General features: G+C 38.9%; 4 protein-coding genes and 1 long non-coding RNA gene across 31 annotated transcripts in view; 3 read left to right on the top strand and 2 right to left on the bottom strand.

Annotated features, from left to right (window-relative positions):
• atp11c (ATPase phospholipid transporting 11C) overlaps nt 1-71,532 on the top strand; it is an 80,100-nt gene extending 8,568 nt beyond the window's left edge. For 2 of the 13 annotated variants that reach the window (XM_047353234.1, XM_047353244.1), the window contains 31 exons: nt 16,856-16,975; nt 25,607-25,696; nt 39,139-39,219; nt 40,244-40,351; nt 42,800-42,928; nt 43,302-43,390; nt 46,135-46,185; nt 46,576-46,640; nt 46,730-46,811; nt 46,891-47,035; nt 52,791-52,988; nt 54,053-54,223; nt 54,513-54,703; nt 55,360-55,431; nt 55,527-55,600; nt 55,700-55,803; nt 55,890-56,071; nt 57,335-57,601; nt 58,174-58,351; nt 58,443-58,545; nt 58,656-58,801; nt 59,004-59,063; nt 60,027-60,154; nt 61,090-61,225; nt 61,321-61,386; nt 61,556-61,659; nt 61,751-61,907; nt 62,563-62,586; nt 65,099-65,198; nt 67,412-67,443; nt 67,729-71,532. In XM_047353234.1, the coding sequence (XP_047209190.1) occupies nt 16,856-16,975; nt 25,607-25,696; nt 39,139-39,219; nt 40,244-40,351; nt 42,800-42,928; nt 43,302-43,390; nt 46,135-46,185; nt 46,576-46,640; nt 46,730-46,811; nt 46,891-47,035; nt 52,791-52,988; nt 54,053-54,223; nt 54,513-54,703; nt 55,360-55,431; nt 55,527-55,600; nt 55,700-55,803; nt 55,890-56,071; nt 57,335-57,601; nt 58,174-58,351; nt 58,443-58,545; nt 58,656-58,801; nt 59,004-59,063; nt 60,027-60,154; nt 61,090-61,225; nt 61,321-61,386; nt 61,556-61,659; nt 61,751-61,907; nt 62,563-62,586; nt 65,099-65,194 (3,417 nt within the window). In that variant the 3' untranslated portion in view covers nt 65,195-65,198; nt 67,412-67,443; nt 67,729-71,532. Of the gene's footprint in view, nt 1-4,185; nt 4,302-16,855; nt 16,976-25,606; nt 25,697-39,138; nt 39,220-40,243; nt 40,352-42,799; nt 42,929-43,301; nt 43,391-46,134; nt 46,186-46,575; nt 46,641-46,729; nt 46,812-46,890; nt 47,036-52,790; nt 52,989-54,052; nt 54,224-54,512; nt 54,704-55,359; nt 55,432-55,526; nt 55,601-55,699; nt 55,804-55,889; nt 56,072-57,334; nt 57,602-58,173; nt 58,352-58,442; nt 58,546-58,655; nt 58,802-59,003; nt 59,064-60,026; nt 60,155-61,089; nt 61,226-61,320; nt 61,387-61,555; nt 61,660-61,750; nt 61,908-62,562; nt 62,587-64,235; nt 64,327-65,098; nt 65,199-67,411; nt 67,444-67,728 lie in introns of those variants that run through there. The other 11 variants (XM_047353246.1, XR_007036291.1, XM_047353237.1 and 8 more) reach the window with 11 other exon arrangements.
• A 685-nt stretch (nt 71,533-72,217) lies between these two features.
• Nucleotides 72,218-104,754, top strand: mcf2a (MCF.2 cell line derived transforming sequence a). Of its 10 annotated transcripts, none has more exons than XM_047354524.1 (31): nt 72,229-72,768; nt 79,706-79,774; nt 79,856-79,970; nt 80,331-80,421; nt 83,059-83,178; nt 83,571-83,687; nt 83,857-84,006; nt 84,098-84,213; nt 84,303-84,417; nt 84,904-85,023; nt 85,561-85,752; nt 85,834-86,025; nt 86,115-86,286; nt 86,913-86,989; nt 87,737-87,822; nt 87,967-88,033; nt 88,140-88,255; nt 89,523-89,592; nt 89,688-89,780; nt 89,996-90,088; nt 90,162-90,287; nt 90,424-90,645; nt 92,297-92,389; nt 92,549-92,627; nt 95,645-95,708; nt 95,956-96,174; nt 96,871-96,971; nt 97,379-97,491; nt 100,546-100,658; nt 100,805-100,908; nt 100,998-104,754. In XM_047354524.1, exons 1-31 carry the CDS (start codon nt 72,657-72,659, stop codon nt 101,036-101,038), a joined length of 3,558 nt encoding a protein of 1,185 aa, XP_047210480.1. In that variant the 5' UTR covers nt 72,229-72,656; the 3' UTR covers nt 101,039-104,754. The 10 variants fall into 10 exon arrangements, 6 of the variants coding, with proteins under 6 accessions (XP_047210481.1, XP_047210480.1, XP_047210479.1 ...); XM_047354523.1 differs by having other exon boundaries at nt 72,230-72,768; nt 84,291-84,417; XR_007036495.1 differs by lacking the exons at nt 100,805-100,908; nt 100,998-104,754 and adding an exon at nt 97,156-97,255 and having other exon boundaries at nt 72,218-72,768; nt 84,291-84,417.
• Nucleotides 104,755-107,313: 2,559 nt separating this feature from the next.
• Nucleotides 107,314-112,565, bottom strand: f9a (coagulation factor IXa). Of its 2 annotated transcripts, XM_047354084.1 has the most exons (8): nt 112,242-112,565; nt 111,986-112,161; nt 111,887-111,911; nt 111,611-111,724; nt 110,116-110,250; nt 109,735-110,042; nt 109,516-109,639; nt 107,314-108,095 (listed from the first exon to the last, which is right to left on the bottom strand). In XM_047354084.1, the coding sequence occupies exons 1-8, from the start codon at nt 112,336-112,338 to the stop codon at nt 107,506-107,508; spliced, it is 1,569 nt and encodes a 522-aa protein (XP_047210040.1). In that variant the 5' UTR covers nt 112,339-112,565; the 3' UTR covers nt 107,314-107,505. The 2 variants fall into 2 exon arrangements, with proteins under 2 accessions (XP_047210040.1, XP_047210042.1); XM_047354086.1 differs by lacking the exon at nt 110,116-110,250.
• A 15,902-nt stretch (nt 112,566-128,467) lies between these two features.
• On the top strand, nt 128,468-283,662 carry fgf13a (fibroblast growth factor 13a). Of its 5 annotated transcripts, none has more exons than XM_047353967.1 (7): nt 128,468-128,799; nt 132,236-132,383; nt 208,596-208,763; nt 248,016-248,126; nt 259,842-259,945; nt 272,676-272,874; nt 281,766-283,662. In XM_047353967.1, the coding sequence occupies exons 2-7, from the start codon at nt 132,335-132,337 to the stop codon at nt 281,900-281,902; spliced, it is 768 nt and encodes a 255-aa protein (XP_047209923.1). In that variant the 5' UTR covers nt 128,468-128,799; nt 132,236-132,334; the 3' UTR covers nt 281,903-283,662. The 5 variants fall into 5 exon arrangements, with proteins under 5 accessions (XP_047209923.1, XP_047209926.1, XP_047209922.1 ...); XM_047353966.1 differs by lacking the exon at nt 128,468-128,799 and adding an exon at nt 131,364-131,963; XM_047353970.1 differs by lacking the exons at nt 128,468-128,799; nt 208,596-208,763 and adding an exon at nt 131,362-131,963.
• LOC124860560 lies at nt 283,208-287,270 on the bottom strand. The gene is made up of 2 exons (XR_007036388.1): nt 286,879-287,270; nt 283,208-286,804 (listed from the first exon to the last, which is right to left on the bottom strand). It is a non-coding gene; the product is annotated as an uncharacterized LOC124860560 (long non-coding RNA).
• Between the last annotated feature and the right edge of the window lie 1,088 nt (nt 287,271-288,358).

The raw sequence follows: 288,358 nt of genomic DNA, 5'->3' as shown, positions 1-288,358 counted from the left end.
AGAAGGTTTTTTGCCGGGTCAAATTTCGGATCAAAATCTGGTTGAGATGCTGTGACTTGAAACTAAACAGGCTATTCCTGCAACAACAAAAAAACGTCCATTACATCTAAAACAAAGCAATTCTGCAAAGAAAGGTGGGCTAAAATTCCTCCAAAGTGATGTAAAAAAGACTCATTTCCGGTTGTCGCAATCGGTTGATGACAACTGTTGCCACCAAGTATAGGAGAACCAACCATTGGGGGGGTTACTTTTCCACATAGGGCTAGGTGGGTGTGACTGCTTTTATTAATGAATTTAAAAACTTTCTTTTGTATTTACTTGGTATATCTTCCTCTGATATTCTAATCTGAAACAATGAACTGTGACAAAAGAGCAAAAAACTGAAGAAATCTGCAAAGGGCCTTCTAACAGGACTTTGTCGTATGATTTTGATATTTTAGTTTTGCTACATGTTCTGTAAGAGTTATAATATAAAATCCTTTTATTTTGTCAGTCTTTCTGTGATAAATACTTATTCCAACTTATCTGAGCCCCTTGGTTGAAAACATAATAGTTTGTTTGTGGGCCACAAACCATGCTTGGAAAGTAGAGCTATTTGATTCATCCGGCCTGTTTGTTCAGAAAGGATATGTATTGATCAGAGCCGTGCACAGTTTTGCCACCATCACTCTTGCAGCTGTGAACCTGCTGCTGGCGAACAGAATTGCTTACTCTGATTTCTTTTTCTCCTCTCCATTCTCCGTCTGGCTTCTTGCACTCTGTCCAATAATGGAAATGCGGCCAAAGGAGCTCATCTGCAACACGCAGCGGGATAATACATATATTTAGTGTGGTGAGGAAGGCGGTGTGAAGTAAAAGGCAGATGAAATATGGTGGAGGCTGCAAAGCCCAGCATGACTCGCTTAGAAGCAAGAGGAAAACCAAAGTGGGGGCACACCCTAGACTTTTTGCACCTCTTCTATCACTTTTTCTGCCTAATGGACATAGTTTTCAGACTCCTTGGTGTGGGTAACATAGGTAGATGGCCAAAGATAGCTTTTTGTGGTAATTTCCACTTCCTAACAGAAGACAGATTGAATTCTCAGTTTGTACCACTAAATAATTCAGATAGCTTCATTTATTTTGAATCACCTCACATTTCTCCGCCCTTTTCTCGATCTGTATATTTTTGTCAGACTCCTAGCCTAATTCTTCCTTATCATCCAATATGTGTAAACAGTCGTACAGAGATTCCCTTTTCCCGGCTTCAGCCTTAGCATTACTCAGCGTTTGCAGTGAGATGTGATGGAAATTCTGAGCTGTGTGCAGTTATTTCTCTCTGAGTCTCAGCTTGTTGAAACAGGGAGAGATTTCAACATCTGTGATGTTTCATCATTCTAGTTATGCAACGATCTAATGATGAGACATCCTTCAAATTGTGAAGGGGAAACATTGTGTGAAATTTAACGAGTAATAGAAGAATTCTCTTACAAAAACACCCAAGTTAGCCTATATCTCACAGTGTTTATCTCTGCAGTCTGCTACCAGCCAAGCATGTGCTGTTGCTCCGTCACAATGAGAAATTTTCTGTCTTTAATGTCATAGTTCTGTGGAAGAGATTTCTTGTTTAGAAAACCAAATTCAACCATGTCCTCTTAGTAGTGAAATAAAAACGCAACATTAGTCTTGTTGCCCTCCAAAGTGGTGTCCAAGGATAATTAATTGAATAGCAATTACAGCTAGTGTAGCACGGCCCATTTTTAAAGATAATGTCATCAGTAGGGCTGTAGCTGAGATGGAGATTTTTAACGCACGTCAGCACTGGGATGTCCTATAAATGCCTTCTCGTTGGTATTGCATGGCTCGGTGCCAGCCACCGGGGAGGAGAAAACTATTGTAGTGTGCAGTTTAGTTAGTTTCAACCCATGCTCCACATGAGAACTGTGTCCAGATCAAACTCCTTCATCTAAGTACTGGACTTTGAGTGAAGAAACTGTGTTCACTTGTCTGGAAAAACCATACTCCATTTAAGCTACACAGCTTTAAACTCTCTTTAATTATAGATGTGTTACTAGGCTGCTGCTTAAAATGGTCTAATTTTTAACGTCCTTTAAACAACATGTTCAGGGGTTTTAGAAAATGGTCTATGTAAGCTTGTCCTGTCCAGGAGGTTTTCTCTAAACATCTAAGTTCTTGCCACATATAGGTATGTGGTATTTCAAATCGTTACCGTTTCAAAAGCACAAACATTTCCCCTCATACATCACCTGCAGTTTATAGACTTTTTAATGAGATGCCAGAGTAACCACAGCTTTTCCAGCTGTATTTAGCACAGAGTAACATTGCACAAAAACACACAAAAAGTTATAGATCAGATTATTATAACTCCCATAATCAATATTGTGTTTGGACATTGGGGCAGTAGGAATAATTGTTGTTGTTGTCATAGGTTTTTCTGTTAATAATGTGAAATCATGTTATTTTTACTCAAGGTTATCTCACTCTGAGAACCTCATATCTGAGCATGTCTTTTTATGGTGCAAACCACACAAGGTATTAAACATGTAAACATTATATATATCATTATATTTGTGCTTTTAAAGACAAAACACGTGTTTCTGTGCAGTCAATTGAATTTATATTTAAACTTTTAGTTGGGCTCCCAATATTCACAAAAACATTATAATAAACAAAAAAACCCAGATTATTTTTTAAATAATTGTTTCACATCCTGCTACCCCATGGCTTCTGGGACCTAGAAAACACAGATGGTGGAAACCAATAGATTTTTTTTAATACTTGGATATAATCTTATGAATATAGATTTTTCCCTAACAAAATAGGCATTTCCAACCTTTATTATGACATTCACAATGAAAGAACGGGAACAGAGACTGTATTGTTGCTGCAGCTTCCTGACTGGGCTGCGCGGTGGCGCAGTTGGTAGCACTGTTGCCTTGCAGCAAGAAGGTCCTGGGTTTGATTCCTGGCCGGTGGTCTTTCTGCATGGAGTTTGCATGTTCTCCCCGTGCATGCGTGGGTTCTCACCGGGTACTCCGGCTTCCTCCCACAGTCCAAAGACATGCCTGTTAGGTTAATTGGTAACTCTAAATTGCCCTTAGGTGTATGAATGAGTGTGTGCATGGTTGTTTGTGTGTTGCCTTGTGATGGGCTGGCGACCTGTCCAGGGTGTACCCTGCCTCTCGCCCATAGACTGCTGGAGATAGGCACCAGCTCCCCCGCGACCCACTATGGAATAAGCGGTAGAAAATGACTGACTGACTGGCTTCCTGACTGTCTTTGTGATAATATACTTTTAGCTGTGTTTTCATTTAATGACTTTACTTAAATATGGCATATATTGTTATTGAACTTTTAAAATGGTACATATGATCCATTTCATATTTTACATCAGCGCTAAACACAGAAAGAAAAGTTACTTTGTTCTTTAAGCTTCCAAATTGTTATGAAAAATATGGATTTCAGGAATGAACTTAATAATCACTATGATTTATTTTAATTTCTTTCCCCCAACGGTCAGACAGCCCTATAAACTAGTTTCAGTTATAACCATTGTGGCAATTAATGCAATCTTCGTTGCTATTTTTCTTCCAAGTTTTTGTTCCAGAAAAAAATGGTTGCCAACGCATAAAAGACCACAGACCCGTGTCAGCATTTCATGACTTCCTTCTGTAATTCCTCTCATGCCTAACATCATTTCATTGCCATCTAAATCAACTTCTGCTGCGTCAAACTGTAGCAAATGTGATATATAAATAAATATTTCTGTTTCGACTTTGTTTTCAGTAGGTTGGACGTTGATAGTCTTTAGTTCCCTTTTTACACAAGTACATAATCTTTAGTTCAGTTTTGTTTCTGGACACTTGTTGACATTGGTTAACAACATATGGTAGTCATTTGACATATCAGAAGTTGTTTTTTGACTCTAGGTTTTGAATAAATAGGTGTGAGAATATCTATCTGTGGGTTTTCAAGGCAGCCGAATGATTGAGGAAGCAAGTTACTTTGTGAAATCTTGAAGAGTTCCCCTCCTCCCCATTATCGAGGGACATACTCTAATGTAGGCCAGTACCAGCCCATGGTACAGTACACTTTGTGTTTCGTGCTGCTGTAGGGATGCTAGAACAATGAGCCTTTGCCTATCCACAACAGCTTCGTAGGATCAGCCCTCAGTTCAGGCTGGACCATCGTTCCTCTGTGAGGTTGTTTATCATTGTGAGGAAATAGCAGACAGCAGGGAGAGCAGGCTTTGATATGTGGCTTTTATACATAGACCAGGTGTGGGTGAATCCATAATGAAGGTAAACACTGTTATTGCATCATTGTGAATCCTATCTTCATGTGTCATATGTGCTTTTTTTAAAGGCGCACCATCTGTTGTTGTGTATTATGGGAAGATATTTGGCATTATTGAGCTTGTTTAATCGTCAGACGCTTTAGAAAAGTTTAGATCATTATTTCAAGTGTCTCATTAGTATTGTTCATTTACCTCCATTCTTTATGATTGGAGATATGTAAACAGGACTGCCTTAAATACAGTTTTATTTTTATTAATGAAATTAACACAGGAAAGAAGTGTAATTATCTTACAATTTATTTACAGGTGGATAATGTTGCTATAGTCCACATCTACGTCCTGTCTTTTGATTAAGAGTCATATCCCAATCATTGTTTTAACAGGTTACCTAAAACCTTAGCAGTTAAGGAGAAACGGAACAGATTTGTGAAATTTTGGAAATTTTTGTTTTTACAGTACATTTTGATGTTTAGCCAAAACGCTAAAAACTGTATTTTGAATTTAAAAAGGGAAAAAGAACATCCAGTTGAGCACAACTGTATCATGGTATTATGTTTAGTACAAAAAATGTCAAAGTCTTATCACATGAAATAAGCAAATACTACTCTTACTGCTTCTAAAATAATTTAACATTGTTTATTACAGTTATGTTATGTGAAACGGCTAATTGGAGTTTTCAGTTGCTTTTTGCACAGAATATTAAACTTTTTTCCTGTTCAGCTTTTTATGGCATAACATATGTAGCTGTACCAAGCTGATTTTAGCTATTTAATTAATCAGGCTATCTGCTCAGGTATCCAACCTTTAGTGTCTGCTTACCAAGTGCTTGTAGTAGCTTCTCAACTGTAGGTTCAAACCAGAGATGGTTTTAGTTCTTCTAGTTTCCATACCTTTGTTGTCTGGTTTTTTCTGACCAAAAAACTTACAAACAGCAGAATTTATGTGTCTTGTAAGCAAAGTAATTGTGTTGAAACTTTTATCGACAACAGGTAGGGAAGGGGCCACACTGTCTTAGTCTGTGCTCATACAACTGAAGAAAACTATACAGGTCCTTCTCAAAATATTAGCATATTGTGATAAAGTTAATTATTTTCCATAATGTCATGATGAAAATTTAACAGTCATATATTTTAGATTCATTGCACACTAACTGAAATATTTCAGGTCTTTTATTGTCTTAATACGGATGATTTTGGCATACAGCTCATGAAAACCCAAAATTCCTATCTCACAAAATTAACATATCATTAAAAGGGTTTCTAAACGAGCTACGAACCTAATCATCTGAATCAACAAGTTAACTCTAAACACCTGCAAAAGATTCCTGAGGCCTTTAAAACTCCCAGCCTGGTTCATCACTCAAAACCCCAATCATGGGTAAGACTGCCGACCTGACTGCTGTCCAGAAGGCCACTATTGACACCCTCAAGCAAGAGGGTAAGACACAGAAAGAAATTTCTGAACGAATAGGCTGTTCCCAGAGTGCTGTATCAAGGCACCTCAGTGGGAAGTCTGTGGGAAGGAAAAGGTGTGGCAGAAAACGCTGCACAACGAGAAGAGGTGACCGGGCCCTGAGGAAGATTGTGGAGAAGGGCCGATTCCAGACCTTGGGGGACCTGCGGAAGCAGCGGACTGAGTCTGGAGTAGAAACATCCAGAGCCACCGTGCACAGGCGTGTGCAGGAAATAGGCTACAGGTGCCGCATTCCCCAGGTCAAGCCACTTTTGAACCAGAAACAGCGGCAGAAGCGCCTGACCTGGGCTACAGAGAAGCAGCTCTGGACTGTTTTTCGGATGAAAGCAAATTCTGCATGTCATTCGGAAATCAAGGTGCCAGAGTCTGGAGGAAGACTGGGGAGAAGGAAATGCCAAAATGCCAGAAGTCCAGTGTCAAGTACCCACAGTCAGTGATGGTCTGGGGTGCCGTGTCAGCTGCTGGTGTTGGTCCACTGTGTTTTATCAAGGGCAGGGTCAATGCAGCTAGCTATCAGGAGATTTTGGAGCACTTCATGCTTCCATCTGCTGAAAAGCTTTATGGAGATGAAGATTTCATTTTTCAGCACGACCTGGCACCTGCTTACAGTGCCAAAACCACTGGTAAATGGTTTACTGACCATGGTATCACTGTGCTCAATTGGCCTGCCAACTCTCCTGACCTGAACCCCATAGAGAATCTGTGGGATATTGTGAAGAGAACGTTGAGAGACTCAAGACCCAACACTCTGGATGAGCTAAAGGCCGCTATCGAAGCATCCTGGGCCTCCATAAGACCTCAGCAGTGCCACAGGCTGATTGCCTCCATGCCACGCCGCATTGAAGCAGTCATTTCTGCCAAAGGATTCCCGACCAAGTATTGAGTGCATAACTGTACATGATTATTTGAAGGTTGACGTTTTTTGTATTAAAAACACTTTTCTTTTATTGGTTGGATGAAATATGCTAATTTTGTGAGATAGGAATTTTGGGTTTTCATGAGCTGTATGCCAAAATCATCCGTATTAAGACAATAAAAGACCTGAAATATTTCAGTTAGTGTGCAATGAATCTAAAATATATGAATGTTAAATTTTCATCATGACATTATGGAAAATAATAAACTTTATCACAATATGCTAATATTTTGAGAAGGACCTCTAGACCAGTCCGTAACATTTTAAAACCTTTGTGTGTCTCAATGTTTGTAACCAGCCTAATTGTTACATTAAAGTTTGCTAATGAAGCTTAGGTAAAAGGACAGAAATAGAACTGATGCATCTTCACAGAGCATAGAAATAGCACAGGACAGAGCCTGCCTTACAGGAAACTTCTCTGCCTATGCAGATTGTCAGCACATTCTAATCCCCCATGTGCCAATATTGCTATTTGACCCAGCCATAGTAAAAAGTAATGAGAAGTCATCATGAAAAATGAAAGCCAAGCGGCAGATTCAGTACTACTGTCATTGATAATAATGCACCATTCCCCTTGTGTACAAAATAATTTTTGGGGGAACATTTGATCTCCTTTTTATTTATCTCATTTCTCTCCATTAAAGATTTAGCTACATTTTATATTGACCATCATGGATTGACTTTGCCTCGTGAAATGTCCCGTTTGTGTGATGAGATTACAAAATTATTGGCTCAAGCCGCATTTAAAAGCAGATAAAGTTGGCCTGTTAGAAACCCACTGAAACTGAGGGCATCGTCATAAAAACCTGATGGAATCTATTAGAGGCAGCTGGAGTGGATATTGTGTATCATAAAAGATCTTGGTCATTTACGCTCACACAGCCATGTTTTATATGTTGTCAGTTCAGTTCATATTTGCATTAAATTACATGGTACGGCTACTGAGCTCCTATGGCAACATTGACCTAATAATTAATGACTCATTCACAATGCAGTGTTGTAAGTACTTGTGCAGGGAATAAAGAGGGTTTACCCGTACAGTCTGTTCTTTGCAGTGCTCCCTCACTCCTAATTGAATGTGTTTAAAGTAGATTTTCTTTTTTCTGAACTGCTTTCTTTGAAGCTTAATGGCACAGCTCCTGTATTTTGTAGAAGCCTGTTTTTTTGCCCCCTGAATGCATGGTTCCAAAACCACAATAGAAGACAGATGAGATCAAAATGGGGCTCTAATCTATTCTTCTGAGCCTACAATTTTCTATGTGATTCAGCACTTTTGTAATAAAAAGTAGCAAAAATCAATTGTTGGTTGGCCGCAAATCTATATGTGTCAGATTAAATAATATGTACCACTATCACACTTGCTGCTACTAACCTAGTTTTCCATCTGCACACACTGCAAGAGCCACATCCATGTAAATCTTGATGTTTAGCAAACATTAAAAATGTAAATTAACACACAAAATGTTTTCTGGCTTATGGAAGACTATAAAAGTAATTTTTGTTATATCATTAAATGAAGGCTTTAACAAAGACAGTTAGATTTGTTGTTTTGTGCTTGTGTTGAATTATCTGTTCAGGATTGCATGGAAGTGCTTAAACTTCCCCTAGAGAACAGGAACTATTTGTGCCCTGGATACCAAATTTATAGTCCCCTTGGTGTAACCATGGATTAAGTCTAAAGATATGGAAGCAAATCGTTACCATATTTCAAATGAAAAAGCATTTTCAGAAATGCTTTTCATTTTAAGAATGTGGCTGCATTGTTTGACTCATAAATGAAATTATTAATAATCCTATTTGCATTTTAATTTTGTTCTTCAAGACTGCTCATTCTTTCACTTAATTAAAATTAAAAAGAAAAAGACATTTGAGATTTATTTTTCAAGATGTACCCCAGCAAATAGATACCAAAATTCAATTTGAAATGTAAAATTTGAAAATGAAAAAGCATTTCCAGAAATGCTTTTTCATTTTAAGAATGTGGCTGCATTATTTGACCCATAAATAAAATTAGTAATCAATCATCCTATTTGAATTTGCATTTTCTTCTTCACGACTGCACATTTTATGCCATAATCAAAAAGAAAACAAAGCAGACATTGCTTTTTCGTTTTTGTGGTCTGCCCACAAAGTACTGCCCAGAACTTGAAAACAAAAAAGCATTCTGAGCGGCGGGCGCAGCGGAGTGACGTCAGCAGCCGCTCTTCCTCAGCTCCCTGCTTACCGAGCTACCCATCTTGTTCGGTAGGTGGCGCTGTGCACGTCTGCATTGCATTACATTGCAAACGTGCCGAGAAATTTATTGAATTGCAGCAGGGCTGAGCTCAATTTGTGGCAGTGGCAGGCTGCATGTATTGTTCTCTGATGAGTCCACCTTTACTGTTTTCCCCACATCCGGGAGAGTTACGGTGTGGAGAAGCCCCAAAGAAGCGTACCACCCAGACTGTTGCATGCCCAGAGTGAAGCATGGGGGTGGATCAGTGATGGTTTGGGCTGCCATATCATGGCATTCCCTTGGCCCAATACTTGTGCTAGATGGGCGAGTCACTGCCATGGACTACCGAAACATTCTCTAGGACCATGTGCATCCAATGGTTCAAACATTGTATCCTGAAGGCGGTGCCGTGTATTAGGATGACAATGCACCAATACACACAGCAAGACTGGTGAAAGATTGGTTTGATGAACATGAAAGTGAAGTTGAACATCTCCCATGGCCTGCACAGTCGCCAGATCTAAATATTATTGAGCCACTTTGGGGTGTTTTGAAGGAGCGAGTCAGGAAACGTTTTCCTCCACCAGTATCACGAAATGACCTGGCCACTATCCTGCAAGAAGAATGGCTTAAAATCCCTCCGACCACTGTGCAGGACTTCTATATGTCATTCCCAAGACAAATTGATGCTGTATTGGCTGCAAAAGGAGGCCCTACACCATACTAATAAATGATTGTGGTCTAAAACCAGGTGTTTCAGTTTCATTGTCCAACCCCTGTATATCACTCTTGCACGAAATTAACACAAACGCTTCTCTTAATTATATATGTGAAGATTTATTGAAGCCAAATAATTCTGATATATCACCATTCTGGTCCAAAAACCTTCACCTAACTAACAAGCACTATTCTACGCAAAGGGGATAAAAATGACTACCTAACAATAATAATAAAAGAAAATATATGCACATAGTGTCTATGAAGATTAAACAAGCAGTTTCATGGACAAAATGTGCAATTTGGGTTAACTTGGAAAGAGAAGTCCTCCTTGTGTGCTGATGTCTCGATTGTGGCGATCAACTTGTAGATAGTGGGCTTCGCTCTTAGCCACTAGCAGCTGATTGCCAATCAGCATAAAACACTTCAAGCAGTATTGCATGCAACACGTTGATACCTTGGATTAACTGCTGGTGATTCTAAATTACCTTAACTATACCTCACCCTGCCCAGACTTCTGAATGTACCTATCCAATTTAATATATAAAAAAAGAACGAAATTACTTCGACGTTGATTTCTTGTCTCCACCGGTTGAGGATGGGTCAAGTCTGAAGGGAAACGAGGGGGGGATCACACGTCCGTGATCAACACAAAAGAAAAACGGTAAACTTCTCATCTGTCCAAAAGGGGAAAATTTGAAGAACCGTTTGGTCCATTGAATCACAAGGGGAAACTCCTCTCCTTGGAAATAAAACCTCTGTGGGTTTTTCTCCTGCGCTGGGTGTCGATGGGGTCTTCGATCGGTATATGAATCTTCTGACCTACTTGTATCAGACAGATTTCCAGCTTTCAAGCTCTTTCAGGTATAGCTGTGTATAGCAGAAGTTCGCCTGCGAGCTTTTGTCTCTCCATATATGCGCCTCCGTTGCGCTGTCCTGTGAGACAAGCTGGAAATGGCAACAAAAATTTATTTTCCGCAGGTTTTATAATCCCGGGTGACGTCGGAGCTGCGATGTCTGTTGAGCTGCGCATGTTGAACTGCGCAACCTAATCGGTCTGTCTGACCAAAATGGATGACCCCAACCATATTATCTCTAGATGCAGAAAAAGCATTTGATAGAGTTAACTGTAAATTCTTGTTTACAACCTTGAGTAAATTTGGTTTTGGAAACTCTTGTAAACTGATTCAAAATATACAGATCTCCAACAGCATATATATATATCTTTCAGCTTTAGTCTTCAGAGGGGCACTCGGCAGGATGCCCACTTTCCCCCTCATTATTTGCTATTTTTATTGAACCACCAGCAGCAACAATCAGGCAAAGTAAATATAAAATTTGACCAATAAAGACCAGGTTATTCCTTCAATGAATTTTTTCTTCCCTGATGGCACGAGCATATTCCAAGATGACAATGCCAGGATTCATCGGACTCGAATTGTGAAAGAGTAGTTCAGGGAGCATGAGACATCATTCTCACACATGGATTGGTCACCACAGAGTCCACACCTTAACCCAATTGAGAATCTTTGGGATGTGCTGGAGAAGGCTTTGCGCAGCGGTCAGGACTTTGGTGAAAAATGAATGCAACACTGGGTGGAAATAAATCTTGTGACATTGCAGAAGCTTATTGCAACAATGCCACAGCGAATGCGTGCTGTAATCAAAGCCAAAGGCGGTCCAACAAAATATTAGTGTGTGTGACCTTATTTTTTTTTGGTAACGACTTTTATTTTGGCCAGGCAGTTATTTTGAGCTACAGTTACCGCTAACTACGTCTTCCATTTATTAGTACCGTGCACTTTTCGGGAACAATGCTGTTGTTATATATGTTTATGCAGGTATAGAAGAGGTCTTCTAGGATGTTATCTTGTATTTTCTTCACCCTTCTTTCTTTCCTCTATTCTTTTCTCATCTCCCTCTTTCCTTTTTGCCCCACCTATCTCTCTTCCTTGCTTCTTTTTTTTTTTCCTTTTCGATTCCGTCTCTGTGTCCATTGCAATTAAAATAATCCCAAAGCACTGTCTAATAAAGTTTCTTTTATAAATATCAAGCAGAGCAATATAGCGTTAGCCAAAATGCTCCACTCGTGAAAGTAAATTTGTTGGGCTTCTTCTTTGCACTCAGAAAACAATTCTGAGTGCTACTCTGCTGGACAGGACACGGTAAAAAGAAAAAAAAAGATTGATAATCATTTATAATTACAGCTTGAAGATATATCCAGCTTTTTGCAATGGCAAACAAGTTGGATATATCTTCCTGAGGTTGGGATTATAATAACCAATGCATATTGCATTCTAAACAGTCCTTAGATACATTAACATCATGACGACGATATAAATGCAATATATTGTGCAGCCTTAATTAGTTAAATTAAAATAAAAACACAGTGGATGGTGTGCATATTTAACCTTTAAGTTGTGTAGTGATTAAAATAATTTGGATTGAATATATTAAGATTTAAATTGCATATGTATGCAGAGATAGAAATACTTGTAGCAGTTAAACAGCGGTATATTATCATTATTAGTACCATCTACCTTTTATTGATGTTTTGATCATATTAATCAGAAGAATACAAATAAAAATCTTTACATAGTAAGTTTTTTCCAACATTTTGCTGCAATCTGTTATTAGACAGCATAACAGTTAAATCAGTGAGTGGATTTCGGAGGCATTAGCAGGTCAACTGAAAACACGTTGATGAATTTAATGAATCTTATTCATTAAAGTTACCCAAGTTATAGATAATTAAATAGCAAGAGAGCTTAGACATTGTTTAATGGCTGGTAACTGGATGAATGGGTATTGTTTGGGGAAAAATAGGATAGTCACTCAACAGGGACATGGCGTGACAGGACACAGTGTCTTCAGACCAGAGTCATGACCAGGACATTGGCAGTAGCTCAGTTCAGCTTTGCATTCTCTCAGCTCTCTACAGATCATTTTTCCTCCCTCCCTTTGCTCTGTGCTCATTTCACAATGTGTTCATAATTCAATTTAGAGCATAACTCAATGTAAAGTTTTAGCCTCAGTCAATTCTCTAATGCACCATTTTTCCTGGCTCATGTTTGCTTTATTGATCTATGCCGATGCTGTTTCATTAAGAATGAATCTACAGTTTGATATTGACATACTGACAGCTGACTCTTTTTCTTACTTGCTAATGTCATTGACTTCGAGTGGCTCTGTTTGACCTTTGACGATGAGGCAAATATAATGAAAGCAGTGCTGTTTTTTTTTTTCTTACATTAGCATTTCATGTTTGGCTTTCATCTCACTGGTGTTCACATGTACATTGCAATAACATATTTGCTTAAAATGAAGTGGGCCATGTCATGACCTTCATTATATTTACATTGAATGCACCACTGAATAAACATCTGTTCAAAGGTTCTTTTATGCTTGCAGCCTATGGTAACAAGTACTTCCTTGTCTATTTTTGTTTTCAATATATATTTTTTTTTTTAACCTTTTCTTGCTCATTGAGAAAGGGGATTGATTTCACAGGTTGTTGTACAGCTTTAGAGCAGCAAAGCCAATATTAATATGTGATATTGATATGGGCCCAAATTTTCAGATTGATTCTTCCGTAATTAAAAGTAATTTAATAATTTCTAAGTCTGGAATCTGTTTTCAGTCAACCACTGCGTCTGAGTTTTGTGCGAGTGTAAGCCATGGAGCTGGTCCTGGTTGCTGTTTTACATAGTAAACCTAGTTATGCATGACTTGTCAGATCTTGTTGCACTTCCTTATTTGTCTGTAATTTTTATGTGGCAGCTATGCCCATCCGGTCCTGCTGAAGGAGTGTCTGTATGCTTATATGATATTCTTGACATTCATGCTGAGGTGCGAACATGGTGGCATTGTGTAACCATGTTGGCACTCCCCTCTAGCCTGGTTTGAAGAGAAGATGGAAACAGTTTCACAATGGGCATTATGAATTTGGGCTTTTCTTTTTCTTGTATGCTCATTATGAAAATTAAGTGACTGTTTTACTGGAAGTCATAGTACCAGTGTCATTATACTGCATATATTATGCTCCCAAGTGTTTGAGGATATCTTTTAATATAACCTCGTCAGAAACAGCCTTTGTGCAGACTGTAGTCCAGGTGGCCATCATTCGCACCTTCCCTGGTGTTGGTCCAGGATCAGATGTTCATGGTAAACTGTCCTCTCACCCTACATTTTACAGATCCCATGCCAGTAAAATAATAATGATAATTCAGTAACACAAAAGCTGCTGTATAGTACAGCTTGTACTGGAACTGATAGCTTTATTTAAAAAATGCGAATGGGATTTCTACTTGGATAATGTTTTGACTGTTGGAGTTGAACAGAAGGACATTGTTTGCAGCATGAATAAGTTAAGCCTTTTGAAAGGGATTCTGTCAGTCCTTCAGAACAGTGGAGGTGTTTGAGTAATTACCATTTAAATTAATGCTTTCATGTTTGGTATTTATTCTGAGGATGGCATCTTGTGAAAGTGCACTCCATACATTTTTTTGTCTTGTTTTCAACCTGTCAATGATCGAGTAACTATGTTGACTAACTAAGCAGATCTTTTCTCTTAGAGTTAAAGAGTTATGTGTAGTTATAGCTTTTTTTTAAACTTACATAAGACACAGAAATCCTGGAAGGTTAACAAAAGCTGCTGTCAGATCAAGGTTTTGTGATAAACAAAAACATGAAGCTCTCTTTACAGCTCACTTTGTCTTTCATATCAGTCTGGAACTGTGTGCTTTCAACACATGAAGGCATATTGCAAAAGGGCATGATGTATAATTCATTGCACTGACACGAGCGCTATGCATGAAAACTGTTTTCTCCATTTCTGTACTCTGTAAGATAGGGCTGAGTTCATATTGGCTGTCCAGATACTGTACATTATGTACTTTTTGGTACAAGCAAATTTTTTCCACACCATCCTTACTATGTTATCCAAAACAGAGTCTGCTTAGCAATGTGTATGTTACACATTTTCCATAATGGCTTACCCTCCCATCTTATGGTTGTATAGGCACTGGGACTATGTCCTGAGGTGGATTAGAATTGTCCCAGAGGCCGGTCCACTTCAACCCACTCCTCTGTGTTGATGCTTTTAGGTGATCATAAAGGTGTGCACAACATGTGAAGCTCACGGATTGAAAGTATGATCTGATGGGGTCTTAAGAGACCAGGCTTCTGTGTAGGGCTGCAGCTAACAAATATGTTGCTAATGGATACGTCTATTGACTATTGTTTTGATTAATAATCGGATAGCAAAAGGTGCTTAATAGGAGGTTTTGAACCAGGTGAAGCTAAAACTATCTCTTTTAAAAGAGACATATCATAGTTTTAAATCCTTCATTTTCACACTAAAACCATTCAGTTGTGGTTTATATAAAGAGGAAATGCAATGCTATGGTCTGAATTCCTTGTTGTTGGACCTCCACAGGCTCCTCTTTTACCTCTGTTCTGAGGTGCCTCTGAGAGCAACCCGTGTTGGTGCCTCCTCTGTAAATGCTGTTTAGGCACTTCGCACCCCACCCCCTCGAGGTCAAAGAGTGCTGCACTTTAACCCATTCAGTCATTTTTGTAGTTTAATAGCAATTATCTAGCGGTGCAGAAACAAGACAAAAACGGCAAAAACAATGCAAAACTGTTAATGTAATAATAATATTTAAAACATGCAGTACTACGGTTCTGTCCTCAAGGAGCTAAAACCAGCACACAGCACTAACATAAGCAAAACAATGGCCAGGACATCATATCAACACACAATAAATTCATGTCTAAAATGAAGGTTGTTGTTATTTTAGCGTTATTTGCAGCTTACAGCTTTGCTGCATCCATTGTTTCCATAGACAGAAGGAACTGAACCCTTAATCAGATGAAGTCTTTCAGCAAATCTTTCTTGATACTGGCGGAGGTTGCTGAATAACTCGTCCTTGAAGTAGGGAAATAGGAATTTCCCCACTGATGTGGGAACATTTCCATGAAAAAGAAAATTTAACCAGGCACTTTAAAGAGGTTCTGATGCAGGGGGACGGTGTTATGAACTGTGTGGGTTAATACACCCAACAACCGAACTGAACTTACTGTTTCAATGTAGGCAACCTTGAGCTTGGACTACAAAATCACAGCGAGAAATATGGCATATACGCAAAATTGATCAGCCTGTAGTCCATGACCTTATTTAGCTGTTCTGCAGCAAATACTGTGACGAAACAGTTTGAAAAACATAACCGATGATAGAGAAAACTGAACGGACTGAAAAACATGACCCAAACAGAATATAAAGATATCTCCGCGACAACTGGAAAGACTAAATTAAACTTTTCTGCACTCCTACAGACTCCCAAGTACACAACACATGTATTTAAAGGCTAAAAAATGTGGATTTTGCATGATATGTCCCCTTTAAGGAGTTCTGGATAGAGCGTATTTACAGACAACGAATCTTTCCATCTTAAATGGAAATGTATATATTGCTCTGAGTGTGTTCTTTTTTCTTTAAGATTTTTTTGCGGCACTAGTGGCCTTTATTTTTCCCAGAGCTTTTGACAGTAGATAGAGGAAATCTGGGGCAGCGAGAGGGGGGAAGACATCCTGCAAATGTCGCTAGGGGCGGGCCTTGACCGCCACATCACAGACCAAAACCTCTTGTACATGGGTCGCGTGCTTAATACCCTACACCACCAGCGCCGCACCATGAGTGTGTTGTTCTCTAAGCAAATGGCATGTTTTAGAGTCTGAATACTCCAGTTTACGCTTATTCAATTACTAAATTAGTTGACGATTTTTTTTTTTTCAATAATCGATTAAACAAGGAAAATCCAATGAACTGTTTCAGCCCTACCTCTGATTTGTTTTGTGAAAAAGTATTGAAACAGCCAATTATTTTTAAGGAAAGTCCTGGATGTCGCTCAAGGGTTTTTTAAAGGTTTATATGTGAGCACCATGTGTTATAGAAATATAATAATTTGTGATGTTTCATGACAAAATCCTCAACTCAAAGTGCTTTCAAAATAAGTTAAACAGTTCTCAAGTATTTACTTTTTTTTATTTTTACAGCAAACTTTTCAAAATCATTACTTTGTTTTCAAGCTTTACTTTATTATCCCCACAACAAAGAGTGTTAGAACTCACATGGCCTGTTCAATGACTAAACCTTTAATTCAATTCTAAATATGTCCTCTCTTCCTTTTTCTGTTCCCTTTTCCCCTTGTCCTCCCCCACTTTCCATCTCCTCTAGCTTGGTGGTGATGAGGGAAGAGTTCACAGCAGGACGATCTACGTCGGCCAGAAGTCATGTCCCCCCAATGAGGCTTTTATCCCTCCCAAGTTTTGTGATAACAGGATTGTGTCCTCTAAGGTAAGAAGCTCACTTTGGCCACATTCGGGACTGGCATTAGTATGCACCTTGGTTGATCCGATCCTTTGGCGTATTCAAACTTGAACTCTTTTCACAAAGATCCTTTAGCATGCAAAGAATACTGTTAGCTCAAACTCACATTTGGAGGTTGTAGGTTTAGGTTACCCTGTGCTGTTTTACCAGTAGAAATGGATGATTGTCCTAGGCCATGCTGCAGGGGTGCCTACTTAACTGACAACCCCTTTAAGAATTTAAAATATAAGTCAGTGCAAATTAAAGTACCTTGCTGCCTGATTTGGGGGAAAAAAAAATATATAAATGTTTTAAAAACAGGAAAAGCAGAAATCAGTTTGAAACGGTTCAGTCGTTGTGAAAGTCCTTGTTTTATTGTGCTGAGCACTTTGGTTTACATGCATGCTTCAAATTTGCTAAATAAATAAATTGATTTGAATTATCAGATCAAAACTCTTGCAATACACACACTGTTTCATCTGATGAATGAATTTCACCTTTTGCAATTTATTTATTGAATATATATATATATATATATATATATATATATATATATATATATAATATACCATAAATTCCGGATTGTAAGCCGCTACTTTTTTCACACACTTTGAACACTGCGGCCTATACAACGGTGCGGCTAATACATGTTTTTTTTCATGCCGCCAAAAAAATTTTGCCTGGTTACAGTAGACCAATCAAATTGATGATTAGTTCAAAGAGGTCCAATGAACTTGTGCGATAAATCAAGAGCACTTTCACAATTCAATTACCCATGTTGTAAATCAGATATTTATATTCACCCTCATCAACATGGGAAATCACGAACGGGGTTCGAAAGGCTGGACTGCTGTGTGATTAAGGGGACCGGGTGCATTCAAGTGAGGGCGTCAATGAAGAGGCTGAAGTGAGTGACGAGATCCTGAGGCTGTTCAATTCGGACACTGAAGAACAGGACTTTGATGGTTTCAGTGTGCAGAAAGAAGATGAAGAAGGCGATCAATAACTTGTGACCTGGTAGGCTGCAGTTAGGAGATATTGGAACGTTGTTTGCGCACTGTTCAGTAAAAAAAAAGCATTAGCAACGAATTTTGTGTGTTACTGATGACGTACGTATATTTAAAGGTAGCCGTGTTAGCCACTGTTCGAAAAAAAGCATTTGCAATATGTGTTTGTTTATATTACCGTACGGATTAAGTTAAAAGGTCAAAATTCTTCACGTGTAATATCTTTCTGTGTAAATCATATTACAACGTGGGACACCCGCAGCTCAACATCCGGTGTGGCCTGCACAAGTACATAATTGGTTTTCTTTCAAAAAGAGCATGCGGCTTTAATCAGGTGTGCTCTGTTGTCCGGAATATACGGTGAATTTAACATTTAAAGCTAATAATACAAAGAAACCTGTTTTAAACTATTACTAAAATAAAACTTTAATACTATTAAGAAGTTAACCTGTAAAACTACAAAGAAACCCGTTTAAAACTAACAGTGAAGTAAGACTTTAATGAAAGAAAAACACAGTACATACAGTAAAATGTGCTGAGCAGTGTAAGCAGGGTGTAAGTAAGTTCTAGTGTGTAAGTAATAAGTTCTAGTTTTTACCTTCCAAATCTGGAGTCTTTTAAATGAGAATCTTGGTTTACAGCTCTCCTTGTTATATCTCCTGCTGTTGGTTTGCTTTGAAATCATTTGATTAACCACCTCAGCGACAATGTTATTCACACATTTAAAAGTTATTTTAAGTTATCAAAGCTTAAGAGACTTTACAATTTCAGAATTTTATAATGATGCCTCATCATTGGCTTTGGATTTTAAACTTTCAATGCTTGTTGTTGACCTTACATGCTCTAAAACTGATTGCATATCATGCAAATACAATTTAGTAGTACCTACAGACAAACAAACAAACATGATCTTATCAGATGAAAGCAGTTAAGATTATTTACAGTTTTAGAAACTTTCTTATATGAGGTTCAAATATAAGTTAGGAATCCAGAAAACACAGATATTTGAAGTCATATACTTGGATTTCATTGTCATCAATTAGCACAATAAAATGACTGCCTTTGTTTCTGATTGAGAAACACATTGAGACAGTTTTGAAAAGTTGATTTCTTACTGAACCGGTACTTCCTTCATAAACCGTTATGAATTATAATGGCAGGTTGAAGTCACATACTGAACAAGTTGCTGAAAACATGTGTCACCACTGTGTATGCAAGACCTCAAATGCCAATGCTGGCGTCTTTCTCTGGACATTTAGGAATATAAAAACTAAATAGTGCACTTGTGCTTGACTGTGGATTGTGCTTTACCTGCCTCTGGGCATTTTCCTTTCCTGTTTAACTCACTGAATGCAAAATGAACTCTTGAGCCCCCCCGAGGATTCCCACATCTTTGGTTCTCCTCCCTCTTCCACCCCACATACTTGTCTTTGCTCCCGACCAAGGGCGATCATTTGTCTGTCAAAGGAGTACTGACTGACAGTCAAATACATAGTTGCCAATAATGAACTGGGTGAATAAAGGGTGGAGAATTTTGTTGTTTTCCTGCATCCTACGGATCTATCCTGTATCAACAGCAAGCTCAGACAGGTATTTCTTGCTGGTTTAGTCAGATCATAAGTGAAAGAAATAAGAAGGCGGAGCAGAGATGTGTGAGAAAGATGGCCATGGAATTTATGGTGGTGCAGACGGTCTCAGTAAACGGGGGCCAATCAATTGGCTCCTGCCGGCATGTCAAGATAAACGGTCTTTAATTACCCTGGCTGTAGTGTTTATGATCCCTGCTGCCTCTGCATGCCATCATCTTTTTACTTTTGCATTCTGCAATGACCAATACATTCCTTTCTTCTCTTGCTTTTGCTGCTGCTGCACCACCACATTCAGCCCGCACTCACGGCTGCCACCCCCCTTTTTTCTCATTACTTTTACTCTCTTTTCTCTCTAGCAAAATGAGATGGGCCGTTCTGCTGCCACTGCATTTCAACACTCTCCCCCTGCCGACGTTTCCCTATATAATCAGTGCCTCGGTGCCGTTTCTGTGCAAGTGCATTGTAAATATATGTGCAGGCATGTGTTAGCATTGTGTTACATTGTTTTGCTGAAAAGTTACTTCTTGTTCAGACCTGTGCACTGAAATTTAAGTAGATAAAAGTGTTTATGTCCAGCAGTATCAATGGTCATGGCCAGCAAAAACAAATTCATACTGTTTTTTTTAATCTACATGAAAGAGTTCCCAAGTAAAGGATATAAGTCAGCAATCTAAATCAGTAGTGCATCTACGGTCAGACATGGTCGGTTTGGCCAGCAAGTACAAAAATAGTGCCAGAGAGGAAAATCTATGGGGTAAGAACGCTGTCAAAAACAACGTGTATGTAAAGACGGAAATGTGTGCATATTAGTCAATAGTTGTGCATAAGTAAAATCCAAAAGAGGTATTGTATATTTTCTCTATAACAATACAAAATAAAATGTTACAGCTTCAAGAAATTACAAACACAAAGTTCAAGTTTACACTTGTGGTTTATTCTTTATGAATACAATATGCTATAACAGTTTGTGAATACGATTTCTTTTCTATGAGAATACGAATTTACATCAGCGACTTGGCATCACGTGATCTCAGGCTGGTTAGGGGAGCACAGAGTTAGTCGATTTGCGTTGCGCATACGCTGTCACACTCCTCACCGCCAATAAACGTAGTGCCAGAATGGGAGATAATTCAGTCTAAAAGGACTATTAGGAACAGAGGGGAGATAGGGGGGAAATCAAGAGTATTATAAATAAAGCATTGTTCTTATTTTTATGAAATACAAAACTAAAACAGAATATAGTGGATGGAGTTATACAATGATGTACAGTAGGTGGCGGTATGCACCTCTGAATTTGTTGCGAACCGCCAGAAGAAGAAGAAGCAGCAGCACTAGCGCCAAGATGACGGACCAAGAAACTACGGTACAAAGCCAGGTAATCTTAAAAAGTTTATATATGTCTTAATGTCGTTAATATACAGGTCCTTCTCAAAATATTAGCATATTGTGATAAAGTTAATTATTTTCTATATGTCATGATAAAAATTTAACATTAATATATTTTAGATTCATTGCACACTAACTGAAATATTTCAGGTCTTTTATTGTCTTAATACGGATGATTTTGGCATACAGCTCATGAAAACCCAAAATTCCTATCTCACAAAATTAGCATATTTCATCCGACCAATAAAATAAAAGTGTTTTTAATACAAAAAACGTCAACCTTCAAATAATCATGTACAGTTATGCACTCAATACTTGGTCGGGAATCCTTCTGCAGAAATGACTGCTTCAATGCGGCGTGGCATGGAGGCAATCAGCCTGTGGCACTACTGAGGTCTTATGGAGGCCCAGGATGCTTCGATAGCGGCCTTTAGCTCATCCAGAGTGTTGGGTCTTGAGTCTCTCAACGTTCTCTTCACAATATCCCACAGATTCTCTATGGGGTTCAGGTCAGGAGAGTTGGCAGGCCAATTGAGCACAGTGATACCATGGTCAGTAAACCATTTACCAGTGGTTTTGGCACTGTGATCAGGTGCCAGGTCGTGCTGAAAAATGAAATCTTCATCTCCATAAAGCTTTTCAGCAGATGGAAGCATGAAGTGCTCCAAAATCTCCTGATAGCTAGCTGCATTGACCCTGCCCTTGATAAAACACAGTGGACCAACACCAGCAGCTGACACGGCCCCCCAGACCATCACTGACTGTGGGTACTTGACACTGGACTTCTGGCATTTTGGCATTTCCTTCTCCCCAGTCTTCCTCCAGACTCTGGCACCTTGATTTCCGAATGACATGCAGAATTTTCTTTCATCCGAAAAAAGTACTTTGGACCACTGAGCAACAGTCCAGTGCTGCTTCTCTGTAGCCCAGGTCAGGCGCTTCTGCCGCTGTTTCTGGTTCAAAAGTGGCTTGACCTGGGGAATGCGGCACCTGTAGCCCATTTCCTGCACACGCTTGTGCACGGTGGCTCTGGATGTTTCTACTCCAGACTCAGTCCACTGCTTCCGCAGGTCCCCCAAGGTCTGGAATCGGCCCTTCTCCACAATCTTCCTCAGGGTCCGGTCACCTCTTCTCGTTGTGCAGCGTTTTCTGCCACACTTTTTCCTTCCCACAGACTTCCCACTGAGGTGCCTTGATACAGCACTCTGGGAACAGCCTATTTGTTCAGAAATTTCTTTCTGTGTCTTACCCTCTTGCTTGAGGGTGTCAATAGTGGCCTTCTGGACAGCAGTCAGGTCGGCAGTCTTACCCATGATTGGGGTTTTGAGTGATGAACCAGGCTGGGAGTTTTAAAGGCCTCAGGAATCTTTTGCAGGTGTTTAGAGTTAACTCGTTGATTCAGATGATTAGGTTCATAGCTCGTTTAGAGACCCTTTTAATGATATGCTAATTTTGTGAGATAGGAATTTTGGGTTTTCATGAGCTGTATGCCAAAATCATCCGTATTAAGACAATAAAAGACCTGAAATATTTCAGTTAGTGTGCAATGAATCTAAAATATATGAATGTTAAATTTTCATCATTACATTATGGAAAATAATGAACTTCATCACAATATGCTAATATTTTGAGAAGGACCTGTATGGTCTTGGTCCGTCATCTTGGTGCTAGTGCTGCTTCTTCTTCTGCTGGCGGTACGCAGCAAATTCTGAGGTGCATACCGCCACCTACTGTACATCATTGTATAACTCCACCCACTAAATTCTATGTTTTAGTTTTGCATTTCATAAAAATAAGAACAATGCTTTATTTATAGTACTCTTGATTTCCCCCCTATCTCCCCTCTGTTCCTAATATTCCTTTTAAACTGAATTACCTCCCATTCTGGCACTACGTTTACTGGCGGTGAGGAGTGTGACAGCGCATGCGCAACGCGAATCGACTAACTCTTTGCTCCATTAACCAGCCTGAGATCACGTGACGCCAAGTCGCTGATGTAAATTCGTATTCTCATAGAAAAGAAATCGTATTCACAAACTCTTATAGCATATTGTATTCATAAAGAATAAACCACAAGTGTAAACTTGAACTTTGTCTTTGTAATTTCTTGAAGCTGTAACATTTTATTTTGTATTCTTATAGATAAAATATACAATACCTCTTTTGTATTTTACTTATGCACAACTATTGACTAATATGCACATATTTCCCTCTTTACATACACATTGTTTTTGACAGCGTTCTTACCCCATAAAAATCAGGACTAAAATAATGTCCTTTAGTAAGTCTAAAATTGAAATAATTGGACACCTGAATAAAAGCTATGTTTGGCATCAGCAAAATATAGTAATCCCAACAAAGAACCTCATATGAATTGTGAAGCATAGCATTGTCATAGCCCTACAACATCCAGAGACTTGAGGTACTCAGGGCGGATCTCATCCACCCCCGAAGCCTTGCCACCGCGGAGCTTTTTAACCACCTCGGTGACTTCAGCCTGGGTGATGAAAGAGTCCAACCCCGAGTCCCCAGCCTCAGTTTCCACCACGGAATGCGTGATGGCAGGATTGAGGAGATCCTCGATGTCTCTGGATGTTGTAGGGCTGTCATGGTTGACACGTCTCTTCAACATTGCGTGGCGGTCGGGGACAGTGCCTCTGGACTGGCAGACTGGGGTGGTGGTCCCCCTTCATAAGAAGGGGGACCGGAGGGTGTGTTCCAACTACAGGGGGATCACACTCCTCAGCCTCCCTGGTAAGGCCTACGCCAGGGTATTGGAGAGGAGAGTCCGACCGATAGTCGAACCTCGGCTTCAGGAGGAGCAGTGTGGTTTTCGTCCCGGCCGTGGAACCCTGGACCAGCTCTATACCCTCTACAGGGTGCTCGAGGGTTCATGGGAGTTTGCCCAACCGGTTCACATGTGTTTTGTGGACCTGGAGAAGGCATTCGACTGTGTCCCTCGTGATGCCCTGTGGGGGGTGCTCCAGGAGTATGGAATCGGGGGCCCTTTACTAGGGGCCATCCGGTCCCTGTACTTGCCGGCACTAAGTCGGACCTGTTCCCAGTGCATGTTGGACTCCGGCAGGGCTGCCCTTTGTCACCGGTCCTGTTCATAACTTTTATGGACAGGATTTCTAGACGCAGCCAAGGGCCGGAGGGGGTCTGGTTTGGGGACCAGTGGATTTCGTCTTTTCTTTTTGCAGATGACGTGGTCCTGCCGGCCCCCTCTAGCCAAGACCTACAGCATGCGCTGTGGCGGTTCGCAGCCGAGTGTGAAGCGGCTGGGATGAGGATCAGCTCCTCCAAGTCCGAGGCCATGGTACTCGACTGGAAAAGGGTGGCTTGTTCTCTTCAGGTTGGAGGGGAGTTCCTGCCTCAAGTTTAAGTATCTCTGGGATCGGTGCGGCTGCCACAGTAATGGGGGTGCTGTGCCGGTCCGTTGTGGTGAAGAGAGAGCTGAGCCGAAAAGCAAAGCTCTCAATTTACTGGTCGGTCTACGTTCCTACCCTCACCTATGGCCATGAACGTTGGGTCATGACCGAAAGAACGAGATCCCGGATACAAGCGGCTGAAATGTGTTTCCTCCGTAGGGTGGCCGGGCACTCCCTTAGAGATAGGGTGAGGAGCTCGGCCATCCGGGAGGGGCTCGGAGTAGAGCCGCTGCTCCTCCACATCAAGAGGAGCCAGTTGAGGTGGCTCGGGCATCTATACCGGATGCCTCCTGGACGCCTTCCTCGGGAGGTGTTCCAGGCACGTCCCACCGGGAGGAGGCCCAGGGGACGGCCCAGGACACGCTGGAGGGACTATGTCTCTCGGCTGGCCTGGGAACGCCTTGGGCTCCCCCTGGAGGAACTGGAGGAGGTGTCTGGAGAGAGGGACGTCTGGGCGTCTTTGTTGAGTCTGCTGCCCCCGCGACCCGGTCCCGGATAAGCGGAAGACGACGAGACGAGCATTGTCATAGTTTGGGGATGTATTGCTCCAGAAGGCCCTGACCAGTTCACTGTCATAAAAAGCACCATGAATTTTTGCATGTATCAGATGGTGCTTAAGAAAATTGTAAGATCATTGGTAAAAAAAAAAAAAAAATTAATAAATAAATAAAGCTGAAGCAAAACTGAACCCTGCAGCATGTTAAGGACCCATACCAGCAAATTCACCAAGGACTGGCTGAGAATTAGGAATGATCTCATTAAGATGCTGTGGGGTAACATGAAAGAGGTTGTACACGCAAGAAACCGCTCAAACATCAACACAGCCGAAAGTGAAGGGGTGGGGAAAACTTTCCTCAATCCAATGTCAGAAAATGGTAGATGGACTTAAGAAGCGCTTTTGTTTAATGAGTAATACAAGGTATATTGTTTACCTGCAATTAAATATTATTTTCTTTATCTTCCAGAGTTAGATAAAAAATATACATCAATATATAAACAATTCTTAATAAAAAACAGAGTATTTAGTGGGTAGTCTTATTTATGTCATGACTGTACATGGGTTATATAAATATGTTTTCAACAAACTAATTTTTTTCACCAAATTTAATTTGTTCAAAACACCTGCTGAAACTTTGGGTACATAACATAAAACATGCAATAATTGCTGGTTAATCTGACTTTGGTGAATATTTTTCTCTTTTGCAGTATACAGTCTGGAACTTTCTACCAAAGAACCTATTTGAACAGTTTCGAAGAATTGCCAATTTTTACTTCCTTATCATCTTCCTGGTGCAGGTAAGGAACAACCCTTAGAGTGTGTTAGTGCATGCATTTTTCTGAATATTTTCAATAAATGTAAACTAGCAGTTAATTAGTCTGCAGTTTAGATGGTTCATTGTATACAATGCAAACTTTTTTGATGTTGGCTATGGGAAAGAATATTTATTTGCATGTGGGTAGTGAGTGCTTTGAAACAGGCCTGCAGCATTTCCTCGAATGATTCTAGTACTTTGATAACTCGAGGCAAATTATCTGCCTCGAAGCTTCAGTAAATTCGGTTTACCTATTCGGTGCACTGTGTTCTGGCCGGCTGGTTGTTAAACGAAAATTCAGCAGAATGTTCCGTTTTTATCCGTTACTTGACTAATGTTTAGAATAATTGATGGAATACTGGATTACTAACATAATCCTTAGCTGCAGTCCTACTTTGATACATTATCAGGATGTGAAAACCGTACATGCTCACAATGGGCAGTTTTATAGTGTGGGTGAAATTCTGCTGACCTCCTGCAAAGAAAGAAAAATGTGTATTAAAGAAATAAACACCCTGATTTAATATTAATGCAACATGGGAATCGAATAAAAAATGAAAATAAACTAAGAGGCTGTGATTACCTTAGGCTTCTACAATTATACAAGTATTAATCTATATCCACTTAGTTACAATTGGTATTATTTTCACCTCTACAATTAATACTGGTGCACGTATTTCACCTGATTTGCTAGAAAAACTACGCCAATTAACTGAAACTTTTTTTGGCCACTGGGACCTTCAATGGAGAATAAATACCTCAGAAAAAATAATAGTAACTACAGGATGCATTGATACATTATTTACAACTAAACAATGTCTCCCAAGATCTCTCATATCATATGTGTGTAAAACTAAATCCTTCTGCTACATACTTTTCCAGCTCATCTATATTTCACCATGAGTGCCAGGTATCTGTCACAGGGGTCTACATAAGACTCCGTTCAAGAGCTGTCCATATATCACATTTTAGAGCTATCCAACCTGCTTGACACCCCTTCCCTTTATTTTCTTCTTGTTGTAGTGTGTTGCGTTTCAGGTAAATATCTTTAAGGTCGGATGTCGTATGCAAAGAAGGCTCTATAGTGCAAAAGCCCTTGTTTTCAACGACTCTTCATGATCACAGATCTTCCGTTTAAAACTGCAATAAACCTACTCTAAGTTAGGTTGAAGCTTTGACACTGCTAGTTCATGGTCCAGTCTACACTCTGCCTACTGGTGGCACTGTGGAATATGGTCCCCCATGGATGTTGTGTTTCAAAATGTTTCCTCTTAGTTTTACACAGCCTGCCTCTATGGTGTGGCTCTTTTCCAAGCCATTTCTCTTTAGTGCTTAGCATGCTGCATATGTGCATGAGCTTATATGTTCACCATAAACTGGGTACCACACTTCTGGGTTCTTCTTTCAGCGTTTCTCAAAATTGGATAATAAATTGGCATTAAGATGATCGAGTTTTGATATTTTGTCATTGAGTGAGAATTATCGATGTCCTCTTCTTGATGTTTAGAAACATAGATTTTATACCGCACTCCTTTCAATTATGTGACCAGGCAGGAAGGGCATATATCATCATTTATGCAACTCTGTTTTTAGTTGAGTTTGGGATTATATCTCACATTAGCTATTTTTATTTTAATTCCCAAAAGCATGAAATATGGAAAAAATTAATAAACAAGGTGACAAAAGGCAGCTGAAAATACAGCTGAAAGTTTTAGAAAAGTGATTTACATTAAGTTTAGAATAGAAGAAATTGAGCTTAACCGTTTTTAGTGGACATCTTTAAAAAATGTAAAATATATTTGTTGCACTGTCCATGTTAAAATGAATACTTGCAAAACAATATATTTTCTTCCATTTATATTTCTCATTCACTTAAGAGGTTTTAATGTGAGGCTGGTCCACAGCCAAACTCAGAAGGTTAAGACTGGATAAGGAAGAGGCCTTCAGGAATGGGGACAAAGACATATACAGGTCCTTCTCAAAATATTAGCATATTGTGTTCATTATTTTCCATAATGTCATGATGAAAATTTAACATTCATATATTTTAGATTCATTGCACACTAACTGAAATATTTCAGGTCTTTTATTGTCTTAATACGGATTATTTTGGCATACAGCTCATGAAAACCCAAAATTCCTATCTCACAAAATTAGCATATCATTAAAAGGGTCTCTAAACAAGCTATGAATCTAATCATCTGAATCAACAAGTTAACTCTAAACACCTGCAAAAGATTCCTGAGGCCTTTAAAACTCCCAGCCTGGTTCATCACTCAAAACCCCAATCATGGGTAAGACTGCCGACCTGACTGCTGTCCAGAAGGCCACTATTGACACCCTCAAGCAAGAGGGTAAGACACAGAAAGAAATTTCTGAACGAATAGGCTGTTCCCAGAGTGCTGTATCAAGCAAGGCACCTCAGTGGGAAGTCTGTGGGAAGGAAAAAGAGTGGCAGAAAACGCTGCACAACGAGAAGATGTGACCGGACCCTGAGGAAGATTGTGGAGAAGGGCCGATTCCAGACTTTGGGGGACCTGCGGAAGCAGTGGACTGAGTCTGGAGTAGAAACATCCAGAGCCACCGTGCACAAGCGTGTGCAGGAAATGGGCTACAGGTGCCGCATTCCCCAGGTCAAGCCACTTTTGAACCAGAAACAGCGGCAGAAGCGCCTGACCTGGGCTACAGAGAAGCAGCACTGGACTGTTGCTCAGTGGTCCAAAGTACTTTTTTCGGATGAAAGCAAATTCTGCATGTCCTTCGGAAATCAAGGTGCCAGAGTCTGGAGGAAGACTGGGGAGAAGGAAATGCCAAAATGCCAGAAGTCCAGTGTCAAGTACCCACAGTCAGTGATGGTCTGGGGTGCCGTGTCAGCTGCTGGTGTTGGTCCACTGTGTTTTATCAAGGGCAGGGTCAATGCAGCTAGCTATCAGGAGATTTTGGAGCACTTCATGCTTCCATCTGCTGAAAAGCTTTATGGAGATGAAGATTTCATTTTTCAGCACGACCTGGCACCTGCTCACAGTGCCAAAACCACTGGTAAATGGTTTACTGACCATGGTATCACTGTGCTCAATTGGCCTGCCAACTCTCCTGACCTGAACCCCATAGAGAATCTGTGGGATATTGTGAAGAGAACGTTGAGAGACTCAAGACCCAACACTCTGGATGAGCTAAAGGCCGCTATCGAAGCATCCTGGGCCTCCATAAGACCTCAGCAGTGCCACAGGCTGATTGCCTCCATGCCACGCCGCATTGAAGCAGTCATTTCTGCCAAAGGATTTCCGACCAAGTATTGAGTGCATAACTGTACATGATTATTTGAAGGTTGACGTTTTTTGTATTAAAAACACTTTTCTTTTATTGGTCGGATGAAATATGCTAATTTTGTGAGATAGGAATTTTGGGTTTTCATGAGCTGTATGCCAAAATCATCCGTATTAAGACAATAAAAGACCTGAAATATTTCAGTTAGTGTGCAATGAATCTAAAATATATGAATGTTAAATTTTCATCATTACATTATGGAAAATAATGAACTTTATCACAATATGCTAATATTTTGAGAAGGACCTGTACAGAGAGGCGAAGTACAAGTTTGGCAAGGCAGTGAAAGAGGCCAAACGACTGTACTCTGGGAAGCTCCAAAACCAGTTCTCAGCCAACGACTCTGCGTCTGTCTGGAAAGGGCTCAAGCAAATCACCAACTACAAGCCGAAAGCACCCCACTCCATCAACGACCGACGCCTCGCCAACGACCTGAACGAGTTCTACTGCCGCTTTGAAAGACAAAGGGACAGTCCTGCAACCATCCCCCACGACGCCCCCCAACAGCTGCAGCCACAATCCACCACCCCCACCTCCCCAACCTCAAGAGGGGCCTTGGCACCTCCAACCCCCACCCTGAAGTTCCCCCCCACCAGCCCCCTACCCACGCCGAGGACGGCTCTTTCCATCCAGAAGAGGGACGTCAACAAACTCTTCAGGAGACAGAACCCCCGGAAAGCTGCTGGTCCGGATTCTGTCTCACCAGCCAGCCTGAAGCACTGCGCTGATCAGCTGTCTCCAGTCTTCACAGACATTTTTAACACCTCACTGGAGACATGTCATGTGCCAGCCTGCTTCAAGTCCTCCACCATCGTCTCTGTTCCCGAGAAGCCAAGAACCACAGGGCTTAATGACTTCAGACCCGTCGCCCTGACCTCTGTGGTGATGAAGTCCTTTGAGCGCCTTGTGCTCTCACACCTAAAAGACATCACCGACCCCCTCCTGGACCCCCTGCAGTTTGCCTACAGAGCCAACAGGTCTGTAGATGATGCAGTCAACCTAGCCCTTCACTTCATCCTCCGGCACCTGGACTCCACAGGAACCTATGCCAGGATCCTGTTTGTGGATTTCAGCTCTGCCTTCAACACCATCGTCCCAGTTCTGCTACAGGAGAAGCTCTCCCAGCTGAGTGTGCCCGACTCCACCTGCAGGTGGATCACTGTCTGACAGGAAGCAGCGCGTGAGGCTGGGGAAGCACGTCTCTGACTCCCTGACCATCAGCACCGGTTCCCCCCAAGGCTGTGTTCTCTCTCCTCTGCTCTTCTCCCTGTACACCAACAGCTGCACCTCCAGTCAACAGTCTGTCAAGCTTCTGAAGTTTGCGGACGACACCACCCTGATCGGACTCATCTCTGATGGTGACGAGTCCGCGTACAGATGGGAGGTGGACCATCTGTTGGACTGGTGCAGCCAGAACAATCTTGAGCTCAACGCTCTAAAGACAGTGGAGATGGTTGTGGACTTCAGGCAGAACCCAGCCCCACCTGCCCCCATCACCCTCTGTGACTCCACAATTGACACTGTGGAATCTTTCCGCTTCCTGGGAACCATCATCTCCCAGGATCTCAAGTGGGAGCCAAACATCAGCTCCCTCATCAAGAAAGCCCAGCAGAGGATGTTCTTCCTGCGGCAGCTGAAGAAATTCAACCTGCCAAAGACTATGATGGTGCACTTCTACACAGCCATCATTGAGTCCATCCTCACCTCCTCCATCACCATCTGGTACGCCGCTGCTACAGCCAAGGATAAGGGCAGGCTGCAGCGTGTCGTTCGGTCTGCTGAGAAGTTGATTGGCTGCATTCTACTGTCGCTCCAGGAACTGTACACCTCCAGGACCCTGAAGCGGGCAGGGAAGATTCTGGCTGATCCCTCCCACCCCGGTCACAGACTCTTTGAGACTCTCCCCTCTGGCAGGAGGCTGCGGTCCATCCGGACCAAAACCTCACGCCACAAGAACAGTTTTTTCCCATCTGCCACCAGCCTGGTTAACAAAGCCCGGAAACCACCCTGACACTCTCCCTTTCACCCACACCCCCCCCCTTTTTTTGCTGACAGGACACCTGTAACCTGTAACTCTATGCGTTACATTAATGCTCAGCTTGGACTCCTGCTTTACTTGCACAATGATCACCTGCACTGTTGTATTGCTCTTGCATCTTATACTGCTCTATATTTACTCTCACTCACTTAAAACTGTGCACATATATTTATATTATATTGTAGATATGTTTATACTGTTTAATTTGTACTGTATTGCACCGACTACGCCAAAACAAATTCCAAAAACGTACTTGGCAATAAAGCTTTTCTGATTCTGATTCTGATTTGAAGTGGTAATTTTTAAAAATCCCAAAAATTGGGAATTAAAAAGTTGAAGCAAAGGTACCACCCAATATAAGCCTACTTCACTCACGCCAAATTTTATTGTGGGCTTTAAACCGCAACAAGGGCACTATTTTAGAAAAGGTTTTTAACATCTACTCTGCTCTGTTGCCATTTAACATAATTCATGTGCTGAAATAAATTTATGATAACGAGGAGCTCCTGAACAACGTTGAAGGAAAAAAAACAAGCTAAATTTGGGCTAAAAATGTTCTTCTCCTGTTTTCTGATGTACCGTTTGATGTTCATGGCCACCTACTTGGGCAACATGGGTATTTTATTTGATTTTTGTTTATTCTCAATTGTTATCTTTTAGATCGAGTTTTCTTAAACAAAAGAAAAAAATAACGCTATAAAAGTTGTGTATTGCTACTGCTACTTTCTTACTCTCCTTATAGCGTAGACCTGCACTATATGCTATTCTCAGATGTTTTGTCTTTCGTCCTCAGTTATAACTGGTAAAACTGAAAAGACGAAGTTCTTATTCAAACATGTAAATGTTTTTACTTATTCTTGGAAGGTAAAAAATTTAACTACTTGTATTACATCTTCCGAATAGTTTTTAGCTTAAACAAAACAAAAACGTTTCCTATTTGTATAGGATCTCCTGCCCAGATAATGACCACTGCCTCTATATCTTCATGTGTCATGTAATTATTTTTCATCTCCTTGAAAACTAACCAATCAAACTTATGAGTTGATAGGTTTGCTTTCCCTGTCTCAACTTCAGAGTAAATCTTTCCTCTCGTAGCTCTAATTCTCCCTAAGTAGCCCCAGGGGATTTGTCTGAGTTGTTCTAAACCCAGAAGGAGAGCTGCTTAAGGCCCAGAAGTGAACCCGTTAGCCCTGATGTAGCAGGCTATTGCTTATAGGTTTGTGTTGGTTTATCTGTGGAAATGCAAACAGAGGAAGCCAAGATCTTCAGAAAAGAAAAGATGCCTCCTGTTTTATTTGAACACAAAAGAAAGGTAGTTATTCTTCTCCTCTAAAAGTGAAGAAGATTTGAGTTTACATCTGCTTTTGTTCCTTCATCATCCGTAGTGTCTCTTTCCGGATCCCTTAAAGTAGGAACGAGCTGCTCTCCTTTTAGAAAGAGCCTGAACTGTGTCTGAAAACGGCTCTTTAAAGTAAAGAGATGCTAGGAGCTTGCCCAGAGAGATGGATCTTCTTTTTCAGGTTTCATACTGACTAAACAAGCTTAAACTGACAGCTCCCTTCAGCCTAGTTTTGTAGCCAACAGAGGCAGCTCATTGTTCTGTTTTCGACAGATCTCATTATCTTAAATTGAGCCAAATAATAGAAAATTTTCCCCTCCCTTTGATCACCTTCGAAACCTTGTCAGGGTTTATGTCTTTCAGTTTGTCAGTTTGTTTAAATTTTATCCTATGCAGATGTTTTTTCAGTTGAATTACAGCCAGAAATTGTAGTCAACTCATGATGCACGTCATGTTGATGTAAACCATTATACATGTTTGGATCAGTCACACATTTCTCATTGCTAGAGGATGCACAGAGATTTCTGGTGTGCAGTATAAATAGAACATCGTGTCTGTTTGTTCCCTTGAAATATGAGTCGGTGGGTATCCCCGGATTGTTAACGCATTTACTGATGCTGAATCATGATCACCATTTCTTTGCTAATGCCGTTCTTTGCAGGGTTCTCCTTTTGGTAGGCACTCAGTTCTATTAGACATACACGTTGGCGGTATTTTAGACAGCGAGGAACAGTATGCACATCGTGCAGTTGATTTGAACTTGAAGTTCTTTTGACCAAAATAAACCATCTTGCATCCCCCTATAAGAGACTATCTGCAAATACCAAACATTAATGTCATCCAGCCTCCGACTCTATTCTATGAACCTTTTGTCTCCCCTTTTTGTTCAGTCCCAGGGTTGCCGTTGTTCTTTTTCAGTCTCTATCACTCATAGCCCCCCGTGTCTCTGCAGCTCTGCACTGCTGACGTCAGCAGCCAGGGAGCCCTCTGTACTTCACAGCGACACAAATAGACACAAGCTGATGAAAAAGCACCACTCTTCTATAAATAGCCCCTGTATGTCTTTGCCTGAGTTCAGTTGAACAGGAATAGAGCACTGTGAGAGACAGAGACTGAAAATGAGAACGAGAGAGAGAGGGGGAGAGAAAGAGAGAGGGTGACTGGGTAGGAGGACATCAAGACCCACAGCACAGCGCTGGGGACCCCAGAGACCTGCAGTCTGTTGCTCACCCTGACACATTTCCTGCACCAGATGAAGTGCTGCTCTGCTCTGCTGCTCTGAAATCACACCCGCATATCAGCAGGAGCACACAGTTCACTCATACTGCAGAGTTTTAGTTTATTTATTTATATGTTTTTTGGCATTGCGTTTGGTGCATTGGAGAAAGGTGGAGGGGGGTATGTGAAAGTTTTGTGTTGTGTGCAAAAACTTAGATGTACATAATATCTATGAGAACACTGTACTGTTTGGCAAAGCATACAACTTGAAGCTATGGTGTAGATTTAAGTTTTATTAGTTATGTGTAAGAATATGGTAATTAAAAAAACATGATGCTTAACACATGTGGAAGTCACAAGGCCTCTTATAGGAATAAAGGTTTTGGCTCTGTCCATTTTGGATGTCATAAATCATAGATTAGGGGTCTAATAATATTTAATTACAAACTGACAAATGTCTTTATACCTGTAACCATGCAGGGCGTTTATGTGCAAAGCTACGGTGTGAGGCTTTAAGCCATGCACTTTTCAAAAGGCAGCAACTTAAATTGACACAAGAAGACAACACAGTGGAGAACGGTTAAACCAGAGTTGGAAGACTCCTGTTTGGCATTGAAGTTTCTCAGTGAACTACAGTGACATGGTAAAAGGCACTCAGCATAAAAACCTCTCGACTAACCAGTCTGTCTGTGCTCTGACCTTTGCCTGTGGTCATGTTATACAGATTCGTGACCAAAAGAACAAGATCCCGGATACAAGTGGTTGAAATGGGCATCCTCTGTAGGGTGGCAAAGACAAGTGTTGTGTTGAGACTAGGGCTGGGTATTGTTAAGGACCTCAAAATTCAGTTTAATTTTGATTCTTTGGGTCACAATTTGATTCAACATCAATTCAATTTGATATTGATTTTAATGCTTCGAGCATTACATTACATTACAATAAATCTTTTTTATGATCATGTAATTTGTATAAAACAGATAATGGTGTATAGTAAAAAGGAAAAAAACTATGTAGCTAAAACAGGCCTCACAATGTCATGATGACGTGGAACAATAAATATATTTTCTGGAGATCCATCTCCTTCACCATTTGAGTCATATGGGGCTGGTCGCATCTCTGACCTTTTAACCATTGAAGTCTTGCTCTCAGTGGTTCAACAGAGTTGGGGTGCCTCCTGAGACATCACCAAGGTGGCTTTCCTTAGCAGCTTCAGAGCTTGCTGCTGTTATGTCTGTCCCTGTATGTTCACAGATCTTTTTCTTGTCTCCAAACTTCAAGTAGTGCAGCTAGTTGCTGCGCTACTTTACCAATTTAGTCATCATGTTGTTTTTGCTAAGTCCAAAGCGGCTTCTATCCAAACAACGTGTCACGGCGCAAACCACTTGTTAGGGGAGTTGCTTCGGGGGCCCTTTACTAGGAGCTATCTGGTCTCTGTACAAGCAGAGCTGGAGTTTGGTTCGCATTGCCGGCACTAAGTCGGACCTGTTCCCGTTGCATGTTGGACTCCAGCAGGGCTGCCCTTTGTCACCGGTCCTGCTCCTAACTTTCATGGACAGGATTTCTAGGCGCAGCCAAGGGCCGGAGGGGGTCTGGTTTGGGGACCAGTGGATTTCGTCTCTTCTTTTTGCAGATGAAGTGATCCTGCTGGCCCCCTCTATCCAAGACCTACAGCATACGCTGTGGCAGTTCGCAGCCGAGTGTGAAGTGGCTGGGATGAGGATCAGCTCCTCCAAGTCCGAGGCCATGGTTCTTGACTGGAAAAGGGTGGCTTGTCCTCTTCAGGTTGGAGGGGAGTTCCTGCCTCAAGTGGAGGAGTTTAAGTATCTCGGGGTCTTGTTCACGAGTGGGTCAAGAATGGAGCGGGAGATCAACAGACGGATCGGTGCGGCTGCCGCAGTAATGGTTGTGTAAGTGGTTGCAGTAAGTGCTGTGTCGGTCCGTTGTGGTGAAGAGAGAGCTGAGCCGAAAAGCGAAGCTCTCGATTTACCGGTCGGTCTACGTTCCTATCCTCACCTATGGCCATGAACTTTGGGTCATGGTCACTTTGGGTGGCTGAAATGAGCTTCCTCCGTAGGGTGGCCAGGGACTCCCTTAGAGATGGGGTAAGGAGCTTGGCCATCCGGGAGGGGCTTGGAGTAGAGCTGCTGCTCCTCCACATCGAGAGGAGCCAGTTGAGGTGGCTCGGGCATCTATACCGGATGCCTCTTGGACGCCTTCCTCGGGAGGTGTTCCAGGCACGTCCCACCAGGGGACGGCCCAGGACACGCTGGAGGGACTATGTCTCTCGGCTGGCCTGGGAACGCCTTGGGCTCCACCCGGAGGAGCTGGAGGAGGTGTCTGGGGAGAGGGACGTCTGGGCATCTCTGCTGAGTCTGCTGCCCACGCGACCTGTTCCCGGATAAAGCAGAAGACGACGAGTACGAGTATATTGTAATGCATTGCTGAATCGATATTTTTACCCACCCCTAGTTGAGATGAGTTCCTCTGCCCACATGATTTTACTCACATGTTGCACTTTACACAGCATTCTATGGATGTGTTTTAACTCCACTCTGCATTAAAGTACAACTCATACACTGGATTTTATGTTTAGACAACTCCACTGTTTGTTTGTTTTCTTCTCGATCATTGGAATGCTGCCCCAAAAACTAAATCCTTCGCAACTGCAAGACTTTGCTAGGTCCAATCTAAAAAATCTCTGTGTGAAAACAAACTGAAAGTTTCAATTTTCTCACTTTTACTGATCCCTGGACCCGACCAGCAGAGTGAATAAATGGACTGAATCATTAAGATTCCAAAGCTAAGTTGTGTTCAGTTCCAGAGCTGTACAAAAATGTCCTAACGTTTTATTCTACGTTTTGGATTTTTCGTCCTAACTTTCAGTTATCTGTTAAAGCAGGCTGCTCATCAGCCTGCTATAAACAGCATAGAAAGAGCGGCTGTCTCTCTGCCTGCTCATGATTGTGCTGTTTATTTACTAAAAATAGTCTTGCTTTGCTCTTTATTTTAAGATGTATTCCTGGTAAGACCTTTTTTCTTTCAGTTAAACCTATTAGTTTTATCTTGCCTAGTTTGCCAATTGCCATAACAAGCCCTAAACAACCCTCTGCAGATAACCTTTAATAAAAATCCTGCAGCTATTTGCAAACAAATCAACGCAATGAAATACAGCTTACAACCCAGTTTCTTCTGTTCCTATTTAAAATGTTATTAAAGCCACCATCATGCTTTTGAGCTTGAGAAGCTTGTCAACTGTGAATTCAAACAGTTTTGTGGTGAAATGAAGATGAAAGGACTATTTCATATTTACCATTTATACCCAGGCACTAAAAAAAAGCTCCTTCCACCCACAATTGCTTTTTTTAGTCCTTTTATTGTACACTAAAGATACACCAAAAATAATACTACTGAGAATTTCCAAGTCAAGGTTATTTATAAAGCAGAGTTTAAACAACTGATTCTGACCAAAGTGCTACAGTTTAAAAATAGCAAAAGCAAAGTGCAGTGTAAAAATTGCTTTGCATGCTTTAGCTTCAGCCTGAGCTGTGTGTGGTATCTTCTTTTTTGTCCTTGTGGTTGTGGTTGTTCCCACACATAAATACTGAGAAGTGTTCTTGAAAGTTGGTATATCTCATCATTGTAAGTAAAGCTGTAGTTACTTTCTTATCTTGTGAATTTGTATGCAGGCATGTCTAAAATGCTTTTATTTTTGCCCAAATGTGAATAAGTGAAGCTTATTTTAAGTAAAATCAAGTCCTGTCATGTGTATTTACATACAATGTATAAAAATATAAAAAATATTTTTTTCTCAATTTCTGGCATGAAATAATACTAAATATTTCCTGATTTAGGTCAGTTAGGATCATCAAAATTATTAATATCTTCTAAATGCCAGAATACTGACAGAGTGATTTTTTAGAAATTTGTTTTTACTTTCTCCAAATTCAGAAATCTCCACACATTTCTCTAATTGGTAGAATTAATAGCAACATAGGTTTTGTTCTCCCGCAACATAATTTCCCTTTATATGGAAAGGTATTTTCAGCATGTGACTCAAATGCGATTTAAAAATGTGTTTTCGATGGACTTATCTTCCAAATTCATAACAAATGTAGATATGTGTTTATTTGAGTTGTTTCTGTTCGTATATTTGTTTGATCGAGACAGAAATAGCTAGGAGAAGACCTTTAAACCATTGTCTTTATCACTGAAACACAATGCAGACACACAGGATTTCTAAAGGGGTATTCATTGCTCCAATTTCTTCAATTTCTATCACAGTAATGTTGAGGAAAGTGATCAGTCACCATGTTAATCGGTGCATAACTCAAATGATTATTACGAACAATGTGTTAATCAGCTCAGTAATCCACCTAACTTCCAGCTTTGAGACCCTTAAAGCAGGTACAACTGTATCATTGTTATGCATTCACACTGCTGGTTTTGAATTTTGGAGTGTTTTTATCTGCAACTACAGCAGAAAGGCTTATAAATGATTGACGAGTATTTCTTTCAGTTCTGTCCAACCAAAGAGATCAGCCAGTATACATTTGGCTCTGGCACCACTGTGTCTTATCCATTTAATTCTGAGATCATTTATACCCAAGTTATTTGTAGTTTCTGTTAGACTTGAATTGACTTGTAGCTTTTACCTTTGTACTTATTCAGTGTGTCTGTCTGCAGGTGAACAGGTTTTTAAATGTGTAAAAACTTGTTCATATTGATTTGGGAAGCTTTTCCCATTTTCACTTCATGCAGAGGTGAGAAAAACAGAAATGTGACACTTTCTAGTACTTCTTGCCAGAATATAAATGAGTTGACTATTTCATGTCTGTGCATGCTGACATACTGAAACCGACTGTGCAGCCAGAGAGGGGACTTAGGTGAATCGAGGTGGGGGGCAAATCTGCATTCTGCAGGATCAACACATACCAGAATAAATCCAACAGAGTCGTTTATATGGACACTTGAGTACATAGGACTGATTGTCTAGTTAGGCTTTTTTGAAATGGTCAGTTGGGATATTACTAGATCTAAACCAATAAGATGCAAATTATAGAGCTTCAGTGCATGCGCACATTGTACTTGTAGATTCCCTCCACACCGCTCGAGGGGTGTGGAGGCTAACAGGAATCTGACAAAGCTCCTTGCTGGCCTTCTACTATGCCTTGGCACAGGCGCAAAAAGTGTTGGCATACCTGCAGATGGAGCACTCTGTCCCAGGCTCTCTTGATTAAAAGTCTTTTGGACCAAAACCTCTTTTGCTTCCCTCTAAAATCTAAATGTCTCCCTCATGTTTCTCCTTAAGGCAAAATATGTGATATTGTGTAAGCACCTTAGAGAAACAGATTACACCCTGCATTCAGGGGGTTAGCCATGACCTCTGAGCTATTACAACACACTGTTCCTGCTGCAGAAGTAACATGCCACAGCACAGATTTATAATATGAGTTAAATTCATACTTTTTACTGTTTACATTCACTTCTTTTTCCTCCCCCACAGGTGATAGTGGACACCCCCACCAGCCCAGTCACCAGTGGCCTGCCTTTATTTTTTGTCATTACAGTAACTGCTATCAAACAGGTAAGACCCTAATGAGGCCGATCAGTGCACATAACAGAAATGTTATTAGCTCTCTATTGCCATATCCCCTTTTTCTCAATGTCTTTATTTACGTAATAACCCCCCCCCCCCCCCCCCCTCCCCCCTCCATATAACACATTAGGTTCTGTTGCCTTTACAACTCCCCTGCAGTTTTTTTTTGTATAAAGTACTTGACTAATGCTCTCTTGGGTTCAGTATTAATGTGCACTGCTGGTGAGTTCTGATTGGGGTGAAGATGAAATGGGCTCCAGGCAAGTGTGAGTAAATGGAGAGAAAACGAGCAGGCCAGTCTATTACAGAGATACAAATTATCAAGGGCAGTGTTTGATGTATTGTTCTAGGGTTGGCTTTTTAGTTGGTCTACTGCTGGGACTTTGAAATGCACAATAGTGGACGGACTTCCCTGCAAAAATAAAAGAGAACCGCTCATACAAGTGGACCACTTTTAGCCAGGTTTTTCATGTGGGACTCCAAGGAGGTCTGCCTGACTTTATCACTGTGACTGAAGTGGTTTCTTTTGCCTCTCCTCATCCTCTCTCTGGGGTTATTCCTCTGTTAATCAGCCAGACTTTCTCCTCCTATCACCTTTCCCTGTTATCCCACGTTTTGGCTGAAGATCAGCCTTGGCATGAATTGCACTCTTTCTTTCAGTCCTCAGCATTTCTTGTACTTTCATCCCTATATTTTAGGTATTAACTAGATTTTATACCTTATGTGACTGCCGAATGTGCATTGTTTGGTACCTGAATTAGTATTTATTTCATAGTATGCTGTTTAATAACTCCTTTGGGCAATTAACATTAGCCAGTCGGCTTACAAGCGTTGTTGTTGTGTCATGTTCAGAAGTCAGAGCTGTATTGGTGCCCCACTGTTCCACATTGTTTGACTCTGTATTGATCTCATAGCTCTAGGTGTCCCATGTGTAGTCATTGCTTAGTGAAAGTTTACCATTTTTGGTTTGCTCAACAAATAAATCAATTTTGATTTTGACACATCGCCACAGGGATATGAGGACTGGCTACGGCACAAGGCTGACCGTGAGGTGAATGAGTACCAGGTGTCAGTACTAGAGGATGGCCGGAGGATACGAAAGCAGAGTGAGAAGATCAGGGTACGTTTTAGTACACGCATCGTTACTTAGATCAATAAGAAGAAATATAACAATGTTTTTGCAAAGCTGTTTGTTTTTTTTTAAATGGGGGCTGATGGTCATCAATATCACTTTAGTAATATGCCTGTTCTATTGCAGTTCTTTTCGATTTAATATCTTTTTTAAGAGTTTGTTCTGTTTGTTAAGCCACTTAACAGCAACTTATAAAACTATTTAAGCACACAGAGGCTGCTAAACTCCAGGAAAACTGGAGTTGTTTAGACATTGGGCTTTAAATGAAAGTATGCCACGGTTTCATCAGTCACAGTTTCAATTCTGCTCAGATTTTCCATAATACCATCTTATGGTCTGCAATGCTTTTAATAAGATCCCAGGGAGGATAACAGAGTGACCGTACTTTTCTCTGGTTATCTGTAGCAAAGAGTAACAGTCCTGCCCTTCCTCCACGTTTTCACTGTGCACTGCTAGTCATACTTTATAAGGAACAGAATGACACAGTTGTGTTATATCCTGTGCAATAACAACTTGACAGCTGCTACTAAACATAATGGGTATTTATTTTGTATACATTTTAAGCTGATTATTAAGTTAAGCTCTTTCTTAGGTTATTTTTCTTCTTTGCAAAAATACATTTTCCAAAGAATAACATCGTAACTGAAAAATCTATATTAAATATTAGCAACAGTAGGAATAGTTGTAGGAATAAGGGCTTTATCTTGAGAATGTTCTTCTATCCAATGTCTGTTCTTGTATTTTCACACATGACAAACAATGCTGCATAGAACCAGTTGAAATGTGAGGTTTGTAACTAGCAACCTCTAACTATTTTTTTTTTTTTTTTTTTTACATCTGGAATCGGTGACAGAGAAAGCGGTTTAACATATTTTGCACCACCATGGTGATTCAGAAAACCTCACACGTAGAGGGGAGAAAGAAAGTGGCTTTCCAAAAAATACAATCTACAACAGTATCAGGAAGTGATCTCCTTGGGAAACAAATAGTTTTTATACACAGTCTCATATTCTTTTGTTTAGTTATCCTTTGGTTGCCCCAGCATTGCATCACATTTATTGCCACTCTTTGGGATTCACCTGTTTATGCCCTTGAAACTGTGCTATATTTGTTTTGTTTTTTTCAGTTATACGACTAATGAAAATGGGATATATTTTTTTTCTGTGTTTGCTCGTTTGCCAGTAAGAAACTGCCTAGAGTTGTTTGCTGAGTTGTTTTTTTATTTGCTCATCTCAAGTTTGAAGCCTTTTCATGCTAAAATGGTTTATTAGTAAGTGGCTCAGCAGACACAAAAACTGAAATGAAAATGAGTGAAAAGCACGCAATGTCCCAAACAGAAAACCTGAAAAAGACCTTCATGAAGCCGAGAGAGCTACTTATGTCATTGGCCTCATTGGAAGACTGTCATATTTCAATAAACATTACCTCATTGATTTGTGTCAGTTACGCTGTTGAAAGCTGAAACCATAAAACTTTGAGAATGTAAAAAATCCCAAATCCTAAAAAATATGTGGGTTGCTCCTAGCCAGTAATGACCTGAGGTTAAGGATTTTGAACAAGCCCAATCAAACAGCTATATACTAAATTGTAGTTAAACAAATACTAAACAGGATGACCTACTTGAATTTTCCACTATCATTGGTCACTTACCTGTGGTGTGTTTTTCCTATATAATGTCTGAGAGACATCCTTCAAAAATGTTAAATCGGTATATTTTACTCAAGGTTGGATGCAAGCTGGAGATGAAGTTAACATCCAGAAAGCAAATGATTTGTTTGTGTTTAGTTATGCAAACTGAAGCTGAAATGAAAGTGAATGTTAATGAGAAGAAAATAAGGGACTTACACTGGTGACTCTTAAATTCTCCACAGCTACTACAACAGACTAGGAAATGATTTATTTTAGATGCTTTCCTAATCTTTGTAGTGAAGTTTCTCACTGTTATGAAGCATGTGCCGGCCTGCAAACATTCACACTTACATGCCTATAAATATCAAGCACAGGGACTCCTGAATCACTAGTATTTACTGTTTATTTAATCCCCTTGAAATCTGTGATTCTGTCCAACATGTATGGTTCAACATTTGGTCCAACATTTCCCCTTAAATCTAGTGTTTAATATATGTGCAACGGTACACGTATTGTTTTCGGACATAATACAATAACATTAATTTCAAAAACGAAAAACATTTTTTTATTGCTGCCCAAAGTAAAGAAATAATTATATATTTTTATTTATTTTATTAACTAAGGCTTACCAAAAACATACTGGACCTTCACTTTAAAACACAAATACCTACCAAGCCGTGATTTTTTTCATGTACCCTTACACCCCTATGTTTTACTTCTACCAATTATTTCTGTGTATTTTGTTAATCTTTCTACTGCTGTTTTACTTAATGCTACCGTTGTTTTATTTTTGTCTCCTGTCTTCAGGTGGGAGACATTGTGGAAGTAGAAGAAGATGAGACCTTTCCCTGTGATTTAATACTACTGCAGTCTAGCCGAGAGGACGGCACATGTTTTGTTACCACAGCAAGCCTGGATGGAGAGTCCAACCATAAAGTAAGATGATCTGCTGTCCATCTCTAACTACTGTTTTAATCTGCACTTATTTATGAATGCCCTGTATGATGGGAAGACGGCCCTAAAGTTTAGATCAGTGTTAATTATTTGAATTACAAAGCTGATATCATAGAGGCTTCACTGTTCTTTTAAAAGTAACAATTACCTGATTGAAACAAGCTTCTCTCATCTGTTTCCTTAGTTGCATTATTCTCTAGTTCAGCATTTCCAGTGTCTGTCACGCCATCTCAGTATCTTTTGTGCTCTCATTCCTTCTCCCTCTGAGTGAAAAAGAAAACAGGAAACTAGAATGACTACTTGACTTTAGTCAGTCATGACAGGCATTTCTTACCCTGTCTGTTCCACCTTCCAGACACACTACACAGTGCCAGACACAGAGAGTGATCTGCAATATCTCAGTGCCACCATCGAGTGTGAACAGCCTCAACCTGACCTTTACAAGTAAGTCAGTCACCATGTGGTCTCAACAGATTTACACTGCATGTTTGTGGCGTGTTGGATTAACACAATGCCATTTCAAAATGCTACCATGTTGTCTTATCAATAAGATGAAGATAATACACCAACAGTGGAAGCCAGATATTTATATACACTTGATAAAAAGTAATATAACCTTTTTTATCGCTGCCTGGCATTAAATCAGACTAAACCTTTCCTGTTTTAGGTCAGTTTGAATTAACAGAGAACATTTATCTGCTAAATGCCAGAATAATTAGAGATAACTTTTTATTGATTCTTTTTAATTACTACAAATTCAGATGTTTATATCCTTAATATTTGGTATAATTGCCTTCTAAACTGTATGGGTTTGGTCAATTATTTTGGGTTTCTTCCACAAACTTCACTTTGTAATTTGTTTGAATTTTACCTCATTCCTCTTGACAGAACTGATGTAACTCAGTCATGTTTCTGGCTGCTTTACTCACACACACATTTTCAACTCTCCCCAGAAATGTTCATTGGGACTGAGATCCACGGTTTGTGGTGGCCACTCCAAAGCATTGATTTTGTTCTCCTTAAGTCACTTTCTGACTAATATGATACACAGGGTCATTGTCGATTTGGAAATCTATTTGTGACCAACCTTTGACTTTCTAGCTGATGTTTTCAGATGTTTTTTCAATATTTCCACACGATGTAGATAGATAGCTACCATCCATTTTGCACCAGTCTCTCCCAGTGTTAGTACAGGAAACATTTCACTGTCTCATAGCAGTTTCAGTCAGCATCTTCAAAAGATATTTTGCTTTTGTTGTAGGGTTCATGCACACATTTTGTACCAAAACACATTCATCTCTGGGACACAGAACCCGTGCCCTTCCTGAATGGTATAATGGCCGGACATTCCCATGCTGTTAATAGTCGCATATAATTGTTTGAAGATACAAACGTGGCACGTTTAGGTATCTGAAAATACGGTATTACACACTGATGAACCGGACTTGTGGAGGTCAACAATACTTCTGCTGATATCTTGACAGATTTCCCTTGATTTTACCATATGAGGTCACAAAAGTATCTTAAGTTAACCGAAATGGTGCAGTTTAGAAGCTTAGAACGCTCTAATATCACCATCTGTGTTTTTTTCAAATTGTTTAAAGGAATCTCAATATTGATGAATGTAAACTCCTGAATTTTGAGAACGAAAAGTAATCTTCTTTCAATGTTCTTGCATTTAGCAAATAGAAATAATTTTGGAAATCCTAACTGACCTAAAACAGGAAATGTTAGGTCTGTTTTAATGTCACGTCAGGAAGTGAGAAAACAATGGTTGGGTTTTTTGTATACAATGTACGTACACTGTTGGGATTTCTTGTCGGGCTTTTTTCCTCCAAAAATAACAATGATCATTATGTCCAGAAATGTCAATTTTAGTTATCAGCCCACAGAAAATGTCTTCAGAAATAAAGTCGTTGTCCATGAGTTCCTTTGCAAACTCCAATCTTTTTGCAAGGGCTCTACTTTTGCCGGCTCTGCTCCACTCAGCCCGCTATGCGACTATTTCAGTTACTGGCTTTTAAGGCCCGGTACTGGCTTTTTTGGTACCTGCTTGGCAGCAGGTTGGGTTGGGGCTGAGCAGGGCCAAAATGTGATGTGAACAGACTGCTGTTCACTGATTGGCCATGAGCGTGGTCAGCAAGTCTAACCCTTGGGTACAACGTGAGATCCAGGCTTTTCTGTGCATCATAACTGACGGAAATATTGAGCAGCAGCTCGATGGTGTCGGGTATGATGACAGCGCACGACGCTGACGCCTTGTTGTGTTTCCATTGGAAACTAGAAGTTTGAAGCCACACCTCCAGTCGTCGGTGAGTCCTTGGAAACACAACAGGTTTCAGGCTGAGTAGAGCGAGGTCGAGTGGAGCAGTGCGGTGCTGGAACCGAGAATAGAAAAAAAAGCAGTATAATACAGGCATATATAAGGTGTATATACATTTCTGAATTTGTAAAAAGTACTTAAAATTCTTTGAAAAATTAGTCTCTCATTATTTTGATCTTTAGTAAAAAGAAATAACTTTGAAGCGCCTACCTTAAGGGGCGCGCTCCCCCTGGCAACAGGATTGCCCTCCCCCTCAAATTAACTACAGCATGTAATAAATGATCAAATATCAGTACGTGTTCACACATTATCAGTTTACTACAGCAGGAGAGGAAGTGTATTGTTTTCAGTTTATGTCTTGATGCCCCGTGCAGAAGCACACACGGGGGGCAGGGAGGGGGAGAACACAGAGAAACATGAGTGTTCTGCATACAGTCAAGGCCATTTTTTCAAAGTAATTTTCTAAATAACAGTGGAGAGTATAGAAAGGAAGAGAGAAATATTGTGATGGTTTATGCCCTTGTATGGAGCCGCGTATGGGCCAAAACTATAATTTACCTGGCACCACTTCAAATAAAGCATGTCTCTTTTTGAATAAAAAAAAAATGTATAAACGAGCCAGTCTTTGAATGGCCCTGATTGGGATGGGGGCAGGATTTCAAAATAAAATCCAACTCTCACTCACTATAATTTACCTGTTAAACACATGTGCATCTGGAAAAAGTGAATACATTAACTAAATCTGAAAGTCCAGACTGTCCTTTATTCATCTGTGGCTTCTTATTCGGTTTTTAGTTTAACTCCCCCAGTGTATGTAAATAAATAGTTTCAATTGAATGTTCTAAGTTGATGTTTTCTGTTCCAGATTTGTGGGCCGTATGCACATTTACAATAACAGACAGGAGCCTGATGTGAGGTGAGTTCTCTCATGCACAGCCATCTCAATCCACTTTAAATGGAAGCAAGATCAGAACACGGTTCCTTAAGCACCCATTTGTTTCCCTTTGCATCTCTAACAAATCACTCCTCTATTGATCCTTCATTGCAAACAAGGCAGGGGTTTAGCCACTTCCAAAGCACTCCCACTGGCGTTTCTCATTGACTACTTCATAATAACCACAAACAAATTCCAGTGTCCTTCTGAAGAGCACTGGGAAACCTAGACTGCAGCCTCACTGTCACTGCGTATTTTAGAAGAGATGCCAGATCTCCTGCCAGGTTCCCATTTAGAGAATAAACGGCTGTGTGGATTGCACAGCTCCTGAATCACAAAACAAGCGTTTAATCCACCGATGTGATTGTGCAGATCTTTAGGCCCAGAAAACCTGCTGCTGAAAGGAGCAAATTTGAAGAACACTCAGAAGATATGTGGTGAGTCAAATAAAAGTAGAATAACTCAATGGGTTCTTAGGCAGAATGCTGATCCTTCTTTTTCTCTTTTCTTTCTCGTTTTTCTCAAGGTGTTGCAGTTTACACTGGAATGGAGACAAAAATGGCTCTTAACTATCAGGGCAAATCTCAGAAACGTTCTGCTGTGGAGAAGTAAGTTTGTAGCAAGAACCCGAGGAAAGTTCAAACATATCTGGTTGACTGTTTTTCGTAACTCATATTGCTCTTTTAGGTCAATCAATGCCTTCCTTTTGGTTTACCTTTTCATCCTGGTGAGCAAGGCGCTTGTGTGCACCACCCTTAAGTATGTGTGGCAGAGCAAGCACGATGAGCCGTGGTACAACGAGAAGACGCAGAAGGAGAAGGACACTAATCTGGTGAGACTAAATGTTTTCTTAAAGCACTGATGGAACTGACCACGATTTTAAAACTGGAAGCAGAAATTTATGTGGCTGATAAATTACTAACTCAACAACAAACCTAATTAATGGGTTGGAAAACACAGTTGAAAGTTTAAACTTTAACTTAATAATGGATTAGTGTAGGTCTGCCCAATGAAAAACATCTGTCACTTCATATCATTTGCATAATTTTTCCAAAATGTTTTTACAACATTTAAAAATCAGAATGACTCAGAAAGTAATTTACTGATTTAACAAAAAAACTGATTTTAAAAGGTGTTTGACACAAGACAGGATGTTGGAAAGTTTTTGTATTTGCTTGTTTTAGTGTTTGTGATTTTCCAACCTTATTTTCAGTGAAATGCTGTTTGATCAAGTGGATGTCTGACTGTAGCTGTAGATGTATTTCCACAAATGCATATATTTTTTTTATCTGATGGGTCATTTAATAATACTCCTATTTTAAAAAATGAAAGCCAATCAGACTGCCTTCAATCTTAAATCTGTTTCCACTCATCTCACCATTGTTCAAAACCTGTTAAAAGCTGCAAAAAAATTACATCAGCGGGGAAGTCCAGAGCTTAATTCAATTGAGATTCATGACACAACTTAAAAATTACCGTTTATACGCTGTCCATCAAATCTGACTCAGCTTAAGCTGTTTTGCAAAGAACTGGCAAAATATTCTCCCGATGTGTAACGCTGGTAGAGACAACCCAAAAGATCTGCAGCTGTAATCGCAGTGAAAAGTGGCTGAGTACAAAAGCACACCACACTTCTCAGATTTATTTTTTATTTTTTTAAAACTTTGAAAACTGTAGTTTAATACTGTGTAATTCAGATTTTACTTCACAGTTATGCTCGACTTACTGTTGGTCATGATATCCTAACAAACTACATTGTAGTTTGTGGCTGATGGTGACAAAATGTAGAAAGTTCAGTAATTTCACAAGGTAGGTTGTTTTTCTATAGCAGTAAATTAAAAGGCAAACTGAAACTTTATTTGTCTAATTCCAGTCTTCTGGAGAACCCAGTGATCACTGTGGTGCTCTTTACAAAAGCTATTTTCTGTTTCAGAGCTCACTAGTTTTTTGTTTTTTTATTTGCATGAACCAAACTGTTTATTTGTTCAGTCCTAATTACCCTAATGTCATAGGCTAAGTAGTACTTTACAGGAATGACCTGTTTTGAGACTGAAAGCTCTTTTGCATATTTGAAACTTTATAACAATTGTTGAAGTGCTCTGTAGTATTAAATATTTACTGGTTACAGCTGCATTTTGCAACATTTAGACCACTTCTTCATCTATAATACTTTACATGCTCTGATACTAACAAGTAAAAAAAGTTAAACAAATGGCCACTGCTGACCTATTTGAGGCTTTGCAGTTATTCATGATTATTTGCCTTTATGCGAGATGGCAATATGTGACCCAATAGGCAAATTGTTCGTTCGTTCGTCGTCTTCCGCTTATCCAGGACCGGGTCGCGGGGGCAGCAGACTCAGCAGAGACGCCCAGACGTCCCTCTCTCCAGACACCTCCTCCAGCTCCTCCAGGGGGAGCCCAAGGCGTTCCCAGGCCGGCCGAGAGACATAGTCCCTCCAGCGTGTCCTGGGCCGTCCCCTGGGCCTCCTCCCGGTGGGACGTGCCTGGAACACCTCCCGAGGAAGGCGTCCAGGAGGCATCCGGTATAGATGCCCGAGCCACCTCAACTGGCTCCTCTCGATGTGGAGGAGCAGCGGCTCTACTCCGAGCCCCTCACCCTATCTCTAAGGGTGTGCCCGGCCACCCTACGGAGGAAGCTCATTTCAGCCGCTTGTATCCGTGATCTCGTTCTTTCGGTCATGACCCAAAGTTCATGGCCATAGGTGAGGGTAGGAACGTAGACCGATCAGTAAATTGAGAGCTTTGCTTTTCGGCTCAGCTCTCTCTTCACCACAATGGACCGGCACAGCGCCCCCATTACTGTGGCAGCCGCACCGATCCGTCTGTCGATCTCCCGCTCCATTCTTCCCTCACTCGTGAACAAGACCCCGAGATACTTAAACTCCTCCACTTGAGGCAGGAACTCCCCTCTAACCTGAAGAGGACAAGCCACCCTTTTCCGGTCGAGTACCATGGCCTCGGACTTGGAGGAGCTGATCCTCATCCCAGCCGCTTCACACTCGGCTGCGAACCGCCACAGCGCATGCTGTAGGTCTTGGCTAGAGGGGGCCAGCAGGACCACGTCATCCGCAAAAAGAAGAGACGAAATCCACTGGTCCCCAAACCAGACCCCCTCCGGCCCTTGGCTGCGTCTAGAAATCCTGTCCATAAAAGTTATGAACAGGACCGGCGACAAAGGGCAGCCCTGCCGGAGTCCAACATGCACTGGGAACAGGTCCGACTTAGTGCCGGCAATGCGGACCAAACTCCTGCTCCGCTCGTACAGGGACCGGACGGCCCCTAATAAAGGGCCCCCGATTCCGTACTCCTGGAGCACCCCCCACAGGGCATCACGAGGGACACAGTCGAATGCCTTCTCCAGGTCTACAAAACACATGTGAACCGGTTGGGCAAACTCCCATGAACCCTCGAGCACCCTGTAGAGGGTATAGAGCTGGTCCAGTGTTCCACGGCTGGGACGAAAACCACACTGTTCCTCCTGAAGCCGAGGTTCGACTATCGGTCGGACTCTCCTCTCCAATACTCTGGCGTAGGCCTTACCAGGGAGGCTGAGGAGTGTGATCCCCCTGTAGTTGGAACACACCCTCCGGTCCCCCTTCTTATAAAGGGGGACCACCACCCCAGTCTGCCAGTCCAGAGGCACTGTCCCCGACCGCCACGCAATGTTGAAGAGGCGTGTCAACCATGACAGCCCTACAACATCCAGACACTTGAGGTACTCAGGGCGGATCTCATCCACCCCCGAAGCCTTGCCACCGCGGAGCTTTTTAACCACCTCGGTGACTTCAGCCTGGGTGATGAAAGAGTCCAACCCCGAGTCCCCAGCCTCTGTTTCCACCACGGAATGCGTGATGGCAGGATTGAGGAGATCCTCGAAGTACTCCTTCCACCGCCCGATAATGTCCTCAGTCGAGGTCAGCAGTCTCCCGCCCCCACTATAAACAGTGTTGGCAAAGCACTGCTTCCCCCTCCTGAGGCGCCGGACGGTTTGCCAGAATCGCTTCGAGGCCAACCGGTAGTCCTTCTCCATGGCCTCACCGAACTCTTCCCAGGCCCGAGTTTTTGCCTCTGCCACAGCCCGGGCCGCAGCACGCTTGGCCTCACGGTACCCGTCAGCCGCCTCAGGAGTCCCACAAGCCAACCACAGCCGATAGGACTCCTTCTTCAGCTTAACAGCATCCCTTACTGCCGGTGTCCACCACCGGGTTCTGGGATTGCCGCCACGACAGGCACCGCAGACCTTACGGCCGCAGCTATGGGCAGCAGCATCGACAATAGATGCAGAGAACAAGGTCCACTCGGACTCTATGTCTCCAACATCCCCCGGGATCTGGTCGAAGCTCTCCCGGAGGTGGGAGTTGAATACATCCCTGACCGAGGGCTCCGCCAGGCGTTCCCAGCAGACCCTCACTATGCGCTTGGGCCTGCCAAGTCTGTCTGGCTTTCTCCTCCTCCAGCGGATCCAACTCACCACCAGATGATGATCAGTGGACAGCTCAGCCCCTCTCTTCACCCGAGTGTCCAAAACATGCGGCCGAAGGTCTGATGATACGACAACAAAGTCGATCATCGACCTCCTGCCTAGGGTGTCCTGGTGCCAAGTGCACTGATGGACACCCTTATGTTTGAACATGGTGTTCGTTATGGACAATCCGTGACTAGCACAGAAGTCCAATAACAAAACACCACTCGGATTCAGATCGGGGAGGCCATTCCTCCCGATCACGCCTCTCCAGGTGTCACTGTCGTTCCCCACGTGGGCGTTGAAGTCCCCCAGCAGAATAATGGAGTCCCCGGGAGGGGCACTATCCAGCCCCCCCGACAGGGACGCCAAGAAGGCAGGGTACTCTGCACTACCACTCGGCCCGTAGGCTGAAATGATAGTCAGAGACCTCTCCCCAACCCGAAGGCGCAGGGATACAACCCTCTCATCCACTGGGGTAAACCCCAACACGAGACGGCTGAGCTGGGGGGCAACAAGCAAACCCACACCAGCCCGCCGCCTCTCCCCGTGGGCCACTCCAGAGTAGAAGAGAGTCCAACCCCTCTCAAGGAGATGGGTTCCAGAGCCCACGCTGTGCGTGGAGGCGAGCCCGACTATTTTTAGTCGATATCTCTCGACCTCCCGCACAAGCTCAGGCTCCTTCCCCCCCACCGAGGTGACATTCCACGTCCCTAGAGCCAGCCTAAGCATCCGGAGATCGGGTTGTTGAGGTCTCCACCTTCGTCCGCCACCCAATCCTCTTTGCACCGGTCCCTCACGGTTCCCCCTGCAGGTGGTGGGCCCACTGGGGGATGGCCTCGCGTCTCTCGTTCGGGCTTGGCCCGGCCGGGTCCCGCGAGGAGCAACCCGGCCACCAGGCGCTCTCCGACGAGTCCCGACCCCAGGCCTGGCTCCAGGGTGGGACCCCGGCTCCGCCGTACCGGCGAGATGGCAATATGTGACCCAATAGGCAAATTGCTTAAATTAACATTAATTTTGATGATTGAATCAATAGACATTTAAGATTGGTATTTTAATGATGTACAGAAGTTTCTACCTTATTGAGTGGAAACTGGACTAATGTGGCTTTGCTTTTATGCCGTGGTTCATAAAACCTTACTGAATCAGATCCACTTTTGTCTCTTTTTCATTGATATTTCCATCACCGCATGGCTCCACTCCATTCACCCTTGCTCTACTCAGCACAAAACCTACTGTTTCCATCGACTCACTGACAGCTGGAGGTTTAACTTCAAGCCCTACCTCCAGCCATCAGCTCTGAATATGATGCGCCTCAATCCACCAAGGGTTGGACTTGCTGGTTGCTTGTGAGGATTCCATGGCTTGCCTGTTTTGTAGGTTGAAAAATGGTGGTTGTTTTTCTGCTCACGGCTGACCACGCCCATGGCCAATCAGTGAACAGCAGTCTGTTCACGTCACATTTCGGCCCTGCTCAGCCCCAACTGGACCTGCTGCAAACGGTTGTAACGGTTGTAAAATGGGATGAGTGGAGTGGAACCAGTCTGCACCAAGCTGTACTTTCAAAATGTCTTACTGCCAGTACACCTGCAGCTTCACACTTCATAGTCTTCTAAATCATGAAACTATTTTGGGAAAATAAAATTATGTAATACAGAGCATTTCATGAAAGCCATTTAACTAAGCTCAGTCATTATAGCCACTGCATTTGAATGGAAATGAGTCTTTGCATGTTTAGATCCTCTGCATAAAATGTATTTTTCTTAAGATCCTCCACACCCTGTCTGAATGCTCCATAATTACTCAAGGGCAGAAATAAAGTACAAAAACAACAAAAAGCAACAAGAAAAATGATAAAAACCTTAATTACTCATTTAAATACTAGTTCAGACAGCATATGTTTACATTTCATAGTCCAATTAATTGCAATATTTTTATTATGTTATTTTGTTTTGTAACTAAATAATCAAAATCAACATGTTAAAGTACCAGCCCTAAAAAAAACATACCAAAGAATTGTGTAGCGGATGCTTAGATTTAAAGTTTTTTTGATATTTGATACTGCTTTTAACTTTGTGCTTTTTTCCTTTTTATATCAACAGTACCTAAAAATGTTCACAGACTTCCTGTCCTTCATGGTGCTCTTCAACTTCATCATTCCGGTGTCCATGTACGTCACCGTTGAGATGCAAAAGTTCTTGGGGTCCTTTTTCATCACATGGGACAAAGATTTCTTCGACCCTGAAATCAAAGAGGGCGCGCTGGTCAACACGTCAGACCTGAATGAGGAATTGGGACAGGTCAGGCTGGAGGGCAAATTCAAATAAGGCTTTTAAATGACAAAGTTAATGTTATATAAACCATATTTTCTGTTGATATAGTCTTTAAACATTAAACAAGAAACAAACTTTAAACATCAGTTTAAAACATAGAATTAATCATTTGCTTTCAAGTGCTTATTGTGCAGAGTATTATATCGCTCAGCTATTCTGCTTTTTATAGAGTGATACATGAGTATAACAAGCTGATATTAGCTGGCTGATCAGTGGGGCCACCTGCTCTGGTAGAGCCTGCAGGTAATAACCTTGCCAGCTGTAGATTTACAACAGCATTGCTGCAATATGAGTGATGAATTATGCTAATTTCCTTTACACACTAAGACTGTGGATTTTTTGCAACTGAAAATATTCGACAGAGCCAAATTTGTCTTTTTTTTTTGTGAACGAAGAATACTGTAGGTTTCCTCTTTCAGCCAGTCAGCTGGCAGTGTGCAGCAATAGTTAGAGGGGTGTAGCACTGGGTTCCTCTGCTCAATACAGTTTCAGTCATAGCATCACTTTTTCTTCTGCCTTTTTAACAGGCCGTTGTCATACAGTTTCTGTTGTTCGGAACATTTTAGTTGTTTTAAAATTGTCTCTTTATACCTTGATGCCAGTAATAAGCTGATTCATACGCAGCATGAAACTCCTTGCAGTGTATTGGATTCTTGGAGATACGGGTTGTATTACATTAACATAAGAATATTGGAATGTTAATATAAAATGTAAAAATCAATAATGAAATTTGGTTTTTCTCAAGTTTTGTAGGGGAGATGGCAGAAAATTAAGTTACTTAAAGAAAGTCTAACTTGGACGGCGTGTGATTTTTGTTACTGTAAAAATAAATTGCGTGGTAGTAGATTTGCAAAACCACCAATTAATTTTCTTTTTGTGCTATTTTTGATTAGCCCAAAAAGTACCTGTTTTGAGCACTTGTACTTAAAATGTTAAATAAATGTAAGATTTGACACCCTTTGAATTTCATAAATGCAATGTAATTCTTTTTTTTTTTCTATATGCATTTTCCTCCATCATATTTCCTGCAGGTTGAGTACATCTTCACAGACAAGACCGGCACTCTCACTCAGAACAACATGGAGTTCATAGAATGTTGCATCGATGGCTTCCAGTACCGGCATCGGGAAGACAGCTCAGAGTTGGACGGGGTTTGTGTCACAGATGGACCTGTAAACAAAGTACAGCAGAAAGCTGGCACGGTGAGTGTTGTGTTGCCCCACCATCTGGTATAAAAAGTCACACAAGCATTAACATATGGCCATTACATAGCTCATTGGTCAGAAAGACCCTTCAGAGGTCACCCGAGTGTAGCCCCTTTGACATGTCACCATATGCAGTTGACCAGGAGTGGAAAAAGTGTCTGTGTGCTCTGGAGACCATCACCTGATAATATGGTCAATTCACCAGAGTTAAAATGAGTTAGCTTTAATGGAGCATTTGTGTTATTTTAGTTCCATTAAATACGCTGTGTTTTTGGTGTGTTGTTAGGAGAGGGAGGAGTTGTTTCTTCGTGCCCTCTGTCTGTGCCACACCGTTCAGGTGAAGGAGTCTACAAAGAACGGCCGAGACCAGGTAGACGGTTTAGGGGCCGATGAAGAGGTGCTACATCCCCCACAGAAAGAGAGGGGCTTCATAGCTTCCTCGCCCGATGAGATTGCCCTGGTTCAGGGAGCCATGAGGTAAAAAAGAGGGGAGCTGCTGTGGATTAATCAATTTGAATGACATTTTTGAATACGAATGAATCCATTTTGGAAAGACAAGTTTTGTTGTCTACAGGTGCATCTCAGTAAACTATATGAACATAAAAATGTTAATATATTTTTTTCAGTTCACGCAGAAAAATTTAAAGCGTTATTTCTATAAATGTAGATGATTATGACTAATGGAAACTCAAAGTTAAGTTTCTCAAAGAGAAAAGAAAAAAGAATTATTCTTGGTTGTTTCACAACCGTTTCAGGGCTGCAGTTTTCTCTGTTACAACATATTTTTCTTCTACTCAATTTTCCATTAATCTGCTTGGATAATGGATTCTGTACAGTCAGCTTCTTTAGCAAAGAGTTTTTGTGGCTTACCCTCCTTGTGGAAGATGTCCGTGTCTGTCTCCTGGAAAAACTGTCACGTCAGCAGTCTACCCCATGACTGAACAGGGTATATCATAGTCGTGATATAACATTTCTGTATTGAGAATCTCTTTTGATCGGTCCTGTGTAACATTCAAATTTTCTGAGAAACTGGATTTTGAGTGGTCATTAGTTTTAAACCCTAATCATGCACAAATTGCAAAACTGCATGTCTAAGAAATGGTACATTCGCAGTTATTTGTCTCCATCTGCAGGTATGGCTTCACGTTTCTGGGCCTTGAAAGTAAAAATATGAAAATTCTTAACAGGAATAAAGATGTTGAAACGTAAGTCAGTTACACCATTTGGATTGTCAGGACAGTTTTAGTGATGCACTTTTATTTATTTTTTTAACTTTCTTGCCATTGTGTGCTCCTTGAAGGTATGAGCTACTTCATGTGTTAAACTTTGACCCTGTGAGAAGACGAATGAGTGTAATGGTCAGATCTAAAACAGGTGAACTTAAGACTTGTATCTGATTTATTGCATTTTTGTCTGATTTACTCTTTATGCTCTACCCTCAACATGTCTGTAATTGTTCATATTTGTGTTTAGGTGACATATTGCTTTTCTGTAAGGGAGCAGATTCTTCCATCTTCCCTCGAGTCAGACAGGAGGAGGTGGAGAGGATTCGCATGCATGTGGAACGAAACGCAACTGTGAGTGCAAAACAGATGGTCTTTCTGCATATCCAAGTTGTTGTAACTTTTTTACCAACTGGTTTTTTTTTTAAATCTCTGTTCAGGATGGTTATCGCACATTGTGTGTGGCCTACAAACATCTCAGTGCAGAGGAGTATGCAAATGCAGATGCGGGCTTGAGAGAAGCTAAACTGGCTTTGCAGGACAGAGAAGAGAAGCTTATGGATGTTTACAACCAAGTCGAGACTGAAATGACCCTAATAGGAGCTACTGCTGTGGAAGATCAGTGGGTGTTACCCCCACATACTTTATTCAAATAGCTACAGTGTTTTTAAATGCATTTCCTTTCATTAACATTATATTTCAAATTAAAAATATTATTATAGTCCAAATTAATGTGAATCAATTAGTTTACCTTAACTTGTGCATGTTTCATAGAAAACAGGCAGACAGGAACAACACAGTAGAAACTGGAAATAAAGCAAAAATAAACTAGAATTATTGGGCAAATCAAAAGATTAGAGAGGATGACAAACTGAGGAAGCCCAATCATGTGGTGAGAAAACAGGAAATAAATATAAAGAATTTATAGTGACAATTCTGAAACAAACAAATATTTTTAAGGTCATTTATTTCATTTTCCACAAATAGTTAACATATAAATAAATGTAAAAAATCTAAATGTTTCAGTTAAAATTTAAAATAATAGCAAGTGCAATACGGTAAAATAGGTAATAACCCTGTTATTGTTTTTAAACAAAAGATAAATAAAATCCTAGAACAGGAATAAATAATTAGTCTCCTTGGGCTGAAGGTTTATGTATTTAATTCAAAATATTAGTAGTATATATTAGTTACTGAAATACAAAACTATTAGTTACTCTTTACAAAATGATAGTTATGTTGTTTTGCACAAGATGACTTGTCATTTGCTGTTTAAAACCCTGCATTTTCCATTTATCAGCTCCAGTCATCCTTTTAGGACCAAGAGAAGATTATGGATGTTTTTTTTTTCTTGTTACTCCAACCGAAAGATTTATAAATAATAGGGTAGGTCTGCTATAATCTTGCACAAAGAGGTAAGCTAGTCACAAATGGAGTGCATAAAACAAAAGTTAGACTTTAAATGTTGCTGCCTTTAGTGCACATTTTCAAAAATATTCAGCTTCCAACTTACACAATAACAGTGGCAGAGGCCTATAACTCCAGCCCTCACTAGTTAAAATGTAAAAACAAACGTCAATGCAACAAGGACATCATTTCTATCTACTATTTTTGTCTCTTGCAACAAATTTGGCTAAACTATGCTATTAACAAACATTTTTAATTTAGATTTATGGAGATCAGCTTATTAAATGTCACTTGATATTTTATGACACAGTAGAATCCCAACCTCAAGTTTGGAACCCTCAACTCAGATTTAAAAGAGAGTTCAAAACTAAACTAATTGAAGTTACATTATTACCTTTGGTTGTATTGTTTTCCTTTTTTGTTTTTTACTTACTGAAGTGTAATCATTGTCTTCTAATCTATTTATTTTTACCCAAAGGCTTCAGGACGAGGCAGCGCAGACCATGGAGGCTCTGCAGGTAGCAGGCATGAAGGTTTGGGTCCTAACGGGGGACAAGATGGAGACGGCCAAGTCCACTTGCTATGCCTGTGGATTGTTTAAGAAAAACACAGAACTGCTGGAGCTAACGTTGCGCACTCTTGAGGATGGAGGAAGGAGGCGGGAAGAAAGGCTGCATGATCTGTTACTTGAGTACCATAAGAAAGCTGTTCAAGATGCACCACCAGTAAAGTTAGGAATAACCAGGTTGGTACCTTACCATTGCAAAAAAAATAACCTTTATGAAGTGCCTTGCACAAAGACTTAACAACCTTCAACTTTTTCATAGTTTGTCTTGTTACAACAACAACGTTTAGTGTATTTTCTGGGGATTTTGTGTGATAGACCCACACAAATCTGTGTGTAACTGTGAAATGGAAGGAAAATGATGCATGGTTTTCAAATTTTCTACAAGTAAAAATCTGAAAATTGTGGCATCTATCTTCAGCCCCCCTGAGTCAACATATTTTAAAACCACTTTTTCTTTTGGGGCATGTCTCTACCTGCTTTGCATAACTTTCTTCTAGTATTGTCCTCCATATGACTCCAGACATCTCCTTGTAAAACTGCGACCAGTTTTTCAGTCCATGTTTGGAAGAAAGTAGCATCCCCACAGTTGAACACTAGTTTGTCTTTCTGTCATGCTAAATCACAATAACATACATTTAAAAACCTTTAAAACGTCTTGAAAAGTTTAGCAAGGCATTTTATAATAATAATATTGAAAATGTTTCTATAAGAAGTTTTAATTTATTCCAGATTTTACCCCTGTGTTGTAGGAGTTGGTCTGTAGCCAGCCATGGCTTTGGTTTTATCATTGATGGAGCTTCTTTGTCGATGGTGCTCAGTTCATCCTCTGAATCCAATTCAAGCCTCTACAAGAACCTCTTTCTGCAGATTTGTCAGAACTGCACGGCTGTGCTGTGCTGCCGCATGGCTCCTCTGCAGAAAGCTCAGGTCAGATCAGTTTATTTCAGTAAACTCGATTTATCACGTCTTGCATTGAACACTTGGCAGCATGTAACTCTCCATTTTGCTGTATCTGTAGATCGTTAGACTGGTGAAGAACTCTAAAGGCAGCCCAATTACTCTTTCCATTGGTGATGGAGCAAATGATGTTAGCATGATTTTGGAAGCTCATGTTGGTATTGGTAAGAAATCACTTTAAATGTCGGTGACTGCAATCCTTTGGTGCAGGTTACAGTTATCCTGTTTTTGATCTTTTTAGATTTTTTTGTTTGTTTTGGATCTGTTGTTTCAGGTATTAAGGGTAAAGAGGGTCGACAGGCAGTAAAGAACAGTGATTATGCTATCCCCAAACTCAAGCACCTCAAGAAACTTTTGTTGGCTCATGGACATCTTTACTATGTTCGCATTGCACACCTAGTACAGTACTTCTTTTACAAGGCAAGCTAAACAGAAATATTACCTTTTTAATGTTCTGATGACTCACTGCTTGTAAAACTTGTGTTTACTGAATAAATCTGATAAGTAATTGATCTGTTGGTTTTTGTAAGACGTTTTATAGTAATAGTAATAAAAAATGAGTGGACATTTGTGTTAAAATGAGACTTTCCTGATAACTATTTCGTTTTTCTTACGTCCACAGAATCTTTGCTTCATCTTACCTCAGTTTTTGTACCAGTTCTTCTGTGGCTTTTCCCAGCAAGTGAGTTTTTCCTTAGCAGCAATCAGGTTTGAAGATGTTCTGAGCATTAAAAGTGACTGAGCCTGTTTCCCTTTAAATTACCCCTCCCCATTGGCCCTGTGAAGTTTGACCTCTGATAAAATAATCCAGACCTGTCGGTTTTGCCAGCATAAGTACTTTGAACATCACTATGATTCAGTCTTAGTGATGTGTTTTTATTGTCAACTTTTATGAAATGCATGACTAGGATGGGTATAACAAGAATTTTGTTATTGATACGCCACAGAGAGCCTACAGCGCTGTAAAAAAGTACATTACAGGTTTCACTTGTTCACAGTTTTTAACATAAGACAAAGTTTGGTAAATATAAAACGGCAGTTTTAAAATGATGATTCTTTTTATTTATGGGTTGAAATCTATGCAAGCTAACTTGGCCACATGTAAAAAAGTAATCACCCCCAAAATGTAAAATCTGGTTGTGGCAAATGTTTACAGAATAGTTTGAATTCAGAAACATTGGAGGATTTTCGACCATGAACATCCTGGTTTAGTTCATGCCACAGCACCTCATTCTGATTTATGTGCTGACTTTGACGAGGCCACTTCCAAATCCTATTTTTTTTCTTTTTTGTACCATTCAGATGTCAGCAAATACTTTTTTATGGTTCTGTATGAGTCAACTAATTAGTTAAAAATAAATTATATAGTGTATTATTCCAGTGCATGTTTTGGATTGTTTTTATACCGGGACAACCTTTGATCAAAAATAGACATTTTTTATTTAGAAATTCATATAAATTCTGTCTTGTGACCCACAGAACAGTTGTGTGATAAGTTCATGAAAGTTGTCTGTAAGCTTCCTTATGTGACCTCCTTTAAGATATGCTGGTGTTTTTTAGTTTTTTCTACTCCTTTATATTAATCCCCAGTCACCCCACCCCTCCTTCTCCTACCAATCCTTCTTCCTGCTCCCATCCTCCCCAGCCCCTGTATGATGCAGCCTATCTGACGATGTACAACATCTGCTTCACCTCCATGCCCATCCTGGCTTACAGCCTTTTGGAGCAGCACATTTGCATTGAGGTTCTCTTGGACAACTCCACCCTCTACAGGTAAGCCGAACGTACTGCACCCTTTTAAAGGTGCAGTTCTGGCTGGAGGTAGATTTTTGACACGTTTCAAATTCTTTTTGGGCTATACATTAGGCATTATTGGTCTTATTAATCCTTGTTTTTTTGAATAGACTGTGAAGTCAAACAACTTCAACAATTTTCTCAAATCCATTATACATACTAGTATAAAGTATGTGGACACTAATATTTGGATATACGTTTCCGGGGGTTTTGCAGAAAAACATGCTATGTGTAATCATTAACAAGTTCTTTTGGCTAGCTTGTTAAACATTCCTGATATCAGAAATGGTTGAGTAAATTTAATTTGTTGGTTCCCTGGCACAAACCCAGATTTTAAGATTCGTCCTGAATTTTCATGTCAGTAAACCAGCAACAGTTGTTAAATATTCAGCCAGAATTATGTTGATGATTTCTTGATTGCTACAAAAAGCAGTCTGTCTAAAGGACATTTAAGAAAATGTTGCTGTGTGTGTATTTCATTCTGTATTTATAACTTTGACTCTTTGTGGATATGAAAAAATACACCAAAACCTCCAACTTTTTCACCCAATTCTTGTTTATAAAAATCACTGGTTTTATCTTATCTAATCATACTGGGAAAAAAACTGTTTAAAATCAACATCAAATGCCCAAAATGACATTCATGTAGACGGCAGACTTTGTGTCTCTGTAAAATAAAGTTTTTTTTTGTGATACCTTGCCTCCATGACGTTTCTGTCACTTTTTAGTGGTTTAAACAAATCAAAAATCAAGTAAAAAATTTATTAATAATACATAAAATACTTATGAAGCTGCTAAAGTGACTCCTAAATAGCATTTCCAGGACTACTTCACACTTAACATTTATAATGTTTGTGAGTTTTTACCAATCTATTGTATGTTTTTTTTTTTTTCTTCCTATAAATGTATTTTAGGGAGATCGCTAAGAACGCTATGTTAAGGTGGAAACTATTCCTTTACTGGACAGCACTTGGACTCTTCCACGGCTTAGTCTTCTTCTTTGGTGTTCGATTTTTGTTCAGTAACCCAGCTCTTCAGGACAACGGCCAGGTTTGGTTTCACCCAACTGCTGAACAGAAGTGTGACAAAATGATTGATTGAGGACAGTGTCCTCACCACATCCTGTCTATCTTAATTGATTCCAGGTATTTGGGAACTGGTCATATGGAACTATTGTTTTCACCGTCCTCGTCTTCACTGTAACGCTAAAGGTAACACTTCTAAACTGTAGCGTGAAAGCTAAAATGCTAATAATAAAGTCCTGTAAAATGTACATTTTTAGTACATAATTTTTGAATTTAGGGTGTAAATCCAATACCCAACAATACCCAAAGTGGATTCTGGGTATTGTCTTGAAGTGACTTTTCTTCTTCTGTGCAGCTGGCTCTGATCACACGGCATTGGACATGGATCAACCACTTTGTAATCTGGGGTTCCCTGGCTTTTTATGTGTTTTTCAGCTTCTTCTGGGGAGGAATAATATGGTCAGAAAATACATGTAAAAACAAGTTGTAGTTGAACTTTTCTCAAATATGAAAACAGATAATGTGACCTCAAGTGTGTTTTCTCCAGCAGGCCCTTCCTGAGGCACCAGCGTTTGTACTTTGTGTTCGCTAACATGTTGAGCTCAGTGTCAGCATGGCTGGTCATCATCTTACTCATACTCCTCAGTCTACTGCCAGAGATCCTGCTTGTGGTGCTCCGCAAGCCTCGTGGACCCCACGCTCGACAGGTGAAGCTCAACTGCACAGATTTTATAAATTTATTCATACATTCAATATTTGCTTTAATTAAAATTAACAATTTTAACTATTTTATATATGCATTTTGAAGCTGATCTTTTGAGTCTGTTTGCAATACCATTTTAAATGTTGATTGAATAGAGTTATGAGTAAAATTTACAGCTAATGGCCGATTTCACAGTTGGCCATCATTATCGACTATCTCTGAAGTGCATCTGAAGTTATAGTGGGTTTAATAGAATACATGTCTTACCTGTAGTTTCAAAGTTTAAGAGGAAAGCAAGAGGAAACTGTTAGCTATCAATGTTTTGGTAGCTAACGTCCACTGATGTTTTGTAACCGTGTGCGCTGCACTTATTTCTTTTATGGTTCTTGGGGATCTTTATTAATATTTAGTCCTGTATTGACACATTAGTTCAGTAAGCTTATAGCCCAAAATCAAATTTTAGCATACGTCTCCCAACTGTGTTAAGATCAGACTTCCAACTCTATCTTAAAAACTCTGTGATCGTTTTTCCATCCCTGGGTTATTCTGTAAAAAAACAAAATCAAGCATGGAAAACTGTTTGACGTTCCAGACCTGATTAAGGCTTTTTACATTTATCTATTTGTTGATTACGTCATTTATCTTTGTAATTTCTGCAGAATGCACATATAACACCTTATAAGGTTAGTTTGGATTTTTTGTAATTATTATCAGTATTCGTTCCTTTTCATAAAGTAAAAAGACATTATATCTCTGTAAACTTGTTGGAAAATTAAGCACATCCCCCAAGGTGGTGGAAGAATAACAAGCTAAGCAGACATGCACTACATCAATCCACTTTGTCCGTGAGTCACTTGGGGTGATTTTTAAACGACAACATAACCTGGAAAGCATAGGGAGATACGGTGTTAGAAGCTGCTGGACCACTGATGCAAAATTTGCTTCATTTTTAGAGGAGCTTAAGTGCACTGGCAAGTCACATCTTATCTGGGGAAATGATTCAGCAACACAAGTTCACAAAGAAACATGGATGTTTATCAGCTGAACAAAGTAGCACCATAAGTAACAACATTCTGGTGTGAAAAGACCGTTAATACTGGCTAACATAGTGTTATATCCTACTGATATGAGCGTTTTTATTTCAAATAGCTAAAGTCAATGAAAAACAGGTAGTGTGTCTCTGATTAGCTATTAGCCATCCACCACTCCAAGGACTTCTTTAATTTCCAACCAGCGATTGGTGATATGACATCTTTCTACTCCAGGTAAGAAAATCATTACTGCTAACTTTGCAACACCTCACTTCAAAAAATCTCAACTAACCCTTTAATCTTAAGAGTTACTGACAGGAGCCGGAACATAATTGCAGCTTCATTCAAACATTTAAAAAAGGCGCTGATCTTCTTCCTGTGTGGTATTTTGTTATGGTATCTATGCAAAAATGTCAAACAACAATGCATAACCTGATTATTTGCTTTTATTTATAGCTGAAGACCAAAAGATAGTTCTACTGCTGCTATGATATTGTAACATATTGATTATTACAATTAAATCAATTATTATCACTTTGTCATTGGTATTTTGAATTTGACGCACATTTAGTTTCACACTTTCCCAGTCCCATGTTTTGTGTAAAGTATTTCCAAACAGCCCAATTTGTCTATTAAATGAGGAAAATCTGAGTAAGCCAGCTGACAGACAGTGCACAGCAAGTGTGGGCCCCTGTTAATTTTTTTTTATGCATCAGTCAGAGAAGAGAAAACTCCGGCACTTTACCACATCGCCTCATTTAAACAACCTTTAGCTTAGAAAAAGTGACAGGAGATGTTTGTGCTTTTGAAACCATGAAATGTGTAAAACATAAACATACTTTCTGTTTTGTACTCAAATGTCTTGAATGTTATAAAAACAGCCAAAGATCTTGAAGCTTGAGTCTGGAAAAGAGCAATTTTGAATTTGTTGGAGGATTTGTAGGAACCCTACACATTTTTAAACACACAGATGTTGTCCTTCCAGTTCGCATCCTATCAGCCTCACGTTTGCACTGTGATCACAGGTTATGTTTGCTGGTATGTGAGAGCCTCTGGTGTATTTTGTCATTTTATACTGCTATTATAAATCATGGAAAATGAAAACTTTGGTGGATTTATGGTTCCGATAAACAGTATTTACTAATTGATATCCTTGCAGTCTAGTTTTACATCAGTCGGTTCCCCTTTTCACCTAACCTGTTTTTTTTTTTTGTCAAAATGACTTCTCAACACTATCATACATTCTTACCTGTCATCCTCCTATTTTTCCTTTCTTCCTGTCTGTACTGTCTTCCCTAAAGATGAAGCGTCGCCTTCCATCCTCGGGGACTTCTACTATCTTCATGCTATCTCAGACAGCTAGCACTCACAGCATCTCATGGAGCGACTGAGGTCTCCTATTTTCTGTCTGTTGATATTCAAACTTTATTCTCACTCTGAGAATTTTCTGTTTGCTTGGAAACTAGCTTGTTTCCTTCTCACTGTGTCCTTCCTCTCCCACTGTCTCCTTCCTTAATATACAAATTTAATCATATAGATTTTGATCCTGGTCCCACTCTGTTGGACAGTTTAATTGCAGAGTCGATGCTAGGAAGCCCACATTTTTAAACGTTGACTCAAATGTCTTAATTTAATTATAATTTATTAAATTGGGAGGAGTGGTGTGCTGCCAGCTCTTCCTGCAGTGTGGAGTAGGACAGGAAGTCCATGCTGAGCGTGCAGTCAGTCTTCCATCCTTGTCTGTCCAGTTTTATCAGTCAGTGTCTCCTCCCAGCTCCCTGTGCTGCTCCAATGCCTGCTGCCTCCGCATGTCTTGTCCGGTGACTGCAGCAGCTAAAAGCACCCAGACTCCACTGCATGAGGCATGAGTCCCAACCTCATCCTGGATCCTCAACCCAGTCTCCACAGCCTACAGCTTTTTTTCTGTTTGTGCTTAGTTTCATAAATGTTGAGCATAGAAAAATTACATTTTAAAACTGAAGGTTGTTTTTGCCAAGGGGAGCTGTCTAGGAAGGCACATGGACTAATTTTTATTGCCCATTTTTGTGAACTTTTAATCTCTTGTGAATGCATGTGTTTATGTATGTGTACAAGCTGAAGGAGAAGCATGTTTGTGCTTGCCAGCGTAGTGAAGTCAACAGTGTGTTTTGCCTCACCCTTCTAGAAAAAGCAAGTTCAGTCGAACGTGGGGGGCCCCCAGTCTTCAGCCAGGCCCCTGCTCATGAGAACCTTTTCAGATGAATCCAATACTGTCATTTAAACAGGTACTTGCCCACTTTTAGGCCATTCAACCTAATCAGGGACTCCCTTTCAAATCCATTTTAGCCTCCTGTCTTAATTGTAACACCAAATTCTATTAAGAAAATCGAAACCCAAATGGCATATAAGCCATATCTAAAAAAGAATAGAATTTGTTTTTCTTCTTGTTTGTGTTGTGTAAGCTGAAATAGGCTGGCTGAAGAGAGACATTTATTACACTACTATCATTTTGTATCAAGTTTTGGATAATATGGTTAAATAATGCATTTATTTCACCAATGATTGCCTCCTTGCTCACTTTTTTTTGTACAGTCACATGCTCCTTTCAGCCTTCCTTTGAATGCACAGCTTAAATTTCCATTTGCATGTGGTTCTGACGCAAATCATTTTTTTCCAGTCAGTTTTATTTTCCTGATTTGGAGTCTGGGGTGTCTTTTCCCTTCCTATCTTGTCGTTTCTAACCACAGGTCTGATCTGGGATTATTACTTGCTACCTCTCCACTGTTCAGCATTCATGTGCCGTTTGTAATGTTGTGGTTTGTTCATTTGATTAAGTCATCTGTGTTATTCACTGTCTGCTTACCTTTTTGGTAAATAATGGATTCATTTGTGAGTGCTGTGCTTGAGTTTGGTGCATGAAGTTACTCTGATGCAACCTTAGCCGAAATGCTGCTGAATTACAGGGGTGCAGATGTCCAAATTACAAACAAAAAAAGTTGGACAAAACTTAAAGTTTGTTCCTAAAACACCTTTGCACCAAATTGTGGATTTACACAGCCCTGCAAAATTATTTATACCAATTAACATTTTTTTTCATCTTGTTACAACCACAAACCTTTAAGTATTTTTTAAGATTTCGTGTAAAGACTAACACAAAGAAGTGCATAATTGTAAACTGGAAGGAAAATAATACATGGTTTTCAAACATGTTTTTTTCCAATAATAATCGGAACTTTGTGGTATGCAAATGTATTTGGCCCCCTTTAATCCGGTGCCTCTAAATAAAAACCACTGTAACCAGTTGCCTTCAGGATCCAGCTGTTCTGTGAAGGCTTCACGGGTTTGTTAGAAAACATTAGTGAACACCAGTGTGGTCAGGAATATAGTTTTGGAGTAGTTTGGGACAGAGTTATGTAATAAGACAATATCCCAAACTTTAAACATCTCTGAACATTGTTCAATCCGTCATCTGAAAGTGAAGAGCATGTCACAAGTGCTAACCTAAGACATGTTGTCCAACTGAGAGGCCAAGAGGCCCATAGTAATTTTGCAGGAGTTTCAGAGGATTACAGCTTAGATGAAATAATTTGTCTACAGGAAAACTATTCTCTGATATCGTTTTATACTCCACAAATCTGGCCTTTATTGAAGAGCGGCAGAAAGAAAGCCATAGTTTAAAGAAAGACACAAGAGGTCTCATTTAAAGTTTTCCACTCAACAAATGTGGGAAAAAGGTCATATAAAATAAAAATAATGAACTTTGACCTACATGAAAATTGCTATTTAGTACTCCACAACTTGAACACATGAGCCCTATTATTAAACATGGTAGTGGGAGCATCATGCTGTGAGGGTACTTTCTTCAGCAGGAACAGGGGAACTGGTCGTGGTTGATGGGAAGATGGAACTAAATACAGGACATAACTGGAATAAAAACTGTTAATAGGCTGCAAAAGAGTCGCCAGAGCTGCAGTAGAAAGGGTTTAGATCAAAGCAGTTCCAGTCCAAGTCCGGATATAAATGATAATTTGTGGTTACACTTGAAAATGCTAGATGTGCAAAGCTTGTAGAGAGATACCCTAAAAGACTCGCAGCTGTAATTACAGCAAAAGGTGGTCCTACAAACCTTTATCTCAGGGGGCCTGAATACATAAGATGCTACAGTTTTCTGATTTATTTTAGTTTTATTTTTTTGTCCACTTCACAGTTCTGCCCTACCTTGAGTTGGTCTGTCACATAAAATCCCAATAATTTACATGAAAGATTGTAGTCGTAAAATAACAATGTGAAAGGTTTTGGGGGGAGTAAATAATCTGGCTTGGCGCTGTACGTTTAGTTAATTACTCTCAAGCGTTCCCAGTTATTTGTCTGTCCCCTGAACATCTGCTAAGGAGACTGGTTACGCCACTATTCACCAGTGTCCCTGGCTGCCTAGTAGTATCGAACAGCTTCTTGCAAGAACTGTTCACATTTAACCTGGTTTTTATTCTCCCTGTAGCTGGCAGAGGGTGACCTCCTACAAGCTTCCAGGTAAACCTCAAAGAGAGAGCACTAACAGTGTGTTTAAATCTGCCTGCTGAGCTTCAACAGATCAGCTGATATGGGGAAAATGGGATAGTTTCCTTACTAATGTCTGTCCTCTGTCGGTGGTGAGGATGCTGTAATCATTGTAGCTTTCTTGTTCATTGTTTTGTAGCCAATCACTGTTGATTTTCTGGTGATGTAAGCTAATTTGAGGCTCTATTTTTCTCTGTGTTGTCTCCAGCTCTTGATTAAAGCACAAAGTAAAAGTCTTTCTTCTTGTGCTGCTTCCAGATCGCTGCTGTCACACCACTTTCCTACAAGCACCTGAAGGAGCATGAGTGAAAGGCAGCCTGGACACTGCACTGAAATCCTCTTCTTTTTGATTTTCTTCCATAGCTGAAGTGACTTCAGTAAGGGTGGAGATGAGGAAAAATATTAAAAGGTGTGAAGCAAGAGATCAAGATGAAGAGGATGAAAAACACCATGTAAAGACTTGGGGGAGAAGTTCAAATTGTTTTTGAAGTCTTTTGACTTCTGTTTCTTTTTTTAGTTTTTTTTGCGCAGTCACCTGCCCAGCGCATGCCTGCAGAGCAGTGCTCTACTATATTTTATAAAAATAACTCGGAAGATGGGCATGAATCTTCTTTCTTTTGCTTTTTTGATATTTGCTTACAAATGAATGCTACCTTGCCAGTAGCTAAGTACAACTACTTTGTTTCATCAAGCAGTTGTAATATCCACTCCAAGAATGGTACATCTGCATGAAAACTAAAATCCCACTTCTCTGATATTTAGTCTGTGTTTTCCATAATCTTTTTATTTAAACTTAATCTCTACACTTGTATTTTTGCAATGTTGTGTCCTTTTTATTAATTTCGAATGTTTTTGTCTACAAATCCAAATCATTCCAGGTGAAATATTACTAAATGTGATATCAGTGCAGCTGAAAGCAGCATGCAGACTGTTAGAGTAGTTTTTATTATTATTTTGTTTTGGTGGAAAATCTGATATCTGTTTTTATTGCTAAGTTATAAGAGGAGTCTGTTATTACCAGTCAGTCCAAAATGTGTGCTTGTGTAAGATTGAGCGTTAGATTAAAGACTTAAAGCACGCCCCAGCAATGAAACGTTACATGGAGCGTGAGCTAAAGCCTTCCAGCCTCAAAGATTATTTAATAGAGTCCATTATGAAATGAAAAAATAATATATTTGGTGTTCTGTACATAGCTTAGAGATGTTTATTAACATCTGCTCAAAGCCAAAATGATCAGATTGCGTCCAAACAAATGTGGCCTTACGGGGACAGGCCTATGTGTATGGGTGCGTTGTTTAGAAGTGCAAAAATATGCTGGATGAGAATAGCCACAAATGCCTGCGTGTAATGAAGCCCAGGTTTACTTGAACTTTGTTGATTCGGATCAGTTTGACATTTTCAGCTCTAATAAGGAAACTGGTTCTTTATTATGAATCTGGTCACGTTAATTATACCTGGATGCACATGTATACAGTATCAGTTAGGTAAGATTACCAATAATCAGTGCACACTGTAAACAAAAATCAACACGTAGATAAAGTCTAAATGAGATATTTATGATTATTTGGTGTTCATTTTGTCTCCTCAGATAAATTTGGGTTTTAAAGTGGCTCTTTGTTTGAACTGCAGAATCAGCATAGCTTAAATTCACTGTGAGATGCTGATAGCGTAAACTGTTCACCTTTTCTCCTTCTTTAACTTTTTACCTGTAGTTCTTTATACATTCCATCCAAACATAACATGATTTCACACACTTTGATACTCTTTTTGTAATATGCTTTACTTTCTTCTGTAATCATATTAAATATACTTGCCATATTTATTATTAAGTGTAATTTTACTCACGGAGGTTATATTTTTATTACACGTATCTTTTTATTATTCAGAGAATGTTAAGCTTTGTGCCAACAAGTGGAGCTTGTGTGTTGTTCTCCGGCTCTAACTTGAGACAGCAGTAATCCCATTCAGCAGTCTGTATTGTGTCTGCATAGACCAGGCAGCCCCTTCCCAATACACCCATATTCCCCAAATCAATCTCAGAGGCTGGTTATGTCCCTCTGTAAAGTACAGTCCTGGCCACAGGTTTACATACACTCATTATGGGCATGAATGTGATTTTGATGAGGGGCCAGAGTGGAATCATGCTATAACATACATCTGTAGTCATTTTTAAAAACACAAAATGTTGTGCACATTTTGAAATTGTTTGTACATTTTCAGAAATTTACATAAATGTAATATTCATACAACCCTACTAATATTCAGATTTGTGTTATCAACCCCCACCTCTTCAATATTCTCTTTGTAATCATCAACAGGCCACTATCATTATTATGGTTGGATATTTACCCCTTGGAGTTCATTAAACATCATTGGTTTCCCATCATATTCCCTGCTTTAAGCATTGTCATCAACATTAAGGTGGGGGCTTTCAGAGGATCAGTCAAGAAGTCTTCTTCCAAAACTGGTTTTTAAATGTGTTCGGGATCATTGTCCTGTTGGAGCTCCGAAATGGGTCTAAGTTTTAAAAGTCTGAACCAAAATTTTGGTCTCAAATGAATTAAAATTTGTTAGAAATATGATGATGAGATGCCATGCAACCACCAAGGCTTAAGCCTGCTACAAAATGGGAACTGCTGGAATGCTAGGGCCAGTCTCCACAGTGAAACAAGTTTTATAAGATAGGATATTTTATTGATCCCACAAAGGGGAAATGTATGTGTCACAGCAGCACAAAAAAGGACCGTGCACGAAAAATGATAATAGCAGCAGAGACGATGTTAAAAAAGTAAAAAATTATAAATAATTTAAACATTATTTGACTAAGAGGTTGCCAACCAAGATGTCATTCAGATAAGACACAACTTGAGCTCTCTGGACAAAAACAGCCAACTGTAAAGTCGACTTGAAGCTTTTTAACCTGAGAACCAATTATCAAGCATGGTGGTAGTAGAGTCATGCTGCGGGTCTGTTTCACTGCCAGTAGAACTGGTGCATTTCACGAAATGATAGGAATATTGAAGGAAGGAGAATGTGTCTAAATTCTTCACCTTAACCTCAAGTCAACAACTAAATGTAACATTGGTTAGAGTTGGGTATCCTTATGGGACAATGATCCCAAACACACATCAAAACTGGTTTTGGAATGGGTAAAATAAACTGGTATAGCATAATGGAAAAATAGGGACTATGCTCTGTGTGCCAGGAAATCAACCAGTTTATATGAGATCATCCAGCGATGATAAAGAAATATCAACATATTCAGTTAAAATCACACCAGGAGGCTGTAATTACTGAGGAGCATTTGGTTTCTCTGCAACTTGCTGAAATGCATATAACCCAATATTAGTGGGGTTGTATGTATATTTCTGATACTCTATGGGTTAGAAAAAATAAACGTTGCAGTGTTGATCAACACTAGAAAAAAAGGTTCAGTTGCACCCAAAATGAAAGGCGTTCATGCAAACAATGGGTGTATGTAAACTTATTAGCAGAACCATAACACTTGCGTAAAACTGATAACTGCTAATGATTTGTGTCCAAGCTGTTGTAAGTCTTGCAGTGAAAATTGTATTATTTAAATCATCAGATTCTCACTATAATGAAGGTATTGGAATGGAAAATCTTGACCTGACATCAGCATATGGTCTGAGCTTAGGGTCATTTGATTAATTAATTGTCTACTCACTTTCAGACTGGATGGGGCTGCCTGCTTCAATAGATGAGAAACCTTTAAATGACTTCAGAAATGCTATTTTCAGAGCTTAAATATGTTATATTTTGCTTGTCTAAATGAAATGTTAAAATGAATGGATTGTATTTTTAATGCAACGTTTTTCCAGCCAGTTTTTAAAGAAAAAAAGAAAATAAAAAAGAAAAGAGAATAAGAGACTCTGTGGGTGTCTGTCTTAGGAGGTGTTCACTTTCAGGCACCTCAGGCAGGGATTCCTGCCTTTTGAGTCTCCAGCTTCACCACTTCAAACCTCCAAGCTGAATGTACCTCTTTGAAATATTAAAAACCTGAAGAGTTTCTGTAATAAAACTGAAAGTTTTAAAGATAAACTGTTTGCTTTGTGATTTGTTACGGTAGAAGTTGTGTCAGCAGTTTCTGTTTGGTGCAAAAGGTCTGGATGTGTGGCCGGTTCGTGCTTGTGTGTGTTGCAGCCACCCTCAGCAGATGCTGTGCAGTAATGAGATGACCGAGACGCTAAGCTGGATCAGCTGAGTGGCTGCAGAATGAGGTCCGAGTGCTGCTGCTCTCACGCCGCTCCATGTGTGGCCTGAAAGGAAGAAAACCTCCAGCTGAGAGAGAGGATTTAAATACATCTGTATTTACACCCATTTTCTCCACCAGTTTGTTGAGTTGCTGACTGCTGATCCATTTAGATGAGATGTGGGCTGGGCAGTGGGGAGTTCAGCTGAAAAAGGCTCTCTGTAACAGTATGTACACAATGACACCCTTTCTTATTTGTTCTGCGGTTTTGAATATGATTTCTGTGGATTACAGGCTGTTGGCAGAGGGAGAGGAAGATTTCTTTATTTTCAACAGTCAATCTTTTCTGTGAGCATTTATTATACAGTAAAGCAGGAGAATAAATGATGAATATATTAGCCATCCTAACGGTGAAGCCTACATACAGAGACCATGAAAAAAAAGCCTAAGTAGTGTGTAGCAGTGAGGCAAAGAAGGGCGGGAGCTGGCAGTGGGTCAGGAGGAGACTCTTGAGCTTTGCGCGCTGCAGAGCTGACGCACTAATGCTCAGAGAGGGGAGGGGAAGGGACAGACAGCCGTGGCCAGATGGAGCTCTGTTTGTTTGGAAGCAGCTAACTGCTGCTGAGAGCAGGACACACTGTCAACTCTGGTGTGTATCAACTGGGGGAGAAAAAGACACCCGATTGGGGCAACTACGGGTCAACAAACTACTGCTGAGTCCCTGTGAAGACGGCTCCTCTGCCGTTATGTAGCTGTGCAGCTCAGTGTGAAGGCACTCTCGGCAGCTTCAAGGTCGACAACCTCAGGGAGCTGTCCCCATCTGACTCTCACACCCGCAGAACTTGATGGATTTCCTGTTCTAGCACTTCTAGTTCTCCGTAAACTTGCCTGACCGCTCTGAAGAGAGTATGAGGCCTGGACTGCTGTGATCAAACAGTTGTCCCAGCCTGATTCTGTGACAGAAACCGAGGGAATGGGCCCAGCTTCACTGCAGGAGGAGAGGTACCTGGGCAAAGAGTCAGAGGAGATGGAGAGCTACCGCTGCCTTCTACAGGCCGGCTCCCAGCTGGAGAGCACCCTACAGCGTGAGTAACATGATGCTCACAGAACTTATAAATTATGTCAGACTATTCAATGCATGTCTTTATCTCTCCCTTACTTAATTTCACACTCATCTGCACAATTCAACAAAAAGAAACATACTGTAACGCAGCTCAGCTTAGTTTAACCTAACTTCTGAGAGGAGGTAACTGGAGATGTGAAGCTTCATTATTATTGATGTACTGGTTCCTGCAGCTTTGCTCCAGCAGTGGGCCATCGCAGGGATTATGTCAGCTATTTTAAGCCACCCACAGATGGATACATTTTCAATCTATAAGAATGATTTGTAGACAGAATACCAGCAGACTAGATTGTAGATCACTGCTGCAGAAATTAAAGCAGCCTGTCTTATTATTATTATAAATATTACTGTAACAATAGGTCAATATTGTTAGGGCACCAGGCTGTTGAGCTTCGCATTGAAAACGAAAGCACAGACTGAAATACTGTGGGATCCTGACATGTTAGCTGATCTATTTTCCTCTCTCAATATTTCCTACTTGTTGAATCTGGTCTGGGTTTGACGGCTGAAAGAGAAAATGTCTTTCTGAGAGTAAAAACTTACATCTTCCCTCCCACTTTACCCTAATCTTGTTACAGAGTGTGCAGTGATAAACCGTTTCATATTTTGCCACACTTTAATGTCATAGATGAAACAAATTTATAATATCAAAGATAAACAGAGTAAGTACATCATACAGTTAAAAAAACATTTGATTTAACTTAAAAAAAAAAAGAAAAATTATCCAAAGCAAATCCAGCCTTTGTAAAGAAGTAACTGCCCTTTAAAAGAGGTAAATGGTTGTTCCTCCATTTGTAGCAACAACTGCAATAAATCGCTAACTGGTAATGAATCAGAAGTGGACTGGCTGGGTTACTTTGGATCGTTGTCTTACTGAATAATCATAGCTTGAGTTTAAGGTCACCGACTGATGGAAAGAAATTTCACTAAAGGTTTTTTTGATGAGAGCATAATTCATGGTTCAGTCAGTTAGAAGTCATTCTGGTCATGAGGCAACAAATCACCTCCAGACGTCACAAAAATCATCGCTATGTTTGTCTGTTTTACTCTGGATTTTTTTCATCAGTCCACAGAGCATTTTCCCAAAGGCCTTTGGTATTATAAAGAGTTTTATTTTTTATTTTTTTGCCAATGAGACAGGCCTTTGTTTTCTTTTTACTCAGAAGTGGTTTTCACCTTAAACATTTCATTAACACTGATGGCAAAAAGGCTAGCAGTGTTTTATTTGTTGTTTTAGGTCATTGTGACCTCCTGGATGAGTCTTAAACATACTCCTGCGTTAATGTTGGTCGTCTGGCCACACCTGAGAAGTTTCACCAGTGTTCCACTTATTGTCCATTTGTGGAAAATGCAAAATAGTTTTTTAGATCGTAGCATAATGTGTCTTTTTGAGATGCTTTGGCCTTCTGTGTGTTGTGAGACAAGTTCTATTCAAGTGATTTTTGGATTCTACGGGTCAGGCAGGGATTAGGTTTGGATCTGGCTAGAGAAACTGAACCCAAAAATGTATTCTATATTAACATCTAGTGAATGGATGATTATTTAAAAACCATCTGAATTTCAAAATTGATGTCTGAAACTTTAAACCTTTTAGAAATGACAAATGCAAAAACATGTTGAAAACATTGTTTTCATGCAGACAAGGCCTAAAAACCTTGGATTTGATGTCTACCGAACCTTTAACCTATTGCAAGTGGCATACTTCATAAAACATATAAGCAGGCCTGCAAAACTGGATCTAGTCCAGGGGCCCTATTTTTTTGGCTTGACCTTCAGATGATTTGCTTTAGGGGTCTCAACTGGAACATATTTCATTACAATAAATGTTTCATGACGCACACAGTGCTGTTCTGCACAGTTTCTTATTCAGGCCTTTCTGATCTAAAACCAATCAAGCTTTCATGTATCCCGGTGGGTGGAAAACACGTTTTTTTTTTTTTTTTTTTTTCCTTCACTTGTTTTTACCAGAATCCTGCCACCAACCAGTGTTTTCCCTGAGGATTTAAAACATCATTTAGCAAAAACCACAAATGTTTCAGTGTTTTATGAAAGTGTTTGTGTTTGAGAGCTTTTTTCTTACCTTGCAAAGGATTAAGATTGTCTGCATTTTTTGGTGTCTGTGAAATACTCTACATTCAACCAGACCCTCTTCACAACACACTGCATGATTCATGTACCTTTACTGTGCTTTAAACATGCTCTTCTGCACAATCTTTATTTTGAGGGTTTAAAAACTTGAACACCAGTACGTTTTTTACATGATTTGAAATGAACAAAGTTATGCTTTATTAGATTTAATATTTTACCAAACAGACATTCATGTATCCTCCTTGCTTTCCAGTGAAGTGTTTGCTCATTGTTTTTTTTATTTTCCTTCACTGGTGATCTTAAAAAGCTCACGAAATGCATTTATTGAATAAAATATAAAGTTATAAATTATAGAGTGCGTGTTGCAGGGGCGCCGTGTGATAAAATCGGTGTAGATTATTATTGGATTGTTTGGACAACAGAGATAAGCTCCCTGCCCTTAGCTTTGTAAGCACACTGAAGGGATTGGTCCGGAGCAAATCACTGTTTCCATATAGAACAGAAGAGCAAACAGAGGTTACTTGACTTTCATTTGCACACACTGTCCTACAGAGTCCGGCATGTCAGCTGAAGAGGTCAAATGTGTTAATATCCCTATAACTTTTTCATATTTTGTCAAGTTATAAACACAAACTTTTTTTCCTGTGATAGACCTAAACAAAATCATACACGCCAGTTCAGCCTCCAAAATTTGAATATCGTTAGTAAGCTCAATATTTCTTCGCTCCTTTCAGAAAGTGAAAATCATATATTATATAGATTCATTACACATGGAGTGAAATATTTCAAAATTTTGATAATTCATACAACTGGGTCATATTGTGTTGAGTGAAAGAAAACTGTAGTCGGAGAAGGTGCACCAGTAACAGGGAGAACCGCAGCCTTGAGAAGATTGTCAAGCAAAACCCATTCAAGAATTTAAGAGAGCTTCCCAAGGAGTGGAGTGAGGCTGCAATCAGCACACGGTAAGACACTTTGCAGAAGAAAATCCTACACATGACCTACAAATGTTGCAGTCATTGTGTCAAGCCACTTCAGAACCAGAGTCAACATCAGAAGCATCTTACCTGGCCTGAGAAAAGGAGCTGGACTGTTGCTCAGTGGTCCAATGTCCTGTTTTTAGATGAAAGTAAAGAATGCATTTTATTTGAAATCAAAGTCCTGGCGACTTGAGGACAAGTGAAGAGCCATGCAATCCACATTGCTTGAGTGAGAACTTTCCACAGTTGGTGATGATTTAGGGTGCTAGGTCATCTGCTGGTGTTGGTCCACTGTGTGTTCTGAAGTCCATACTCAAAAAAACCATGTACCAAGAACATTTAGTGCACTTTAAGCTTCCTTCTGCTGAAAAGCTTCAAGGAGATTTTCCAGCAGGACCTGGTACCAGCTCACTCTGCCAAAGGTACCAAAGGCTGGTTTAATGACAGTGTTGTTGCTGTGCTTGATTGGCCAGCAAACCCTCTGACCTGAACCCCATAGAGAATCAATAGAGTAATATTAAAAGGAAGATGAGAGGAACCAGAGCCAACAATGCAGATGACCTGAAGGACACTATCAAATCAACCTGGGCTTCCATTACAACTGAGCAAAACCACAGGCTGATCGCCTCCATGCCATGCCGCATTGATGCAGTAATTCATGCAAAATGAGCCCAATCAAGTGTTCAATGCATGCAAATGAACATACTTTTCAAAGGCCTGATTTTTTTTGTTTAAAATGTGTTTTTCACTGATTTTGAGTACTATTCTAATTTTCTGACACACTGAATTTTGGGTTTTCATTACCTGTAAGCCATAATCTTCAAAATGAAAATAAATTAAACCTTGAAATATTTTATTCTAATCCTCTGTATGTAATGAATCTAAGTAAGATATAGGTTTGACTTTCTAAAATGAGTGACAATAAATACAAAACTTTTTCAAGATAAATCAATTTTTCAAGCTGTGCCAGTTATTATGAAGTGGAAGAAAGAGGATACAAGGTTTTCAAGAAATCTGAAAAATGTGTTGTGTGCAATTCTGTTCAACCTGCCTGAGTCAATACTCGGATACGTTTAGCAGCAACTACGTGCTAACACATAAACATACTTTAATCAAAACCATTCCATTGTAAGCCTGACTGTACGTTTACGGTCATTGTCATCTGAGAAGGGGAACTTTCACTCCACCCCAGGTTGACAGCCATGTAGGTCTGCAGTTGTCCCATACTCTTCCCATTCTCAGATGATGGCTTGAACAAAGCTCTGTGAGATGTTAAAGCTTGGAGTAATGTATTTGAACAATTCTCTGCCTTAGACATCTCCACAACTTTATCCCTCGCTCGTCTAGAGCGATCCTTGGAGATCATGATGCTGTTTTTTCTGTAATGTTCTGAGGATAATTGGTGTCACTGGATTTTATTTTTATTTAGGTCTGTCTGAGTAAAGGGGGCTAAATACAGATGTATGGTATACTTTCCAGATTTCTGTTAGTAAAAAAAAAATGAAAATGATGTGTTATTTTTCTTTCATTTTGTCTGACATAAAACCCAAACACAAAACGTTTTTGTTGAAACATGACAAAATGTGAAAAAGTTCAAGGTGTATAAATACTTTGCAAGGCACTGTATATAGATAAATACCTATGGTTACGGCATCCAGCCTCGTTGAAATAGCACAAAGCAATCAATAATTAAATGGTCTGGTAGTGTGTCAGGGTCAAGAGTGGGGGTGGTGCCTCCACAAAATTACAAAGTTTATTAACAGTACTACAGTTTGCAGTATAGGGTATCCTTCATTTGACAGATACAGTACTTTTTTTGTTCCAGTTTATGTAAAAACTTAACCCTGTAATTTCTGTAGTGTTAGATATCATCCTACACTGTAGTTTCAATGAATAACATCCCTTAACATCTACTTAAGACCTTTCCTCATCCTGCTTCCGGCTTCGCGGGCTGAATGTTAATGATTATATAACTTTTCAAGTGTGACAGTAACTTCGTCCTGGATCTGTGTGCGTGCACAGTTTACCCAATGCTCCTGGCTTGGCTCAGCTCCTCTCTGTTACTGAAACACATCAAATATTCAGCAGGTTCTAGTGGAGCTTATTACTTACTCCCTGACACACAGTATTACTGCGGTCGCCTCATGGAAAATAACACCTAGTTTGCTACTACGATCACTCTTCAACCTTTCCTCGTCTTTTTTTCTCTATTTCTGTCCCTCTGAGCTGATTATTTTTTTTATGAGGAAATGATTAAATTTGAGAGAATCACTGCACTGTGATCTGCTGCAGCTGAAGGCATTGAAGAGATAATTTGTATGACTCAAATAAACCAGTACATCTATACTGTGTGATATCCTTACATATGTCCCTGCTGCATTTATCGGAGATCTGCATTTGGAAAGCTGGAAAGACAAACTGAAATTATACTAACAGTGACATCATAAAATTGTGTCCTCTGCACATCAGACTGACTGCTGCCTACAGCTCCAGTCTGTAGACAATAGCCTGGTACAAACTGCACTGACTCCATCTCCACTATGAGAGGAACATTAGCTAAATTAAGAAAGCAATACAGGCCATCTAAATGCTACTGTAGCCTCGATTATGTTTCTATACAGCGAATAACCTACTGCTTTTGAATCCTTTCTCTTAATGCAGGCAGTTACAGAGGATCTTAAAGGCGTACACACCCCTGTTAAAATACAAGTTGTTTGTGATGTAAAACATTGAGACCATGATAAATAATTTTAAACCTTTTTCCGCTTTTAATGTGGCACACATTCTGGTCAATTAAACTGTAAAAGCAACAAATCGATGGGGGGAAGATAAAGAATCTGCAGTCACCTGGTTGGATAAATGTGCACAACTTAAAAGTAACACCAGGGGAAAGCAGCCCTTGATTCAGCATTCAGTGCAGCTGAGTTCGCGCCTGCCATTAACTGTACTGAATCTGGTTGTCCCGAAAGAGCAGTCAGGAGTGGCATTAGGATTTTTTGTTACGTTATTTGCATCCTTGAAGTCATAGTTTGCAGAAACTCTTAAAAGTAAACAAAAGATCTTACAGTTCAAAGTGCATGTGATTTTTGGAGAATAAAATGAAAAGGAGACATAATGTATTTATATGATGTCATGTCAGTTTCCACGTCGCCTGGGTTAACGAGGTCAGGGTCTGGGATATTTACATGAGAAGTGGGCTGCTGGAACAAGACACACGTGGTTGAGGGCAGAGAATCTTTAACTCCTGGAATGCTACTTTACCAACAAGTTCAATGAAAGACCCAAAATGTTTTCTGCAATGCTTATTTCGTTGTACTGAGATTTTACCTGCATTTTCAGAGAAATGCTTTGAATTCATAATCTATGTATCTCTGACCTATGTATTCAAGCATGGAATGATTCCCTAAACTCAAGAAATGAACAAGTAATGTTTATACAAGGAACAGGCAACTTGTCAAACTACCAATTATAAACCTTTTGTACTTTAGATGCTTTATTACTGGCAACATGTCAAAAAGAAAACTATTTCCCTTTCTTCAGTTTAATCTATGTAAGATAAAGTTTGACAAATAAAAACAAACCCAGTATTTTAGCATCAGCAAAGTGATCCCCAAAGAGCTATTTGCATTTAATGAAATAACAAGTGACTTCAGGTTCTTGATGCACTTCAGGACCAATGGAAGCAAATGAACTCAGGCTTATTTACTTAATTGTACACTTAATTAATTCAAAAGTATTCCATTACACATTATGTCAACATGCATCTTATTAATTTCCCATGTAAGATCATTGTGGTGCATCTCAGTTTTTGTTACTTGTACCATGTTGTAGAGGTGACTGTCCCATTGAGCCTGAAGGAAGTGGGAGGATATATAGAGAAACAAGTTGCATATCTGTCAGGTAAGTTGTTTTGTATCATAGTTGCCTGCATTATATATATGATGGATGGATGGTGATGCTTATGTTTCTGATTTTCTCCAGGAGGGCGAGGGGAAGACTCCAGTGTCATCATCACCCTCCCAGAGTGCTCAGCGTTCAGTGACATTCCAGAGGACGCTTTAGCCAAAGTCTTTACCTACCTTACCCTTATCCCTCGGTGTGTCCTCCATCGTTTAGCCGCTCTTCCACTCTGACTCTCCCCTCCTGCACTGCACCAAAACCTTGTATTCTGAGCATAGCAGGCACTGCTGATCTGTAGCTAAGAGTCAAATGTCCCACAGATGCCCTTTTTTGTCATAACCTAAACTCTCCAGAGATTAGGGAAGACTGTAATGGAGCAAGTCGGGGGCTTATTATCTGCTTGAATGTTAAATGCAGAGTCAGTTTCATTTAGATGAAAAACATATATTTTAATGGAGATACATCAAACGTTATTATTCAGTTTTTTGTATCTATAAAACATACGGCCTCAAATTTGCAAAAAGTGAATAATAAGGATTCATATTTTTGTTGGCAGAACCAGACAACCTGGAGTTAAATTTATCATCATTTTAGACCGAAGACTGGATACATGGGCCTCTATCAAAGCCGCTCTTGCCAGGATAGCAGTAAGTTTGATCTTTTTTGTATTAAAGCAGTTTTAGATTGTTTGACATATGATACTTTTTAAGCACTGAAACGTTGCTGTACCATTAGACTGAGATGTTATTAAAGAGGGTTCCTAAACTTATGGAATTTGATCTAGGAATTTACAATTTCTGGTTAGTTATGAAAAAAGAAATTAGAGAATGGAGCATAATTTTATCAGCATACTATTCCTTGTCTCATTATGTAAGAGAAACCCTTCCCTTCTGTCAGTCTGTTCCACAACTGTAAAAAAATCTATATTCATTGTGAAGTTTTGGATTTTTAATTTCACTCTGTGTTAAGGAGTTGCTGTTCATTATACACAGCAATGTTTTTTTTAAAAAAATGTTTAAGAAATGAATCATTAATTTAATGGGGATCCTAATCATGCGGTGTATTCAGACTGTCCCATCAAATGCATGAGTAAGCAAAAAGTGTGTGATGACGCGGGAAGCTCAGGAGGGGAGAAAGGATGAGGAGGAAGAAATGTTGCAGAGATGCGCTGCCACCCTCTATCGCAGAGGCACAAGGCGGCAGCAGAGTTTCAGTTGTTGCCAGGCGATCGGAGGAAGGAGCCGTATATCTCTACCTTGGCACTGAATTCCCGCGGTCATCTGGGGGTATATGTAGTATTAGAGATGGCATCCGACACCATGACCGATTGCTTTTACCGCCGAAGAATGCCAAAGATCCGGAGGAGCCCGGTAATGAGCGCTTCCTGTATTTTGATTGTTGGTGTGAAGAGTTTGGGGTGAAGTTTTTTGAGCGGTGAATGCGGCAGGGGCGCAGACTGTAGCACTGCGGTGCAGAGGGAGCTTCTGCTTAGTCATGCAGCTGACTGTCTGCACGTCCTGCCTAAACCGATGACCTATAGATTACATTTTTATCTCCAAATAGGAGGACTGCGCCAGGCAGAAGAAGCTGCAACTGACGAAACAAAGATGATGCATTGCGTAATGGCAACACGTTAAAATGACGCTGCATGAGGTTTTCTTTATGCATGCAGAATTTAGCGTAAATTTACATTATGCTTACCTCATTCACCAGGTTCAGTATACTTTGCAGTAGGCTGGTACTGCTGTCTTCGTTGGACCTTTGCGCCTGAATCGGGCCAGGCAATGACCTCAAACAATCTAAAGCTAAAACGTACAAAATGATGTAAAAAGGTGGACATTGAACTTTAAATCCAGGGGGAAAGCAATTGCTTAAGCAACAGACCAGAATAAATTAAAAGCATATGTCATATGAGGCGACTGTGGCTCAGTGAGAAGAGTGGTTGTGGGTTCAATTCCAACTTTATCCTGTCACATGTCGATGTGCCCCTGGGCAAGGCACTTAACCTCAAATTGCCTACCGATCTGTGTATTGGTGTATGAATGTGTGCACCTTAGTGAGTGCATCTGGGTGAACGTGGCTCTATTGTAAAGCGCTTTGAATGGTCAGTATGACTGGAAAGGCGCTATAAGTTCAGTCCATTTACCGTTCATATTTACCCTTTGTTGTGGCGTGTGAACATCAACTTTTCATACACTGACTTTTTTTTTGTCCAACTGTTCCTTCTCAGTTGTTTTCGGGATTGAAGCCTAACACAATTATATTCTTCCATGTCTGAAACTGAGAAATTAGTCAAATAAAGCGTAAAAGGGAGTGAGTAGTGCATCTGAGACTGCAGATGAAAATAGTGATGAATATATCTACAAAACAATGAATTTGGTCATCAATGTATAGCACAATGGCCACTGAAGCAAAAGTAGTGATAACAAAGTCTCAAAATCTGTGTTCCTAATGTGAACAATTATATGGTGATTTGCCAAAAGAGGTCAAGTAAGTCTGAAATTAGTTAGTTTTCTCTTAGTATATTTGTACCTAAAATATGACTTCAAGCTAATGTGACATGTTATGGTTAGAAGAGAACTCTTAATACTGATATATATTCTGCAGCTGCAGGCAAACGCTCTTATTTTGTCTTGGTTCAAACACTAAAGAAAAAAAAAACGTGTTGCAGCTGCAGCCAATTGCAAGCAAGATAAACATCTGAACAGAGGAGGTTTTGATTTATTAAATAAAGTGATCCTTGGACCTCAGATATTTTGTACAAACAGTGGACACAAAAAAGTAAAACCCCACTGGTAAAACAACACATTTTCCTAGCAGAGAACCCTTATGCTCACAGAGAACACCTGCTGTGTTGACTCTGTTTGAGTTATGCAATCGCCAACACATAACTTGTGTTGTTCAAGTCCTTGATCTTTGGGCTGTTCCCTGCCCACTCCATCCTTTTGTGTTGCTTATAAGTAGCCACTCATTCATTTGACATATTCCTGTTAAAAAACATATATATATATATATATATATATATATATATATAAAATATAGTATAAATATTTTTCATTTTTAAAGCCACTTTTCCCTGCCCATCCAGAGAATTTGCCATGGTAGCGCTTGTCCTTTTTCAAATAAGTAGGACAACAAATATTAATTTGTGTCAGAAAAGTGTGTTTTAGACACACTTTTTAAACACAGTGTTTTAAAAATACTGATCTGCTTTAAAAAAACAAGAAAATGTCAAATATAATTATACTTGCTCTATGAAATAGTACCTATTTTCTCTCATCAAGGCCTCCTTTCCTGGGAACCTCCACCTGGTCTTGGTGCTCCGACCCACCAGCTTCTTCCATCGTACTGTAACAGATATTGGTTTCCGCTTCAGCCAGGATGACTTCATGCTCAAGATGCCAGTAAGGCAGCTAGTCTTCAGTTACCAAATTTGTCTCACTTCATGACAAGGTACACCTCATTATTGTTACAAACAGGAGCTCCATAACTTAAATGTTCTGTGGTAAATTAATTGGAGTTTTAACGTTTCTTTTTATCATAGTATAGCATCCTGTATTGGAGTTTTTTCTATGTTTCTGGTGTTCCTTGATAGTTTAAAGTGAGAAAAAAGTGTTTTATTTCATTGAACACACCAAATAGTTAATATTATCCATCATATTGAGGTAAATAGGCAATCGATCCATTGTTTTCTGACCAATACAATGTATTTTTTTTAATAACTGAAGAGTAAGAAGTCTTGTGAAAGCAGGCACAAAGTCTTTTTGTGAGCTCTCAGGTTTGTCTACATGTTTAGGTGGTGATGCTGAGTTCTGTCACAGACCTGCTGCGCTACATTGATGAAAACCAGCTAACATCAGAGTTTGGAGGCACTTTGGACTACTGTCACAGTGACTGGATTGTGTTACGGACGGTAAAAGAATTCAAAAACAAGCTAGAGTCCAAAATTAAATTGTGCCATTCTTTAAATCTGTGTTCATTTTAGTCTTTATCAGTAACATCAGTTCCATAAAGTTACCGCATGGATTTTTGCATAAAAAACCTTCAGTGCATTCAATGTTTTTATCTGTTTTTCACTATAGGCAATTGAAAGTTTTGCTGTGACTGTAAAAGACATTGCTCAAATGCTACAAGGCTTTGGCACTGAACTGGCAGAGGCAGAGCTACCAGATGAGGGGAAAGTTATTGAGCAACTCCTTGAAACTCACACTGAAAAGTACAAGAAGCTCAAGGTACGTTTTGCTTTATGCAAGATGTATTTACTTACATTCCCAAGTTTGACCTTGAACTACATTTTTTTTAATGAAAACTGCTCTCTGGAAGGATGCAATAAGGTCAGTTTCAAAGGAGGGTCGCCATCTTCTGTCCAACCTAGAAACAACTGGGAAGGATGATGACTCACAGTGGGATGTGAAGCTGGACTGGGAGACAGTAGAGAGGTAAATGATAACTTTAATGTGCTCTGTATTCCTAAAATATATTTATTCAATACACCTCTACTACAATGGACTGACAGTTCCTCTTTTAGGCTTCTTGCACAGCTCAGAGACATGGAGTCGGCCTTTGACGGCTTCTTCGAGAAGCATCATCTGAAACTCCATCAGTACCTTCAGCTGCTCAGATATGAGCAAAGCTTTCAGGAGGTAAATTGGGTACAGACTTTTCAGTGGTAGGTTAGGGATCTATTTTTTTGTATATTTCCCAGAAATCTTTCCTTCTATTTAGGACACTTCTAGAGGGAAATCTGAATGAATTCTTAAGGCTGACATTTGATGAAACACAACACTTCAACACTTCAAAGCCTAAGCAATGACTGAGAATAAGCTGCAAAATCTTTTCTTTTTAAACATTTGGCACTAAAACATTTCTTATTCTCTGAAGCATACCAAACAAATAAAGACAAACTTATATCTTAAACAGCTGACTCTTATCTATTAACTTAGGTCTTGCATTGCAAAGCAAAAATTGGCCAAAGGGCTTAAAAACAGAAATAAAAATATATTTTCCTGAATCAGCCTTTTCTAAAGCATTAAGTAGTAATAGTAAAAGACATGTGCCTTTATATACATGTTAAAACTAGGGCTAATCTCCCTTTAATGTTTGCAAATGTGATGTCTCTTTTTGTTTAGATCGAATTATGTCTTGGGCGTCTGATGCATCAAGAGGGAGAACTATCCATAAATATGAGCACTCTGGCTCAAACAGAGCAGGCTCTCAAAAGGCTTGACAGCCTGGAGTCTAATGGACAGGTCAGTATTTCTCCAGTTACAATGTCAAAGTCTGATCTCCAGCTTCTCACTACATATTTGCATTTAATGTGCTGGATTTTTAGTAAATATATATAGAAAACTTTTTATTTTTTATCTTAACATTTCAAAGCAGCATAATCTAAACATAATCTAAATTCAGGATTTATTCATGAACATTTATAAGTACCAACCACAGTGGAGATGGCATGATGTGATGTTCAGTTTAGTTTCCCACCACACATGGTGTTTTGCTTTGTGAAATCCTCAAAGTTGGCATTTGGTTGGACTACATTTTACTCAGGGGCATCAGAGTAAAGGGGTTTAAATACAAATGCGTGCCACACTCTTCAGATTAAATTCCTGATACATTAAAGTTTGTGGTTTTGATGTGAAAAGGTTTTGGACAGATTAGGGGGTGTTAAGAATTTTCCAAGGCACTAAAACTGCATATATATCTTTTTTTTTTATAGCTTTTAAGTGGTAATTAATGAATGCATTTTGTGCAACAAAACAATTTTTTGTTTTCTTATCCCTCAGGAAGTGATGTCTCGAGCCCAGATCATCATCCTTCACGGACACCAGCTATCAGCAGGTCACCACTATGCCATGGCGCTCATTATGCAGCGCTGCAATGAGCTTCGGCACCACTGTGACACTCTCTCTGCTGCTCTTAAGTCTAAGCACTATTTTCTGATGCAAACACACCAGCTATTGCTTTGTCTCGGGCAGGTAAAAAAAAAAAAAGTCATTCAGTTTTCTTTTTAAAGACATAGAAACATTGAACAGTATCTTTGTGCTTTCTGCCTCCAGGCTCAGACTTGGTGTGATGATGGAGCATATTTGTTGGCAAACCAACTAGTAGACAAGTCCCAGTCCAAGGAGGGTGCTCAGGCAGCTTTAAGGGAAATTGAAAAGTTCCTGGAGGAGGCGCCGTCTATATTGAGCTTAGGTCATGATGTTCTGGCTGTTGAGTATGAGGCTGTCATCACACCTCAGCTACAGGTTAGCTGCCAGTCATTATCTGAAGAGCTTAATCACCATTTTATCCTCTTCATCCTTGCTTTTTTTGCTTTTTTCTGTCTCCGTGTTAGACTCAAATTGGGAAAGTGTTTGAAAAGCATTTAGCAGTACAGCAGATGATCCAGAACCGACAAGCTTGTTTGAGGAAGCTGGCTGACAAACATGTGCGACCAATCCAGCTGGTGGCCCCCAGGCCTGAGAACCAACCTCGCACTAAATCACCGCTCTTCTCCCCAAAGCACGGTATGTCATGAAAACAAATCAGAATACGTTTTATATGAAAACGCACACAAACATATAAAGCTGGTCCTCGTTGGCAGGTAACCAGACTGTACCGTGGATACTACTGCTGTTAACCTCCCCCTGTGTTTCTTTAGGTTCGATATTGTATCTTATCCAACTCCTTTCATAGTGACAGCAGTCTGTCTCTCACTTGTATGTTTCCTTTAGGCACCATGGTTAAGTTATCACATCACAGTGCCCCACCTGAATAGCCTTGGGGGTTTGCATCACCACCCCTACCATGAGCTAGAAAAAGGACACGACATGATACAATCAGTCAGTCCAAAATGTAACCTGGACACCATTATTTCTTCCAAGAACATCTTCAGATCTGTTCCTACAATATAAAACACTGTTTAAACACATTTTCTGCATAGAAAATTGTTTCATTTTTAACTACTGAACAATCAGCAAGGGAATCAGTTTGAGTCTGCTGTGTTTACACTTATTGTAGTATAAACTAAGCGTAGGATTTTAAATTAGTCCTCCTCTCAGTCTGACTCCACAGAGTATATGGAAACAAACTGTTATTTTCTGTAATACCACACAGTTATTTAACTAATGAGTTGATATTGTGGATTTCACAGGTGATGGCCTGAAGTTCACATTTGACATTTCTCTTCCTGGGAAGAAATCATCCAGGAAAAGTCCAAACCCCAGAAAAGTGAGTAACATAAAACCTTGTTTGTTCCTTGATTTTTACTCCTGTTCAGAACTGCTAAACTGTTTATTATCCTGTCGTGTTCTCAGCTGCAAGTTAAATCTAATGATTTATACTTGATGACATTTCACTTAAAGGGATTGTTCAGGAGTTTGGAAGTAAGTTTCTGTTAAAGGTGTAAGCGGTTAATATCTTACCTGTATAGATGAAATCGCTTGTCACCGTCTTTTAGTAACAACATAGATTAGATGACCAGGAAGGGCCTGAACTGAGGTAGACTTTTACTGCCTTATGACAACTTCAAGCTCAAAAATGTCCCAGCAGTTATGAACCTTTAAATAGTCATCACATTTGCATTGGGTGGTTATTAAGAGAATCCGATGAGCGGAAAGTAAGAGAAAAAAGTACAAATAAGACAGGGTAAAAATCAAAACAATTATTTTCCCGTTAAATGGCTAATTTCTATTTTATTTTTTTTTACTTTTTATGCTTTACTTTTTACGAGGTGGTTACTCTGATCAGAGGAGCTGTACATGTTCCTTTCAAAGTAGGTGGTTTACACAGGAAGATCACTGCACGCTGTCTCCAGTCTGCATTTCCTGTCTAAATAATCATCGACCTCTCAATTGAAAACGTCTTAATGCAAATGTGACAATAGTTTAAAGGTTTGGGTAACAAAGCAAAAATCCTGAACTTTCCCTTTATTATCTATCCGTAGATTCAGTACTGACCTTTTTCTGGTGTTTTCAGATAGAGGTGATTCATGACTACCAGGAGGGCCGGAGCTGTGTGTCATACAGTCTGGATGGAGACGACAGCCCAGATTTCCTGAAGCGGTGAGGAGGAGAAATCCATCCATCCATCTGTCTGTCCTCAGTACTGCTTTTGATGTTGTTTACTCTGTGATTCTCTTTGCTCTGTGCTAATGATGCCCTCTGGCGGTCCCTTCATACGTCTGTCTGCGTTTGTTTGTGTTTTAGTCATGTGATGAGGGAACTTATAGAGACTGAGAGAATCTATGTGGAGGAGCTGCTGTCGGTGCTGCTGGTAGGAATTTATTCTCAGAGGCTCATTGATGTTACCTCATAGTATTTGTTTTTGTGACCTACTATATCTGTTTTCTTAATGTACTTTGCTGCTGTGAAAAATGCAGGGTTACAGGGCTGAAATGGACAGCCCAGCTCTGTCGAGGCTTGTGCCACCGATACTACGCAGTAAGAGAGATATTCTCTTTGGAAACATGCCTGAGATCTACAACTTTCACAGCAGGTGAGTTTTATTCACGAGTCCCAAAACAGGGACACTGGATGTTGTTCTAAAGTCACAGTCTTGCTTGATGGATGGTGATGGAGAAGATGGAGGAATATTTGCATAATGTTGCATTACAAAATGATTCAGAAAGATGTTAGGATCTTACTGCACATTTCCTAAAACATCATATTATAATTAGGGTTTCAATAAATAAAAAGTGAAAAGATGATACAAATGGTCACCGATGACGTCTAATCAGATTAAATTGTTCTTTAAAATAATAAAGGTTCTTATGATCCATGACTTGGATGGAGAGAAAACTAAAATGGCTTTATAACTTCCCCTATCATTCCTAAGTTGTCTATTTATGTTAGTTCCAGTGCAGAAAAAAACATAAACATTTCCTGAACTATTCATATTCATTTTGTTTGAGAGACTTACCTTCACCATATTTTTGTTTAGGGCTTCTATTAGTTACAATTATGAAACTAAGATTAAAATGATTTTCTGAACTAGTTGTTAACCTCTGTATGTCTATCACCATAGCCAAGATAATTTAACATAATAAAAGATATGAAAAATGATGAACAAATAGAAAATCTGTTTCAAATTGTTGCTTCAGTTGCTTTCTCAAAGTTAATATTCTGTCGAATGTTTGTTAAATCACTTATTTGTTAAACTGAAAAATTATATAATACTTAATGCATAAAACAAAACAATAGGAGCAAAAACAATAAAAATTAGGTAGGTTCCCACAAAGGTTAATTTAAAAGCAAAATTAAAACACAAAAAAATTAGAGCAAACTAGATGTTGGAAAGTCTTTCTTTCTTTCTTTCTTTCTTTCTTTCTTTCTCTCTACCTGTAAACCTGAAAGGATAAGCTAGTATATAAACGATTAATGGATTTATTCTTATATTTATTTTTGTTGTAAACTGTAGTATTATCTAATAGTATTATCTAAATTTGACTTCTGAGAACTTGCCACTAGTGGAAGTTAAGCTTACAACAGCATAATTGTTCACTATAATCTGAATTGCTGTGTTTTGAAGTCTGTTGCCCCAAATATACAAATAAATATTGTTGGAGCCTTAGAAATGTCTTCCTTGACGAAAATCTCACGTTGAAGATTGATATTTGTTTTCATCTGCTCTTGTTCACACTTCAAGATAATTTGAATATCTAAAATTCATTTAGATATTTATGACTGCTATGGTTTTACTGGAGATATGTACATTGTAGGTATTATTATTATTAAGAATGAATGTGTTGCTTTTTCTAATTTAGAGTTTTCCTTCAAGACCTCGAAGGATGTCTGGAGGCTCCTGAAGCTCTCGGCGCTTGTTTTCTCCAGCGGGTGAGATTATAAATATTTAAAACAAAAAATTATTTCATCTTTGTGTTAATTTTGTTCCTATTTTTTTAAAACATAAAATTTTTCTCAATCTTCAGAAAGAAAGTTTCCAGATGTATGAAATGTACTGTCAGAATAAGCCACGTTCTGAAGCACTTTGGAGACAATTCTCAGATTGTGCCTTTTTTCAAGTATGTTTTTCAGCTATTTTACTCTTTTTAACTGTCTAGCTGTTGTATGAAAAAGCTTAAAATATTTTAAAAGAATTTTTAGTATTCGAGTAAAAGTTGCACAGTGTCTTTATACAATTAATTAAAATAAATGTGATTTATTTAACATGTTAAAATTGGAGATGAGTTGCTGACATGCATCACATGTGGTGATTATGTTTATCTTTCAAATGAAGGAGTGTCAAAAGAAGCTGGATCACAAACTGGGCCTGGATTCCTACCTGCTGAAACCGGTCCAGCGCCTCACCAAATACCAGCTGCTACTCAAGGTTGGATTTAAATATATTAGTTTTAATATTTTAAACTGAGAATATAAACATTGGAAAATGTTTATATTCTCAGGAGCTGCTCAAGTACAGTCCAGATTGTGAGGCCACCTCTGAGCTGAAGGGGGCGCTAACAGCCATGCTGGATCTGCTGAAATCAGTCAACGACTCCATGCATCAGATTGCCATTACAGGATATGAGGTTAAAACATATTTCTCTTTTAGGTTAAAACATTATTTTTTTTCCTCTGCCTTACTCCCTACACTGTATGTAATTCTTAATAAATGTGAGCCGGATATATTTAAAAAGCCTGAAATTGTTCCCTCTTCACTTACAGGGGGAAATCTGTGAACTGGGCCGTGTGCTGATGCAGGGCTCTTTTAGTGTGTGGATTAGCCACAAAAGAGGTCCCACACGCATGAAGGAGCTGGCTCGCTTCAAACCAATGCAGAGACACTTCTTTCTGTATGAGAGAGCTCTGCTTTTGTGTAAGCGTAGAGAGGATCATGGAGACGGTAGCGACAAGACGCCCTCCTACAGCTTCAAGCACTGTCTCAAGGTGGGTCTCTGTACTGAAGATTATTGGATTGAAGTGTTTAGCTATGATTCACCAGTCTTGGGCAAGGAGATGATGGCAGAGCTTTCACTTGTTCCTCTCAAACATGATGATCAGACGACTATGTAAAGAGACAACTATGTAAAAAAAACTGAACTGAATTTAGAGTGACATTTTTGCCTGTTACTCCCCTACACAATAGCTCAAGCACAGTCAGATTGTATGGAGAACAAATATGTCTCTGCTTCACACCTGAATAGAATAATTCAATCATTAGCAGGACTTCAGCCATTTAATTCAGGTGTGTTGGACCAGGGACACATCTAAAAGTTGCAGGACCCCGGCCCTTGAGGACTGGGGTTTGACATACCTGAGAAGGGTTGGTGTGTGGAGGGGTGATATGTGTGTATCTTTATTTGAGACAAACAAAATTCCACTTTTAGGCCAAAAACTCCTATTTTGATCTCATCAGACCAGAGCACCTTCTTTCATGTTTGCTGTGTCCCATACCTGACTAGCAACAACCTTTATTTGGGACTTGTTATGGCCTATTATGTTCTACTCTTCCATAAAGACAAATAATAGCTGCCCTGCCAGCAGATTATTTTACCTAATTTGTGGAACATTGCAGCTCCTCCAGAGTTCCAATGGGCCTCTTGGTTGCTTTGCGTTATTAAGGTACATCTGAAAGCAATTAGTTGCACTGGATTTTATTTAGGTGGAGCAAAGTAAAGGGTCTGAATAAAAAAACATGAGCTATATTACAGACATAGGTCTGAATACATGGTAATTGAATAATAAGCTAACACTTATTGCAGCCCAGGCAGTTATTTGCAAAATACATATTGGGCGAAGTGATGTTGCCATAATGATAAATTTACTTACTTACTAAATACAGGGCATACTGGTATAAAACCTGTTAAGTGTTTTGTTTTAGATGTGTTAAGCTGTTTTAGACATGGCTTAATACATATGCATGCCACACTTTTAAGATTTTATTTCTAAAAGAACTTGAAATCCATAGGTTCTTTTATTAATGACCCATTATTAATTATCAAAATATTCTTATTAATATTAATACTGGACTGGTGACCTGTCCAGGGTGTACCCTGCCTCTCGCCCATAGACTGCTGGAGATAGGCACCAGCTTCCCCGCGACCCACTATGGAATAAGTGGTAGAAAATGACTGACTGACTGACTATTATTATTTATATAATAATAATGATATAATAATATAATTTTTCACTACTTTGTATTGGTCTGTCTCATAAAATCTCCAAAAATAAATTTATTTCCCTTCATCAATAACATAATGATGAGGGGAAATTGTTTATAGATGACACAGATTGAAGTGGTGTCTGTGCTGATATCCTTTAACGTTGAGCCACCCTCCTGGCCAAGGAACATCATGTCTTCCTGTGACAATTTCTTTTATATGCTGGTGTACAGAGTGTCACATCTGGTGTATTTTCACCAACCGCAGCTCCTTGATTTATTATTGAGGATGTGGGAAGGATGCTGTCACGCAGCGGCGGTGTAACTTAAAGGGTAACTGTCTCTGGGTTGAAATGGAACAGATGTGCTATATGATGTAATTCTTAGGCACTGTTTGTGTTGCTCGTCATAAAATCCTGCGTTTTTGTTTCTGGGCAGATGACTGCTGTGGGGATCACAGAGAATGTCAAGGGGGATGTAAAGAAGTTTGAGATCTGGTATAGTGGGAGGGAGGAGGTTTATGTGGTTCAGGTAAGAGGTTTGTGCACATTAAATTATTGATGTTTAGGCAATATCTACATTTTAATGACCAATATGTTAGTAAATAATAAGAATAGATAAATAATCAGGGGGTATTTTCTTCTGAAAATGTAACTGATTTTAACTTGGACTGTGTGTTTTGTCTCTCAGGCTCCCACAGTGGAAGTAAAGATGGCCTGGCTCAATGAACTCCGTCGAATTTTGACCAACCAACAGAAGCTGCTTAGAGGTTTGTCATCATCCTGTTATATTAAAATCTAGACAAACAGCTTAAAAACACGCTTCTCTTGAAGTTTTGAACTGTACATTGATTCAATCATCTATTGGGTAATCTCTGAGTTTGCTTTCCCTAAAGGGAAGTCAGTTGTCTATTTCACAAAACAGTTCCACCTTATTGCTGAAAGGATGAGCCTCTGGCTGTTCATAAAACACCAGGTGATGTGGCGGTGCCCTCTGTAAATGCGAGAGTTCATAGAGGAAACTGGTATTGCATAACCAAAGGAGGCATGGATCAACATCAACATTCTGTACGGCGTTACGCATTCATTTCCTGTCTTGTGCCTCTGTCTCTACCTGTCTTGGTGACTTAGAGCAGGAGTTAATAGTGGTGCTGCGACTTCAACGCCCGCACAAATTGTACCGGGACCATCATCACAATGAATTGTGTCAAATGCACTGAAGAAGTCAAAGAGCATGCTCCTCACAGTGCTGCTGGCTTTGCCCAGATGACAGTGGGTTTGTTGAAGAAGTTGTATGATGGCATCTTCAACTCCAAGTCCACAGCGATAAGCAAACTGCAAAGGGTCCTGATATGTGCTTGTTTTCTTACTTGGGTGGGCCAGCAAGAGTCTCTCTAGGACCTTTATGATGTAGGATGTCATGGCAACAGGTCTAATGTCATGAGGACTGATTGAAGACTTGGTTGAAGACAAACTTGTAGAAGCAGAAAGGTCCATGGCCGGGAAGGAAGATAAAAGATTTGAGGTGAGACAGGAAAGCTGTGGGCCTAAGGAGGGTCAGATGTCTGTTTGGCCGGGGACAGGAGAGGAGGATGCTGAGCTTGTTCCTGAACTGAACCTATTAAAGAATGTGTTCAGTTCATTGGCGCCATCCAAACTTTCATCTTTCTGATCCTCCTTCTTCTTAAAGCCTGTGATCTTCTTCATCCCTGTCCACACATCTCTGATATTGTTTTGCTGGACCTTGCTCTCCAGCTTTTTCATGTACACCTCCTTGCTGTCTGTTATCTTGACTTTAAGTTGCTGTTGTATACTCCTCAAAATGTCCCTGTCTCCCTCTCTGAAGGCTCTTTTTTTCTAAACAGTTCCTTCAGGTCACTGGTGATCCAGAGCTTTTCAAAAGATTTAATGATTAATTTGTTTGATCTTTCATTTAACAGCCTTAAGTACAACAGGGCTTTTAATGTCTTCAGTGACCAACTTATTTTGTTCAGACAATACAAAAAAGACCTATTTGTTGCACACGGAAGAAAAAGTCTGTGCTAGGTTCATCTTATCACTGTCCCTTTAAGTCCACCATTTTAATTGTGTAGGATCTAAGGACAGTAATTGTTACATTTTTACTGAAAATTGTGCTGTGCTTCTAAAATACAAGAGCCATTCAATAGGGCACATTTGCAGTATCATTTTCTTCTTTACGCCATGTGACATGTTTTAAGCAAGACATGTCTGGACTGCAGGTATGTCAGTTATCTCTGCAGGTATGGCACCCACTCCGCATCTAAGTGGCCACACTATTCTTCAAAAACACCTAAACACCTCCATTAGATACCAATGCATCAGACACCATATGCAAAACCTCTTGGACTGCTGCAAAAAAACGGCATCACAGAAACATACTTTTTTACTTAATGATGACAATGCAGATGGTTTATGCACTGTCTCACACAAACCTAGTGACCACTGTGTTTCTGTCCATCTGACATGAGTTCAATCAGTCAAATTTATTTATAAAGCACTTTGTTGCTATCCAACTGGGGCTCAAAGTTCTTTAAATGTTGGGAGTGCTTAGACAAGAAAAAATAAAAGTGAAAAAGAGATGATAGAATGCATATCAATATAATTTAAAGGAAAAAAGAGATATACAAGATACAAAAATGGTATCAAAAATGTATCAAAATTATAGAAAATATATAAAAACAAAAAAAGATATTGGCTGGATGGACACATCCAGGTAGGTGACAGATAAAGCATTAACCACAACATAATAACTACGTGTCAAATGCTAGTCTAAACAGATGTGTTTATCCTGTGATTTAAAAACTCCCAGCTCCATGATGGATCGTGGCTCTGTTGGTTAAGAGTTCCAGAGCTAAGGAGCAAAAACTGCTAACGACAGATCCCCCATTTTTTATACCTTGTCCTTGTAGAGTTATATGCTCAGATGAGCGCAAAGTCTTGACATGATGGCGAACAGTTAAAAGCTCAGGTAAGTAACCTGGAGCAATGACATTATTGGTCTTGAAAACAAAAAACAGGACCTTATTGTCTATCCTGAGACATACTGGACGCCAGTGGAGAGAAGACAATGTTCATTCTGCTGTTTTTGGAGAAATTCATACAGTACCTTGCAAAGTTTTCATACGCCATGGACTTTTCCACACTTTGTACCGTTGCAACCACACTTTGATGAAATTCGAAATAATCCACAATATTTAATTTTTTTATGAATACAAATCTGAAAAGTGTGCATTCTGCACCCTCTGATTCATTTTTTTAAATTCAGATTGTATGAAGAACTGCTGTGAACACCAATTTTCTAGTCCTGCTTCAGATTTATAATTGGAATTAGTTCTGGACTTTTTCTGGGCCAAATAAACGCATGAATATGCTTTGATCTAAACCACTATGTTTAGGGTCTTTGTCCTGCTGGAGGTTAAACCTCAGTACCAGTGCTTTGCAGTCATTTGGGTAGAGTTTTTGGGAAGATTAAACTTTTGGTGGATGCTACTTTTACTTTTATTTTGAAGGTTTTGCTGAAATCAAAGTCTGAATCTGTTTTTATTTTTAAATATAATAACGTTGGTCTATAAAGATTAATTTCCTTTGTACATGCACATGTTTAGGAAAGGTTCAAAATACATTCAATTACAGCTTCAATGTTTCTGTTGAATTATAGAACAAATTTCTTTCTTTCCAGAAATAGCATCTTTGAAGTCTTTTTTTAGAAACCGCTGCCTCTCTCTGCATGCCTCCTCACATCACCCTCCTCCTCTTCTTCTCATAGATGAAGCATATCAACATGGCCCAGCGGCTGAGCACATGCAGCTTTCTCCATCACCCAATGAGAGGTCAGTACCTTTGTTTGATTAGAAGCTGTTAGACAGGAGCATGAATGTGGGTTGTAGAAGCATAAAAATATACACACTGAGACATGTGCAAACACACAAGCCAGGGCATTTGATTTGCCATATGAAATCTAAGTTTTAGTGAACGTGATTTTTTATTTTTTTTTACTTGTTACCCTGGTGGGTTTGTGTGTGGCGATGTGGGAGAAGAGTCAAAGGCCTGTCTCTCTTCATGTTCACTGCTGTTTAGCTGCCTATCCCCAATCCTCCAAATCCCACACCTGCAGGGGCATGCGGCCATCCAGAGGGGTCCCCAGGGGCTGTCTGCCGGGGCTGGACTTTGTCTCTCTGTCAGCTGGCGTGTTTGTGTGCCTGCGGTCCCGGAGCCCCCATCCTCGGAGCCCCCGGCAACGGCCCCGGCCGCGCCTCAGCTGCTCTCAGCGCCGCTGACCTGGCGTAGCGCTCATTGGTAAATTCTGCCTGGCTCGCCTCATCTTGGCATGAGGACAGGAAACCCTTTGCGGCTGTGCTTTTGCACTACTGATCCTTAGCTGCTCCCCCTTATTTTCTCATAGTTTCCATTGTGTTTATAAATCATTCCAATATGCGACATCTGTGTCTTGGCTTTGTAGCATTGTATCAAAAAGCTAATTATTTCTACATTTCAGAACGGGTGTTTTGCATGTTATGCGAAAGTTAAATAAGACTTTTAGTTTAATTCCATATATATATTTTTTCATTTATTTTAAGATTGGAGCTTCCCAAATTTTGGCAGAGACATTATTCTTGAAGATCCATCATTTATGAACCAAGTAATAAATAAAGAAAATTACAAGTTCCTTCAATTTGGGTTCGAATAAATTGAGACCAGTTCATAGCTGGAACTCTTGAACCCTCTGGGATCACTATGTTGAAGACATTTTGCTTCCTGCATTGTTTTGGGAGGCTCCCAAACGGCTGAGTGGACTCTGTGTACACTGGTTGGCTCATATTTGGTTGTGGCTGTGTGAGAAACACAAAGACAGAGCTGTTACTGACATTTATCTGGGGTCAGTTTTACTTTATAACACAGATTTATAAAGCTAACCCTAGGTAGAGGACAACGTTTATCCTGAGCCTGACTGTAATGTAGAGCTCCTGGTGTTTTTGTTTGTTGTTTTAATAGCAAACAGCAGAGGGCGTCAGTGAGCTCAGAGGACACTGAGTCAGGGAGGAGCAGTCCAGAGCCCCAGCCTCACTCTCCTAAGAACCAGCCCAACCGTCGCAGTGAGTTAAATGACGTTTTCAGAACTTTTGTGTTTTCTAATCAAGTAGATACTTAGTAACAAAATTATTAAAATAAATTTTAGGGGAACTAATGCAAAACATACTTGCTTTGCACACTGCTGCAGCGCTAATTTACTCTACTGTCATAAACTAATTTAGATATTTGACTTTTCACCCTCAGCAGTTCAGGTGTACTTTGACCTGAGGAACCAGGTACATCGAGGACTTTGGGGCAAAAAGCTACTGAGATTAGCTTTTGATTCTACATTCTTTTTAATTTCCCAGTAAGTGACTATGGGGTCGTTTTAATGTTAACATAATTACTAAGTATCTACATGGTGCTTGTTGTGGTGTACTGCAAAGACAAGTCTTAATCAGAACCTTTAACAGAATGTCTGGGTTTCCAGGTTGGCCAGGAGCTCATCAGTCAGTAGACATCTGCGAGGGTCTAGAGGAGTGGTCTGAAGATCAGGACGCCTTCCTCCCATCTGAGATAGAGGGGAAAAAAATTGTCAAACTGGTAAGAAAATAATAAACTTGCAAAGGTATTCATTGCCCTAAACATTTTGACATATTGGGATTTTATGTAATGGACCACTACAACAAAAAGTAAAGAAATATGCATGGTCTTCAAACGCTTTTATGAACAACATTTTCTAAATATGTGACAAGAATTTGAACTCGCCCCCCCTGCTTTTGTAGAAGCACGTATTACTGCAATGTACGGTTTGTCTCTACAAGGTTTGAACATCTAGATTTTCCCATTCTTCGTTGCAAGATTGCTTAAACTTATTCAGATTGGAAGCCAAGTCTTGCCACAGCTTGTCAGTACGATTTAGGCGTGGACTTTGACTAGGCTATTCTAACACATCAACATGCTTTGATCTAAACTATTTTTCTGTAGAACCGGTTTGTATGTCTTAGGTTGTGTCCTGCTAGAAGGTGAACTTACACCCCAGCCTCAATTCCATTGGAGAGTCTAAAAAGTTAAATTCCAGCAATCCTCTGTATTACGCTCCATCCATCTTCCCACCAACTAAGACGAACTTCCCTGCCTTTATTGAGGAAAAGCATCCCCACACCATGATGCGTGAACAACTGTGTTTTACCATATGGTGTTCAGGTGTAATGTGCATTAGTTTTTCCCTAAACAAAATGTTTTTAAGTAGGCCAAAAACTTTCATTTTGGACTCATTCCTCAACAGCACCTACTTCCACATGTTTTCTATATTCACTAAATAACTTGTGACTACAAGCTGAAATTGTTATAGCTTTCTTTTCACAATAGCTTTCATGTAGCCATTCTTACAAAAATGCTAGATTTGTGAGTGCACAACTAATAGTTGCACTGTTGACAGTGCCACTTGAGCTGTCTGTCAGTGCAGCTCCTCCCGCTACCCTGTGCCTCTTGAATCCTTTCCTGATTAATACTCCAGTAATCCAACCTCTCAGTTTGAGTGAATCGGCAGGCTTTGATTTATTAGCGGTTGTGAAACACACTTTGAATTGTTGGATAATGAATTAAGCAGTGATGTGTGACATGGTCAACATGTGTGATATTGTTTTATATCATAGCTAAACTTCTCCACGACTTTATCTCTGACCTGTCTGCTGTGTTCACTAATCTTCACAGTTTTGTTTGCTCACTAATGTTCTCTAGCAAACATCTGAGGCTTTTTCGGATCAGCTTAATGTATAAATTACACATAGCTGGACTTTTTAACTATTTAGGTGATTGGTTGCAACTGGTTGCACTGGATTTTATTTTGGACTATCGGAGCAAAGGGGGATAGATACAAACTAATTTCACCCTGTCAGATTTTTGTCTACAAATTCAAAAGCATGTGTAACTTTCCTTCTGCTTCACAGTTCTGCACTGCTTCGTGTTGGTCTGTCCTATAAAATCCTAATAAAATAGAATGATGTTTTTGGCTGTAATGTGACAAAATGTAGATAAAGTTCAAAGGGTATCAATGCTTTTGGATGGCACTGTAAAAAGCTCCCTGCTTGTTTTTGACATCACTGAATATTAGATATGGTTATTTTCTTGTTAAGGACAATGCCATATCATTGGCTCTGGCAATAGATCGTTACACAAACATCCTTATTTATGAGTGGTAATGTTTTCAGAAAGTCTTTTAGTTTAGTTTTTCATCAAAACAAAACAGATTCTTCTACCACTACAATATATCTTTGGAAAAAAATACACTTGATGAGATGGGGGAGTGGTGGCCTAGTGGTTAGAACAGGAGATTTGTGTTCCAGAGGGGCCAGGTTCGTACAGATTGCCACTCTGGGTCCCTGAGCAAGACCCTTAGCCCCAGAATGCTCCCCACAATGGCAGCCCACTGCTCCCTATAAGGGATGGGTTAAATGCACAGGACAAATTTCGTTGTAATGTACAATGAATCAATAAAGATGATTATTATTATTCAGTCAGTCATTTTCTACCGCTTATTCCATAGTGGGTCGTGGGGGAGCTGGTGCCTATCTCCAGCAGTCTATGGGCAGGAGGCAGGGTAACCCCTGGACAGGTCGCCAGTCCATCGCAGGGCAACACACAAACAACCATGCACACATTCATTCATACACCTAAGGGCAATTTAGAGAGACCAATTAACCTAACAGGCATGTCTTTGGACTGTGGGAGGAAGCTGGAGTACCCGGTCAGAACCCACACATGCATGGGGAGAACATGCAAACTCCATGCAGAAAGACCCCTGGCCAGGAATCGAACCCAGGACCTTCATGCTGCAAGGCAACAGTGCTACCAACTGCGCCACCGTGCAGCCCTATTATTATTATTATTATTATGTACAATTATTTTTCATTTTTCAACTTTTTATAAAAAAGCTGGTGTTGTATGATATGCTAGAACTATTACACCACCTTGCTTTTGACTTCTGGTCCTCATCTAGCTGACTGGGATACGTTCTAGTGTCATACACGAGTCTTAATAGGTCTAAAATAGGCTTACACATGTCTGTTTTTTGGTTATGTCCTTTATTCACATAAATGTATAAATGTTGTTATTCACACTGCTAGCATATTGCCTTTCTTGGCTGCCGATGTTTTGGTAATTTCGGTTGACTCTGCTTTCGTCATGATTTTCTAAATGTTTTTGTATTGTTTATACTGCTGTATAGAGGGCCAAAAGTGACAAAATTAAATTAATAAATATATCATGAAATGAATAAATGAATGTACAATTTATTTATTTAGTACGTCATTAAATAATTAAATATACAATTAAATTATGAAATTAACAATTAAATAATTATTTAAATTTAATTTTAAAAAGGAAATTGTTCTTGATCTGCCCTGCTTGGTTAAATAAAGGTTAAATAAATACAAAAACAGCACCCTGCTTCTCTAAAACCTCTAGAGATTTTAGTGTTTAATGCATCTGCATGTTTTTTGAAGGAACAAGCATTTAAATTATCCACCTAAATTGATGAGATTTCAAACTTTTTCAAAGTTGTTGTATTTTTCAAAACAATACAATGTTCTAAAGCAGTTATAGCTGTTGAATTTGGGTTTGTTGTGTCTCTAATTTCTTTGAAATCTGTTTTAGTCCCCAGGCAAGTACAGAGCTATGGCTGACTGTCCCCAAAACGGACCAGGTGGCATCATCATCAAACGGGGAGACGTCATCCATCTACAATGTGAAGACAACAGGGGGCGCTGGTGAGCCTCATTGGAATGTTCAATAAACTGTCCTTGTAGGCTTAAAAAGGCTCTGAAAACTAACAATGAAACTACACAAAATGCACTGTATGCTCATTCATCCTATTTCTCAAAACAATACGCCCACTCATCATGGTGGTGGAAAGGCTTGTGAAAAATCTGAGTCAGCAACAGGAGGGCTTCATAGCGGCTGCCAGCCTGCAGCTCATTATAGGAACCAGCAGCCATGAGCACTCTCCCAGACTGGGAGGTAAAGAAAAGCTATCCTCTTCTTTGTTGAGTCATTGTTAGCTTTTCATTTTGATTTCTTCTTTAAAAGCCTTCGCTTTATTCTTGCAGAAACGGGGAACCTGAAGGTGAGAAAGATGAGCTCCCCATAGAGAAGAAAGAACAGAGGATGAATCTCATGCTGGATGATGAGCAGAGATGGAGCAGACTGAGTCATAGCTGTCTCTCTAACCGAGCCTGCCAATACCTCCTCTCCTCAAAGTGGCTGCTTTCTTCAGCACGTTAGCTCCTAAAAAGAAGAGTGGGAGTCAACTAAGCTGATTTCCTCCCTTGGTTTTCTCTTATGATCTTCTGAACAGATGTTTTCCGATTGTAAAGCCAATCTGATTGTAGCCATCACCTCAAAGCCACAGGAGCAGTTAAGGCCCTATTGGACAATCAACAGCTGACCTGGATCATGTTCTTCCTTCTTTTTTATTGGCAATAACTCTCTTGTTCTTCTAGCCCCTCGTCTGAAACATATGGAGTCAGCATGTATGTTTGGCGCTGCAGTAGTCCGTCAACTCACAAACTGGACTTATTGTGTCCCAGCTAATACTTGAGGTTACATTATTCCTAAGAGCTTGTCTTTCCGTTTCTTTTTGTTTTTGTTTGTTTTTTCATAAGGATGAAAACCAGGATTTAATCCTTTAACTATTGTACAAATTGTATCCTTTTTAAAATTTTAATGAATTTTATTTTCATTTCTGTGTAAAATGTTCTGTTGTCCTCATGTCACCACTCTTCTCTACAGTTAAGAGTTTAATGCCAAAATGTGCCATGCCTTATTGCCTTTTTATTCCTGCTCATTTAAAGTCTTTGCACTCTTTGCAAAATCATGTTCAAATGTTCAAAATGACCTCACAAAACTACATCGGACACTTTAAAAAGGTGGCTCTGTTGTGTTTAAAGGCCATTTATCATAATTTTTGCTATTTTCATTTTTCTGTTGTGTTCAGGCTTGTAGCTCAAGATAGTTATATTCTCTCAGATCATGAACGATGAAAGAAAAGGAATCACAAGACAACTGAGAATGCAGCCAAAGGTTGCTGAAGATTGATAATATGTATTAATGCCAAAGTCAGCTGTACATAGCACTACGGCTACCCAAATAGAAAGTAATTATAGTAAAGTCTCAAGCTCGAATGTAAGTTCATAAAGTGAAGATCTGTACAGTAATTTATCCAATTTAAGTTGGAAGTAGGGGGAAATGTTGTCTGAGAGTTTGTAGCTTGGAGAATTACCAAACCAGCCCCCTACAGAGGGATTTAAAAGCACTGATTGTAATTTGCCCCAGTGGGAAATGACCGACTGTGGCAAAAACTGTTATTCAATAAAGAAAAATTCTGGCAGCAGTCAGGTTGGATATTAAAAGTTCTGCTCCAGTTCTGACAAGCATCGTTACTCTGATGCATACAGGTGTCGGCAATTCCTTTTCTTCCAACAACTTTGTCACCAGACTACCTTTAATCAGGCAGCCATGCAATGATTGTGCAAGTCTCAATTTTCTCTGCCCAATCAGTCTCTGTGTTATTCATGGGTGTTTAACTGCACCATGGTAAAAACTGTCACATGCAGTTGGTTTCCCCACAACAACGTCAATCTAACGCTACACATAAAAGGAAAGTTAAAATATGGACATGCAGTCGAACTGCCGCTGCAGTCAAATACTCTCATTCATTTGGCTTAGACACTGAAAACAAAACACGTTGCAGATACAGGTAGTTATTGTGGCATGCAGGAGGATAATTTTGAGACAACAGTTATAGATTTACTGGGGTCTGTGGACATCATAAGATGTTTTTTACTGACAGAGAACACAAGAAGTAAACTTTATGCTCTCAACGTCTCTGATTACATCGATAGTCTAGCTGCTGACTCCCTGTTCAAACTATCTGTTGAAGCCATGGCATGAAGTGTCCTCTTCCTCCAGCTATTGTTTGCTCCTTCCTTTAAATCCAAGATTCCTGATTGTTAAATAATCCCGAAGCACAAAAAGTTTGCACTAGACAGTGTTTGCTTTGTTCCGCTTGGAAAGATCTCATTCTTTTCACCAGTTTACTTCCACAGATCTCCACCCACATTTCCTGCACAGGTGATCTTTTGTAGCAAAAATACTTGCATTACCATTTGGCATTCTTGTTAAAAAGGTTTGTCATAAGAGAGAGAGATTTCCAGACATTTGGATGGTGTGACTAAAAATGTACTTTGTCTCATAAAAGCGTGCTTAATGTACTTATCCCCTTTGAAACGTGATGTAAAAACTGATTGATTTACTTTTTCATACATACAACAGCTGTAAAATATGATGATCTTTAGCCTTTAGCTACAAATCCACCTATTCTCTATTGAATGTGCTGTGTGTTTGCTGCTTTGCCTTTTTCACTGTGTCTTCCTCCTGTTCTTGCTGTATTTCTTTGTTTATCCCTGAATGTATGAAGTGTTGGAAAGGAGACATTACCCCCCTGCGTGGATGGCAGGAGTTGGCACTTGAAGGCTGATATTGTAAGACACGGATAAACATGATGATGGACAACAACGTATTCCTTGGAGTGTAGCCGAGTGCAAATTGCCATCATCTTCCTCAGGATTTTCTAAAAGGTAACTGTCATTCACGGCACAGACAAGAAGTATGGAGGAGGGGTAAGAGAAAATTATGCTGCGTCTACTCAATCATCACAGAAGAAAATTGATTCCTCTTTCAGTATTATAGATCAGTAACTCTTTCCTTCCCCATTAAAAGGGGTCCCATACAGCCAACATGACATATATATTCAGTGTTCAACACTTAATTAAATATTGATTGCAGACTTTATGATTTCAATTACCCTGGTGAAGACCACAAGCCAAAACGCGGTGGTCCGCTAATAAAGTTGTTTTTGAGTGTTTCAAATGTGGCTGGAGTCTTCACCTCATCAAACTTACACGATTCACCATATCAAACTGAGCTGGGGTGATAGGCTGTTCTTTAAGTGGAAGTGAGTCCAGAAAGCAGCGAGGACTACTGCACACAACACACCAACTAAAATGGTAATTTCTTTCTTTACCTGTCATCAGTTCTGCTTCATGTTGTGAAGAATCTGTTGAGTCCCGTAGGAGATCACCTCTCCATATGTTCAAAGAAGCTATGCATAAGTATTGAGGAACTTTTGTTGAAAGTGATGCGACAAAATCAAGATGGCCTCCTTTCATTTTCTTTTTTTATCCAAAATGCTGCACAATTTGCACAAATGTTATAGAGGTCAGAAGAGTAGCTTGAATCTTGCTGAGTCATGTAACGTATTCTTGTTGCTGAACATTTGTTTTATTTTTCTGAAAATGCATGGCAGTTGGACAATGGTGATATAACATTATATTTAATAAATTTAATTTAATTAAATAGCTTTTGTTCTACAAGAAGTAATCTAATAGTATTCACATATATATTGCAATAACAGTTTTTAGGATGGCTGAAATATACACAACGGATGTAAACTAATACGCCTGTACTCAGAAAAGAAAACAGATGTAAATAATAATTCTCCTGGATATTTTTACATTTGCAGTTGGAAAAGGTCTGAAGCTTTGGTCTTGAAAGGTTTAGTTTTAGTCAACTGGTATAACACTTAAAAAGCCACTCACCCACAGATAACCCCTTTGTTATACTTTATTTGGATATAGTTGGCAGCTATCGCTATGATTTAATACTCATGCTGTGTTTTTTAATATATGGAGGACTAATCCTGCCATAATTAAGAATATTTACAGAAATAAATAAATGACTGTTGTTGCATTTAATGGTGCACTAATGTACACTGCTCAAGAAAATAAAGGGAACACTCAAATAACACATCCTAGATCTGAATGAATGAAATATTCTCATTGAATACTTTCTGTACAAAGTTGAATGTGCTGACAACAAAATCACACAAAAATCATCAATGGAAATCAAATTTATTAACCAATGGAGGCCTGGATTTGGAGTAACACACAAAATGAAAGTGGAAAAACACACTACAGGCTGATCCAACTTTGATGTAATGTCCTTAAAGCAAGTCAAAATGAGGCTCAGTATTGTGTGTGGCCTCCATGTGTATGTATGACCTCCCTACAACGCCTGGGCATACTCCTGATGAGACGACAGATGGTCTCCTGAGGGATCTCCTCTCAGACCTGGACTAAAGCATCCACCAACTCCTGGACAGTCTGTGGTGCAACGTGACGTTGGTGGATGGAGCGAGACATGATGTCCTAGATGTGCTCAATCGGATTCAGGTCTGGGGAACGGGCGGGCCAGTCCATAGCTTCAATGCCTTCATCTTCCAGGAACTGCTGACACACTCCAGCCACATGAAGTCTAGCATTGTCCTGCATTAGGAGGAACCGTGCGGCCCTCCAAAGAAATGCCACCCCACACCATTACTGACCCACTGTCAAACTGGTCATGCTGAAGGATGTTGCAGGCAGCAGATCGCTCTCCACGGTGTCTCCAGACTCTGTCACGTCTGTCACATGTGTTCAGTGTGAACCTGCTTTCATCTGTGAAGAGCACAGGGCGCCAGTGGCGAATTTACCAATCCTGGTGTTCTCTGGCAAATGCCAAGCGTCCTGCACGGTGTTGGGCTGTGAGCACAACCCCCATTTGTGGACGTCGGGCCCTCATACCATCCTCATGGAGTCGGTTACTAACCGTTTGTGCAGACACATGCACATTTGTGGCCTGCTGCAGGTCATTTTGCAGGACTCTGGCAGTGCTCCTCCTGTTCCTCCTTGCACAAAGGCAGAGGTAGAGGTCCTGTTGCTGGGTTGTTACCCTCCTACGGTCTCCTCCACCTCTCCTGGTGTACTGGCCTGTCTCCTGGTAGCGCCTCCAGGCTCTGGACACTACGCTGACAGACACAGCAAACCTTCTTGCCACAGCTCGCATTGATGTGCCATCCTGGATGAGCTGCACTACCTGAGCCACTTGTGTGGGTTGTAGAGTCCGTCTCATGCTACCACGAGTGTGAAAGCACCACCAACATTCAAAAGTGACCAAAACATCAGCCAGAAAGCATCGGTACTGAGAAGCGGTCTGTGGTCCCAACCTGCAGAACCACTCCTTTATTGAGTGAGTCTTGCAAACGCCAAAGATTTCCCCCTGTTGTCTTTTCCATTTGTACAACATCATGTGAAATTGATTGTCAATCAGTGTTGCTTCCTAAGTGGACAGTTTGATTTCACAGACGTTTGATTTACTTGGAGTTATATTGTGTTGTTTAAGTGTTCCCTTTATTTTTTTGAGCAGTGTATATTTCCAGCTACTTTTTGACCAAGTTATTATTTTATATAGTCATTTATTTATTTCTGTATATATTATTAATTATGACAGGATTGGTCCTCCATTTTAGTACTGTATAAAGAACATATTCAGTTATGAAAATGTATTTAATCATAAACATATCCACATATTGTTTGTCTTTTTATATATACAGAGAGAACTGTTGAAAAGGGGCACCTTGAGGCCACCAAATCTCCATAACAACCATTAGACAATATCAACAGGCCAACTAATTGATTGATTGGGAGTGATACCAGAAAAAAAGCTATTTCTTTCCCACCATCACGAATATAAACCTTAATTTGAAACTAAAGACTAAAATGTATCTTTTGCTAACAAACACTCCAGGTCGGTCTAGCGTGAAATGAATGATAAATATGTAAAAAAGCACCTAATGCCAACTGTTAAGTATGGTGTAGGATCTTTTATGCTGTGGACCTCTTCCTCATCCACATTTCATGAGAACAGTGTTAGGATTTCATGGCATCCCTAACTGTTTTAACTGGCAGCAGATTATTGGAATACAAATTTGGGGGCCTGTGCCAGAAAACTGAGAACGGATTTTTATTGACTCTTTAAACAGGACAGTGCTCTAAAACACATGGTTGAATTAACTAAGAAATGGTTGACCAGACACACAATCAACCTTCTTCCATCATCATCTCATTCCAGAATCTTGTAAAAACCCTGTGGGATGATCTAAAGAGAGATGCACATAAGAGAGTACTATAAACCATTTAGTGCAGGGATATAAAACAGTCCTTGAAGACAAGCATCCTGCAACTTTTACATTTATCTCTGTTCCAAAAAACCTGAATCAAATGGGTGAATTGCCTCCTCAGCATGCAGTCAAGTTCTACAAACCTCTGCTTATGACCCAACCATTTGATTCAGGTGTAAAGTCAGACATATCTGCAGACACATCTACATGTAAAAGTTGCAGGACACAGGAACTCGAGGACTGAAGTTCGACACGTGATGTAGATTGTGCAAAGAAGAATGAATAAATCTTGTCAAATGTTGTGGAATTAGACTAAGTGCTGTCCAATTGTATTCACAGCAAAGTTACCACACTTGTGCCACCGGTACTTTTGTTAAAATAATTTTATTAAAAATGGGTTTTTTATTTACTCAATAAGTGTTCTGAAATCTAAGGTTGGAGATTATGCTGCTTCAACGAAAGATTAATTTATTTTAAGGTGATTTGCACATCGTTTTTCAGAGGTGTCAACATCGTGGTCTTCACTCTATATCACCATACATGCTTGCACATGTACACAATCATGAATCTGTGTATTCCACATCGAAAGCCAGTCTGCGTTTAGTTACACTCATAATATGCTTTATCCAGCTATAATAAACAGACACCCGGGTGTACACGCCGTACTTCCCTTCTTTGGCACATTCCTCCCCCCAACTCACAATCCCCGTCAGGAACCAAGTGCCATGAAAGCTGTTTGTGTGAGGGCCTCCGCTGTCGCCCTGGCAGGCATCTCTGTACTCATCATAGTATCCGGCACAAAACATGACAGGAGTGATCCTTTCATTGCTACTTTTCTTACACTGTGTCTGATCAATAAAGGGGACCTCAATCTTCTGCAGGATGTTAGAAGCGGGTCCGAGAAAGCGTGTGCGGCCCCAGCCGCTCACTGTAGCCGAGGAAGATTGCTGCAGCAAGGCCTCGATGAAAGCCATCGGTCCAATGCAGATTGGTCGGACTGTTGCTGAGAAGCTGATGGGGGTTTTGAGATGCACCAGGGCAATGTCGTGGTTGTACAAGTTTAAAGTTGCGTTGTAACGTGGGTGTATTCGTTCCTCCAACACCTCATAGTCCTGCTCTCTGCCCTCCTTGATATCAGTGTTATGCTCCCCTGTTGGCAGAGAAGATTGATATAAATTAGGATTCACACATATTAAGCATAATTTATGCTCTTAAATAGAAATTATATTAGGCACATCTATCAGAACTCTAAATAGAAGTAATACATTTGTTCTGTACATACAGCAGCTTCCACAGTTATTGCCCACCTGGTAAAGATATATAAAGAAATCTTAAATTCATCATTTGTTGCAGAAGCATAATCCCACACTGGAAAATCCAGCCTTTAATTTTGAGCAAATATGTAACCTAAGAGTGCTTGAGTTTAAGGTCACATACTGAGCAAAGCACCCTCAGAACATCACACTACTGATGGTATGTTCTTTTTATGTAATGCTGTCTTGGTTTCATGCCAGATGTTAAAGGACATCTTCTGAAAAGTTTCAGTTTTGTTTTGTCAGTCCAAACAATAGGTTACCAAAAGTCTCAGGGCCCTTTTGTGTTTGGTCAGCAGTGGTTTTGGCCTTAAAACTCCCTGATGGAGGTCATTTTTGCCCAGTCTTTTTCTTACTGTTGAATCATGAACACTGACCTCATTGAGGGAAGGGTCAAGGGTCTGCAGGGCTTTCGATGTTGGGCTTTGAGACCTCCTGGATGAGGCTGTGCTCCAGGAGTCCACTTATAGGAAGGTTTTCTACCATTCTATGTTTTCACCATTTGTTGATAATGGTTCTCACTGGTTTGCTGGAGTCCAAAAGCCATTGAAATGGACTTGTAACTATTTCCAGACTAATAAATGTCAGTGAATTTGTTTCCCTATCTGTTTCTTAAAGTTTTTTAGACGGGGAAAAACATGTCGCTTTTTTTTTTTTAGATCTTTTAGCCATGTCATATTTCCAAACAGGTTCTGTTTAATTGACTTCTTGATTGTACACGCCTGGCAGTAAAGTGTTGCTAAACTCAGCCTCCCAAAAAATGTGGGTAATCCCAGTTAATTCCTGATTCAAAACAGGGGTAATTACTTTTAAACATAGGGAGAGGTTGCCGTGGGTAGCTTTTTCCCCCTTCTGTAACATTTAAGTGTGACAAAAAAAAAGCTAAAACAGAACAAGTGTCACATCCAGATCTACATAGTGTTTGTGTTACAATAGCTCTATCTTCTCATCACAAGTCTGAGTGTTCTATGATAAACATGCCCCTTAAACAGATATAATCATAAGCTAGATAAATGTAAATGTTTTTAAATAAAACTGAACTAAAACTTGTAAAACATTATGCCAATAAACAGTTCAGATTTGTTCCCTTTATATAAGACAGCTAAGAGAAAACCAGATATGTTTTTTGAGTTTCTCATCTGAAACAGTCACAATAAATTATTTTATCAGTATAGTTAATGGTCCACATTTTTTGAATTAGTTGTACTGTTACAGATATTCAACATCCAACATAGCAGCTCAGTCTGTGATTCTTACCCACTCTGACCAAGAAGGAGCCTTGTGCCTCCTTCAGACAATGAGCAGCAGTGATAACCCAGCGCTCTGAGAGGATGGAGCCCCCACAAAATAACACACCACTGGGATATGCTATCAGACCAACCTGGAAATAAAATGGATGAACAGACTGGGGGATAGAAGCAGAACATTGCGCCGGGTTGCAACAAAGTTCCAGATATTTCTGCATACAAACACTACCTGCCATGGGATCTCTCCTGCAGCGACTGCCTTCCCACCAACTATACGTTTGAAAGGTCTTGGTGACTCTTCAGAGAGGATTTCAGAGTGATTGGATTCCAACAAGGGCGGGTCACTTAGAGACTGATTCTGACCAAAGCCATCATAGTCATCTGTTGCCAAAACTGGCTCTGCTGTAGGTGAGGATCTAGTAGACGTCATATTGGTTAATGACGTGGTGTTCAGGTGGTTTAAATGCCCATGGATGTTGAACGATCTTTTGAATGGGCTCACAGCATTTGGTGGAGTTCTCCCACAGGGGAAGTCAACTGATGATGGAGGAAAAAAGGTTTTAAATATTTTAAACAGAAAAACTGTTTAGTTGAGTATTTAAATCCAAACCTGTTGCTTCACAGCTGACCCCATCTGGCATCAACTTATATCCTGTCGCGCAGAAGCATTTCACCCCAAAACTTCCCAACGTGCCACAGAAGTGCATACAGTCTCCATTGTTTACATCACATCTTTTTACTACGACTGTGTAAACAAGAAAAAAAGAAGCAGGTCAAAGCTTCTCGTTTTAAGTGTATTTTGTTTTTATGCCTTGAAGGCTGATGGTTAAATCCTTCAAAAATATGAAATCTGTTCTATATTTGGAATTCAAATCCCCTGATTCAAAACTTTGTAAAATAACCTTTCGCTATAATTACAGTTGCAAATCTTTTTCGATATGTCTTAACCAGTGTGAAACATCTAGACATTGACTGATTTATCCCCTTTCTTTGTTAAATAGCTCAAGCTAAGTCAGATTGGAGGATGGGAAGCATCTGTGAACAGCACTTTACCCTCCGCCATAGTCTCATTCTTCTAACAGGTTTTATTCCCAAGTTGCCCTGTATTTAGCTACATCCTTTCTCAACTTTGACCAGCTTCCCTGTCCCTGCTGAGGAAAAGCATCCCCACGGCTTAATCCTGCCACCACCATATTTCACCATGGTGATTCAGGGTGAAATGCAATAATAGGTTTTCACTACTCTTAGTATGTAGCATGTATTGTACTATTACATGTAGGGCAAAATGCCCAACTTTGGTTTAATCTAACAAGAACACCCACTGTACTTCCACGTTTTCTTTGTCAATAACATGGCGTGTGACAAACTACAATCTGAAATAGTTATGGCTTTCTTTCACAGGATTTTATCTAGTGATATCAGAATAAAGGGGGTTTAAATGCTTGCCGCACCTTTCAGATTACTTTTTTTTATTGTTTACAGTTTTGCAAACAATGTATTATTTGCTTTCCCAATCATGCACTAATTTGTGTTTGTCTGTAATCTAAATCCTGATAGGATACATCAAATTTTGTTGCTTTTGTTACATGAAAAAATGTCAAAATGTTCAAGGTTTTTGAATACTTTTGCAAGGCACTTTATATGCATAGAATGGAGATATGGATTCTACTCCTTTCAAACAAAATATTTTCACCACAAACATCTTTAATGCATTTTTTACATTAATACATTTTTTTCCACACACATCTTAAACCTTTTCATGTATTTTATCACACAGCCTTTCTTGTTTTGCAATAGAAAATGTCCCTTTACCACAAATGCTACCTTTTATGTTGTGAAATAAATAAAACCCAGTTTAGCTTGCCAGCGGCTTACAGAACATTGAGAAAGACAAACCAACCAATATTGTAACCTAAAGACAGACTGTTGCTCAATAAGTGCCACTGATTGAATTTAGAAACGAGAGAAAAAACCATTTGGTTTTTTTTATTCTCGAAACTGAAACTGATGCCATGCTGTTGGCAAATTTGGGTCATATATCAGAGAAAAATCAAATTTTGTTTGATCAAAAACTTAAGTCGATCTAAAAAAAAGAAAACACTCACCAATCTCACAGTTTTTGCCTGTGAAGCCAGACACACATGTGCAGGTGTAGTGGCCGAGGTGGTCTTTGCACGACCCCTGGTTCAGACAAGGACTTGAGGTGCACTGATTGGCATCTGAACAAAGTCAAACACAGGATCTTGACTCATGTTTATCAATTTTACAAGAAATAATGACATACAGTAATATGGGTTCTTCCTGTATTCTATTCTGAAATAAGCACTTTTCTTCTCTATAAAATTCAGTTTCTAATCACTCAGACTGAAAAGATAACTCACCTACATATCCTGACCAGAACTCCATCTAAAACCCAAAGTAAATCATGAGCACCGACAGCAAGGATTAGAATTTGTTCTAAAAAAAGATTAAATACTCACAGTCTTTTGATCATTCTCAAATATCTCCCTGGCCTCTTCCAGGTTACATTTTTCTTCTAAACATTCTCTTTCCAAGTTTCCCTGCAGAAACTCCTCAAACACCGCATTATTGAAACGTTTGTGTCTCCTGAGGACAACGTCAGCTGTCTTCTTGGAGAGAAATACTGGGCTCGGAGCTGGAAAAAAAAAAACACACAACACTGCCTGAGTCTTCTCATTACCATTTTTCATAGAATCATAGAAAGTTATTTAATACCTCCAGAGCCAAGGCGAAAGTCCAAAAGCAGCCACAAAAAAAAAACTCGATCCATCCTAATATTTAGTGTAAATCCAACAGAAACAATTTGGGCCATAGCTCCAAAGTACAAGTCTCTGTTTGCACACTTGCACTCACAATTAGCTGCCTGCTTGTTCAGAGAGAGGAAAAAACAATCTGCCTATCTGGGAAACCGGCGAGTCAACATCCATGTTACCAAAAACCGACGTTTTTTTCTCCTTTCGTATAATGTGTGTTTGCTGATAAATAATGACAATGAAACAATGTTGAATATGAGAGATGAAGATCTGCAAGTCAGTCTGGGACAACGGGACTGTTACAGAAGCTAGGACAGTTGCAGTGGCCTTGTGAAACTTTGTCACTATTTCTGTTTGCTTATGGGACAGTTTCAGGGCTCCAGCTTTTGAAGGCTTGCCTATAACATTCAAATTCACCACTTGTTTCCCTCCTGTTTTCTTTGTGATTTAACCCCAACTGCTGGACCACAAACTAAAATGCCTCGAGGCTAGAATAATCAAAACAATTCAGCCTAAAGAGCGAAAAAGTAAACACAAAAAAGGCAAAGATTCATAAATAACAAAGTAATTGCTCCGAATATATGCTTTTGATGGGGTTGACAAAACCAACAAGGGCATCGATCTTTGTGTGTTTTCTTCATGTTTTAAGAATCTCTATATAGAGAAAATAATGAGCCTGAAAGAACTTGTTAGAAATAATATTGCAAGGTTCTTATCATTGTTTGCGTTCATTTTCATACTGATATAACCTGTGGAAAAAAAACATTTCAGTAGATAGAGGTGGCACTTTTTTAAAATAAGACTGTTTTGTACTAAATAAATAAAAATTGTATTTATTATTCAGTCATGAATTCAGCATAACTTGATTTGAAAAAGGTTGTTTTTTTCATGCAATATGTTTTTGTTGAGGCAAATGAGAAAAATAAACAGCATGAAATTATATGAGCCTTTTTTGCTTTGGAAAAACTTTAAATCACTGTTGTGCGTTAAAAGGTGGCCTGAACAAGCCAGTATAAGGAATTAAAAAAACATGTTCCTTGAACCATTTACCACAAGGTGGCGCCTCATCACTTGGGTGCAAGATTGAGGTTCGTTACAGAAAACATCGAGTCTTATCCAGAAACGAAGAACTCAGCTACTGGCAGGGATGAAAACAAATGTAAGCGGCGTTTGGTTAATTTAATTTGAGTGACTGAACAAACATAGTTTATTGTTTAATAAACCCTTCAAGCAGATCCAAACAAATGTTAATATTAGGCTGGTGTGCAAAAAATAAACATTGATAATAGTTACTATAATACACAACCAAATAGAAATACCAAAACATTAACTGCTAAAGTATGTCAGTTTTTGAATACACAATAAAAGCATTAGAAAAATATTCTGCAGCTTCACACATTTTAAAATATACAGTGCAATTCAATCTAAATTACAATACAATAGAGTCAAATTAAGTTGATCATATGATGCCAGTTGGTTAAAAAAAAAAGCTATCTAAGGAACTGTGGTTTTAGTTATTATTTAGTTTAAATAACAACTGTTGGCTGAGAGAGAAGGGGGGGGGATAAACAAGAGGACAGTTCTTACTACTTTTTGGATTTCTAAACTCAGTCAATGAAGCTGGGGATATATTGTTTTTCTTTTTACTTAGTTCTTCTTGTTTTCAGTTTATTGTCCACAGCATTTTACTAAATTCAACTAAAATAATTACTTAGGAATTACTTAAGAACAAAGACAGTCCAGAAAGTTATTGATGCAATACTGCTGCCGGTCACTATGTCCAGGCAAAGACAAGACTAAATATAAGGGTACTGTCTATGATAAAAAAAAACAAAGAGTGCTCACAGTCAGTGCCAGCAGCTTTCTAATTGGCTCCATCTGGCTGCATGGGAAAGAGACACAGCTAAACATAGAACCATAGGAGTACTTTCTATGGTAAAAGAAAAACAACAAAAGTACACAGAGTGAATGGCAGCATTATATTTTTTAATGAACCTTTTCTAGAAAAGATATGCAGTTAAACACATAAGCACTGTGCCAACATTCCCTATGAGAAAAGAAAAACAGAGAAAACAAACATCATTGAGCATAAAATGCATAAATGGAAAGTGACAGTGATAAAAAAAGTTCTCAGCTGTTGTTGCGCAGACATGTTCACTAAAATACATTTGAACTCAAATAGATATGTGCAAAATTTGAAAGCTTTGTTAAAAGTGTTATTTTTTTGTTGTTATTGTTGTTATTTACCTAATTCAACCCTATTGGGCCATATCCTTCTTCTTCAGCTGGTTGAAAAATGCTGTGGAGGGTCTTTCTATCAGAACAAAGTATTTGAAAGTATATATAGAAAGTATTTTTAATGCACAATCTTATCATCCTCTATCTTTCTGAATTTATTGTATCCATTTCATAGAACAGTATATAGGGAATTTACAATTAATATATAGTGTTGTTGATTATTTAAAGCAACCACAATCTGGACATGAAATGATTTTACACAAACTTATCAAAACGTTTTCTTTCTACCTGTTACTCTCACACCCTCTACTAATCATTCAATATGGTCGGTCAATACTAGAGACAATGACGCATTCAGGGACCTTGGATGCTGATTCAGCATGCCAGCCAAAGATTTAGCTGTGGTGTCATTTTCTGGTCTGGTGTATAAGATGAAACCCATCACTGCCTGTGGAATCTCCCACAGGGAGTCCAAAGTCCTCTCAAGTGTTAACAACTATCGACATGGGGCATTTGTCAGTCAGTCAGTCATTTTCTACCCCTTATTCCATAGTGGGTCGCGGGGTAGCTGGTGCCTATCTCCAGCAGTCTATGGGCGAGAGGCAGGGTACACCCTGGACAGGTTGTCAGTCCATCGCAGGGCAACACACAAACAACCAAGCACACACTCATTCGTACACCTAAGGGCAATTTAGAGTTACCAATTAACCTAACAGGCATGTCTTTGGACTGTGGGAGGAAGCTGGAGTACCCGGTGAGAACCCACGCATGCACGGGGAGAACATGCAAACTCCATGCAGAAAGACCCTAGGTGGGAATTGAACCCAGGACCTTCTTGCTACAAAGCAACAGTGCTACCAACTGCACCACCGTGCAGCCCGGGGCATTTGTATTTCACTCAATTATTTAGAGGATAAATAATTCATGCTTGAGTAATTTACACTGTCTACTTGATGCAAGAGCTTCTCAATCTTCTCCACATAAGACAAGCGTTCAGAAGTAATAAATATGTTTATGTGTAATATGATTGCCAAATTTTTCAGAGCTTTACATAACAGACTTTCACCACAGCTGATGTCTCCTGTTTAGCCTCAGTCAAAACACACCCTGCCCTGCCTTCCCTGAGTCATATTTCTAAATGTAAATCTGTTGCTGAAACCTAATGGAGAGTATGTGGGCTTCATGTCAAACTTTCCACGCAGTCTCAGCCAAGTTTGACAGCAGTGAGGACAAATACCTCTGAATGACTGGGCTTACTGTCCTCTGAGAACCGAAGACATTTTTATGAGTAATTTGATGATAAATCATGAAACTTGTATGCTGAGTTGACCTTTTCTGATAGAGTGGATGTATGAATGGAGAGGAGAATGTAAAGTAATCTGTAGATGTTCATTGATTAAAGAGGATCCCCCCGACATATCTGTCTTCCCTTGTTCTTTAGCACTACCGCTCAGCTGAGGAGTCTGCTTCGACTCCAATTAGATTAGTCACCACAGTGGAGGTCCGTGTCAGGACCTCGCACGTAGTAAAATCTCTGATGCCTGCTCTGCACTATTGATTGTTTCTTTGTTGCATCTCCTAAGATGTGGGGGTGCTCAGGCAGTGCACATGTATTTTATTCTGTTTTATAGTTTCACCAGAAATGTGTTGTGATAATAGGTCATGTTTTTAACTGGTAAAACCATTTTCTGTTGTGAATCAGAATATTCTGGAGTCAATCTTACAGAGTTATTGCTCTGCTGAGCCATCTCTTCTCTTAGCTCTCAGCAAATATGTGTCTTTATAAATGAAATAGATTCTATTAAAAATAAAATCACTGGCATCCTCCTGAACATGATTACCTCATCCAACGCGATGCAAGCAACTGTCCCCTGTTGCTACTTGCTCATCCAGGACAAGTAAATGCTGCAAGTCACTGACTCCATGCAATCCGCTGGGTTTCCTTCGATAAAATAAAACGTTTTAACCGAATAGAATAATAAACTGAACTTGACTGCATTGTTTGATAACTAGTGTTGGGACCATACAGCCATGGATTTCGACACCCAAACTCCGGTACATACTTTTCTGGAACTTTTCAAAATAAAGGGCATTAACCTTCTTCCGGCACAGCCAGAAAAGGGAATAACTGCGGACTTCCTGTGGCACCATTACCCAAATAAAAGCACAATTCCGCAGGGGAAAGGGGGGTAGCAGAGGACTGCCCGCATATAAGCCCCCACCTTTCCACAAGTCGCCCTCTTCCACACGGCCTTCCATAGGAACCGGTTAGGAGGGAAACACAGCGCGCTGAGGTCTTTTGCTGGCAAAAAGACATAAATTCAACTGGATCCCAGGAAGCCATCGATCATATGCAATGTTAAGTAGAATGAAATACTGTCTGTGTATCCGGTATTTTCATTCATGAACGGGGAAATTAAGGTGTAAGAGTTGCTTACATTTTCTCTTCGAGGCCCCACAGAAGCAAAACTGTTCGAGAGAAGCCCCGAAGACGGCAGAGACCGCAGCGGACAATGTTCGTTCTTCATCCACAGCTGGAGGTTAGCGGGAAGCTAACCTTTGTTCACAGAACGAACGCACCTTCTGATCGGAAGAAACTGAGGAAGTTAGCGGGAAGCTAACTCTTTGTTCACGACGGATATCTTCTTCAAACTTCGCCCTTGGGCAACATTCCCTCAACAGGTTCAGAGGTTGGGTTTGGGCAGATTAACAGATTAACAGTTAGGATTAAAACGTTTTCATGCTATGAAGTTTGTTTTGTGGAACCTGGCGATCTTTAGCGCTTGTAGGCTAGCTACGGCACGAGCCGGTTCCGTGTTCTTTGTATGTTTTAAAGCTAAGATAAACTTTATTAAAAGGGCAGTTTTAACCAGAACATTGCTCATAACGCGCCGTCCGCGCTTATGCATTTTAACCCTGGTATTTTAAAGGTATGTGTTGATTCTGGTGCTAAGCTATCTTCTAGCTTAGCACTTTAGCTAGCTTCTTTGTTAGCCCAACGGCCAGCCGGTAAGAACACGTGTGCTAGCATTAAGGCTAGTCAACAGAAAGGTTGTTAGTTTTCAAGCTAGTGAATAATAGTCCCTGAACATCATTTGCTAGAGTTGATAACTAAGTAAACACCATTAAGCCCAATTTCTCCAGAAAGATTTGACTCTTTTCCAAAATACTCAATAATATTTCTTCAAATATTATTTTAATAAATAAAGGCAGTTAATTAGACACCGTTGAGAATTAGTCATCCAGGAGGTTGGTTTTATTCAGCAAATCATTATTTAAAACATTATTTTATTAAAATAATATTTAATCTGATCTTGCATTGTGAATGGTTGTCTAAAGGTTGCTGATTATTTTCTAAGTTAGTTCCAAAACTAACTTGACTTCACTTCCAGATTCTTCAAGATAAGCCTTGGTTCTCAAACATAAACATTGTATGGTAATGTTGCATCACTCTTTTTGGTCATGATTTCTAATCATTTTTGATCAACTTGTTTATATTTTACATAGCTCATCAATCTTCATTATTCTTTAATTCTGCTTGGTAGTTTAGTTGGATTGTTTTAGCATAGTAAAGAGTTTGTTGATTGAAATATGTTTGACTTTGAGTTGACTTATTTTTGTTAATAAATTCTTGTATTTTAAGAAATTGTGTGAATTCATTCCATGTGTGCAGAGTTTATGCTGTTCAATAATGTCAGAGCTCGTCTCACACCTTTCTATTCTGTCCTAATACCATCGCCTTACTGGGGCTGGTATTCACAGGACAACCCTTAACAGACCGGAATATTATTTGGTAAAATATTAAAATATTAATATTAAATAATATTCTCAGATTCATATTTCCAATAGTAGGATCAATCGGAATGTATGAACGTTACTTGAAATCTGTGTGACTCGATTGAATTGACTTTGTAAAGTGCCTTGAGATGACATGTGTTGTGTATTGGCATTGTATAAATAAATTAATTCAATTAGTTTGAATTATATGTGATTCAGGAGAATCAGTTGAACTCCATCACAGTATTAATCACAAAGTCAGTGCTGTGCCAATGTATTATACCCCTTGAACTTTTGCACATTTGTTCATGTTATAATTACCAACTTCAATATATTTTATTGGAATTTTATGCCATCAACCGCCTTTCCAGCTCCTACCCCTGCAAGTCTTATGGAGTATGTGTCTATCATCTCTGCACCAAATCTGGACTTTGCCTAGACCATTATAACACATAAATATGCTTTATCTAAACCATTCAATTGTAGCTCTGGCTATACTTTTAAGTTTGTATAGGGTCATCCTTCAGGAAGATGTACCTCCATCCCAGTCTTGCAGACCCTAATAGGTTTGCTGACATAATTATCCTGTATTTAGCTCCATCCAATATCCCGGACCTCCAACCAGGTTACTTGACCATGCTGAAAAAAGGTATTCCCCAAGGCATGATTCTGCCACCACTATGTTTGACAAGTATTTCTTTCAACAACAAGCTTCTTCTTGCCACTCCATTTGTGTAGTGCACAACTACATAAATGCTGTTTGTTCACTAATGTTCCTAAATAAACCTCTGAGGCCTTCACAGAAAAGCTGTATTAATTCTATGATTAAATTACACACAATTGGACTCTGCTTACTAATTAGGTAATCTCTGTTTGTTTCACTGACTTTTATTTATAAATAACAGGATATAGGGGGATAAATACAAATGCATGCTACACATTTATAGATTTGGTAAATAATACATTTAGAAAACCATTTATTTTCTCTCACTTCACAAGTATGCAGTACTTGCACTATTGTGTTGGTCCATCACATAAAATACCTGTAAAATAAACTGGAGTTTGTGGTTTCAACATGAGGAAATGTAAAAATGTTCAGTGCAAGGCATTTTTTAAGATTACGACCATTCAATCAGCTTATTTCTTCATTGTCTTCAAGTGTAGTTATGTTTGGACACTTATTTACTGAAGAGGTAACTGCTTAGTCAGAATGTCAAATATATCACAGTTTGGAGTAATATCTCTCCCAATGCAAACTGTACACTAGACATTTACTTTTGTAGGCTAATACAAGTATATCTACAAAATATCACACAGTCGTAAAGAAAATAAAACAGTTTTTGTAGTACATTAAATTAAAAGCTATGCTAACATTGCACTCAGAAAAAAAGGCTTGTTTAAAAAAAAGAATAGAGGATTGAAGCTTAAAGTGACAGCATATATATTATCACCTTCCCTCTGGCTATTTTGTATAATTAGCTAAATGCTTGGGTGCAAAAGATGGATTCCTGTTAATTATTTGCATCGTCATGCTGTGATGAACAGTCGCTTTGCAAACACACCAGTCCCAGGGTAAACAAATGTCACACCTTCAGCTTTAAACCTTAAAATGGACCAATGAACAAATCAAGCCTTATATAAGATAAACAATAAATACTTTACACATGAATTTACACAGCACCAAAACAATACTGTACACAGCACCCATTTTCATAACAAGATACATGATATAGTTAAAATTAGACTAGGAAAAACCTAGAAAGCTTCCTCTCCCTGAACAGCATTTGGCAAAAGTAGTTAGGAAACTGTCCCTTTTAAGAGGAAGCACCCTCCGGCAGTGCCAGGCTCAGCATGAGTGGCCATCTGCCTCGTCCGGTTAAGGTGAACTCAGAGTCCAGAGAGAAATGATGAGCTGTGAAAAAAGACAAGCAACAAAAAAGCTGAGGATTTTGTTCTGATGACCACAAATCTGAAACATGCGGGCAAATCCAAGCCAGTTAACTAACTGACAAGTATAAATTGCAGACAAATAAAATATTTTTATGTTGTTTTCGCAACAATACATTGTCTGTAGAATTTAAGTTATTCCTTTAATGTCTGAATTGGGTAAGCTTTTGTTTTCAGGTCGGTTTTATTATTTTAGTCTCTGTTACTTTGTGATCATGCTGCATGATTTTAACCATCTTCTAAGAGACTCATCCTGAGGCAGTACATCTCCCATGTAAAGAAGCTAGTTTAGTTTCAGAGATGTCAAAATCCTTCATGATGATACAGAATGACCAATAAGTGCTGGCTATGGGTCTAAGTTTATAATTTCAAAATGGAAGATTGATCATTCTAATTTAAAATTAAGTTCTTGTAGAATTATTTTCAACAGCCACAGCCATTATTCTTGAGGGTCTTGAGAAATAATGTTTAAAAGAGAGACTTTAAAAGAGCGCTTTAGGCATCTATGTACAATATCATTTCCAATGTTAAGACTAGATATAATTCTGCAGACCTTGATGTTTTATCATATTTTTTTATGATCACAAAACTCACTTTGAGAGCTCAGTCTTTCTGCTACTTAGTTGCAAAGCTGTGTTTCAGTTTTGTTTTCAGTCTTCAAAACTTTGAAGTAGAGGAAGTCTCTGACTCTGGATCTACTTCTTCTTGCTAAATGGGATGGCAGCTTCCTGACCTCACTTTCCTTCTTCCTGGATGCCCTGGGCACAGCGTTACAGGCATTGGCTGTCAGGTTTTCAGCGTTAGTGTCACTGTCAGATGTTCTAGATGAGAATCTATTCCTTCCTATGGTTGATTTCCTCATGCACCTGAAGCTAAAAAGCATTATTTTCAGCTTCTGAAGCTTTATCGTCGTTCTCAGCAATGAAATTATTAACACTGACCTTTTGTGCAGAGGCTTTTTTGCATTCAGGCATTTTATTTCATCATTTTTTCCTTTCAGTCAAATAGTGACACTGCTTCAGTCTGACTGTGAACATGACCGGAGGTCTGTTCTGCGGCTGTCATCCAACACATCCTGCTTTAGCTGGTGTTTCAGGGGTTTCCTTTGCTGAAAATAGAGATTTGTTCAGATTCTTTGCAGTTTCTATTATATTTTTATGGTAATCTTTAAATGAGCATTTTTTTTTTTTTTTGTATGTCAGAGAAACCGAAGTACAACAGTTTATTTACAAATGAATTGGGGAAGTTAAAAATAAAACTACTGCCAGTTTGTGACTCGTCAAGCCTGGATAACAATAGAGAAACTCTAAAGAATAAAATTTATCTTTAAAGAGTTGAAATTAAGAAAATTCCTGATTGTTTGTGGTGGCCATGGTGTTAATTAGAAAAATGAAAATACAAATATTTAAATAAATCATATTTATTGTTTGCAGTTCAAAGATTGGACATGTAGAAAAAAATTATATATGCTTGTATGTCTTCTTCCTTCTGGGGGGCCTTCCAAGATAAAATAATCAATGCAAAGACTATTTATTTATATTTTAATTATTTATTTATCATCCTTAAGAGGTTTTATAAAATTAATACTTCAGTATAGTTACTTTATTAACTTTCACTCCTCCTCTGGGCTTTATAATTGCTAATAATTAGGGCATTTTCATAATTTTCGCAATCGAGGCTAAACATCAAGATCGTCCTGAGGACGTTTGTGTCATGGAAGTAAATTATAAAAGCAAAAAGTCTAACAAATGGCATCTAAACTAAGATGAAAAAAATAAACAAATAAATAAATAAGCTGACATTTAATTGATATAGACTTAGTAATATTATGAGCCTATGTTGCCAGTTTGAAAGGCCTTAAAAGTTTGGAATTCAGAACTGGTTTAGTGTTTTCTGTTGTACAGAAATGGTGGTATCTCCAACGTTTGTGGCGAATAACTAGATCTTGCATTTAGCTGTCAAGAGGAATTTTTGTTTTGCCTCCCGACTAGTTTGGATTAGAAAGAGGGGCTTCTCCATGACCTCATTCATGCATGAAGTACTGCTAATAATATATGGTTTTGTTGTTTCATATTCCATATTAGCAGAGCGACACCCTTGTCCTTGGTGTATGGGCATATCTATTGGAGGCAATCAGTGTATCACGTTTAGAGAGCCTGGGAGACGAATAAATCAATCTGTTGGAAAAATCCCATTGAAGACATTTTAAAAACCTCAACAAACCTTCCTCTTGGCAGTTTACATCTATGAAACAGTTTGTAGTACTGAACATGGGGGCAGAGAGGTGTACTACAAATGTAATTATTTTATACAACACTCAAAAACTAGAAGAAGAATTGTGCTATCGGGCCTTCTTCACAACACTTCAGACTGTTAAGGTTGTACAGTAATATCCATAGGGAGCTGTATGGAGAATAAGAGTGTCCTACAAAGCAAACGCCTACTTCCCCCTCCGCTCGATGAATCATTGACATTAATGTGATATTTGAGATAGCTTGCTGCATGAATTTATGATTTTTCTGACATGAAAGCTGCATATTTTACACCCAATAGCACAACTGCCTCAATGCATAAAAGTAGCATTTTTTTAATGTCTTGAAGGTTTTATTGCCTTACAAAAATTCATACCCCTCTTTATAAGATTAACATTCTGAATCAGTAAATAGAGTCCACCTGTGTGTATTATACTCCTAGTATAAAATAGCTGTTCTGTTAAGGCCTCAGAGGTTTGTTGGAGAACATCATGAGGACCAAGGAATACACCAGACAAGGCAGGGATAAAGTTGTGGGGATGGTTGTAGCGGGGTTAGGTTATAAAAATATAACACAAGCTTTTACCATCTTAAAGCATACTGTTTAATACATCATGAAAAAGTGAAAGGAATACTGCACAAATCAAAAACATACCAATAAATTGCCATCCACCTTAACTGACAGGCCAGGCAAGAAGAGCATAAATCAGAGAAGCAGCCAAGAGGCTAAAACTCTGGAGGAGCTGCACAGATCCTCAGCTGAGTTAGGAGAATCTATTGAGACAACAACTATTAGTTTGCCTCTTCATAAATCAGTTATTTATGGATGAGTGTGAAGAAGAAAGAAAGCCAACAGGAGTTTGCAAAAGATATGCAAAAAACTGCTGTGGTCATTTACAGCAAATCAAACTATTTGGTCTTAATGCAAAATGCTATGTGTACCCAATTTTGAAAATCACCCTGAATGCATGCTTCCCATACTTAAGCAATGATGTAGAAGCATCATGCTGCCAGGATGCCCTTCTTATCAAAGGACAGGGACAGATCTAAACGCTGATGACAAGATGGATTCAGATAAATGCAGGGAAGGAAAGCTCTTAGAAGCTGCAAATGACTTGGGACTGTTGCTGTGGTTCACCTTTCAGCAGGACTACGCCAAACATGCAGCCAGACCCACAGTGGAATGCTTTAGATGAAAGCACATTTATTATGTTGGGCATGAGCCTAACCCTGAATCCAACTGAGCTTTGTGGCAAGAAAAAAAAAAAAAACTGATATACTCCGAGGCTCTTTGTCTATTCTAACTGGACTTCAGCTAAAAGAAATAGACAGTAAAAATAAATGGGAAGACCTTGAGTGTGTAGATGTTCAAAGCTATAAAGACTTGCATCTGTAATGGAAGTAAAAGGCATCTCTACACTGTTCAGAATTGTATTTGACTATTTTTATATCCACTTTAAAATTATGCACAATAAATGGGTTGGTGTATCACATAAAATGACTTGAATATACATGTGGTTTTTACTTATTAGGTTTATTTAGGGGTATCAAAGTAAAAGCCGGCTTAATACAAATGCACGTCAACATTTTAAGATTTTTATTGGCTAACAAAACTAAAACCTTGTATCATTTTGTATTGCATCTCACTGTAATCTACAATTTGTGTTGATTTGTGGTTTTAAAGTGACAAAAAGTAAAAACAAAAAACTTACAGGGGTATGGACTCCTATGTATGGCACTCTCGGTGAAACCAGTGACTCTTTTAAACTTATTTAATTTTACCCATTTATGAGAAAATAAAGTGTCAGTGAAATGATCTTAATGATCTTACAAATTAATTTTTTTAGCTTAAGTAATGATCAGAAGAAGGCTATTGTACTAGTGAGAATCAGTAATTCCTTCTTAATTTTAGAGTTAGGCAATACAGCAGTAAAAGCTATGCAATTTAGCAAAGCTCACGTTTCCTCAGTGTCCTGATGATACATTTCTACTGACTCCATCAAAAATGAGAGCTCAGATCCACTCCTGCTGCTGCAAGCTGCGGTGCAGCCAGGCTTACAGTCGCTAGCGGCTCAGGGATGTTCAGCCACCGTTAATAAAAAGTGGAACTCCCACTACTTCTGTTCACCAAGGGCCTCGAAGCTCTCTTGTTTTCTAGATTAATGTCAGACAAACAAAAAATGTAAAACAAAAACCTATATTGAACAGGACAAATGAGGTAGAAATGGATGAATCTTTGCACAAATAAACATGCTTCAGGTGCTAATTACTCACTGGCATGTGGAATGGTGGAGGCTTGATTGGGGTCAGCGGCTGCAGATGTGGCTCATCTGCAGTCGCTGACATGAAGGCTACAAAATGCAATCTTGGGAGCTGCTATATCGATTTTCTGACATACAGGAGAGAAATATGACAGCATGATTTACAATTTTACTCTGACCTGTAATGATTTTTAAATTAATTTTCTGACTCTTTCATGGTCATTGAAATTAATTTTAGACCTTTGGAACTAGGAGGAATAAAACATATTATTTTTCTTAATATGGATGAATAATGAAGCCATCACTCTTGTCCTAAATCTACAACACCTGCACATTTAAATGACATGTATGTCCTCTTTACTGTGCTTTTCTTTATCATTTTGAATTTGCTTCTTCTAAATATTATTTTTATTGAAGACAAATAAGTGAGATTTACAATTTTTTCCTCAAAGCGTTCTAATGACCTCTAATCTACAACCTCCCATAGAATACTTTCGAATCTCTTTCTTTACAGTCCTTTAATACTCCTGATATGTACCCGCATATTTTTTAATTTTCAAATGTCACCAGAGGAAGCAAGATGTGTAACTCTGGCAGTGTTTTGAACGTGAGCCGATTGATTGTGGAAAAATAAAATGTTTGCCTCCCAGCAGACACACATTCTCCAAGCAACCCTTAACCTCACTGATTAAAGCTTGAAACAGTTATTATTTCCACCCCTGTAAGAGTAGCAGCCTGATTACCCTGTCAGCTACACCCAGAGCATCACGCCTTCAGTTTAATTTTAGGTAACTAATTGACAAGAACGATCTCCAAGTTTTCATCACCCCTGCCAACCCTCAGCTCCTTGTTCCTGGAAAAGAACTTTATGTTTATCAACACTACCCATTTAGGCTTTTTTTCCTCAAAAAACAGAAAGTATAATTCTCTTTACTGTTTATTTTGCCTTAACGGGTTTGTATCCCAGTTCAGTGCAGATGAAATGTATTGCTACTTCATGGAACTTTAAGTTAAATCTGCCGTTAATGTTCATTGCCGTTCAAACTACAGTGTGCAGAAGTATTTGTCACATTTGCAGATTCCAGTTCTAATTGCTGGTTCGAACCCCCGCTCTGTCTCAGTTGTTGTGTCCTTGGGCAAGACAAGGACACAGCAAATGAGCCTTGCCTGCTGATGGTGGTTAGAGGGCCCGGTGGTGCCGATTGTATGGCAGCCTTGCTTCTGTCAGACTGCCCTGCGGCAGACTGACAGAAGCCACTGTCAGTGTGTGAATGAATGGGTGGATGACTGATTGAAGCATAAAGCTCTTTGGAGTCTAATGGGGACTTGTTAAAGCACTATAGAAGTGCAGGCCATTCACCATTTACCACTGAATGTATACCTCAAGTCATTATTCTGCTGCAGTGTGACACAGGGTAACACAGTTATTCTGGTTTCTCTTATATTTGTGTCATTCCTGCAGTATGATAACATCTCTTCTCTTTCCGTGGAAGTTGTTTTTTCCAGGTTTTGTGTTTTTCCTTCAGTGGTTGCATCCTCTTTAGCTTTTGCCCATAAATTTCTGTTTCGTTCAGAGTGCTGTGTTTGATGCAAGATTAAACTAAATGACTGAAAGGAAACATGTTTAAATATTCTCAAATCCTGTAAGCTTTTAAAATGTAATTTTTTTCACTTAAAAAAACTCTTCTCCTGTGAAACAAATCAGTACTGTTGAATAACTTATTTGTTAATGTGATTAGAAACATATTTTGCTTATACAATTATACTGTTTTGCTCAATGTTTTTCCTTATTGTTATTTCTGATTTGTAATTGGAGGGATATTGATTTATTTCCACAAACTTTGAAATATTAGACTATTTCTAGACCTAGTATTTTTTTAATTAAGTTTATTTGCTTCAGAAATTCTGTTTTGATTTTGGACTTCACAATCAACCTCTTATTATTTAGAAGAGCCATATGACACAGGCACCACTAGTAAAGATGTCTTAAAAGCCTTAATAATAATAAAAACATTTAAATTATTTTTTTTATTAAAGTAGAATAAATGTAGCCTGAAAAGGTTTGAAAAATCAAACTTTGAAATTGGTACAAAATTCTTGACACTCACCCATACAAAGTCCTATAAAATACATGTTACAGGTTAATTTTTAATACATTCTTCATTTTCTTACCTTAACATTGTCAAGATACTTATTTTAGTAAGTAATGGCTGGCTTTTCACCTATGGATTATAAACATGGCCTGACAGAGGCCCATTTGTAATAGCTATTCCTCAAAATGGGAAAGAGCACAGTTAGGAAGATGGTAAGAGAAGTAAGAAAATCTATCAAGCTCGCTGCTATAAAACTGCAACCAGTGATTCAGTGTGAGATTATACCATTGCATAGGAAGAATAATGATTTTTAAACGCTTTAAGAGCATTTTTGACAGGGATGCCAATGGATGTGGAAGATGTTGTTCTTTTTGAGGTAATTTGTAGATCGATTAAATGGATGGCATAGCAAGATCATGGCGCCTAAGTTGTTTTGCACAAACTATAAATCACCCAGGGTTGCATTTCATCAGGGGAAAGACCATAAAGGTTGTCGGGCTGAGTCTGAAAGACTGCTCTATGGGACACATGGTGTGAAAGATCAATAGTGCTGATTGCCCAAAAAGATCCAAAAACCATGTGGATTTTTAATTGGCAGCATGGATCCAACATGGTTCAGTACTGAAGACTTTAAAATGTGAGTGAGGTATCTTTTCTATGTTTTGCAACGCTTGTTATCTGTTTCATTTTAGTTATATAAATTTGAAATCTTTCATTTCCGACACAGCTATAAATTATGTTAAACATTATAGGGTAGCACAAATTACTGTCCTGTTCTGATGCCAATAAGTGTTATACTTGTGATGTGGAACAAAAAATAATTGTTTCTTTACATAGACCCTCACATATGCTCAAATTAAAGATTGACTTTACTAAAATATTCAGTGGAAAATTATGCCACTGTAAAAAGATAACAGATAAATTGAAAGCTTTTACCTAGGTTGCTAATAATTTTGGAGGGCACTGTACAGTATAATAAAAATCCCATTTTTGATATGTGTACTTCCTTTAAACAAATGCAGTTTTGTTTTATGTCATTATAAATTTGCAAGCATGCATGCATGTCTTTGTGCATGTGTGGAACAATGTGAGGTTAAAGCATTGCTATTTTTATCTGGCTGAAATATTGCAATCAGCAGCCAAAAACAGGTGATTCAGAGTTATTTTGCAACATGGGTGGACACAGTCAGGATATGACAGAATGTGAGTCAGGAGTTTGCTACCGAATGAATCAAACATGCTCTGGGGCTTTGCTTTAAACTGGCTGAGGACGGGTGCAGCTCTGCTGGAAAGGTCAAAGCAGGTCACAGGCCATGGACACAGTGGGAACACAATCCAGTGACATTTACACTCTCTCTAACCCTTGCTCTCTATACAGTAGCTTGTGCACATGTCCAGCTTGTGAGGCAGAACTCTGCACTACTTCAGTATTTATGTTGCTCTGTCTGGACATTTTTTGCTTTTATGGCCCTTGTTATTTGTTAACTTTGATTTAGCATAACTGTGCTCTTTCAGTCCAGAGATCAAAGAAAGTATGCTGACCATTTCAGGCAAAGACACTTCACAACACATGACAGTGTGTCCTTAAAACTCATGGAAGAGGATTTGGGCATGCCAAGAAAGTTAAAACAGGGTCAAGTTTCTTCTTCTAAAAATATCCATACAGATCTTGCAACCTTCAAACTACAGGTCTGTTTCCTCTAACACCACTGAGAGGCACAGACCTGCTCAACCTGGAGATGTCACATCAGCCCTAAAAAATATTTAACTGGGATAAGACTATTCTTATGGATAAAAGCTGAAACGTTGCTGTGATTCATGTTTTCACTTCAAGATTGAAGCTCTGATAACACGACATAGTGGACTTTCCATGCGGTAACATTACTAAATGAAACTGGAGACTTTACCACAAAAGTTGACCTGCAGCTTCTAGACTTCTATGCAGTGTAAAGGTAAGGACTCTACTATGTTGAAACCCTTCAAAATCAAAGGTGGATTTGTAGCTGAAGATACTGTGGAAAAAAGCATTTCATTACACAGACATACAATTATTAGTGGATCTTTAAAAATAGCCAAATACAAGTAATTTTTAATTATAATTTCAGAGTAAAAATGCATAGTCCTCAAAGCTAACTGCCAGACTTTGTTCTAAAATCAACCAAACTCACTTTAGATATAGTTAGTCCCCTGCAGAACACTATGCCATGGTCAGTTTTTGCATTTATTCTGCTATTTAGCTGCAAAACATAATGCAAAATAAAGCTGACCTTCCTAAAATCAAGCTTCTACACACACCTCTGATGACATCACATAAGGCAGAATTGATTGATCCCAGTTCTTTTAAGTGCACTCATTTGTAATACTCGTTTTCCGTCTTTACTCACATGTTTGTAATCCAATTTTTCCTTCATCTTGTTTTCTGTCTACATCGTTTACTGTTTCCAGCTTGATTCATGTGCCTCTTGTGTTTTTTATCACCCAAATGCACACAAAGCAGAATTCCAGTTTTTTTCACCAGAAGGTTTTTTTAAAAACATCGTTTTTTGTGAAATGTCCCAGTGGAAATTCACACTTCCAGCTGTTTGTATTGTTACACCACTGGAAAGAGTACCTCTGCAGTGTTGTAACAGTAAGTTATTATTGCTTTGATGAAGGTCTCCCCGACCGTAAGCTCACATTAAAAGGTGAAATCTTGTACAGAATAAGTGTGCGGAAATCTTCTGTTTGCCTTTGGACTATTTTTGGTTTCCAGCACCTTAAACAAAACATATCCAGGTTGAGCGGTAGTCCTGCTGCATCAGTAAGTTATTTAAAATAAATTATTTAACTGCTATTGCTATGGGATATTAAGATGATAACTTATAGTAAGATACACTTCAGTACAACAAGTGTTTAGTGGCAACTTACCATAAGCTGCAGCAGCAATATAACTAAAAAAAAACCAGAACGTTTGGAAAAACGTTAAATGAAAAAAAGCAAAAGAACAGCTCATTAGAAAAGACAATTTTAATTGAGAACAAATTTATAAACACACAAAGGCATTAAGCATAAGTGCAGGTGTAGGTGGATATGAATAAATACCCTCCATTAGGACTATAAGTGACAAAAGGTCATTGCTAAAGAAGCTGGCTGTTCACAGAGTGCTGTATGCAAGCACATTAATGGAAAGTTCATCCATTCATCTATTGTCTATACCCACTTGTCCTTGTACAGTCGCGGAGGAGCTGGTGCCTATCTCCAGCGGTCATTGGGCCAGAGGCAGAGTACATCCTGGACAGTTGCCAGTCCATCACATGGCAACACACAGGACAAAAAAACACGTACACACACACACCTAAAGACAATTACCCAGACGAGTAACAAATTAACCTCACAGTCATGTTTTTGGAGTACCTGGAGAGAACCCACGCATGAACGGGAAGACAATGCAAACTTCATGAAAGGCTGGGATTCACACCCAAGACCTTCTTGTTGTAAGACAACAGTGCTACCAACTGCTCCACTGTGCAGCCTAATGGAAAGTTTATTGGAAGAAAAAAAGGTAGTGGTAAAGCTTCACCAGTGACTGGAATAATCGCAGCCTTGAAGGGATTGTGAAGCAAAGCCTGTTGAAGAGCTGAGGAAGATTTTCTAAGCCCAGAGTCAGTCCTTCAAGAGCCACAACAAAGACATGTCCAGGACATGGGTTACAACTGTTGGGTTCCTTGTGCAATGCCACTGCTGAAACAGAGACAATGTCAGAAGCCATCTGTTGATTTAGTTTGACTCAGAGCAGCTGTCTAGCAGAAACCTTTGGAGCACTTCATGCTTCACTCTGCTGACAAGCTTTATGGAGATGCTGATTTCATTTTCCAGCACAACCGTGGCCCCTGCCTACAGTACCAAAAACACCAATACCAAGTTTAATGACCCTGTTATCCCTCTGCTGGACTGGCCGGCAAATTTGCCTGACTTGAACCCCACAGAGCATCTATGAAGTATTTTCAAGAGGAAAATTAGGGACACCAGAGCCAACAGTGAAAATAAGCTGAAAGCTGCTATGAAAGTAAAATATTGTTTCTTAACAATTCCCTCTAGAACACACCACACTGATGCAATACTTTACTGCACATCAACAAAACTTTAGTAGGCAGACATTTCTGTATTAAAAATCATTTTTGTTGATCCTTTTAAAATACAGTCTTGAAATACACCACACTGTCTAATTATTTTATATAATACACGAGCTTCACTATTTAAACTAAATTACAGAAAATTATACCTTTTTGATGATGCTCTAATTTACTGAGATGCATCTAATTAGTCCACCTTTTCCAAACTTCAGGCATCTGGCCTTTTAAAGCTTCCTGTACGTCAGTGCTTACAAACCACTATGGATTTGCATACAGTGAACTGGTAACACTATGTTGTGAAACTGAGTTTTTTAAAACTGCCATTGTGTGTTTTTGTTTTATATAAGTCAGGGTCACTGCTTCACATTGTAAGTTATGCCTTTAATAAAGCCCTTGTTTAGAGAATATGCAGCATGGATGTGAATGGGAAAACGCAATGCTCCGCCACTGAGGCGACTGAATGAGAGCAACAGCAAGATGGTGCGCGCCATGCAGCAGCAGCAGCTCAGCCCCCTGCTGTAATTCCTCACCGCATCGACAGCACGGCTCACACACAGGCTGCTTTTATGGATGCAACAGCTCTTTTGCATCCTAGCGGTGATCCTGAGGTCCAAAAACTAATGTCCGCTGCGTGAATCGGCGCTGGAACAGGCGGAGCGCTCTCACTTAGCCTATCCTGTTGATTGTGACCGCTGAGCAGGGGCATAAAAAAAAAAAACGGCAGACGCCAGAAACAAAAAACTGGTGGCAGGAGCTGCGCTGGATGGCATTCCTCTCTGGGTTTGTTAGATGGTGTGCTTCACTGTTTTGACTTCAGAACCTCTTGGGGGGGGGGGAAAGGCTGCGCTCCATTTCGCAGCGTTTTTCCTATTTTTGTTCCTCTGCTCTGGTCCTTTGTCACAGTAGAGTAGGTCGTGATTTTTTGGTACATAACGGGATTCATGGTGGGAGCGCTTCCTTTCATCAATGTGCATTGATGTAGCAGAAAACGTGGAGGAGATAAGGTAGGCAGGACCACTAACAGGCTGCGCTTAGATGCACACAGTTCTGGTTCCGGATGTTTAATGAAACTGTGCTGCTTCTTTTGTCGCGTGACATGTGTGTGTGCAGAGGGCAGCAGGAGTTGGATGTTTTCATTGATACCTAATTGAACTGAATTGGCTTGCATCCCCCCCCACTGTCCTTTGTTAGGCGTCATTTGTCTATCATAAAACGCTGCTGTTCTCTTGTGAAAAATAAAACAATAACGTGGTTCTCATCATTTCTCACCTAACAGAACCCTTATCTCTGAGAAGGATTTCATTGAGGACGGTCAGCAAAAAGGGGGATTTCGATTTTTACCTAAATCGGGAATAATACATCCAAACTGGGATCTATGAGCGGAAAAGTGGCGAAGGCTAAAGAAGACAAGGATGCTTCCAAGGGTAAGAGCCAAGCCTTGCCTTGAACTGACTGCTTTCATCCCTGAATGGGAACATGATCCAATTCCTTTCCCTGCATGCTCAAATTCCCCCTTTGAGGTTGTAAAGCAGCCACTGGATGGGGGACCATTCCCAGCATGATGATTTGGGTTGCAAGAGCGATGCATTTGCTTCTGTAGGCCCACATGCTGCTCAGTGAACAGGTTTTAGATCACATGCTTTAATTACATTCACAAACGTGGACAATTTGGACAATGCGTTCTCTTTTTGACCTGGTTGGCTTCTCATACAATGGAAATCCACATCTAAAGTAACGTTTCCAAAGCTGGAATGATAATTATGTCATCCTTTTGTGTTTCTGGGATCCTGTTGAAAGGTCCCTTTGTGTTTCTCGCTCGCACCGTCATTGCACAAGCGTGAAGTCTCGTTGCCAGAACCTGTGATCTATGATGCATCAATAAAGAACAGATATCTATTTTTGAGAAAATAACAAGAGTACCTTTCCCATGCCACGGAGACAGAGTGGAGACAAGGTTGCCAGAGAAACGTGGAAGGACTAATTAGTGTACCTGTTTCATCCCAGCCGTGGATTTGCGCGACTCTCTTGAGCACCGTTTGTTGCGCCCTTCGTGCTTGTTTTTAAACAATTAAGAAAATCTCGTAAAAATATCTATGTATCTACGGCGATACATAGGACATTTAATTTAGGAGGTTAATCACATGTTTTTCAACAGAAGTACATTTATTTTAAAGAACTTTAAAGCCGCAGTATGCATTATTGTTTTTGTAGTTTTTATTTTAAATACAATTTACCGACCAGAATTTAGATATGCTTATGGAAAATTTGTACATTTGGTTTTCTACAGTGTAATATATTTACATTATACAGAAACATAATTGAATTTCCCTTTGTTACGTTCCAGATCAGCTTTGCTCACAACTAATCAATAACCTAATTGGCTTAAATTGGCAGCGCGGCTACAAGAGATCATGTTACTTGTTGATGTTATTATAAGGGCGATATAATGCTATTAGAAACATACAGCTGAAGCCAAATGTTTACATACACTGTATAAAAAGAATCACTTTTCTCACTGTCTGACGTAATATCAGACTAAACTTGCCTGTTTTAGGTCAGTTGGAAAAACTGAAGTTATTTCTGTCAGCTAGAAGACAGAAAAATGAAAGAAATGTTTTTTCTTACTTTCTTCAGATTGAGAAATTTGCATACACCAAACATAATATGCAATTTTGGAAAACGTAGTTGATCATGTTATGGCTTTGTAAGCTTCTAATTAGTTAATTAACAGAAGTTGAGTTAAGTGGAGGCACACCTGTGGATGTATTAATGGAAAGCACACCTCAAACACACTACTTCCTTGTGGCATATCATGATTTATCCTTTTCTAAACTTTTTAAATAGCTGAAGGAACCCTATTCCTTAGTGCAAACAATTATATGCAAGTTTAAACATCATTATAAATTATAAAAACTTCAGGAAAGGGACAGGTTATGTGTCCCAGAGATGAACATGTGTTGATGTGTGAAACACCCCAGAACCACACCAAAATAACTTGCAAAGTCACTCAACGATAAAGAATTTCTGGAGATTGTTCCTGTGCTCTGATGAAACTAAAATGAAGTGCTTGGCCATTATGATCATTGTTAACTTTGGAGGAAAAAGGAGAAAGCTTGCAAGTCTGAGTACATCATCCCAACTGTGAAGTATGCAAGTGGCAGCAGCATGGTGTGCAGGTGTTTTGCTGCAGGAGAGACTGGTGCACTTCACAAAATAGATGACTTCCAAATGGACAACGACCATAAGCATGCTGCCAAATTAGCTGCAGAGTTGCCTAAAGACAAAACAAATCAATGTGTTGGAGTGGCCATCATAAAGCCCTTACTTCAGTCCTGTAGACTGGTGGGCAGAGCTGAAAGGGTGTGTGTGACTGAAATCTGTTTATGAATTAGGTGATTTCTGAAGGAAATTGGTTGCAATGGACCTTATGTAGGGCTATAAGGGTGAAAGGTGGTGCTTTTAATGCGTGCCACACTTTTTGGATTTTATTTGTAAAAAATGCTAACTATGTACTCAATCCCTTCCACTTTACAGTTTCAAATAAAATCCCAATACCGTACAATAGTTCATGGCAAAGTGACAGAAACTGAATAAGGTGTGTATAGTTTTTCAGAGTCCAGTTTGTAAAAGATACATAAGCAAAAGGTAAAAGCTGTATTTTCCTACTGTTCTCTAAATTTGGGGAAAAACAAAAAACCTTAACTGCATTACTGACATGACCACTGGGGTCCAAGCTGCCCTTCATCTTGATCTTGAAAGGCACACAAGCAGGGACTTGCATTGAGAAAACCACCCCTGACCCTGCCAATGTTGGCAACCACCAGCAACCACCCAGCATATTATCAGCAAATTCAGGGAAACAGTCCATTAAAGCCAGAACCACCTGGCATCTTCGTGACAGTTTTTTTTGCAACTTTTTGGCCTACACAGGCTTCTAATTCTCCCACGCTTTCATAACAGAAAGACCCCATTTTCAAAACACATAACACTCACTAGCTGCTAAAATTACCCTCAAATCTGTATCATTATTGTTGTTTCAATAATAGATGAACTTTGCACTGAATCTTGTATGCAGTTATTAAAGCAAGTGACTGATTTACCATTATTCACATTCAGTCTCATAGTCCATCTTAGTTCTTGTAGAACTAAGCAGGACCTAGCATAGAAGAATGCCTGAGTGGTTCTAGATTCTGTAAAAAAAAAAAAAGCTTTATCAAATAAGTCAGCAGCAAGTCACGAGTATTTCATTACATCTCTGCATGTTTGCACAGATTCTGTACACAAAGACCAGAAGCTAAATCAGACAACTTTCTCAAATATGTTGCTCAAACTAAAATAATACTGAAGTCATGCACTTTTTCAGTAGCAGTCCCAGTAGTAATCATATAAAAACAAAATTCAGTAAAACTGTGCTGCTGCAGGAGATCCTTTTGAATTTTGTGACACATCTCTGTTCTTCGTCTCTTTGCCTCTTAGATAGGTCACTGGCTAATCTTCTGCAGTTTATGTGAAAGGAGAAAGCATGCAGGGACACGCAGATAGACAGAAACATGGTGGGGTAGAAGGGGTTGGTGTGAATCTGGGCTCTGATATCAACATCAGTGAATCATGTTGTGTTAGTTTTCCCTGTCCTTGTGAAGCTAAGCTGTGCAGACAAAGTGATGTGTCAAAGCTACCAGGACGTACACACTCTCAGCTTTATGTCTCTCCATGCTCAGAAGACCCAGATAGATAACTTGTATGTATGTGATTTACCAGTGTTGCAGTGAAGCATTTTGCATCAGTTATGCAGGCATTTGCACCCTGCTTGTCCTCGCTGCAGTCTACTAGTAGCCCTAAAGATCCAGCTTGTTCAGATTTATGAGCATTTTTATTATAATTTTTCAGATTTTGTGCGGGTAATTAATTAATGCCACATATCTGCGTGCAAATAACATTCCCTGGACTTCTGTCATTTACTCAGGCTTCATCCCTCTGCAGCTTATAGATATACTCCCCTCCTGGGTTCCAAGTGTCAGCCAGCCAATTCATGGCTGCCCCAATCTGCAGATATGAGCAAAGCACGAGGCATAAGTCTCGCATATTTGCTGGCAGATTAATTCAGTGCAAGAAAAGCCATTGAATCAATGGATGCCCAGAGAGGCGTTTGTAGCTGCTTCATTAATCACAATAGAGGCCGCTCTGTCCTCCACAACACTGACACCTGCACTAATCTCATCAACAGAACTGCACACGGTGTCATTAGGACCCTGGCTCACTGTTTGATGAGATACTGTGATTGCCTGTGGTCAAGGGAAGATCAGGTGTTAATAATTAAGAGAAGATTTCATGTTATAATCATTATGATACAGTATAAGAAGAGAGCATTCCAGCAGCCAAGTTTTATTGTATTCTAAAATCTTACTAACAGTTTAAAATGTAAAGTTTGTGCAGCCCTAAATGTGGAAGCATCCATACCTTGTGTTACAACCACAAACTTTTTATTTGGGATGGTGTGTGATAGATCAACACAAAGCAGATAATAATTGTCAAGTTGAAGAAAATATTTTACAATAACAAATCAGAATAGAGTGTTTTGGGTATGTGTTTAGCCTCCTGAGTCAATACACTACAGAATAACCTTCTGCTGCAAATACCGCTGCATATACTTTGTGAGCTGGCACTAAAAGAGTTGCACATTTTTTCCCCTTCTTTTCTGAATAGGTCAAGCTCAGTTAGGATGGAGCCATTAATTCTGGCTAGTTTCCCTGTCCTTGCTGAAAAGCATCCCTGCAGCATGATGCTGTCACTACCATGTGTCATCATGGGAGTGATGTTTTGTGGGCGATTTGCAGTTTTAGATTTCCACAACACATAGTGTTTTAGACACAATCCAGAAAGTTTAGTTTTGGTCTTATTTGAACAGAGCATCTTCTTCCATGTATTTGATGTGTTCCCTAAATGTCTTACGGCAAAATGCAATCGGACTTCTTTCAACAATTGCTTTCTTCTTGCTCTTTTTTAATAAAGGCCAGGTTTATGGAATGCATGACCAACAGTTGTCTGGTCATCACATTCCCACACCTGAGCTGTGGATCTCTGCAGCTCCTCCAGAGTTACTGTGGACCTCTTGGCTGCTTCTCTAATTGATGCCCAGCAGCCTTCCTCAGCATCCTTGCACAACCTGTTAATTCAAATAGAGGACAATATCTTAGTAGGCTTGCAGTCAGGCTGCACACTATATTATACATACGTTGGTCACTGCTATATCAGTGTATGCAACAATATAATAAAGCACTGTTGGAAAGACGATATTTATTGGCTGTTAAATACAGAGCATGGAAGGGATTGAGTGCACACACCTAAAGGTAACAAAGAAAATGTTGCAGCATTGTAATCAAAGATAAGAAAAAGAGGAGTGAGGAAAAACATGTTTTGTTGCAACTGGTATCATCATTGCAATATTTAAAAAATATCATCTCATTTGCATAAGTTCTTCATATCATACAACCCCAGTTTATAACTGTACCATTCTCAATTTTTGGTTGACGAATTAAGCAGAGCTCTATGAGTTCTGACCCTAACCTTGCTTTAAACCTCTCCACTTATCCCTGACCTGTCTCATGTGCTCCTGCATCTTCATAATGCTGTTTATTCTCTAATGTTCTCTACCAAACCTCTGAGGCCTTCACAGAAAACCTGTATGTATAGGGAGATTAATTTATGTTAATAAAATACTCTGAAGTTGTAATGTGACAAAAATGTGGAAAACTCAGTGGGGTATGAATGACAGAGAGAGGTATCCCCAATCCTTGTAGTTTTTAGTATAACAATGGCCACCAGTGGACTCTAGATGGACAAACTTTAGTACCCCTACACATAGCCCATTCTAAAATGTCCAAACTCTAACACTCAGTAGTTTATTCTAACCTCCCCAACAACCCTATACCATTCCAAACCCTTTGTGAAGTGCCTTGAGACGACGTGTTGTGAATTGGTGCTATATAAATAAAACTGAATTGAATTGAATAGTTTTGCAAGGCACCGTTTTCTAATCTAGTACTAATCTACTACTAGATTAGAAATCTTGTGGTTTGGCAAATCACTCAAAACAGATTTTAAATGGAGCATGTTTACATAACATGTGGTATTTGTCTGGGACAAAATAAACCTTTCGTTCACTCTACATGCAGATAGTGCTTTTTCCTTACCTTTATTTATAATTTTTCTGTACTGATTGATCCTGTTCAGTATCAGAAGGTGTGGGCAGTTCTGCAGCCTGTTCTTATTTGAGAAAAGGTTTGTAGACCCCGGACAGGTCATCAGTCAATTAGTGTTTTTCTTGTCACTTAGCAGTTTTAGAAACAGCACATCAATTAGGATAATTTAATTGTCTCACTGTGCTATTATGTTACTTTGTGTAAAGATTTACTGTCAGGAATGATTATACAAATTAGAACAAGATATGTTTGCAAGTCATTATTATGTTCTGTTCCATGTCATGAGGTTTGCCGGACTTAACCAGTGCGTTTGGTAGGGATGTGATGTTTTTCCGATGATAGAGTGTTGAAATCATTCCCTGTCAGTTTCTTTCCTGGTACTGACGCAGATCTGATGATCATGCCTGGAGGAAACTGTCTCTGAGTGGCGTCAGGGATCCGCCACACTCCATCTCTCACTTGTGTGGTGATTGCTTTGAGACCAAGGACCCATCTCTGTCAGCATTGGTTTCTGAGTGACCCAGCATGGCCTTTGATCTGTGTATTAAACTTCTAGTTATTGGCTTGTCTTGTTTTCAGTGAATCTTACAGGTCTGTGTTGTCGTATCAATAATAATGCGTTGATGAAATGCATCCACCACATTTTCTGATAAAGAATGGGTTTTCATTGTGCAGTGGTAATTTCTTGGATTAGAAAATGGTACGTTTTCTATCTGATGTCATCATTGCCGAAGTGTTCCCTCCATACAAGCTCTAATACATTAGTCGGCTTTCTAATCCACAAAACTGTGTGTCCTAAATTGAGATTTCAACATGCTTCCACTACTTATTAATGTTTAGGGCCAAAGTACAGGGTTTTAATTATTCCTAGCTATTCCTTTTTTTTTCTGTTAAATATTTTTATCATCTTCCATATCTATTTCCCTGTCATTTCTGAGGAACAACAGTTTTCAACATAACTAATCATAAAGTAAAGAAAAAAGGTTTTAAGGGTTTGGCTCACAAAATTCCCAGGATGTTTAAAAAATGTATTAATATTTGTCATAGTAACAGATGTAGTTCTGTGTTAATCTGGTCTTTGGAAAAAAAAAAAAAAACCTCACTCCTTTCTCATAGTGCATTAGTGACCTCTCACGAGACCTTCCACAAGACCTTCCAAGATATATAGGGAACATTTAAACCTTTCTTGAGCCTACCTTAAATTCAAAGTCTAAGAATTACCAGAAATTTTTCTCTAAAGTCAAAAGGAAAACAACTTTTCACCTAATTCTGAATTCTATTACACAACTCAAACAAGGGGGAGGAGAACGGGAGATGGTATAAAAAACACCACCTTCTGGGACAGCCAACTTAGCCAGCAGCAGACAATGCCATGATCCACACCTGTTTGTGTTCTCTTAATTGCATGCACCTGTTTTCCATGTAGTTCTTTTCACCTCTTTTGTATTTATGTTCCTGTTTTCTGTCCCTTCATTGTTGGGTTGTCTGTTGCTGTCTCTCTGGTTCGTGTCTGTAAGTTCATTCCTTTTCATTAAAATATATCCATCCACCATGCGCCCGCCGATGCCAGTTTGGTCCTCAACAAAGTCAAAACGTGACAGACAGTTACCATGATAGACCAAAGACAGTGCCTTACTGGAAGTCAGACTCATTGCTGTTTCGACTTCCACGAAGCCAGCCTGGCCCTCTGGACTTCTTTCAGCTTGGCTCATGGTGCACACTTTGTCCAATAAAGTCCAATAATGGATGGTAATGCTATTCCTTCTGGCACATGTGCTGGATGTCTAAATGGTCCCACCTTAGCATGAAGGAACTGGGTTTTTACTATAAAGGAGAATGTAACTTAAAAATCTAAGTAAAGCTGAGCATGCCTCCGCAATGGGTGGAGGAAAAAGGTACAACTGTATCATGATTGTACACAAACATTACATGAAATACACTTTTCGAAATTGAAAAATTTAATATTAGTCAAATTTAGGAAACAGTTGTTTGAATTATTCCTCAGTTGGGTGAGAAAAGCTGTCTAGTGCAGTAAATTAACTTAAAAGCAACAGAAATTCACTTTAGTAGTCATGTGGGAGATCTATAACCAATCAGATGTAGACTTTGGAAATATGTCTGGGCCTATCTTTAAAAAGAGTTTTGAAATCCAGGTCTGCCACCTGCTTAAAAAACATAATACTCTGACTAAATATACGAAGCCATATGAGGTGTCCTGAAAAAGGCAGTTTCGTAGATTAAAATTCACATTTGCTGTGTGTGTGCTTCGTTACAGAGACAAGCAAGACAAATAATTTCACTGCAAATGTTCAAAAAAGAGAACCTATATTTTTAAATCACACATTTTACCACAAAACAATACATTTAATCAAGTTTGATTATTTTAGTTCCCCCGCGACCCACTATGGAATATGACTGACTGACTGACAATATACCCTTATGGACCAAATGATAATTGTATGTTGAGCACTTCTGCTTCAGATTTATTAGAGGTCGTTGAGGTTGATCAAAGCTGATTATAATGTTTTAATTACCTGAAATAATTCTTTAAAATGAGTGTGTGGATCCAAACTCTGGAAAATACTGTGGGATTTTCTGATACCTGTGTCCTTAGGATGACTGTAGTTTACTTTCAGATATGCACTTCAGAAGATAATCTCATCTGATTATAATCCCTCATAATTGTGGTTACGTGTGTCAAACTGGCAGATAACAAAATAATTACTTTAATCCACAAAGCCATTATTGAGTGAAATGTGGTTGGCCCGATTTGCTCCCTGTCCTACAACATTAAAAGGCAAGTTGTCTGTTAGGTTCCCGTCAAATAGGACTACGCCTGCACCGAGTCATTAAAAATCAGTCTCATCAGGGTTTTGGAGAGGTCTTCTGGGTTGTGTCAAGAACACAGTGAGTTCCACATTATGCATGATGAAATTCCCTGACCGCTCTGAACTCAAAATGCACTGCCCTCCCTGTAGAAAAGGGCTCCAAGCTGGTGAAAAGCACACACTGCTCCAAATTTTGCGTATGGTTTCTCTGAGAAAAGTTGTAAGTTCTCAAGGCTGTAGTTGAAATTGTGGGACTGTCGAAAAGGCCAGGCTTGTATTTAGCAGTAAAAAGGGATAAGAGAAGCAAGAGAAACACAAGTAGTGGCTTAGAATGTTTATAATATAATTCTACAATCGTCGCAGCATTACCAAAAAACAACTTCAGGCTCAAGACTTACAGAGTGATCGGCTCACAGTAATCAGTATAAAAACACAGATTTCCAATTTTTGCATAATGCAGGGTAAAGCTTTGCACCAAATGCCACATTTGGTGGTGTGCTATATTAGCAAAGAAAACCCCTGTCACTTGTATCCTCATGCTGTAGATAAACCAATTAAAATATTGATGGTTCTACCTCATCCACTGTACAGCTGAAACTGATGATGGAGGCACAGAAACATAACGCTTTATTTTTGGGGAAATGTAGCAGATTGTGAAGAAACACCCTCATGCAGATCTGATACTTGTGGCAGTGTTGTTTTGATGAGATGGCCAAGATGGTAGCAGAGAAAATCCTGACTAGGAGAACAGTATGGTCACAAGTTCCTTCAGAATGAAATGATAATTACCAATTTGTTTCACGATTCAGTGACATTCAACTGGCCTTGATATCTTGCGAGGAAAGGGCCCTAAGACTTGGTACTGTAGTTGACACATAGTTTCTTTAGGAGCTATGAATTTCTCTTTCGTTTGTTTATTTTGAAAATATTACATACTACAGAAGGATTAAAAAGCTTTGACTGCATTTTTGTAAGTTTTTCCGGTTCTCAGCAAATATCTGATAAAGTTTGTCTGTTTCTTACAAAACGTTTTTGGTACTCAAATAAAAACCCCTACTTACTTGAGATGCTATAAAGACTATTAGAAGTAGCAAGAGGAGGGCAATGAAGCCATTGAAGAATTTCTAGATAACAGGAGAATCAATGGGTTGTCATCGTCATCTCTGTTCACATGCACCAAGGTTAGTTGGGGTTGAAAGACTTCATTACAATCTGCTTCATCTAAGTTCCTTTGGTAGCTGGATTACTTGTTTTAAATCTCCAGATTAACAGTTGCTTGAAGCTCTTTGAAAATCTGAAAGGTTACTAAGAAGAGGTAAGAAAAGGAGCAATACTGGCAACAAACAGGAAATCTGCCTGGAATAGAACAGGTCTGGGAGTCTGCAGCAGGCCTCTGAGTTAATGATGATAGGGCCAAATGATGGCTTTTTGTTTTCAGTAAGGAGCAGACTTCCTTCCTGTTTCCTAACCCCTCCTAAAGTAAGGCAAAATTTTGAAAGCCTTCTGAAATCTGAAATATTAAAAGCATATTTCGATATAATGCAAAAATTAGATTGTCAACCTTCAGCTTTAATTGTTAATTGCTGACTTTTGTTGATGCAATGACCAGCATGCAAAAAAATTAAAAAACAAAGAATTGTCTGTTCAGATCTGAAAGGAAGATGCAACCATATGTTGCATCTGTTCTTACTGACTCATATCTTGACAACATTGTATTCTTTGTATCAGCAGGCACACCATGCCCTCTCAAAACGTGCAGTGAGTAGTCAACATGATTATGTGCTTTCTGGTCTCCTCCAGTCCTTCAGCTGATTTCACAAGCAGGTTACAGGTAGTGCATCACTTCAGGTTGTATCAGTGTTTCACCCAACATGTGCTCTGTAACTAAAAAAAGAAGAATCACATCCCTGGAAACCAGGGCCCTTTCTGACCCAATGGACTATTAGGGAGGTACATGGTAAAAAAAGAATTAAAAATAAAACAGTGAAATAGCATTAATAAGCTTGATCTATTGTAAATTGGTCAAGTAAAAATTGTTGAACAATTGATTTGTGACATTTTTATAGTGATTGCTGCATTGAAAAAAAGAAATGGTCTAAATAAACAGAATATTTCAACAAAATATTTATATAACACAAGGAATTCCATTTCATTGTAACATTTTATTGTTTTTACCTGTTAAACGATAAAATAAATATGTAGTATTTTAACGAAACAAAGAAAGTAGTCTTATTCAAAAGACAATATGACAAATAAAACAACCAAGTTTACCAGCTTTTTATTGTTCGTATTCTTATTACCAGGATATGGTTCACTCTTTATTTGAAAACTCTTGCTTTATTTAGCCACATTTGTTACATGGGTCTTATATACATTCAAATTAAATTGAAAGCAAAAGATGGAATTAATGAAAGATGAATAGTTTGTGCTTTCTATTTTTGAAAGATATTAATTTGTCTTTATCTCAGTGTCTTTACCTCAGTGAAAATTTCTCCCAAATATATTTTTCTAATACTTTTGAGGGCCACAAATGGCCCCCAGGCTACACTTTGGACATTCCTGGTCTAAATCTAAGCTGTACAGAAAGTGTTACATTATTTTATGTTGGTATGACAGTCAGCAACGTCATGAGGCAACATCTTTGGACTTTGTTGCAGTTTTATGTTTTGACTTTAGTTTGGTTTTGTAGTCATGGTTGTTTGTTTGTTTCCTTCTACTGCCTCCTAGTGTTGTTGTTTTCTTTCCTTTTCGTTAAGTTTTCTTTATGGTTGCTTTCTTATTACTTTGCATGGTTTTCTCATCATTATTTTTATTATTGTAATTATTATTGTTATTATTATGGTTTCTTGTTCTCCTTGGATTCTTTAGTCTATTTGCTCATTTAGTATCTCTGTGTTTATTTATGTTAGGTATTTGTTCTCTTTTCTAGTTTAGTTCCTTGGTTTAGTTTCTATAGTTCCAGCCTCCCTTATGGGTTAGCTTTAGTTATTGTTTACTTTTGGTTTGCACATATTCTAGTTTCTCTGTTTACTTTATTTAATCATTATTCTAGGTTCTTATGTTTCTTTTGGTTTATTATCTTTGTCTTTAGTTTTGCTTAGTTCTGTTTCCCTGAGTTTTGTTATTTATAGTTATGTTTTTGTAGTCAGGTTCCTTTAGTTATGTTATTGCCTAGCTTCCCTCATGTTCCCTTATGTTTTTTAGCCTGGTCCTCTTAGCTACCATTCATATTCCCTCAGTTCTCTGCAGCCTAGTTCACACCTGTTTTCCATTCTCCTCTGATTACCTGCCTCTGTTTCGCAATTGGTTCATACCTCACTCCCCTCTGTTTATAAGCTCTCTGGTTTTAATTGTTCTTCACTGGTTCCTTCCGTTACTACCCCGTTCCCTTCCACATCTAGGTTTTGTTTATGCTTCGCTCCTGCAGAGTGACTTCTTGTGAGTTTTTGGCTTAGTACCTTTGTACACCTGCTTTGTTTTTGTCTTGCTTTGTTTTTTGGAAACGTTAAGGATTTCGACTATGCTACGTTTTTGCTACGTTTTGTAAAATACCTTGGAATAAAGAAGAAGCTTCCTGGACCTTAGTCTCCTTCGCCACCGTCCTCCTGGACTTTGTTTTCGTTTCTTCTTGGATTATGGATTCTAGTGTCTTCCCACCTATTTGATTTATTTTGGTTTGTTGGACTCTTGCCCTCCTTCCAAGGCCTCCCTCCACCCACCCTGGTTGGATTATTTTGTGTTTTTTGGACTTTTGTATCTGGACTCTATAAGGGTCGTCTGGAATCTGACCCTTGGGTGGGGGGTGATGTCGTGAGGCGACATCTTTGGACTTTGTTGTGGTTTTATGTTTTGACTTTAGTTTGGTTTTAGATACCATTCATATTCCCTCAGTTCTCTGCAGCCTGGTTCACACCTGTTTTCCATTCTCCTCTGATTACCTGCCTCTGTTTCTCATTGGTTCATACTGCACCTTTGTACACCTGCAGTGATTTTGCTACGTCTTGCTTTGTTTTTTGGAAACGTTAAGGATTTTGACAATGCTACGTTTTTGCTACGTTTTGTAAAAGACCTTGGAATAAAGAAGAAGCTTTCCTTTAACATGCTGCTGTTCAGCTCTTGCCTGCACGTTGGTCCTTCCCTAAACCCCACCCCGACAAGCACAAACGCTTGCAATGTACAATTAGAGATTTGTGTTTCTCTTTATGCAACCCAGCATGTAAATTACACTTTATTTTGCATTAAAAATCAAGGTTGTTTAGATATTAATGAGTTGCCAACATATTTTTACATTTGATAATTGGTCATTATGTGCATCTGAATCAAGAGATTGAAGTCATTGCTACAGGAAAACAATTATTCTGTCCATTCTAGATGCAGGTGCTTTACATGAACAAATAAAGGCTATCACTAACAATACTTTCTCTAAAAAATGTAAAAGTGATTTATTTATAAGGTGTAGCTTTATGCTTTAAAGGTGGACATGAATGTTGATGAAGGTGTTAAAATAGGGAAGCAATTTAAGTCACTTCTAATTAATTATAGTGTCACTGACTTCACTAAAGTCACCCGGCTGTGACTCTGCACTCTAGAGGATAAACACACTATTGATGCCGCTTTATGACTACTAAGCGTATTCATCTCTTGGTTATAATTGGCTCAAACTATTTTTATAACTGTGGAGTAGACGTGTAATGATTCTGTACATGCAGCTCATGAAATGACAAAACTGGGTTCACAAACAATTTCATTTTTCCATATATATTTGAAAAAACAAAAAAAAATAGATAAAACTTTCTTGACCAGCTAGTCCACCTTCAAGAAAGCTCTTTTCTAAGGTTGTCTGGATACCCAAAAGGAATTTAAAACTATACATTTATATGGTTTTATAAACAGAATAAAGGTTTCACAAATCTCAAAGTATGTTTTAAAGACTCTCTGCTAATAATTATTCAGTTGAGGTTTAATTAGTCCAAGTATATGAAATTCTGAACTTGTCATGAGGTTTTATGACTTTATGTGTATTTTGTACTGTACTTTAAGTGTATTATTTGTTGGTTCAGAATCTGAGTCTAGTTCCTTAGTGCAGTGTTTCTATTTATGTCCTGTTTTCTTTTTTACGACAGTTTCATTGTCACTTCTTGCTATTGTTTTGGTTTTATTTTGATCAATTCTTGAGTTAGGTTTTGTTTGGCTTTGATATTGTTTAGTTTCCTGGTTTCCAGCTGTTTCCACTATGGTAATCAATCTCACCTTTCTCTCATCCAGTAGAAGCTCATCTGAGTGCATATCTCCAGTTCATTCAGTTCACTCCTGATTCTTAGTGTGTTCTGCTCTATATGTTTCTTAGCCCAGTTTGCCTCTCTGGATTGGATTTGAAGTTTGTACTGGATTGTTTAAGCAAGTTTTTATCATTAAAATACCCTTTGTTTGCAATTCACTTACATTCTGCCTGTTAACTGCATTTGGATTCTCTATTTCCATAACTTAATAACATTACTAGAAATGAACAAATGCAGTCCACACATTAAAAATGGCAAACTAACCTTTCTGTCTTACACCACTAAGAAGTACATGGTAACTTTAGCATTGTTGCAGCTAACAATTATCCATATTCCCAGTGCTTACAAATCATTCGTATCTTTTCTGTCACTATTTCACCATTTCCTTTTTCTGTTGAGTACCCGAAATGCTACCACACAAACAATTTAATTCAATTTAATTCAATTGAGTTTATTTATATAGCACCAATTCACAACACATGTTGTCTCAAGGCACTTCACAAAGTCAGGTACATACATTCCAATATAACCTAACTACTGAACAGTGCAGTCAGATTCAGTTATTTATTCAAATTGGATAAAAAGTTTTTCTATCTAAGGAAACCCAGCAGATTGCATCCAGTCAGTGATTTGCAGCATTCACTCCTCCTGGATGAGCATGTAGCGACAGTGGACAGTCACTGGCGTTGACTTTGCAGCAATCCCTCATACTGAGCATGCATGTGGCAACAGTGGAGAGGAAAAACTCCCTTTTAACAGGAAGAAACCTCCAGCAGAACCAGGCATTAATTAATGGCCATCTGCCATTAATTAAATTAAATGTTAATTAAAAATTTAATTTAAAAGTGGTGGAGGACTCATTGGGACTTTTGAAACTCAGTGTTGTTGTCTATCTCAAGAACTACTTCCTCTTTCACTTCAAAATAAGAGTTTCAACCATAGATACACAAGGTGTTAAGCTTAAAGCACTCATCTGCGGGGCTCATAATAATATCATAAATATAAAGGGGTTGGACAATGCAACTGAAACACCTGGTTTTAGACCACACTAATTTATTAGTATGGTGTAGGGCCTCCTTTTGCGGCCCTACACCATACTGACTTAGAAATCTTTGTATTGTGAAAACCCCAGTAAGCACTATATTGCTATTTAGCATTATATCCCCATCTCTTTTTTACGTTTCCTAATGATTGCCTGATTTACCTAATGATAGCCTGACCACCTAAGTTTAAAAGTTGAAATCCCTCTACACAATCTATCAGCCTTCCCCTAGCTGAATTAATCAGAAGATTGTTTTACCTTGGCAGCCACAATCATTCTGTAAACTGAGGTAAGTGAATCTTCATCAGTACAGACAAAGTCTCTGCATAGCATAACATTAGATGGACATTTCTTTTGGAAAATCTAAAACATTACGTATGAAAAGGAAATCTCTATTTAACCTAGCAATACATCTTCATACATGATAGAATTTCAAGGCAAGTATTTCTAACGTTTTATGATACACCAAAAATGTCTAATAATTAATGATATACCAAACCTTATACAAACAAGCTAAGTGAGCACATGGGAGTGTTCTGAGACCATCTCTACTGTTTCACTCAGAGAAATGTAGTAATTTTGATTCGCTTTGCAGTGCAAATGGTTGAAATTCTGATATTTTGCTCCCCAACTCTTGACATCACACTGTGAAGACCTATAACAACTTCAGACTTTAGCGTGATTCAGTTGCCTTCTTGACAAACTTTTTCCTTGTTTTGTCAGATGTCAGAGAGATTCTCTGCAGTGAATGATCACATCATTTTAAATGTAATTAGAGGAGACAAGTCTCTGCCTACACTGCAGAGAGGGACAGAGAAAGTGAAGGAGAATTAAACAAAGGGGTAAAGACAGGCAATGTAAGAGAGAAATGGCAGGCAGTGATCTAACAGTAATCCATACCAGCAGAACCGGCATCCATAAAGAAGATGAATAGTGCTGTAGGCGAGATGAAAAGGTTACATGCAACAAAATACATGCAACAAAAGGCTTCATCTATGCTTGTATTTTACAGTAAAATAATTAGGACAGGGATAATGTGTAAATGCATCAATCTCTTTAGCCCCTTGACTAACATTTTAATGCTGCATGATTTCAGATTCTAGCGTGACTTTTTTTTTTGTTTTGATTAAATATTGATCCCTGACATTACAGAAGTACACATCTAAATTATATAGCCTAATTTTCAGTAGTTGTGTAACTGGTCCTTGCGTGTACTGACCTTTACGTCATGCTTTTGTGTCTGGTGTGCTGTGTAATCAAATGGTCAGTTGTTAACGCCTGCGCTTTGATGCATTATCAGCATTTGAACATTATATCGCATTATTATGAGCACAGCGACCTTTGTATCACATTAACCTTCAGAATATTTCTGACAGAGATGGAAATATGCAAAAATTATACACGATGTCACGTACTGGTTTGTGATTATCTCCCTGTTAGTGTGAGTTTCTTAACTATTTTAAGGTTTTGTGCTGCTTTTCTGATGGTGTCTACTATATAGCAACTGTTTTTGCAGATTGAATGTTTTTTGTTTTGTTTTTAATACTTTGAGTTTTAATGCGCAAGCTGTTTATAAGGATAAGACATAAAATTTTTTCATACAAAATAAAGTCAAGGTTTATATTCATATCAGTAACTTTGACAGATAACAGTAAATTGAACGTATCAAGGACCCTGTGCTGGGCTGGTAACCTGTCCAGGGTGCATACACCTCTTACCCAATGACTCCTGGGATATAATCCTTCTATCCCTGTTACCCTTATGCGTATGTGATTAATGTGTCAAAAGTAGTTTAAGACTTAATTTTGTTTCAAAAACAGCTATGTATGTGAAATAAACATATTGACCCGATCACATAGTCCTGTGGAACTCCATGCCTATGGAGTGTAGTGAACATTAATGACTTACCCAATAATAGGTTCAAGCTTTTTAAATGTATTTGGTTAAATAGAAAAGTAGAAGTTAAACCTGCCACCTCACAGCAAAAAGATTTACTGTTCAAATATTGGATATTCTGATTGTGATTAAAGTGATATCTTAGTACTGTCTCCCTTGGCCAGACTTTTGTTTGGCTCCTCTGAATTTATCCTAACATTGAAAAACATGCATGTTACATTAACTCTTGACTTTTAATAGACCAAAGGAGTAAAGCTTGTTCTCAGCCTGTTCTTCTTAGCCTTGAATGGCGTTACATACAAGAAAATGAAGTCACAGCACCTGTTGTGTGCCTGAAGCCGCTATTCCACACAGAACGCAAATAACATGAATGGGCATGACTTGCTAAATTTTAGGATTGGTGAGGATTCTGCAAATTTTGTGGTCCAATTTGTGGCGCCTTAAGATTCAGTTACGACACAAGTGTGGTAGATAAAAATAAATTGTGAGATCCAACTTGATTCGCATAAATGTTGTCAAGAATTCAATACAATTTACAATGTCTATCAAGAATACCGCACAGACATTAGGAACCAGTTAGGAATCAGTTCACATAATGCCAAATGCACCTCAGAATCAGGTATGATTACATTTTAATTTGTCACTATTGCTGACAATTTGTGGGATTTTCTATTAAGATATAATAAAAAAGTGATGAGAGACTAATAGGAGTGAATGTTATTTTAATGATAACTGTTGATATTTAGAAGGTATAAGGTGCAGTGATTGTTTTTGCCAAAAAAGTATAAACTAAAGTGCTTGTTTTTGGGCATTAAATATAATGAGAAACTAAATATCAATTTTTTATTTTACTTTGTTTTATATTTCTTATGTATTTTTATAATTGTTTTGTTTTGGTTTTTTTTAGGTTTTTTTTTCTTACGTTTTTTTAAATAATTATTTTCCTTATTTCTTATAAGAGAGATTTAGGCAGTTTTAGGGGCCCTGAATGGTCAAGATAATGCTCGATTAATCCCTGATTGAATTGAGAGTACATAGGAATGCCTAAGAATTCATTAGGAATTGGTTGTTAAGACATTATTGAGATTATTTTGGATTTGTGAGTTTGGCATCAAAATTTTGAACAGCTCAAACATTTTCCACAAATTCCAGATGGCTCAAGAATTGGAAGAACTGTAATAAGTTAAGAAGTGAGGAACTTAATATGTTTCAACTAAGAATCCTGAAATTGGGCAATTCTTGGTGATTCGTATTTTACGTGGGCTGTGTGGTACGGGGGCATCTCTTTGGCTAGCCATGCCGTGTAAGTCCCATTAAGCTCTCTATCAAAGTGGGTTAGTATTTGTGCATTAGGGTCTTCTGTTATGGGGACTCCTTAATAGAGTTGCATATAGTGTACGGGGAGAACTGCTGCATGTTAGACAAAATAAACCATAGTCTGATAACAGCTTTCGAAGAAAGTGAAAATGTCTTGTAAGCAACTTTTCCTCGAGGGAAAGATCTACTGCCTCGCCTTGGCTGGGTGGAGTCACCTCACTGTGCACATTTCACTAACAGTAAGGAGTAGTCCCAATGATGCTAATGGTACCAGTGCTTTCAAAATATGTGAAGTTGTGTTTGGTGATCTGTTTGGTGCGAAACTCTACAAAAGCAGGAGCGTCCCTGATGATTTTCCAAAAATCATGAGAATCCTCTCCTCCCCTTCCCCATCATGTCATGATTCGCCTGTGTTAGGTTTTTAAGTTTTGGGTTTCCTTCTTGTTTGTTTCTCAGCACTTCCCTGTTTATGTTCTTGTTGCTGTTATTTCAATTCAACCCATGTTTACTTATTTCTTGCATTCCTGTACATTTAGATTTCTGTTAGATTTCTTCCAGTGCTTCTGTGTTCCTGCCCATCTGTGTTCATTAGCCTCCCTCCTTCAGTTGCTCTGCATTCTCCCTGTTTAATATACAATCTTTGCAGGACAGTTTTGTTTGTAAAATTAATGTACAGATTCGCTTTTCCTTTTGTACCGCTGGGGGCAGTAGCAGCCAGACAGCAGCACACACAATTTTCTCATTTAAATAGTGCGGTCTGCACCTTTTTGCTCCTGTTATCCAAAGCATGTGATTGTCAAAGATTGTGCGCAACACGCCCACTTATTGCACATGCAATTTGTTTTTTGTACAAGCAATTTAGCGCTCCCTATTTGGATTCTTTGATGATCAGGCCACAGTGTTTTTTAGCATACTAATTGCCTCAAATTGTATTGCGTTAATTTGGTTTTAAGAATTTGCACTGTACTGTATTTGAAGCACTGGTATAAACAGCACGATCCCAATGCTGAACTCTCATCCTCTCACTGGAAAATCGTAAAATTCCAGTTAAGCGCAATTGTGCATGGTTATGTCATGAAGTTTGCCTTTTAATATCCTACACCTTTAGTCCAAGGAAGTGTTCAGCGTATCTTACCTACAGGGTGAACCTTTCATTTCTAAAGTAGTTGTGAAGACTGAGATAAAATATTTAAACTAATATGAAAGGTCTTATCTTCCAATTCTGAAAATCTAATTCCTTATGCTGGTGTTGGAATTCCTACTGTATGTATATTTGATATAAAAAAAGCAAAAGATAAAGATTAATGTTGTAAGATCATAGTTGTTACCATGTGCAAGGCTGCACGTGTACTCGAGGGTTGCATGCTACATTTCTCTGTTCTCAGTAAAACACATTTCATGCTCCTTCCTCCTGTCTAATGGAATAAACTCTACCTGACCAGAAGAAAAAGGAAAGCAAGGATCACAAACTATTTGCTACTGATAGTCTGTCTTTATGTCTGCAAAATATTATTTGATTTCATCCATTTGAAATGTTAACACACTCAGACTCAACATTGAATAGTTCAGAATATGTGAAGCAGCTTTGACACCGGCACATAATTATATTAATTATTTTTATGCACACGTCCCCCACTTTAGAATAAGGATACTCCCTTGTTTTGAGTTGTTTTTTGAGACATGTTTCTGTTTTTTAGCATTAAGTATTTAGATAATTATACTTTCAAACACAGTCAATCTGTGCATCATCAAAAGTCCCTGATGCTTCCACAGATTTCCCTTTTATGGAAGGATGTTGGGTTGTTTGTTCAGAAACGGGGACCCTGTGGGCATCTTTGGTGGGATGTGTTGTTAACACTGTGTGGAGGCAGACCTCACACTTTTTCTAAAATCAGTCATCACACTCAAGAAATAAAAACATGCATGATTTTATAGCTGTGAGACAAGGGAAAGCCAAATGATTAAAACTTGACTGGTTAATGAACTTCTTTGTTTGTTTTTATGCTTTCTTGTTTAAAGGGTTAAAAGATGAGCATAGCATAACCCTTACTTTTACATTGTATTCTAGCTTTATGTGAGGTCACATTTTCTTGATTTGAACAGCTGCATTCACATGGCTGTGCAACATCTGACTTTGAGGATACAGTCATGTGTGTAACATGTTTTGCCATTGCCAAACATATTAAATGTGTTGTGTTATTATGTGTGGAGTGTTTTGTTGGAGTTTGGATATGTTTGTGTGGGTGGCTGGATGATCTGCGCTCTACACTGCAAAACTCCGAGGGACAGATGGCTGCTCCTTCTCTTTATGCGTTTCTCTACTGCTTCTTTGGCTTTTGCACAGCATAACCATCCTGTCTTGGCATTAACATAAGAGTAAAGCACACATACACATACATTATTTACAAACTGTATACTAAAGAAAAATAAAGTATCATCTGGGTTCCCCACTGGCTAACCAAACTGAATCCTCTGCAAAAACCAATAAGGCAAAAGACTTAATTAACAGTGGAATGCTAATCGAGATGTTCATCAATGAGGCAAAAAAACACAACTCAGAAAAAAATTAAAATAACTAGCACTATATATTTATAAAGCATTTTGTAAACCGATATAATTCAGAACACAGATTGATCGTAATGGGTAAACAGTCAAAGCCTTCTATAAATAAACGAACACTGTGACAGTAAATCTTTTTTTTCACTGTATAGATGTGATCTAATACATCACCAGAAAAAACCTCCAAATGTAACAGAAACTCAATAAAAATATTTTTTAAATATGAAGTATTTATCTGCTCCGGTCTGTTATGGTGAAGACAAAGCTGAGTAAGAAAGCAAGGCTCTTGATTTACCGGTCCATCTCACCTATGGTCATGAGATATAGAGCATGACCGAAAGAATGAGATCCTTGACACAAGTATGTAAATCTGCAGGTTTAGCAGTTGTATTAAATGTTAAAGTGTTTCTGTCCTCATTTCAGTTCACTCTTCTTGGTAGCACATTTTTAGAACTGGTAAAGTGTTGACAGCGCACAAGAGCGCACATTTCCTTTTTTGTAAAGAAAATATTACAGATGTATACAACTCTGTGGATATTATGGTCTGTCATTCCATATTTACATTAAAAAGGCAAAGCAAATCACTCCATAGGAGCTGTCTAATACTGCACTTGTCGACTAAAGACAAATAATGTACACTAGTCAAAAAAATAAAGGGAACACTTAAATAACACAATATAACTCCAGGTAAATCAAACGTCTGTGAAATCAAACTGTCCACTTAGGAAGCAACACTGATTGACAATCAATTTCACAGCTGTTGTACAAATGGAATAGACAACAGGGGGAAATCTTTGGCAAATAGCAAGACACACTCAATGAAGGAGTGGTTCTGCAGGTGGGGACAACAGATCACTTCTCAGTACCGATGCTTTCTGGCTGATGTTTTGGTCACTTTTGAATGTTGGTGGTGCTTTCACACTCGTGGTAGCATGAGACGGACTCTACAACCCACATAAGTGGCTCAGGGAGTGCAGCTCATCCACGATGGCACATCAATGCAAGCTGTGGCAAGAAGGTTTGCTGTGTCTGTCAGCGTAGTGTCCAGAGCCTGGAGGCGCTACAAGGAGACAGGCCAGTACACCAGGAGATGTGGAGGAGGTTGTAGAAGGGCAACAACCCAGCAGCAGGACAGCTTCCTCCGCTTTTGTGCGAGGAGGAACAGGAGGAGCACTGCCAGAACCCTGCAAAATGACCTCCAGCAGGCCACAAATGTGCATGTGTCTGCACAAACGGTTAGAAACCGACTCCATGAGGATGGAATGAAGGCCCGACGTCCACAAATGGGGGTTGTGCTCACAGCCCAACACCGTGCAGGACGTTTGGCATTTGCCAGAGAACACCAGGATTGGCAAATTCGCCACTGGCGCACTGTGCTCTTCACAGATGAAAGCAGGTTCACACTGAGCACATGTGACAGACGTGACAGAGTCTGGAGACACCGTGGAGAGCGATCTGCTGCCTGCAACATCCTTCAGCATGACCGGTTTGGCAGTGGGTCAATAATGGTGTGGGGTGGCATTTCTTTGGAGGGCCGCACGGCCTTCCATGTACTCGCCAGAGGTAGCCTGACTGCCATTAGGTACCGAGATGAGATTCTCAGACCCCTTGTGAGACCATATGCTGGTGCGGTTGGCCCTGGGTTCGTCCTAATGCAGGACAATGCTAGACCTCATGTGGCTGGAGTGTGTCAGCAGTTCCTGCAAGATGAAGACATTGAAGCTATGGACTGGCCCGCCCGTTCCCCAGACCTGAATCCGATTGAGCACATCTGGGACATCATGTCTCGCTCCATCCACCAACGTCACGTTGCACCACAGACTGTCCAGGAGTTGGCGGATGCTTTAGTCCATGTTTGGGAGGAGATCCCTCAGGAGACCATCCATCGTCTCATCAGGAGCATGCCCAGGCGTTGTAAGGAGGTCATACAGGCACGTGGAGGCCACACACAATACTGAGCCTCATTTTGACTTGTTTTAAGGACATTACATCAAAGTTGGATCAGCCTGTAGTGTGTTTTTCCACTTTAATTCTGTGTGTGACTCCAAATCCAGGCCTCCATTGGTTAATACATTTGATTTCCATCGATGATTTTTGTGTGATTTTGTTGTCAACACATTCCCTTTATTTTTTTGAGCAGTGTATTACTATAACTGATCATTCTGTAATATTCTAAGTATTTCTTGATGCCACATTCAGAACACAAGACAGACGGTACAGTGAAATCTGTGGGTGCTAAGTTGGGAGTCGAAATGTTGCCCAGCTATAATTATAGTGCTTTTGTGTTGTATGTTTTTCACCAGCTTTTCCTAACTATTTTGAGCTGAACTTATTAAAGCTTTGCCTCCACTAATTTGGTTGTTTGTCTTTGCAAACGATCTCCACCTGCCCACTGCTGCTTCCTAATAAGTAGTTGTGTCAAGGCACCCTGTCTATTAATTGAAGGGAAGATGAAAGTAGAAAAATTGTGGAAAATTACTTGGTGAACAGCCATTGCTAAAGCTGCCATTTGAGATCCTCAGCTGGGCCGTTTTGGGCTTGTTAACCGGCAGTTTTGTGGGCCTTCTGCAGGTTCCTGTGGAGGTTTTAGAAAGCACATATATTTTTCTCTTAGACAATATTGACGTGTAAGCGTAGAGGAAGTTTTACTTGAAGGCATTTGGGGATTTTGGTGAATAATACAACTTTGTTAAGGAAACTATTGGACTATCAAAAGCTTATCTATACATAAACCACATACAGCGACAACATGTCAAATCTTAAAAAGAAGAATTGTACTTTTTCACCACAAGACATTGTATAAGTTCCTGATGCGTGAGACACATGCATGAGGAACATTTCAAATCTATTCCAAAAATATAGTTTTTTGTCCTTGTCTTAACTAGGTAATTTATTTCCTATATCTAATCAGATTTGTCTTTTGCTAAATTTAGGTGGTTAGGCTTCATAGTGTCTTATTTGGGCGACTGTGGCTCAGGTGGTAGGAGTTTGTGCTGTAACTGGTGGGTTGCCAGTTTGAACCTCTGCACTTCCCGTCTCAGTCCTTGCCTGCTGATGGTGGTCAGAGGGCTTGGTGGCTCTGATTGTATGGCAGCCTCGCTTCTGTCAATCTGCCCCAGGGCAGCTGTGTACCACTGTGAATGTGTGTATGAATGGGTGGATGACTGATTGTGGTGTAAAACGCTTTGGGGTCTTTGAGGACTTGAGAAAGCATTATACAAGTGCAGTCCATTTACCATATTATTTTTATATAAACACAAATTCCTGAAAATCAAATCTTGGTTTTCTAGAGTGTACTTAGCAGCATAAACATTAACATTGCTTGCTTTATCTTTGTTTAATATTTTGAATCTTAACATCCCCCTGTAACAAAATGGTTGAGATTGTATTTATTCATTCACCATTATATTCATAATTTGGTGCCTTTTATTTTATATTTATTCAGTCTAACACTGCTGTTGTATCTTTGTTTGTTTGTTTGTGGTAACTTTATATAACAGTTTACAACCAGGGATATGTTTTTAAAGGAAACACTATTGAATGATAATTTAATTAGAATCTTCCTGTTGTCAAAAATACATTTTTGGTAAATAATTTCTGTTAATGTTTCTTTGTATAAACTCACCATTGTTTGTCTCTTAGTTTAGATTTTATATCCAGGACAGGTATATCGGAAGTGTATGTTTGTATAGGTTCTTGATGACATTGATTGCTTCGCTGGGTGCCAAGCGAAGGGTTTTCTTTTTTGTATAGTATTATTATAAAGGAAACCCTTTTACTGTATGGGGTGTGTTATTTTGCATACCATTTAGTTGTGTAGATGAGTTTCCCCAAAAGGGATGCCGAAAGGGCCTGGTACTCTGCACCACTGCTCAGCCCATAGGCCGAGACCACAGTCGGAGACCTCTCCCTGACTCAAAGGCGCAGGGATGCGACCCTATCATCCACCAGGGTAAACCCCAACACGAGATTGCTGAGCTGGGGTGCGACAAGCAAGTCCACCCCAGCTTACCGCCTCTTCCCGCAGGCCAGTACAAGATATTCGAACCTCTCTCTCTGGGTGAGCTGGGTTTCAGAGCCCATGCTGTGCGTGGGGGTGAGCACAACTATTTCTAGCCAATATCTCTCAACCTCCCGCACAAGCTCAGGGTCCTTCGGCCCCAGCGTGGTGACATTCCTCTTTGCACCGGTCCCTCATGGTTCCCCCTGTAGGTGGTGGGCCTCTGGAGGATAGCCTCGCGTCTCTTGTTCAGGCTTGGCCCAGCTGGGTCCCGCAAGGAGTAACCCGCCCACCAGGTGCTTGCTGACAAGTCCAGACCCCAGGCCTGTCTTCAGGGTAGGACCCTGGCTTCGCCTTATTGGGTGACGTCACGTGACTCATTGCGGTAGTCCTCGTGGGGGCTTCTGAACTGTTCTTTTTCTGACCTGTGACCCAGGGCTTGTTTGCCATGGTAGACCCTATCAGGTGCATTTAAGCCCCGGACAACCTAGTCCCTAGGATTCTAGGATCATTCGAGCACTCAAACCCCTAAAACACGTTAAGGTGGCAGTTCAAGGAGGAGGATAAGTTTTTCTTGATTGAAACCCTTCTGTGATATTTAAAATTGGATTGGATTGGGACATTCATAGCTAATACCCTAGAATTGATGGTATATTTATTCTTTAACAATGTTTTTACAATATTCTTTGTAAATAGTATGAGATACAGAAAAGAATACAGAATACATATTCCCCTGGTATAATTAAAACATTAATTGAAGCTTTTATATTTGAATGTGATAATTGGATTCGTACTCAAAATAGACACTTTGAGGTACACTGGGATTCAGTAAGAAGGTTACAAATAGGGCTTGTTACAAGTTGTTTTGCCAGTTTCTTTCTTTCAGCTACCTTATTTCTGTTAAAAGTATCAGTTTAGTTTGGTGTCAGACAAGAGTGACTGACAGACCAGAGTCATCCTATGTTGATTAGGGTTTTGATTCTCAGTAGAAGTTGTGGAAAGGTAAGTTCTGGCTTTTACTTTGAAAGAGTGGAGATCGAATCTTTATCTACAATTGTATAATAGAAAACACTGCAAACCAAGGATAAAATGCTGTCATAACTGTCCTATCTGCTGTGCCTTGGAAGTGTCAGTTTGGGTTTTACCGATGGAATTCATCCCCCATTGACATCAGTGAGATAATTTTAGCATGTACCATAGTATTATTGTAAACAAAGTGATACTGTGTGCATTTAGGAGCCTGTAGTCATATCAGGAAATGTTGTCTGTCTGAGTACATAATGAGTGGATTTATGTTTGGAAGGAGATGTTTTCATAGGCATAAGCAAGGTTGATTACTCAAAGTGTGGGAAATCATAGGAGACAATTTCAGTAATTTTCATGTGAAACAATTTGTAACAGCAAACCTTCACTAAGTGGAAGAACATAATAAGGCATGTAGAATTTAGTTTTTATAAAATAAAAACAGATTAATTGTGTGACTAGGAGCACATCTCTTTTTTGACTACTGTAAGACTACATGTTTTTTGTAAGTTTGCTCTATGTAACTCCTGTGAGGGGAAGCTTTGTCTCCCCTCTTCTCACTTTCCTATTTTACTTCTCCCTGTCTTTACAACTTTAGAGTGTGCCTTGTTGTAGGAAGGTGTCTTACTGAGGTGCAGTCACAATACAAGGAGTGTTTGCACAAATGCTGTGAATTATCTCTTTGTTTGTCTCCCGTCAGATCAAACATCCAATAGCCAGTCATTTTTACGAGAATAACTTTTCACAACATCCAGAGGATTATTGTAGGCTGCATACACAATGTATGCCCCTTTTCCACAAGCTCTACTTAGGCTGGTTCCATTTCACTCAGACCGTTTTGCAAACGTTTCCATTACCAGTTTTCTGGCCCAATACCTCCTTTTTTGGGACATAGTCAGTAGCAGTACTGTTCACTGATTGGTCATAGGACGAGGAACAATGAGTATTTCGCTGCGTTAGTGCAGGGAAAAGGTAATAAAACTCAAGAGCGACTACAATAATATTAAGGACCACAATAATTGGAGTGGATCAAACAAAATATAATTTTACTATTTACAAACCATAAACCATGCCTGAAGGCTGAAAGAAAAGAAAAAGGACATTATGTCAGCTTTCTGAATTACACGAAGGCTGATCTAAACTAGCTGATCACACAAAAAAATCAGCTGTTGAGACGCACAAATATTCCCTCCAAAACACACAAAACAATAACACCCTGAAACAGCGTGTTTGCTTTGGAATTTTGTTGATGGTCTTTAAGTGAACCAGCGTGTGCAGGAGGAGGGAGCAGGCAGAGAGCAGCTGTCCATAATCAGCCTGTGTGCATCGGGTCAATGGATCCAATATCCAACCTACAAATAACTTCAACGTCTTCAAAAATCTGCGGTTTTGCGCTTTCAAGTCCTTGTCCTCGTTATTCCCATAACTTTGACAAAAACTTCATCATAAAGCCCAAATTTTACCTGCTTCAGGCAAACTTTTGAGCATTACCAGTCCAGACGGCCGTGTCTCTCCTCTCTGCTTCTTCTGCCACAACCCCCCACGTCAAAACCCCTGGGCCTTATTTTATAAGTTTTGGTTGGACTGTGTTCCAGATAATTATCCCATAAGACATTCTTGCATATACAATAATACAAACATTATTTTTATTTATGTTTTTATTTCAATTTATTTATTTAATTTCTCCTAACCTTTTCATGCAGATTACTTTAATGTGACAATGTTCCACAGTAACATTACTAGTGGTCCAGCACACCATTACTCCAGCCGGCAGTGAGTCCATGGAAACTCAAAAGGTTCTGTGTCAAGTTCTCTACTTGGCACGAACCTGTTGAGTGTGGAGTTGAAACCTTCAATGGAAAAGGGGCATAACTAACTTGAGTGAGCCTTGCTTGTGGCAAGTACGTGTTTGCAGGTATAGGGCACTTTCCTGTATTAAAGAGGCAAATAAATGTTACAAACGTTCCTCCTGGAGAATGTTTGTGTAATACTTCAAAGAATACTCCAGTAAAATCCACTTTAACTTCAAAATCTTCCTCAAATTTTTGTCTCTTTTCACCTTTTCACACTAATTACTTTTCCTATCCCCCTGAACTACTTGTAGCAGCACACCACCTCTCCATTTTTAATACCTTTAATATTTGTAATATTTTAATCTTTGCAACATTAAAATATCCCAACTCTGAAGTTTTACAAGGTCCGGTGAGCTCTATAGCTGCAGTGTGAGTGGTTGTAACTGTTATATTTCTTTTAAAATATCATCTGGCACAATGAACAGCTACACAGTAACTCAATGTTTAGTAATCAAATTAATCATAGGAGAACTTATACAGTCTATAGCAATAACACTATGATAAAGTTATACTGTCATATGCAATAAATCACAATATGCATCGGAATCGTTTGTCAGATTAAAAGTGCCGTTTGAAAATATCAAACATATTTTTTAGTAAGCCCACATTTCTACTTTATAAATATCATTTACTGGTCTGATGCAATATTGCCATCTTAAATGTCATGTTTTCATTGGCTGTAAGCTGAAAATAATCATAATTAAAGCATCAGTCAGTATAACATGTTTCACTTGCTGAATTGAAATACCAAAATGAACTTGTCAATAACATTTTACTTGTCAATAACATTTTACACACACATGTATATATATATATATATATATATATATATGTGTGTGTGTGTGTGTGACAGTGAGAAAATAAACAGCACTTTGCATACTTTGAAGCATTGAATTTAGTATTAATCAAAGCAGATACATATGACAGGCAGAAGTTACCAGTGCATGGTAGTAAAAGGGGTCGAATTAACGCATCTATTAACCTTATTACTCCTTCAGCATTACTTCCTGTCATGTCTCATCCTTCCCACTCCCACTTAACCACTTTGAAAAATCTGCTTTGCGTGTTCTACTACCATAATCATGATGAGTGTTTTAAGTTTTCATCCTAACTTCAACCCCTTTTTGTTCTGTTTGCATAAAGATTCATGATTTGGGAAAATACATTTGCATCACATGTTATGTGAAGTAATTCCTGAGTATATTTTGGAAGGATTATTCAGACACTCTAAAATTAAACAAGCAATCATAATGTAATTAATAGCAATTACTGTAACAACAGAAAGTCAAGAGATTAATTTCTTGACAGCAGAAACAACAGTGAGGTATCAACATAAAGAGTTTGCAGCAATGAGCTGGGACTATTATGACTGGATAACTATACAAAGACTTCACTTAGGATAGATTTCAAATATGTTGTGAAGGTGGGAGATGGTTTCAACAAATTCCCCATTAAAGCTTCACTTGCTGACACCAATACCTTTTATGTTTTACTCTGACAAGAACATACAATTATATTGCATTCTATAATGCATTTTTAATATAATTGAGAGGAATTGATGGAATTTTACATGCAAATTAAAGTTTGGGCTGCAGCATAACACACACACCACCACACACTGTACCTTCATTCTATTGCCTCAGTGTTACCTCCTTCCACCTCCCTCCACAGACTTCTGGGATTCTCTCATCTTCAGGCTTAACAAACACACTGATGTGTGCACGTGCTTTCGACTGATATCACTCTGTATGACGTTTACTCTGTGTCTCTGACTGCTTTTGTGCGTACCTCGCAGTGCCTGTTCACATGCACTCGATGCATGTGGAGCTATGGTGACAGCAGCAATGCAAAGAGTGTAGATATGAGGGTGCACTGAGAGTGCTAGAGGAAATGTAAGCAGCTTAAGCAGTCCATGATGTTGTCATCTCTTCTCAGCTGAGCTCCCAAAATAACAGGCCCTCCGGGTACACACTGACAGAGCTGAGCAGGGGACAGTCAACATGCATACACAGAACAACCCAGTCCAGATTGGACCAGATCAGTCTAGCCTAGTTACACAGTCTGTTTAAGCTCAGACTGATCATTTTGACCTTGGTTATTTCTTCAGACAGAGTCTATACAGTAGATGTCAGCTTTCACCCTCAGCACACTGAAATGTGCTATGCTCAACCCATTTTATAAAACAGCTAAGTGGAGCAAACAGCTCTTGATAAAACCATTTGTTTCATGAAATTACAGGCTAACGATGTTGACTTGAACAAGCATTCTTTTTTAATGACCCTTGAGTGGCCGGTGAGGTAGAATGTGGTTTTGGTAGCAGTTGAATCAGAATCAGAATCAGAATCAGAAAAGCTTTATTGCCAAGTACGTTTTTGGACATACAAGGAATTTGTTTTGGCGTAGTCGGTGCAGAGGTGACATCTGCCATCATTCACATACAGAAACCATTCGTGGTGAATATAGCAGTTTGAAAAGCAGAATAGTGCTCTTCCAGTGAGACAGCAGATATGGACAAGAATGTTTGAGTCCTCTTGCTGTTCCCTTTCTTCGATCTAGGTCATAATGTAGGCTATAGGGCTAGTATACTCCAAGTATGGCAACACGCAGGATCCATTTCTGTAAATAAGGGATTGATTTAGAGCAGCTCACTCTGTCTGTGTCATGGAGAGTATTATCACCTGAATGTTCTTTGTTTAATTATTTGCAAGCAAGGGCAACACAGGATGCAGATTACAACAGGCTATTTTAGTACATTTATATCACATGGGAATGAGGAATTCTAATGGTATGAATGAAGGATTATTTTCATGAGTGGATTCAGCCTTTGGTGTTCTGATCCAGTCATTGTTGGACATGTTGAAATTGTGATCATGAAACTGCTTTTAAGTTGACTATATCAATTGGGTTGAGAGAAATTTACAGATAAATTTCAGATAAAATGACTATACTTAAAAACTCTTACATACTGTAGTTTAAAGTTTTAGGCTGACATTATGTTGTGCATAGAAGAAAAGAAAACTGCAACAACAACAGCGAGAAAAACTTATGAGCTCTTTTCAACTGCATTTATAAACATTTCTAGTATCTTCTTTTAACAGCACATTTGGGTCCTCTAACATTGCTATCTGGTATTTAGAAATCCGGCTTGAAAAGGTGTGTTTTACTTACAGCTGCATCACATGAATACACATTATCCATCAACCCATCGTTTTTCTATACCTGCTTAATCAGTGCAGGGTTGTGGTGGGATGGTGCCTAACTCCAGTAAACATTGAGCAAGATGTGGGGCACATACTGGACAGGTTCTCAGTCTATCACTGGGCCCCACAGAGACACACTGGGTTCTTACTAGGTTACCCAGTAAGAACCCACCATGAAAACTCCTGCAGGAAGGCCCTCGGCCAGGATTTGAATATGACATATTTTACACACTGTTTAAATGGTTTACAAATTCAAATGCTTAGTTGAATACAATATAGTGTTATAAAAGACATGCATTGATTTGTTTGTATGATTCCAGATAATAAAATCACATGTGTATTACTTGGCACCTTAAAATAAATGAATCTTTATCTTCAGTTGCATACTTACACATTGAAAAATCTAAAAAATCCAACCTGTATTTCAAGCACATTTATTTAGTAGGCAAAACAATGCCATGTTTGTAGTTTGTTGTACATCCCCCTCTAACATCTTCAACAACTCTAACAACAGTGTATTTTAAAGATAAATAACTCCACAGCATCACACATCTTTCACCAAACTTGAGAGTTGGCATAAGATGCTTTTTCATATCATTATGTGATTCACTTCAGACCCACCTGAAAGGCTTGTTGCCAAAAAATTTAATCCTAATCTCACCTATCCAAAGTGCATAGTTCCATGATGAGACCACCTTCCTTATCATCCCGCTCATTGTACATGAAGGCAAGATAAGCTTGGGTCCTTGTGGCGTGTAGTTCAAAGACGTGGGTCTCTTTCTCATGTCATATTTATACCCCAGAGAAACATGAAGTCATGGATTACTACTGTAATTTGAACAATTAAAAATATTATTCAGTTATATTTATTAAAAATGTCTAATCAGGGTATCAATACATCTCTTAACTTTGGAATAAACAATTATGTCTTTATGTCCGGTTCTTCCCTTAAAGTACTAAAATTAAAGATTGTATTTTTGCATTGATTTCAGAGTGAGATTATGCTACTGCAATAAAAGATTATTTGTCCACATCTGTCAGTAAAAGGTTTTATGGAGAAGTTAAATTTACTGTTTTGGTGTTTTACTTTGACTAGATTCTCTGCCAGTTTTCAAATAGAAAACTATTTTTTAAATTAAACCTTTATCCATATAAATAACATGTAAAACAGAACAGACGGTTATATTCATCTAAAGCTATTTTAAATTGAAAAAAAGAACCAGAAAACATTGGTTAAATCAGACTTATCTGCATAAAACCACATCTTTTACAGTTTAATTTAATCTGAAACTTTTACAATACAGTACACAGTATATTTTCCTGTATTCATGCTCTTATCTCCATTAACCTGATTACAACAATCTCATCAATCCAGAATGCGTTTTATATGAAAAGCCCAAGGTTGCTGGCTGTTGCCCTGATGGCCCAGATTTAGAGTATTTAGAGGGCCTAGTGTTGGGTAAAGTGCTACCGTGCCCTCAGCCCTTGACCACCATGTTCAGAGTTTTACCCCTGAAGAGTGCCAGTGGGTCTGGTTATGGTGCAGGTCAGGGGGCAGCACAGTGTGCAAGTTGAGGACATACCGGGGATTAGGCAAATGATGATGGATGCAGTAATCTGGTGTTTATGTCATCTTTCTGCATTGCTGGCATTTGATGGACAGAAAACTAAAGAGGTTATTTTGTTTTGGGTAAGAAGTTACATTTGTGATATCCTGAAAAATACACATTAAAATTTTGAATATTCCCTAAGTATTGACACTTTATGACTAACATTCATTTAGGTCCTACTTGTCTTACATTTTCGGTGTAACCTTGTCTTACTTTCTGTTTATACCTGCCAGTCTTCTTCTGCTGTAAAAAATGCTGCTATCATGATAAACTACTCCCATGTCCTCTTTGCTTTACCCACAATCCTCTATGGATAGTGAAACTGCAGGCCAGCAGCAGAAAAGGTCACAGAAAACCACTGCTGCTCAATTTGCTGATAGGTTTTCCAGACCAATAATTTTAAACCTGGCTTAGACCCATACTTTGTACTTGATAGCATTCCCTCGTCTCTTTGAGGCTTTTCTAATAAAAGGCATGGTGACTGAATTTACAAAGCTGGCAGAGAAACACACAGAAAACTCACCGTGCAGAATGATGACCTAGCCCTAATGGCTTCTTTGCATTTCCTAATGGTGCCACCTACATGGAAGTGTTCAGCGAAGGGAGTTGTGCTGAATCAGAGGTGTGTTATGTTGTAAATTATGTCCCTTAGATGGTTATGGCTTTCTTCCATAATGGAATGTTTTTGGTTGGGTCACCAGAAGGACAAAAGCTAATCCAGTCTGCATTAGATTTAAATCCGATAGACTGTGGAGAGAGATCCACTTGTAACTCTATGAAATGATGTGTACAGTTGTAAGCTCTTCTCACACTTGCCAGGGGTTGCATGTTCCTGTTTGCTGGCTTACTGCTCTGATATTATTAAGGGCTGGGATAGACAGAGCGGCTGGGTGGCCACACCGTCAGACAGGATCAAGTCCTTTAACAATTTTACTGCTGGGGTACAGATTTGAGAAGAACAAGACAACCATGATACTTATATAGATTTGATTTCTGTTCCATACATGTAGACCTCTAATTGGAGCTTATAATTGTGTTATGTCATATAATGTTTTCATTGCCAACTCATTTACACATGACTTAGTTTGCTTTGATGGTATACAACACAGGATTGCTTTTGTTTATCCTTAAAAAGAAGCCATATTAACCTCAAAAAATGTATCAAATTGAGTTATATCTTTCAAGGGTATTTAATTAGATTTAATTGAATTGCAATTATTTATGACCAGCTGTATTTTAGATTTACACTGATCAGAGACTTGTGGCCGATTCCAATCTTCTGCTTTCATAAAGTTTTGGCCTCCTGAGATTTTCAAGAGTATGATCAACAGCATTCAAACTTGTTTTTCCAGCCCTCCTTTAATGTGCAGTCATTAATTATTTATTTTAGGAGTAGAGGTGACTTCACACAGTAAAACAGGTTTTTACTAAATTAAAACAAAGTCAACAGCATGACATAACCATCTTTGTTTTGGACTCAAGTTATATTTTCAACTGATTGCTGTACAGGATCTGCGTTTTATATATTTATTGAACTGAGTTTGCTTTGAGAAAGTTTGAGTGGGTTAATGTGGGTTATGCTTTTATTACCTGTCTTTGAACTACAGATGTACTTTATCTATTGTCTTCCATTCTATTTACATTGAGTATTATTGCAGATATGTTGATTAATGTGCAATATATTAATTACATAATTACACTTACAATTAAGCTAAATTTAGCATCTTAAAAGCCATTAGCAGTTTTAGCATGGTATTACTAACTGTAAACATTAGTCTCCTGTATATTCCCTAGTGAATGTCAACCCTTAGTTTTGGCCTCTTTTCTCTTGCTCTTGGTGGAAGACACACGCAATTTCTCTCCCTCCCTCCCTGCTGATCCCTGCTTCTGCTTTTGTCGGTATTTTTCTAAGAGCCTCGCTTTGCATATCCTCCAAACTTGTAAATTATGGATTTGGTCAGCTGGACTCTCAACATAATTGGTCAAATTTCTTTTTTCCTACGGGAAGACAGGGTAAAGGAGACCCTCTTGTCCAGGCGGGACGTTCTTCTCTGGAAACACAATGGATTCTTGGCAGCAGTGGAAGATTGTGTGCCTGACTACGATGTCAGTCGAGGACGTAGAAGATGTGTACATATTTGGACTTTTGATAACAGGATTTCTGCTTTATGGAGTTGGTGATTACCTGGGTTATCGAGTGATTCGCAAAACATGGGTGGCTGTTCAAAGTGTTCCAAAGCTGCCTGCAATGTTTGATGGAGTCTGTAGAGCGATCAACACTCAGACTGAAATGTCAAGAGAGCAGAATCGCAAGCTGGACACGATTCTTGAACAGAATCGCAGCCTGGCAGCGGTTGGACTCAGAGGTTAAAGGATATAATCTTGGAGAAGTTGTACACTCCAGATCTGCGGAAAATACCAGAAATTTGGCAATTTTGATTCGCAATTGAGACATACCAGTAAAACTCTTTAGGTGGTTGGAAATTCACAACTGCCTGAACCACAACATTTATTGTTTTTCTAAATCTGGCTCCCCAATGTGGCCTTGGCAACTTCTGCTAACTGGCTATCGACAAAATATCTCCTCAATGTTATATAAACACGACGCTCTACCCCAGCACTCCCCTACCAGCTGTGTGCTGATAGGACTATGTGGCCGATTGATAAAACTTCCACCTCTCTTCTCAAGGACAATGGCGCTTCTATCAGTGTTGACAGTCTAATTCTTGCAAACACACTCAGACGTATATATATTCGCACCCTCAAGATTCCACCGTACCCTTGCTGAATCTTTACTTATGTGTGTGTTGCTTACCCCTGCTAAAGTTTTATGTACTATTTCAGACTCTATTCTGCTAAGAAGAGATTTTTTCCCCTCCTATCTTACTTTACCTAAATGTGTGATTTCATTACTTTTCATAGATTTTACCAGCGAAAATCAAACATTATTAGTAACTTGGACTTTAGCTGCTCTTATACCAAGGACCCAGCTTTCTTAATTAGATTACTCAGTTCAACTTCAGCACCAGTAAAACCAATATATTATTAGCACCTGTGGATTAAAGCTGTTTTGTACCAGTGACTCAGCCTCACTAGTTAGAATTCAGTGGAATGATAAGACTTCTTAGCACAAGATGCTTTCCCCTACATAGAGGACTTAATGATATAATTACCTCTTTAGAAAGATTGGTTTAGAACCAGCTCTTACCAGTAAAACCCAAAGGATTATTAATGTTATCTGTATCATTGTAATATTGACCAGAGATTTTTAGATTTCTCAGGATTCATAGATTTTTAGATTTCTTAGCATTTGATTTGTTTTTCTGTGTTCTTTGTGATTGTATTGCAATTGTATGTACAGCGCTTTGAGTGTCTCGTTACTGAAAAGCGCTATATAAATAAACTTACCTTACCTTACCTACCTTACCTTAGCTTAACTCTGAGATTGACAAAAGACTGGCAACATTTCCAAAGACAGATGCCGAAAGTACAAAAGGATAAAACAGAGCAACTTTGCGGTAGCAGCGTTCCTATTAGCTGCTGAAGTCACCTCAGAGTTGACTTTGCATCTTTTATATGTTATGTTGTTATGCAAGATATGTAGCACCTTTGGCTGGTGTAACAATGGCAAACAGTTCTACAAGGACATTTATAGAAACACAAGCAGTTCCTGCTCATTCTATCAAAATCAGAGTAAGTGTCATGATGTAGGGTTGTTTGGTTTTTGATTTCGGGTTTCTTATGTTTTTCACAGTTAAGGTTTTGACTCGTTCTTTTGTTATTATTCTTCTTAGATTTTGAATCATGCTTCTGTTATTTTCCTGGTCATGCTTTAGATTTGTCGTCTTGTTCATGTTTTGTCAAGTTTGGTCTTCGGATCTGGTTATGCTTTAGCTTCATGTTTTTCTAGTTTGTTTATTTGAGTCTCTGTTTTTGCCGCAGCCACGTTTTGTTCTGTCTGTCAATTAAGTTTATTCGGCTCACCTGTCCAAGTTAATCTGTCCCCTTGCTCCACCTGGTTGTCACTCAGTATATTCACACCTGCTCTGTTTGTCTTCGTGGAAACATCTTTCACTTTCATGCTCATGTCAAGTTTTGATGCTCAAGTCTTATTTTCAGATCATGCCATGCCTGTCTTGCCTGCCCGTCTGTTGTTTTGTTCCTGCCTCCTGCTGTGAGTGAGTTTTTGTTTTTTGTCATTAAAACCTTTTTACTTACCATCACGCTGCCTGCTCGTCTGCATTCTGGGGTCCAATTCCAAGTAAACCGTGACAGAACCGTGACAGTAAGACAAACGTCTGATATTATGCTCATAAAATGTCAGGTATGAAAACCCATTAAATTGATTATGTTACAATGTATGTTAAATGAAATACTAAATATGTTAAAACTTTTTAAAACATTGTGAATCATTTTGAAATACGGCTTCAACTGATAAATACACTCAAGAACAGGATGTACGGATTAACCCTTTCAAACTCATTTTCTCAGTTGTCTTAGGTCCCTCACAGCTGTTTCCACCCTGGTATTAGCCTAATCTGTTTCTTATCTCAGTAATCACCTTCAGTCACCGTATCTATTTCTCCTGGTTTATAACTGCTGGTTCCTACTGTTATCAGCTCCATGTTTCTGTGATCAGTTTTTCCTCTTTTTTTTCTGGTTTACCTATATTTAATGTTTAGGATTTTAGATTGTGGACCTTAGACTTAGTTTCCCAAGTTTGAACTCTTAAATACCTATACTCCTGCCTACCTGTCTGCACTTGGGTCCTCTACTCATTTTACTGACTCATTTTTAAACACCTTACTGATACTGAAAATAGCTACTTTAAATGTACTTCTGCACAAGGTCCACACCAAAGAGTGTTGTTTTTATAGTGAGCTGGTAGCAGTAAGGAATGGTGTTTTCAGTGATTGAAAATAGATCTGAATTTGGAGTTTGCATCCAGTAAGTCAAATGCCTAGTCTGGTCAAGTTAAAAATTGGCCGATATAAGTCACATTTCTGTGATTGTCTGCCTTACAGTTCATGTGCTCTCTTGAAAAAAAAATCTGTGACTTTGAATTTTGTCTGTGAGAGGAAAGAAATGTGGCCAAATGAAGGAAACCAGTGATTAAATAGTATAATATTACTGATAATATGTATGATAAAAATGTAATAAAATGGGAGAGAACATTTATAAGATCCTATGATTCATATGAACTTCTAGGGTTTCTTTCCGTCTTTAATATTACAAGCAACAGAGAATCCTCAATTTATTTTCATTTTCTCTTCATCTAGGCTAAATGGGACATCTGGCATGGTAGCAATACAGCCATTATAAAATGAGGAAATAGATGTTGCATCAAGTATCTCTCCCTCTATGCCTCTGTACCATCTCTGTTTCTTGACTGCAGCATGGCGCCATTTGGTTCTGTGTTGCTTGGTTCTGAGAAAAAGCTAAATGGCAGGCTGCTAGTGCACACCCACCCATAAAACTGGAAGTTTTTTATAGCCATTACATATCTGCCTAAATATGCCACATAAACTGCTACAAGTTTATGGTCGAATGTGTTGTTTTCATTTTAGTTTTAAGGAAAGATCTTTGTTTTGGTCTGTACCAAGTACTTCCCACTGTAATACATGGCATAGATTGAAATTGGCACCCTACTGTATATCAATTCAGCCCTGATTCATACCCATCTTTCTCCATATTTTTGATTGATTTGATAAGATTTTGATAAACTATGAAGAGAAATAATCAGGGAAAAAGTTTATCTTAATTCCCGTTGCCATTGATTGTGGTTCTGATCCTTGTGTGCATGATATATTAATAAATATTACTCTTGATCAAACCTTTAGCTGATAGATATTGATTCAGGGTTACATAATGTATTTTTTACTGTAGCCAATGAGTAGATCATCCAATATTTTTTCTTCTGTCAGAAGAAAACATCCCCACGGCAGGTACAAATTGGCACACCATGGTTGCGAAATGAAAAGACGTCTGCTTTTTATATCCGAAAATTTCGGGTAGGAAATTAACAGAACTGCAAAAGCAAGAAATGGCAAAGAGACTAAATGACCAGCACCCTTGGCATATTTCTACTTTAAACAGCTCAAGTACATTACCAGTACTAAAAGAAGATCATCATTCACTAATCAGTTTAAGTTGTATTTTAAACACTTGGCCTTACTATCAGTTAGCCTTTGTTAGCACCTCATTTAAGCTATTATTTCAGCATCCATAGGGACCTTTTTGGAGAACACAACCTCCTGAGCAACAATGTTGTGTTTTCTAAAGACTAAGAAAATACAACATTGTTCTTCATCTAAACAATGTGTAAAGGTGACTGATAGGTGAAACGTAAATGTGAGAGTGTATTATCATTACTGTGTGCAAATGCATCATGGTTATCAATAGTATGAGGGCTTTTTGTATAATATATTAAAATGTGGAAAAAGTAGTATTACAGGGTATAAAGCCAGCAAGTACATTTATCATCATCAAACTTGTATAGGATGAAATCTAAACAGTTAGAATCAACCTAAATTATAAAGACCAGACCATTTAAAACATTTGAAAACATTCAGCTAAACGTTATATTATTTTCAACTACTTATTAAGCACCTAGTAGCAGCTGCAAGCTGTAGACTACTCATGATCAGAGGTGGGTAGTGCAACCAAACATTCTACTCAAATAAGAATAGCATTGCTTATATATTATGTTTTTACTCAAGAAGTAGTAGAAGTAGAAAGTACTCATGCACAACATTACCCAAGTAACAGTAAAAAAGTATTTGGTAAAATGGCTATTCTAATACTAAACAACTGTTAAATCATAACATCTGCTTTAATAAAAAAAAAATATATATGTAATCAGACAAAAGACATATAAAGTTATGTGCAAATTCTGGCATTTTAAAGAATTAAATTAATTTAAAGGAATGACAGGAATTTTGGCATAATACATTTCAGATATAGTTTTTTTTTACAACATAACGTTTTTGAAACCAATACTTACTGAAGTAATGTAAATATGTAATTTAATACTATGCAAAGTACTTCTAGTAACATTATATACTATTAACTGAATATTCATTTCACCCCAGTGGTAACTCTATCAGAAATGAGCAAGTCCAGGAAAAACTTGGGCCCCTAATAGGAGATAGTTGTAAAATCTCTGTGCTTATACGTGACAGAAAGAGCAAAGCCAAAAGGATAAGAGACAGTAATAAACATAAAAAAAAGCCATAAACTGTCAGGGACAACCAGACACAGAGTTAGTATCAGCAACTAAGTCATGTAAACTGGCTTTATTGAACATTAGATCTCTGTCAGGAAAATCATTTTTCATCAATGACTTCATTACTGACCATGATCTTGATGTTCTGTTTTTAATAGAAACATGGTTACATGAATTTAATGAAGCTCCCATTCTGATAGAATCGATGCCTCCAAACTACAATTTTCTTTGTGACAGCAGACAGCAAAGAAAAGGTGGAGGGGTGGCCACTTTGTTTAAAGATTTACTAAAGTGTAAAAAAGTATTTCTGGGCAAATTTGACTCTTTTGAATATTTGTCTCTCCAGGTAAAGAGCCTGGTCCGAACCATGTTCTTGAATATTTACAGGCCTCCGAAGTCCAAAACAAACTTTATCAGTGATTTTAATGAGCTTTTATCTTTGATTTGTGTTTATTATGACAGTTTAATTATTGTGGGAGACTTCAACATTCACATGGACAATCCTGAAGATAGAAGTGCAATAGATCTATGTGACATTTTCGTTTGACTCAACATGTTAAACAGCAAACGCACAAACAGAGACATATTTTGTACTTGATCATCACTAAGGGTCTAAACATTTCCAAGGTGTCTATAACTGACGTTGCTCTATCTGACCACTTTTCTGTTATTTTTGAAAGATTTTAATAAACAACAACGTAAGTTATCATAACTATGCAGACGACACAAAGCTATACGTTCTGACCACGTTTCTGTTATTTTTGAAAGCATCATCTCCTATGACTCAATTAGCCAAAGCGATATTATAAGAAAATGCATCTTTAAGTGCTACTGAAACCTTTAACCAGATTTACTCTTCTACCTCCACTTTGCCCTGTAACACTGTAGATGAGCTGGTAGAAAACTTTCATTCTAAAATCTCGGACATCATTGATTCAATTGCTCCAATTAAAGTAAAAGTCGTTTTTGGGAAGAAAATGTCTCCATGGAGAAATGCTCCACCAGTCAGAAGTGAAAAAAAGTGTCGAAAAGCTGAACGCAGGTGGCGAAAGACTGGACTTTAGGTTCACTATATTATCTGTAAAGAGACACTATACAGATATAACCTACAACTGAAAAATGCAAGAGAATCTTTCTTTTCTGAGATCATCAGCAAAAACATAAACAATGCTCGTGCATTATTTGCCACGGTCGACAGGTTAACCAACCCTCCTGTAAATGTAGCATCTGAACTCCACTCTACCAGGGCCTGCAATGAATTTGCTAAATTCTTTACTGAAAAAACCCAAAAGATCCGAGGGGCAGTCAGCACATCCACATCAACTCCAGTACCAAAGTTGTCTCCAACTAGAACTGATTTTGACAAAATTTCCCAATTTCACCAAATAAACTACAAGAATTTAGAAGAAATCAGCAACTAAGCTCTTCTTCCTGCTGTCTCGGTCTTTTACCCACATCTTTCCTTAAGAAACCTGTGCCCATAATAACATCTGATTTAACACGAATAATAAGCACGTCCCTTTTGTCAGGTGTTTTCCCCCAGGCCCTAAAAACAGCAATTATCAAACCTCTATTGAAAAAGAGCAACTTGGACAAGCTGCTACTACAGAACTACAGGGCTATATCAAACCTCCCCTTCATCAGTAAGATTATTGAAAAAGCTATGTTTCAACAGTTAAACAACTTCCTAACAATGACCAACTGCTTCAATGTCTTCCAGTCAGGCTTCCTGCTCACCACACTACAGAGACTGCTCTTGTCAAGGTGTTCAATGACATCCGTATAAATGCACACTGTGGAAGAACCACAGTGCTGGTATTATTGGACCTTAGTGCAGCATTCAACACTGTTGATCACTCCATTTTATTAGAGCACCTGGAAAACTGGGTCGGCCTTTCTGGTACAGCACTCAATTGGTTTAAATCCTACTTGAAGGACAAGGACTTTTTTGTGTCAGTAGGTAACTTTACATCAGAGACCACAAAAATAACATGTGGCATTCCCCAAGGGTCCATTTAGGGCCCCTCCTATTCAATATCTACATGCTCCCCCTAACTCAGATTTTAATAAACAATAACGTAAGTTATCATAACTATGCAGACGACACACAGCTATACGTTATGATGTCACCAGGTGACTATGAACCCATTCAAGCGCTGGGTAAATGCATAGAAGAAATCAATGCAGGGATGGGCCAAAATGTTATTCAGCTGAATCAAAATAAAACTGAAGTAATAATCTTTGGACCAAAGGAAGAGGGTTTAAAAGTTAGCACACAGCTTCAGTTAATACAACTAGGAACCACCAGTCAGGCTCGAAATCTGCGTGTAGTGATGGACTCAGACCTGAACCTGCAGAGACACCTAAAGACAGTGACAAGGTCAGCCTTCTATCACCTAAAGAACATCTCCAGGATTAAAGGACTAATGTCTCAGCAAGACCTTGAAAAACTAATTCATGTGTTCAGCTTTAGTAGAATTGATTACTGCAACAGCGTCTTCACAGGTCTTTCGATCAGACAGCTGCAGTTGATCCAGAACGCTGCTGCCCGCGTCCTCACTAGAACTAAGAAAGTGGAGCACATCACCCCAGTTCTAAAGTCCCTACACTGGCTCCCTGTAGCTCAGACAATAGAGTTTAAAATACTTCTGTTAGTCTATAAATCACTGAATGGCTTAGCACCAAAATACATTACAGACTTGTTGTCAGTGTATCAACCACCCAGACCTCTCAGGTCTTCTGGCTCAAATCTACTTTGCATACCCAGAACCAGAACCAAACATGGAGAAGCAGCTTTTAGTTCTTATGCTCCACTAATTTGGAATAACTCCCAGGAAACTGTAAAAGCGCTGAAACCCTAAATTGCTTTAAATCAAGAATAAAAACGTATTTGTTTACAGTAGCCTTTGAATGTGTTATCTAAACATTATTAGTTAAGTTTTCAGTCCAATTTTCCCTTCATTTTCTTATCCATCATTCTATTCTCTTTTTTTTTCTTAATTACCTCTCTTCTTTGATTTTCTGTATCATTGTAATGTTTTTCCTTATGTACAGCGCCTTGAGTGCCTTGTTGCTGAAAAGCGCTATATAAATAAACTTGACTTGACTTGACTTTGAATGGCACGGCAGAATCAGCACATAAAATGAACCTTGTGTTCATACAAAAAGTCTCAATATAAACTTTGTAGATTTGCATCTGTGTTTGGTGCATTTTTGGTTGAAACATTCTTGTTCTTCATTTAGTTCTTGGTAGAGTAGCCAGAAATTGTGCTCAATTGAGGGTAGCATTATTTCAAAACAATATTACTCATGTTATGGTGCAGTAAAACTACTCCTGGAAGTACATTTTGTTGAAAACGTTACTCAAGTAAATGTACAACTAGCTACTCTCTGCCCATGATGATTCCTTCTACAAGCAGTGAAGACAATAATACCTCTAAAAACTTCTTGTAGAGTTTAAAAATCCATAGTATAGCCACATTTCACACTTGGTGGTTGAAAGGTCCCTTTTTAACTGAGCATCTGAGATGCTGTGTTTAAAATGTGGAGCTGTTAATATTATGGTTATTGCAAACATTTTTATTGATGATCATTTCATTTCAAAATGTTATTACTATCATTAAAACTAATAATTCGTTTATCCCTAGTCTAAACGACCACAGGACAAAAGGCCTAAAAATGTCCACTTTAGACATTTTTTCAGGGCCAAAGTATTACAATAACTGTTCATCCTGAAATAACATATCAAAAGATTTCCATGGGTGTCCAATTGGTTAATCAGTTTTAGGCAGTGAGTCACCAAATTCAGTCTAGTCTCATGTCTTAAAGTTACTCCTACTCCTTGTTTTTGAGTGTAGCTGATAGTATCATTGTTCATTTTAAGCCATACATATTCCACTATAAAATGAGACACCTCTTTAAATATCTGAAACACAATATCACTTTGTTCGTACATGTAAAACAAACTCAGCACATTTTGTTTAAATGTACCAAGTAACTTATTGTCCTGCTTACAACATATGTGCTTGTAGTCCAGCTTAGTTACTTTTGCTTAAAGGCTACAGGGTAGATATAATAGTATTTACTAATACTATTCTGTCACCCCTAGCTTGAAATACTAATGGGGGTAAGAGGTGAAGTACAACTCAACCTTAAATCTTTTTTACCCAAAATCTTTTTGTTCAAAGTGTTTTGTTTTATGTAAATGTACAAAAACAGTAGCCAACCAAGGGAGAGATCTTAGAAACAGGAGATGCATTAAAAACATTCATCCTGGCATGGGCCAATTGCTGCAGAGATGGATGTGTCCCCATGATCCAAAGCAATACAACTGTGTTTTTAATAAAAATAGATGGGTATAGTGGCTTTAAAATCTAATCTGCTGAAGCACCTTGAGGTTTTTCAATTCTTACATATGGCATCTTCTGTAGGTGAAACATACGCTGTGGACTGCAACATAAATGTGAAACATACTTCAAAGAAATCAAGTATCTTTTTAGGAATAACTTTATTGGAAAAATCTGCTTCGATTACTCAGAGTAAATCTGCTGCAACTAATACTCAGCACACCACTTTGCAGTGATTGACCCAAAGTCTCTCTTGTTTGCTCCAAATAGCATTTTGCTGCACATATGTGGCAATAAAATATTTGACAAGGACTTGTACTGCAGAGGAGCAGCAGGCAAACAACCCGTTTTACGTCAGAAGTGTTTGTAGATGTCATGCATGTTTATATTTTATCTTTTTCAACAACAGATTTGCAAAATCAAAAATCAGGTAAAATTGGACTAAGATCCAGTTTTAGAATGCTCAATGGAAAGAGATTACCATTTGGTGATAAATGCTTGATTGATGCTCTGATATTTAATTTCTCATGGGACAAAATAGCCTGATCTGATCAGTGTTTTACATGTAAAATCTCATAGACTGCAGTGTTTTTCCTCCAGCAATTCTCATTTCAAGCTGTTGGTGTTGTCATGGTAATTATCTGCAACACAGAGAAGCAGTTTAGTGTTTTGTGGCCTTTTATGTTTGCACATAACATTTACTCTTCAAATATACACTGGGACCCCAAACAGCTTGTTATCCATTAATGAAGGGTTAACACTGTAATCTTCCACTGCAGGAGGAAGAGAATGTAAACATGGGATTGAGACCTTATTTGATTTATTTCAGTTATCCATTCATGCATCAGTAATCTATCTATCTATGGATGTCATGAATGAGATCAACAAAGTCCTGGAGCGTGATAGCATTCGACTCGCTGGTTGTTTCGGGTCACACCTCAGTGTGGACTGTTCTGGAAAAGAGGGCTGGGTGGGGGGATGGTTCTCAGTTACAGAATAATTTTCACATGAAAATCATCTGCAACCACTACCTTCCCTCTGCTCACATCACAGTTCCCTGAGGTTGTTATTCAGTCTAACATGGTGTCAATTAAGGTTTTGGCAGCAGTTGTGTTAGATTAAGAAGAGCAGGTGGACAACCAGAAAACCGCAAATCATTTTGTTTCATTGCATCATCAGATTTTCACTGAACAAGAAAAATCAATTAAGGAATGTAGGCTCATTTAGCACCCAAATCAAAGCTAATTAATGTTGCTTTTCAAAATACTTTCTCTTCTTTTAGATATTAAAGAGTACTGTGCTTTGTTTGAAACCACTTTGCCACCAGCTGTTTTTATTTTTATTTCAACATATTAAACATATTATTTATAATGTATTATATATATATATATATATACATATATATATATATATATATATATATATATATATATATATATATATATATATGTAGTCAGTCAGTCATTTTCTACCGCTTATTCCATAGTGGGTCACGGGGGAGCTGGTGCCTATCTCCTGCATGCTATGGGCAAAAGGCAGGGTACACCCTTGACAGGTCGCCAGTCCATCGCAGGGCAACACACAAACAACCATGCACACACTCATTCATACACCTAAGGGCAATTTAGAGTGACCAATTAACCTAACAGGCATGTCTTTGGACTGTGGGAGGAAGCCAGTCTGTGTCTGATTTCGTAAAACCTTGCATTTCAACTTGGACCCTTGGTCGTCATTTTATGATTTGTAATTCCTCAGATTTAAAATAAAATCCAGAGAAATAGCTCCTTTTAATGAATCACACCTGGAAGAGAAGCTTTTGTTTTATGTCGCATTGACAGTGTTCCCTCCTTTAAAAGCAGCTGAAAACTTTTATTCAAGATGAAGAGTTTGGTTTTCTTTTAGTACCAGAGGTGCTATAAAAAGGTTTTTACCAGTCGGTACAAATTTCAAGAATTATTTGTCGGTTTCAATTTTTGCCAATTCTGATTTTCTTTCAAAGGGCTGTAAGACATGCAAACAAATTTGTGTGCAAATTGTTTTAATTCTGCAATACTCAAGCTGCCTTAATAAATGTAGTAGACTTTATTAATCAGCAAATTATGGTACCAAGCATGTGCCACTAATCTTTATCAGATTTTACTAAACTCAAAACAAAGTTTATTATTATTTTTGCACATTTGCTGTCAGAAAACCTTTGGGAAATTTGAGTTTTGGTTGAATAAGGGGGAAAAGAAATCGTCTTTTCTGTATTTTACTTGCAAATCAGAATTCAAAGCAGATCACGTTAAAATGGGTAGATTTCAGTCACTGGCCAATTGATTAATGCATCATTGCATTTGATATAATTTTTGGTGAATCACTTTATGATTTTCATCTTAGAAGGTTTCCACCTAAGTACTAAACCATACTAGCCTCATGGTTTTTTGATGTCTTTCTCCCACTCTCCATTAATTAATGAGTAAATATAAATTCCCAGTAAATGCACCTTGAAAATGTTCTTCCTTGCATATTACAAACACAAAAAGCTGTTTCTAGGTTCTTATAACAATTCTCTTCTCCGTTTTACCATTTTGTCTGTAGACAAGATGTGTTTTTAAGCTCCTACTGCTTTTAGTTGTATAGCTGCGCCACTGAGCATCACTGGTTGTAGGTCACTTTTCTCATGACTTATGATCAGTGAGTGGGGTATAATCTGGGTTAGTGTGTGAAATAATGGACTGCTTGGGGTGATGGGTGGGGGAGGGTTTTCTACTCTAATAAAATCCCATGCTTAGTTGTTTTGCCAATAATGTTTACTTGTGACAAATAGATACAGACTGACTTCTAAAATAAAGTCTATTCATTAGCAGTAAGCGTCCGCTCTTTTACTTTGGGAAAAGTAAGTTAATATTTAAGTTAATAAACTATCTTGCAACCCTTGCTGGAAGTAGCACTGCTGATGACTGCTCTCACTATTTGAGCCAGTGATTTCCATACCTCGTGACGTGACAGTTTCTGCAGGGATAAAATTGTCTCTGCATGGTTTAAAAATAACAAGGAATCATCCTCTGGCAAATCAACTCCAGTTTTTAAGTCAGCTGATTTGAAGCAAGATAATTCTATTATCCATCATAATGAGTGTGAAGACTCAGAGATTGTTTACACCTTTGTTTGGATGCTTAAAGTTAGCTACATTTAGGTGGCATTTATTCTGAAACTTGGACCCTTTAACTGTAGCTGATTCACAATTTGTCTGGATACATTCCTCCTCTGTATGCAACTTCTTAAAGGTCTCCCAAAGTTACACAATATGTAAGAAATGTGTGTTTAGATCATGATTATTCACAATTAACTTTAGGCCATTAATTATAAACAATACATCTTTCTTGGAAGCAGCATATACCATGATTCACTAAAGAAATGCGAAGAAAAACTGCAGTGATCTACTCCTGTTCACTCCTTCGTTAGTTTGTAGAATCGGTTAGTTGTTGACATATAAAGACATTTACACAAAATCTAGGAAAAATGAACTTAACAACTTCTTGTCTGGAAACTTCATATCTACTGTAAAACATATGGTGCCTCAGAAAAGTATACCTTTTGAACCTTTCTACATTTTTTCATTCTCTAAACACAAACTTCAATGTATGTAGAGGACTATTGTGAAGAGGAAGAAGTATATATGGTTTGCAATTTTTCTTTTTACAAATATGAAAATAAAAAGTGTTACATTCGAACTTAACCCCCTAAGTTAATACTTTGTAGAACCACCTTTCACTGCAGTTTCAAGTGTTGATTTTTTTTCCAGCTATGCACATCTAAAGACTGAAGTTCAAATGGTCTAAGTACAGAAAGTATTCACCTCCCTTTGCTTTTTACTTATTTTGTTGTAATTCAACCTGTAATTTAAATATTTTTCAATCTTACTTTATGTGATGGGTCTGCACAAAATAGCCTTAGTTGGGAAAGTGAAATTATAAAAATATTTATTAACAAAAGAATTAAAAAAAAATAAAACAGAAAATTGGCTTGGCAATATGTATCCATTCCCTTTGCTATGAAGCCCCTAAAAGGTTCTGGTGCAACCAAAAACTCTCAAAAGTCACATAATAAGTAACGTGTCACATGATCTGTCAGTATAAACACACGTTTTATGAAAGGCCCCTGGGGCTTCACCACCATGAAGGCCAAGGAGCTCTCCAAACAAGTCAGGGATAACCTTGGAGTCCTAAAGTCACGTTGGGGTTATGAAGAAAAATATCCAAATCTTTGATGTTTCCCAGAAGCACCATCAAATCCATCATCTTCAAATGGAAAGCACATGATACCATAACAAATCTGCAAAGAGATGGCTGCCCACCACAGGGTGGATAAGGAGGGCATTAATCAGATATGCAGCTCAGAGATCAAAGGTAACCCTGGAGGAGTTCCACTGCAGAGACTAGAGTATCTGTACATAGGACCACAATCAGCTGTGCACTCCATAGAGCTGGACTTGGCAAAAACAGCCATTATTTAGTGTTAAAAATAAGAATGTCATTGTTTTAGGTATTGCTTTGACCCACATGCAGAACACAACCAGAAGACAGGAGAAGGTTTAACAGGTTTATTGTAACAGTGAGAATGAAGTATGCAGAAGTCTGGGACTAGGAGCACCTCGACTGCGTGAGGAGGATAGGTAAGGTTAGTATCTTTCGGGATGATTTGTAGGTGTTAATCAGAGCTGTCTGCTTACAAGTAGAAGGTAGATTAACTGCCAGGAGGGAAAGAAGGACGCGGCGTCTGGGAGTGAGGAGTACTGCCGCATATAATGGACCAGGGCCAAGCTGTCAACCGTCTGCTAGAGGTAAATGATTTCCAGTAGGTTGGTAAGTATGTCACTGGTGTGGGCACTTGGGGTGGCGAGCACGGTGGAGGGTGAGCAGGGTTCGTTGCAGGATTTCTCAGGAGAGGAGCCAGAATGCTACCAGCTGGAGTTTGTCTGAATAGGTTCTCTGTAATATTTGGAGTCGGCTGGAAACTAGGTAGCGAACTGGAAGGAGATCCTGGACACAGCAGTCACCTGAAGAGGAGAACACAGAAAGCTACAGAGGGCCAGAGTTTACCACATGGTTAACACTCAGGCACTGAAGTACTGGCAGCAGGCTCCTCTTATAGTGCTCAGATGATGAGGCTTGATGAGAAACACCTGTCATACCTCCAGTCACCATGCTCTGTTGCCCCCTAGAGTGAAGCAGGTTAAGCAGCAGGCAAACAAAAAAGGAGACAGAGTGTCCCAGACCCCGACATCGTCCGCCACTCAACGGTCGCTGCCTGGGTGCCCATACAAAGTGGATGGAAGAGAGGACTGATACTCAGAAATTAAGTCCAGATCGCAGATGAAAGAGCGGGGAACCCAAGCTTGGTCCTCAGGACCGTAGCCCTCCCAGTCGATGAGGTTCTGCCAACCACAACCTCACCGATGGGAGTCCACAATCCGTCTGACCGAGTAGACGGGGTGCCCCTCGAGGTCCCAGGTGGGTGGAGGGGGTTCGCCTGGAGGGCACAATGTGCTGGTAAGGACAGGTTTAATCTGTGAGACATAGAAGGTTGGATGGATGCGGAGGTTGGATGGCAGACAGAGACAGACTGCATTGGGGCCTATGAGTGAGTGGATTTCATAGGGTCCGATGAATCGTGTGGCTAGTTTCTTGGACATAGATTTCGACGGAATGTCATGAGAGGAGAGCCAAACCTTTTGACCTGGGGAGTACTGAGGAGCTGGTCTGCGTTTCCTGTCAGCATATTTTTGGTTTTGTTCAGCTGTGAGATGAAGGGCTCTGATTGTATTTGACCAGATGTGCTTACAGCGGCGGATGTGATGGTGTACAGAAGTGACTGAGATGTCTCTCTTGTCCGAAGGGGAAAGTGGTGGTTGATAACCCAGAGAAGCCTCAAAGGGAGACAGACCTGTGGCGGAGATGTGTGAATTGTGAGCATACTCTACCCAGGGTAGAAACTTATTCCACTCAGATGGATTGGTGGATGTGAGACATCTGAGGATAACTTCCAGTTCCTGGTTCATTCATTCTGTTTCGCCGTTTGACTGTGGATGGTAACCAGAAGTGAGAGAAACTTTTGCATTGAGTGCTGAACAAAATTGTTTCCAAACCTGAGAGATGAATTGGGGTCTGCGATGTGACAGGATGTATTGGGGAATTCCATGGAGCCTGAACAAATGTTTAACCAGTAATTGAGCAGTTTGAAATGCAGATGGCAGTTTCCTGAGAGAGGCAAGATGGCAGGCTTTAGAAAAACGGTCAATGATAGTGAGGATGGTGGTCACACCTTATGATGGAGGGAGTCCCATGACGAAGTCCAGACCTTTATGAGACGATGGTGGTTTTGGTATTGCGAGGGGTTGCAGTAGACCAGCCAGTGGTTTGTGGGTGTATTTGTTGTGAGCACAGGTGGAATATGTGAGCACATATTCCTTGACATCTTTGTGAAGTGATGGCCACCATTAATTCCTGGAAATGAGGGCAATGGTGTGGCTACAACCTGGATGGGCGGAAAACCAGTGGATGAGATGGGAACAAACTGAGGAGGGTACATAGGTTTTGTTAGGTGAGCCAGGTCTCGGGTCTGGTTTATTCCGTTGAACTTGGGTTACTAGGTCTTCAATCTCCCAAGTGAGGGAACCGATGACACAGCTGGAAGATAAAATGGTTCCTTGTCCGTATCAACGGGAGAGTACTGTAGTGAAAAGGCATCTGCTTTGATGTTTTTAAAACCTGAGCGAAATTAAACGGAAAGATTTAACCGGGAGAAGAACAGGGACCAACGGGACTGCCGAGAGTTTAAACGTTTGGCAGATTGAAGGTAAGAGAGGTTTTTGTGATCGGTCCAAACAAGCACAGGATGTTCCGAGCCCTCCAGCCGGTGCCGCCATTCCTCAAGGGCCAACTTAATGGCCAGAAGTTCTTGAACCCCTACATCCTAGTTCCTTTCAGTGTTGGTCAATCTTTGAGATAAAAAGGCACATGGATGAAGCTTTCCGGCTGAGCCCGACTGTTGGGACAACACTGCACCTACTCCAGTGTCGGAGACATCAACCTTGAGTATGAACTGTTTAGATGGATCTGGGTGAATGAGGATGGGGTCTTGAGAGAACTTGTCCTTTAGGGCAAGGAAGGCAGAGTTGGCTTCGTTTGTCCAGTTGAATGTGATCTTGGTGGAAGTGAGTGTGGTTAATGGGGCGGCGGTTTGGCTGTAGTTATGGTTGAATCTGTGGTAGAAGTTTGCAAAACCCAGGAAACGTTGGAGCTGTTTTCTGGAGTCTGGAACGGGCCAATCCAGGACTGCTTTGACTTTGTCTGGATCCGATTAAACCTGCCCACCCTCAAGGACAAAACCTAAAATGGTTACAGATGGCTTGTGGAATTAGCATTTTTCAGCTCTGACAAAAAGCCTGTTTTCCAGAAGACGCTGGAGTACTAAACGGACATGTTGACGGTGTTCAGAGATGTTCTTGGAGTAAATGAGTTTATCATCTAGATATACAAAAATGAAAACATTGAGGAAGTCTCAGAGGACGTCATTGACTAGGGTTTGAAACACTGCTAGAGCACTGCAGAAGCCAAAAGGCATTACTAAGTTATCAAAATGTCCCATGGGTGTCTTAAAGGCGGTTTTCCACTCATCCCTCTGGCTGATTCTGACCAGATGATATGCGTTACGGAGGTCCAGCTTTGTGGATATGGTTGAGTAATGAACTGGTTCGAAATCTGATGAGATGAGGGGTAAAGGATATTTGTTTTTAACAGTGATTTGGTTAAGACCCCTGTAGTCAATACAGAAACCTGCCCCCAGAGGTGGGGGTTTGAGAGAACAGAGCAGAGACACAAAAAGAACACAGAAGCACTGATCCAGAAGTACTTTCTATGGGAAGGAAAAGTAAATGTTAATGGATGTAGCTCCTTTAGTCGTTTCACCTAGAAAGAAAGAACAGATAAACTCTGAGCCAGTTTTCAAGGTTAGAGTCTGAAAGAGAGCACATATAATTAGTTACAGTAAAAGCTCAGTCAATTTCCATGTCTAGGAGAGAGAAAGGGTTAAACACTAAAAGACAGGGCTATGTGGATCATCGGTAGAGGGTGAGCATTAAGTTGTTGCCAGCAGAAGCTCGGACGATTCCCCTCTCCAGAAAGGAGTCACAGGCAGACACAGAGCCAGGCCAGGTGTAGCTTCTAGGAAGAGAAAAGAGAGAACAAGGTTAAAAGCTGAAATAACAGCAAACAATGCAAAATTGGAGAGTAGTGTGAGAATGCAGCGAAGAGGGTGAAAGTGGTCATTATGTCCTCCAGCAGCCTAAGCCTATAGCAGCATAACTACACAGATAGTTTCAGTTCAGATTATTTAGTTAAGCGGCGCTTATTTACAACAATGTCGTCTCAAAGCACCTCACAAAGGATCCCACTGATGGTCATTGTTATACTAAAAACCACAATGATTGGGATAATTTCTAATGATATGTTGTCGGTGAAAGCTCCAGCACCCTTGATAATCACCTGTTGCCTAAAGGGGTTAAAAATACCAGGAAAGGTGTATATTTCTATTTACCACTTATTGTGGGTGATGCCAGGTGTCAGAATATGGCATGTGTGGGTGGTTTGATAACGCTGAGTAACGCAGCCCTCTTAAGCAGTTTCTGTGTAATTGTAATCCCTGTCATCATCCACACCGTAAACACCAGATAGTAAATTTAGCCTGCAGTTTGTCCAACGCTGGTCAGCACCCTCTTGCTGTATATGCATACTTTCACGGTGAAACAAAAAGACATGGAAATACACGCACCTTCACAAGCACACAGTTTCACTCATCAACACCTTGTGGCTCTTTCTCAAAGTTTCTACTTATAAACTATCTAAAGGGTTCATTTGTGTTTTTAATTAATCCTCATTTGCAAGAATTAACATGATGCCTCTGTCGATCGATGCAGCTCTTCACATGCAGTGTTGCATCTACAGGTCCTTCTCAAAATATTAGCATATTGTGATAAAGTTCATTACTTTCCATAATGTCATGATGAAAATTTAAAATTCATATATTTTAGATTCATTGCACACTAATTGAAATATTTTAGGTCTTTTATTGTCTTAATACGGATGATACAGCTCATGAAAACCCAAAGTTCCTATCTCACAAAATTAGCATATTTCATCCGACCAATAAAAGAAAAGTGTTTTTAATACAAAAAACGTCAACCTTCAAATAATCATGTACAGTTATGCATTCAATACTTGGTCGGGAATCCTTTTGCAGAAATGACTGCTTCAATGCGGCGTGGCATGGAGGCAATCAGCCTGTGGCACTGCTGAGGTCTTATGGAGACCCAGGATGCTTCGATAGCGGCCTTTAGCTCATCCAGAGTGTTGGGTCTTGAGTCTCTCAACGTTCTCTTCACAATATCCCACAGATTCTCTATGGGGTTCAGGTCAGGAGAGTTGGCAGGCCAATTGAGCACAGTGATACCATGGTCAGTATACCATTTACCAGTGGTTTTGGCACTGTGAGCAGGTGCCAGGTTGTGCTGAAAAATGAAATCTTCATCTCCATAAAGCTTTTCAGCAGATGGAAGCATGAAGTGCTCCAAAATCTCCTGATAGCTAGCTGCATTGACCCTGCCCTTGATAAAACACAGTGGACCAACACCAGCAGCTGACACGGCACCCCAGACCATCACTGACTGTGGGTACTTGACACTGGACTTCTGGCATTTTGGCATTTCCTTCTCCCCAGTCTTCCTCCAGACTCTGGCACCTTGATTTCCGAATGACATGCAGAATTTGCTTTCATCCGAAAAAAGTACTTTGGACCACTGAGCAACAGTCCAGTGCTGCTTCTCTGTAGCCCAGGTCAGGCGCTTCTGCCGCTGTTTCTGGTTCAAAAGTGGCTTGACCTGGGGAATGCGGCACATTTCCTGCACACGCCTGTGCACGGTGGCTCTGGATGTTTCTACTCCAGACTCAGTCCACTGCTTTCGCAGGTCCCACAAAGTCTGGAATCGGCCCTTCTCCACAATCTTCCTCAGGGTCCGGTCACCTCTTCTCGTTGTGCAGCGTTTTCTGCCACACTTTTTCCTTCCCACAGACTTCCCACTGAGGTGCCTTGATACAGCACTCTGGGAACAGCCTATTCGTTCAGAAATTTCTTTCTGTTTCTTACCCTCTTGCTTGAGGGTGTCAATAGTGGCCTTCTGGACAGCAGTCAGGTCGGCAGTCTTACCCATGATTGGGGTTTTGAGTGATGAACCAGGCTGGGAGTTTTAAAGGCCTCAGGAATCTTTTGCAGGTGTTTAGAGTTAACCCGTTGATTCAGATGATTAGGTTCATAGCTCGTTTAGAGACCCTTTTAATGATATGCTAATTTTGTGAGATAGGAATTTTGGGTTTTCATGAGCTGTATGCCAAAATCATCCGTATTAAGACAATAAAAGACCTGAAATATTTCAGTTAGTGTGCAATGAATCTAAAATATATGAATGTTAAATTTTCATCATGACATTATGGAAAATAATGAACTTTATCACAATATGCTAATTTTTTGAGAAGGACCTGTATGTTGGAGGCTCTTTGCTTTTTTTGTAAATGCTATACTTGGGTTCAAATGAGAGAGAAGAACTTTACAGTATGTATCACTTTTTTAATCCCTCAAATGCAGTGCCTGCATAAGACTTATGGTATGAACTATTTTTGCCGCATTTCTCCTGGATATCACTTTTTTATCTCTGCTGTGCCACAAGCTTCAGCTGAGAACTCTCTCTCTGTTTCTTTTTGTGTGTTGCTCTAAACGGGGGAGAATGCATTAGCTCAACTCACTCTGACTCTGTAAGGCGTTTATGAAAGATACAGAGCAACATGTCTAGATGGCCCAGCTGCATAATTAATGCCTTGGTATAGAGTTTAACTCTGGGGAGTCATTTTAAAATCCTGATAGGATGGGAGCAGCTAATGCCTCCACTGATCCAGTTCCCAACTTGCATCCAGTCTGGTCAATCTGATCATGGCCTGAAAATGCTAAAAGCAGATATAAATGTTTTTATTTTTATTTTGTGGCATTAGTGGCCTTTATTTCGCAGTATAAAGACAGGTAGCAGGCATAGAGAAAAGAGGGAAAACCCATTCAGTAAATGTCCCAGTGTGGGGAATTGAACCCTGGACGGAACTATAGCTTCTGTATGTGATATGCGCGCTCTACCTCTGCACTACGCGCCGCACCCCACATTCAAAATGTTTTGAGTATATTGCCATTTGCAGTAGTTTGGCAGTCTGACTGCTGTCCATCCTGGGACACACTAAGTGACCAACTACTGACCTTGTTGCCTTATTGCTGTATTTTGGAAACTATCTTCTTTTGTTAGAGTTTATCCGTAATGATTTTCTTCACTTTAATCACTTTCAGAGTTGAAACTGTCTTCATGTAGCTTTTTTTTCTCCCGCCCCCAGACATACTTGAACTCCTACACTTGCTACGCTTTTCATTTTCTATTAGAAAACAGTTTTGATCCAACAAGACGTTGGAAACCTATTGTGACATTTTAACACAATACTTTTGGGCAGCTGTCAGAAGCCGGCCTCTGAACCAATACTTGGGTCGGATTTGAGCATCCCTAATGGCAACAAATGTCACACCTTTTTTACTATTTGTTACTCTACAAGAAGCTGTTCTGTTACTGATAGTCTTTCATTTTGTGTTTTCAGGTTTAGGATTAGTTGGTGTGTGTCGTGATTATCGTGTTATACTGAAAAACTATGTGTAGGAGGGTGTACTCGGATTCACTTATGACTGCCTTTGTGGCACTGTGGTTAACATCCATCCAGGTTCATAACACTGGCACCTTATGGTACATACTGTCACATTTCCATTGCAGGCACTGCAGTTGCAACCACAGATGCTGCTAAAGCATCAGTTAATTGTAACAGAACTGAAGAGTTGTTGTTAAATGAAAGAAAATAGAATAATGCAGGGGGGCTTACTCCTTTCTCCACAAGTGCTGTGTTTAAAGGATACATATTTTGTTTGCCATTCAAGCTTTATTAAAGTTATCCAGGATCACAAAGAACCTCTGAAAAATGTATATTCTGATATGCAAGAATGTATGTGATTTTTATTCATGCTATATTGTGCTTTACAGATAATTACGTAAACTGTCAATTAAGTAAACTGTCATGCATTTTGTGAATGTTTCCCCTTTGACAAACTATTTGCATGGGTGATTAATTGAAAAAAGGCTATCTGATGTACTGCGTTAGCTTCTGCTCAATAACAATAAAGCTAACTCTAGTTTAATTTTTTAAGTACAATTGGGTTCAGTGCACTGCAGATTTATTTCTAGATGATTTACATGTATTTCTAGTAAATTTGAAAACAAGTATTATTTACAGTAAATCAGAGAGCACAAAAGGAAGGACAGAAAATAATTTTTCCGAATTTTGTGGCCTGTCCCCGTAACTGTAATTGTTTCAGCTCATCTTATCAACTGGAAACAGATAAAGGCTAACTTGCTTCAATCTTCTGCTTATCTTTTTTCACTCAGTCTCATACTTTGGTTCCAGTCACTTGGGTTAAAAATATTTGGATTGTTTTCCCAAACTGACACAACCAAAACAGCCAAGAGATTTGGTTCTCTCAAAATGCATCACCAGGAAACAGAGTCATCAAACACTAATCGCAGACTTTTGATGATTTAGATAGCATCACAGTTAGCCGTTCCTAAATCTCCTGTTTCTGAATGCCTGTATTTGAACCTTTTATGTAATCCTGCAACAAGGCCAAGCTAGTTGGGACTGTTGGATCAACTGAAATTTTCAGTGTGATCATGACTTGGTAAAAAACAAGAGGGTATAAGCTATTGAAGAGGTGTGTAATAGTCTTCTATGATATTGGATTTATTTAAGAGCTGTCATACTATCAACTTATGTTAAGCTATTACTTTCTCCTTTCTTTTCATTGAAATCTGTTTCATATTTTAAGACTTCATACATGACACATTTCTTTTTTCAATTAGCAATATTTTTAAGCATTTAAAGAAACTATTTGTCGTTATGATTCAAAACGAATCAGAAATCTTACCACACAAATGCTTTTATATGAAAAGTATGGAAATATTGTTATTAGGCAGATACTTCATAAGAATGTCAACCTTTTAAATATACAGTGCCCTTTACTTTTTCTGATAATTTCACCTGTATTTCAGGGTATCAGAATAATTGAAGCTAAATTCAAATGCAGGCTAAAAATTCAAAAAAACTTGAAAACTATGTACTGCTTTCATTTCACTTCGCAATTATGTGCTAGTTTGTGTAAGTCTGTCAGATAAAATCTGATTAGAAATATTTGAAGTTTGTAATGTTACAAAGTGTGGAAAAGTACTACTGTGTGTAAATACTACTGCATGACTCATTCCAATAAAATCAATAGCATGAATAGAAAAACCTGAAATTCAAATTCAGAACAAACTGTGAGACAGGCAAACTGTGTTGAAGAAAACCCCCACAAATATTAAAGGCTACTTTTTTTCTACCACAGATCTAATAATGAAAGCCTTTAAAACTCTCCACCATCCTTGCCTCACACAGAGCCATTGAGAAAATCTTTATAAAATACCAACAATGATGCAATTTTAAGGTCAAATCCATCTTCTCCACCCTACCTTTTACTCCCGTTCATCTGCAATTTGCACATGACTTCACTCCTCCACTTTCACTCTCCACCCACTCTCCCTCTGCTACCTTCTTTCCTCTAACAACAAGAGAGGCCATAAATCTGCATTTATGGACTAAACTGTGAGCAGTCGATGCCCATCTGGGAGCTGATCTGGTTGGCAGAAAAAGATGCTGCACTCCATATGCGTTCTTGGCAGAAGGGTTTGGTTCAAGCACTTTTTTTTTGGTCAAGTAATTAATAAAGAGGCTTGTCACAACCTGGGAAGGCTTATATTGTGCTCATGACTAATAATATACTAGCAAAACATAGAGCATTTAGATTAAGTAACAGACATCTGAAAAGTTTTTAATTTACTGAATGCATTGCTTTTCTTTACCATATAACACAGGACAATGATGCTTCGGACAATGTGATGATGAAAACATGATGTTAAGTGTTTCATGGAACAAAATGTATGAATAATGAAGCAAAAATCTTCCATATCCTCAAATTAACTTAAAAATGAAGAGAAAAAGAAATGACCTGAACATTTGGTCAGCCATGTGTTTAGACATCAGTTTGTGCATTCAGCATCATAAAACAACAAAACATGGGGACAGGTCTCCACTGTCCCTGATAGTACAGAGCAGAAGCCAAAAATAGTCAACATGTTATGTAATGCTGTTAGTTCTTACAGGAAGAAAGAAGACATTTGGTGCATATTAATAACAATTTATCAAACAGTGCTTGCTATCAAACATGGAGGTTTTACATTATCAGCTTACAAAAACTCATCTTTTTTACTTGGACCATACATGTTGAGCATCTGAGAATTGAGCATACTTTAAGCTATGCAATCTTTAGATTATTTCATTCAATTTTGTGGTAAATTAATTTCTCAGCTAAAGTAATCAAGCTCTTGCAAACTGAATAGATAAATGTAAATATAAAGATTCAAATCAAAGTTCTGCACACTGCATTTAGAGATTGAACGTTTAATCAATACATAGGCAAAACTAGAATATCATTACATAATGAAACAGTTAGATGGTCAGTCTTGAACAAAATCTATGCAATCTATGGGACTGAAGTCTTAATGTGATAAAACGAGACTGATTCAAAACCCTGGGTATCATATCTATATATTTTTTGTATTAATTAACAATCCAGTATTCATCCATCCATGGTCTATACCTGCTTATCCTTGCAGCGTCTCAGGGCAGCTGGTGCCCATCTCCAGCACTCAACATGCATGTTTTTGAACTGTGGAAAGAAAAAACCCATGCTGAGTTTCAAACCCAAGGCATTCTTACTGCAAGGCAACAGTGTTAAAAACTGTGCCTCCATGCAGCTTAAAACCCACTTTTGTCCAATAAACTCTGCAGAAGGACAACTATTTGAATCCCTTTTGGATTTTCTAGAGAATCTAAAACAAACTCAGTCCTGTTTGATTCTTGTGTTGGATCTTGGCTATACCCAAGGGAATAAATGGGTATAGATTACTAATTCAAAGGTCATAGAAACTAAAATAAAATTAAAAAAGTAAAGGGTAAATATTTAAAAGGTGTATTAGTGGCACCAACAATTGCGCCACCATCTCTATGGGATTGTTTTTTTCAATAAATTAATGTACTCAGATTAAAGGTTGGATTTTTCTTACAATTTATGCGATAAAAATTAGATTAGATTTTTGCTAGTTCATTATTCATTTCTCCATCCTGCCTCTGTGTTTAATCTGTGTGTCATTGCTCGCTACTGCATCCGACTGTTTGTCATGCCAAGCTCTTTCACCACTGTTTACCTGCCTGCTCCATGCCTGTCATTCTGCCCATGCTCCGTGTTCTGTTTTCACTCCTATGAAAGTAATCTTTTCCGTTATTAAATACTTCTATTCACCATGCGGCTCCCACGCTCTTGTCTACATGTTGGTCGTGCACAACACTCTCATTTTGTGAAAATTTTTGCAAGAAATCTCTAGCAGAACTGCTCCAAAATTGTGCCATTATGCCGTGACCAGCAGGGTGGTTGAAAGGACAGGTGCTGACAGACACACAAAGAAACTGGTCAAGAATACATAATTGTACCCCGAGCAGCTTCGCCTTATAGCAGCATAACTAAAGTAAAGGGATTGTTCAGGGTCACCTGTGTAAGCCCAACTATAAGCCTTATCACAAAGAAGAGTTTTAAGCCTCATGAAGGACTCTTTCCTCCTAAATCCAAAGTGGCAGTTGTTCCACATGAAAAAAGTCTTAAAACTGAGAGCTCAGTCAAGTTTGTGAAGTCAGAAAACCACAAGTTAACTTGAAGGTTGACACATAATTCCCCTGTTGAGCGAAAATATAGCAACATGAGCTGTTAAATGCTTTATATGATCTTACTGTGGTAAGGTCTTTTTGTTTAAGGTGAAAAAAATGTTATTGCAGGTTTAACTTCGAGCCAATGAAACAAAGTTCAAGTCCAATATTATTCCAGAGTAAGTCTTAGTTCTGCATCAACTTGGGAGCTTTTCAGAAGATTTCATCTAATCACATTACATAAACACACACCTGCGACACAAGGCCCAATATTTTCTTCCTAAAATAACTTTGATATTTATAATGATCAGTCATTTTAAATGTTCATAGCTCATCATAATCAGAGCTTGTCATTAAAATGAATTTCATCTGAAGACACATTCTTAACCTTTTTCAGAAGTTGCACTTAGAAAAAGAATGATCTCTTTGAAATTCTATATTTAAGACAACAAATGTGTATGATCTGATAGTGTACTCAAAATAATCAGTAAAAATACCCAAGAAGAAAGGCAATTATAATAACTCTTAGTAAGACAATTAATTAATAAAATACCCTCTAGTTTTTGAGAGGGAGTTAGAACAGAACAGATCTTAGTCTGTAATAACAAAGCTGATGGAAACCATAAAACGTATTGAGTATCAGTTCAATTCTCAGATGTCTAGCTGTTTTTATATTTTACAATCTAATTGGAAGCTTTATTAACTAGTGGTTATTTTGACTTTGGCAGCTCTAATATAAGGAGAGAGGAAAGGTTAAAATTCAAAATATAAAGGATAAAGGTCGAGCCAACCTTAAAACCTCCCCAGATCCACCATGATAGAGCTGGACTGAGTTCCTCACATGGTCAGGCATAGACTATGATGGGCCTCGGTAAGTTTCTGCTCAAACCCAATTTAGTGTCATTCAGCCTTGTGTCTGACAAACAGCTGAGCTCATGCATACACAGTAAATCCACCTGCCAAAGACGCCAGTTGCACCGACATTATAAAACAGATTTCTGGATGTCTGGGAGGTTCTGGAGCTGGGGGTGTTGTCTGATCCAGCTTTAAATGAAAAAGGCTAGCCCTACCTTACTGAGCAAAGTTGAGCTGAGAACAAACAATGGCATACCCCAAAAATAAGGATATACAGTGTAGCTTACAACAAAACAAATATTTATCGCAACCACAGCTACATAACAACCACTGCCAGCTTGAAAGGAAGCTTTGTTCTTTCTTAGGTTCAGATCTGATACCCAGAAAACAAACTTTCTCATATTCAGTGGATCCACATGGGGAGCCAGCCAATCATGAATAGATTTTTGGGCAACATAGGAGCTGCATCATCTTAACTGGCCAATCAGAGTTCTTCCTCTGTGACACCAGAAAAACTCACAGCTTTGACTTTGAGGAAAATATTAAATCAACTATTTTCATTTACATATAAAAAAAGACACACAACACATTACAACATTAAATCAGACAAAACCATACCTGCTTTAGGTTAATTAGGATCACTAAAATCATTTATCTTTACTAAACGCCAGATTGATGAGGGTAAGAATTTTTCTAGAGAATTTGTTTTTAACTTTCTTCAAATTCAGACATTTACATTAATGTCCTTAATATTTCGTGAATTTACTTTAAAATCTATGATTTGCATTAACATTTTGAGTATCCTTCCACAAGCTTCTAGCTATGCTCTGCTCGAATTTTGACCCATCCTCCTGACAGAACTGGTATAACTGAGTCAGGTTTGTAGATCACCTTGCTCACACACCTTTCCGCTCTGCCAATAAATCTTCTACAAAACTGAGATTAGGGCTTTGTGATGGCCACTCCGAAGCATTCTTTGTTACTCATTTAGGGTTATGTTTAGGGTCATTGTCCAATGGAAAGACCCATTTTTGCCCAACATTTAATTTCCTGGCTGATGTCTTGTTCTTTCAGTATTTCCACATGATATCTTTTGCCAACTATCTTATGAAGTCATGCCTGCAGCAAAGCACACACACAACATTACGCTGCCACCCCTGACTTCACAGGGTGGTGTTCTCAGGGTTGCAAGCTACTCCCTTTTTCTTCAAAATGCAACAATAGTCCTTATGGCCAAACATTTTACTTTTAGTTTTATCAGACCACATGACATTTCTCAAAATGCATATGAGGCCTGTCACCCATGTCTGTACAGGACTAGCTTAACTGTGAATAATGACACTGTTTTAGTAGCTTCAGCCAGCATCTCCACAAGGTCTTTAGCTTTCGCTCTGGGATTGATTTGCACATTTCACATCAAAGCACATTACTCCCTGGCACAAGGAACCTATTTCTTTCTTTTACAGAATGATGGTGGGATTTTCTCATGGCATTAATGGCTGTATGCATCTGCTGAAGACATATTTTTTTTAAACTTTCCACTGTAACTAGAGTATGAAAAAAAACATAAAAAAATATAAATTTACGGTGAACAATTATTTAGTATTTTCATGGTTAAAGTAATCAGATAATGTGTTATTTAATCTAAATTAGATCAAATTGACTATCTAAATATTTTTATACTAATTATATCACAGAGTATTTGAATCATAAGTGTATACTGAGTGTATACTCACTCAGTTCAATCAGTACTGATCAACTATATAAGCATGTTTTGGTTAGTATAATAAAACAAGAGGAATAACAGGGGTCATAAAACTGGTTAATGAAAGGTATCTGTGTTTTTTTTTTCCCTTCGCTGACATATTTTATTAAATGTCATTCCATTTTGCACTTCAGAGTGACAAAAGGATAATCTGACATTATTATTATTAAACAATTTCTATTGAGACATGTTTTCAGCTATGATTGTTTACTCATGTTTAAATGGTTTTCTTTTTTAAGTGGTGTGGAATTCCACATTTCACATACCCATGGAAATGGTTAGAACAACTCAGAATAGACTTTCTTCAATCCAGCTTTTTTACTCTTTCCAAGATAAATAATTTGCCATATGGATGTTTAGTTATTCATTTCTGAGAGCTTATTTACACATTAAACACAAAAGACCTAACACTCCCATAGATAAGCTAACCAGTCTAATAGAAGGACTTAAAAAACTCCTAATATTCCCAGTTTAATCTGTTAAAGCACTCTTCTTCTCATGCCTGTCTTTGACATGTCACCACAGCTAAGCCAGAAGGTGTTTATAAATACCAGACCTCTTTTAGTGTACTGTAATGTATGCAACCTTTAGAACAGAAGCAACCTATATGATCATCATGTGTCATGAAGGTCAGCTCCATATGTCTGACTGCATGCCAGCATGTGAAGATACATGTAATCCTACCACAGTAAAATGTAAGGTATGATCTTAACCTGACATTTTTCAGTTTGCTGCCAACATTCCAAGTCCGGCATGATCCATAACCAAGAGGTTGAAAGCTCAAGAGGATTTTACAGAACAACTATGATGTACTCCATTCAGGCTTCTTGTTATCTGCCGAACATTTGAGCAGAAAGTCAAAGACATGCCCAACTTTTTTGTATAGATACCTTGTGTGTATGAAATGGGTTAATGTAAATAAATTTGAATTAAAATCAATTTACACTGAGACCCATCACACATATTATCGCTAAAATATTAACTATCTATAACAGTGTGAGACAGAACCATTGATATAGAGAGTAAAAATAGAAAAACATCAATATTCATTAAGCAGTCAGATAACCACCGTAGCTTTCTATGCTCTAACTTTCAACCAGTAATAACTTGGAGAGATCATGTCACCTTTTAAAGACTTCTTTCTATAAAAGAGAGCTGAAGTACAAAAAACTTAACAAGAGGAGGATAAAAGTAAGAAGGCATTAGAGACTGAATAAAAATGCATAATCCTTCTGTGTTTTAAAGAAATCCTCAAGTTCAACTTCAAGTTAACATTCTCTGCTGCCTGCAAGGTGACTTACAACCTAGTATATACAGGGGTTGGACAATGAAACTGAAACACCTGGTTTTAGACCACAATAATTTATTAGTATGGTGTAGGGCCTCCTTTTGAGGCCAATACAGCATCAATTCATCTTGGGAATGACATATACAAGTCCTGGACAGTGGTCAGAGGGATGGATTTTAAGCCATTCTTCTTGCAGGATAGTGGCCAGGTCACTACGTGATACTGGTGGAGGAAAACGTTTCCTGACTCGCTCCTCCAAAACACCCCAAAGTGGCTCAATAATATTTAGATCTGGTGACTGTGCAGGTCATGGGAGATGTTCAACTTCACTTTCATGTTCATCAAACCAGTCTTTCACCAGTCTTGCTGTATGTATTGGTGCATTGTCATCCTGATACACGACACCACCTTCAGGATGCAATGTTTGAACCATTGGATTCACATGGTCCTCAAGAATGGTTCGGTAGTCCTTGGCAGTGATGCGCCCATCTAGTACAAGTATTGGGCCAAGGAATTGCCATGATATGGCAGCCCAAACCATCACTGATCCACCCCCATGCTTCACTCTGGGCACGCAACAGTCTGGGTGGTACGCTTCTTTGGGGCTTCTCCACACCGTAACTCTCCCAGATGTGTGGAAAACAGTAAAGGTGGACTCATCAGAGAACAATACATGTTTCACATTGTCCACAGCCCAAGATTTGCACTCCTTGCACCATTGAAACCGACGTTTGACATTGGCATGAGTGACCAAAGGTTTGGCTATAGCAGCCCGGCCGTGTATATTGACCCTGTGGAGCTCCCGACGGACAGTTCTGGTGGAAACAGGAGAGTTGAGGTGCACATTTAATTCTGCCGTGATTTGGGCAGTATTCAATATTTTGAGCAAAACTGTGCTCTTACCCTGCTAATTGAACATTCACACTCTGCTCTTACTGGTGCAATGTGCAATCAATGAAGACTGGCTACCAGGCTGGTCCAATTTAGCCATGAAACCTCCCACACTAAAATGACAGGTGTTTCAGTTTCATTGTCCAACCCCTGTATATATGTATATATATATATATATATATATATATATACATACACTGCTCAAAAAAAATAATATAGGGAACACTTAAATAACACAATATAACTCCAGGTAAATCAAACGTCTGTGAAATCAAACTGTCCACTTAGGAAGCAACACTGATTGACAATCAATTTCACAGCTGTTGTGCAAATGGAATAGACAACAGGGAGAAATCTTTGGCAAATAGCAAGACACACTCAATAAAGGAGTGGTTCTGCAGGTGGGGACAACAGATCACTTCTCAGTACCGATGCTTTCTGGCTGATGTTTTGGTCACTTTTGAATGTTGGTGGTGCTTTCACACTCGTGGTAGCATGAGACGGACTCTACAACCCACACAAGTGGCTCAGGTAGTGCAGCTCATCCAGGATGGCACATCAATGCAAGCTGTGCCAAGAAGGTTTGCTGTGTCTGTCAGCGTAGTGTCCAGAGCCTGGAGGCGCTACCAGGAGACAGGCCATTACACCAGGAGACGTGGAGGAGGCCGTAGAAGGACAACAACCCAGCAGCAGGACCGCTTCCTCCACCTTTGTGCAAGGAGGAACAGGAGGAGCATTGCCAGAGCCCTGCAAAATGACCTCCAGCAGGCCACAAATATGCATGTGTCTGCACAAACAGTTAGAAACCGACTCCATGAGGATGGTATGAGGGCCCGACATCCACAAATGGGGGTTGTCCTCACAGCCCAACACCGTGCAGGACGTTTGGCATTTGCCAGAGAACACCAGGATTGGCAAATTCACCACTGGCGCCCTGTGCTCTTCACAGATGGAAGCAGGTTCACAATGAGCACGTTGCACCACAGACTGTCCAGGAGTTGGTGGATGCTTTAGTCCAGGTCTGGGACGAGATCCCTCAGGAGACCATCCACCGTCTCAACAGGAGCATGCCCAGGCGTTGTAGGGAGGTCATACAGGCACGTGGAGGCCACACACAATACTGAGCCTCATTTTGACTTGTTTTAAGGACATTACATCAAAGTTGGATCAGCCTGTAGTGTGTTTTTCCACTTTAATTTTGTGTGTGACTCCAGGCCTCCATTGGTTAATAAATTTGATTTCCATTGATGGTTTTTGTGTGATTTTCTTGTCAGCACATTCAGCTTTGTACAGAACAAAGTATTCAATGAGAATATTTCATTCATTCAGATCTAGGATGTGTTATTTCAGTGTTCCCTTTATTTTTTTGAGCAGTACAGGTCCTTCTCATAAAATTAGCATATTGTGATAAAGTTCATTATTTTCCATAATGTCATGATGAAAATTTAACATTCATATATTTTAGATTCATTGCACACTAACTGAAATATTTCAGGTCTTTCATTGTCTTAATATGGAGGATTGTGGCATATAGCTCATGAAAACCCAAAATTCCTATCTCACAAAATTAGCATATTTCATCCGACCAATAAAAGAAAAGTGTTTTTAATACAAAAAACGTCAACCTTCAAATAATCATGTACAGTTATGCATTCAATACTTGGTCGGGAATCCTTTTGCAGAAATGACTGCTTCAATGCGGCGTGGCATGGAGGCAATCAGCCTGTGGCACTGCTGAGGTCTTATGGAGGCCCAGGATGCTTCAATAGCGGCCTTTAGCTCATCCAGAGTGTTGGGTCTTGAGTCTCTCAACGTTCTCTTCACAATATCCCACAGATTCTCTATGGGGTTCAGGTCAGGAGAGTTGGCAGGCCAATTGAGCACAGTTATACCATGGTCAGTAAACCATTTACCAGTGGTTTTGGCACTGTGAGCAGGTGCCAGGTCGTGCTGAAAAATGAAATCTTCATCTCCATAAAGCTTTTCAGCAGATGGAAGCATGAAGTGCTCCAAAATCTCCTGATAGCTAGCTGCATTGACCCTGCCCTTGATAAAACACAGTGGACCAACACCAGCAGCTGACACGGCACCCCAGACCATCACTGACTGTGGGTACTTGACACTGGACTTCTGGCATTTTGGCATTTCCTTCTCCCCAGTCTTCCTCCAGACTCTGGCACCTTGATTTCCGAATGACATGCAGAATTTGCTTTCATCCGAAAAAAGTACTTTGGACCACTGAGCAACAGTCCAGTGCTGCTTCTCTGTAGCCCAGGTCAGGCGCTTCTGCCGCTGTTTCTGGTTCAAAAGTGGCTTGACCTGGGGAATGCGGCACCTGTAGCCCATTTCCTGCACACGCCTGTGCACGGTGGCTCTGGATGTTTCTACTCCAGACTCAGTCCACTGCTTCCGCAGGTCCCCCAAGGTCTGGAATCGGCCCTTCTCCACAATCTTCCTCAGGGTCCGGTCACCTCTTCTCGTTGTGCAGCGTTTTCTGCCACACTTTTTCCTTCCCACAGACTTCCCACTTAGGTGCCTTGATACAGCACTCTGGGAACAGCCTATTCGTTCAGAAATTTCTTTCTGTGTCTTACCCTCTTGCTTGAGGGTGTCAATAGTGGCCTTCTGGACAGCAGTCAGGTCGGCAGTCTTACCCATGATTGGGGTTTTGAGTGATGAACCAGGCTGGGAGTTTTAAAGGCCTCAGGAATCTTTTGCAGGTGTTTAGAGTTAACTCGTTGATTCAGATGATTAGGTTCATAGCTCGTTTAGAGACCCGTTTAATGATATGCTAATTTTGTGAGATAGGAATTTTGGGTTTTCATGAGCTGTATGCCACAATCATCCATATTAAGACAATAACAGACCTGAAATATTTCAGTTAGTGGGCAATGAATCTAAAATATATGCATGTTAAATTTTCATCATGACATTATGGAAAATAATGAACTTCATCACAATATGCAAATTTTTTGAGAAGGACGTGTATATATATATATATATATATATATATATATATATATATATATATATATATATATATATATAGACAATTTGCATCCTAGTAGATAGTGTACTAGATCCTACTCCTTGGAAAACCATGGAAAACCACATTTAGGCCAGGCTATTTCTGAAACAAAAACCCAGGCTACAGACCTGTTTCTGTGCTTAATTCCAATTTTAATTCACTGAGTATGCCTTTTGCTAAGGCATGATGACTGTGCTCCACCTTCTTGATAGATATGAGTCATGACTTGAATAAATTGTGCGAACTGCATACATGAGTGTGGTTCATTTTTGTTGACCTAACTGTGCTTTAGTTGATTACACGTGTCCTTGAATTCCAATTGAACAGAGACATTTGTGAAGATGAGTGAACATGATAAAGGTTTGGCACATTAGGCCTGCTCCCCTGTGCCATAGAAGTCCCCGCTTGAACAGAAGCACTCTACAGTCATTCAGCCATTGCACGTTACATGCTGTATACTGCATTTTGAAATTATTGCCACAGTACTGTGGATGTAAACTCATAATGATGACTTGTAATTCAAGATCTTTAAATAGATGAGCAACTAACCACACTAAGCTACAAACCCTCACCAACAATAATTTATTTGGACCTGTTTCTTCTTGATATAAGATTTATTCATGTCAGCGGAGCAAGAGCATCTATTGGAGCTGAAGGTCCATTGCTGCAACACTACTACCTATAGATCACCAGCCATCATAAACTTGTGTGAAAGTTTACTAGGAGTGGCCAGTCTCAAACAACTAGGGTACCACACTTGACTCTATAATCCATAGTGTTTCCTACAGTTCCGATATGTGTTCCTCATCAAAGTTTGAGGGAGAATGAAAGCTTTGAAAGATGGGGCAAAACCCCTTTCCATTTTCCTGTCACTCATTTTACTATCTCTGATGAGCTGACAGTTAATCAATGTTGTTTTGCATTCCATTTTTTTTATTTAAGTGCTGCTGAATTTGTACAAGCCGTCTTTTGCATAAACATGCATTTTGTACTGCAGTACTGAACTCAAAATTGAATATTTAGCTAAGAAGAGAAAGGGCTGTGGTGAAGAAAAAAGAAAGGACTTAAATACATTTTAATTGTTACAAATAAAGATAAAAATGTAAGATTTCTTCTCTGTCAACTAACTAATTGTTTTGCAGCTTCTTACTTATTTTTCTCCACCTATAAATATATATTTTTCAGTAAAATAAATAAATCAGGACACGTTCTCTGCTAGTTTAGGATTGATTTTTATAGCTAATAAATAATTGTTAATAACTATTTAAGCTTGCTAATTTTTTAATGATTATTCTTTAAAATCTGACCTCCTACCACTCCCCACCCACCCAGAAGTCTATATGCTACCTGCACGAAGAGCAATGCCACATTACAGTTCAATCTTTTCACAATGGGTGTTTATTGTGTACTTTACTCATCCAAAGATCACTGGTGTAACTCAAAACACTAAAACAAAGTGTTTACTGTGTGTCTGAACAAATACGTTTCTTTAATGTCTAAAATAAGACAATAATGTTGCTGCAACATCATAAAGGTCCTGGATTCTAATCTCAGTCCGGGCCTTGGAGTTGTATGTTCTCTCTGTGCATGTGTGAGTTTTTGTTGGGTACTTGACTGTTGAGCTAGCCACTGACCCACCTAACACCCTGACCAAGATATAACAGCTTGAAAAGATCGCTGAATGCGGTAAGCTAGCAGTCTGATCACATTTTTTAAATGAAAAGTCAGAATGAAGACTCTCTTGTGTAATATCTGTGTTATTTACCTTAGTTAGGCAGTAGTGGTTGCAGTTATTCACATATTTTGCTCACCAGTAGAATTGTAACAATACATTTATCGTACAAAACAAGGCATTACACAATATTGGGAAATTGAGAATCGTCTTTCCTTTCTACAAGTTGGGTTTTAAAGTATTTAAGTTATTATCTAAGTCTATTACATACAATCCAAACCAATTCTATTCAAGTTATAAAACAATGTGTCAGGATCTGCCATTTTGGGTTTTTTGTTAAGGTATGGTAAGGTAAGGTAAGTTTATTTATTTAGCGCCTTTCAGCAATGAGACATTCAAAGTGCTGTACATACAATTACAATACAATCACAAAGCAAATAAACACAAATACAGACACAGAAAAACAAATCAATTGATAATATCAAACAACAGAGGTAATTAAAAAAAGTAAAATAAAATAAAATAAAGAGAATAGAATGATGGACAAGAAAATGAAAGGAAAATTGGACTGAAACGCAACTAATCATGCCTAAATGGCACAGTCAAAGGCCACGCTAAACAAATACGTTTTTAATCTTGATTTAAAGCAACTTAGGGTTTCGGCACTTTTACAGTTTTATGGCAGTTTATTCCAGATTAGCGGAGCATAAGAACTAAAAGCTGCTTCTCCATGTTTAGTTCTGGTTTTGGGTATGCAGAGTAGATTTGAGCGAGATGACCTGAGAAGTCTGGGTGGTTGATACACTCTTATATCCGTACAATCCCCCCAGGTCTCTGAGGTCATGCGATAAAGTCCTACTGGCTGTACATCACACAAGGCTGAAAACTAAGGGTGATAGAGCTTTTGCAACAGTAGCTCCCCGACTCTGGAACTCTATCCCCTTGTGTATAAGGACTGCGGATTCGGTGGTATCTTTTAAAAAACAGCTAAAAACTAATCTTTTTAGGCTTGCGTTTGGTTAGTTTATTTCTGATTTTATCTTCTTTTATTTTACATATATAAATATATTATTCCAATTGTAATTTGTTTTAGTGTTGTGAAGCACTGTGTGATCTGATTCTTGAGAGGTGCTATATAAATAAAAGTTTACTTACTTACTTACAACAAGTCTGTAATGTATTTTGGTGCTAAGCCATTCAGTGATTTATAGACTAACAGAAGTATTTTAAACTCTATTCTCTGAGCTACACGGAGCCAGTGTAGGTAGGGACTTTAGAACCGGGGTGATGTGCTCCAGTTTCTTAGTTCTAGTGAGGACGCGGGCAGCAGCGTTCTGGATCAACTGCAGCTGTCTGATCAACTTTTTAGGCAGACCTGTGAAGACACCATTGAAGTAATCAATTCTACTAAAGATGAACGCATGAATTAGTTTTTCAAGGTCTTGCTGAGACATTAGTCCTTTAATCCTGGAGATGTTCTTTAGGTGATAGAAGGCTGACCTTGTCACTGTCTTTAAGTGTCTCTGCAGGTTCAGGTCTGAGTCACTACACCAGGTTTCGAGCCTGACTGGTGGTTTTCTAGCTGTATTAACTGAAGCTGTGTGCTAACTTTTAAACGCTCTTCCTTCGGTCCAAAGATTATTACTTCAGTTTTGTTTTGATTCAGCTGAAGAAAATTTAGGCCCATCCATGCATTGATTTCTTCTAAGCATTTACCCAGCGCTTGAATGTGTTCATAGTCACCTGGTGACATCGTAACCTATAGCTGTGTGTCGTCTGCATAGTTATGATAACTTACGTTGTTGTTTATTAAAATCTGAGTTAGGTGGAGCATGTAGATATTGAATAGGAGTGGCCCTAAGATGGACCCTTGGGGAACGCCACATGTGATTTTTGTGCTCTCTGATGTAAAGTTACCTACTGAAACAAAAAAGTCCCTGTCCTTCAAGTAGGATTTAAACCAATTGAGTGCTGTACCAGAAAGGCCGACCCAGTTTTTCAAGCGCTCTAATAAAATGGAGTGATCAACAGTGTCAAATGCTGCACTAACTACCCAGCTCTTGAATGGGTTCATAGTCACCTGGTGACATCATAACGTATAGCTTTGTGTCGTCTGCATAGTTATGATAACTTACGTTGTTGTTTATTAAAATCTTTCAAAAATAACAGAAAAGTGGTCAGATAGAGCAACATTATAGTTATAGACACCTTGGAAATGTTTAGACCCTTAGTGATGATCAAGTACAAAATATGTCCCTGTTTGTGCGTTTGCTGTTTAACATGTTGAGTCAAACGAAAATTTCCAAGAGTGTCACATAGATCTATTGCACTTCTATCTTCAGGATTGTCCATGTGAATGTTGAAGTCTCCCATAATAATTAAACTGTCATAATAAACACAAATCACAGATAAAAGCTCATTAAAATCACTGATAAAGTTTGTTTTGGACTTAGGAGGCCTGTAAATATTCAAGAACATGGTTCGGACCAGGCTCTTTACCCGGAGAGTCAAATATTCAAAAGAGTCAAATTTGCCCAGAAAAACTTTTTTACACTCTAATAAATCTTTAAACAAAGTGGCCACCCCTCCACCTTTTCTTTGCTGTTAGTTTATACTTTCTAGATTCTTGTGTTCTGTTGGTTTATTTTCGTTTTAGGTCAGAGTTTTGCCAGGTTTTATTTAGTCTAGTTTTTGCTCAGTTCCTCTTGTCCCTGCTTTCCTCCTGCTCATTAGTTTCACCTGACACATTCCCTCAGCCTCCCTGAAGCCTGGTCCACACCTGTTACATGTTTCCTCTGATTACCTGCCTCCCTGTCTCCTTGGTCCACACTCCACTTCCCTCAGTTTATAAGGTCTCTAGTTTTCATTGTTCCCCACTGGTTCGAGTTCCTCCTTGTGGTTTGTTTTCTGTTTGCCTCTTGACCTTGTACTCTGCCTGCCTGCCTGTAAGTTGGTGTTCAATCAAATTAAACTTCTACTACTCACAATGCGGCCTCCTCGCCATACGCTCTGGTCCTACCTCCAACCCCCCAACCTTGACAGCAGGAAGGCTCTCTCTATTATTCCAATTGGTAAAAACCTTTGTAAGGAAACCCAGCCGATTGCGGACTTGCTGTATTTACTGTAGCGTCATTGGACAGTTGCTTGCAATGTATCGCTGACTTTGTAGCTATCGCTCAAATTGAGCATGCATGTAGCGACAATGTAAAAGGAAAACATCCCTAACAGAGTTAGTCCCATCAATAGCTCCTTCGGTTGCTTTGCTGTGGAAGAGAGAAAGGATTAAAAAGAAAGACAGGGCCAAGTATATCATTTATAGTAAGAAAGCATGTACGCATTGACAGCAGTAGCCCGGCAGATGGCCTCCTCCAGGGAAATGTCACAGCTAAGGAGAACACCAGGCTAAGTGTAAATTCTATGAAAAAAAAAGAAATCTGAAAGATAATATTGTCTGCAATAACTGAATATAATGCATAATTGGAGAGTAGTAGGAGAAAGTGGCATAGTGAGGAAAGGTGGTTAGTATGTCCTCCAGCAGTCTAAGACTTTAGCAGCATAACTAAAGAGATAGTTCAGGATAACCTAAACCACTCTAACTATAACGTGTAGTCTTTAAAGTAGACACAGGTGGTTGGAGTCTGTCCTGTAATCAGTGGGTTGCAGGTTTGGACCCACACTCCATCTGTCTCAGTTGTTGTGTCCTTGGGTGAGACACTTCACCCATCTTGCCTGCTGATGGTGATCAGATGGCCTGGTGGCACAGATTGTATGGCAGCCTCGCTTCTTTTAGTCTGCACCAGGGCAGCTGTGGATACAATGTAGCTTACTACAGTCAGTGTGTGAATGTGTGTATGAATGGGTGGATGACTGATTGTAGTGTAAAGCGTTTGGAGCCCTTTGGACTAGATAAAGCGCTATACAAGTGCAGGCCATTTAGCATAGACAGGGAATCTGCCTCGCGGACAAAAATTAGGAGCGAGTTCCACCGGAGAAGAGCCTGATAACTGAAAAAATATAATCTTTTAACTGTTAAGGAAATGGTAATATAAGTCGTGTTCATAAAATATGTTGTGAAAACATCTAATTACAAATACATGGAAGTAAGAGCAAGATTAGCACACAAATATGGGGAAAATATTATTGAGAGCTCCTTCTAATGTGAGATATTCTGTCACCTCTCAGTTAATTTTAGAGACATGTTGCCATCAATATGCAGGCAGAAGACTAAATGCCCCCGGACAGAATTAAATAGACCTGCACTAAATCACAATAATTAAATGTGACGTAATACACAGAGATGTACGTCAAACATGTTCTGCCAGATTAAATAAGATCTTTCAGACTAAACAACTTATAATTATTTTATATTCATGTCCATGTGATACTTTATGGAAGCAAATCGTTACCATATTTCAAATGAAAAAGCATTTTCAGAAATGCTTTTTCATTTTAAGAATGTGGCTGCATTGTTTGACTCATAAATGAAATTAGTAATCAATAATCCTATTTGCATTTGCATTTTCTTCTTCAAGACTGCTCATTCCTTCACTAAATTAAAATAAAAAAGAAAAAGATATTTGAGATTTATTTTTCAAAATGTACCCCAGCAAATAGATACCAAAATTCAATTTGAAATGTAAAATTTGAAAATGAAAAAGCATTTCCACAAATGCTTTTTCATTTTAAGAATGTGGCTGCATTATTTGACCCATAAATGAAATTAGTAATCAATCATCTTATTTGCATTTTCTTCTTCACGACTGCACATTTTATGCCATAATCAAAAAGAAAACAAAGCAGACATTGCTTTTTCGTTTTTGTGGTCTGCCCGCAAAGTACTGCCCAGAACTCGAAAACGAAAAAGCATTCTAAGCGGCGGGCGCAGCAGAGTGACGTCAGCAGCCGCTCTTCCTCAGCTCCCTGCTGACCGAGCTACCCATTTTGTTCGGTAGGGGGCGCTGTGCACGTCTGCATTGCATTACATTGCAAACGTGCTGAGAAACTGATTGAATTGCAGCAGGGCCGAGCTCAATTTGTGGCAGTGGCAGGCAGAACTGGCAGTTCCGGTGGCAGGGTCAGAATATAAAACATCTAACAGGGCACTTTTTAATCTATCATTAGAAAATAAAAAGAACATGACCAGACTGCATATCTGCCAAGACATGGTCTAGGGTTATGAAAGCATTAGACAGAGAAGTAGTCAAAAGGGTCATAGCAACTGTGGAGAAGTTGCTATGGAGTTGTAGAGATCCCCCGCTTAGGTGGGAGACTCTGTTGATAGGACAACTGATAGTCACATATTTTACAAATCTGAGGTTTATGAAAAATAGCTACAGGAAAACAAGTGTTAAAGAAGCCATATGAAGTCCTGTTCAAAGTTTGTCACGAACCATGTAAGGGTCTACATGACAAACAATGTAGGAAACAAACTCTGTATATTACCCTAACCAAACCATCTTCCACTTTAAACATGGCGGTGGCAGTTTTAGGCTGTGGGGGTGCTTTACTTCAGCATTGGCAGGGGGGGTTCATGAGAGTAGATGGCAAGGTGGTTGGAGCTGTACAAGTTGGAGTACAGTACAATACAGAAGCGGGGGTCTCAACTCTTGCCATGCAGCAACAAATGAATAGCTTAGATCAAGGTAAATTCATGTGTAAGAATGGCCTAGTTAAAGTCTTGACCTAAAAGGTCCCTTTAAGATTTTTCTCCATAACTTAAAAAAACTGAGATTCAACAATGCTCTTCATTTAGTTGTGTTTTGCTATTTTACAAAAAAAAGAGAATAGAGATTAAAAAAATCCGGTCTCTAAATGCTCAAAGCTTATCGAATTTGAAAGTCTTGCTGTATTACAGTGAATGATGATGTTACAAAAGACTAACATCTATGCAGTACTTTATCACAGAGAGTCACAATACATTATATTTAGTTTTGTGGTTGTAAAATGAAAACTTTTAGTACATTTTAATAGTTTCGCAGGTTGCTGTGGCTGGATTGTGAGACAGCTCTTCAATACACTTTTTCAAGAAGACTATATTTTGCTTATTTGTTCATCGCTTAAGAGAAATAATATGAAGAAATAATAGGTGACTGATTGCACAGACCCTAAACAGAAGAGGATAGGCTGAAGGAAACAGAAATACAAAGATTTTCACAGGATCCCAGAATTTATAAACACATGGAGAAATGTTATATATGCTCTCCTTGTTATCATGTTAGCATGACTTCTTGACTGCAAATCTGCCATCCCAACTACCAGTGTGACCTGTGACCTCAGAGCTTCTGCATGCATTCAGCTGGGGGCCATTAAGGCTACCCAAGTACAAGTAATGCTAACCTGTTATAAACTGCATGCTTGCCTTGCTGTCCCACAACTTCATTCGATTGCAGACTCTCCTGGTGTAATCTTTAAACACCTGCCATAACAGTGATTCTAGACATTGAACTGTTCTTGTTCTATGTCCTTTATCTTGTTGTTTAACATTTTTCTTTTTCAGCAAACTGAGTATATATTTATAAAAGCATCCACTATTCCTTGATTTGTTGTCTTTGTCTTTGATTTAAGTTACTCTGTGATTGTGGTATTCTTGTCTATTTATTTCTCTGACTTTAGTTCTCTTTCCTTCTGTTCTTTCCTTACAGTTATATTACAGTTATATTTAAAGCTACTACTGTTGCTATTGTTGGAAATTTTTCATTTGCCTGTGTTTTTGCCCTGTGTTTTTATTGCTATTGATTTATTTTAATTTCATGTGTGGTAAGCTTTCTAACCCCAATTCATTCTGTTATGGCACCGCTGCAGTCCAGGATGATGCTGCCCCAGGTACCCAGGAGTACATTATGTTACGGCAGGACTCCATCCACTCTGCGGATATAAGGAGTAAGGGGTCCCCTTTTCGTGCTAAGTGTCACGAAATCTTCTGCTGCCCACTGAAGCAAGTTGTCCTCAAAGAAAGTTCAGAGCCAGAAGGTTTGTGTGCACCCCCTTCTTGTCTAGATGTAGCAAAGCTCACAGTTGCTGCTCTTTTCTTGCCTTCCTATCTCATATTCTGTCAAAGCTGATAGTTCTCCACCACTTCAAATTAGGCTCTCTTTCATTCCTGCACCATTTTTAGAGAGCACGGCATGTGCTTCTGCCTATCTGTACCATGGGTTCACTTGTGCATAAACACGTGCTACTTCATGTGTGTGCATGTGTTTGAGTACTTATTTCTTTGGGGGTATTACCTTGCAGAAAGCCTTTTGTGTTTGTCTGCCTCCATAATACTTAAGTTGGATTAAGGAGCATGGCGTCTGTAGCTTCTGCACACCTCCTCTCTTTGTCAACCCATTAACTCGGTCATTGCCACCCTGAGGCACATGCGCTAACCAAAACAAAGTGCAAAAAGAAAAGCAATAAAAGATAGAGGCTACTGCAACCCTAATCAGTTCAGTGACTTGGCCATTTTAAAAAGGTAGATCTACTTCTACCAGCCTCATAAAAAAGGTGATACTTTTTTTAATCTCCCCATCTGGGGAATTGCACTTCATATTCATGCTTGATGCTTGAATCCATTTTCATAGGATCTGCAGGACTCCTGCTCTCAGTGTCTAACAAATGTATTCATGTCCTTTAAACCCTTTCACATCTTGTCATGTTGCCACCATAATCTTACATTAGGATTTAATGTGATTGACCAACATTAAGTAGTGCATAGTTTTGCAAATAGAAAAATAAAGTGTTGCATATATTTGTATCTGTCCACCTTTACTTGTATACCCCTAAATAAATCCCAGTGTAACCAACTGCCTTCATAAGTCACATGATTAGTCAATAAAATATACAGTACACACCAAAGGTTTGGACACACCTTCTCATTCAAAGTTTTCTTTATTTTCATGACTATGAATATTGTAGCTTCACACTGAAGGCATCAAAACTATGAATTAACACATGTATAATTATATACTGAACAAAAAAGTGTGAAACAACTGAAAATATGTCTTATATTCTAGGTTCTTCAAAGTAGCCACCTTTTGCTTTGATTACTGCTCCGTACACTCTTGGCATTCTGTTGATGAGCTTCAAGAGGTAGTCACCTGAAATGGTTTTCCAACAGTCTTGAAGGAGTTCCCAGAGATGCTTAGCACTTGTTGGCCCTTTTGCCTTCACTCTGCGGTCCAGCTCACCCAAACCATCTCGATTGGGTTCAGGTCCGGTGACTGTGGAGGCCAGGTCATCTGACGCAGCACCCCATCACTCTCCTTCTTGGTCAAATAGCCCTTACACAGCCTGGAGGTGTGTTTGGGGTCGTTGTCCTGTTGAAAAATAAATGATGGTCCAACTAAACACAAACCGGATGGAATAGCATGCCGCTGCAAGATGCTGTGGTAGCCATGCTGGTTCAGTATGCCTTCAATTTTGAATAAATCCCCAACAGTGTCACCAGCAAAGCACCCCCACACCATCATACCTCCTCCTCCATGCTTCACGGTGGGAACCAGGCATGTAGAGTCCATCTGTTCACCTCTTCTGCACCGCACACAGTGGTTGGAACCAAAGATCTCAAACTTGGACTCGTCAGACCAAAGCACAGATTTCCACTGGTCTAATGTCCATTCCTTGTGTTCTTTATCCTAAACAAGTCTCTTCTGCTTGTTGCCTGTCCTCAGCAGTGGTTTCCTAGCAGCTATTTTACCATGAAGGCCTGATTCACACAGTCTCCTCTTAACAGTTGTTCTAGAGATGTGTCTGCTGCTAGAACTCTGTGTGGCATTGACCTGTTCTCTAATCTGAGCTGCTGTTAACCTGCGGTTTCTGAGGCTGGTGACTCGGATGAACTTATCGTCCGCAGCAGAGATGACTCTTGGTCTTCCCTTCCTGGGGCGGTCCTCATGTGAGCCAGTTTCTTTGTAGCGCTTGATGGTTTTTGCGACTGCACTTGGGGACACTTTCAAAGTTTTCCCAATTGTTCGGACTGACCGACCTTAATTTCTTAAAGTAATGATGGCCAATCGTATTTCTTTACTTAGCTGCTGTGTTCTTGCCATAATACAAATTCTAACAGTCTATTCAGTAGGACTATCAGCTGTGTACTGTATCCACCTCCTGCACAACACAACTGATGGTCCCAACCCCATTTATAAGGCTTGAAATCCCACTTATTAAACCTGACAGGGCACACCTGTGAAGTGAAAACCATTTCAGGTGACTACCTATTGAAGCTCATCAACAGAATGCCAAGAGTGTGCGGAGCAGTAATCAAAGCAAAAGGTGGCTACTTTGAAGAACCTAAAATATAAGACATATTTTCAGTTGTTTCACACTTTTTTGTTCAGTATATAATTCCACATGTGTTAATTCATAGTTTTGATGCCTTCAGTGTGAAGCTACAATATTCATAGTCATGAAAATAAAGAAAACTCTTTGAATGAGAAGGTGTGTCCAAACTTTTGGTATGTACTGTACCTTAGTGTAATTTAATCTCTATAAACACAGCTTTTTTGTGAACACCTCAGGTGTACAGAGATCTACATAAGGCTGAACATGTGGAAGAAGGTGCTCTGTTAAGACGTTACCAAAATGCAAAATTTTGCCCTACATGTGACATACAATATTTGTTGGAAAACTAAGATGACACATAACTCAAGGACGCTGGTCATAGTTGATAGGAAGATGGAGATAGAGCTAAATGCAAGACAATCCGGGAAGAAACTCCCACAGCTTTACAATGACTAAGCATACAGACAGAGCTACAGTGGATTGGTGTAGATAACAGTTTATTCGTATTTTAGAAAAGCATAGTCCAGGGCAATCTTCACAATTCAAGATTTTTGCCCTATGCCCTGATAATAACATTTGCCTGGAATTGCTTCAGAAATTATAAATTATGCTTTTTTTGTGAAAATATTTACTATCAATTGTTTATTTTGTTTTATGTTTGAAATAGAAAAAAATATGTTTTAGAATAAAGACCACCTGAATGAGAATGAATAAATTTTCTTCAAATGAATATTATAGATTCATGAAAAATGACAAATTGCATGTACTTTGTACCTAATGTTAAAACAAATGACCTAAAATAGGTCCTTGCATTGTTAGTTTCATTTTTTGTGGAAGTTTTTTGCAGACATGGCATGAAAACGAAAATCTACTAAAACTTTCCTTTTTATTACCTTTATATTAAAAAAAATATTCTTTATCAGTTTTGTCCTAAATTATTAAGAGCTCCTCTGGAATGTCTAAGGTCCAAATGTGACCCATTGGATAATTAAATTCCAGACCTGAATTCAATTGAGAATCTGTGGAAAGACTTTATCACCACAAATGTTCTCTGTGCAATATTATATAGTTTCAGCTATTTTGCAAAGAACGGGGAATATTTTCAATCTCTACACGTGGAAAGTTATTAGTGACATACCCTTAAGTCTTTCAGCTGTAAAAGGAGCTAAAGGTGGTTCAACAAAGTATTGATGCAGGGGCTGCTAAAATATGCATGTCACATTTCTTAAATTTTTATTTGCAAAAACATTAGCAAACTATGTTTCATTTTCCTTCCACTTAATTCAATTCAATTCAAAAGTACGTTATGAAACCACAAGGAAAATAAAATGTTTTTGCAACTTATATTTTACAAGTTCCTTCAAAGAGTTTTTGTAGATGGTGATGGCTGGGCAGGATCTCCTGTAGCAGTCTGTCTTACACCGGATCTGAAGTAGACTCTGTTGTTGTATGACCTTAATGTTCTTTCTTTTAAAAACAATCCCTTACACTACGCATTACGACTAATAGTAGTACTATTTGTACTACTATTGCTACACTTTACAATTATGTACAACGTTATGTTGGTCTTTCACACAAAATCCCAATAATACTTGTTGACGTTTTTTAAAACAGTTTAAAGGGTATGAAAACATTTGCAAAGTACTCGGTTGCAACTGTCCTTTCTCTTCCATCCTTCGCAAACATAATTCTCCTCACCTCTCCACTCATTTAGTTATCTTGCTTTGAAGCTTGTAGATGCATGGAAAATGTGTGGAAACAATTTCTTGTTTCCAGCCTTTAGTAAGATAAGGATGTGTAGTTATTTGTGTAAATAATAAGCATGCAGCCATACCCTGCTTTGTCTGGCACTTATGCTTTCTGGCCCCCATGCTTATCATCTATCCCTTAATGCAGTGCTAAGATTGTAGAAACTGTCTTCTTTTGCAGACTTCCTGATAGGTAAGAGATTAATTCTCTCAATACTGGTGTGTTTGCTGCAGTGTTTTGGTCTGTTTTTGCTGCATCTAAAAATGTCTTATGTTTGGCTGTATATCTGCAGTAAGACATCAGTTAAACTGTTGATAGCTTCCTGTGTACCCTCTGAAGAGCTCAAGCACATGTACTTACGCTTGTGGAAAAGAGAGGAGGGTAAAGAGATACAGAAGTGATGTGCAAGCGGAGGTCTGCCTGGAGAAGCACAGATGTATTATTCAGTTTGTCTGTAGCTCTAGTTGGACGTGACTGAATTTACAAAGCAAGTAGGGGAGACTACAGCTCTTACGTAAGCTGTTCAGAAGACATCATTAATGTTGATGTATGGTGGGGGTGGAAATTACGTAGAACTATCTGGAGAAGGCACATGGAAACACACAGTTTCCAGTGTAAAGCTGTAAATGGCCCATTAAAGAAACAAAGCTGTGCCAAGATTGTATTTATTTGTTGACACTTTTATCTGAAAAATGGCTTTTGATGTAAATTTTTAGGTTTTAGAAAGTGTTACCATGGCAACACCATTACAACTGGTTCACTCTGCTCTTGTTAATGATTATCATGGATTCTAGATTTTATGATATTTAACTATCTTATTAACAGAGTTTGTAATTCACGGGGCACTGCAGCAAAAACTGCAGTCAGAACCTACTGTGGCTGTCTAACCTGCATTATTAGGTTTTTAGAGATTCAATAATCGGCTGATACATAGCAAAGATCCTGCAATAACTGCCACATTTTAAACCTAAACTGCACAATCAGTGCCTAATGCATTTAGAGTAGAGCACCATAGAGGAAGAGTTCAACTCATATCAGTGCATCTTTGTGGATCTACAAGGAGCTAAGGACAGAAAACCTTGGACTGTCCCTCTGTTGTCAGACTGGTACCTGTGACTTTAGGCTGATCTGTTGTCAATGATAATCTCTTGATGATTAGTCGGTGGCATTACCTCATGGTTCATTTGAAATTCCTTCTGTCCTGTTACCTCCCCTTCTGCTTGGCACTTTAGCTCTGTTTTGTTTTTCTACAGAAGAAATAAAAGATGGTGCCGGAGGGGCTGATCTATGTAAATATCCATCCATAATTCACTCCACTGCAAGACACTGTGTTTATAATTTCAGGCCACGTAATATACACACAGACAGACAAAGGTCCCTGTAGAGATATTCAAGGCTTTTGAAGTGCTTTATTTGTTGGATTATGTTCAACAGAAAATGTGAATTGTTAATCTTGTTTAGTAATGCAGTATTGGTGGTATGTGGTTTGAAATTAAAACTTGAATGGTAATTGTCACCTATATAGGACCCCATTCATACCGAATTAAGACCACCCAATGGTGTCCAGGATCCCTAAGGCCCTTCTAACCTTGCTATATTGCAAAAAATTTTTAAAACTATTTTGATGTGAAACCAAACATGGCCCTACTGTGCGCCTAGTACTTTAAACAGATGTTGTTCCTTGTTACTTGATCATTCCAGGGTCATTACAATGATACCAACATAAGTTTTCTATCGGCATAGATATTATTCTCACAATCTGAATATTTTCCCTGTAAATATTGGACATTTTAGGTCAAGGAAATTACATCAGCGTTTCATCATATCAGCAGAATAAGAGAATGCAGGGAAGGGCTTTCTGTGCAAAACTTAGCACAGGCCTGTTGTACCATTTTGCACATTTTAATCGTGTACAACAGTGTGCTACCATGTCTTGCTGTGTGCAGTCAGAGAAATCATGCACACAAAATTCAAATTCTGTGTGTTTTGCACATCCCAGTACCAACTAATCACACTGCATATGCAGCGACATGCTACATTTTGGCAGTGGATCTGAAGCCTGAACAGCTCACAACTTTCCAGGGACTCCCAAAAACCTGCTTCTATGGACAATTCTAAGTGTGCTTACTTCTTCTCTGCTGTGAGCACTATTCCAGCTGGAAAACAGGGCATACCGATCTCTATGTACAAGAGGGCTTAGCGTTGCAAATCTTTCCCTTTTTTAAGGGCATAGATGCTTTCTTTCAATTAGTTGGCGAGATCCCCCTTGTTGCACTATGAGCACTGGCAGAATGCACATAGTAATGACAAAAACACTACAGTAAATTAAGCTACCTGGAGTACTGCCATCAAGGTGTGAATGTGATTAGGTGGTGGCCTTGGGAATAAGAACAGCATCCTCCTTTAAATTTGTGACTAATCCACGGCAGTGTGCAACACCCACACATCATGAATCAGCTGCCACAGCGGCTACCAGGCTCCTCCATGAAGCGCCAGGGATCCAAACATGCTGCCACCACAATGATAAACCACCACTGAGGTTTTTTGTTATAAGTTTTCATTACCATGCTCCTAGAAAGAAATCCAATTTAAATACAGTTGTAATGAAAGCAGTTCAGGTAGAATTTACAAATCACAATTATAAGTCACACAAATTTTTTTGCTATGCTACACTTGTTTTGCTTTTAGATTTTCCTTTGATCTGCGATAGTTATGCAACAAAATATAAAGAAAGAATCAACTAAATGGACTACTAAGTTTGGATTGGCTGAGCGGCGATGGAAGAGCTGAGCTGGATAATGCTTCTCCCTGGGCTATCGTTGCAGTGGCGGTGATGTGTTGTGTTTGTGTGGTTGCGGGGGCCGTGGTGTGGACGCTGGCCCCAGGTGTTTGTTGCTGGCCGGGTGAGTTTGTCCCATCTTGGTGTGGGGTCGGGGGTCCCATTGTGGACGCGGTGCTCGGTGGTGTCTGCCCTGTTGCGCCTGTGGATAAGGGCTGGGGTAGTGTTGCGCTGGGCCCGTGCCTTGCCGTGGTGGGGAGCAGAATGTGGCGGGGGTGCTTGGAGCAGGGCTGTGTGTGGAGCTTGCGCTGTGTGGGTGTGGCTTTACTGGCTTTTCGGGGATGGCTGCCTGATGGGGCCTGGACCCCTGGGCTCTGTCGGGCATCTGCTTGGGGAGTGAAATGTTCTGGGGTCTCGGGTCTCTGGCTGAATCTGCCAGCGGGGCCTGTTGGCTCGTCGCTGCAGCTCCCTGGGGCTTCTGCACTGTGGCAGCTCTCCCCTGCTCTTCTCTGGGGGGGTGGCGGTAGTCCCGGCAATGGTTCTCCTGGGGTTCCTGTGCTCTGGGAGACCTTTGGATGTCTATGGCTCCGTATTTCCTCCGTATCTGTCCCAGGTCCAGGGCAGCAGGTCTGTGGCTCCTCACACTCGCTATTGCATATTTTTATGGAGTAACCTTGTTTACACAAGCGTGCTCACACTCACACCCACAGGTGTTTAGATTCAGGTGTTAACAGATACACAAATGTTCTATATTGAGCTGCATTTACCACTAAATACATCTTGCATTCATAAGTATCGTGCACTTTTCGGTAAAAAAGCTGTTAATATGAATGTTTCTGCAGGTGTATAAGCAATCAAGGTGTTATCTTGTATTTTCTTCATCCTTCTTTCTTTCTTCCATTCTTTTCTCCTTCTCTCCCCTTTTCATTTTTGCCCCACCTCTGTTTCTTTTGTGCTTTTTTTTTCTTTCCTTTTTGTTTCTGTCTCCGTGACTGTAACAATTGAATAATCCCAAAGCAGTTTCTAATAAAGTTTCTTTTTATGAATATCAAGCAGAGCTTTAAAGCGTTAGCTGTAACGCTCCACTTGTGAAAGTAAATTTGTTGGGCTTTTTCTTGGCACTCAGACAACAATTTTGAGCGCTACTCTGCCGGACAGGATACAGTTAAAAAAAAAAAGTTTAACCTCTAGTAAGTCTTTTACTGCACTGCAGACAAAGTTCCAAACAGTGGTGGGGTGTGACTTGAGCTTTTGCAGTCAATATACTTCAGATTTACATTATATATATACATATATATACATTCATTCCATTTATGTTTCTATTCATTTTTTTTTTTACTACCAGGGCTGGCTTATTGTTGTTTTTAGCCTGAAGCAGATGTATCATAATGGATGAAACTACTTATGGTTTCAGCTTCTCAGTAGTCACTCTTTTATTGGAAAACTGCCTCTTTGGGGCTCTTTCCCCAGAAACTCCGCTGTGCTTTACATGATTACCCACATAGACTAAAGTCATTCCGCCTTTTGACAAAAAGTAGACTGAGACTAACCTTAGATGTTATCTCACACTTAAGCCCAAAATTGTTCATACCCCTGGCAGATGTAGATAATAAAATAATTTTTTATTTAACCAAGATGTTGTTTTTCTCATGGGCAGTTTAGACATGCATGTCTCGAAAGATAATAAAACATTGTAAAAGAAAATATCAATTTAAAAACGAATGTATCTGTTTTTATTACATTTTGTTAAAAATTATAAATACCCTTCTAATAATCAACAAAAAATCTTTATTGGCATTACAGTGATCCAACCCTTATAAGTGCTGACCAGCTTTTTATGTTATTTTGACTATTTATCTTTGGTGATGAAGTTTAAGTCTTTGAGGGTGGAAAGCACCTTACCATCACCCTAATCTTTACAGATTCTCTATCAAATTCATGCTCGGACTCTGGTTGGGCCACTGCAATAGGATTACTTTCAGAATATGTTGGCCTTAACTGTATATTAAGGTAGTCAAGTTTTTAGCTTAGAGATTTATAGCTTAGAGACTAAATACAATTCAATTCAATTCAAATTCAAAGATACTTTATTGATCCCCGAGGGGAAATTAGAATTCCAGTACAACCCATCCAAACATGACACAAAACAAGGGGGGACGGGTCACCGAGGCTTTGCTGCCCACTCACAGGCACTGCCCTAAATACAAACCATTTTTAACATGGAAGGTCTAATTTAATTTAATTTAATTTAATTTAATTTAGTTTAATTCAATTTATCATAATCTTAAACTATGAAAAGAAAAACAATAAAGGAACAAATGGAACAAACAACCAAGCAAATCACAAATAATAGAGATCATAACCCAGCTAACACAAAAACTGTCTGAACTCCCATTTTGGAAGTTAAATATGAGCACAAGTTGAATTTAACCAAACCAAGAACAAAATGTACAGAATATGCTTCGACATCCTGAGTGCTCAACACTGAAACCTCTAAGTTGAATCTTAGTTGCAATAACAAAATAATTTGTCCGTTAACACTTGGTTATTTGTAGGATTAAAAAAAAGATGAGTAGCAGCACCATGTATTTGCTGCATCCAAATATAAAATGCTTGACTGTGACCATTAGGTTTAGATATTTTAGGAAGCTTATGTTACTCTTGATGACAGTGGAACCCCTCAGCTATCCTGCAAATCGGTGTTGCTGTACTGTAACAAGACACATACACACACACACACCTAAATGACAACTTTATGTCCAGAAACTGCTTATTTTCTTTTGATGTATCTCTTGTCAAGAGCTCTGTTTGTCTAAACAAGAACATACATAGCTGATGCATAAATAAATCTTGTGTGTAAGAGTGTCATTTAGTGATTTGAGAGGATGAAGCAGGGATATATCATTGTTTGATAAGCAGTGTGAGTCCTGCTTACAGTTGACTGTAATGAGGTATAAATTTGTCATGTTAAAGTAACTGTGACACCAGCAGTGAGTAGGTTTTCTCCAGAGTAAACAAGCGTTATAGTATTTAATAAGTGCAATGAGGCACACTGCTGAGTCAGAAGCATGGAAATGAGGCAACAGCAAAGAGGCTTCTGACTGCTGCAAGGGTGAAATTTAAACAGAAACATATATGATATAATCATGTTACTTCTTTGTGATTAAAAAAACTCAACATATAGTTTAAAATTTTACATCCTCCATTTTCCTTTACAATTGTATCTAATATTTGCTTCAGCTCTGCCATTGATTAATTCTATCTACCCTTCTTGTTCTTAGCAGAAACAACTGGTGATACCTCAGGTGCATACTTTCTCTTCTCAACAATTCTATCTCAGCAATCCTAAAGAAGTAATCTACCAAACCATTGTTTGTGTATTTTAAAATTACAGTTTGAACAGTTTCTTCAGCACTTTTCAAATGCTTTGCTCCCAAAGGTAGCTGTGAATGACCATCTTCTCATTAAGGTAGTAACGTTTTTAGCTTAGAGATTCATAGCTTAGTGAGTAAATACAAACCATTTTTAACATGGAGGACCTAAATAAATTAAATGTAATTGCATGTAATTTAATTTAATTTAATTTAATTTAATTTTAGCTGTGAATGACCATCTACTTATTGAGGTAGTAAAGATTTTAGCTTAGAGATTTATAGCTTCTTCAAGTTCATTCTATTCTATTCTATTCTATTCTATTCTTGTTAGTAAGAGAAACAGAAACATTCTCACATAAGTGTGAGAAAGAGGCAATAACTTTCTTTTTTTGCTTCTTGCTCTTAATCAGATGTCATCCATATAACAAGACTGTGCAAAAGTATTCACACCTCTGGCCTGTTTAAGTATAAAATTATTTTCATTCAACCAAGAGGTTTGTTCATATATATGCTTTTCAATATTCAGCTGAAAAATATTTAACTCTTTATTACAACAATCAAACCTCTTTTGTAAATGTAGCCCAGCTTTTCTTGTGTTTTCCCTGGAGTTTTGACAATTTATCTTTAGCTCTTTTTAGGTTGGAAGGCCTCCTTGCTATCACCCTTATCTTTTGCTCCTCCACAGATTCGTTATCATGTATAGGTGTGAATAATGTTATGTGGGTATGAATAATTTGGGCCACTGTAAGTATTTTCAAGGTGATGTAATGTCAAAACAATACAGTAGCTTACCTAGCCTAGTTAACCCCATGTTGGAGCAGCATATTGCAGATGTCCTACCGCAAATCCAGTTTGGATCTGATTTTCATTTGAGTGAAAATCAGATTGATTTTATTAGCTTTAATGTAGCATCAAGCAAGGACAGTATATGGGCAATGGCTAATCTTAAATCTCCTAGATCGGAACTGTGGAAGAAAAATGCTGTTTTTGGCTAAAGGCAAGTGTTGCAATTATGACGCTTAATATGCACAGATAGATGACTGTAAATATGGGTTGTTATGGTTACTCACTAGCACTTCCTGCTCTTTCAGCGTAAGGTTGTGTTCTGTCATAATGTTTATAACAGCAATAGTTGCAGTGATAAACTATTTGCAGCCTGTATTTTATTGAATCGGTCGCACAAATAATATTGTGCGACAACTGTCAGGGAACGAGCCTATAGTGTTTAAAATTTGCACACTGTGTATAAATGTATTGTTTATGTCCTAAATAGCTAATTTTGGTCAGTCAGTTCAATGGGCATGTAATTCTACTGGTTTTACAAAAATGGGTGTTATTCCCAAATCCTATCTCCTTCTCCCAAGGGTTAATGTTCCTGTCTCAGTCCCTCTTATGTGAATCTGCCGTGGTAAAGTTATAGCAAGTAATAGTTCTCAGCATTGCCTGTTTTGGGCATTTTGGATGTCAAAATATTACATAACATGAATATTGCAACATATATACCACACATATGCCTACCTGGTGCAAAATATATGCAAACTATGTTCAAATGCTTTTAAAATTACCAAAAATATTTTTTCTTAATCTCATGCTACACAGATGCTCTAACAAACATTCACTCATTTCAGAATGCCAAATGTTTTATTTGGCTCCAACTGCAGAGCAGTCTGACCTAATTTTTTATTCATCCAACTAATGATTATTTGAGAATTTAGGGACACTCATAAACTGTGTATAGAGCATTTAACTTTTAGTCCATGATAGTCAAGCATTTATTATAAAAACTAAACATGATATGACTTCACTGTGAAAGTAACTTAGTCTGCCCTGATTCATTGGCATGCTGTAAATTTTACTCTTCCCACAATACAGATGCAGTATACACAACATGGATCCATCTTTACTTGTGACTGGATTTGATGTTTCTCAGTGTGTACATTTCTCCACATTTAGTTGCATGTGAAAAGTGTTTTAGGATATGCCAAAATAAGTGCCAACATCAGACTGTGTGACCGCAGCTCAACTAGTCTAATATTATTCTATTCAAATAAAGGTCAAGCTATAAAATGCTGAGCTAGCTACATTTTTTTTAGATTTTCTCCTAAGAGCTCCAAAACCTTAGCAAAACTAATAGAATATTGCACACAGACAGTTGGAAGAACATCTTGGATTCTGGCAGAGTTATGTAAAACCCTTGCATGTTTTATCTTAGGGTGCTTCATGTAATGTGCCAGCCTGCCAACAGGGCTAACAGGATTCATGCAGACACCCAATTTTCTCCATCATGTCACCTGCAAACCTAGACAACTCTGAATATCCAGAAAGATTATAGCAAAGACAGACCTGGGGCTAAAATATATTAAATTCCCAGCATGAAGAGATTGTGATTTACAATGACGCAGCCAAATCTTACAAAAATCGTTACCCTTAAGAATATTTATAGTTTGGTGTTAAAAGGAGATCAGACTTTTTTAGGGGCCATGGAAAAATCTTATGACAAATTTATTTCTGTGAGTTGCACACCAGACACATTATTCATGTTTCTTTTGTTAATGGCTATAAGGTTTTTGGAGTATTTCACAGTTGCATTCACCAATTTAGGGCCATCTCTGTCTTATACTCAACTTTGCAGAAGCAGACGTATGTAAAAGGTAGGTAGGAATTATGTATTTATTATGATGTAATATAATTTTGTTTACAATGGAATTCTGCTTAAAGTCTTGGTTTGAGTCTCGAGTCTTATTGACAGTTTATAATTCATGTAATGAAGAGTGAATGAAAGCAGGTATGTGAGCTACAGCTCCATTTTTGTGGATGTGCTTCATTATTAGCCTGTGATGTTTGTGGATTATGGGCTCTTAACAACCTCTTCATGTTATCCTTTGCTTCATAAAAATGACGACATGAATGTCTCTCCAACTGAACGCTGTATAAAATAATTGTGGATTATTTAACAAACAAAAATAAATTTGCCTTGAACATTCTCTAGCTGCTAAGTTAACTGTGACAGTCAGTCATTTACTTACTACACTCTGTCTCTTTTATTATTTTGTAATTTCTACCTTAAATTTGGACCGGGAATAGAGGTTTTAAAATGTGGATTTAGAAAATGGTTTCCCAATATTATAAAACATGGCAGATATCCAACAGTGTGACTGTAGTTTTATGTTGTACTTGGCTATTGAATGAAATAATTAACATTAATAGTTTTAATAAGCCTTACAATGCAGAACAGGGATTTGTATTTTGTAACTTTTTGCCACTGCTTTCTGAATCTGATCTCTGTGATTTGCCTTGTAAATGCTAATTACCCAACACTGAAATGGATTACAAGCTCTATGCTCTTTTAACTCATGTAGAAGAACATCCAAGAAACCAACTTGTCAGCCTATGTGTGTAAATGTGTGCATTTGTCACTATGCACACATAATCAAGATTATACACTTCCACACAATTGGCAACCCAGGTAAAGATGTCTGAAGAGCTTTAGATAAATTAATCTGTTATAACAGTAACGTGATCTCACACTGACAATTTACAAATAATCCAACCTTTAAGCAAAATATATTTATTTGGTGGGGAAGAAAATCTTTAACCATTCCTCTTACATTATCCACAGTCCCTGGTCTTCTTATATTCTCACCTCAGAGGGTTTCTGTAGAATTTAGATCTGATGACTGAAATGGCAGTGAAAGAAAGTTGAATTTCTGTAGAGCGAACCAGTTCTGTATTCATTTTGCCATATGTTTTGGATCAATATTCTAAATAAAAAACAGTTTTATTATAAATCGCCTGGTATTTCAAGTTCCTGATACCATGCACTGAGGGTTCTGTGAACAAGGTTCTTGGGGGCTTTGGAACAAAAACAGGTCTGCCATACTTAAGAGTGGGCATGAGGTACCTTTTCACATATTCATCATTTGTTTCAAGCCAAACCCACCTGGACTATTTGTTGCCAAAAAGCTGGATATTACGGTCTTCTGTGCACAGCACATTTTCTGTTAAAGTTCCAGTAGCAATAAGCAAACCACAAATTTGATTGTGATGATAGAACAAAAAATGCTGTGTATATGGGCAGGAAGTTACAGCCCTTAGATCAGTGTTGAGAATGATATAATGGGTAACAATCCGACAGTGAGCCAGTACTGTAACGATACTGAGCATCACACTTAAGCAGTCATCACAACAGGCCAGTGTCACGCAACCTCCCACATCTAATCTGTGTTTCTGACAGTCAAAACATTGCTTAATATGGCATAATCTTCTCATAGTTTCTACTAAAATGCAAACAGACACTCATGATGTGCATCATGTGTCGTGCAGAAAGATTTGGCTCTCTCGTCATTTTCTCCCAGTCTGTGGTTCACATTTGAGCCAGCAGTACTAAGACAAACCTGTTCTGACTTGTTGATGAATATGAGTGTATGTTTGTGACAGATACTTTTGCAAGCTGACTAAGCTCCAGACATAGAACATTGCAGCAGCTGGGCTTGCTGGGAGCCACAGCTTTGGTAACATGATAGGCGCTCAAGTGTTTGTGCTTATCGGTAAAGATGGCTTAGTACAATCATTCAATCATTTTGGGCATGACCTCTGACTTACTGCATGCCTTAAGGATCAGTTGAACAGGAGAGCCTTAGAGATAAAGGTGCTGACCATGAAAACGGGGTACTGGTATCCACAGTTGTTCTTATTTTAGTAACCAGTAGATCAGCATCTACAGAAAGATGTGTTCAAAGCATGAGCTCTATAGATTAAGTGACCGAAGAAATCTGCACATTTATCATATACTCTAGGCTAAATGGTGCCACAATAAAAATATTTCACAAGTGTATGGCTACTAATGTAGCCATAGACTTTGCATCATTGTGTCATGTTTTCATTTGGATTCCATCTATTCTGTTACATAGAAACTCAATGATTCAGGAATACATAAATACAGCAAAGGGCTCATTCCTATTTAAATGTTGTGGGCCCAAATAAAAGGGATGAATAAATATATCCAAATGCTGCACTGCTTTCATGAACAATCAGCTTTCTGATCTTCAGAAGCAAATGTCGGGATCCAGTTAAAATAAGCTCTTTTTATATATTAAAAAATGGCGGAAAAAAAACACAGCAGATTTAAGTATAAATATAATTAACAAATCTATACAATTTGAAAGAATTTTAAGACCTGATGTATACCTTTAATTTATACACTGTACATACACAAAAATCTAAAGGACAAAGACAGAATAAAGTCTGTAACATTTAGTGAGTAAAAGTATTTATACAGTTCAAACATTTTGTCACATTACAACCACAAATCCCAGCATATTTTATTTGTATTTTATGTGACAGACCAACACAAAGAAGTGTGTACAGTAAGTGGAAACTGTGGCATGCATCTACTGTATGTATTCAGCTCCCTTTGATCTGATACCACTAAATAAAATCCAGTGCTTTGAGAAGTCACATAATTGGTAAACAGAGTCCACCTCTATGTACCTTAATCTCAAACATAAACAGGTGAAGCAGCATTTAATTTATATACTCCTTAGCTCTGGAAAAAAAAACTCCCTGTAAACCTGAGATGTGCAGTTATAGATGTGCCATAATATCAGAACTGCAAATATTTTTGTTTTCTGCCACTTTTGACCTAACAATTTGACTAATGAACACTTTTGCTTCTTTTATGCCTTTAATATCTGTATTTTTACGTCTTTTTCTTTTATGCAATCCTTTTATGTTGCTTAGGTTTAATTATGCTTATTTTCTTTCCATCTTTCCTTCAATGTCCTATAAAGCACTTTGGAACAGCTGTCCTTGCAAGGTCTTTGAGTTTTGTTAGAGAACATTGGCAAGCAAACAGTATAAACAATGTGGATAGACGATATATTGGCATTAACATAGGTCTGTGCTATTGTTAGTCATTTTTAAATGAGGTCAACCCTCATGATCCTCTCTGCAGATCTGATTGTTCAATTGAGTTTGGACCTTTATGCCATGCCAATGAATCAGGTAGATGAGCCAAACCAGACAAAGATGAAAGTTTTCGTGGAAAAACTCATATATATTAAAGAAAGTCAACTGTTATTGATAATGACGTACAGCAGTTACAGCACCATACATGTGTACCAGAGGTGTCCTCCAACTGTTCTAACAAGAAAAAGAAAATAAGGTCTCTTATAACAGCATTACAAGGTAACTCACATGAAGCCTGGGCCCCTTCAGGAGGGACAGAGATATGCCCTGTTGTAATTCTTCCCCAGACATGTTAAATACAGGATATGAACCCCTCACTGAGTGGCATGCTTATTTCTTACTCTTTGGCCCTGGAACCATCTCCTCAGTTTAAACAAAGCCAGTACACTAAACCCAAGCTTAAATTAGAACTGCAGCTGAAGGAACATGGAGTGAACACTTTTATCAGGTCATATAGAGTTTTTCATGTCATAAGACAAAGGCACTTTTAAATCTTCATCAACAATGTGCACAGGACAGACTGAACAATGGCAGGGTAGAATATGACCAACAGCTCCTGTGGCAGGTTGTACCTCTTAAGTTGCAGCAGGAAGTTGTCTCTGCTGGGCCTTCTTCCGAACATTGCCTATGTGTGAAGACCACCTCAGGTCCCGAGAAAGGGTGGTCCCTTGGAATCGGAAGTGACCCACAACAGACACAGTTTTGTTAAAGAATAGTGAGGGGGGTGTGGGGTGTGTTCTCCAGAAGTCCACGTCATCGCCACTGTCTTGAGCGGGTTAAGCTCCTGGTGGTTCAGACCGTGGCACTGGACTAGCCTATCCACCTCTTGTCTGTATGCTGGCTCATTCTGGATCGTACCTACGATAAGTGTTTCATCTGCAAACTGCAAACAGAAGTTTCACAGCCAGGTCAACTGAGGTACAGTTATTTGTGCAGAGACAAGAGAAGTGTTGTTACGTTGTAAAGATACTTTTGAAAGGCACTGTAGATGATAGTGTCTTCACTAGTATGTCCTCAAACCAGACTCTATGAAGAGCAATACTTTTATTTAGATGTTTTTGAAATGAAAATGTAACTATTTCCCATAACTTAGCATAGCTTTTCTGAAAACTCTATTTCTTGTTCTTCATTCTCTAAATGGGGGTCTATTTTGACTTTATTGTGGCCCCATATCACACGATTTAGTGCTTTCTAAATCTCTGTTTCAAAACCTTACCTTGTTGTGCTTCTCTTACTAGAAACAAACATCAATCCAGCCTCTAACTCTAATTCACTGAGCATAAGATTAACTGGCTTTTCACACAAGTTATCACATTTGCACTCAGTTTATTTTAAGTGAGGAGTTGCTGGAAGTTACTTGGCCTTGCCGACTTTCTGCCAGCCACACATTACTGAAAGAATCCCGTTGACCGGGGCAACATGAGGGGGAGAGGTCTTGGCACTGGGCAGGGACCTTTCAAGAGAGGTTTTTGTTGGTGGACACACCAAGTTTTTCCTCAGCTTGTGTGTCCTCCGGGAGCAGTTGACACCACTGCCTTCTGTGTTTCCCGTGCAGCTGTGGAAGACAGGGCATATGTTACCCAGCCTGTGTTTTCCAGAGAAACAGCACTCACAGGCATGCAGGTGGCAGTGTTTCTTCTGCAGCTGTGTAAACCAGCTTGAGCCAGGCTTGCAGGCAGGGCTGCTTATGGCACATTCCCCAGCAGCTGTGTCCCTGATGACGGAAAGAGCAAAAAAGGACAGAAGTAAGAGAAAAGACATCATATCAAAATGCTCTCTTGAACTTATAAAAAGATAATTTGGAAAAATAAATTGGAACTTAGACAAAATTAAACACATTTTATTGGGTCCTAGGTAGGCTGTCATTATTTACACTAGGTACAGTGACTCTCCAAAGTACAAACACCCCTGTTAAATCTCTGTGTTTTAGGAACTTAAAACCTTGAGAAAATAATAAATAATTTTCATGCTTTTTCAACCTTTGTTGTGATGTACAGGGGTTGGACAATGAAACTGAAACACCTGTCATTTTAGTGTGGGAGGTTTCATGGCTAAATTGGACCAGCCTGGTAGCCAGTCTTCATTGATTGCACATTGCACCAGTAAGAGCAGAGTGTGAAGGTTCAATTAGCAGGGTAAGAGCATAGTTTTGCTCAAAATATTGAAATGCACACAACATTATGGGTGACATACCACAGTTCAAAAGAGGACAAATTGTTGGTGCACGTCTTGCTGGCGCATCTGTGACCAAGACAGCAAGTATTTGTGGTGTATCAAGAGCCAAGGTATCCAGGGTAATGTCAGCATACCACCAAGAAGGACGAACCACATCCAACAGGATTAACTGTGGACGCAAGAGGAAGCTGTCTGAAAGGGATGTTCGGGTGCTAACCCGGATTGTATCCAAAAAACATAAAACCACGGCTGCCCAAATCACGGCAGAATTAAATGTGCACCTCAACTCTCCTGTTTCCACCAGAACTGTCCGTCAGGAGCTCCACAGGGTCAATATACACGGCCGGGCTGCTATAGCCAAACTTTTGGTCTCTCATACCAATGCCAAACATCGGTTTCAATGGTGCAAGGAGCGCAAATCTTGGGCTGTGGACAATGTGAAACATGCATTGTTCTCTGATGAGTCCACCTTTACTGTTTTCCCCACATTCGGGAGAGTTACGGTGTGGAGAAGCCCCAAAGAAGCGTACCACCTAAACTGTTGCATGCCCAGAGTGAAGCATGGGGGTGGATCAGTGATGGTTTGGGCTGCCATATCATGGCATTCCCTTGGTCCAATACTTGTGCTAGATGGGCGCGTCACTGCCAAGGACTACCGAACCATTCTTGAGGACCATGTGCATCCAATGGTTCAACATTGTATCCTGAAGGCGGTGCCGTGTATCAGGATGACAATGCACCAATACACACAGCAAGACTGGTGAAAGATTGGTTTGATGAACATGAAAGTGAAGTTGAACATCTCCCATGGCCTGCACAGTCACCAGATCTAAATATTATTGAGCCACTTTGGGGTGTTTTGGAGGAGCGAGTCAGGAAACGTTTTCCTCCACCAGTATCATGTAGTGACCTGGCCACTATCCTGCAAGGAGAATGGCTTAAATCCCTCTGACCACTGTGCAGGACTTGTATATGTCATTCCCAAGACAAATTGATGCTGTATTGGCCGCAAACGGAGGCCCTACACCATACTAATAAATTATTGTGGTCTAAAACAAGGTGTTTCAGTTTCATTGTCCAACCCCTGTATATTATGTGCAGTTCAGCTGAGACAGAAGACTGTTGAAAGAAAAAGAATGGAAAGAAAGAAAGCTGCAATAACCTGGTTGCATAGGTGCGCACATGATTTAAGTAAAATGTAAAAGGATCCACAATAAAGAAAGCAAACAGAGGGAGTGTGCTGCTTTGGCTAAAATTCTGCATGGAAACTTTGGGTCCTGTCGTCCATCTGGTTGTTGCTTTGACACAAACCACCTCCCTAAGTTGCAGACATTGAGAAATAAGTGTGGTCCTTCCACATCATACCTTAGAGGACCCAAAGGATCTACTGCCATACTATTTGTGCTAAATACCACAGGGTCTTTTGGGGTCTTTCTCAAAAATCCATTTTGGATCAACACATTATTTGGCAGGTGGCCATAATGTTATGCCTGCTAACTGAATATGAATATTACTCAAACTCATACTCGTCATCTTCCGCTTCATCCGGAAGTGGGTTGCGAGGGCAGCAGACTCAGTAGAGATGCCAAGACGTTCCTCTCCCCAGACACCTCCTCCAGCTCCTCCAGGCGGAGCCCAAGGCCTTCCCAGGCCAGCCGAGAGACAGAGTCCCTCCAGGGTGGCCTTGATCCTCCCCTGGGCCTTCTCCCAGAGAGTGACATGCCTGGAACACCTCCTGAGGAAGGCGTCCAGGAGGCATCCAGTATAGATGCCCGAGCCACCTCAACTGACTCGTTTCGATGTGGAGGAGCAGCGGCTCTACTCTGAGCTCCTCCTGGATGGCTGAGCTCCTCACCCTATCTCTAAGGGAGTGCCCGGCCACCCGGCTGTTAAATATTATCGCAGGGTGATATTAATAAATATTACAGGTAAAGGAAATATTTCATACCGTCTTCCATGAAGTATAAATCAAAAATATTTTTGTCCCACATTGCAATCACCTGAAAACAATGATATCACTTCAATGACTCCACTACAGTGTTTCATGGAGAACAGCTAAAAGTGAGTGATGGTTCAGCCATTTTAAATTTGATTTCCTTGGACCTGTCGTGACTCAGCCCATTTTTAAAGAGGCAAGCAGAACATTCAATTATGTCTTTTCTTCTGTGGTATTGTTTATTTACAAACAATATGCTTGCTAACACTACATGGGCCCATTTCTGGACTTTAGCCTTAAATAAGTTTCTGTATCAGCTCTTTCCAGTTGTTATGCTTCTAACTGGCATCCATTACAATCTGCTATCATAATGCTTTCATTGATTCCTCATTGTGCCGTCTTCACAAGGTACATGGTCTGCAAATTATAACTGTTATACACTGTGTTTGGTAGGGGAACATGACCTATTTACCCACCCACTCCCATTAGTTGACTCATGTCTGCTGCAGTTTCGTTTCCTGCCTCGTTGATTTGTGCCGCATGATGATTTTGCTGAAATAATCTATGCCAAACTGAATCCGCACAATTACGCTTGCATATTCACACACATTTTGATTGTTCTATAAATATGTATAATCATTTTAATGTTAGATGTGGTGTGCTGCATAATTACAATGAGAGTTACGACCATTCATGGCTTACACACCACACACCATCTTTCTTATCTGTCCTGGGGCATCGGGAAGCTTCCTGCAGGGAAATAAAACAACAAACTCCTTCACCGAGGACACTTCATTGCAAGAGAAAGCCAGAGTGTGTGACCAGACTAAAATTAGCTTCATTAATGTTCACATCCAGCTTGCCTCACTGCACATTTGACCTCCCTGCAAAATGTTCACAGAAATGTCGATGCTAGTGATGAGGTTATCATGAGGACATAGACCAGGTAAGTGGCAAAGTCAGTCTGCTCATTCTTAGGCTGTAAAATATTAGAGTCTCTTGGGTGTGCACAAGTTGTCTTTCGCTCCTACTAAATTATTGATGTCAGAAGTAAATATATTCTATAGTCTTTGTTTTAAGCCTTAAAACCTGGAAAACCTGTTCTAGTTATCTGAATTTAATAGTTTTTCCATAAATTATCCTTTAGAAACAACATTTTTGTCCTGTATAAGCTTTGTATAGGTTCCCCCTTTCATATAGTTATTGTCTTATCCAAAGTTACTTTAGGTTATTGTAAGACACTATTCTAGAAACTAGAAAAAGGAAATGAGCAGTTGAAATACATCAAGCTAAACAAAACATATGTTTATATTAGGCCTATGCATAATTTTATTTAGTTTATTTATATAGCATCAATTAACAATTGCCATGCCAAGGCACTATGACAAACTGTTCCGATTAATATCCAGTAAGTTATTAATCCAGTTCAATCAGAATTCAGTTTACATTGTCCAAAATCATTTCAATCCAGTCTAGTGATATAGTCAGAGTTAGATCCAGATACATACAGTCCAGTACAATCCAAATCTTAACACAAATCAAATGCTAATTTGTAAAAGGTTATCTGTCTAAAGAGGTCTAGCCAACTCCAGCAGGTCATTGATTTTGCAGTAATCTCTTTTCTTAAAAAAGAATGTGGCGACAGTGGAGAGGAACCACTGTCTTTTAACAGGAAGTGACCTCTAGCAGAATAAGGCTCATTATGAGAGGTTGAGAGGCTGGAAGGCAAAGAGAAAACTCAGAGGCACTAGCAAAGGGTAATTTCTATGGCAAAGGAAAATAAGTAATGTACACAAGGTTGATAGCAGCGATTGCTCTGTCAGTGACTATATCCTGAATAAAGATATAGGGAAAGACAGATGCACTGGCCTACTACACATTTAATAAAAAGAAAGCCTCCCATCCTATATTTTGATACTTTGATATATAACCACACTCCTGTTAGATGTGACAAGAAAGAGCTTTTGTTTTAGTTTGTGATCTGAATCAGGTATACTGTATATACAGAAGGTTATGCATATGCATCACGACATATGATCTCTCACTATGTTAATTGGCTTTTGAAAGAACAATACATAGATTATAGACTAACAAAGCCTGAAATAGGCATTTTCCACAACAACTGGATTGTATTTGAGTAAATGTTTTTCTGCCGCTTTAAATCATTCTGTCTTATAACCTCAAGTGAGACCTCTTAAAAAAAACTGAGACTCTGGCTGAGTAAGAGTTTCTTTCACAAAAACTGTGCTTAGTTATCGATAAACAAAAATCGATTTCATCGACTTTTAACAATCCCTCTTTAGCTTAAACCACAATGTTTAATTCAATCCCTTGACCTGCCAAATGTATAACACCGATACATCAACACGGTGACATTATCTTTCAATTTTTGGAAATAATAGATAAAATAAACATTGTTCTTTTGTATAGTTCTGTTACAAAGATCTTGAAATACATGTCAGATTTTGTTTGTCAGATATTATTTTATGATCACGGTCCGAGATCCTAGAAAGTCTGACATCAGGAGCTTTTTTATTACTAACTTAAAGGCCTAAGGGAAAATTTGCATTTCGTTTTAAGACTGAAACACAGCGAGCCTTTGCATCCCATAGTTTCACACTTTTGGGCTTACTGCTTGGGGTAATGACTGCTACAGCAGGCTGCTGTCTGAACTCTGCCCATTTCACACACCGTTTGGTGTCTCTGATTGGGATTTTTGTGCCATTACAGCCTAAGAATTTACACACACAATCACAGGGAAATACACACTCATACAGACACCAAGACTAGAGATCAGAGTCTGTAAATGCTCACAGTATGGTTCCCTGATAAATTATCAACTTCTCATGCAGTGAAATTAACAAGCCACAACTTGTGCAGTCAAAGTTGTGTAAATATATTCACCAGTATCTTTTCAGTGTTTAATTAAAACAGTCTCGTTCCAGAGCAGATAATAAGTAAAACTGGAAAGTGTTGCAGTTTCAAAATAAAAGCAAAAAACTAGAAAGCCCTACAGTTTCAGGAGGAATTTGAAAAAAGGGGAAACATGCTAACCTAAATGGTTACAAAATCTTAAAAAGACCTTATCAGCTTGGCTTGGCTTATCTTAAAAGAAAACATATGCTTTAGACTAAGATATGGGTGCGCACATCAGTTGTCTAAAGAAATAACCCTAAATTGCTATTTTCTTATTACTACCAAAAGATCTCAGAGAAGAGCATACAAGTCTGAAGGTTTTATTTGTTGGATGTAAGTCTGTTGATGTATTTTTTTTTAAACATGAATCCGCAATTAAACGTCATTAACTGTTTTCATATAAAATATGGTGTGTTTTATAGACAGTAATGGTTACTCAAATAGTGTAGTACACTCTATATGTCCGTGCCATCAGTTGTGGAATTATAGTATGATCACTTTACAAACAATTATTTGGTCTTTTGTTATAATTTTACTATATGCAATTAGATAACTGCATACATTTTTATGCCAACAGTTTGAGGAATAGAGATTAATAAAATTTTCGGTTTCAGAGATGGTCATGGCCTTACTTGTACTTTAAGTCTCACATTCGTTGTATATTCCCAGATTCCAGACCTGTTAGTCGTTCGGCAGTGAACCACAATGGCTCTTTGTGTCATTTTCACACCAAACAAACAGACCAAAAAAGTCTGGCAGACGTTCATGTCCTCCATGTGCTTGTTTTCTGGGTTTCACTGCCAAAATTAGCTTTTATGGACATATGAAGCAGAGATAAATTAGTTTTTCCAAGTGAAAAAAGCCTTACAGTCTCCCAAAGTGTGAGAGAAAATATGGCATTAATGAGCAGATAAAACACTTTGAAGACAGTTGCTGTACAAAAGGTTACAGGGTACAAGATAAATGCCAGGCGATCCCTCTATTCCTGCTTAGTTCTGGCATTTTAAAGAGATGAAGAGCTAAAACTGGTGGATAAATAATCTAATTACAAACTGGAGCAAAGCTTAGAGATAGTACTATTAATACACCATGATAAAAATATTTTTTGCTTTATGTTATTTTTACCTTAGTAAAAAACACTTGTCCTGACAATCAGACCTGCTTTTAAGTTATTTAAAAATCAAAGTGAGTTCGAGAAAATCACCTGATTTCTTCATGCTTGAACCCTGAAGGTCTTGAGAGTTATTTTTAAAGCTGCTGTCACACTATTCCTTACCTAGACATGTATGTTGGTGTATCTAAAACACCAGGTCCACACCTGAAGAAATTAAGTGTGAAACATCATATGTTCTCACATCTGGAAAGTATCCTTGTCCTCTGTAATACACCCCCCTTTCTGTATGTGTTTTAATAAATGGTGTAAAATGTAGAGAGTGCTACTGCGTGAGCACAAAGTAAGCCACTTTTACTCTAATGTTGCCATATTTAATATTTTTTTTTTTTTATGATTACCTGATCATATGGGGCTGGAAGTTCAAATCCCCTATACACACATTATGACTGCCTCCAAGTGGTCAAAAGGTTATTTGCTGAATTATTCAAAATATAAGTTAGACTGTTCTGCTGTTTAAGCTACTCTAATCTATGCTACTATAATTTAAGTAGCATTGTATAGATTAATTAGTCATGGTGCAGAAGATATGAAGTCTGTAAGTTTCAATGCTTTCTTTTTAACATTTTATAAAAAGCACAGATCAACTTAACCATGCTACAGTAGCAGATTCACTTGTAGACTGTTTAAACTGTAAGTCCCAAGTGGTAAAATTGTGACCAATAATTTCAGATAAAAAACAATGACGCGGTAGCACATCAAACAAAATGGGTGTGTATCACACCCCTGCCAACTCTGGTGTACCTGAAAAAGCCACGAGACATAGAGTGACAGCATCTTAATGACGCAGCAGTATTACATAGGAGTTACATGACCCCAGAGGCAACTGCACTGTATAATTGAAAAACAAATAAAACAAAGAAAGATGCAAAAATAATTTAAGCAAAAATAAAATGAAAGTATTTTTTTCTCATCACTGCCAAACAAAAGGATTTTTCAATCACCATATATCTTCACAAGTTTAGAGAGATTGAAATATAATCATGTATTATGCTGATGCATGACTTTCTCCATTAATTTTTGACATAAATCCTCAGCGATTGTTGCCTCTTGTGGTCGAGTTGTTTGTCCTCAAGGGTTCATATTGCATGGGCCAGAATAAATGATAGGGCTAAAACCCTTTAGTTTCAGTCTACTGACTAGTTTATTCATGCTATGAACACACAACTGTGTTTTAAAACGAACGGGACACCTTCTCTGTGCTGAAGATCCACTCTTCTACTAGAACCTGGAGCGACTGATGGCTTTCTTGTTACATAAAAAGCCATTCTCAGTGTGCCACATGCACTCTCCACCCCATCTTTCTCACACACCCTCTTACGTATGTGCCGTATCCATGGCAACGTGTGGTATCACCACAGAGCGGGTGGCCGAGCATGCTGTAAGCTGCTGTTGTCATGGATGTGCCAAATTAATTGCACACGAGGTGCAGAGAACAGCTCATTGCTGTCAAGGGGCTGAATGATTTAAGCAGCTCTATTTTAAACTATTCTGCCTTTTTCTGGATTATATTTTTGTTTATCCCCCACCTCTTACTACCACAATGAGCATCCTGTTACAGGATTTAGGAGTAAGGCATAACTAAATCACTGTGATATAATCAATGCAAAACAAAAAAAATCGTGAACGCATTTTTGCTGCTATTAAAAAGAAGCAAGGTAAACAGAAATTTTAATTAAGTCCTGCGTGTTATTATGACAACCTTGAGTTATTTAAAGGAGAAAATATGTGTAATTGTTGTGGTTTATTTAATAAAGGAAAGGTTGACACAGTGTCTCACCTCAGCAGCATGCATCTTTATATTTTCTTATTCTCTGATGTTCTGCTCTCTAGTGGCTAATAACAGAAATGTAGTACAAGTGATGACATGCATGTTTAAAGACGTGCAGTTCTTGCACTGTAAGGTGTGCATTCAGTTTGATTTTTTTTTTTTTTTTGTATTATGTAAAGCTGAGAGACAACTGCAAAAAGCTGACAGCAAAAATGAAAATAATTTCAAATACTTTTACTTTTTATAAATTAAATAGGCAAACCATTTTAGAATATCATATAATAATGTGTCATTTAGCTTTTAAATAAAATACTAGAAACATAAAAATGATTTTCCTCAAAATCAGTGTCTGTTGTTTAGGCTAAATTAAATGTGTGCTCTGTGGTGGCATGCTGGGTTCTATCAAACATGCATGCTTTGAGCTGCGCCTAATGATTTCCTTACCCTCCCCTCCCACAGCGTTTATGGTTCTGTGTTTCTGTTATTAATACATAAATGCATTTTAAAAAGAGGAGTTTTTCTTTATCTCGTCATTGGAGTTTAAAACCCAGCAGAAGAGCTTTGCTTTCCTCAAGAACTTGTCAACACAAACACCCCTGACACAACTTGGAAAAACAAAAGCTAAACTGAACTCTTATTTTATTATTATTTTATTATTTACAGTTGTGGATTGCAGATTTCTTGTTTTCTGGACTCTGCAAGCATAGTTTCTTCCGATGTAAATTTTAAGTTTTTTGTATCTTTTTAGGTGTTTGATTCAAATAACTGCTGCAGAGTACATTGTGACACTCTCTGTCTTTCCTGCTGTCAGTGATAATGCAGTCATTCTCTTGCAAGGCCAAACTGTCTGCTTAAAGTGATGGCCTGAATTTATCAGTGGTGGGGACAACTGATGGGAAACCTGGGATTAGTGAAAAGAGTCGCCACCTGATTTCCACTTTGAGGCTACACATTTAGACTGCCTCATTTAGACATCAGTCAATGTTAAGGCCACATGTAGCCCTGATTAGACCTACATATTTTCACTATATTTAGACCACATAATAAAGAAATCATTTTAACCCTTCTAAAGACATTTGTATATTCCATATTATCAATAAAAGTTAAGGATGAAAAAGATAGAAAACTGTTTAACCAATTTGAATAATAAACTGAATTTGACTGCATTGTTTGATAACTAGGATCATTGGAATCTATGTACTTGACTTGGAATCTGTCTGATTCCATTGAATTGACTTTGTAAAGTGCCTTCAGATGATATGTGTTGTGAATTGGAGCTATATAAATAAACTGAATGGAATTGAATTGAAAATGCTTCATTTGACCCAATTCTCTTGTTTTTTTTATTTTAGGATTGAGGTAACAGAAATTATTTTGGTCGTCCTAACTAACCTAAAACAGTGGAACGGAGTTTATTAGTATATGTGAAAAAAGCCAGCCTATTCTATAGGAATAACAATAAAACCATGACAGGTATGGAGAGCCGTTTCATTCAAAATTAAATAAATACTGCTATTGATAAATTATTAATAAATATTCCATGAAATAAATAAATATCCCCATGAAATAAAACAAAATAATAATGTTAAAGGAATTTTTTATCTTGTTTTATTTAATTAATTTCTAGATTTATTTAATTTACTTAAAGATTTATTTAATTTACTTATTTCATAATGCAGTTTTATTTTGTGACACTTTTATTTTGTAAAGCTACTTGTCGTATTTCAGTGACTTTTACTTTTTAACCCCTTTTTTCATTTTAAGCTCTTTTTATTTCATGTTCTTATATTCACTTACAATTAGCCCATCCTGAGTCAGCATTCAGGTTTTACCGCTATCTTCATTTGGGTTATACCGCTCGGCGTCCACCTGATCCTGAACACACACACCAGGCTCCCTCTCTCCAGCTGGCTCCACGGTTGCTCTGAAATGAGCCCTGTTCGTGGCGCTCAGTGTAACTTTTCAGGTAATGAAGGAGGCAGGTCGACCTGGAGTGAACTGCTGTTCTGGACTTCTCCAGAATGGAGTCTGTCTCTGGCTGTGCGCATAGTTGCGCATTCGTGGTGCTGCGAGTGCGCAAATAAGTATTTTTTGTCTTCTCCTTTTAACTCATTGTCAGGTTAGGTGGAGCGGGACGTGATTATATGGAACACAATTGAAAAAACCTGATTGTTTTTAAATAAAAATGTGAAGTCCAATACCATTTTGTGGCTCCATCTTTTTAATACTTCTAAATGTCTTCTATCAAGAAGTCCAGGGCTGTTCAGAAAACGTCCGGGGCTTCCGCCAATATGATTTTCAGTTACTTAAAAAGAAAATGTCTGAATTTAAGCTGTACAAATTTCAACCGCTGATTGGTTAGAGCAGGTCAGTCACCTTGTTTCATGGCACACATACTTGTTTTGGTTTCATCCGAAGAACATATTTTTATTTATCAGAGGAAGCAGACATCTACACAGTAAATGGTTTAAAAGAGAAATAAATGAAAGACAATGTGATTTAGTTGTTTGCTCTCCCTCTGACCAACCAGCTGCCCTGAACAATACAGAGACCACAGGCACCTTGGCAGGGCCACTCATTGATTATCTTTTTACAGTTTTGCAGTGGCAGTAAATATTTTTGATCTGAGTATTGGACCACCCCTCATTATGTATCACTCACCCCATAATTGGCTGAAGATCTGATGACTGTGCAGACCTTAGCCTAATTTACACTCCCTTCAGGGGAGTTGTATGTTCCTTGTGACATGACAATTTTTTCATGTTAAAGAAATAATGTGTGTAAAGTTTTGATGGTCTACTGAATTTTTCTTTGGAACCGCGATAATTTGAAACTTAGGATCCAAGCCCAACCATTTTGCCCTCAAACAGTGTACAAAGAAAACGTTTTTGTTATGTGAAAAAAGTAAAACATGAAAATGTTTAAACGAATGCAGTCATTTGGATTTTATTTCAGTGTGTCACTTCTTTGATTAGACTTTTAAGTATGACAGTATTTCTGCATTGTGTGGAGCTGGCTTGAAAAGTGTGAAACTTGATTTGTTTTAAAGTCTGAATAAGTATTTTGTTTGTAAACCATCCAAACTTCTATTCTTGATCTATTCATCCATTCCTCTTTCTAACAGTCTCTTTGGTAAAGATTTTTGTATACATTTCTGGTTAACTCTTGCAGTTATTTTAAATATTTTTTAAAAAGGACTCTGATAATTTTGAGTTTGAAAAAGTAAGAATATTTGACAGGAAGGTTTATAGAAACCCTAAATGCAGGGTTATTATATGGGACCACAAACATTTCTACAATGCAGGTGTGACATAGTAAATAAATAAATCTTCATGACTGGATTTAAAAACTTGGATTTGTAGCAGTACAAGATGGATAAAAATGCAATTTTCAGAGAGTTGCCAGACAGACAAACACATTTCAGATTAAATTTTGTTGCACGTAGACAGGACCTTAAACACATCCTTCTCCAGTTCTCCCACAGCTCTCCTCAAAAAAGTGTTTTGAAACACCAAATTAAACTTGACAGGGTACTGACTGAAGTTATTTATGTAACAAAACAAAAAATCTGCACCATCAGCTGTCACAATAGCTTAAAATCTTTTTCTGTAGTTGCGCTGTCAAACACAAAGAAAATCCTTTTTGTACTTGGCATTAAACATACAATAAAATTTGAAAAACAAAACTGGAAACTAAATATTAAAATAGCTTTGTTATTTTGACACTTAATACCATTTCTGTGGTACATATTATCCGAACTGAAGAAACCTTTCTTTAGAGACCAGTTTTATCTAGAACCAAACACTGATAAGCAAAATGTCTAAAACTGTAAAAGATTAAAGGTTAGTCTGTTGGTTATAGCCAGTTCCTCAGCAGACCATCTGTGAAAGACATTAATGACAGCAAACAGTTTAACAAAATGCATGTATCTTCTTGCTATGCCATATGACTTTTAAGCTACATCTCTTTTCTGCATCTTGGTTTTTTGCATGAGCAGTTTGCATTCCTGTTCAATGATTCAGAAAGTTTCAAATGATAATAATAATAATAATAACAATAATAATTCACAATGAAAGAAGAGATTCAGAGTTTTTGACCTCAATATCTTCTTTAACCCATGTTGATTGTTACATTGATGCAAAGATTTGATTTTATACTCTTACAGAATGTCCTTTGTTTGCAGCGAAACTGGGACATAGTTTTTTTCACTTAGGGACAAAAAGTTCTAATTTGGTCTTATTTGACCAGAGCACTTTCCTCCACTTGCTTTCTGAGTCCCCTAGATGGCCAATCTGCTGGTGTCCAACCATTGGTTGGTTTGGCTATGAATACATATTTATAGGTTCTAAAGGCAATTATTACCAAAGTTAACTAGTAAACTATCAGTAAACTACAAAAGTTCGTAGTGAAATGGAACAAATAGGAATACAACTAAAACACTAATAACAAATAAAACATGGAAGGATATGACAGTTCAGTGTAAATATGTCATAAAAGGAATTGGGAATGATGCCAAATTACCTCTGAAAGTTAACATAGTTAATAAAGAACAGCAGTTCCTAGAAGTTCAAACAAACCAGTTTACAATGCAAAGCAAAACGTTAAAGAATACAGTATTTTAATAAAAATAATGTTTCAAAAATCATTTGCTGAATTGGAAATCAATAACATTTTGCACAATGGAGTTTAATGTTATGTAAACCAGGCCTCACAGTGACTGATTGATTGGAGTGATGGACTACCAAGATGGCAGTGAAAAATGGACACTCACAATTTGGCAGACAGATAGCAGGCGTGTGACATCTGGAATTAGACGCTCAGTTTACCACATTGAAAATAGCGGCAGTATTTAGCAACCCCATGTCCCACATGTACCTTTAAGTACCAAAAATACAAATATTAATGTGTGTATGAGTGCTGGTGGTGTGCTATAGATGATCATTGTATTAACTTTATTGTAAACTAATGGTGGCTACTTTTTTAGCATTACAGGACTTTCAGTGCTTAAACCACTCATTAAGAAAGCCTTACCAATGGCCTCAGCTCTGGCTTGCTCTGTCCCGACACTACATATGCATAAAAACAAAATGGAATGAACAATATTTAAATAGTTTTATCCTAAACAATTTTTTTCTGCCTAGACACAACCTCCTATTGTGAACTGTTCTGACAAACAGGAGAAGACACTGAATTGAGCAGGTCCAATGAACAGAGAAGACATGTCGGCTGCTCTCTGTCTAGCAGCTGGGGCCTCTTCTGCTCGGACTGACATACCCATCAAGCTTGTGGAGCTGTGGTTTCAAATTCCATTCTCTTCAGGAAGAGTGGAAAAAACGCTCAGTTGGCATAATCAGGAACATATTGTCTTCTTGGGAAATCTATGGCCAGATTTTTTCTGCAGGAGCTAAGACAGCCAGCTTCAGGCAGCTAGTCTTATTTTCGATCAGGGTAGGTTCAGTGAATACACAAGTTCCCTCCCATGGCTAGGTCTGACACTGCAAACAGGACTTCTTATGGCTTTCTTTTAAAAATGACTTTAGTCTTGCCACTCTCCCTTAGAGGCCAGATTTGTTGTCAATAGGTGAGCTCTGGCTCTATGCAGCTCATCCAGAGTTACCATGGCCTTCTTTGCTGCTTTTGTAAAAAATGCAATCTTTATGGCCTGTCAGTTTAGGTGGATGGACATTCCTTGGCAGGTTTGCAGTTGTGCCATACTTTTTATCATTTTTGGATAATGGGTTGAATGGTGCTCTGTAAGATGCTGAATGCTTGGGATGTTGTCTTATAGCCTAACCTTGCTTTAAACTTATCAAGACCTTCTCCCTGACCTGTCTGGTGGGTGCCTTGGTCTTCATGTTGCTGTTTGTTTAGTAATGTTCTCTAACAAACCCCTGAGGCCTTTGTAAAACAGTTACATTTATGCTGAGATGTGGAGCAGTTGCTGACACTTCATTTTATTTAGGGGTAAAAGAGTAAAGGGGGTAAATACATACAGTATGCACGGCACACTTATGACATTTTATTTGTACAGCATTTTGAAAACATTGCACCCTTTCCTGTCACTTTAAAATTAGGCACTACCCTGTGTTGGGTTACCACATGAACTCAATTAAAATACACTGACGTTTTGAGTTTTAAAATGATACAATGTGAAAAACTACTATTTTTGCAAGGCACTGTAAACATGAGATTTTTATGGTTATGATGCTTTTTTAGGTAATTAGTGAAACCATATAGGATTGTAAGTATGGCTATTTTAGGATAATTAAGCTGCAGATAGGCATCAGGTAAAGCTGAAGTTGATGTTAAAGTTTGAAGCATTTTTTTATGTTTTTGAAATTGGATTTGGAACATTTTGTCACTGTTTCATGGATGGCACATAATAAGAATATGAGGACTTTAAAATGTAATGTATTTACAAAAGAGTGCCACCCCTCGGATGAATAAAATGTTTTTTATGGTCGGAGCAATTGCTCCATCTAGTGGTTAAAACAGTGCATAATAGGCAGAGCACACACACTATTGCTGATGCATTACGCCATCTGGGTTTACCGTGTGGTCGAACTTCTAAAAAATGCTAAACAACATAGTCCATTTTCATAAAGGTAGAATTATTCACAGTTTCTGGGTGAACATTGTATTACAAGCACATTCAGTGGAGGTCGCCTTTTTATGACTGAATTCGATAAAACTGCCTAAAAACAGAGAACTGTCTTTGTAAAAATCATTCTGTCTAATGTAAAGCTTCACTATTGTCTCGTCGATATGTTCAGCCAAAGTGGAAATGCCCGAGTAACCAGTTTAGACTGTGCATTAACGGATCATTTTACATCATTTTTGTAACATGAGAGGCAAGTCTTCAGTGCCCCAAGAATGAAGTATACAGTCGCAGTTCACATTTTCATTCACTTTTCTCCAATCTCATCCTCCCACCACCACTTTCCCCTCTATCTAAACCCAACAACACACAGAACACACGACAGTGTCTGCCGAATCAACAACGACCACAAAATGAATCTTTAATGAGTGCATTTTAGAACTTATAATGGCATGTCGTTAATGTCCTGTAATGATCCTTCCTGTTGATGGCCACGCCTCGATGCTTTCTCCAACACTTCGCCTCTGACAGCTGACAACGCTTTGAACTTTGGAGAATCAAGTCTCCTCGCCTTCCCTTCAGCAGCGTTTTTCAAGTAGTGGAAGTATAACATCACTGCTTCGGGGTTTATCTGACAGAAAATATGACTTTTCCACTGAGAAAATCTGTCTCAGGTAGGCTGTTTTTCCTGCTCATGCTTCTCATGTATTGTGTCGGAAATCTGATTTATTTTCATACATTTGGTTGCAGTTCGTAAAGGAATGGTAGCTATCATGTTGAATATTGTTTTTTATTTTTTTATTTCACTCTGAGATCAACTCTTGGTCAAGCTTAATGTTGCTGTCCTTGGTGCTGAAATAAAGATCACTTAACCTTCTACTACATTTATGACCGTTTTTGCTTTGTTTGGGCAAAGCTTTTTGTGTGATAGACGTTTATACCAATTTGTTCCTTATTTTAATCTCTCTCTTGTGAAGTTTGCTGTAATTCGAGCTTCTTGTGGTATTCAAGGACAGGTCCAACCCATAAGGTGTGGTAAGGTTGCTTTTTTTTTTTGAAAAAGTAAAACGAAAAACTGTCAGTGTCACTTTTGGTCTTACAACTGTAGATGGCACCATTGGTTAATCTTTTAAATATGTCCAGCTGGGAGTGGAGGTAACTGGGACTGGTGATGCCTGGGAAAATGGCAGAATCTAACCTTTTAACATGGAGTTTGTTAGTTTGTTGTTAATTACACCTTTTAAATTTTCAAATGTATTCCCATGATTTCTTTTCTTGTAAACGTTATTTTGAACAGAATACGTTTTAGGGGAATTATACAATTCTACAAATCCACAATTGTGTTTCCACGTCATCTCTTTTGTCTTCTTTCTATTTTACAACTCATACTCATAGTAATGACAGTCTATTTTTTAACTTCTTTTTAATTTTAAGACAATAAAGCAGTGTATATAGTTTGGAGGTTCCTGAAATAAACAATACATTTAAAATGTATTAGAATGTTTTTGCATTGTTGAAGCTGTTTGTCCCATATTTATAAATAGAAATAATAGAAAACAATTTCTGATATGTTATTCCTGATTTGGATTTTTTCACTTCACTACCCACCCACCCTTTTCTGTTTTGATATATAACATAACACATGTCACATGACAGCTTGTGTGTTGTTAGTCATGTTTCTGGGCGCACTGTCTGCGTTTGTATCTCTACTACACTGACGACCATCCTCTCCCTCCTCCCCGCTGCTCAGTCTCCAGGTTGCTTTAGGTGGGGACGCTGTGAGCGGCGCGGCTGACTATGTGTCTGCGCTGCATGATCATTTCTAGTGGTTCAACATGGGGCGCTTCCTGCGACTATACCTGGGGTTGCTTCTCTCTTGCAAACTGTACAGGAAAAACGAACAACACAAACGGGATCTCCGAAGTGATTCCTTCACGTCATCGGCTGTGAATTTTTAGGTGTCTTTCTCGCCGCGGCACTTTCACAGCGAGGGATTAAGGGGAGCAGTCACAGAGGCGTCTGCTAACAGGTGTTTCCACCCACAGAGCTCCATTCACCAAACCGACTACTATGCATGTGCGCCGCTCTGTAGTTTTAGTAGGATAATGCAAACCCACTGACTGAGACTGGGTGTTGGTGTGTCTTCTTTATTGTATTAGAAAAATGATCCTGTTGGAAGAACATGCAACGTGCTTTGGTGAAAGTCTTTTCACATCTTCTTGTGGACCGTCAAATCTTTCTTTATCAAACTTCACTTTTCCCTCCGAGATACACCGGACAACTCCTGAAAAACGCCTGGATACGTGGAAAATGATCCTTTAGGAGGTTATTCGAAAGAGCTGGCTTTACTTCCCCTCTGGGACTATTCCATTTCACTATTTGGTGCACTTTGCGAAATCTTCACCTCAAGCATCATCGTAGTTGCCTCAGATTTTCTTTAGCGCTGCGCCTGGACGTTTTCCTGTCAGAATTCACTTTTCTCTGGAAGTTTTCTTCCCCAGACCGCTGCCAAACTGGCTATGGCGGCGGCTATCGCCAGCTCCCTCATCAGGCAGAAGAGGCAGGCGAGGGAGCGGGAGAAGTCTAATGCCTGCCGCTGCGTTAGCAGCCCCAGCAAAACCAAAGGAAGCTGTGAGAAACCCAACCGGCTCAACGTCTTCTCACGGGTCAAACTCTTCGGTTCCAAGAAGAGACGACGGAGACGACCAGGTCTGTTATCAGGATATTTGTTCAGCAACTTCTGTTCTGCTGCTGAGAGTTAGATGAATACAATCATTTAGACAGAAAAATGCAGTTTTCAAATAGGCTTTTTAAAGAAAACTACCAAATGATTTATCATTTTACCCAAGATGATTGACCCGATGGTAAATAATTTCGTTTTTAACTTCCAGACTAGACTATAGTTACCTAAAATGTATATTAAACTTTTATTTCTTTTCTGTTAGCAGTGACATTGGTTTACATCTGGTGTGACAAGACTAAACCTGTAAAAAAAAAAAAAAAAAAATGTAATTCTATATTTATTAAAGAGGCACCAGCCACCTGGAGACTAATCGGCCAATCTTCTTTTGATAAGCTCCCATCAGTGATTGCCAGTCTAAACAATGAAAAATCTTTTTTTTTTCTCCTTTTCAATAAATGGAAAATAACTAACATTTTTTGCTCTATAAACATATCTACCAACTCCTAAACTTTCATACACTTAATACCACATTTTTTCTCAAACATATATTTATTTAAAGATTACTTTACACAATTAAATGAAAAAGTACAGGATGGACATTATTGTACATAAAATGATTTTTTTATCAAACTCAAACATATAATGTGCAATTTTCTGCTGTTTCACATCTGCATCCAGGAAAGTTGGATCTTCATCCAAGAAAGCTATGCGATGTCCCCATGATCCATGATCTGAAGGCAGACGACCAAACCCATACAATACAGATCCCATCGCTGAAAGAAAATAATTTTTGTATTAATTCATTATTCTGCTCAAGAATGTTGATGTAATCTTGTTACTTAATGTTTTGGGTAAAGCTGATTAGTTTTTTAGACCTGTATGGGATGGAAGCTGATTTAAGAAAATCTGTGCTTGTTTGGAAGCCAGATGTGCCCTTTCTTGTTTGTGTGTGTGGATGTAAACGTTATCATTTTTGCTGGGGTTATACCATCAAGGTTCGCTTTTTTAAGAGAGAAGTAACCACAAAGCTGTATGTTGTGTCCGTGGTTATATTTGAACAATCTATTTAATTTTAAAGTAATGTTATAATCATGGGTACTGTGCATGCAAGAAGGTCCTAGGTTTGAATTCCAGCCTAGGAGCTTTCTTTATGGGGTTTGCATATTCTCCCTATGCATGCATGGGTTCTCTCCAGCTTCTCCAGCCTCCTCCCACAGTCCAGAAACATGACTGTTTGGTTAATTGGTCTCTCTAGGTATGTCTATATCTTAGGTATGAGTGTGTGCATGCTTGGTTGTTTGTCCAGTGTGTCTCTATGCTGCCCTGTGATGGACTGGCGACCCTCGCCAGGGGGTACCCCTCCTGTAGTCCAATCAGTGCTGAAAATGGGCACCATTCTCCCTGCAACCCTGCACTTACTAGTTGGCTGGCTGGATGGATAGATGAATGGATACAACGCACTTGTTTAAAGTATATGTTTACATAACAGTACAAGTATAGGATTTTATTTGGAGAAAATAATAATAATAAAGAAAACATCAGCTACAGACATACATCTGCTAATCAAACTATAGCATGTTTCTTAGAGAGTGGTTGTACTAAAATCAAAATCAGAATCAGCTTTATTGCTATGTTTGTACAGACAAACAAGGATTTATTTACAATAGAATATAATGTGAGATCAGTCCAAGTATGCATAGTGTTGTTCTGGAACTCTTGACTATCAAATGTTCATCAGAGAAACAGCCTGGGGGAAGAAACTGTCTCTGTGGCGGCTGGTTTTAGCAAACAGTGCTCTGTAGCGCTGACCTAAAGGTAAAAACCTAGACAGATTGTGTGCAGGGTGTGTGGGGTCTGCAGAGATTTTAGCTGCCCTTTTCCTGACCCTAGACCTGTAAAAGTCCTGGATAGAGGGAAGGTCACGCCTGATGATTCTCTCTGCAGACCTGATTGTTTGTTGCAGTTTGGACCTGTCCTGTTTTGTGGATGAGCCAAACCACACTGAGATGGACAAAGACAGGACTGAAGTATGGCAGTATAGAAGATTACAAGGAGCTCCTGTGGAAGGTTGTACTTCTTGAGCTGCCTCAGGTGGTAAAGTCTCTGCTGGGCCTTCTTCTGAACATTGTCTATGTGTGAGGACCATCTCAGGTTTTGAGAAATGGTGGTTCATAGGAACCAGAAGTGGTCCACAGCAGACACAGTGTTGTTGAGGATGGTGAGGGGGGTATGTGGGGGTGGTGTTCTCCGAAGGTCCACCATCATCTTCACAATTTTGAGTTGGTTAAGTTCCAGGTGGCTCTGACCACACCAGCGTACCAGCCGATCCACCTTCTGTCTGTATGCAGACTCATCACTATCCTGGATCAGTCCAATAACAGTGGTGTCACCTGCAAACTTCAAGAGTTTAACAGACAGGTCCGCTGAGATGCAGTCATAGTAAGAAGATGCAAGTGTGGTTAACCACTGTAAAACACTCCAGCAGGAACAGTAACCAGATAATGGAAGGCACTTAGCTCTAATTGGACAGTCATGATGTAACGCAGCACTAACAGGAATAAATACAGAGTGATATTTCTTTTGATGTGAAAGGCTGTAACATGTGACCAAATAAAAAAAAAAGTAGATTATGATTACCACAACACAGCTGTGCGGTTGCGCTAATACAGATTGCCAGTCTGATTATATTACAACAATGTTCCTGGCATTGTTTTGTTGTGTAAAATGCCGTAATGTGGATTTTCTCATTGCAGGTGGAGATTAAAAATAGATACAACCTTTGTTGGTTGAAGGTATAAAAAGCAGACAAAATTCTAATAAACACAAAAACTATGAATTTGGTACAATTTGATTTAACTCTATTCAGTTGTGTTCAATTTATTTCAGTTATTGGTCACTCTGATGATAAAACATAATAGGTTATTTAATTGTTGTTAGATTATACACAATGTCAATAAAGATGTGGAGAAAATGACAAGTGACATGAAAAAAAGATTAATCTCTGACAGCTGGAAATGTTACATGCCCATGGCCTGAGTCAGGTTTGATTTCCATAGTCTTTGCTCTTGTCCATCTGTGGTCTTATTCCTTTGAAGTCGTGCCACAGGAGCTTCCTTTTTAGTCCTCTCAGTTTCATAGTAGAAACTACAAAGAAGTTGCCAGTGGTCATTGATTCAATAACCAAAACAGATCGAATCAACTTGTTCTTAATAATTTACCTCCTACTTAAATACAATGAGTCAGTTATGGAGAAACTATAATGTTACCTAATGTGGAAGTCTAAAAACACACAAAAACATTCAAATGCATTTAATTACTTTAAACAGAGAAAAGCTCATACCTGGGTCGATTACTTCGGCTTGCATGCTGCAGCTGTGATTTTGGGTTTTGAAATGTGACTGTGACTCCAAATCATTAATTTGTTGATTTTAAACCTCTTTGCCACGGCTCTATTGGACATTAATTACCATTATCTGGTTGTAGTGCTGTTTAAATTCATGTTGAGCTTTATTGAATCACAATCATCCTAGCAATACCAACATGGCGCAATATTGCTAAGGACTGCTTGGATGTAAATTTTGGTAAACTGGTATATTTTTGGTCGATGGACTCTCACTGCCCTTTTTGCTCACACCTGATGGAGATTTTAGAGGTTGAGGTGATAACGATCATGCAGAGTAGCTTGAAGAGCTTGGTGGTTAAAAAGAAATGGAAAAAAAGTCATAATTTTACTCTCATTGCACTATTCAACATTAATATTGCAATTGCATGTTTTACAAATATTGTCCAACATTAGTGAGCAGTTCATTCATCTGTCTTTGTTTCCCCTCTGCGTCCACAGAGCCCCAGCTAAAGGGGATCGTTACGAAGCTGTACAGTCGACAAGGCTTCCACCTGCAGCTGCAGGCAGATGGAACCATCGATGGAACAAAGGAGGAGGACAGTGGTTATAGTAAGTTCCTAAATCTTTGTCCCATGGATATTTTCTGTTCTAGGTGCATCTAGATAACAAAATAAGGATCCAGACAAAACCTTACATTATCTATATCAGTTCTATAAAGACCCATCAATCAATCAGTTTTCAATTGATTGGATCAGTGATCTGAGCCAAATAGATCATTAAATACATCAAAGCTAAAAAAAAATTAAAGATGGAAATAAATGGTCTCAGGAATCAGAAATCGGGCATGAAAATACAACAGGGATATATTAGAGGAGAAAATATATCAGTGTCCTTTTAAATATCAAAAGTTAAGATAAAAAAATAAAAACATGTTTTAAATATATTTGGGTGGCAAGAAATATAAAGGAATTAAAAGGGCTACTAAAAACAAATGCATCAATTCTTATCCACCAGAGGAATGCTTTTACCTGCTTTTACAACTGATGATATAAAGTAAGTTTCGTACATCTAATAAGAGTCAGCTGTACTGAAATTCCATAATTTGACAACAATAAATAATATCTACCAAGAGAAAATCACTTAGAATGATTTTGGTTTAATAAAGGGTCATAATTGATCATATTTCATAAAAGTTTAACTGCAGTTGAGGTAAATAGGCTGAAATATAAAGTCTTTAGAAAATGTTGAAATAAATAAATGAAAAAAAACCTACCCTTTTTAGTCTATAAACACATCAACCAATATTATGTACCTGTACTTTCCTTACAATTTAATAAAAATTCAGATTTGACATGAATGGTGATAATCTTGTAGTTTCTTGATTTACTAATGGATTCAAAACTTTTAACACTACTAAAGAACCTGCAGTACATTTTGTTCATTTTTATGTGTTATACACCTTAAGAAATAAAAATAGCAATCAGTCTAAGTGTGAATTGGTGTGTCAGAAACCAAAGAAAACCTGGTAATCTGTAGTGGCTCTACAGTTGGATGCACCACAGGTATACCTTGAGTTACTAAACTTTCCAACAACCCATCAATTATAACAGAACTTTTTGCTCAAGTTGCTGAGAGACAGTTTAGTTTTTGGTGTTTCATTCATTGTATTCAACAGCATTCCAACTGAGTAAATGTGTCATTATACAGAGCAAAACAAAAGTTTGTTTCAGCACTTCAAGTGGCTCATTAGTGAGAAGCACCTTAATTTCCTCTGATGAATCACTGTTTCAAACCTGAACTCCTCTTCTACATTTTGCGTAAAAGACAGTGAGAGACAGTTTGTCTTATATGTACTATGCACTGATGCATTCCTGTCGTAGCTGCAACACCCACCAGCTCTTTATTTAATAGTTGAAACAGGAGATGAGAGGAGGAAAAACAGCAAAGACACTTGTCTGATAACAATGCAGCAGAAATGGATCACCTCCAAATTAGAAAGTACAAAATGCATTCTATGCTGTGTCAGTACAGTGGTTTCTGACTTAATTACATTTGAATTATCCCAAAAGAATATTTCAGAGAAAAGATAGATACTTAGTTCTATGCTAAGGAGATTTAAATAGTGATACTGGGAAAGGTAAATATAACACAGAGGACAAATTAGCAGAAGTTGTCACAAAGATCCTGAAAGGATGTTTTGCTGTCATATGCTCACATACACCATTAGACACTCCTTATCTAGCAAATATAGCACACTTTAATTTGCAAATCTGCCTGGACTCAGTTTTCTATTAAGTTGCATAATAACTGGCCAACATCAGCACCAAAGTAGTTTGTGAAAAGAAAATTAAAGATTGCTGCTGAACAGGAGGAGGAGTGAAGCTCTTTGCGCTACTCCAAAAATAGCGTTGTTAGGCGCTGGGTGCACTTGTCTCCATGGTGACGAAGAGTGCAGTCCTCTTGGAGCTGGTGGTGTCTTATGATGGTGGGAGAGGACCTCCTCAAATGTGGGCACATACACACAGACACACACTGTTGCATACAAGAAAGGACTTGATCTGTGCTACTGTAGTTGGCTTAGCTGACAGACTCTCGCCTGTTTGACTGTGGTAACAAACAAGTTTGTTATTTCTACAACATTTTTATGAGAAGGGAAGGCGATAGGAGAACAAAATCTAAGGTGGATAAATGCTACTGTATTTCTCCCTCAACTCAGATATTCTGTTGCATTGCCTCACAACTAAACAAACCGAGTGTGCTTCTAGAAAAGAAACTATTAAAACAAAGCTGAAATGTTTCAGAGCTACATTTAAACCCTTTTGTAAATTTCAGTCTTGTGACTTTGTTCAACTCCTGAACGAAAGCCATTGCAGAGGGCACTAATCAAACTGGTTAAGAAAAAGTTATAAACATCGAATCCATTGTTTATTGTCTTGAGCTTTGGTATATTACCACACATTTAGGCTGTGCAAACAGCATGTAAAGAGGGGGGCTTCCGGGCTATCAGGCCTTAGCAATATCACCATTATGCATTTTGGGGCCTTGCTGAAGCCCATTATATTGTATATTTGGGTGCAAATGTATGTTTTTGAAAGAGAAGCACAAATTAGTTGCTAGACAATCAAACTGAATGCGGAAAAAAAACAAAACGTGCAAATAGGCTAAATCCAAAACTTTCACGTTAGAGGTAAGAGCAACCTGCTGTAGCAATCTGTGTAGCGACTATATTAAGTAAAAATTATGTTTCCTGAGTATTAGGTTGGATTTGCTGTTATACTGGATCTCAGGTGTCAGCACATAACTTTAAAAACGCAATCTTATTACACTGATCAGATTTTGGTTTCTTTCCAACTTTGCTCCCCTGTTTTATAACATAACAGGCTGCCATGCCCACCACCTCATTATGGTATCTGAATAATAATTTTCAAAACCAGGCAGACATAATGAGGCTCAGCACCTTCTTCCTAGAGGCTTGACCTCAGCCAATAGGAGAGAAGCTGAGGTGGTGACGCTGTTCCAAAGACCGCCCCCTCCATCTCTGTCCCACCCCCTTTAGGTTTTACATTCCTAGATGCATGTTGAGATAGAAAAGGCCATCCAGAGAGCGAGGAATGTAAAAATTAAAGATGGAAATAAATGGTCTCAGGAATCAGAAATCTGTTCAGTATGAAAATACAACAGGGATATATGAGAGGACAAAATATGTCAGTGTCCTTTTGAATATAAAAATTTAAAAAGACAGTAAAATAATTTCATAAATTATATATTTTTTAGGAAAACAACATGTTTTAAATATACTTGGGTGGCAATAAATATAAAGGAATTAAAAGGGCTAGGAAAAATAAATGCATCAATTCTGACCCATCAGAGGAACGCTTTATACCTGCTTGTACAATTGATGATGTAAAGTAATTTTCCTACATCTAATAAGAGTCTGCTGTAAGGAAATTCTGTTATTTGACTCCAATAAATAATATCTACCAAGAGGAAATCACTTAAAATGATTTTGGTTTGATAAAGGGTCGTAATTGATCATATTTCATAAGAATTGAACCGCAATCGAGGGAAATGGGCTGCAATATAAAGTCTTTAGAAAATGTTGATATAAATAAATGAAAAAACTTGAGACATTTGTAGGACTATTTATCTCCAGACGTTATTCAAATTCTCAACTACAAAAACAAATCAATTAATAGGCAATGGTTTAGTTACAAAGGGTTAAAAGCGGTAGAACAAGGGGTAAGAAATGCTAGTGGGAACTGGCAGAGAGGTGAATTGTCGTTGCTTAGATGCCATCATAATAGAAGTTTATTTAACAATAAGTAATATGCTCCAAGTCTTTGGATTAGAAAGTATTTCAAAAGCAAAATCAGTAATTGTCAAACCTTCTCAAGTCTATTTTACTTATTTTTTAACTTATTTTCTAGAACATGAGTGCTTGATTGGATCATTATCCTCCATGGAAAGGTCTCACTCCATGCCTTTAAGCCAATTTCAGGCAATATAGATCTCAAAATCTCACAGCAACTTGTTTGAAATGTGACTATTGTTGGAAAGTTAAGGTTGATGACATTGAATCGCTCATGACTGTTTTATGTGAGTAGGTGGAACAGAGATGATCGTAACAATTGTCCCTCAGGCCACCTTACTCGTTCCCATTCCATGTGGCTCTGTGCAGCAGGTTGTTTGTGTGGGTGGCAGCCCTGTCACTCTCTTAAGTGTGCTCAGGTGTTTCAAAGAGCCAGAAAGTAATCGAATTTCACCCCTCTTCAAAATCTCAATCAGTGCACTGGCTGGTAATCCCTCTGAAATGAAGTAGACTGCAGATGAGTTTGTGCTGAGTTTGGAGGCATCAAGGGGGAAATCGGAGTGGAGTCTTTTGACATGAGGAAGGTGCATATATAATGAAAAGTACTGCTAATTCAGCAGGACATGCAGGAAAGGGGGACATCAAATCACTAAACCAGAAGCAATCAACATTTACAGAAATAAAACTTTACATCGTTAAGTTATATACACAGATAAGTCATAACCTCATGTTTACTGACAGGTGATGTAAATAACACTTTTTATCTTTCTATCATTTTGCATGTCAGTGGGCGGGTTATATTGGGCAGCAAGTGAACTTTTATTGTCATAGTTAATGTGTTAAATGTAGGAAAAATGAAAAACTGTAAGAATTTTAGCAAGTTGAACAAGGGCTTATGACAGTTAGTTGACTGGTTCAGAGCATCTCCAAAACCCCAACTCTTGTGTTGGGTTCCCAATCTGCAGAGGTCAGTATCTGTGAACAGGGACTATTGATAGCTGGTCCATTGATAGTTGTCATCTAGTTCAACAGATAACTTATTGTAGCTAATACTGCTAAATAAATGAATGCTGGTTCTGATAGAAAGGTGCAACAAAGAATGTACAGTGCATCAATTATGTTGCATATGGGGTTGCATAGTTGTAGACCAGTTTGTGTGCCTATTTTGACCCTTGCCCATTGCCAAAAACACCTACAATGGGCATGTTAGCATCAGAACTCAATCATTGAGCAGTGGGAGAAACTGGTCTGGTGTTAAAAATTTGTGTTTCTTTTACACCACGTGGATGGCCGAGTTTACCTTAGGGACATGTTGTACCAAGATGCACTATGATGCTTTGGGCAATGGTCTGAGGCTAAACCTTGGGGTTTATGATGTAGGGTTTATTTTCAGCAGTGTGGCTCGGCCCCTAAGGTCTACTAAAAGTAACTCTTAATGCTTCGGTCTACCAGACATTTTGGACAATTCTATGCTTCCAACTTTGTGGAAACAGTTTGAGAATGGACTCTTTCTGTTCCAACATGATTGCACACCAGTGCACAAAGCAAGTTACATAAAGAAATAGAAGAGTGAGTTCGGTGTTGAAAAACTTGACAGGTCTGCATAGATCCCTGACCTTAACCTGGGTGAGAACCTGTAGAAGGGAGACTTTAACTAAGGCCTTCTTATCCAACATGAGTGTCTGACCTCACAATTGCACATTTGTAAGAATGGTAAGATAAACACTCTTAAACCTTGTGGAAAGCCTTCGTGGAAGAGATGCTGTAGCTGCAAAGAGTGGGCTCACATATTAAACCCTGTGGATTAGATTAGTATTAGAATGGTCACTCAAGTTTATATGTGTGTGAATACAGTAAGGCAAATACGTTTGGCAATATAATTTATTTGCATAGCTAATTGGCTTATGCTGAGTAAGAGAAGAACAGTTGTAGCAGAGTGGGTTTCAATGCTGATCTGCACGTGTTCCAACAAGGAGGAAGCCTGTTTTTTTTTCTTCCGATTTGTCAGCTATGTTATTAATAAAAGATGCTCAGTCATTTTCATTGATATGTTTTTTTTTACATTAATAGATTGACTGTGAATTAAATAACTGAATTGAATTGTGAATTGTCATACACAAAGCAGCTTACAGTGATCATTTTCTGAAATGCACAATATTTTAGAAGCAAATCAATCTCTTCTACTATAGTCTCTTATAGGCATGTTTACATGGACATAAGTCCATGTCAGAAAATAATTGTGTCATGTAAACATGCCATACAACAAGATTCTGATCTGATTCGCGAAGAAAATGTGTTCTGAAAGAGAGGGACGGTTTATGCCGATCCACAATCTAAACACAAACTGACCTGACTGCACAGGTGTGCCCTATGTCAACATGACACATTCATCCACTGGTTTCTGGTCATCGGTGGAGGAAGGGGCAGCAGCGCTAAACTTGGAGGCAGCTCAAAACTTGGAGGGATGTTAATTTTCTCCCGTTCTCTCATCCTGTAATGCCGGAACAGCAACATCATATTTTGCTGATCCTGTAATTTAATTAAGGAAAGCAATAACGCCTCAACCGCTCCCAGAACCTGGCGCAGGTCCATTCTGGGCGCTCTGAACACTCAGAACCAACACACTAACATGTTTGTTGTTGTTTTTTTCAGCACAGGTGGAAGTACAACTTCTTCTTCTGCAGTTGTTTTAGGGAAAATTGACAACTGTGTGCATGTCAAAGTGCTTCTATTCTGAATGAAGCATATGTTCCAAATTTACCGTTTAAATCCAATACAAAAAAAAGAAAATAAAAAAATCAAAAATAACATAGCCTGAGCTGGAAATGACTGTGCTTTCCCACTGAACCAAAATGAACCTCACAAAGTTGCTGTAAAGTAAATACATTGTGCATTCTTCTTGCTGATGCTTTTTTAAAGCAAACAGGAAGGGATGTCTGCTGCATTCAGACATTGAGAGCAAATAAAATGACCCTAGAAAAAGCCTCTATAATGCACTTCACTCTGAAGTGAAGAGATATGGATATTTATAGCGAGAATGCAATGAATCAGAGCTTCACCAGTATGATAACGTGAAGAGTTTAATTTCTCCACCCAGAGGTCCCTTGAATTTTGAAAACATACACGAACATTAACTTAGGAACAATGTAAAAACAGAACATTTAGACATGATTATGTTTGTCCCCATACCCCTGTATGGTAAAATGCACAAAGCTTTTGATTAACAAGTCCTTCAATAGTCAGTTCACCAATAATCACAATTTCTTTTGTTAGTAAGACAGGTCTTAATGCGGCCTCTTATGTGGACATTCATCTAATCAGCCTTTGGCTTCAATGTGAGGAAGGTAAAAAGTACAAACAGACACACACCAGTGAACAGGCGGATATTAATTAGGTAGGGATATACCTCAGTGACCAGCTGGGTTGCTGCTGACCCTTTCAGACACAAAACCAATATCCAGCTTACTAATCACAGACAGGTTTATATTTATTTTGTGTGTATTTTGGCCTGAGTTCATCCCACAGGGCTTATATAAGTGATTGTTGTCTGAGTAAATGTTGGCGAAGCTGCAAAGAATATTGCAGTGGCTTTGTTTGAAACCACACAAAGAAATTATTATATTTAACTGGTTTTGAAAGCTTATCCTGGATTAAGATGTAATGGTTAGTAAAAGTAAGTTTAGTGATTCAGATAGCAGTGGCTAATCTGATATTTAGTTTGTATGATATGAAAATCCTTTGACTGTGGAGTACAAACATTGTACTTTAGCATGCCTGATTTCATGTTTTTCAAAAACATGTGTAACATTGGGAGCTTTTTTTTTTCTTCTTCTTATTACCACCTGAGTAGACCTGGGCACATTAAGGATTGTTGGACAAATTATATGTTTGTAGGACAAATTCTCAGTGAGCAGCTGAGGCAGAAGGCAAGCAGGGATGTAGACTAATTAACATGGATGGCGCTGAACAAAAACACAAAGAAACTACCAAACAAAAGTGAAATGTCTAACAGAAGCTATGTTCTCACAGCAGGCAAATGTGACCTGAATCACATTTTTTTGCCAAATTTTTATGCAACCCATATCCGACTTTCCATGGCACGGCCCAATTCCAATTTTTTTATTCCACCAAAAAAATCTGAATTTTGCCACTTCCATATGTGGTACTAAATCGGATACGTACCCACTGGTTTTCAAAGACTCCGCTGTTTGAGTGGTGATTTCACATTTCATCTGACTTTTAAGTCATTTTCCTTGCTCCGACTACACATCCACACAGACCTCTCTACAGAAGTAGCGTTCCTGCTCCACAAAAGGCAATTGTTAATAGTTGTGCTTTCTTGTTATAATGTGGTCATAATACTGTTGGCTCCCAAAGGGCAAAATGGAGAAATACAGGACAGACAAGCAGGCACACACACACACACACACACACACACACACACACACACACTAACACTTATTGTCATGATTTCACTTTTACTATTTTCTCCATTGTTGGTTCTATAAAAGCATCAATATTTATCAACAAATTCAAAAATGTAATTAAATGTAGTTATTTTGTGGTGTTTATTACTAAATAACACACAGTAACTACATTTAATTTCATTTCTGTTATGGTTTGTGAGATATAGGACCCCAGAATGCAGACCAGAATGCAGCATGACGGTAAGTGCAAGAGATTTAATAACAAAAAAACTCACTCACTAGGAGGCAGACACCAAAACAATAAACACGTAGGCAAAACTGACATGGGCAGGCTGGCAAGACAGGCTTGACATGAACAGGAGGACATGAGCTTGAATTGAAAACAAGGCTTGAGCATGAAAAAAGTTTCCGCCATAACTAACTGAACAGGTGTGTATATATGGAGTGAAAACCAGGTGGAGCAAGGAGACAGATTAACTTGGAGCAGGTGAACCAAATAAACTTCACAGAACAAAACGTGGCTGGAGCAAAACAGAGACTCTTGAACACAAACTAGAAAAACATGAAGCAAAAGCATAACCAGATCCGAAAACCAAACTTGACAAAACATGAACAAGACGGCAAAACAAAAGCGTGACCAGGAAAATAAACAGAAACATGATTCCCCCCCCCCCCCCCCCCCCCCTTAAGGGCAGATAGCAGACGCCCACAAGAGTCCAGGGCGGGCGGTGGGGGCCTCGGTAGGAGGGCCAAAAACAAAGTTCCAGCGGGCGACCAGGAGGTCGTCCCCATCAGGCACAGAGTTCTGGCGGGCAACCGGACCTGCACCACAAAGTTCTGGGCGGTCGGCGGCGAAGCCGTGGAGACCTCCGACAAAGACGTGGAGGCCGACAGAAGCATAGAGACCGTGGCGGCCTGCGACGGGAACCAGCAGGTTGGTCAGGAGGCTGACCGAGCAGAGCAGAGGACCCCCCAGAAGCTCTGTGGAACCCTCGGAGGCTGAAGCAGAGCCTGGCGAATCCTCAGAGGCTGAAGCAGAGCCTGGCGAACCCTCAGAGGCAGAAGCAGAGCCTGGCAAACCCTCAGAGGCAGAAGCAGAGCCTGGCGAACCCTTAGAGGCTGAAGCAGAGCCTGGCGAACCCTCAGAGGCAGAAGCAGAGCCTGGCGAACCCTCAGAGGCAGAAGCAGAGCCTGGCGAACCCTCGTCTCTGGGTTCAAAGGCCAGATCGAGGACAAAGCGTTCCTTAAACCCCTCAGGAACAGGGTTCCGCGGTGCTTCCTCCTCGAACCCCTCGCCGCAGGGTTCAGAAGCCAGAATGAGGACTAGTTGCTCCTTGAACCCTTGCAGACTAGGAACAGGAGCTGAGGCGTTGGCAGGACCCTCAGTGACGTGAGCAGGAGCTGAGGCGTCGCCGAGACCCTCAGTGACGTGAGCAGGAGCTGAGGCGTCGGCGAGACCCTCAGTGACGTGAGCAGGAGCTGAGGTGTCGGCCGGACCCTCAGTGGCGTGAGCAGAGGCGTCGCCGGGACCCCCGATGACTTGAGCCGGGGCGTCCCTCTTATGACGTCCTCTGTGCCGTGTGGAGGGGGTTGAGGCTGACTTAGGGTCAGGCATCATCCCAGGCTGTGGTGTGTCTGGTCTGGAGTCAGGCTGTGGTGTGTCTGGCCTGGAGTCAGGCTGTTTTGTGTCTGGCTGTGGTGTGTCAGGCTGTGGTGTGTCAGGCTGTGGTGTGTCTGGCTGTGGTGTGTCTGGCTGCGGTGTGTCTGGCTGTGGTGTGTCAGGCCTGGAGTCAGGCTGTGGTGTGTCTGGCTGAGGCTGTGGTGTGTCTGGCCTGGAGTCAAGCTGTGGTGTGTCTGGCCTGGAGTCAGGCTGTGGTGTGTCTGGCCTGGAGTCAGGCTTTGGTGTGTCTGGCCTGGAGTCAGGCTGTGGTGTGTCTGGCTGTGGTGTGTCTGGCCTGGAGTCAGGCTATGGTGTGTCTGGCTGTGGTGTGTCTGGCCTGGAGTCAGGCTGTGGTGTGTCTGGCTGTGGTGTGTCTGGCCTGGAGTCAGGCTGTGGTGTGTCTGGCTGTGGTGTGTCTGGCCTGGAGTCAAGCTGTGGTGTGTCTGGCCTGGAGTCAAGCTGTGGTGTGTCTGGCCTGGAGTCAGGCTTTGGTGTGTCTGGCCTGGAGTCAGGCTGTGGTGTGTCTGGCTGTGGTGTGTCTGGCCCGGAGTCAGGCTGTGGTGTGTCTGGCCTGGAGTCAGGTTGTAGACCTGGCTGTGGACCTGGCGTGGGCTGCTCTGCAGCAGCACTCATGTGGCTTGGTGTGGATGAAGGAGGATGGCAGTAAAACAACCTTACTGCCTTAACCTCTCCATCAGCTCAGTAGAGGAATACAGGAGACCAGTCGTCCTGAGGCTCTTTATTTGACGTGCATAGAACCTCGAGCGCTGCTCCAGCTCGTCAGATGTTGCCTCACAACACCGGGCTGGAGCGAGCGCAGACGGCATGGGCGGAGGTGCAGCGAGCCTGGCAGACAGTGCTGTGGCAGACGAAGATGCGGGCTTACTTGCCGCAGCCCTCATGTAGGCTGGCAGGGAAACCACCTCCTCGGCAGCCGAACCACAGGAAGGCGCTCCGCGCCGACGTCTCTTGCGGCGGGAGGAGGCCGAAGACTTCACTGCCGGACCAGAGTGCGCAGCCAGGGGAGCGGGCGGAGAACGGCGCTGAACCGCCTCACGCTCCATCTGCTCCAGCAGCACTGGAGAGGGTAGAACCTCCAGGTCGGTCGGCAGATTCCTCATCGCCTCCTCCTTCTGCCGTTCAACCCAGCGATCCAAAGCGTCTGCCTTCAGTGTGTCCGCGGGGTCCGTTGTTGGCGGAAACGTTCTGTTATGGTTTGTGAGATATAGGACCCCGGAATGCAGACCAGAAGGCAGCATGACTGTAAGTGCAAAAGATTTAATAACAAAAAACTCACTCACTAGGAGGCAGAAACCAAAACAATAAACGCACAGGCAAAACTGACATGGGCAGACTGGCAAGACAGGCTTGACATGAACAGGAGGACATGAGCTTGAATTGAAAACAAGGCTTGAGCATGAAAACAGTTTCCGCCATGACTAACTGAACAGGTGTGTATATATGGATTGAAAACCAGGTGGAGCAAGGAGACAGATTAACTTGGAGCAGGTGAACCAAATAAACTTAATTAACAGAACAAAACGTGGCTGGAGCAAAACAGAGACTCTTGAACACAAACTAGAAAAACATGAAGCAAAAGCATAACCAGATCCGAAAACCAAACTTGACAAAACATGAACAAGACGACAAAACAAAAGCATGACCAGGAAAATAAACAGAAACATGATTCAAAACTTGAACTGTGAATAAGACCAACAAAAACCCAGAAACCACAAACCAAACAACCCCAAATCATAACAATTTCTTTGTGTAACTGGAGTCCTGAACAGTTTTTGACTGTGAGAGGAAGCCAGAGTACCCTGAGAGAACCCACAAATGCATGGGGAGAACATGCAGACCCCATATGCAGAAGTGCCTTAAAAATGCAGTATTTTCCCAATAAGTGATAAATGTGTTTTTGTTTTCAGGCATGTTCAACCTCATTCCAGTGGGCCTGCGAGTGGTGGCCATCCAAGGGGTGCAGACCAAGCTCTATCTAGCAATGAACAGTGAAGGCTACCTGTACACGTCGGTAAGTATCATATTCAGAGTAAATGTGAGCCTTTATACATGGATGTGTTTGTTGCTGGGGGGTGGGGGGGTTTAGTCCACCTGTGTTCATAGTGCATGTCTGCTCTTGTAGATCAGATTTAACTGACACAAATGGAACAGTACATGAATAAATGAATAGAGGTTGCCTTAGGAAAGAAAATGGCATTTCGGTGATAAATAAGATGTCAATAAAAGCTTCAAGAATTGTATAAGCCAACCAAACAGTGAGATCTCTAATAGTGGCTGTTCTTTGATTAAATGTGCAAGGTTAGGAATAATTAAGTTACCGGCTGAGTAATGTTAGTCTTCTTCCCAAATGCCACTGTGAGGCTGGCGTCACTAAGAAGACTGACAGGCTTGGTGGATATGCATCCAGAGGCTATGCAGACACACACATTCACCACTGGCAGACAGGCCTAAGAGTCAAATTACTAATGATTTTTCTTCTTTTGGCAAAGGTCTTCAGACTGATTGCAACGAGCACAGGCATAACAAACAACATTTCAAATCTAATAATCTTGTGACTTTTTATGGTGCAGCTTCTGCTCTCAGATATTGATTAAATAATAAGCGGGTATTGTAAAATAGGAGAAGCAAAATTACTCTTTTTGGCTTTCCCCCTTATTTTATGGTATAAGTTATTTTGTCACATAAAATAATAAAATGCTTACATTTAAAAGGAAGTGTGAGCAAAGAGCATCATGAAGACCAAAGAACATAGCATACAGGTTAGAGATAAAATTGTGGAGACGTATAAAGCCGAGTTAGGCTATAAGTCAGTATTTTTACATTTGAACATCTCATAGAGCCCCGTAATCATCATCTGAAAATGTAGATAGCTTGGCACAATTGGTAACCTACCTAGATATTGCGGTCAATCTAGGCTGACAGGCCTATACTAATTCTGGAAGTGCTGCAGAGATCCACAGCTCAGGTGGTAGAAACAGTCAACACGGCATCTATTAGTTGTACACTCCACAGATCCAGCTTTAATAAACGAGTGGCATGAAGAAAGTCATAGTTGAAACAAAGCTACAAGATGTCACTGCTGCAGTTTTTCACAAGTCAAGTAAAGAACAACGTAAACATGTGAAAGAAGATGCTCTGGTCAAACGAGACCATAACTGTTCCTCTTAGCCAACATAAAAGCACTATCTTGGTGGAAGATTTACATCATGGGCACATGGTGGTGACAGCATCATTTTGTGGGGCTGCTTCTGTAGAGACAGGGAAGCTGGTCAGTGTTGATATGAAGATGGGTGGAGATAAATACACAGCAATCCTGGAAGAAACCTTGCTAAAGGCTGAGATGGCTCTAAACATACATCCAGATCTGCAATGGAATGGTTCAGATTTAAGAATATTTAATTGTTATAATGGTCCAGTCTCCATCTGAGAATCTGTGCAAAGCAGAATGGGCAAAAAAAAAAATCTAACAAAATACATTAAAGTTTGTTGTCGTAACCAGATAAAATGTGAAAAGATTTAAGGTGTGTGAATAATTTTGCAAGGCGCTGTATTCTATAAGGATTGATTCACCTCTCTGATTTAAAAACAAAAACTAGCAGTTTAGTTTTGCATTATGAAATAACTGCAGGTGCACACACTACTTTTCAACAAACTAAAAACATCTCTTTATCATACTGATAATTATACCGTTATTTGAACATTCCCATCTTTTGGGACAATTGACACAATTGTTTTAGCATGCAAAGTATTTCCTTACAGTATTACAATAGTAAATGGACTGAACTTATATAGCAGTTTTCCAGTCACACAGACCACTCAAAGTGCTTTACACTAGAGCCACATTCACCCAATTGCACTCACATTCATACACCAATACACAGATCAGTAGGCAACTTTCACTGGGGCACATTGACATATGGTAGGAGGAAGCTGGAATCAAACCCACAACCTTCTGATTGCAAGACAACTACTCTTCCTACTGAGCCACAGTCGCCTCTATTATTAGAGACAGAGGCAGCAGCATTTCCATCCACAGCCTTTGTAGGGCAGCTGGAACTATCTGTTGCTACCCAACCACAACCATGGTGTTAGTTTTCTGCTTGGCTTGTTGATAGTATTGCCAGCTCTATCTGCGTTGTGGAAAAAATAAGCTGAAGGATTCAAGCAATGAAAGACCTTTTTTCTTCCTCATTTGTTTTGCACATAGTGAAAATCCGAGTGCTACATTTCAGGTAGAATTTACATGTGTGTTCACGTTTGATAATTTAACTACAGAGTTGTGTGTTAAAATATTCTCACTTTTACAGCACTAAAGACAAATAAAATAATGCTTACTATTTAGACTTCCGATCACACATGATAAGATACTTATTACTTATAACATGCTTCCCCATCAGTATACACCGCCTGGTGTTTAATTTTAATAAGATTTAATAACAGGAAACAACAATTAAGCAAAGCACAGTGAAGAATTACGATTTTTGTGAAGGACTGTAAAAAAAATTGGAAGTGGTGTCCCATTTGTAAAGTTTTTCTTTTACTGCAGGGGAGAAATCAACGTTCAGGTAGATAATATTCTTTAAAACGGTTAACTTTGTTTTTATTTTTCATCTGACATTGTGCATGAGGGAACAATGATGCTGGAACTGCAAGATTTTTTATACTTTAATAATGCAGCTAAGGATGATATTGCAAACTAAAGAGATGTACAAACCAAATCTCAAAGTGGTTCTTGTTCATTTGTTTGAATATTTCAGTTTTTTCAAACAGCTCAAAACCCCATTTCTGACACGTTTTATTGAAAGATCCTGCAGTTTAAATGAATGTGTGTATTTCTGGTCGCTAATTTAAATAACAATTTGTGTTTTCTATTTCTATAACGTTGTCTAGTTATTACTTTTAAACACGGGTAAAATTTAATTGGAACCACCAACTACCATGTGCTTAATTAGGATTGTACTTCATCGCCTTTATTGGTTATGTAACAATGTGTTAAATCTTACTCAAATGGAGGAGAGAGAAGCTGGAGTCCACTCAGAACCCTGCTTCCTGCACACATGATCTATGCTGTTTCAAACAAAAACCCTCATGAGGAAACCGGTTCATCTTACTGATGTGTTAAATTGGAAGAATGTAGCTGGGGGATGGGTTGCAGCACTTCCCATTTCTGCTAAATTAGGGAGGAAATTGAACTGCATGTGAAGCCTGCTACCTAATAGTGCCTGTGTTTCTGGGACTGCTGCTATTGTAAATTGCTGCCTTCCAGCCACACATTAAAACAACCAATAACAAGTCAGTATTTAGGGTAGAATCCCAATCAAAAGTGAAGAGACAACAGATGACACAGTCTGACTGCGGTACAGATGGTTGCTGTTATGAGATCTAGATGTCCCCTACTGTTTTATATGACAATTTGCATACATCATTGCAAAAGGAGAGACACTAAACGAATCGTGAGCATGTGTTTTGATTAAGTACACAGTAAGTGTATTTAAGTAAAATACCAGTTGTTTATGTTTTAGTTTCTTCCAAATTTATATCTAACTTGAACAAGATTTTGAACGTACATGGATTATGGAGCTGAGGTGATTATGGAGTCAATGTATTTCACAACCTTCACAGTGGTGCAGTTGGTAGAACTGCTGCCTTGTAACAAGAAGGTCCTTGGTTTGATTCCAGACTGGGTGTGTTTCTGCATGGAGTTTGCTTGTTCCTGTGCATCTGTGGGTACTCTGGCTTCCACAGTCCAAAAACATGATTGTTTAATTGGTCTCTCTTAGATGTGACTGGGTGTGAGCATTGTTGTTTGTCCTGTGTGTCTCTGTGATGGACTGGCAACCTGTCCAGGATGTACCCTGCCCCTGTCTTCATCTGGTGTGATGTCACTTTAAGTCCCCGCATGCAACATGCAATTTTAACAATCCTATCACACTATCAGGGGTCAGATGAAACCTAGAAACTACTGTCACACGGTACAATAGGAAATATTCATTTACATCAAAGAAATTTAACAGTGTTATTAGTCCAAGAATGAACTGAAAGTCAATTGTATTATTGCTACTTATTATTAGAGTCGGACTCTGAAAAAGAGGTAGAAGAGGATAGGGAAAAGGAGAAAGCTGTGTAACTTGGTAAGAGTCACACTGTACAATTGTGGCAAAAAATTGTAGACACTGCTCAATAGGTTTTCCTTGGTTGAGAGAACACAAAAACAGTCTGTGTGCCTCTCTCATTGAAAAACCCCAGACAACCAATTTGAGCTAATCACCAAAGATTTTTTCTCAGATTTTTTCACAACAAAAGATTTTGTCTAAGATGGACAACAATCACACAGTATGACAGCAGCTTTAGGGGGCTGCTGGAGTTCTGGACTCTTTGTTATTTTGTGTTCCTTCATGCTATATGTCTCATTTATGTTATCCATGTCACAACTGCAAGGCTTACTGCTGTCTGTAACTATCGCTGCCATTTAAACCGGCATCACAAATACTACTAAAAGGTTTGCAAACAATTTTTAATCTCTGACGTTTTCCACCATTACTCAATTTATCTTGTTGCATTTTTTGAGAGTGTTTCAGACTGGCAGCTGCAGCAAAAATTGACTGGGATAAAAGCCATGTAGGTAAAACGTTTTTTACTTACCAGGAAGGATACATTAACAGTGGTTAGACCATGGCTAATGATGTTACAATGTTCCCCTCCATCTACTTGTGTCTAGGCCAGTTCTTCAGCTCTCAGCTAAAATTAAAATATTTTCTTCATATTTTTATGGGGTCACAATTTAGCTCAGAAATGCATTATGTACACTGTATTCTGATCTATATGTAGACAGTGGTATGAGAGATAAGCAGCATGTATGTGGGTGAATAGAAGTCACACGTGAAAATATATTAATCTATCACCATCAATGTGTGGGATAAAAGGAAGTTAATGTTTTTTTGTTTTTTTTTTACTACCTGTTTACTTCTACTTAGTAGTGGAAGATTTGTAGTAAATGAACTGCAGAAGCATCACCCGACATGTGTTCAGTATAATCTTTAAAAATGTATAACCATGCTCTTTCAAACCGAAGTAAAGGATACAATTTTTTTATGCATCATTTAAAATCTGTGAGCTTGTTTTTGAGTCAACCGATCTGCACATATACTCTTGTACTCACATGCGCCTTTCAAGTGGTGTTATTAATTTCCTAGTGGGTCATTTTTGAATTAGGGTGAGTCACTGAGGCTCCAGCTGAGTCTCATCTAGACTGCTCAGTGAGTGCGTGAGAGTGGACTAAGTGTTAAGCGTTTGTGATGTGGAGATATTTATCAGGACAGCTCTGAGTTCAAACAAAAATACTGTTTTGAATTCAGAAGTGTTTCATGTAAGATGTTCAGTATAAAACAGGCAAACTGGTGATATGCAAGTCATTTTAGATAGGCCAACTTTTTAATAAATGCCCACAAAATTTGTTAAATTAACTGAATTTTAATGATGTATAAGGTAACAACCCCATCACGTTATTGCACATCTGCCTGGCATTTTAGCTAATTACCAGTTAAGCCAGGAATAATTTTTTTGTTGTTGCAAATTTCAATGACATTAGTGTCACAACTCTAAGACTTTATTTGCCCCACAGGAGAGTATGCTCCAGTACCACGAAATTGAGTGCTACTAACTTGTCATAGCAACAATCTAAAGAAAGGAATACTTGATCTTATTTTGTGCAATGCTATGCAAACACTGTGTCTTTAATAATTAAGATTCCCTTACAAAGGCATTTGAAATGTCTGGAGAAGCTCCAACTGATGGCAATCTGATCTCAACAAGCTACAACAGGAATTTAACTTCTAAATTTTAACTTCACCAATTGATTTAGACCTATTTTCGAGATGATGGAAAAATGTAATTAAACAATTAGTTCCATTTCTAGTGTTTTATTCAGCTTATAATTGACATTCTTGATTAAATGTTGTTGTGTCTTCCTTTGATGATTACATCTGCAAAGGATTTTCTTGAAAGTCTCTCTTGAGAAAGAGCCCTGTATGCCAATAAGATTACAAGTGTAAATGAAAGTGACAAAACAAAAATAAAATAAAAGGCATGACATGTTTTTGAACGTGACAAGTAAGGAAACAATAACTGGCATGAAAATCATACAAAGCAACTAGGACAAAGATGAAAGATGATCCAGCATGGAACAGCTAAATACACCGAGGAGGTAAATGACACAAGGCAGGGGGGTTAGCTATAAACAAGAATATTGTGTGCAGAGGGTGGAAAAAGGAATTAACCTCTTACTGTCTAAGTAAACTGTGAACTAGTTGTGTTTTTTGCTGTCAAACAGATTCTAAATTAAGTGGATATTGTTTATGTGAATATAGCACATACAATATATAGAGAAATTTAGGTATTTAGAATGCAAATTAGCTGAATTGGGTATAATCTGGCAAAGTGCAGTTTGTTGCTAGATGGCAGCAAAGTGCTTCCAATATGATCTATGCTATGTATTGAATATGCATCATCAGGCATAGGTGTTTTACAAGGTTTTAACACAATAACTGCTACAAATAAAATAAGTGAGTCATTGTTATTGCTATAGTGGTTGTTTATTGACCAGTGAATTACAGGCCGGTTAAACTGTAAACAAATAAGAAATTACAGCATTAAATATTCTGAGATCTTCAAATAAACACAAATTTAAACTACACATTAGACCTTTACAGAAAATGTCATATGAACATAATAAACTTAAGATTCATGCAGGAGTTAAATCACAGACCTTATAACCAGATATGATTTATCCATGAACAAATTGGAGCATTTAACCTATCAACACTAAACCATACTGTTCAATAGAGATCACTAGCATTGTGCTAATTAGCTGCTAATATACAAGTAAACCTCTGAAACCACAACCTAGGTTTGTCAGCCTAATGCAAACATGAAACAACACATTTCTAAGCTGTTTACAAAGTGAAAAATCCACTCACCACGTTGGGAAGGTACGATAGAAGTAATCCGATGTCTTTAGCCCAATTTCTTACTTTTTCTAATAGTGGAAAATTCTATTTCTGGTCTGCGTCCCGAACGTCCGGTTATTCTTTTTCGAGACCCTAGACTGCAGTGCAACAAACTATGGGGCCCCCTGGTGGAATGGAAGGAGAGTTACAGTGCTGATGAAGGGGAAAAAAATATCCCTGATAAGGGAATTTAGATTAATTTGAAATTAAACAGAGGCATTAGGGGATTTAGGTTAAAAAATGTCTTCTCTTGTTCTACTTAACATGTGTTGTGTGTTTGTATTAGTGTTTTAATGTGCTCTTATGAAATATGTAATTATATCCCACTCTTTTCATTTATTTAATCAGCACAGTGCCATCAGTAAATAAGCACTGCTGTAAGGTTTCACTTCACAGGGTGTGTCATTAATTGCTCAGTTTTATAAGTGTTTACATGCATCTGAATTGACTTTGAACCCTGTGTTGGTGTGGCTTTTTTGCCAATTTGTTTTTTTTTTCTGTGTATTTAAAAAAAACAAATAAATACCATGAGATTATTTATGAACTATGCATTTTTAAATCCCTTTTGAACCTTTTTCAATATCTGGGTTTATAAGGACGCGTGTCACTTCTCAGCCGGATAATTCGTTTTTCTCACTCACATTGAAGTAGCTGGAAGGAACTTGAGAGGTGCTCAGCTGTGATTTTATTGGCATAATTGGTGCCGTTCTAGTTTTTATATTGTATCTGAATAATCATTGCACCACACGTAGCATTGATTTGGCTTCTCTTTACAGAAGAAATTAAATGCTTTATTGTAGTATTTCATCTCCTGCTAGCTGCATATGAGAAAACATTGCAGAGCTATAATTACTTTCTTAAAGGTAATAGAACTGTGCCATTTTAGAGCCCGTTATAATTTCTTTATATACTTGCCCGGCCAATAAAAGAAGCATTAAACAATAGGTCGTACAGCTGTTTGAGCTGTAAGTATGTCTCAGTACAAGGTTTCTCTGGGGGGATACTATTTGTCAGTGGATTACATTCAGAGAGAATAAAAATAGAAAGAAAACATATATCAGCATTCAGTATCCAGTTCCTAACATGCATCTTGATGTCTGTATATCATTGGCTAATATACAGAGCTTAGGTAAAACTAATATGGTTTTCAGAAAAACTATGACAGTTAGCTAAATAAATTCAACACAAATGCATTTCTGTATTACAAATTAATTCCAGAAAGGATGTTGTATGAATAAAAATGACTGTTTTTTTAAGGTTTAACTCATACAGTGAAATCCAGATGCCTATAAACACTGTATTAAATCAGAGAGGTTTCCCGTTTTAGGCCAGTTTAGATTACCAAAATTAGTTATAGGGAACTATTTAGAGAATTTTTTTATTACTTTCTTAAAATCCAAAAGTTTACATAGGCTTTTAATGTTTGGTTGCATTGTTTTCAAATTGTATAACGTGGATCAGACATTTTGAGGCTCCATCTACAAGATTATCTGATTATTTTAACCCATTCCTCCTAACAAAACTGAAGTAATTAGGTCAAGCTTTCAGCTCTGTTTAAAAATTGTTAGGTTGTAACTAATTTGGCTGCATATGTAGGCTCATTATTCACTTAGAGGAACCATTTGTGCTGAAGCTTTAACTTCCTGACCGATGTTTTGAGATATCGCTTCAATATTTCCACAAAATGTTCGTTACTCATGATATCTATTTTATAAATTGCATCTGTTTCTCCTGCACCAAAACACTCACACAACATGTACCTCACAGATTGAATGGTAATCTCAGACTAGTTGGTTCTTTCTTTTTGTTCAAATTTTAACAATAGTCATTTTGGCCAAACACTTCAGTTTTAGTTTTCCCAGACCACAGCACGTCTCGAAAAACATTAAGGCTTTTGTCCACGAGTACATTTGAAAATTGTAATCTGGAATTATTTGTTTTTTTGTGAGTAAGTAAACCTCAAGTATACACACATTGCAGATTCCACCATGTTATTATTTATTAAACAAAGATTAAGCCAAAAAGCACACCACAAAAAGCCCTAGAAATGTAAATATGTAAAACCCTACAATTCAAATAGTAATGCTTTCTTAGAATGCTTGTAAGTATTTCCAATTGAGTCAGACATCACAAATTACAGCATAGCAAAATAAAATGATTTAAAAATAATATACAAAACTGCATTTTTAGTGAGGTCAGCTATTTGGATATGAACTAATCATACTTGCACAAAAAAGCCCATGAAGTGGAATAGGATTGTTAAAAGTTAATTTGGCCACAGCGCCATAGGGACCTGAAGATATGAAGATGAGCATGCATAAATTATTTTCATGCAGATAATTTCCTATTTCTAAAGAGATTTCCTTCAGTCCATTTGGCACAGTAATGTTGATTAAAAAATGTCCTATTTGTTTGTTACTTCACATGCCGACTGGTTTAATTAAACAATAGATATGCAACTAGCTGAAAAAAATGCCTCCACAGTTCTTTCAAGTGTCTAACGTCCATCACAGTCATGTTTTAAGAGAAAGTGTGGAAAAAAGAATTGGGGATCCCCTGCCATTTTTGTTCCTCTTTGTGTTAGTTGGCACAGGGCTGCTGTCTAGAGATCCGCTCCACTTCGATGCTAACAGCCAGCAGCCTCTCCTGAATCTTGGCTCTGGGTGTGAGTGTATCCATCTGCGTCTGTCTGCTTGTCAATAGACTCTCATTCTTCATCAGGACACATGTAACCAGCCAAATCCACATAAGCTCATTATTAGAGGTACAACAGAACTAAGCCCAAGAGCAGCTTGTTGTTTTGCTTCCAATTACTGTTTGTGCAAAACTGCGATGGATGCTGCCCAGTCTCTCCAAGACCACTGAAGGTAAACAGCTTGGACAAAAAAAGTCACGCACTAAAAAAGAAAGAGCTTTGATGCACTGAAGCTGGTGAACACAAAACTGTGTATGAAGAATTAAACACAGCAATGAAAGACAGACTATTATGAAAAAGATATGACTTCTATAAGTTTAGCTCATTTGTTTAATCTTAGATTTTATTATTATATTATTACTGCTTTTATTATACATGCACAGCTTCTAATGGCTATCGATTCCAACTCAAGGTAATGAGACAATGCAATTATATTGAGTCCAAACCAGGTTTGGATTGCTTTATTTTTACTGTCTTTTATTTTACAAAGATGCACTGATCAGAATGTGTTGGCTGACTTTAAAGCTTTTACTTACCAATACAGATTTTAGCTAATTCCACTTTACTTTTAAGAATTTTATAAGGAGACAATATAAGAACAGCATTGAAAATATTTGTCCTAGCCTCCCTGATAATGAGTAGTCATTAATTATTTATAATATGAGAACTAGCTACACCTAGTAGTTACTGCAAAAAAAGGGTTTTACTCATATTTTATTGTGTAATAAGGGAAAATCAGTACAAAGCTGAAAGTTTATAATGTTTATAACATCTTATACTACTCTTAGGAAATTTAACCGGAAAGACTCACAGACTCTTAATGGGGTTTTAGTCAAGACCGCCTAAACTAAGACACTGCTGAGCCTAGAGGGTATCAAGACCAAGACAAGACCAAGACCACAACGCACTCAGGCAAAACTATGTTTCATGACAAATTAAATCAAATTCATGGTTAAATCACCCAGATTTGTCATTGTTACACTTTACACTTGTATTTCATGACTTTAGGCCTAATGGAAAATAATATTCTCAGATATTTTTCTCTTATGATCATTTTATCAGAACTCATCAAGGGAAAGACATAGGATGTACCAGGAAAATGTTCATATTCAGTCTCTTATACAAGGAATAGGGGCCTTGGACAACCTATGGCTATAGCTACTGAATGATCCCTTGCTTTGAATTTAACAGATTCAGCCTCTGGTTTGACTTGCACCCCCAAGCCCATTCTTTCTAATGAATGAAAAATAGCTAATTTATTATTATTATTATTATTATTTTTGTATAATAAAATATACAAAAAAGTAGGGAAATAGTAGAAAGATATAGCTTTCTATTAAAAAAAACATTTATCAGCATTTAACTTTAAGGAATCACGGATAATACTCAAATGACAATAAATTTTATGTATCCTAAAAAAATAGAAAGATCAATGGGAGTTCCTAAATCACCTGGAAACATAATTGTAATACATGTTAGATGCATCTGACAAGTTGTTGAGCAGAAACCAGGAGTTTCCGGCTGGTGTCACCATTTTGTGAACTAGGCCTGTGTAACATATTTTCAAAATATAAGCATCTGACTGGTTGCATTGGAAGAGAAGCACTACAGTTCTGTAATGATGAGCAACTTGCTAGATTTTAACATTAATTTCAACAAGACCGATACCAAATAGAGTTGAGTTGAAAGTGAAATAAATGGACTAGATACAGATGGAAAATCAGCAACACAGAGGACTGAAAGACAATATTGTATCTTGAGAGATCTAGAAGATGAAATCAAAAGCATCTCCCATGATGTTCAGCTGTAAATAATAAAAATAAAGTTACCAAAAAATGTTTTTTCCTGCAAAAAACTGAAGACAAAAATCTAAAACTGTTCGTAAAGCAGTGTTATAACAGTAGACACGTAGGTACTTGGCTTAGACATTTGCAAGAAACAAAATGATTCTACAGATACACACTAAAGAGGAGGCCTTATTATGATCTCATGATCCGACTGATGTCACTGGGGTATGTTTGGGTATGATCAAAACAGCTCTGACATATTTGCTGTTATCAATACTTTATGTTTTTTAGACTAAACAAAAATTGTGTTATCTTTTTTTAATCAATCGCATTTAAAGTACATAAGGAAGGAATCAGTGTCTATTTTCTAGTCGTGCAAAACATATATCGCCCCCTCCCTCCACCACCCATGGTAGTTTAGCTACCATGGAGTTGTCTCTGCACCAGCAATTACAGCAGTTTACATAAGGCACCTTAAATACGGAGAAGGGATGTGTGTTACAGGAACAAGACCATGTTATTATTTTAATTGATAATTCTGCAAGTGTTGTAAGTGGTATAATAACACTTCAGGTGAATAATTACATAATGAAACACAACACTAATCTCTAAGCTGGTTCTTCATTCCTCAAACAACATGTTTACAAACCTTCTACAGCCATTGCTTTATTGATTGAGAGTAATGAGCACCCTCTTTGTGCTAACTCCAGAGGCATTCTTCATAAACCTATTATAACGCCTTTGTGAAGGCATTTAAACCACTTATCTTTTAAATTAGTAGATGATTACATCAGTACAGTAAAAAAATTAAATCTGAAAGCTGTAAAAATAAGGTTGTGTAATAAAATGTAACTTTCAACAAAAACCCTGCAAGATAATGAAAAGCCCATACATAATTAACAGATAAGACTAAATATGAATGTACAATTCATTTGACCTGTGTGTTTTATTAATGCTCCTTGGTAATGGCATCTCACTATTATCTCTGCCATGAAGAGCTGCATTATTCATAACAGTGAATGGAATAAAATGATTTAGAACACTGCTATAAAGGCCTTGAGCCATGGGACAGTTCATCTACCCTGTTTCTGCCTGACTGTGTGTTTTCTCTACACCACAACATTATTAAGTTGCCTCCATATAGAAGGAAAAATTACAAATCTGCTGCGTCTGTTTTTTTCCAAGTCTCTTGAGACTTTGTGAAGTACTGGCCAACAATGGCTTTAAACTGTCCCTGCTTGTCCCCCTTAACAGGAACACTTCACAGCAGAGTGCAAATTTAAGGAATCGGTGTTTGAGAACTACTACGTGACATACTCCTCCATGATCTACCGACAGCAGCAGTCAGGCAGGGGCTGGTACCTCGGTCTGAACAAAGAAGGAGAAATCATGAAGGGGAACCATGTCAAAAAGAACAAGCCAGCAGCCCACTTCCTTCCCAAACCTCTGAAAGGTAGGTCTGCACACATCCTCTGTTACGTGCTTATTCCTTACTGTTAAAGTTCTAGAGATGCTGGTTCAGAATTAGTTTATAGCATGCATCACCACTCCATGTGTTCATATGGTGCAGTCAAGGAATATTTGTGCCCTTAGCGATTTCTTCTTTGTTTTTGTTGCACTTAAAGCTTCCCAATCAACAACCAAATTGTAATATCAGGCAAACTGACTGAATACAAAATGCAGTTTTTAAAATGATAATTTCATACATTAAGGGAAACAAAGCTATCCAAAAAAACCTGATGCTTCTGTTCAGTTATAAATAAACTGTAATTAAACATATGTTTGGATAGCTGAGTTCAATTTCAATAGTCACACAAAGACTTGATTGCTAGCAGACATGTAAAGTCAAGATCACTTAAATGAACTTGTCTGAATGGAATAGAATAGAATAAAATCCCTTTATTGTTGTTATACAAATGTGCATTGAGGTTAAAAGGTTGCTCCTTTGCAATGCAGAAATGTCAGTGTATAAACAAAAAAAACAGGAAGTAGGCTAAAAGCCCCAAAAAATAATACATCATGCCCTGCTCTCTTAATAAACTTAGGAACATAAGTAATATACATACATATACATACAAATACATATTATACATATATTCCTCTGGAAGGGATCTCAAAGCCCTTTCTAAGGCTTTGGGACTCCAATTACCCTACCAAAATTACTCCAGGAGCACATCAACGAATTATCCAGGAGGTCACAAAGCAACCCAAGCAAAATCTAAAGCACTTGAGTCCTCATGATTTCAAAATATGAAAGACTCGTACTCGTCGTCTTCCGCTTTATCCGAGACCGGGTCACGGGGGCAGCAGACTCAGCAGAGATGCCCAGACGTCCCTCTCCCCAGACACCTCCTCCAGCTCCTCCGGGGGGAGTCCTAGGCATTCCCAGGCCAGCCGGGAGACATAGTCCCTCTAGCGTGTCCTGGGCCGTCCCCTGGGCCTCCTCCCGGTGGGACGTGCCTGGAACACCTCCCAAGGAAGGCATCCGGTATAGATGCCCGAGCCACCTCAACTGGCTCCTCTCAATGTGGAGGAGTAGCGGCTCTACTCCGAGCCCCTCCCGGATGGCCGAGCTCCTCACTCTATCTCTAAGGGAGTGCCCGGCCACCCTGAAAGACACTTGGCAAAAAATGGCATTCATGGTGAAATGGCCTGCACTTGTACAGCACTGTATCAAGTCTGAGGACAGAAAAGCACTTTACACTACAGTCAATCATCCACCCATTCCCACATCTGACAGTGGTAAGCTACATTGTAGCCACAGCTGCCCTGGGGCAGACTGACAGAAGTGTGGTTGCCATACAATCGTCACCACTGGGCCCTTTGACCACCATCAGCAGGCAAGGCAGGAGGATTGTCTTGCCCACAGACACAACGACTGAAATGGACAGTGTGGGGGTTTTGAACCGGCAACCCACCGGTTGCAGCATGAGCCCCTACCACCTGAGCCACCATGGGAGGGTTCCAAGGACAAGACCACTGCTGATCAAAAAACTAAACACAACGGCCTATCACATTTGCCAAAAAAACTATCTTGATGATCGGCAAGACATTTGGGTAAATATTTTATGGACTGACAAGACAAAAGTTGAACCTTTTGGAAGGTTGGTTTGTTACAACTAGTGCAAAACTAACACAGCATTTCAGAAAAGAAGATTATACCAACAGTCAACGTGGTGGCTGTGGTGTGTGGCTGCTTTAGACCTGGAAAATTTGCTGTTATAGATGGAACTCTGAATTTTGCTCTTCATTAGAAGATCATAAAGGAGAATATCTGATCGTTAGTTTTTGAGGCTTTGTTTGTTCACTTGGGTTATGCAGTAGGAGAACAATCCAAAGCTTCAATGGTTCTGTTAGAACAATTCTGCAGAAAAGTAAGAAAAATATCCTCCACAAAGCTGTAAAAGACTCGTTAATAATCGTGAATGCTTAAAATCTGCTGTTGCAGTAGGATGGCATAACCAGATCTTAGGTTTTTGTTTTTTTTTCACATATGGCCCATTTGGTTTAGATAGCTTTTTTCCTTAATAAATTAAATAATCATTTGAGAATTGCATTCTGTAGGCTTTAGGCTTTTTCTCATATTAATATTTGTTTTATCATATTAATATTTGTAAAACACGTTGGTGGAGTTGGTAGCACTGTTGCCTTGCAGCAAGAAGGTCCTGGGTTCAATTCCCAGCCAGGGGTCTTTCTGCATGGAGTTTGCATGTTCTCCCCATGCATGCATGGGTTCTCACCAGGTACTCTGGCTTCCTCCCACAGTCCAAAGACATGCCTGTTACGTTAATTGGTAACTCTAAATTGCCCTTAGGTGTATGAATGAGTGTGTGCGTGGTTGTTTGTGTGTTGCCCTGCGACAGACTGGCAACCTGTCCAGGGCATACCCCGCCTCTCGCCCATAGACTGCTGGAGATAGGCACCAGCTTCCCTGCGACCCACTATGGAATAAGCGGTAGAAAATGACTGACTGATGACTATTTGTAAAACAGTGATTAAAAAAATTACATTTTTTCCAACATCCTTCAGTCAATAAGACAGAGATATTTAGACAAATAGGACCAAGCCAAGTTAATCTTTATAAGAAAATAAACTGATCTACTAAATGTTAGGTAATTAAATTATTCAGTAATGTTGCTGTAACTTTACACATGCATGTTGAACATAAGACTTGCATTTATAGATATTTGTTTACATTTGTTTACTTGTCATAGTAAAGACACCCTAACAATGATAGGGTTTTGAACTATAAATAATTTGGTATTCACCAGGTTTTAAAGTTATGCAAATGCACCGTCAAATATACCAAAGTACACATTGATGATTGATTGATTAGAATTTTATTTTGTACCAGAGGGTTGCAAGTGAAATCCATCAAGTCGGTCATGCTAAAATTAGCTCCGATTTCAGTAAGCAGCAAAGTAATCAATGCAACCCAAGTTTATTCAAACCAAAAAGCTCAGAATAAAGATTTCCCAATAAGGCCTTTCCAGGCCAGTGCCAATTTCTGATTTGCCTCAAGATCTGACCTCCCTATTCTGATTTTTACAGTCAATTTGCGATAATAACATAGAAAATATTGTTGTAGAGTATTTGATGAAGGTAATTGTTTTGCATCTGACAGAAACTGGAGGAATTAACAGATTATCCCCTTTTATACATCAACATATGTCCCTGACTTGTATCGGATTTTCTATTTAGCTCAAAAAAACGCATCAAAATGCGTGCGGTTGATTGGTGTGTTTATATAGTGAAAATGGTAGATCTTTGTTTTGAATGCATTTATTTAGAAATATTGCCTGGGGACCACCAATCAGGACCGATCAGTAAACAATTGGCTGATTGTGATATCTGAACAAATGATTCGTGCATGAAAACTGCTGCTTTTCCAAGAGGAATGTTTTTTCTTACATTTGACATGTATTTATTGGTTTTAAAACATGTTCTGTTTTTGTCCAGATTATTTTACCAAAAGCCAAACATGCTGTTTACACTGTTAAATCTGTTATTTAGTATTCTTCTCAGACACTCTGGCATGTGTCTTTTCAGTAGTTTCTTCCAGCTGGTCACAGTCTTTTACGGGTCCTGGGCAGAATGAGGTAGAGCCACTGACCGTAACCAGAAGCTGCAAAGACAATATGCTTCAGTGCTTTGAATAGTAGCACCAGCACTTTATTTTCATCAAACTAAATTACAGAAAACCACACACATCCAGGCAATGTGTGTTGTAGAACATAGAAAGCAGCCAGAGGAGAGGGACAAGGGGTTCTGTTCTCCCGCAGTCCTTTCATCTTCAACAAGACACTGATTTTACCTGTCAACAGAGACAGAAGACAGAACGAGAGAGAGGCTGTTTTCTTTTCAGACGGACCAAAGAAGAGTGCTCTGGTGTTTGTTCTAATTTAAACCATAGCAATGGAATTTATTTATACTTTACATATTACATGTATCCCTGTAACATAAACGTATGTGGGATCCAGTGTATGCCCTTAAAACAGTGAAAACAAATGTTAGTCAGACTTCTAATCGTACAGCTAGTGAAAAACCTGCTTTTCGCATGCATCCATTGCTATCTCCTGGGAGCTTGTGTTGTTCTGGTGCACTAAAGCAACCCCTTTTATAGAAGGTATTTTGACATTTCGTGATAGGAAATGTGAAATTGTTTTAAGACCTAGTAACTGGCAAAAAGGTCCTGCTTGTTTATTTTCACTGTGTTCAAGAGCACTAAAAGGAACTCTGCGTATTTAGTCATTCTTTACACATATAACTATTCATGATGTGACAGGCAAAAAAATATCAGCTTTTAAATAGGTGCATTCAAAGAAATCTTCAATGTTTTAAAGAAGTCTGGAGGCCACCAGACTATCATAAATATTGGCCCCAACCTTGATTTCATTGCCTTTTAGAGGAGTGGACAATGAAATGAGAAACATGCATCTGTCTTCCCAGGTTTGAAACTTTGTACAGATGCTCATCATATTTACAGAAATTACATTTCTGGATAAAAAATTAAAAAGAAAAACACTTGAGGCGTGTTTTCCTCTTTTAGGCCCCAGTAAAAAAAAAAAAAATTACCAACTGGCCTCTGCTTTGTTGCTGTGATTCATTAAACATTGTTGATTCAATCACCTGTCAAGTGTTTTTTCTTTGCTATGGATCTGCATTTTCACAGATGTTAACGCTTTCAGACAGTTTAAACCATCTGGCATGTCAGTTGAACATTTCCACACCAGTATGTTTTTAATGACGTCCTCAACAGATCTGCGTCATCAGGAGTGTCAGCCTGTTCATTGTGGGCACAAAATGCAGTCCATTAGATATGTTCTCACTACAGTGAGTGAGTGAGTGAGTGAGTGAGTGAGTTATGGGGTAAGAACGCTGTCAAAAACAATGTGTATGTAAAGATGGAAATGTGTGCATATTAGTCAATAGTTGTGCATAAGTAAAATCCAAAAGAGGTATTGTATATTTTCTCTATAAGAATACAAAATAAAATGTTACAGCTTCAAGAAATTGCAAACACAAAGTTCAAGTTTACAGTTGTGGTTTATTCTTCATAAATACAATATGCTATAACAGTTTGTGAATACGATTTCTTTTCTTTGAGAATACGAATTTACATCAGCGACTTGGTGTCACGTGATCTCAGGCTGGTTAGTGGAGCAGAGTTAGTCGATTCACGTTGCGCATGCGCTGTCACACTCCTCACCGCCAGTAAACGTAATGCCGGAATGGGAGGTAATTCAGTCTAAAAGGAATATTAGGAACAGAGGGGAGATAGGGGGGAAATCAAGAGTATTATAAATAAAGTACTGTTCTTATTTTTATGAAATACAAAACTAAAACATAGCATATAGTGGGTGGAGTTATACAATGATGTACAGTAGGTGGCAGTATGCACCTCTGAATTTGTTGCGAACCGCCAGCAGAAGAACAGAAGAAGAAGAAGCAGCAGCACTAGCGCCAAGATGACGGACCAAGAGCATATATTAACGACATTAAGACATATATAAACTTTTTAACATTACTTGGCTTTGTACTGTAGTTTCTTGGTCCGTTTATGTGGCGCTAGTGCTGCTGCTTCTTCTTCTTCTGTTCTTCTGTTGGCGGTTCGCAACAAACTCAGAGGTGCATACTGCCACATACTGTACATCATTGTATAACTCCACCCCCTATATTCTATGTTTTAGTTTTGTATTTCATAAAAATAAAAACAATACTTTATTTATAATACTCTTGATTTCCCCCCTATCTCCCTTCTGTTCCTAATAGTCCTTTTAGACTGAATTATCTCCCATTCCGGCACTACGTTTACTGGGGGTGAGGAGTGTGACAGCGCATGCGCAACGCAAATCGACTAACTCTGTGCCCCACTAACCAGCCTGAGATCACGTGACACCAAGTCGCTGATGTAAATTCGTATTCTCAAAGAAAAGAAATCGTATTCACAAACTGTTATAGCATATTGTATTCATAAAGAATAAACCCCAACTGTAAACTTGAACTTTGTCTTTGTAATTTCTTGAAGATGGAACATTTTATTTTGTATTTTTACAGAGAAAATATAAAATACCTCTTTTGGAATTTATTTATGCACAACTATTGTCTAATATGCACACATTTCCATCTTTACATACACATTGTTTTTGACAGCGTTCTTACCCCATAGTGAGTGAGAGTGAAATTTGCTCAGCCATGTCTCTGTTTTTTTTTTTTATGTATTAGGTGACATTTTGGAGGTAAACTTTGAAAGTTATGTTCAGTGGTGACCCTGAATATGTTATGTCATACATCTGGTTAACAATTTAAGGCTTGTTATATTTTTGCAGTTACCTTACTGCATCTTAAATCGTAGGCAATAGACTCAGGAATAGTCAAATACAGCACCCTCTGCATTTATTTTCACCAATGGTAAAGTCAGTCAGTCAGTCATTTTCTACCGCTTATTCCATAGTGGGTCGTGGGGGAGCTGATGCCTATCTCCAGCAGTCTATGGGCGAGAGGTGGGGTACACCCTGGACAGGTCGCCAGTCCATCGCAGGGCAACACTGTTAAATATCTATAAAAAAAACATAATTGCACTAGCACAATTTTACATTTTTGAAAAATCCAGCCTTTAATATGAGCAAATGCAGTTAGTGCCGAAAAAACAATGTTAAGAAATAAATGTTTTAACTACATTCATAGTAACACAATTGGTGCCATCCCTAAAGGTTCCTATGAAATTAATGTAACTAAGTGCGAGATATACTGCTGCATAAAAAGATTTGTTTATTTTTATAAATCAGATTAGTTTGTCAAATATAATTCATTTTTCAAGATTACAAACATGTTTTAAATCAAAGCTCCTATCATTTTAACTGTCCATGTCTTAATTGTATACCTACATGTGACTGGCTATCCAGGGCTTCTCAAAACAAGCAAGCTCAATAGCAAGATAATGACTTGCTTTGAAACAGGCTGAAGGAGAGGTGCTGGTAATGGGATGCAATTATCATGGGAATAAAATGTCAAAATACATCAGCAGAAAGAAAAACTACACTCAATTAAAAGTAAAAAGGGAAAATCTAAAATGAAACCTTATCTTATATTCTATGCTGTGATGCTGGATCTTCTGTACAAAAACAATAGTTATCCCCAAAGTTAACAGAATAATAACATACTTCACATTTTAGATGTATCTACTGATTTGGAAAACGTTTTCCACTGCAAAACAGAAAGAAAGAATCTGTTCCAGCAGCTCATATTCAGCGACCATGGTGTTACAGGGCACCAATTTGGAAGATTTCTCTGCACTGGTGACGGCGTCATCTTCTGACATTACTTACTGCTCTACTGGTTCCAGTTTCTGAGGTGCAGACCTTAGCCTCTCTTTTTGTTCTACTTTAGATGAAGCATGTTAAGCTCACATCATTCAAAGCCGAACATGAAGATCCACTTACATTTTTGGAAAAAGTCTGATAAAAATCACAAAGAACTGATTTCATCTAGAGAGTTTGTTAAAGAAATATGCGGATTTGTGGACAGCTTGAGGTAGGATGTTTGTTCTTAATATTTATTGTTTAAAAATAAAAAGTATGTTAAATTAAAATAATAAACTTGAGGTTATTTTCCTGGTAAGATAATCACTGAATATCTGTATTAATATAAACCATTCCAATTGCCAGTTGTTTACAGTACAATCCTGCCAGTGATTGATGTATGGGCCAGGGGGGGGGGTGTCTCTGGGTTGCTGCTGCAACAGAAAAATGCTGGTCTAAGTGAACTGTCTGAAGGGCTAGATGTGCAGTTTCAGCCACAGACCCCTGAGGAATAAACATCAAATAACATTTAAGGCAGCAGGATGTTGAACACAGCCTGAAACCAAAGACAGTGAACATCAGATTACTGATGTTTCTTCTGAAAAGGCAGGTGCTGAGATTCACATTGAGCTAGTCCTGCACACACAGCAAAGATAAAGGATTAGCAACTCCCGAATTTATAATGGCATGCTGGGAACATGTTTCTTTTTTTCTTTTTACTTCAGCACAAAGCCAGTCTACTGTGACCTCTTGAATAAGCAGTTTTGCAAAGAACAATATACTGTCCGCAAAAAACTGTTGACTGTAATGCTTAAAACGTTTTCACATTTACAAATTCTGACTCATCTGTTAAATTGTTTCAATTTATCTAAAAGATACACTTAAAAAGAAATATATTTTATTTGTTTTTAGTCATTTAAAAGGCTGTATTCTGATTAGTTTATTTGTAAATGACAATTCACAATAAACGTTTCCTCACAGCACTGTGATTAATACAGTCAGTCAGTCAGTCATTTTCTAACGCTTATTCCATAGCAGGTCGCGGGGGAGCTGGTGCCTATCTCAGCAGTCTATGGGCGAGAGGCGGGGAACACCCTGGACAGGAGATTTAAATCATTTTTGGAGTTAATTATACAAGTTATTGTTGCTTAAACAGAAAACAACGATTAAATGTTGACATTTAAAGTTTGTGAGCTTTAAAGTGGAAAACAATACGCATTGGTCGGGGTACAGAGTGGAAGTCTTACAATGAAAACTTTACTTTTAAGCTTGCAGAAAAGGATACACATTGGTAAAGATGATGGTGCACGGATAAAACTGTTAAAACCATATTTTTATTGATATTCCCAGGTTTTTTACATTAGAGTATTAAATACTGTAAGACTTTAAGGCTTTATCTCACACACAAGTTCATTGTAATGACTTCGGATTCTGTTTATACAGTATAAATGGCAGTTATTGTTTTCTATCTTGACTGTTTTGATCTATTTACATATATATTTATAACTTGGTCTAATTTCCACTTTCCCCTGTCTTTCCACAGTGGCAATGTACAGGGAGCCATCTCTCCATGACTTGACAGAGTTCTCTCGCTCTGGCAGCGGCACACCCACCAAGAGTCGGAGTGCCTCAGCTCTCCTGAACGGAGGCAAAGCCGTGAGCCAGAACGAGTCGACATAGCCCGGTAGCCAAACCTAGGCCTGGGGCTGAACCATGAAACCTTACCTCTCACCGAGCGGGAATCTAAGCAGACTCCGATCAACGGTTCAGGACTAGCTACGACAATAATCCACACATTAAAACGCCCAGATATCATCAGTAAAAAGTATTCATCAAAGCAGCATCTAGAATAAGAAACATAACTCACAAAGATCACTCTTGACATACCCAAAAAAAATGTATTGTTTGCTAAATATTTATTTATTATTCTTATCGCATTCTTATGGTAATGAGTTTACTCATCTTTATCTTTATCACTTTCCATCACTTTTTTAGGTCATGCAAACACCAATCACTTGTGCATATATCACACAGGGACAGCAAGATAGATATGCAGGTGTTCAGGGCAGCCAGTAATGATTGTTGTCCATAAAGGCTGGGGGACAATGAAAGCCCTGATCACCATCTCATCCATGCTTCTGTGAATACAAAGCCTATAAAGTCCCTGGCATGGCTCAGCCTCGTCCTCCTGGCCAGCCGGATGGTAGCTGTTCTGCGTCCTAATGCACACGCTCAGAAACTGAGCTCCTTAGCATGGGAAAATGAAGCCTATGTTCCTCTGACCTGAATATATAAGGAGCAACGTGACTCTGCCGTTGTTTATTCAGTTATTTATTTGACTTTTTTCTGTCTGAAAGATGCCACAATGCTGATTTTCTGAATTAGCCGAGAGTTTTAATTGTTAACTGGTTTTTGTTGGAATCTCCTCTTGTTCTCTGCCCATGTCATTGTTTTGCATTTGTATTTTTCTTTGTTGTTTAGGATGGGTTTCAGCAAACCAAAGACCGATTGGAAGAGTGTCCCTTTAAGCTGCTAAAAAAAAAACTAGCCAACATACAGTAAAGAGAAAAATGGATGTTTCTGTTCTCACTGTACATTTTTGATGAAGGGAGGTGACGGTTTTAGGGGGAAAACTTAACTTCTTAGCAACCTGACTTGATGTTGTGCTTTTTGCTGATATGCTCAATGATGGAAGAATGGAATGACTATTTAGTGTCCACATTTCCTTCTGTTACCATTGTGTCACACTGTCTTTCGCTCTCGAATTCGTGACCTGTTTCTTCTCTTTGTGCTTGTGTCATACTTCAACCCTCGCTCTGAAATCCTTCTTTTTTTCTCCACTTCCACTGACTGATAAATGTCACCATAGGAGCATGGTGGATGCCCCCACCCTATCCCAACTATCCAGGTTGCTTGTTATGTGTTTGAGTAACTTATTGTGGTGATATTTTTTATTAAAAAAGGAATACTGTGGACTTTTAGGAGGCTTAACATTTTATAAGAAATGTCAAATTTATAAAACTGAAAAGCAAACAAAAAAGTACAAAAACACACTGCTTCCCTTTCTTGCACAGAACGTGTACACAAATATGTACAAAAAGGACCCTTTTTGTGGGCTATGTACTCTTTCCTTCAGCTACATAACTTATTTCTAGTACATGCTTTCGGGAGACGTTTGTTTCTTGATTTCCTCTGGAGGTGGTTTGTATTAGGTGGATCTATCTGTTGCATGGGAGAAAGCAGGGAAAATACTGGTCTAGAGCTGCATGATGTAGGCTATGTGTATAAACCCATGTTGGATCATGTGTTCCAAACTATCAGGCTAAATCTGATAAAACAGCATATACAGACAGGCACTGCGGCTGTCTGAAAACTTCCAGTTGTTTATTATTTGTTGTATACACAAAATGCACTGAATAAAATGTTTATATTAAGATATACTTTTAAAATGTGTCAGATGTTCTACTTTGGTTTATCAGTTATTTTGTTTGTTTCTCAGTCCAGCTATCACAGTTGTAAATGACAGTAGATGTTAGGCCTAATCAAATGTAAGTGATTTGAAGAATTGCAAAAATGGGTTTAATTTGCACTGTCTCCACCACTAAACTTACATTTCTTTTTTTTTTTTTCATTTCTATGGCTGTCAGTGCTTTCCAAGGGGAAATAATAATTCCCTCAGAGTTACAGTAACTGGATATGCTTAGAGTTCATTAAATCTAATAAGTCAATATCCCATTTATGACAGAGATTCTGGTTCCTGTCTACTTTTAGTGGTATGTGCTGCCTTAGCAGATTACCACTTAAATTTCCCTTTTTAAGCAGCATAGGCAGGTTCTTGTCTGGTCTCCAAACCTGCTTTTAACAATTTTACACAATTTTGATTAAAAATAAAGGTTTATAATTCCAGGTTTTGAAACATAAGCAGTCAACATAACAGTCAGTATTAAAGATGGATTAAACTTGTCAAAAAATAATGTTAAATGCCTAAAATGCCTTTACTGGTTAAGCTTCAGTTGGTAAGGGCATTCATTTTTAAATGAATTGTTTTTGGTTGTTTGGCAATTGCTTGGGAATTTAATAAACTAGCATCCTGCTGAGATATTTAAAACACTGTGTTAAGCTCAGTCTGTCTGTACTTCAACTTGAAGGTGAATAACTGCTTGTGACATAAACTATAATGTAAAACACTAACATGCTTGCAGCATTCAGGCATATCCTGCAACTTTTACCCTTGTTTCTGACAATCATTGTTACCCTGATGTGAATGGGCAGTAAAGTTTAACAGATACAGTACGGTAACAAAACTCCTTTGCTCTGTCTGCAGTTAGTTTCCTGATACTATGTTTTTGGCCTTAAAAAACGCCCTCCAAGCTAACGCTACAGATGTGATGAATTAAAGAGAAGTTAAAATACTCAAATGCTCTCTTTTATTTGGTTCAGACAATGAAAAAATAACAGTGATGCTACAGTTAATTATGTGTTTAAATGCAGTGAGAAGATTAAGAAGAAGGTGGTTATTTACTTTTTTAATGAAGTGATCAATAGACATCCACATCACTGGAGCATAATTTAGCAAGTTACGTCCTTCTGATTGGTGAACTTGTAGTCTTCTTGAATAGAATTCCATAGTATGTTTTTAATTGTTTGAACACATACAAATTGTTGTTATTAATGAATTTTAAAGCTTTTTTGATCTCATTCCAAATTCCTCAAAACAAGCCTTGGTTATTAAACATATATATTCACACTGACCTTAAATATCACTGCATCATTTTATTGGTAACTGGTTTCAGTTTTAATTATTGTTTCCTTTTTTTTTTTTTTTTTGTTTATTACTTGTCCTCATTCTTCTCTTTTTTACTTAGTAGTGTAGTTAAATGTTACTTCTCGAGTAAAAAATTTGGAGAGAAGTTGTTTATGTTTGTTCTGTATATGTGTGCAGAACTTCCTATTTGAGAATGCCAGTGCCTAAATTCACTCCATCTATTGATCTCTAATACCACACCTCAACAGGTAGGTATTCACAAAACCTGACAGGGACCTGAGAGTTGTTTGGCTATAGGTTGTGCAAGTAATTTTTATAAATTTTTGGCACTTATCAATAGTTATTCACAGCCAAACCAAACCTATTGTTGCACAACATGAGTATATTTTAAACTTTTGCAGACAAAAAAGAAGTCTGACATGAAGGAAAGTTGTGTTGCCAACCCTTTTGGCAACCTCTTGTGCTGCTCCGCTTTTTACTTAATGTAAAACAATTTATAAGTGCATTTTAGAATTAGACTGCACAAATGGTAAAATGTAAGAATTTAAAAGGAAATCGGCCGTTGTGAAGTTAATTAGGCTTTGTAGCATGCAACTCTTAGCAAAATTGCTAGATAATGTTTTATAACTTTGACAGTATCAGTTTTAGTATCAGTAGAGCAGAATCTTGATTTTGAGGATTTCAGTTGCCTTATTAAACAGCATCTAAAACAGAATAAAACTTAAGTTTTTTCAACTACCATCCTTAAACATTGGTCTGGTCCTCTGAGACAACCTCATTACGCCCACCACCAGTGGAGACAGGGGAACTAATAGGCCCTGGTAACATAGGCCCTGTTATGAGTTACTTTATCGTTCATGTAGTTTGACATCCCACTACTCCGTTCATTTCCTTCTGTTCCTCTCTAGACTCCATTCATTAGCACAGGACAGTCCAATTCATTAGTGTGGGCTGCCAACTTTGTTCTGAGATGGTGATGTGAAGAGAAGCCACTTTTCCTCTATTGTGTTCTTTTTTCTCATTGCCTCCCTTTCTCTCATCAGTCAGTTTTTCTGCCCCTCTCTTGGCCAGACTAATGAGTCTTCATGGAGCCCCCCAAAAGAGCAAATCAAAGATGTGTCTAATGTCCGTACACACACACACTCCAAGCACTCCAGGATTTGTGATTTTGAGTGAGATCAGCCTGAAACATTCAGCCACAAGTCAGACGGTGCTGACAGAGCTGTGATATATGAGAGCACTCTGTACCTGTGAATGCAATAACTCATTACCCTTTATCACTGCCAGCACAGGCTGTGCAACTTTCTTTCTCTCGTGCACACACAGTTACCCTTTCTTTGTGTCTACATCAGAATTTTTACCATTGCTTCGCGTTTTTCTGAAAAGAAAATTTTTTCACTTGTGAATGTTGCTTCAGTTTGACTTTTTATTTTAAAACTGAGTGACATGTGCCACAGCATTGGCGTTCTTTTTTTTTTTTATGCTTTTGTCACCACCAAGATTTTTAGACCTTTTCAGGTTTGTTTGCTTTTTTTTTTTACAAAATGACCCATAATAATGAAATCATATGCTGGGTAACAGCTGTCCAGAGCAGAATTTTCTGCTGTTTGAAGAATGCAATGAAAACATGGAAAAATATTGTGCAAACAGATGCAGAAATAAAAATAAATGTAGCAAAAACATGTCACCAGTGTCATCTTTTTTGCTGTCGATCTTACCCACATGCAGAGAACACGCAGAGAAACTGGATCAGTTTAAGAGTTTATTGCTTGATCGTGGGAACAAGGTGGAATAGAGCCGGGACAGGAACGTCTCAGCTGCATGAAAAAAGAATCAGGTAAGTGGAGGTTGATTTCAAATCAAAAGGGTTTACTAATGAAGCTTGGCTTACTATTCTGGGTTCAATGGTCGGTCGGGGGAACTTGATGTGGTGTCTGATGTGGTGCTCAATGTGAATCTGGAGCTTGGTCTAGGCGGAGGTTCTTCTGGTTCTCCCTCCGGAGTAAAATTGGATTCCGGTGTCACTCTTTTCCTTAGGACTAGGAGGCAGTCTTGTTGGAGGGTGGACAGAGTTCGCTCGGTGGTTGCTGGAGGACGGAGGATCAGTGGCTGCCAGCCGGAACTTGGGTTGAAGATCTTTACTGAAGTCTTGGTTCGAAGGACAGAGTAGATTGGTTCTCCAGTGGAACTTGATCTGAGTCTTGGCAAAATACCTGGAGAAGGAGCAAGGACAAAACATGTTAGACTAGGTCTTTTTTTAAAGAGCATAACCTCTAGGTAGGCCAGTAGAATTTTACCACAAAGGCAAAACACTCAGGCAAAGATGTGCTGGCAGCACGCCCTCTTAAACCTCTCAGCTGATGATGATGATTAACACCTGTCGCCTCTAGCGTCCAGAGCTCTAGCGGCACCTAGGGTTGAAGTATTGTAAATAGCAGGCAAAACAGAACAGCAAAACTCCCAGACACCGACAACCAGGCCAATTCTGACTGAAAAAAACAGATCTCAAGACTTAAAAAAACATTGTGCCCCCAAATATGTAATGCAAGACACATTTTTAATTTTCCTGCTGTCTGAATGTAGTAATAAATAAAACTATATTGCCGGGGCCTCTTTTGTATGTCACGGGAGATATTTATTATAAAGAAAGAGACCAGGGAGTTGCTAAACTTTCACGTTTTTCTTAATGCCTATCACCTGTGGGAATTTCTACAATGAGCTTCACCTATGTTAAAATGTGGAGAAATGAAGTGCATTCTGTAAAAGTCCTTTATAGCTCTAAGGTTTTCTGTATCAGTGCTGATGTACTACTGCGTCAGGATGAAGAAAGCTAATTTTTGCCGGCATGTAGAAGTCTTTTTTTCCCCATACTTATTTTGGCCTGTAAGTCTCCTTCCTGAATGGTATAACGACCGGACATTTCCATGCTGTTTATACTTGCACATAATTGTTAGAACAGATAAATATGGCACTCACAGACAAGATGGTGCCAGGTTCGGCCAGCCATCAGGCACGTTAGTCCTTGATGTTGCTACGACCGCAGTCCTTAACCTCAGATCTGCTGGTTTACAAAAATTTAATATATGGGTAAATTCAACAGACCTTCCTTCATATCTGTCAGATATATCTAGGCACTTACACCGTTGACTGTAGACCTTCTAAAATGGAGTTTGGGGAGCAATGTCTTTAAGCCCACATAATTGAAGTCCTCTGCCATCAGGTGCACGACATCAGAGTGCTGTCTCTGCTGGTCGCTAATGTTGCTATGTAGAAGTCCAATAGCTGAGCTAACATTAGCATCTGGTGGGATGTAAACAGCAGTTTTTTAAGACTATGGTGAATTCTCTCGGGAGACAGATGGGCCTGCATTT

The sequence above is a fragment of the Girardinichthys multiradiatus genome, chromosome 23 (assembly GCF_021462225.1).
Source record: "Girardinichthys multiradiatus isolate DD_20200921_A chromosome 23, DD_fGirMul_XY1, whole genome shotgun sequence".
NCBI classification, from domain to species: domain Eukaryota; kingdom Metazoa; phylum Chordata; class Actinopteri; order Cyprinodontiformes; family Goodeidae; genus Girardinichthys; species Girardinichthys multiradiatus.
The sequence above is the reverse complement of the archived record's forward strand: the minus strand, read 5'-3'. Positions and strand labels throughout refer to the sequence as shown.

Excerpts from the sequence above, each read along its gene's own strand:
- mcf2a (XM_047354523.1), top strand. The coding sequence starts at position 72,657 with ATGGGCCCAGCTTCACTGCAGGAGGAGAGGTACCTGGGCAAAGAGTCA. Across the intron at positions 79,775-79,855 it reads ACAAGTTGCATATCTGTCAG|GAGGGCGAGGGGAAGACTCC; the intron begins GTAAGTTGTTTT and ends GATTTTCTCCAG. Across the intron at positions 90,646-92,296 it reads GCTTCAAGCACTGTCTCAAG|ATGACTGCTGTGGGGATCAC; the intron begins GTGGGTCTCTGT and ends GTTTCTGGGCAG.
- f9a (XM_047354084.1), bottom strand. The coding sequence starts at position 112,338 with ATGGCCCAAATTGTTTCTGTTGGATTTACACTAAATATTAGGATGGAT. Across the intron at positions 109,640-109,734 it reads CAGGAGAGATCCCATGGCAG|GTTGGTCTGATAGCATATCC; the intron begins GTAGTGTTTGTA and ends TTTTATTTCCAG. Across the intron at positions 108,096-109,515 it reads CTCCTTCTTGGTCAGAGTGG|GGGAGCATAACACTGATATC; the intron begins GTAAGAATCACA and ends CTCTGCCAACAG.
- fgf13a (XM_047353967.1), top strand. The coding sequence starts at position 132,335 with ATGAGCGGAAAAGTGGCGAAGGCTAAAGAAGACAAGGATGCTTCCAAG. Across the intron at positions 132,384-208,595 it reads AGACAAGGATGCTTCCAAGG|TCCAGGATGATGCTGCCCCA; the intron begins GTAAGAGCCAAG and ends GCACCGCTGCAG. Across the intron at positions 272,875-281,765 it reads CCTTCCCAAACCTCTGAAAG|TGGCAATGTACAGGGAGCCA; the intron begins GTAGGTCTGCAC and ends GTCTTTCCACAG.